Genomic DNA, 247816 nt, shown 5'->3' with positions numbered 1-247816 from the left:
AGTCTAAGATGAGAGCATTGGACACAGGAGCTAACAGAGAACCGAAAGGAAAAGAAAGGAATGGTTGACATGACATTTGCCTCTTACATCTTCACTGTCCTGAGAGACTGGTTTAGGATGTTGATGGTAGGAAATGATAGGGCTAGAGGCTGAGGGAGCTGTCTTCTTTTGTTAAAACACCCTGGACACAAGTGGGCAGTTCTCAGCATGTCTAAGAATGAATGGAAAGGCTCGCAGCAACTGAGATTAGTAGGTGTCCTAGATCAAGTTCCTATTATAAGAATCCCATAGACAGAGTGACTTAAACAATAAACATTTATTTCTCACCATTCTGGAGACTGGAAAATTCAAGGTCAAGTTCCCTGAAGATCAGGTATCTGTGAAGACCCTTTTCCTGTTTGGTAGTCAACCTTCTCTGGGGAAGAGAATGATTTCTATTCACTTTCATTCCTTATAAAGACATTGATCACATCATAGTGGCTCCACCCTCATGAACCCATCTAAACCTAATCACCTCTCAAAGGCCTCCACCTCTAACACCATCTTGTTGGAGTTAAGGTTGAAATGCAAAATTATGGGGGAGGTATGGACATGGAGTCTGTAACAGTAGGAATTTATTTTTCTCACACAGACCATGTGGGTTGATGGCTGCTTGTGTGTGCTCGGCAGCTCAACAAGGCCCTTTACGACACAGACTCAGCTTTTCACTCTGACCACTGCAGCCTTTGGCTTTCTGTTGCCATGTTTACAGCCCAATGACCATGAAATAGCTGCAAAGCTCCAAACAGGATGTTAGTCTTTAAAGTTGGCAGAAAAGGTAGTGCAACACAACGGTCCTCGTACCAGACGTTCCAATTTTCCTTGAGAATTCCCAGTAGACTTCAGTTATGTCCCATCACCCAGAATTCAGTCACATGGGCCCTTCTAGAAGCAGGGGAGGCTGGGAAAACAAACTTTTAGCTCGGACAACTGCTGTGGTGGAAATAGTTAAAGAAGAAGCAGGGCTGCTCAGGTAACTTATAGGTTCAAGGCAAAATAAGATTGTGGGACCATTGTTCACAAAACAGAATAAAGGAGACTGAAAGTGCCATTAAAGACACTGAGATATATAGCCTTTTACTTTCTGCAATCTCTCTTGACTCACCATAGACTATTTTATTTGCTAATTAATGTTGTTCTAAGTGAAGTCAAATTCAAATTTGAATTAGTATGAATTTTACCACTGATTTTTAACTCATGCGAAATCATCAGAATTACACTATTTGTATTTTATAACATATATGCAAGTTTTTGCATATGTATTCCATTCTTATTTTTTTTATTCATTTTACCCAAATGAGATACAACTTTTCATTTCTCTGGCTGTACATGAAGTAGAGTCACACTGCTTGTGTAGTCATACATATACATAGAGTAATGATGTTTGACTCATTCCATTATCTTTCCTTCCCCTCACCCATTCCCCACCCCTCATTTCCCTCTACACAATCCATCCTTCTTCTATTCTTCCTTTACCCCCTCTCCAACCCCCACTTATCAGAGAAAACATTTGGCCTTTGATTTTGGGGGTTTGGCTTATCTCACTTAGCATGATATTCTCCAACTCCATCCATTTACCTGCAAATGCCATACTTTTATTCTTCTTTGTAGCTGAATAATACTCTATTGTGTATATATACCACAGTTTCTTTATCCATTCATCTATTGAAGGGCATCTTGGTTGGTTCCATAATCTAGCTATTGTGAATTGAACTATATAAACATTGATGTGGCTGTGTCACTGTAGTATGCTGATTTTAAGTCCTTTGGGTATGAACTGAGGAGTGGGATAGCTGGGTCAAAAGGTGGTTCCATTCCAAGTTTTCTAAGGAATCTCCATGCTGCTTTCCAGAGTAGCTGCACCAATTTGCAACCCCAACAGCAATGTATGAGTGTACCTTTTTCCCCACATCCTCGCCAACACCTATTGTTGCTTGTATTCTTGATAATCGCCATTCTAATTGGGGTGAGATGGAATCTTATGGTAGTTTTGATTTATATTTCTCTTATTAATAGAGATGTTGAACATTTTTCCATATATCTGTTGATTGCTTGTAAATCCTCTTCTGTGAAGTGTATGCTCAGTTCCTTAGCCCATTTATTGATTGGGTTATTTGTATTCTTGGTGTAAAGTTTTTTGAGTTCTTTATCTGGAGATTAGTGCTCTATCTGAAGTGCGTGTGGTAAAGATTTTCTCCCACTGTGTAGGCTCTCTCTTCACTTTGTTGATTGTTTCCTTTGCTGAGAAAAAGCTTTATTGTTTGAATCCATCCCATTTATTGATTCCTGCTTTTATTTCTTGTGCTTTGTGAATCATGTTATGGAAATCTGGACCTAAGCCGACACAATGAAGATTCAGGCCTATTTTTTTCTTCTATTTGGTGCAGGGTCTCTCTTCTAATTCCCAGGTGCTTGATCCATTTTGAGTTGAGTTTTGTGCAGGATGAGAGATAGGGGTTTAATTTCATTTTGCTGCATATGGATTTCCAGTTTTCCCAGCACCATTTGTTGAAGAGGCTCTCTTTTCATTCTTAACAAAATAGTAGAAACTACACAAAACTGACTCAACTTTTTATCTCATTCCCTGACATGTGTACATTCTAACAATACTTTCTACCTTTAGCTCACTGGTGAGTAAGCAAGGACTGGAAAAATGAAAGGGGATTCTGATTTCCCCTACCTTTTTCTGTCCTTCTGTGTCATAACTTCTAGGGTAACTGTTTGATTCATGCAGGGGAGTAACACCAGTAAGAAAGATCAGGGTTTCTTGATCGTTTATTTATGTTTCTTCTAGTGTGGGAAGCTGGTCCTGGTTCAAACAGGAAGTGTGGCCCAACCCCAGCCCCTGGCACCCCACTCAGTTACAGACATAGCACACCTACACTCACTCTCTCTTGGAGTCTCTGAACTCCCACACACTGGAGCCCACCCTGATCTGTGCTCAAGGGCAACCTGAGGCTGTGTGCGAATGGTGGAGCACAGAAGAGGGGATGTGTTGTACATATTTTCTCCTCTCCTGGGCACTGCTCCATTCTCCCATTAGACTGTCCTTCCAAAACAGAGGTTCAAAATAAATTTACCAAGGATGTCAAGAGGGCAATAGCAGAGCTCTAAATCAGCTATGGGGCTATGTTTCAGCTTTCATCACTGTGACACTGTACCTGATGAAAACAACTTAGAGAAAGCAAGATTAATTTTGGCTCATAATTTCAGAGGTTTCAGTCCATGGTCAGCTGCCTCCAGCTTTTATCTCTGTGGCAAAGCAGAAACCTCATGGTGGAAAGAAAGCTGCTCACCTCATGATAACCAGGAAAGAGAAAGAGAGAGAGAGAGAGTGGAGGAAGGGGCAGGATCAGGCCCCTAGTGACATACTTCCTTCATCTAGGCCCCACCTAAAGTTTCCATCACATCCCAATAATGCTGTTGTCTACAAACTCATCAAGGGATGAACCCATTCATGAGGTCATAGTGCTTGTGACCCAGTCACTTCCCAAGAGCCCTACCTCAGAACATCACTGCACAGGGGACCAAGCCCCAGCACACAAACCCTTGGGAGATATTCCAAATCCAAATCGTAATACAGACTCTAGAAAGCTGAGATCTGAGACATGATTCAGATTTCATATGAGAATTCCTCTGGTGAGAGGGCCCTGAATGTTGGCAATGGGTTAGTCATTGCATTTCCTACATGCCGGAGTGAAAATTTAAGCCAAAGTTGGTTCACCCACAAACACAAATCACACTAGTCTACGGCTCAATACATCCTTAGGGCAGGAGAGAAGCACACTTGTGGTGACCATAACCACAAAACCAATGGCAAAGCACCTGCCTAGAAGGTGGAAGCTACAGAAAACAGAGGACTGGTGGCTGGGGATTGCTCAAATAATACAGGTTTGAAATGGAACTGGGAACCAAAGTCACTGTCTGCAAAATTTCAATGCTCACTCAATTTAAGCTCAAAAGAATTTGCTATTTCAGTTGTGGTCTAGTCAGCTTTTTTGCTGCTGTGACTAACAGACTTGACCAGAACAATTGTAAAGGAGGAAAAAATTATTTGGTGGCTCAGTTTCAGAGGTCTCAGTCCATAGATTGCAGGCTCCATTCCTTGGGGCTCCAGGTGAGGCAGAACAACATGGTGGGAAAGTATGGGAAGCAGCTTACATGATGATCAGGAAGCAGAGAGTCCACTCGCCAGATACAGATATATACCTCAAAGGCAGGACCTCAGGACCCGCCTCCTCAGGCCACACGTACTTGCCTTCTGTCACCACTAGGTTAATCCCATAGAGGAATTAATTAATTTCTCCTCTAAAATTTCTTGTATTGTCTCCCGCATGAGCTTTTGGTGGACACCTCATATCCAAACCAGAATAAGTTGTGTTATTAAGTATAAGATGTCAGGAGGACTATAAAACTCCTGAGTTTCTTATTTGCTTGAGTTCTTTGCAATTCTCCACTTTACTTCATTGGAAGCACAATACAGTCAGTTTTGAAAATTTGATTCGGGGATGGTCCTCAGTAGAACAAGAGTTTAAGTAACTGCACCAGGCCACACAGCTGGCAAGTGAATGGAATGAATCCCAACCGAGCCCTGGTGCTTAACCTCCAGGGAAGCACTTCAGCCCTTCACTGCCTCCCCAAACCAAAACTGACCCCTCGAAGCTGGGCTGTCTCACATTCACTAAGATTTTGTTCTCTTCAAGGGAGTTCCATTATACTTCCTGCATCCAATATGCAAAGCAAAAAAAAAAAAAATGGAAAAAGAAAGTTTTTGACCTTTTTTTTTTTTTAATATTTTTAGTTGTAGGTGGACACAATACCTTTATTTATTTGAATTTTATATGGCACTTAGAATTGAACCCAGTGCCTCACACTTGTGTGGTAAGTCCTTTAACATTCTTCATTAGACAGGTTGATCCCATTTTGGACTTTCCAAAGTTAATTTTCAGAATGAATTAAGTATCACCTCAAAGTTTGATTTCTTTTTACAATTGTTACAAATGCAGCACATCGATCTAACCTCAAACTCAGTCCATGCCAGTTCGGGTATTTCCTGTCAGCGTGTTTGAGTTTCTAATGGGCAGATGCCTTGTGCGGGAGCCACTGCCATCACCGGAGATTTCCCCTTGGGGTACAGTAGCTTCTGACGCCGCTGCTGCAGTTGCCTGGAGATCTTTGGGCGCCATTGCTGCTGCTGCTGCCACTGAACCCCACCTGCTGCCAATGCATTGACAACTGCAGCTGCTGTTGATCCGCTGCTTGCTGCCACCGACTCCCCAAGGCTACCACTTCAACCATGGCCCAGAGGTCCACGGGCAGGAAGACTCCAGGTTTGGTTGCAGCATCATCTTGAGAACCCCAGAGCCTGGGGTTCGTGGTGCCAGTGGGTTTACTGCCACTGCTATCTTGGGGCACAGTCGCCCCTGTCTGAGAATACCTGCAAGGACCTGGAGTTTCAGTGTCAGGGTGCCTGCCACTTTGGCCGCACCTGGGGTCTTCCTCCTGGGAGTGCCGGTTGCCACCATGTAGTTTCTGTGTCTCAGAATTGCTCATCCCTGGTGGTCTCTCTCCAAATTCCAACGGCATTGAGATCTTGGGACTGCGACATGGCAGAACCCAGGACATCTGAAGCCCAGATTAGTGGGTTAGTGACTGGGTCTGACAGGGCCTGTCTGAGCCAGGCAGTCTTGTGGGAAGTCAGAAACACGGCTGAGAAGCTTTTAGATGCTGGCACAGACAGTTGTTCAATTTTCCACAGAGATTTATTTTATTTTTAATTTTTCCTTCTCTGGCATCTCTCTCCGCCGTATTTGGAGCAGGGTGTTTTTTGTGCATCAGTTTGTTGAGGAAAGTGATATATGCATGGTGTTTTGCAGTTCTGCTATATATTCTTATATTTTTAAGTGTATTCCCTTTATGTATATTCTTCCTCTTACTTGTCTGTTTTTGTGGATTCCCTGTCTACCTTTTTTCCACCTAACAGTCAGGCTCTACTGGTACCTCTTCTGCTCTTCCTGTGGATTTTTCTTCTGGCTTCTCTCTTTCTACCTCATGAACATTATGTCCTATACTATTTCTGTTCTTTCTTTGTTCAGTATTTGAGATTGTAAATCCTTTTGGCAAATTTTCTGTTTATATTGTGGACAGTGATTGAACTCATCACTGCTGTTTATAATGCAAAGGCAGAGGATGACTTGGTGGGAGTTATTAGATTTGAGGCTGTATATTGTTTGCACTGGGTACTATTGATTTGCTCTCCCTCTTAAAGGTGGGATACTGGAAAACTTCAGGGACAGTATAGGTTACAGGGTAGAATCCGTACTGCTCCAGATCCATACAACTAGATGGGAAAACAGATAAGCAACATGAAAAAACAAAGGAACAAAGTGCCCCAAATAAACCAAGATGCCCCAATAAGAGAATCCACTGACAACACAGTAGAAAAAATGCCTGAGAAGCAGTTTCAAATGTATGTAGTTAAACTGATCTGTGAAGTAAAGGTGGTATAAAGAGTGAAATCAAAGAGAAAATACAGGAAGTGAAAGATTACTTCAATAAAGAGTTAGAAATAAGCCAATCCCAAAAAACCAAAGGTCAAATGTTTTCCCTGATAAATGGAGAATGATATATAATGGGAGTGGGGAGTGAGAGAAGAATGGGGGAACTTTAGATTACATAGAAGGAAACGAGAAGGAGGTGAGGTATGAAAAATGGTGGAATGAGACAGACATCATTACCCTATGTATGTGTATGATTACATGAATGGTATGAATCGACATCCTGTACTGTAATTATTTCAAACAGAGGTTACCCTGAGGGTGAGGACAGCAAAGTCACCCAAAGAACAGACATTGGAGACCAGGCTCGGAAGGCACAGATCTAATTTTACTTATGATTGTACAAGACATATATAGGCACATTATCCAATCAGGTTAAGACACTTGTTAAAACATAACAGAACCAACCTATAGGTAAGCTATATGTCGTACTAATGTAAACAAACCAAGTATCCCTAAGTGATTCTGTCCAGCAACAAGTCTGAGACAAAGGACTGGGGGAAAAGCAAGGCTCCAGCACACAGCACGAGGCGAGGCAGTATGGGCGAACTCACACCACAGCTTGCTGTGATGCCTGTTGAGCGAGGCTTCCCCTCAGCTCGTAGCTCAGCCTCAGTAACTGCAAAGGCCTACAATCCATGGCGAATCTTCACCATTTCCTCACTGTCTCCATCCAGACTGTTAGATTTATTTAAACCATGGTGTCAGCAACTGCTGTCAAATAAGCTTGAGAAATGTTCCCTACATTTCCCCCTTCTTTACTAATTGAAGCAAGCAGTGTCTTTGCAAATACTTGTTGTGTTGTTACTAGCACAGTAAGTTAGTCGCTTAGGAAGAAGATGGAATATACAATGAAACCCACATATGCATAAGAGTATGACAAATGTAAGTATGAGTGCAGTTACAAAAAGTAGCTTTAACCAAGACATGTCTGGTAACCAAGAAGTCAGCCAAACTAGCAGGCCTATATTTCCAGGTTCTTGATGAATGTTATTGACAATATCTTTTGAATTACTTAGCTCTTTGGAAATAGAATTACCATTATCAGTTAAGTTGAAACAACACATATTATTAAGTTCCTTACAGCTCTTATGGTGTAATAGCAACAAATAATCAATGGCAGCTCTACTATCAAGAATAGCTTGATGATGTTGCCTTTGTTCCTCATTGAGCATTGCAATAGCCATAGAGGTATGATTAATATTTTTACCATGGCACAGGTTAATTTCATAACTCCTTTATATGCCCCTACAGCCAGTGTGGGAATTCCTACTAAAGAAAATGTTAATGCATCATACTTTGTCTTAGATAACAAAGTTAAGAGTCATCACAATTTTCATCAAGAGGAATGGCTCACTTATTGATTCTCTGAGAGAGATGGTGTCCTAAAATATCATGAGACGAGGGTAGAAAAACAGTAAGTCTACTAAGACAACAATGTGTACTAAGTGACATATTAGCTGGAATATAAGTAAATGTATAAGCTTCACAGGAAAAGAACCAGCCAGAAGGCAAAGGAACATGTCCATATCAATAACTAATAGGTTCAGTAGAACTACAATTAAAAGAAGGATTTCCTACAGCGTACAACCATAGAAATGAAATGATGTACCCCATTTGTGTACAATGAATCAAAATGCAGTCTGTAAAAAATTAAAAAATAAATAATAATTTTTTTAAAAAAATATAAAAAAAGAGTTAGAAATTATGAAAAAAAAGCAGAAATCCTTGAAGGAATCAATAAAACAAATGATAAATTAATGGAAAGCATCACCAACAGACTAGACCATTTGGAACACAGAACCTCAGGCAATGAAGACAAAATATTTAATATTTAAAAGAAAGTTGACCATTCAGAGAAGATGGTAAGAATTCGTGAACAGAACTTCCATGAATTATGGGATAACATGAAAAGACAAAATTTAAGAGTTATCAAGATAGAAGGAGCAGACATACAAAGCAAAGACATACAAAGCACAATCTTTTCAATGACATAACATCAGAAAATTTCCCTAACCTAAAGAATAAAATACAAAATCAAGTACATGAGGCTTACAGGACTCCAAAGTACAAAATTACAGCAGACCCATACCAAGACACATAATGAGAACGACTAAAACACAGAATAAGGATAAAATCTTAAAGGCTGTGAGAGAAAAAAATCAAATTACATATAGGGAAAAACAAATTTGGATCTCAACTGATTTCTCAACCCAGACCCTCAAAGCTAGGAGGTCTTGGAACAACATATTTCAAGCTCTGAAAGAAAATGGATGCCAACCAAGAATTTTATATCCAGCAAAATTAAGTTTCAGATTTGAAGATGAAATAAAAACCTTCCATGATAAACAAAAGGTAAAAGAGTTCACAAGAAACCTGTACTACAGAACATTCTCAACAAAATAGCCCATGAGGATGAAGTGAAAAAAAAAAAAAAAAGCAAAACAAGCAAAAGGAGTAACTACACTAAAGGAATAGTCAAAGGAGAAAATAAACCAAATTAAAAGCCAGAAATAAACCAAAATAACCAGGAATACAAGTCACATCTCAATAATTACACTTAATGTTAATGACTTAAACTCATAAATCAAAAGACATAGACTTGCAGATTGTATCGGAAAACAACACCCAACAATATACTGTCACCGAGAGATTCACCTCAGGCAAAGACAAAAAGATGAAAGGATGGGAAAAAAACATATCACTTGTATGGATTGTGTAAACAAGCAGGGGTTTTCATCCTTATATCAGATAAAGTAGACTTCAAGCCAAAGTTAATCAGAAGGGACAAAGAAGGTCACTTTATTCTACTGAAGGGATTTATACATCAGCAAGACATAACAATTGTAAATATTTATGCCCCAAACAATGGAGCATCCATGTACATCAAACAAACCCTTCTCAATTTCAAGAATCAAATAGACCACAACACAATAATACTGGGTGACTTTAACACACCTCTCTCACTTCCGGACAGATCTTCTAAACAAAAACTAAATAAAGAAACTATAGAACTAAATAATACAATAAATAATTTAGAATATTTCATTCATCAATGAACAAATACACTTTTTTCTTGGCAGCACATGGATCCTTACCTAAAATAGACCATATCTTTGCCACAAAGTAACTCTTAGCAAATACAAAAAAGTAGAGATTCTACCCTGCATTCTATCAGATCATAATGGACTAAAATTAGAAATCAACAATAAAATAAAAAATAGAAGATACTCTATCATATGGAGACTAAATAATATGCTATTGAATCATGAATAGATAGTAGAAGAAAACAAGGATGAAATGAAAAAACACGTAGCAGTAAATGAGATTACCAATACAACATACCAAAATGTCTGGGACACTATGAAGGCAGTACTAAGAGGAAAGTTCATTGCATTGAGCTCATTGATTAAAAGAATAAAAAGTCAACAAATAAATGACCTAACATTACATCTCAAAGCCCTAGAACAAGAAGAAAAAATCAACACCAAAAATAGTAGAAGACTGGAAATAATTAAAATCAAAGCTGAAATCAATGAAATTGAAACACAGGAAACAATTGAAAAAATTGACAAAACAAAAAGATGGTTCTTTGAAAAAAATCAATAAAATTGATAAACACCTAACCACACTAAGGAAGAGAAACAGAGAAAATCCAAATTACTGAATACATGATGAAAAGGGAAATATCACAATGGACATTACTGAAATACAGAAGATAATGAGAAATTATTTTGAAAATTTATATTCAAATAAAATAGAAAATATTGAAGACATTCACAAATTTCTAGAGACATATGACCTACCTAAACTGAATCAGGAGGTCATACATGATTTAAACAGAATAATTTCAAGTAATGAAATACAAAACACTTCAAATGCCTACCAAATAAAAAACTTCAGACCATTATCCCTAATGAACATAAAAGCAAAATTTCTCAATAAAATTTTGGCAAATTGCATACTAAAAAATAGTGCACTACAGTCAAGTGAGGTTCATCCCAGGGATGCAGGGTTGGTTAAAAATATGGAAAATAATAAACACAATTCATCCTAAAACAAGAATCATATGATAATCTCAATAGATGCAGGAAAAACATTTGAAAAAACACAATACCCCCTCATGTTCAAAACACTAGATAAGATAGGGATAGTAGAAACATACCTCAACATCATAAAAGCCATATATGCTAAACCCAAGGCCAACATATTTCTAAACAGAGAAAAATTGAAAGCACTCCCTCTAAAAACTGGAACAAGGATGCCCTCTTTCACCACTTCTATTCAACATTGTCCTTGAAACTCTATCCAGAGCATTAGAAAGAAGAAAGAAATTAAAAGTATTCAAATAGGTAGAGAAGAACTCAAACTATCGCTATTTGGAGATGACATGATTCTATATTTAGAAGATTCAAAAAATTCCACCAAAAAATTTTTGAACTAATGAATTAATTCAGAGAAGTAGCAGGATACAAAATCAATATCCATAAGTCAAATGAATTCCTATACATCGTTAATGAATTCACTGAAAGTGAAATAAAGAACACTACCCCATTCACAGTAACCTCAAAAAAAAAAATTTGGGAATCAATCTAACAAAAGAGGTGAAAGACCTCTACAATGAAAACTACAGAACACTAAGGAAAGAAATTGAAAAAGACCTTAGAAGATGGAAAGAACTCCCATGCTCCTGGATAGGCAGAATTAATTTTGTCAAAATGGCCATACTACCAAAAGCATTATACAAGTTTAATGCAATTCCTAATAAAAACCCAAGAATATTCTTCATAGAACTAGAAAAAACAATAATGAAATTTGTTTGGAAAAACAAGAGACACAGGATAGCCAAAACAATTCTTAACAAGAAGAGTAAAGCAGGAAGCATCACAATACCAGAACTCAGAACTTAAACTACTCTACAGAGCTACAGTAACAAAAACAGCATGGTATTGGCATCAAAATAGACTTGAAGACCAATGGTACAAAATAGAAGACACAGAGATAAACCCACAAAAATACAGTTGTTTCATACTAGACAAAGGTGCCAAAAACATTCACTGGGAAATGATAGCCTGTTCAACAAATAGTGCTGGGAAAATTGGAAACCCACTTGTAACAAAATGAAATTCAATGTCTATCTTTCACCCTGCACAAAACTCAACTCAAAGTGGGTCAAAAACTTAGGCACTAGAACAGAGACCCTGCACCTAATAGAAGGAAAAGTAGGCCCAAAATCTTTACCATGTCAGCCTAGGATCTGACTTCCTTAATAAGACTCCCAAAGCACAAGAAGTAAACTCAAGAATCAATAAATGGGATGATTCAAACTAAAAAGCTTCTTCTCAGCAAAGGAAACAATCAAGAGTGCAAAGAATCGGCCTACAGATTGGGAGAAAATTTTTACCACATGCACCTCAGATACAGTGTTAATCTCTAGGATATATAAAGAACTCAAAAAACTTAACACCAAAAGAACAAATAACCCAATGAATAAATGGACTAAAACTGAACAGACACTTCACAGAAGAAGATATACAATTAATCAATATATGAAAAAATGTTCAACATCTCTAGCAATTAGAGAAATGCAAATCAAAGCTGCTGCTCTATGATTTCATCTCACTCCAATCAGAATGGCATTTGTCAAGAATGCCAACAACAATAAATGTTGGAGAGGATGTGGGGGAAAAGGTAGATTCATACATTTTCTGGTGGGAATGCAAAGTGGTTCAACCATTTATGGAAAGCAGTATGGAAATTCCTCAGAAAACTTGGAATGGAATCCCCCATTTGACCTGGCTATTCCACTCCTCGGTTTATACCCAAAGGACTTAAAGTCAGCATACTACAGTGACACAGTCATATCAATGTTTATAGCAGCTCAACTCACAATAGCTAAGCTATGGAACCAACCTAGGTACCCTTCAACAGATGAATAGATAAAGAAAATGTGGCATGTGTATATATATACACACACACACACACACACACACACACACACAAACATATATATATATGATGGACTATTACTCAGCTTTAGAGAGAATGAAATTATGGCATTTGCTAGTCAATGGATGGAGTTGCAGAATATCAGGCTAAATGAAATAAACCAAACCCAAAAACCCAAAGGCTAAATGTTTTCTCTGATATGCGAAAGCTAATTCACATTAAGCGGGAGGGGGCAGCTAGGGAAGAATAGTTACTTTATATTAGGTAGAGGGGAGTGAAGGAAGGGGAAGGGGTATGGGGGTAGGAAGGGTAGTAAAGGGAAGCAGACATTATTACCTCATGTACATACATGACTACATGACTGTTGTGATCCTACAATACATACAATCAGAAAAGTGAGAGATTATACTCCATTTATGTATAATTTATCAAAATGTATAAGTGCATTCTACTGTCTTGTACAACTAATTAGAACAAATAAAAAATATTTTTTAAAGAAAGAGTTCCTAATGTAAGCCTTTGACCACTCACTCATGATGGAAGATGGGTTGTGAATAATATTTTCTCGATTTCTTTTACATTATAAATAGGAAACCAGGTTACGTATGCTCATAGTCTGGCTAGAGGTGTGTCGCCTGGTCATTGAGCAAGACTATTCACCCATGTCCACTTTATGACAAGAATACTGATGATTTCATCATAATCTAACCAAAAAATGGGAGTAGCAAAGGTTGTAGAATGAATCAGATATTATTGCCCCATGTACACAAACAACTACATAACTGGTGGGATTCTATATCATGTATAACCAGAAGAATGAGAAATTATGCTCCATCTTATATGGTGTACCAAAGTGCATTCCACTGTCATGTATGGCTAATTAAAACAAATTTTTAAAATATTTTAAAAAATCTAACATTTTACAGTATCATGGTTCTGATGAACTGGATTCAAGCTACATATTAAGAAATGCAGGAATGGGGGAGATAGCTCAGTTGGTAGAGTGCTTGCCTCCAGGTTCAACCCCCAGCACTGCAGAAAAAAAAAAAAAAATGCATAGTTCATTTTTTTACAGTACTTTTAAATTCTCTTTTCCTAAATTCTTCAGGGATTAGAAAGTCTACACTTGATGATGATTCTCTCCATCTTTCCATTTGAGAAACACAAACTCTCGAACTGTAGAGATTAGAAATGAACCAGATGAACCCAGCAGGACAGACCACTGCAGCTCATCAATGGCAGGCACAAAACCCCAGGACAGGGAAAAGCTCAAATGAGTCTATTGAAAACAACAAAGGAGATGATGAAGGACCAGAAGCAGGATTAAGTTCTTGACTTAAATTGCCTATAATTATTGACTGGCCCAATTTGCAGAGAAGAAGGATTAGTTAATCATGTCTAGAGAAGACACATGAACTTTTCTGAAGCACAGATGGAAATTTGCTTATGCAACTTGGGCACAGAGAGAAAATGTATCCACATTGTTTGTTTTTTCTTTATTTCTTTAAACTGATCCTCACAAGTCTCTATTCAGGGAGATAAGTGTACCAAACATTCACTTTGACCCCGTAACCTCAATCCTGTAATTAGGACTCACAGTGTTTAAAACTTTCCCTTTCATCTTTCTCGAGTCCATATTGTTTAGATTTAGGTTAAGAGGAAGAAAGACATTGACAAGGGTCCTCTGTAGGGTCCTTATATGGTCTTGTATGGTCTTCTCATTCTTCTAGTCCCTATAGCATGTCCCTCACCACTACCTTGTTGGTTTCTGTGGCTCAAGCTTCTTGATGTACAACTTAGGGTCCTCTTCATCCAGTGGGGAGCCCATGTGGCCTGGAGGACCCCCTGCTGCCTCAGGCCCCGCCTTGGCCCTCACCCTGAACTTTGGCTCTAGAGCAGTGTTGTCCTTGCTGTAGCAAACCCCCCAGTGATCCCACTCGGTTCCCTTCCCATTTCTCCCCAGGACAGAGGGGAACCTTTTGATATCTTCTGTGGCCCTTGGCAGAAAACGAAACCTAAGTCCAATGTACTACTTGTATCCCTGCCCAACCCCATGACCCAGGTCCTGTTCTTCTAACTTGACTTCCTCCACAACGGGAAAGTCTAGAAGTTATTCTCCCAGATGGCACGAAGAAAAACGTGTGCTTGCCCTCCATGTCTTTGTTTTTTGTTGATTTTCTTCTCATTCTAGACACGCTCTCCATCATGGCCATACCCATAGCCCACCCTCAACCTTCTTAATATGCTGGTCCCGTTCTAGACTTTGGTTGCAAAGTGTTGCTCAGAGCATGTTCACTCTGGTCCTTTCTTTCTGAAAATTTTTCTGAGTTAGAGAGGCATGCACATAACCTAAGCTGTCCCCACTGGTTTAAGATTAACAGGGAATCAATTGCTTCTTTAACCCATCAACTCCTTCCCTGGATAATAAACCTCAAAGTTCAGTTTTGAAATTGCTAAGTGTCAAGAAAGCATAATTCTGAAGGAGAAAGTAAGAGACTGTTTAAGATTTCCAAATGTTATCCTTTATTTATACATGTTTACATGTTGCTAACCGGTAAATTTGAATACTGTTTGATCCTCAAATACTTGGGTTTCTCTGTGAGAGTCCCAAGTTTCATAAACTGGAGCCCAATCAACTAACCTTCTAGTGATTATGGGATAACTATGGAGTGTCCAGTATGAGCCTAAGTAGCACTTTGTGTACTGTCAAAATGTTAATGCAGTATAAAGCCAGGATGACCTTTACGTTCTGGAAATGGAAAGGCAGGGTAACAGGTGGCCCTCTAACCAAAATAAGGACTATAAGGAAAGCTTCCTTGACAGAGTCAGGGCAGGAAATAAGTGTTTTATTCTAGATATGCAAGTTCAACTTAGCATGGATAAATCAAAGTCCATCTGGAAATTTCCTAGAAGTAGAGAGTTAAGCTGCAAAGTAACACGATAAACAGTGTGTGTGTGTGTGTGTGTGTGTGTGTGTGCGCGCCCTCTAAGTTGCCACATCTGGGAATCTATATTTTCAAAGCAGGAACCCAGGAGATTCTGGTAAAGGGACTTCAAGAGATCACTCTCTGAGACCTTTGGGTCTTAAGATTGGCTTAAGTTAAAGGGTAGATAAAATAAGAAGGAACAGACTGAGAAGTGAAGAAAGCAGATACCAGCATTTAGATGATAGGCAGGGGAAGAAGATCTAGCAAAAGAGAAGCAGAGCAAGAAGGGGCTGAGTCATCAAAGGCAAGTGAATGGAGAGTTTTAAAGCATACAGAATGGCCATTAGGGTTAAAAGCCTCTAAGAACCAAGAAGTGTCCTTTGAATTTAGTGCCTAGACCTTCAAAGGAATAGACAAAAAGTGTACTACAATAGATTGCACGTAGCCTTGCAGAAAGAAAGTCAATACTTTGCAAAAATGTGACTAACAGAGCTAGAAGTGGTAACAGAAAAATCAAGGAGTTAGGTAGAGTTCTTTAAATATAGAAAAGATTTAAGCGCATTCACAAGTACAGGAGAAAAGAACCGATTTAAATGGAGAGACTGCTACTACAGGGGAGAAAAATGATACAGAGTCCTGGAAAGTCTAGGAAGAGTATAGAGTGTCATGTTTTCCTAAATACAAACAGACTTCCTCTGAAACTTCATTGAGAGGCAGAGAAGTTGACATGGGAGGGGCCCACAGGGAGCCAAAGGAAGTTCTGATTTTCACAGTGGAGTGGAATGTAAAGAAGTCACCAGAGAAGTGGGGAAATGGGTCTGAGCAAAGACCAACTGGAAGACAGGTATATGGAGACTGGAGTCCAACAGGACTTTGGCAAAGCAGTGGAAAACCAAACTGGTAGGGCTGATCCCAGGTTGAGGGTCTTAGACACGGGGGCAAGCGTGGAGGGGTGTCAATGGACTGGCTCATGAGAGGGCGGGAGTCTGGACACAATGCAAAGGAGGAGAAACCAGTGGAGGGTGCTACTCTGGAGGACAATGGAGAAATAAAGGAGCCGAATGACTCAGTACAGTCAAAGAAAGAGGTTGTTAGGAGTTAAGAGTGATGTAGCTGAAAATGTAGAAGTCATGGTTGGAGAATAGGGCATTGATGTGCCAGAATAGAGCCATTCTGGGTGTCGGCATGGCCCTGGGCATGGCGGTGCACCAAATGGAATTGAGATAAATGTTGATCGAGTGGATGAATTTAAAAAAAAAAAAAAAAAAAGGAGCAGGTCAAGGTGTGCCTGTGAGAACACTGACATGCCCAGAGTGAGGGCTGGGGTTGGAGAAGGAGGGAGGCCGCACGGCCGTCACCGGCCTGGTGAGCAGAGCGGGTAGGAGGTGGCCTAGGCAGACATGCTGAACTGGAAAAGATTCCACTGAATCGTCCCTTAAAATGAGATGCTGCGTGCCATCCGGGGCCCTGAGTAGTTCCACGAGATTGTAAACACATTTGAGCCGCAGGAGTCCTCATCACTGTGAGGGACAGCCAGGCTCTCCTCCCCCTCACTGAGCTTCACCAACAGCTCCGGAAACACTGGAGAGAAAATTTGCTTTTCCTTGTGAAAGAGTTCAGCTGAAAATGCTGTCATGACAATGACACCAAACCAGCAGCCAGGAGAGTGGGGCTCTGCGGCTTCCTCTGCCCCGACTCTGTGACCTTGCGTGTCACTTCTGCTGCCCATACTGTAATTTTACACATCACATCATACACATCATTAATAGATGATGTGTAACGAATGTTTTGTGTTCCTACATTAATGTCTCTATTACTTTGCTGTGTTACATTTCGCCTGAACCACAGTAATAAAATAAATAAAACCAAACTGCTTGGAATTGCCCCTAATTGAAACTAGTCCGTCAAGAAATATCCATTTCCCTTCATGTTCAAGGAGAGAGATGATTTTTCAATCTCTAGTCACACCTACTTATAAAGTCTAATTATCACTAAGTCTAATTAATGAGTATCAACTCTGATTAGCATAAAACATCATCCTGTGCTGTCTGCTTTCAAGTTCTTAGGTCCACAAGTATCCTGGTGGGGTCCACAATGATCATGTGCGCATTCTCAGCATTGCTGCACGGGGCTCTTCACCCATCATCAGGCAAAACTCACAGGAAGTGTCCCTGGGCATAGACCCACCCATTGAAGAGTGCAGTGGGACTACTGGAATCCCCTGACCACCTGGCAATTCTGCATGGCCTACACACCAACCAGGTCAATTGTCTTCATGTCAAGCTTCGGAATAGGTGAAATTAGTCCCAGTAGAGACCTCAAACTGTGTGCCTAAAAAGGAGAGGGGACAAGACAGGGTGGTAAGAGTAGACGCCATATCATCCAGGTAGGACCCTCAGAGTCAGAGTTCCTGCAGTCCTGGGAAAGCTGGCTGTCTATTCTGTCACCCTCCCACCCCCTCATCCCCATTCTGCCTTTATACAAACTAATGTTTGAAATCTGCCAGTGTGTGACTAACAGACACTTAAGAAGTCCCCCTAAGAACCTAGTCAAGAGGTCTTTCTAAAAGTCAATGATACATTGCCTACAAAACTTCACTGATTTTTTTATTTTTATTTTTACAGACTGGATTTTGATTCATTGTACATAAATAGGGTACAACTTTTCGTTTCTATGGTTGTGCACAATGTAGATTCGCACCATTCATGAAATCATACATGTACATAGGGTAATGATGTCTGCTTCATTCCACCATCTTTTATACCCCTGCCCCCTCCCTCCTCTCATTTCCCTCTAAAGTTCCTCCACTTTTCTCTTAACCCCCAACCCCCACCACTATTACATAACATCATCCACTTATCAGGGAAAACATTTGGCCTTTGTTTTTTGGGGATTGGCTTACTTCACTTAGCATGATATTCTCCAATTCCATCCATTTACCTGCAAATGCCATAATTTTATTCTTCTTTATGGCTGAATAATATTCCATTGTGTATATAACCACAGCTTCTTTATCCATGCAACTATTAAAGGGCACCTAGGTTGGTTCCACAATCTATTATTGTGAATTGAGCTGCTATAAACATTGATGTGGCTGTGTCACTGTAGTATGCTAATTTTAAGTCCTTTGGATATAAACCAAGGAGTGGGATAGCTGGGTCAAAAGGTGGTTCCATTCCAAGTTTTCTGAGGATTCTCCATACTGCTTTCCAGAGTGGCTATCCCAATTGGCAACTCCACCAGCAATGTACAAGTGTGCCTTTTCCCCACATGCACGCCAACACCTATTATTGCTTATGTTATTAATAATAGTCATTCTAATTGGAATAAGATGAAATCTTAGAGCTGTTTTAATTTTCATTTCTCTAGTTACTAGAGATGTTGAACACTTTTTGATGTATTTGTTAATCACCTGTATATCTTCTTCTGTAAAGTGTCTCTTCAGTTCCTTGGACATTTATTGATTGGGTTCTTTGTATTTTTGGTGTAAAGTTTTATAAGTTCTTTATAAATTTTGGAGATAAAAAAATTTGCTAATAGTAGATTTCAAGTACTTTCATCACACACAAAAAGATAAAGATGTGAGATAATTCATATTTTAACTAGCTCAATTTAGTCATTCCAAACTATATACATATTCCAAAACAATATATTATACATGACAAAATATATGAATTATTGTTAATAAAAATAAAGTTAAAAACAAATGATTTTATTGTACACAGCAAAACATGTGAAAGGAAATTTTAAAAATATAATAAATAATATTTTTAGTCTCGGAAATAAGCCGTTACAAAATACTGAATATTAACATGACTGATTAAACTCACTATTGTCAAAAATTATTTGAGATTGGCACATTCCTTTACTTTTAGTAAATGCACAAATTGCTTTAACTTTTTTTTGAAATATACATGCACATTAGCCCATTCATTTATTCTGAAAAAAATGTGGAAAATCTATGTTCACAGCACTAATGTCTATTAGAATAAAAACTGGAAGCAACTTAAGTCTTCATCCATCAGAGAATTAGACAAATTAGTTGTAACCCATACATAATGAAACATCATGTAATTGTTTAAAATTAGAATTTTTCTTCAAACATGTATCTAGAAATATTTTCGAGTGAATTAATAAAATAAAAAGCATACTATGGGGAAAAAAAAATCTCACTGATGACTTTCTTTCTCAAGTTCATTCTCAATCTCAACCCTGGCCACACTTTAGAAACATTTTAAAAATCCCAGTCGACTTGGGCGGGATGTAGGTAGCCATCACTGTATTTCCAAGCGTCCCAGGTGTGCAACAAGGATTTCCAGAGCATTTGCATAGTCCACCTACTCCGAGACTTTCAGACCATCTCAACCCTTTCTTCAAGTCCTGGGGAACATGCTAATGTGGGGAGAACAACCCCTTTCATGACAGGGGCCAAATTTTTCCATCTCAGAATCTATCTGACGGATGTGTGATTCTGAGATAGGGAGCTCATATCTTTTTGGATGATTTTCTTAATGACTGGGGAGTTTACTTCTTATTCTTCAAAAGGATGCACTGTACCTGGAAGGAAAGAAATTTGTCAGTGCGTCTTGCACTTTACCTTGCCCACATGGAAACAACCCACATACCTCATTTTTGGATTGGTAGTGGGAGTAGTTAGAACATAATATCTGTACCTTTCTTTCCATTAAATGTCATTCTTTTACTTCCTTCAAGTCTGTAAGAATCATCCACAGACCTTTTTTTCAAAATGACACATTCCCTCATCTTCTCTCTCAGAATCTACCAAAGTGAGAACTGCTGGGGTTTTTTAAAAATATTTTCCCTCTCATTTTATCCTTTACATGGCACAAATGCTAATCTTAGACACTGTAGCATTTCAGTTCATTACCCAAAAATCCTTGTCAAAATGGAAAAACAGTCCAAACATTACAAAATGACTCTCCTTCAGTTGGACTTCGGTGCCCAGGCAGTCAAAATTGACAAAAACCCTGAGCACACACAAACATAATCGTCCCCTGTCCTCTGCCCTTTTGCAAATAAATGCTTTGCAGGACCTGCTGGATCACCCCCTGGGAGCTCCCTAGCAGGAGCAGCATGTCCCCCTGCAAGAGCTTCATCTTTGCATTCTGCATTCTAGAAATACATGTTCTAGCTTCAGTGCCCACTTCCAGGTGAGTCACGGCCTGTCTGTTTGTTTCTGGATTTCACTGTGGGATTTGGTGCTTCAAGGTCTACTCCTTAACAGCAAAGTAGGCAGAAACGTTAAGCCAAAGAGTAATATGCAGATCCCCAAAATTTAAGAGGAGGGTAAGAAAAAGACACAGGGTATGTACGTCTTTGCAAATTTTCTGTGGAAACCTGCTGCTAGGTCTGGGGATTTCTTCCAAACAAGGCATTCAAATGTTAAAACTGAGATACTTGGAATTGTGAAATAAAGTGGGTTATCACTTTATTAATAGCGTATGGTAAACCTGAGTTTATCAGTGCCTAATGTCTGAAAAATTTTTGATTAAGGAAATTAATCCATTCCTCCTTTTTATCTCAATGTCTAACATTTTTAAACTATTGACTACATCACCCCTTTGCTCACACACTTGGCAAAACTGAATCACTTCACTTCTCTTCCTTGATGTCTCATGATGTGCCTTAAGTTGCGTCCTGGGGTTTAGGACCATGTTTTTCCCTTTGAAGTACAGATCCATTGGCCCTGCTTCCAGCAAATATGTGCTTTCTCCATTTTCTCTGATTTGGCTCAAATTTCAAAGGCCACGTGTTATGGCTTGCATATGGTTTGAGTGTGTCCCCAAAGGTTTGCGTGCTGGAATCTGGGTCCTCAGTATGTCAAAGTGGTGGAAACCTTAAGAAGTGAGGTCTAGTAGGAGGTGATTAGGTCATGGGAGCTCCACACATTTGAGTGGAGTAATGCCGTCTCTAAGGAGTGAGCCAAGTCAAGTAGGAGTGGATTCGTTCCTGAGACAGGCAGTGGTAAGAAAAGGTCTGGACTCCTCAGTCTCTTGTTTCGTTGCTTGCATACATGCCCCTCTGTACATGGCAAGTTCCCTTTTTTCTTTTTTGACTATATTATGACACAACCAAGAGGCCCTCCTCAGACGCTAGTTAGTATCATGCTCTTTGGAACTTGTAGCCACCAGAATCATGAGTCAAATAAATTTTTTCCTTTATGCATGACCCAGCATCAGGTATTTTGTTATAGCAACACAAAGTGGAATAAGACACTATACCAAGCCCATCCAGGAAATAAATCAAATAGACAGTAAGTGGTTACTGAACATCTACAGTGCACCTAGGAATGTTGGAGGTTAGGGTCACATGAAGCATCCTTCCTTCTATCCAAAAGTCCAGGGAGAGGACACAAACCTGTGTGATCCTATATAATATGATTTGATCCAAAGACAGTATTGAACTAGTCCTGATTTCAACAGTGAAGCTAAGGAAACATCAGCCTGAACACTGTTCCTTCTGTTCAGACCAACCAGGACCTGTATCCAATTCTCCTTTGGTCATTTGACCCTTGATTTGACCAAATTCTGTTTTGGACTTTGCTGTCCATTTCAAGCACTTCTTGGCCCACCTCCCAACTACAAAGGAGGTCGCTTTTCCACCTGAGCTCCACTTGCTGAAGTGGGCTGTTCTCAGGGCTGCATCTTCCAGGAGGGGGCTCACAAAGGGCTACCCATACCTGCATGGGCCCTGGGTCAAGTGCTCGGCCCACTTTCCTTCATCTTCCCACTTCTTCTTCCCATATCTAAGCAACATGGTTTTATTCAGAAAATATTTTCATTTTCTGGACATCTGGGTACAAAAGGAATTTGGACTTGGAAAGGCAGTTGTTGAAAGTTGCTTTAGCTCACTTGTACTTAACCTGACCTTTTCTTAAGTTAAAAAACAGGTGTTTTTTTTTTTTTTTTGAATAGCCCACATTCCTGGATTGTGGCTCCTACTGATCAAAAAAGAGAGACTATGGGGACAGCTTCAATCGCTTTGAAGTTCTCACCCCCTGGGTCCTGGCTGCATTCAGCTGTCCCGGGCAGGACCAGGAAGCCCCACTGGCTGGCCCCCAGCTCCAGGCAGCTGCTCTGCCATTTGGCTTGGCCCACTGTGCCCCCATCATGCCTCCAGAGCTTGTTAGGGTCGCCCTGCTCTGAACACTCTGTAAAAGGCTGCGGTCAAGACAGTGTTGAGAGACTTCAGTCATGAAACGAGAAGATTAATCTGCATTACCAAAGTACTAGAATTTACAAACGGTTTTTGGAAGAATCAATTTAATCAGAAGGAAGGATGCCTCTCAAGCTAGACTTGCCCAGCTCCGATCGAGCTTACCAACGGTGCAGGTTCAGGCAAGTGACAGGCTCTCTGGGCCTCTTCTCCCACCTGTAAGCTGTTGATCGTGTGTTTCCTAGGCCAAGTACACAGAGTGACTCCAACGACAGAAACTGGAAGAGTCTTGAGGCTGCGAGTCGGAGAAAAAGGTGTTGGCAGGACCAGATTGCCTCCGAGGCTCTGGAGGATCCTCCCTATTTTCTGGAGCCATCTGGTCACCCCTGCCATTCCGTGGCCAGCAGCTCCATCTTCCAGTCTCTGCCACTCTCACTGCGTGCCCATCATCTCCCCTGTGTAGGTCTTTATAAAACTTTCCTCTTTCCCTGGAAGTACTGAGGAATGCAGGTTTTGCGCATGCGAGGTAAACATGAGCTACCACAGAAAGACACCCTCACCCCCAAATCTCCCTTTATCTAAGGACCCCAGTCATGGGGACTAGGGCCTAGTCTAGAGATTTCATTTTAACTTGATCACTCTGTGAAGATCCTGATCCCAAATAAACTTGCCTCCTAAGGTACTAGGCACAGGACTCCCACATGGCTCTTTTGGAGGGGACACAATTCAACTCAGAACCGTGACCATGACAGCACCTACCTAGGAAGGATTTTTGTGAAAATGCCTGCTTATGTCCCCGCGACAGGGAGCTTCTGCTGCTTCTGAGTTGTTGGAGATTTCTAGCTCTGCTTTTTAAAAATACATGGAGAAAGATGAGGGTCTCATTAGAATAGGTCCCAGGGGGACATCACACCTTATGCTTCCTGGGGTAGAAGGTACATGTTTAAAACCACTATAAGAGCTAAGTAGAACTCTAAGCAGGTAGCTATTGGGACCCTCGCTTTCTTTTGAATTTGCACATACCAAAATATTCACATTGTTCAAAGATCAAAAAACAACAAAATGTATATTGAGAGGTCTTCTTTCCCCATGCATAAACTTTTCATGAAATCTGCGTTTTTGTACGTAAAGTACTTAGGAAACCCCTTCCCACCTCACTTATCCTCTAGGCAAATGTGCATTAGTTCCTCAGGTGTCCTGCTACTACTTCTTTATGTAGATTAAAGCTTAGAGTCTCATATTACCTTGTTTGCTCCCTTCCTTTCCTAGAAGCGTATCATACACAGTGTCTTGTACTTTGCTTGTTTTTCACATGATAATATGTCCTAGATACCTTTCTAAATCGGTATGAGGGAGCTTCCTCATTCTCCCTAATTTTCCATTATGTGGATAAACCATTGAAGCAACCTGTTTTTTACCGACGAACATTCAGGGGGTTTCCAGTCTTTTGTACCAGAAACAATGCTGCAGTGAATATTCTTATTGATATATGATTTTGTCAGTAGATAATATTAATTCCCCAAAATAATATAACTGGGTCAAAAGGTCACCACCTCTGTGCTTTGGCCGAAACTGCCCTACGACCCTGTGGAGTAAGTTTTACTTTCCACTTACCGGCAGCATATGAAAGTGTCTGTTTTCCCATAGGCTTGCCAAGAGGAGGTATGAGCCAACTCCTTGATGTCTGTCAACCCCATGGGTAAAAAAGTAGCATCTTGGTACAGTTTTAATTTGTTTCTATTTTGTTTCTGTTTTGTTTTGTTTTGTTATTGAAGTAGGCTGTGAATTTTTGTCATACATTTGAAGGGCATGTGGTTTGGTTTTGTGTGTGTATGTGTGTGTGTGAACTCTCCTTATCCATTTTGTTTTTAGATTCCTTTGTCTTTTTCTCAGGAATTTCCTTAGTTACTTTGTAAACTAGTGTTTTGTGTCTGATATGAACTACAAATATTTTTTCTCAGTTTTTCATTCATCCTCTGATTTTTAAGTTTTTTTTTTTTTTAGTAGCGTTAATAATTTTCATATAATGCAATTTTTTGCATATAATTTTAGTTCATCGCCTACTTTTCAAACAAGCAGGAGTATCAGATAGGAAGTCAGAATGCATGAAAACAATGGGGAAAGCGGCTCTAAGGAGAACCTCAGCTCTGCCCTGTCATAGCTGCTGACCCCCTGAGACAAACTCCTTCCCATCCCCGCGGTCAGTCCTCATCTTGAAAGTGTGATGACAATAATAGGAGATAGTTCAAAGGGCAGAGGTAAGAATTAAATAGACACTTAAGCCTTTAAGGGAAGAGTCCTTGACACAAACTAGACACCCAAATGTTAGCAACTACTACTCTATTTATTTTTATTCGCTTTATCTCAACAATCTAGAAAAATACTCAAACATTCATTAATGGAAAAGTTGGATCTAAAAAAACCAAAGGTATCCACAATGTCTATTCTCCTCTTAATTTGATCGCATTCTTCTGCGTTTTATTTCCATATTTAATACCAGTTGACAGATGTTTATTTATCAGCTACTATTGGCCAAATATGGCCCCTTGTTTATTAATCCATCTACCACTGAAAACACTGAGTTTCTAACATGGGCCAGATACTGAGTCTGGTGCTTTCCCAAGGGTCCCTGTGCTTGCTGGGCTTACGATCCAGTGAGAATAGGAACCAGTAAATGTCAACTGGAACCTGTCCAAGTTCCTGGAGCACATCCCGTGAGGCTGTGGGGGTCGAGCCCTGCCAAGCCTAAGCCGTCCACGGAGACCAGCTCCTTCTGCTCCGGTCAGTGGAGAACTTTGCTCTTCACTTCGGTTCCTTTGCCAGCCATTCCCACATCTACATCTAGGATGAAATACCGCTTACATTCCGACTCCTGCAGTGCCAATCTCTTCCCTGAGCCCAATGGCCAATAACTGAGTCAACACTCTTGAAATATAATAGCCTCCCAGATTTAATATTGCTTTCTCCACCCATCCCCACCCACAACACCGCAGTTCACCAGGCTACTCAGATACAATTCTGGGAGTTCTTGACTTCTCTATCTATGTCATTTTCACATGCAACCTAACAGCAAGTCCTGTTGGTACCACCTTTAAAATGTACTCCAGATCCATTACCTTGTGTGCTAGAAATGTATGTACAATTATTATGTGTCAGTTGTAATACATAGGATTTATGATCTCTATCAATTTGTTTCTGTATTTCTCTATCTATATCCCAAATCTGACCACTTCTTATTGTGACCATTTTGACCATGATAGCCCAAATCATTATCAGTTGGTTGCAGAATCCATTCTGGCCCACTCTCCAGTAATCAATTATCCCTTCAGTAAGAGAAATCTTGGTGAAATAAATTTGAGCATGATTCCTGCTTTCTAAGGATTCCTAGCAAGCTCAGAATCAATGCCAAACTCTTCTAAGGCCTATAAAGTAGAGATGTGCCCTGCCTCCTCCTGGAGCATCTGTACTCTGCTCCAATACCAACATGCTACCTCAGGTGCTTTGCACTTACTGTTGTTCCGTTGGCTTGAAACACTTTTCTCAACCCCTCACATAGCTTCCTCTCCAAATTCATTCAGGTACCTAAACAAATATCATCTCTTGTTCAGTCAAATTTTGTTGTGTAATGAACCACGCATTGCAAAACAGTAACTTAAAACAATAACTTTTTCTTTTTTTTTTCATCTGATACTGGGGATTGAACCTAGGGCACTCTGGGCACTGGGGACTGAACCCAAGGCCACTTATCACTGAGTCATGTCTCCAGCTCTTATTTTTTATTTTGAGACAAGCTCTTGCTAAGTTGCTTAGGGTCTTGCTAAGTGCTAGGGCTGACCTTGAACTTCCAATCCTCCTTCCTCAGTCACCTGAGTTGCTGGGATTACAGGTGTGTACCACTGGGCCTGTGCTGACAACTTTTTCATTTGCTCAGGAATCCAGGGGGGCAGCCTGGCTCTGTTGTACCATTCTCTGGGGTGTCCCATGAGGCCGTACTCAAATAGTGGCTCATCTTGATGGCTTCTTCTTTCTTGTGTCTGTTTTCTGGGCTGGAAAGACTCACATAGTGAGAAGCTAGAAAAACTAAGGACCCCCTTGCTCTCGGACAGCCTCATACATAGTGGTGGAAGGTGCCCAGAGCAAATGTGTTTGGCAGAACCTGTACGGCCTTTTCCATCCTGCTCTGAAAGGCACGCAGCACCACTGCCCCTGTGTTCTGTCTGTGCACATAGGCAGTCACAATGTCCTAGCCCGCTTCAAGAGAAGGGCACTGTTATGGTTTTGGATATGAAGTGTCCCCCAGAAGCTCATGAATAGTCAGAGGTGAAACAGATTCTGAGAAGTGTAACCTAATCAGTGGATTAACTCTTGATTGGATTAACTGGGTGATAACTATAGGCAGGTAGTGGGTGACTAGAGGCAGTAGGTAACCGGGTGTGCCTTTGAGGTTTATATTTTGTCTGTAGCCTCTTCCTCCGCTTCCTCCCCTCCTCTCCCCTCCCCCACTCTCCTTTCTCCTCCCTCCCCTCCCCTCCCCTCCTCTCCTCTCCTCTCCTCTCCTCTTCTCTCCTCTCCTCCCGTCCTCTCCTCTCCTTTCCTCTCCTCTCTCTCTTTTTCTTGACTGTAATGAACTGAGCACTTTTCCTCTGATCTCCCTTCCTCTATGAAGTTCTGCTTCACTTCAGACCCAGAGCAATAAAGTTGATCAACCATGGACTGAACCACAAAAACCGTGAGCCAAAATAAACTTTTCCTACTCTAAGTCATTTTTGTCAGCTGTTCTGGTCACAGTGACAAAAAAACTAACTCACACAGGCACGTAGGCCCTACTTTAGGTGGGAATATTGTCAGAGAGTTTGTGGATTTATATCCGAAGCCACACACCTCCTCTGAGAGTGTCCTTTCTCTGCTCCATTGAAACACCCCCGCCCCGCACGCCCCTTGGTGTTGTCTTCCCTCTCACTCGCTCACATTCCTTCAGAACGCTTGTGTCTTGACTGGTAGTACATGCTATATTTTCTGGAACACTCACTGATTGTATCACATCCAATAAAATGTAGGCTCTATGACAGCAGCTCCATGGGTTAAGAATGCAGTCCCAATTAGCTCACCTTTCTCTGTCCCGTCCCAGGGAGTCACATTGAGTTGTATATTGACACAGATTCCTTCATACAGTAGGTGTTTCCTGCCTGGGCTGACCAAAGTGTCCTGGAGTGTGAGCTACTCTGAGGTTTTCTTTTCGAAAGCTGGAAACTTCTTTCCTGGCAGAGGGATGGGGCTAGGCCTTCCTTTACTACATTTCTGGCCCAGAGTTGGGCCTCCTACCGTGCTCATGTGAATTGCTTTGATCTAGGAAGTGTCTTTCAAGCTGAGTTTGCAACACTTGGAGATACATTTCATCTAAGAATCCAGAAAGTGTTTGACAAACAGTTCTCTCAACCTAATAGCTCAGCTGCATGACGGGCAGGTGGTGAGTACAGGACACACACAGTCCTTGAGCTACAAACGATTATCTGCTGAGTGAGTTAAAGGGGCCAAGGAGGTGGTGCTGGGCTCCCAGGGTGAAAGACAGAAGGAGCTATTCCAGATGACCCATCTCCTCTCCTAATAGTTATGCAGCATATGTGTTTCAATAACATTCATTTTGCATTATCTATGATTCCTTCCTAATCATTCCATGCATTCTTTCTTGTACCTCCAGGTATCTAGGCACCTGGCATAGTGAAGGCAAGACAGCCATGTACTAACACAATTTTCAGTTTATTTTTGCCTCATTTGACATCATTTCATTTTATGCGTAAGATAGATCCAGGCAAGAACCAGGTTGTCCAATTCATATCCTTTACCTGGGGCTACTATATTGGAAAAAATAAATTGCATTCTTGTTAACTCACCGTATCTCAAAATGTCTAAAACTCCTGAGGCTCTGACAGGCAAAAGTTATTGAACTAGCTTATTTCAAAGAGGATTTGTGTTGGGGAAAAAGGCAATACAGATGTAAGACAAAACTGCTCTCAGCACGGAGTGGACAGATGCAGATTCTCATCCAGCAACTGTCCAGCTTGGCATATGTAGTATGAGAGCCATCTGCAGGCCATGCCAGGGTCATTGGAACAGGGTCTAGTCACTTGTGGGGAGCCAGATGAACAGCCCCTTTTGGAAACCCCATCATTGGCTTTACCTGATAAAGGACTGTAACTCACCCTGGGATATTTACAATGGGTTTTACCTTCCATGCATGATCCACCAATCTGCACCATATCCTCTGAACCAACACTCAGTGAAACTGGTCCCTGTAATGAGTAAGAAATAAAGATGTCATGGAACTGGTCTCCAGGATGTGTTTTCTGGAACTAAAGAGATAATTGCCCCTGGGAGATACTGAGACAAAATGTTAACATTGCGTAGTGATGAATATGAAAAAGAAAGGAACAGATAACCCAGTTCAAATAGGATGATGTTGAAAAGATCCACAGTAATGTTAACAGCAAAACCTACTGTAATTCCCAAAACCAGAGATAACCAGGCATAGTGACATGTCAGTCAATGGTGACCTCATGTTTGGGTGATGCTGACATAATGAGCACACCCAGATCTACTTGAATCCCACCCCTTCAAATATCATAGATTTCCTGCAGATATTGCAGAATTTTTTTTGTATTGTGGATTGAACCTAGGGGTGCTTAACCAGTGCCCCACATCCCCAACCCTTTTTTGTATTTTATTTAAAGATGAAGTCTCACTTAGGGCCTGGCTAAATTTCTGAGGCTGACTTTGAACTCCTGATCCTCCTGCCTTAGCCTCGTGAGCCACTGGATTACAGGAATGTGCCACCACACCCTGCAGTTAATGCAGTATTTTTCAACATTGTCTGAGCCTGAGAATCACCTGGGTAGCTTTTTTTAAAACTCTGCTGTTCAGAACCCATCGACAGAGAGCCTAATTGAATTGGAATGGGATTACAATTCCAATTTTACAATTTCTTTATTTTTAATGTCTCGGGATTAGGTTATGCAACCAGTATTGACACAGCTGCAGGGCACAAGTGTATATCTGCCACTGCCTCTTCCTCAGTTTTTAATTTTTTGGAAACTTACTAGCAGATAATTTCTCAGCTGTGTTATTTTCAGACAATGCCTAATATTTAGACTATAAGGAAAGCTGATTCTTCAAGAGCTTTGGTTGCCTGTGTAATACATTTTTAACCTGTACTTTTAGAAGAAAAAGTTGATTGGATCTCCTGATATTCTGAATGGTGTAAGCATGGGTCAAGTTTACAAAAATGGCATCTCCAGTCATGAAACCTCATGAGAAGAAAGTTTCTCACACAAATCATGTGGATGGTTCACCAGGAGATCATACCCTACAGAAACACAAGCCTAGTTCTGTCTAAGATCACTTGACCAAGAGAGCTTCCTTCCTCTTCTTTCATTTAGTTACTTGCTTAAAAACAAAAACAAACAACAGAAAAATCACTGCAGAAGAACTATCTATGCTCCAGGTACTTCATATGAAGCTGAAGAAGACATAAAAGTCCCAATCTACTAGTATTTCTCGCTAGGATATAAATTCCATTTAGCTTGGAGAACATGTTTTGGTTTCATTTTTGTTGTTTTGAACAACATTATATTTACCATGTTCAGTCAATAATAGTTAATTAATAAATATTCAATAAATTAATGAATAAATGAACAAATTAATTACATGAACTATATCATTGCAAAGGTGTTTATGATATAGGGAGGAACAAGATGTCATAAAAGTATGCACATGGAAATCTAAATTATGCTAAGAGGTGAGGAATTGTTCCCAGGGGGAAGAAAACGTGCATAAGATGACATCAGTGTGGTGAGTAGGGAATAGCACGATGTAAGACCGGAACACATAAGAAAAAGTGTCTCTTCTTTAAAATTTAAGTTCAGTGTGCTTGGGAATTTAGTGGGGGAAAAAAGTGAGGTTGGAGAATTGGGAAGAGGAGGGTTCGGATAGAGTTCTCCAGGTCATGTGTGCTAGTTCCCACTGTAATTGCAACAAATGACCACAGACCTGGTGGCTTAAAACACAAGTTTATTATCTTACAACTCTGAAGGTTGGAAGTCTGAAGGGGGTCTCACTGGGCCAAAACCAAGGGGCCAGCAGAGCTGGATTCCTTAATGAAGACTCTGGGAAGAATCCATTTTATTGCTATTCCTAGATTCTAGAGCTGGCTGCAATTCCTGACCTGTTGTCCACTTCTTCCATCATCAGGGCAGCAGCAGTAGGGAGAGTCCCTTTTCATGTCTTCCATTTCGCTTTCCTCTTCTGTCTTCATAACTCTCTCACCTACTCTTCTTTAGGAGTTCAGGTGATTAGGTTGTGCATGGTGGCATATGCCTGTAATCCCAGAGGCTCTGGAGGCTGAGGCAGGAGGATCTCAAATTCAAAGCTACTCTCAGCAATTTAGTGAGGCCCTAAGCAACTTAGTGAGACCGTGTCTCAAAACAAAACATTAAAAAGTGGGGGGGCTGGGGAGATAGCTCAGTCAGTAGAGTGCTTGCCTTGCAAGCACAAGGCCCTGGGTTCGATCCCCAGTACCCAAAAAAAAAAAAAAAAAAAAAAAAAAAAAAGTGGGGGCTTGGTATGTGGCTTAGTGGTTAAGCGTCCCTGGGTTCAATCCCTAGGACCAAAAAAAAAAAAAAAGAGTTCATGTGATTAAAGTATGCCCACCCCAAAGCATAGGATAAACTCCCTTTAATTACCCCTGTAAAGTCTCTTTTGCCATCTAAAGTAGCATATTCACAGAATCTATTGATTAGGACATGAATATCTTTGGTAGTCATTGTTCACACCTTGTTAAAAATTTGGGCCTTCATCACAAAAGCAAAGAGAAGCTACTGAGGGGTTTTCAGGAGGGAATGGCAAGACCAAATTTGCACTTCTAAAGATCCCTCTGGATGCCTTGTGTAAACTAAGTCAGAAATTATTATAGTCATCCAGGAGATATAGAGTTAGCTGAAATCAGAAGAAATGAAGAAGAAAGGATGAATTTGAGTCATTTACAAGACTGTCGACAACAGGTTTGAGTGTTTGATTAGATGCCAGAGAGGAGGATGATGCATGAGACAAGGAACACCCAGGTCTCCGACTAGAATAGCTGCATTAATAAAGGAGACGCTTTGAAAGAAAAGGAAAAACAATGAATTCATTTGGGAATACATTGAATTCAATGGCCCATGAAGATGTCCAAGTGCAGATGTCCAGTTAGGATCTGGATCCAAAAGTTTAAAATTCAGGAGAGAAGTCTGCATGTGGACTTCCCTACAGGTGTCATTAACACACACATGGAAGCCAAACTCCAGGAAAAGCATGGAGAAAAGAGAGAGAGGTCCAGGGCCGGGAACTTCAGGAAAAAAAGCTTTGAAACTCTGTCAGAAGAGGAAGCATCTGTATAGGAAAATAGAACACTGAACACAGAAGAAAGAGGATAAGAAAGAAGGGGTCTAGTGTCATTCAGACTTAGGGAAGAGAGAGTCTCCTTTACAAAGCAAGAGTGGTCAATTGCATGACATCCTGTGAGAAAGTTCATAAAATAAGGACTGAAATAAGGACTTAGCTCCCTCAATTGGGAGGTAAGGAGTAAGAGATGCGGAGCCAACTACTTTTTCTTTTTCAAGAAACTTGTTTAAAAAGCACAGAGAATTTAGAAGTAGCTATGGAAGCATGGAGGGTTGAAGGAGAGGAGACCTGAGAGAGAAACCTATACTTATGGCAATTCCTTTCAGAAGCATCATTGTGAATGGCAGGAGGGAAATGAGGGTAGCAGGAAGAAATATGGAGTCCAGGAGGTCTATTCATACATTCATTGGTCATTTCCATTTACTCTCACCGATTTGAACACATTGCATTAAAGATGAAAAAGGTGTTGAGGACAAGTTTAAAGTCAAGGTGACGATCAATTGATTAAAGTCACAAAGAAGAGCTGAGATCTAGGCATTGGCCTAACTTGGAAGGGAAAGGAGGGGCAGGAAGTCTGTAGGGTTCTTGTTTGGTGCCTTCTGGTTTTATTTGGTTTTGTCTCCTTTCTGTGGTTTACTGGAATAATCATCCAAGGTGGTGTTGCGACTAGAAGAGATCCAGATGGTGAACCAGAGGAGAGGGGGAAGTTCAAAGCCAGAAAAGTGTTGCTGAGCCCCGCATCTGGGGAGGCTATAAATGCCAAAACATATGATGTTAAAACTCCACAAGATCAGGAATAAGCCCAGAAGTGGAGTGTGAAGCGGTGGAGCATCCAGCTTGGGACATTCATATAGAACACTGAAGAGGGAAAGCCTGATTTATGAGGTGCTTGCTGCAGCAAAGTCCGGGCTGGCTGGCTCAAATTTACAAGAGAACCAGGCAACTGGAGGCTTTGCTGGATGCTTGGGGGGAGGGGAGGTGTACAAAGAAAGGGGAACAAGATTTCTAGCTTCCATGAATTCATCGTCTGGTGGAAAACATAAGAATGAAACACCTGTCAGGCAGTAGTACCAGCTTTCCTCATCACCGTTATTGTCATTATTATTGTTAGCTTGAAAGTCAAGTCATGATACAGTCCAAGAAGTAAAAACTACCAAATACCACGTGGTCAAATGTCAAAGGGGAGAGGTGGTGAAAGATTTGGAAGGGGGCACAGGAGTAAATAGATTAAATTGGTTTGTGAATAATTCTTGGAAACAGGCACACATTAATGGTCATTATTAATTGGAATGTTTTATTATAGCCAAGAGTCAATACAAGGAGATGGCTCTCCATTGCCCATAGACTGCAGAATGGGCCCTTGGAGCGGATGGTCACAGTGTGATCCTTGCCTCAAACAAATGGTAAGTGTGCATCTCCATTTCCCCCAACCTTCCCTTGTAGATATTCCTTGCATCTCCAGGGAAATGGCTATGAAGCAGAGAGTCCCCAAACTAAGTAAACTAAATTTCAGCCCAAAACAAGAGATATTCATATGTAGATAAGTGGTTCCCTTTGCCAAGAAATCTATATGTTGTGTAGTCTAATGAATGAATATCATGAGACTGCATCTTAGGTATGAGAGACTGCAAAACCTAAAATGCAAAGTGTTATTTTAAGTCACTCAGTAACTACTACTACTTCTGTCTTAGAACCATTGACTCCTTTGGGCTCAGGAGGCTGCAGCGTTGTGGATGCTGCTTCAAATCATAATCTTTTGGGCTTTAGAAAGTCTGACCTTTCCAACTGGTCTTGTGCAGTTTCGTTCAAGGAGCGTCGAAGTCTTTGCACAATTTCGTGGGAAAAGTTGCCTGCATGCTCTAGGAGACAGGCAACAGTGTGTACCCACCCAGCCTTGCGAGGAGGCCAGGGACAACTGCGGAAACGACTTTCAGTGCGGTACAGGTAATCCTTGCACTCCAGTTTCTCACCGTGCAATTCTGTGTACACTCATGAGTGAAAAGAAATAAGCATGGTTTTTATTCCAAGTGTAAAAGTGTCCTCAACAACATCAATGTATTGTGTGCCGAGAATTCAACATGTTTGGCAGAGTGTCTTTGCTGATTTTGACTGCAGGCAGATGCATAAAGAGGCGACTTTTGTGCAACGGTGACAATGACTGTGGAGACTTTTCAGATGAGGATGAATGCGACAGGGATCCCCGTCCACCCTGCCGGGACCGAGTGGTGGAAGAGTCTGAGCTGGCCCGAACAGCTGGCTATGGGTCTGTATTTCACTTGGCTTTTTCCAAATGGCCGTGAGTGGAGGCACTCTCCGACTTCTCACTGTAACACAGTGCAAGAATGATTTATATGAAGGTCACAGGTGTGGCAACCTTTGGCTCTGTGTCCTTTAAAGATATATTCAGCCTGAAAATATGTTGAAAGTATCTCAAGATACTCTGGCTAAACTGCCTGCCTCAGGAAGAGTCTGTAAAATAGACTCAACTTATCAGAATATTACTTCTCATTCCAGAGGGAGATGAAATAGCTCCTGTCTGATAATCCACTTGACATGACATAGTAACATTTAGAACCGAGCGGCCAGGAGTAGGTATGGTAATTCAGTGAGAGCATTTGAATTCTCAGCAAGGCTGTCTTTCATTGGAACTTCTCTTGGAACAATTCCTGATTCTTTTTCCCAGAGATTTATTGAGGTAAAACCGAAGTACAAAAAAATGCATGTATTTGAAGGATGCAATTTGATCAGTTTTGTCAGGTCTGTAACCAATACAATCAATATAAAAAGCATTTCCATTACTTTTTTAAAATTTGAACTGCAGAATGTTTCCTGAATGATTATTACATTAGAAATCAATCACCTGAAGATATTCCCCACCCCCACATGTGGATGATTTCAAAATTAAATGGCACACTTATAAATATCTCAGAAGTCAAGGAAGAAAGCACAAGAAAAGTAAATAAAAAGTGCTTTGAACTAAGTGATAATAAAAGCTTAAAATATAAGGATCTCTGATATTTTAAGAACATTTATAACTTAAAGTAGTTGTTATCAGAAAGAAACTAGAATAACAATCACATTGTTTTCATATTATGTAGTAGGAAGGAAAAATAAGAGTAGGAGCAGAAATATGTGACATAGAGAAGAAATAATACAGCTAAAATTTGATAAAATCAAACAAGTCTAATCAAGAGAAAAGCAAGAACACAAAAATTAATATCAATGGAAAGGGAACTATCAAAATAACTCCATAGATGCTGAAAATATATTAAGGTAATACTACAACTGTATGCCAACATAGGTGATAGCTTACATAACATGGTCTATATTAGAGAAGGATTCATGTGCTACTGAGAAGAAAGTATGAAATATTCTATATATGTCTGTTAAGACTACATTGTATTTTTTATTTCTATAGTTTCTTTATTTAGCTTTTGTTTGGAGGATCTATCCAGTGGTGACAAAATCATGTTAAAGTTACCCAGTATTATTATGTTGTGGTCTATTTGATTCTTGAAATTGAAAAGGGTTTGTCTGATGTACAAAGATGCTCCATTGTTTGGGGCATAGATACTTACAATCATTATGCCTTGTAATTGTTGACCTGTAATTCCCTTAAGCAGTATGAAATGGCCTGCTATGCCCCTTCTGATTAACTTTGGTTTAGAGTTCACTTTATTATTATGAGGTTAGAAACCCCTGCTTATGTATACCATCCTTGGGATATATTTTTTCCCATACTTTTGCCTTCAGTTGTGAATGTCTTTGCCCATGAGGGGAGTCTCTTAGAGACAGCATATTGTTAGCTCTTGTTTTTTAATCCAATCTGCCAGTCTGTCTTCTGAGTGACAAATTTAGGCATTAATGTTCAAGGTTATTATTGAGATATGATTTATATTTCCTGTCATTTGGGTTCACTTCTAGTTTTTAATTTGAATTAATTTCTCTTTTGATTGACTATTCCTTTAGTGTAGTTCCTCTCTTTGATGATTTTCACTTTTTCTTTTTCATTTCATCTTCATGGAATATTTTGTTGAGAATGTTCTGAAGTGCAGGCTTTCTAGTTGCAAATCTTTTAACTTTTGTTTATCATGGAAGATTTTTATAATACCTGATTATAAGTTCTCAAGAGATTCTGGCATTCTGAAAGTGCTGCTATGCCACTCATTTTCCATACAGAACACTGAGACTCTGAACAGGTGACTGGAAGCTCTAAGGGAAGTCTTAATTTGGAGCACAGAATATATAAAATGGAGACTATTCTGCAGATATATGTGCTCCAAGGATTGGAATAATGACATAGACCTGAGGTTGTATTCTGCCTCATAAAGTCAGAGGGCATTCCAGGAATGTTCCTGACATAGTGTCCATTAGTTGTCCTGAGCCAGGTGAAGTCTGTCTCTGATATGACACAGTTTCTCTCTCACCCAGTGATGCACTGACAGAGGTTTCACCATCTGTAATGCAGTGTGTCTCTTTATCCTCATGATTTCAGTGCCTGGTTCATAGAAAATGCTCAATAAATACTTGGTGAGTAGATAAATAAGTGAATTAGTTAAATAATAAAAATCTGTACATTAGCATTTTCTAAAATACTGGTAATTGGTAACAGTTAAGATTGAAACAAGGTTCCTGGGGAAAAATTCAGGAGCAGACCTCCAGAACTTGAAATGGGAATCCAAGAGGAAAGAAAATGGAGGAAATGGTAAGAGCAAGGCTGACAGAGGGATTAAGACAGGGGTTATCCATCAGGGGTGATTTCCCCACACGCACAGCCCAGGAGACATCTGACAATATCTAGAGACCAGTTCAATTATCAAACTTGGAAGAGATTGGGGTGAGTAATATCGGGGTAGCTACTGGTGAGTAGAGGCCAGAGTATTGCTGAACGTCCATCCTACCATGCACAGGACAGCTCAACCCCAAATGTCGATTAGAAATTCTACACCAAGGTGCTAGGCAGTTCCTAAGATAAATTCTCCACATCAGGTTTGGCTAAAAGTGGAGCTATCTCCCTTCTCTAGGCGAGATGAAACTTCTTTTTTTAACAAAATTAAGACCAAAATTCCAGCATACCAAGAGGTAGACACATCCTCTGTTCACTTCATAGAACTTGTCTAAGTAGCCTCAAATGTCACCCACAGTGCCACTGGCCCTTAGCCTACAGGTGGAGACCTTGAATCACGTGGATTTTGTCAGACCCTCTTAGCAAATGGCAGTCAATGGTGCGGATATTGTCCAAAAACTCATAATCAGATCACTGTGGGTTTAAATAAGCGTCAGCATTTTTTGCTTCTCTCTTGGGGAAGACATTGTGAGTCCATGATGAAAACCCATGACAATTTTATTTTGCTTTATTTGGGATCCAAGAAACAGTTTTCTCCCTAATCTAAACAAAAGAGCTTGAAGCAGGGAATTACATATGTTATTTATTCTCAATGCAAATTTATAGTTTGCCTTACAAGAAAAGAATACAGAAACTTTGGTCCAATTAGCTAAAAAAGCAATCATTTATAATCAATTGATTTCCTTTGTTCAGGGAATAGAAAAATTTGTAACATAGCTTTTTCCAGGGAGTTTCATAATGATGCATCCCAGAGAGCTGGCAAGGAATCCTTAAGTATCTCATGCTTTACCAGGATCAGGGCTGGTGTTGGGGACTGTCCAGGGCTGGGCCTTCAAGGCTCAGGGAGTGGGGCCCCAGCTGGGAAAGGTCAGCAGCAGATGTGAAAAGTGAGGCAGCCCCAGATAGAATCAGTCCATCAGCGTTTTTTATTAAATTCCCCATTACCATGAGTAAAATCCTGTGACAAATTTAGTCTTCTTAAGACCTATTTTTCAGTACAATTTTCACTTGCATAATGCTTTGAACTTTTCAAAATCTTTTTGTATATTGTAGCTCTGTAGATTTTCATAATAATCCTATGAGATTATTAGAGAGGGGCTTATATTCATTTATAAATGAAAACTAAATGAAATAATTGAGGCGATTTGGCTAGTTTTTTGTGAACTAAAACTCAGCTTTCTCTGACTCATATAAATCTATTTTTCCATCATGCCGCCCACCCTTTCCTTCTCCCCACAACCCCCCTATTTTTCTCCAATATCATTACAAAGCCCACAAGTCAATACCTTTTCTGCAAAGCAAAACTAACTTTAAAAAATGAAACTCCTTAAGTAGTTGTATATTACCCAAATATTCGTATTAAGAATGTAGGAGATTAGTATAAACCACGAATTAATATTTAAGAAGAGGTTCAAAGCAACATGCTTTGTTGTATTTATAATAATCTTCAATATGATTAATATTACATGTTTATTTACTATAAATCTCCATTTCCTCATACAGAGCTATAGACTATATAAGAAATAGAAATCTTGGGAGTAAACACCCAGATCCTAGCAACATGCTTATAAACTGCTTCTACACATTTTAGTCTAGAAATCTTCAACAAAAACTATTGACAGGCACATGCAGTCAGATTCTTTTATGTAGGAAAGTCACAGCACTTGAGCTGATTAACTTGTACTATTTAATTTGAAGGACTCTCATTTAAATTACCATGCTAGGAGAGCTCAGTTAAATCACGAATGTTTCAGCCTCTTGTCTCATAGGCATCTGCGATCCTCCAGAGGCACTTAGGGAAATCCTCCAATCCATCTTGCATTCATTGAAAAATATAAATCCAAACCAGCTGCCAGTGATGGACAATATGCAAGGAATTACTTTTTTTGTGATCTATGCACCACCCCACTTCTGTAAAAGGAGCTTTCTCGTCAATTCACCTGGCAAATTGGAACTGCCTGTGGTTCTCCACACAGGTGTGAAAACAGGCATTTTTAAGAGCTGCCAAAGAACACATGAGGTTTTATTATTATTATTTCCCAGGTGATGACTTCCTTTCCATGAGATGTTTTCATGTTTCTTGGCAGAAAAAAAAATTGGCTCATTCTAGAGTAGACTTGCCGTCTCTGTAGTAGTGGAATCCAGTCAAAAGTTTGTGAAATATCTCCTCCTTATTTATGCTTTAGACTGCTTCTCAGTTTTATTGCAACTTTCCAAATGAATCCAGCCAACTGATCAATTTGCTATGCTGTAAAATAACCTTTAGATTTAGCATGTGCCTACCAGGGGTACTCAGAACTTTCCAAGGGGGAGACAGGTATGTTTTAGGGTAATAGTTCAACTATTAATTATTTAACCAATCTGTCTATAGTAAATCCTCAACTTCTATATGTACATTTTTTCATGAAATTGATAAGGCAGACAATTTGGCTATATTCAAGTTGTCAAGCTCATTCTCCTTTTGGACTCATTTTACATTTATCTCCTACTTTCCAAAAGCAGAGTATACACCATTTTACAGCCGGGTGGAAAAAACAAGATGTGACTCCAGATCTAGGTACTCAGTTGGAATCTAATGCCTTGGGAATTGAATGGCTTCCAATTTTTTTTAGCATCAATGTTGAAAGATGTCCTAACCAATTGACAGCTAATGGACTACAAAAATAATTTTGGTAAAACACTATTCTGCATATGATTTCTTTGGGGGGTATGTAACAGAAGATCAAAGAATTGAGTGGTGTTTCTGTAACAAAATTCCTTTTATTCTTATAGAATGTGTCAGCAATTATACCTGTAAAAATGAAAAGGAAGAATAAAATAGTTGCTGAACTCTGTCTCTTCCTAGAACTAAGTAATCTTCATCCATGGATTCAGGAACTAAGAGATAACTTTCCAGTAAAATTTTTCTTGTGTTTAGCAATTTAGAAAATTTTAATATACTTATACATACTATTAAGAATGAAGAAATTTGTAAATACTTAGAACCTAAGGTCAAAGGATGTTTAATGTATTAAAATTCCAACTAACATCCTGGGTGCAGAGGCGAACATCTGTAATCCCAGCAGCTTGGGAGGCTGAGACAAGAGGATTGCCAGTTCAAAGTCAGCCTCAGCAACAGTGAGGTGCTAAGTGACTCAGTGAGACCCTGTATCTAAATAAAATAAAAAATAGGGCTGGGGTTGTGCCTCAGTGGGGGAGTGTCCCTGAGTTCAATCCCCCCAGCCCCGCCAAAAAAAAAAGTTCCAACTAATGCTTCTTTTGGTACAGAGAGTACGATAAGTTCACCAAAAAAAAAAAAAAATTTAAGCATAAACTACATTACTTTCTGTGGGGAATGAATCAGAAATAAAGATTTTAAAAATCACAAATACAAGAGACACAGAGTATATAGGAAATCTTTGTACTTTCTGTTCAATTTGGTCCAGGAAACTTAAACTGCTCTAAAAATAGTCTGTTTTATAAAAGGAATACAACAAAATACTATAAAATTTTCAGTTGCAGTGGTTTATATTTATTGGATTATTTCCTAAAGTAGAAAATATTGTAAATACTTACAGAACACTGGAAATTTTATCCTTTGCCACTATTTAAGCTGAAGATGAAAAATATCAGATGTCATGCTAAAACGGTGCAGGAAAGCATAGCTTGTCACACTCCTTTCTAAGGCCTGGGAGCAGGAAATCTGAAGACACTGTCCCCACACATGCCATTGCATCCCCATTGCTCATGCCACTCCCCCTGTCCTCCTAGTCCCATTCCAGTTCACCCACCCTTCAGAGCCCAAACCAAACTCGCCTCTTCTAAACCTCTTTTATGACTTTCCCACAGTGACCTCTTCCTCTGGGAAGACTGGACTTATGCAGCACTTACCTTTGCTACTCATTTGGACCAAGCATGTTCTTTTTGAGACTATTTTTTTTTTCCAAATGTGTAATTGTATGTCCAAATTCCCAACTTCAAAGTAATTTTCAGGACAGCAGAGATTGTGCACTAGTTATCTTAATATCAGCCCCTGTTTATTACAAACACGATACAGCACAAAGATGGATCATGTGTTAATCATCATCAGAAACAAAGGTTCATTTCATTATTCGCTGAAGGTAAAGAGGTACAGTGTTGTTTTAATGCAGGTACACAGGAGGGCAGAGTTCTCTATCAAACAAAGGTGTAGTTGAGAGCCTGAGAAGAAAGCACATGCTATGTGCAATGTTTTATGACTTTGAGTTGGAGAAATTGCATCAAAACTTTGTTTAGTAAAACAAAATTAAGAACTAATTGCTCACAAGATGTGACTTGATGGCAGCTCTGCCTCAAACCGCAATGGCTGGGGTGGCTTTGTGTCCCACTGAGGTTTTGATAGTCTGGACCTGCTAAGTCGCTAGGCTGGAATAGCAGCAGCTGTCCATCAGAAGCCCTATGCTGGTTAGGGTGCCAGAAAGTGAAAAGAAGCAAAGGAGGTCTCTTTATGTCCAGCTTCCAGAAGGTTCTTTATTACTTTCAACTACATGCTACTGGTCAAAGCATGTCACATGACTAAGTACAAAGTCAGTGAAGAGGGACCTCCTCTTGGCCCATCACAATACCTTGACGAGGATATAGATGCAGGGATGGATCAAAACTTAGGGAAAAAATGTGGACCAGTCATGAGGGACAAAATGTTAAAGGAAGTAAACGAGGTTTATAATTTTTTTTCCTGTCTGTTGTTCAAGTTAATAGTACTAGTTTGGGGCACTATACTAGAACTTTAGGGTCATAACTTTTGCCAGGAAAGGCAATTTTGATGCCACAGGTAGTGAAAGATAGTTAACTTAATCTGTACCTCAGTCTTGAAAAAGATATTCATATATAAATTCCTTAACTTGCTTTCCACAATGTTTATTTTCCTTGTAGATTCAAAATTGATTAATAATGTGCTGCTAATGTGAAAACGTTTTTAACTAATCCACTGGTAATAAGATGTTCTTTGAACTATTCTTGCATTAGCAATGGGTTTAGAGTAAGTTATGCACACTTTAACAAATTGCTCTTGAAACCAACGTTTGGATTTATAATCCAGCTCATGGGCATTAGGAATGTGGTCCAGAGCAATGGACAAGTGTATGTTTTTGTGCTAAGGTGAGTTAAGGGTATGAGAACCAAACCTTATTGGGCCTCCCTGACTTGAGGCCATTTATTCCAGACAGAGCCTAGACGGCAACACTGTGCTCCTGCAACGAACAAAGAAGAACTTCAGAAAGTACTATTTCTTTTGCATGTATTGTTTTTAAGCCTCCAAATCAAACAATTTTTTTAAAAGCTAAACAAGATTTCCATTATGAATTACAGCTTTCTAAACAAAAATATTCCGCTATGGGGAAAAGTAGAATTTTGGAGGTCTTGCTAGATGCTGAAATTTTTGTGTTCATCTTGGAAAGCATAATGGGAATAATATATGCCTGAGGGAAATGAGGCTCTTGACAAGCAATGGGACAGCTGGAGGAAAAGGCTTAAGCTTAAAGAGAATGGGGAGAGAGAAAGAGCCCCAATGTTGATTCATAGACAAAAAATTACATGCATATGTTTTACTGTCCCCCTGAGATGCTCTGTTCTCAAATAATTTAAATAGTTGGTATTACAGCATAAGTTCCTGGTTTACTGAGGGAGGTTAGGTAAGAGTTACAGCAGTGGAGTTAAGATTCCAGGAGCCAGATGGTCCCATGTGTCCTGCTGATTGCATTTCGTTCTTTGTGCTCTAAACTGTGCCCTAGTTGCCAACGGGTTTATAAGACCCTCCTAAGGTATGTTTTCTGCCAGAGACACAGAGTCGAGGTGAACCGACTCCTCCTGCTGTTTTGGATTCTACTGCACACATCTTGGGTGATGGTGACACAAACCAAAGCTGTCTCACGAATGGTTACAGAGGACTGCCTTGCATTAGATGCGGTGTTTGCACGCCTGACTGACACTACTCTGTTTATCCTCAGGATCAACATTCTAGGAATGGATCCCCTAACCACACCTTTTGACAATGAGTTCTACAACGGACTCTGTGACAGGGTTCGGGATGGAAACACTCTGACATACTACCGAAGACCCTGGAACGTGGCTTCTTTGGCCTATGAAGTAAGTCTCCTCAGGAGAAAACATTGTTCAGTTTTTGGATGAAAGTTGCTTCAATAAATTTAATACTAGATATGGTGAGAAATTCAATAGAATATGTAGGAGGCACTTAAAGAAGAGGGGATGTAGCTTGCATCTCACTAGAAACAGTAGTCTATAATCAATCTTCAGTGACATTCACCTAGTGATAAAGATTTGGCAAATATCTAGACTCCCTAACGAGAATGATCTAAGATTCTGAGATGACTCAAAACTAAATCAGTGCTGACTTAAGTAGCAATCACACTCCTTTCATGCTACTTAAGTTTTTCTCTTTCATTGCTAGCTCCCCTGTCCAAGGAAACTGATTTTTATATGTGTTTTCCTTCAATATTGCCTTGTGTAGCAAGCAAATGCCTGACTAATATAAGTGGCTACTTTCACTAACTTCAAACTTCTCTATGTCTTGTGAAAATATTACTTAAAATGGTTTTTGCCCCATGTAATGGCATTTCAAATGTATTAACTTCTTTAAAGTCACCGAATTTCCTAGAACCTTCCATAAACTGCTCCTTTTCCCCAAAGTAGTCATGCTTATCACCTTTAGAGATGTTTCTTTGATTCAAGTAAGATAAAATAAATAATAATAGGTAACTTATTCTGAGCCAGGCTAAAAGAGTCCGTCACCTTCAATGGGCTCATAAGTCAAGAAGACCTCTAATGTCCACGTTATTTCTACAAAGCACTTATTATACATGCCAGTCCCACCAGGTTGTAAAATATATATACTTTTAAATAAATGTGGTCAATATTCATTTTTCAAAAACAATATTATAAATCAATTTCTACCCATTATTCTCTTGTCTTAGGGATGCCAAAGACTTTAAAGTCTGAACCTTTTGACTAGCACTTTGTTCACAAGTGAGCACATTCTCACAGTTCTAAACCCGTAAGCCCAGAATAAAATCAGTTTCCTACAAATCTGAGGGAAACTTCTGGGTTGTTGATCTTTCTTCACAGTGTTATGTTTACCTCCTTTAAGCATGAAATTTTGTAACGGGGAGATGACAATCTATCTAAAATACCACTCATGTTCTACTTTCTTAATGATAACCTTACCAAATATGGTAACCTTGGCCATTGTGGGAGAAAGGTTATTCATGCATTGTTTTATTTTGTTTTGGGTTCTCAGATCTGCATTTTACAGTTTTCCTGTCTTTGCCTCTGTGGCCACCTCTTAGCTTCTCTATAAAGGTGATAACTTCATAGTGGCACACAATGGTGAAGACTGAGGCAGTCCTAGAGACAGGGCTCACTTGGATAGGGCAGGGTCCTGGGATCACAGGGGTTGGTGTGGAGCTGAGGTCTGTGGAGGATGGCCTGGGGCTTAGGACTGTGAGGAGTCTTTAGTGTCTGGAGCTCTGGTGTGCCCTAGCACTGGAGTGGGCTGGAGTCTCAGTTCACAGTCTGGAAATGTGGGGATCTGCCTGGTTCTGGGTCTTCCTGGGGTTTAAGGCAAAGTCCAACCTCACTGTACTTCAGTGTGGAGTACATATCTCTCTACAGTGTGCTCCCTGGGGTGAGGGAGAGGTCAGAGAGTAATGTGAAACTGTCCTTCCTGCCCCCATCCAAGCATCTTTTCCTATTTTTTTGCTATACAAGGTTCTATAATCTCTCAGCTCTTTTGAATGCATTTGTGTTAGGGGATAGTTTCCAAAATGATGTTTTGCGAGGGTACAAGCATAGGAAAGTCTTATTCTGCTGTTTTTCTTACGTCACTCCTCCATGGTCCCACATGAAATACTTCTAACAGCACCTGGTACAAAGTAACACTCGACAAATATCAGTTATCATCATTAGCTATTATTAGCTCTATGTACTAAGTTTAACGCATTTTTATTGAGCACCTCCTGTGTACCAGGTGAGCTTACTATCTGCAAGTCTATTCAATAAGTGATTAAAAGAGAAGTAGTTTTCAAAGAGTGTTTTAGAGGGACCATGAGGATCTATAGAAAAAAGATTTATATGCCTGTGACATCAAGAGAAGCCTCCCTAAAGATGTCATGTTTAAGCTAGGACTTGATACAGGGGTAGGATTTAATGAGGTCAAAAGGTAAGTTTTCCTTGTGTGTTTGAGTTCGTGCAATATGTGTGTTCTGGGAAGAGTAGGGAAAGAGAGTAAAAGAACATTCCTGAACGTAAAAGAATAAAAACACCCTTGGTGAAAAGATGCATGGGTTGTGAGAAGAGAAGGTTGGCTTGATGACCAAGCACAGTCAGGGAGAGATTGACTTGGAATGATTAGAGTGTGAATTTTATCTTGAAGTCACTGGGAAGACATTGGAATGTTCTAATAAGAAAGTGGTAATGGTGGGTTTTTCTTCATTGTTATGTTGGGCATTTAACCAGAAAGCCTTATTTTAAAGGTAATTATATATGAGTTAGTCTTTCCATTAGACTGTAATAACTTTATGTTCTCTGTGCTCAAGAGCCTTACAATACATGCTACCAGAAACAATCCACGCCACTGATTGAAACACAGGGTCCTATTCCTCTTCCTAAGCAAGAGCACTACTTATCTCAGAAATTCTCTGGAAAAGACGCCAAACCACTGATATGAACAACCATGTATTAGTCTGTTTTTTGTTGCCAATAACATAAATAGCACAGAATGAGTGTTTTAGTCAGCTTTTTTGTTGCTGTGACCAAAAGACCTGACAAGAACAATTAGAGGAGGAAAAGTTTATTTGTGGGCTCATGATTTCAGAGGTCTCAGTCCGTAGATAGCTGGCTCTATTCCTCAGGGTTGGAGGTGAGGCAGAACATCATGACAGAAGAGTGTGGTAGAGGAAAACAGCTGGGGACATGGCACTGGGAGTCAGAGAGAGCTCTGCTCAACAAAGACAAAATATATATTTCAAAGATGTGCCCCAGGGACCCACCTCCTCTAGCCACAGCCTATCTGCTTACAGCTACCATCCAGTTAATCCCTACCAGGGGTTAATGCTCTGATTAGGGTAAGATCCTCAGAATCCAATCATCTCACCTCTAAACTTTCTTTCATTGTTTAACACATGAGCTGTTGGGGGACAAATCATATCTAATCCATAACCTTGGGGGAGTCATAAAGAAAAGAGGTTTGTCTTGCCTCACAATTCTAGAGGTATGAAGTCCCCAATCCTGGGGACTCCATTGTCATGACCTGACTCACCTTACTCAGCACCCAAAGGAGTTCTCTAAACACAATGCTCTGATCACACTTCTTCCTCCTAATTCCCCACAATGGGGACTGAATGTCAACATATGAAAACTCGGGAAGCACACTCAAACCATATCCAAACCATAGTACACTCATACCCGACTGGAACCAAATTGGCAAAGAATGTCTTAATTCAAACTTCTGTTTTTTAATTAGGTTTTTTTAGTTCTAGTTTTGTTTTCTAACTAAGTTTTGCTTTATGCAAAAGTGCATGTGGTTTTAAAAAAATCCAAACATTCAAATGATAAAAAGACAATGTTAGAACAAGTAAGCTTGCTGCCTCTCTAGAGGACCTTTACAGGTTTCCTCCTGTAGAGGCAGGCACTGTGCTATTTTGCCTACTTTTCTTTCTTTCTTTCTTTTTCTTTTTTCTTTTTTTTTTTTTTGTTTTTGTTTTTCTTTTTTTGGTACTGGGGATTGAACCCAGAGGTGCTTAACCACAGAGTCACATCTCCATCCTTTTTTAAAAATACTTTTTTTTGAGACAGGGTCTTTCTAAGTTGATTACGGTCTCACTAAGTTGCTGAGGCTAGCTTTGAACTTGTAATCCTCCTGCCTCAGCCACCACACCCAGCTCTTGTAATGTTTTTAAATATGCAAGAAAACATTTATTTTTCTGACAGGGAGTAGTGAATAAAGGTCAGAAGAATAGATTTTTTTAATTTTTTTTTATTTTTTACAGACTGCATTTTGATTCATTGTACGCAAATGGGGTACATCACTTCACTTTGTTTCTATGGTTGTACATGATGTAGATTCACACCAATCATACATGTACATAGGGTAATGATGTCTGTCTCATTCCATAATTTTTCATACCCACTCTCCCTCTCATTTCCCTCTACACAATCTAAAGTTACTCCATTCTTCTCTCACCCCCCCACCCCCATTATATATCATCATCCACTTATCAGGGAAAACATTCAGTCTTTTGATTTTGGGGCTTGGCTTATTTCACTTAGCATGATATTGTCTAATTCCATCCATTTATCTGCAAACGTCATAATATTATTCTTCTTTATGACTGAATAATATTCCATTGTGAGACTCAAGTTCTAGCATTTCTGCTTAAATTCATTAATATGTGTAAAATATTTTAAACTGCTTGGTCCATAAGCTTCTAGTGTTATCTTTATTCTTTCCTTTGTTTTTACAAATGAAAAGTATACAAGTATCTCTTGTATACACACAAATGAAAGTATACAACTATCTCTTTTGCCACATGCTTTTTGATTATTAAGATATTAGCTTTTGAGGCAGGACCCGGTAGTGCACACCTGTAATCCTAGCAGCTTGGGAGACTGGGGCAGGAGGATCTGAAGTTTAAAACCAGCCTCAGCCACTTAGTGAGGCCCTAAGAAATTTAGTGAGACCCTGTCTCAAAATAATTTTTTTTCCTAAAAAAAAAAAAAAAAAAAAACAGCTTGGGAATGTGGTTCAATGGTTTTGTGCCCCCTAGGTTCAATCCCTGGAACCAAAAAATAAAATAGACACTAGCTCTGGAAGCTTGTTATAGTCTATACCTTCATGTGGATTATCTCACTGAATCCTCATGGCAACCTTCAGGCTAGACATGATGAGTATCCTCATTTTCCAGACTAGAAATCATACTAAACACAGAGAGGTTACTATGAAATGTCCTCAAAGCCACAGAGCCTCTGTTGGCATTCCAGAAACCCTTTCCAGCACCTTCCCTCTCAGCTCCTTTCCTCTACTACATTTCTAATAATCGCTTTTTTAAAAATTGCGTTTGCTTTTGCTCTTTATCTTGTTTCTAACAACACATTGTCATGCTCTTGCAGACCAAAGTCAATAAAAATTTCAGAACCGAACATTTTGAAGAAGAGATTCAAGTATTGCAAAGCATCATCCAGGAGAAGACGTCAAGTTTCAATGCAAACATTGCGCTAAAATTTACACCCACTGAAATAAATAAAAATGCAGTTGAGGAGCCAGATCAGGAAACAAATTCCTCAGATCGTGGAAATTCCAGGAATAGTTTTAAATTTTCATATTTCAAAGTCGAAGCTTATCAGAAATTGTTGTCATATTCTGCAAAGAAGGTAAGACCCTACATTTAATACAGACAATATAATGGGGTATATGTCTAACTAACCAAGCCCCAAGCCCCTTTTCTAAGTGTAAGTTTTTAGAGCAGATAAAGATGATAAGAGAGAGAAAAAAAAAAAAAAGAACAAGTTACATTTAATGCTCAAACAGCTAGTTAGATCTCAGGAAGAATGATAACAACTGGAGAAACCTGATGGGCTCCTGGACAGCAGTTAGTGAATCGAGGTCTGGAAGTGAGCAGAGGTGCACTGTACCAAGAACTTAGGCAGATGTTTTGACTGAGACTCTGGTAACTGACAATTCAGTTTATACAGCTGTTGCAATCACAGTGAAGAATTATACTTAGGGATTCTGGTAATTCATTGCAATACCTTAGAACAATGACTGGGAAAGTTTATCTTTAAAGTAACAATGCCAGGAAATTGTCACATTGCACTTGAAATGGGTCTACTGACTTTGTGATTTTACCTTTAATATGAGACTTTGATAATGTGTTTGTTTTTATACTTAAGCCAGATTTCAAGGTCTGTTTTATCACCTTTGGAATAAATGTAAAATATGCTTTTTGCTGTCAGTATGATGCTGATAAAATCCTCATTCTTCCTTTTGTGATATCACAGTCACCTATTTAGACACCCTTCTCCCACATTAAAGTAATCACAGTAATGATAATAATTCACTCTTAGGATTGACATTACGCCTAATTGTGCAATTGCTGTGCCCGGGCCTGCAACATTGCCTCTGTATGCACATGGATACCTGCCCCCAAAAAGTGTACAGTTGGAAATCTTTTAAATCATTCAATAAATATTTAATTGTAGATTTATATGGCAGGCCCTGTCCTAGGTACTGAGAATACTTCTGTAAATCAAGCTGAGAAAGAGTCTTGTCCTCATGCAGCTGGAAGTTCAACAGCGGGAGGCAGCCAAAAACAGTAAACATGACAGCAAACGAAAGTCAGTTTTTACTCTGCTGTGATGGAAAGACCTGCCAGGAGCAATGTTCAGGAGGCAAAGTTTGTATTGGGGCTCATGGTTTCAAAGGTCTCAGTCTATGGGCAGCTGGCTCCATTCCTAGGGCTCGAGGGGAGGCAGAACATCATGGCGGAAACAGCTCAAGATGTCGCACCAGGAAGCAAAGACTAAGCTCGGCTCACCACATATGTACCCCAAAGGCATGCACCCAAGACCCACCTCCTCCAGTCACACCCTAGCAGCCTGCAGTTACCCACTCAGTTAATTCATGTCAGAAGATCAATTCACTGATTGGGTTAAGGCTCTCATAACCCAATCATTTCACCTCTGAACCTTCTTGCATTGTCTCACACATGAACTTTTGGGGGACACTTCATATCCAAACCATACCAGAAGATATATAGTGTTTTCAAAGTCACAAAAGTTATGGAAAAAGGAAAAGTAGAGTAACGTAAGGGAAATCAGGAGCAGTCAGCAGGTGACAGTATCAAAAAGAAAGCTCAAAGCAGGCCTCATTGAGGAGATGAGATCTAAGCGAAGATGTAAAGGAGAGTAAATCACCAGGCAGTTAGGTGTGAGATGGGTATTTGGAGGAAAAAACTGTTGGAGAAAAGTTGCTAAGGTAAAAAAAAAAAAAAAAAAAAAAAAAATCCAATGTGATAACTTGGTCACATTGCATTGGAAGGAGGAAAGATTGGAGAGGACCCTTGAATTTGATCATGACAGGCCCCAAAGTCCATTGCAAAGAGTGACTTTTTCTCTGGTGACATGAGGAAGGTCACTGGAGAATTTTAAGTTGATCATTGAGATCATTTGTGACCTTGAAAAGAGAAGTTTTACCTTCAAGTGTAGCATGATTGAATTAGATTTAGGAAAAACCCAGAAAAGAAGAATTGGAAATGGTACAGAAAGCTTTTTCAAGGAATTTTGCATGCAACATGGGCAAAGGAATGGCTATCAGTCACTCGGGGAGGTGAAGCCAAGAGAATTTTTCAACTTTTTTTTAAGATAGAAAGAATAATAGCATATATGAATGAAATGATCTGAAACCTGTCTTTGAAATAAATTGAACCCAAGAACCTCATATGTCTTTCTGACTCCAAGTCCCAAAATAGACTTCCTAGTTTTAGCAACTGCAAAAATGAATCCAAGTCCACTTTGTGCATCTTTGAGACTTTATTAAGAATTACTACACAAGTCAGAAGATTAAGAGCTGCAATGACTTCAATTATATGGAGTAAGTTCCTATAGGGTTTTGGTTAGAGGCTGACCCACCCTGTGCCCCCGGGAGTTAAGTTATGTAGGCAATGTACTTTTGGAACACAAAAAGTTTGTTACAATGCCCATATACCTCAAGATACATCTTTTAAAGGAAATAAAATGTTTGCAACACCTACACGATCATCATATGTTAAACAAAGTGGCAGGAGAACCTCAAAAGATCCATCTGCAAAATCATGGATGTCAATTATAGGTAGTTTTGCCTTGGCCAGGCTAAAGCCTTGATTCACACAGTTCAGTGCTCCAGTTTCATCTTGGAAATTTAAGCCATCATCTCTGGTCCTAGGAACATTTAACTGTCAACTTGTTTAGGTTGGCTTAAGGTTTGGGGTTTAAAATATTATCTGCCCTATCTCAGTCATTAACGATTGAAAGAACATAGTTGAAGGAACAGAGAAACCACAGACCTACATTTTAGTAAAGATACTATAACGACTATTTGAATGATTTGCAGCAAATAAATTGATGTTATTGGATCAATGTTTCCTTGTCTGTAAAATACAAAGATTTTATATGTAATGTATACATTTTCTTCCATTTTTAACATTTTAAAATCAACTTAGTGAGGTATAATTTCCATACAATAAAATGTAAAGATTTAAGTGTGTAATTCCAGGAGTTTTGACTATTGCATACTCCTTCATAGCTATGAAGAAGATAAAGAACATAGATCCCCCCAAAAAATACAGACTATTTCCATCACCACTAGAAAATTCCATGAGCTCTTATTGATCAATTCCCTACTTATTGAGTGGCAACAACTTGACCAGTTTTCTCTGACTACAGCTTAGCTTTACCTGTTCTAAAACTTTATAGAAATGGTGTCATACAGTCTGAATTCCTTTGGGTATGACTTCTTTCACTCAACATGATATTTTGAGACTTAAGTTTTGTTTGTATCAATAGTTTGTCCCTTTTTATTGCTGACTAGTATTCCATTATGTGAACATGCTGCAACTTGATTGTCAACTCCCTGGTCGATTGGCATTTGAGCTGTCTCCAATTATAAGTTACTCTGGACTAAAGCTACTATAAAATTCTTATACGTGTCTTTTTGTAGACAAGGTTTTCACTGATCTTAGGTAAGTCTGTAAGAGTGGAATTGCTGGTCGTAGGGTCAATGCGTGCTTCACTTTGTGAAAAGGTACTGAACAGTGTCCAAAGTGGCTCTATCATTTTACAATTGGACCAACAAGGTAGGAGAGTTCCAGTGGCTGTACATTCCCAACAGCAATTGGTATTGATGGCATTTTAAATTTAGCTATTCTAACAGAATAAATTAGTATCTCAAGGTCACTGTTAAAAACTTATTCCTCTGGAAGTTCTAGATTTTGTGATTTACTTGAAGTCATTGTAATAAGGTTCATATTTCTCTTCCCCAACTGATCCATAACAAAGGAAAAAATGTTTCTGCATGTGAAAGGAGTGATTGATCTGGGTCGATTTGTGATGAGAAGTCGGGATGTTGTATTGACGACAACTTTTCTGGATGATGTCAGAGCTCTGCCAGCTACCTATGAGAGGGGAGAATATTTTGGATTTTTGGAAACCTATGGAACCCACTATAGCAGCTCCGGGTCTCTAGGAGGATTCTATGAGCTCATATATGTTTTGAATAAAGCTTCCATGGATGAGAAAGGTATGCCCCGGTATAGAGTCTGGCTACAGATGCCAAATTTAGTACACATTATTTCTTTGGCTAACCCCTTTCAATAGATAAAGTCTTTAAAATACAGAGTCTAATAACCTGCTCTTTTGACAGAATTCTCTTTTGGCACCTAAAGTTCTGTCAAGTAGCAAATTGACTTCCATCTTGAGTAATCTGATTTCTATACTAGGCAGCAGCATTACTCACAGATATATAAATTGTATTACAATTTAATATCTATTATATGAGATGCTACTTTTAGTGAAGAGTTTTTCAAAAGGTGATAGAAGGTAGAAGAAGCATAATTTATTTCCTATTCAGTAGACTGGTTTAATTTATGCATGATGATTATCTTGCAAAGTTTTCTTCAGTGTTGGAGGGAAAACACTGTTCTAAATTTTCTCCAGAGGGAAAGAAAGAAGCAATGTTATCCTATACCTCTAACACCTTAAAGCAAGGATGGAAATTAGATTTACCTCATATGATGACAATTCGAACCATGTGGTGTTGCTTGCATTGGGTCCTTGTTGAGTAGGTTTCCAGCCACAAGTGAAATCATGGAGAAAAGAGCCATAGTTGATCACCAATGTGTGTCACGGGTACAGAAGAGGTCTGTGTACCACACGATTACCACCCTGGCCTGGCATCTAAGCCTTTTAAGAACAAAACTGATGAGCTGTATGCAGTGATATGAGCTTATAGTTCAAGACACTCAGGAGGCTGAGGCAGTGAGATCCCATCTCATAAAAAACAAATTAAAATTTAAAAGCAAAGTAGATGCATAGTGATCGTGTTAATGAGTTTTCATTTTATTTTGTGAGTGATAATGACTGGCTGTGAACATTCCTTAAGGAGGTGACGGATGCCAGTGTATCTCTCTCCACCTTCACAATTATTGGGTGTCTAATAGGGAGGCAAGTGCCACTCAGACCCCTGTGGGGCCAGCAAGTCAAGGTGTCAAGTATCAAGTGAGGACTAGAATGCAACTCTGATCCCCAGCCTGACACTCACTCCACAGCCAGTGAACACAGCGTGGATGACAAACTCATGGTGGGGCCAGAGCCGGGGGATCTTGGTGGCTGAGGATGGTCTTGGGCAGGAGAAGGCTCCACAGGGGTAGTGGAGTGTGGGGCGTTCTGTCTACACTGCTGCACAGAGCTACACCCACAGCCTCATGAGGGCTTTGGAGGCCCACCTGGTGAGCTATATTAACAGGGACACCACCTGGAAAGATGTGTGGGAGAACTGCCTCTTGAGCAATTAGAAGAGAACAGCTCTGCAGGTGATACCACTGTTGACCGTTGACGAGTTCTGTTCCCTCTAATGTTGACGTCTGAACACTAGAGAAGCGCGCCCAAGCAAGCATGTTAAGCAGGTTTTATTTAAAAGTAGTAATAATACAGACTTCTCCCAGGAGGGAGAAAGGGCCATGGCTGATGTTCTAGAATCCCAAGAACTGAGCACACCCTACATCTTTTATAGGTTAAGGTCTCTTTTGTTCTCCAGTTCTCTCCCCCTTATGTCTCCTTCCTGCCTACATAACTCGGCCTGGTTTTGCAGGTGAGATGCATAAAGTGAGAAGTGGATGGGGCAGGAGGAGGCCAAGGTGATTCAGCCAGGCAAGGGCCCAGGGGGCATTAGTTAGCAGCTCCCTGCCTGTAGTCCTTGACAAGGGCAGGTAATTGGTAATCAATGGGCTCTGGAGATCCTTGACATTCCATTCTCCCAGGGGCAGTCTCCAACTTCCAGAGGCAGATGGCTTTCATGGCCTCCATTTCCTCAATTTGACCTAATGTCCTATTTCCACACTAACTGCCTGTCCCCAATTCTGGCTTCACAGGGACGATTCAAACTTAAAGAGCACATCAGAGCCCTTTACCCTCTCCCCACCCCCCACCTTTTTTTTTCTTGTGAAAAAGCTTCACAAGCTGAGATCTTTAATTCTGGACTGCTCAGAGCTCTCCACAGACTTTCTACTTCACTCCTGGCCTTACTAGATGAGGATCTTCTGGTCAATCCCAGTCCCCTAGATGAGGAAGTCACCTTCCTCAATGCTCCAGTGCCAGTAGCTGGGGAAGAGCCAAGTCCCCACCTCAATCCAGGGCATCTGGGCATGGCAGAGTCCACTGCTGAGGCAGACAATCTAAGCCCTTCAGAGTCACCTAACTGTTTTCACCCTCGTCTTCAGCATCAGCTTCATCGTGGTAAGGTTGCAAGTCTAGAATTCCGTACTTCTGGCATTGATAATTCTTACGTTCTTTGCTAATTGTGGGTGCAGGAGAAATATTTGTGAGGATTAAATTCGTTAATGCATACAAATGCTTGGAATGAGTCCAGACGTGTAGTAAGAATTCAATACATGTTAGACATCATTGTCCCCCTTCCATGATCTTAGACAGAAACGATTTTAATATGAATACCTGTCTGACCTATGTCCTTTTAAGAAAATAATAAACTTAGTATGTACTTTGCCACTGAGCTGACAAGCAAAGTAAAAATGAGCTACAAGATTCTAATACAAGACGTGACCTTGCATTTGAGTGTGGCAATGATGTCCAGAATCTGAGTCAGTATATTTCTTACAAAATAGCAAAATCAGGATTTATGATGTTGATAGACATTATGTAATAATTTTCAAAATAAATACATAAAACAGGTATCGAGCTAGAAGACATAAAGAGATGCCTTGGGTATAATCTGGATTTCTCTCTGCATATCCCTGGAACCTCTGAAGGACCTGACGTCTCAGGACAAATTAATAAAAATGATTGTTTAAAGGTCAATCGTGGTAAAACTGGTAAGTATGGTCAAACTTACGAGGTTTAAGAAAGATAGAGAACAATGCTCTTTCACAATGAGCCCTTTTCATTGTTCACCTTCTTTATTTAGAAAAATAAAAGAACTATTTTACCTTTAGAGAGGTTTCTGAACCACTACAAGCACAAATGGCCCATGGACACGTGTTCATTGCTGACTCTTTTGTGCAGCACGCAGCTTGAGAGGGTACCATTCACACTGAACATAATGTGGATTTCTGTATTTATAGTAGTAATGCTAGAAAACCAGTGGTAGAAACATTTATTAAGGAAAAGTTGCCTCCCCCCCCTTAATTTAAAAAAAAGTTTTTAACATCAGCAAAGAAAGCCAGAACTATCTCCCCAAAGGCACCTTTCACAACTTGAATCCTAATCCCACTCAACATCAAAATAGTGCACAACCTTTTTGAAGTTACAAACATCTTTGGTGTAACTATTACTCTCTGTTATTAATTGTTAGCTGATTAACAGACCTGAGAGGTGATGCAGTTCTCAACTCTCACTCTACTCAGAAGTGACTGAGAGCATTTTTGAGACTCATTTTTAAAGGGCCAACTGGTTCTAGAAGATTCAAGGGGGCAAGTCTGATGTTTTTAATCACATGTCATCATTTCTGTATTCGGCCCTGGGGATTAACGGTGTCATCTGGGGCCAGACATTCTACCTCTCTGTGTCAGAATTTTCCTCCCTAAAAATGAGGGATAAACAAAAACTTCTTGAAATTTCTTGTTTGTTCTAAAACTTTACAACTCCATAAGACTCACACAACTTTGTTTAAAGTGCTCCAATCTGTAGAGACTGAGGGAGAGGGGGGTAGGATTCTGGGGTGGAAAGAAATTTTGCTTTTTGCATTATTCTGTTTTAGACTCTTCGATTTCACTTTAATATTGAAATAGTTTAAAGCAAGCACATACAAAATATAAGTTTGAAGGTATGTTTGAAACAAAAATACACAGTACATCCAGAATCATGTGAAGTGCTCATGTGTATGTATGCATATGTGACGAGCGGTGAATCATGAATGCATCCAGATCATCAGTGCCATTTTATTTAAAAGAAAGAAAGATGATTGAGGTCTACAGTTGGCTACTCATTAAAATTGCCCTTACAGATTTGGGGGTGGAGAATTGCATTAATTACAATTAAAATTCAACAAAAACACTAACCCATGTTAAAAGACTCAAAATGATAATCAAATGTGATCTCGATAACCAGTCACAGAATTACAAACGCTCCTCTTCAAGTCCTCTCTCTCTCCTCAGTAAACATCACCCGGGATAACCTCATAGATGACGTTATTTCTCTCATAAGAGGAGGAACCAGGAAATCTGCATTTGAATTGAAAGAGAAGCTTCTCAAAGGAGCCAAGACCATCGATGTGACGGACTTTGCAAACTGGGCCTCTTCCCTGAGTGATGCTCCAGTGCTCATTAGTCAAAAAGTAAGGGACGTTTGTTCTCGAATAGATCATGCCGTTTTCTTATTAACTGTTAACGATTGGCTCATGGGAACCGGCAGTTCCATAGGAATGAGATGCGGGCCTTCAAACCTACCGGCGTCATCCTGGACAGAGGCAGGGTGGAGAAGAAAGGCCCAGTGTGGTGGCAGACAGTCTGAGTTCCTGTGTGTCCCTTGTTGGATGTATGTCACTTGTGACTTCTACAACACTAAATTCCTCAGGCTGCCATGTTTTAAATAAGATTTTCTGTGTACAGTTTATAGCACAGACCGGCACAAAATAGGCACCAAAAAATATTTCTTTGTTGTCTGCCCCCTGATGGACTCTTGCCTTCTCCTGGCCTCAAACCACCACGTAACAGCTCATGTGTGGAAAGTCATCACGAGAGAAATGTTCAGAAGTTCTCAAGGAAACAAGAACAAGGGAGAGCGATTCTTATATTCAGAGAACCCTTATCCCCTGCTCACCTTTTGTTTTTATTTATTCTAATTAGTTCTACAAGACAGTAGAATGCATTTTGACACATAGTACACAAATGGAGCACAACTTCTCCTTCCTCTGGCAGCTCATTGTGCAGTCACACCAGTAGTGTAACCATACATTTATATAGAGTAATAATGTCTGTCTTGTTTTACTGCCCTTCCCATCCCCACCCCTCCCCTCACTTCCCGTTGCATAATCCAAAGTTCCTTTATTCTTCCCTACCCACCCCACACACATAGACATCTACTTATCATAGAAAATATTTGGCCTTTGGTTTTTTGGGATTGGCTTATTCCGCTTAGCATGACTGTCTCTAGTTCCATCCATTTACCTGCAAATGCCATACTTTCATTCTTCTTTAAGGCTGAGTAATATTCCATTGTGTATATGTGCCACATTTTCTTTATTCATTCATCTGTTAAAAGGCACCTAGGTTGGCTTCATTGTTTATCTACTGTGAATTGCTTTGCTATAAACACTGATGTGGCTGTGTCACTATACTGATCTCTCTCTCTCTCTCTCTCTCTCTCTCTCTCTCTATATATATATATATATATATATATATATTTTTTTTTTTTTTTTTTTTTTATTCAGGGTCTTATGATGTTGCCCACACTGATCTCAAACTTCTGAGTTCAAGTGAGCTTCCTGTCTCAGCCTTCTGAGAGCTAGGATTACAGGCTCACCCTGCCTCTACCTGACTGTAATGGTCTTCAACTTACAAACGTTTAGGGGTTCAGTCTTGTGTTTAGTCCTAAGAAAAATACATTCTCTTCTGTTGTAAAGATATAAATGCCAATGTTAGTTTACCTCACCTTTTCTCCCCAAACTAACCAGAAGAGTATGTTGGGTGTGTGTCATGTGTGTGTTTGTGCACGCACACACTCGCGAGCATGCGCTTATGCGTGTGCATTTACTTCTTTTGTTCCAGATATGATTCGAAAGTGTTTTTTCTACTTCCTTTTAATACCTTTAAATGTTCCATGTTTATGATTTTCAACCCTCAGATCAAATTTATCTTTGCCCATAACTTCAGTTTGATTAACCTGAGTTACAGAAATGTTGACATTTTTTTCTAGTACTAATTATTGGAGAATTTTATTTCCTTAATCTATTTTATTATCTTTTGAAAGTGAGTGGATTCACCAAATCCATCTCATTTATGTGAAGGAAAAACTACTGAAAAATTGCAATCACTTTTCCCTTTAGGTTATGGAAATACAGCTATTAATAGATGTACAAATGTACCTGTTAGTTCCAAAGTAGGACGAAGGGAAAGAAAAAGTCAGCTGACTTTGCATCTCTCAATATGAAAATGAAATCAGAATCCCCTTATTCTATTATACTTAAATTTTATTTAAATTTTTTATCTTGAACTCAGGAAAATAAATTTATGTTGGAAGACTTTAAATAAGGTAAGAACTGGTGACTCAGGTAGATATTTACAACCAGATGGTCATCCAAAGGGGCTTATTATCTATACAGAGCAAGTTCAACTTTTCTTATATGGATGGATCCAATATTATTCTCTGGGGGGTTCTTAATAATAGTCCTCTATATTCTAGAGCAAATTCTTAAAATCCCAAGTAACTAAAGCATCTGCTGAAATTTTACCACTGGATTTCTCACAGCTATTCCAAGACTTTGACCGGCTCACTTGGCACAGTCCCTGATTGGGTGCAGAATGCAGGGTTCCCGTCCTTGAGAGCGGCTGCTCATTCAGACTTTAGATGAGCTGTCCTACTATCTTCCTTGCTCATAAATGGAAAGCCTGGGCTTTTTATATCCTTGTTCTACCCAAGGACAGGGCAGTTCTAGCTAGTACCCTGTAGACCACTTTTTAAGTTTGTCTTCTTGTAGAGAAAGTTCAGAAAACAGTATACTCTTGTGGTTTTTGTTGACTTGGTGTGACTTTTAAATTCCTGAAAAGGTGTGAGATATAATTAAGTCTGTCCTTGCAATAGATTCTAGGTCATTTTGCTCTCATTGATCCAGTAGAAGTGGCTCTCTGGTTAATTGGTTACTATTTCCAGCAGGTAATGACACAATTTATAATTACTAATTCATTCTTTGATAATTTTATGTGTACCTATTGTCTGCAAATGATGTGTTCAAACTATGGGAATGGCCCTAATATTAAAATAATTTGGTCTGGGGATATAGCTCAGTTGGTAGAGTGCTTGCTTTGCAAGCTCAATGCCCTGGGTACAATCCCCAGCACTGCAATAATAATATTAATGATAATAATAATAATAATAATAATAATTGCTCCTCCTATTTAATTATTTAAAGGATTGATAGAATCTCTCCCTACCAACTCCAAACTATTAATTGGTCTATGTTTAGTCCTCCGTAGCAAATTAAATCACCTAAGTATTTATGTTACAGTTATCTTAGAGGAAGGACCAGGAAGTTATATTACTCGTAGTAAAAGGCTGTGTGAATATATTACTGAGATTTTCCAAGTAAAATACTTGATGATGATGATGATGATGGTGATAATGATGATGATATATCCATATCTATAATTCTTTCTGTACTAAAGTAACTATGGTAATACTATGGTAGAACCTGTGGTTTTCAATCTCCCAGTGTCTTAGTCCAACCCAAGTATTGTTTTTTGGCCTCTCTCCATGCAGTAGACATAGGCTGGCCCATTTTTTCAGAATTTTCCTTTGTCATAGATTTTGACTTTTTCACAAAAGACTATTAATTCTATCGCCACTTGCCTGAATGTTAACACAAATGTTTTGCGTTTTATCTCAACAGATAACCAAACTTTGGTTTCCTCTTAAACCTATAGCTACAAACTAGTTACAAAACATTGTCAGCTGAGGAAACATTTATTACAGATTGCCTGGGAGACATAAAGTTTATGATTTCCTCCAGAACAATAATAGCAAGCTTGGTAAAGCTACAGTGTAGTCTGCTGGCTTCCTGTAAAGTTTTGTTTTGGCATTATTAGAAACAAAATCATGTAACCCAGAGGTTCATTTTCTGAAAGGATATTACATAATACAATGTTCTCTTTATGAGAACTCACAGGAAATATTGCTCTTTAATCTCATTTTGTTTCTCTTGTAAATCAGGTGGGTTTTCTTCTGTGCATGGGATCATTAAATTCAGTTGTGTCTTTCTCTATGCACTAGAAAATAGAGACAAATTTGTGCCCCATCTGTTGCAAACGGATGGCTCCTCCTGGCACAGAATTTGTTCATTTGTGTTACTTTTGCCTCCATCTTGACTTTACTGTTCTCAGTTTTTCTTTTCCAGTTTGTTTCACCCAATTTAAACTGTGTATATGGGAAGTGACGTTAGTTCTTTCTAGAGTAATATGAGGTCATAATGAATAAACCATTTACACCATTTTTGCTCAATGGTGTAATTCTTAGCAAATGTACACTGGATGTTAAAGAGCATCTGTATTTTAAAAGGCTGTCATACCAGTGTTCTGTGATAGTTGTGACAACTAAAATCATAGAGTGAAAATCATTTCTAACTTTCTTGTGTAGGAATAAAAATCAAGAAACTACATTTGGTATATACAGTTTAATTGTTTTGGATGTCTGAAAGAAATCTGAATGTACTTACAATTAAACTATGTTGCTAATTTATTTGTGTTTTAGCAAGTTTCATGATAAATTGTATCCACTGAAAATAGATCTACAAATGTAGAAAATAAGAAAGTTAGCTGGAATAGGAGAAAAATTAAAAGTTTTCTTACTTGATAGAAGGCCAAAACTTACCAGGAAAAAAAATGTAGCTTTGCAGAAAAATTTCAAGAAGTACATTTTAATTGTTTTTGTCTGCTGGTGGGATATTTGGCCTCAGGGCTTGAGGCTTCTCTGAAACCATTGCTATTGCATGTCCTTCATCTTTATCTCTCTGAACACATTTTATATGTTTTTTCCAAATTGTGTTTCCTCCATGACCCTCTATTCCTTTATCTTAGATTATCTGGCCTTGACTTTCCTTTGAAGAATAAAACAAGATAATCTCTTTTCTCAAAAAAACCAAAATAACTCTACCACATTCCTATGTTATTTATGCCAATGTAACTGTATGGCAAGAGGTTACTTTCTTCTGAATAAATATGACATAGTTGAAATCTAAAGTCTGTGTACTAATTCATGAAAGACTATACCGGTGGACAGTAGTGTTGACATTGTCAAAATTCTTGATATATTCTGAATATAAGCCTATTCTCACTTGAAATTGTTGCAAATATCTTATCCAACTTAAGACTTTTCACCCTTTTAGTGACATTTTATTACACAGAGGTCCTCTTTTATCTTTCTTGAGATAATTTTAGAATTACTTAGTAAAATTGCACAAATACTATCATCAGTAATATTGCAAAATAGTAGAGAGAATTGACATACGCCATTCTTCCATCATGTTAACAGTTGACATAAGCATAATAAAATTATCAAAATCAGAAAATTAATATTGACCAGCTACACCACAGGCTTCACCCACACTGCACAAATATTCCCCTTAATTTCCACTCTTCTGTTCCAAGTCCAGTTCCATGTGCTTGGTTGTCATGTCTCCTCCAATATGTGTAAGTTCCTCCGACGTTTCTCAGACTTTAGATATTTTTGATGCAGACCAGTTAGTTTTTGTGTCAAATGTCTCTCAATTTAGATTTCAAGTAAATTAAGGTTAGGAATTTCATTTTTTCTTTTCTTTTCTTTCCTAGAATACTCTCCTTTCCACCAGAAATATATGAAAATATCAGTTCCTTAGTTAAACATGTTCTCTGAAATAAAGGTGGTCTATGAATCCCTATCAATCTTCTTGGCTTTCTTTTTTCCAAAAAAACACTGTTTTTATTTATACAGAGTCCTAACCACTTCAGTAGCAGGAGTGGGAGAGGTTCCTCTATCAATCCAGGGCCTCCATTATGTTGGTTTGTTGTTACCAAACACACAGGCAAGTGGCATCATGGATTTGGTAAACTATTGACAATGCCTAGTCTCTCTCTGCTAGAGAAACGAGGTGAGCATCATTCTCTGCTTCCGTAAGAATCCTCACTTTAGGATTTTCAACTGTAACTACTCCAACTTCTATTTCTGAAGGTTTGAAATCAATTGATAGAACGGTAGATAGGCATGTAATTACAGTTTCTACTGTCTGTTCAAATGTCCAATCAAATTTCTTCTTCACTTTTATTTCAAGGAAGCTGGTTGACTCAGTTTGCTTAACTCCTGCTGCAGTGGCTTTATATCCACAGTAGTAACCTGCAGGTTCTCACTTGTACACCTGAGGGCCTTGTTCTTCATCTATACCAATTAAAATCATTCAACAACCAAGTGGCCTCATTTCAGCATTCTGTGTGTGAACCTGAGAAATATCAGCAATTCTTTTACACAGCCTGTCCGCCAGAATCTCATAGCCATACTTGTATTTCCAATTAGCTGCCTCAGCATGCCCTTTGTACCTGGGATCTGCTGTCAGCTGTCATTCTGGTCATCACACAGCCAATGTTTTCCGTTATCTTGAATAAGTGAGTCACCGTGCTGGAATCCAGTCATTTGTCAGGTACTTTCTTCTGTGTGACAATTACTGCAGTCTTCCCCTCTGACAGCTACTGATGTAAGACCACCCTGGTTTATAGCCTTAAAAGCATATTCTACTTGGTAAAGCTGGACCTCGGGTGAAAAAATGGTAATGTGGTGGTCAAAACCAGCGCTGGAACCACGGGATGCGTTGGTACACCCACTACTTCAAACAGTCTCCACAATCTTTTTGGTTTTTATTTCTTTTTCTTGCCTTATTGGATTGCCTAGGACCTCCAGGAAGATGCTGAGTAGGAGTTGAGAGAATAGACATCACCAGGTTCTCATTTCTGGGAAGAAAGCATTCTGGATTTTTGTTGTTGGTGGTGGTGGGTTTTTTGTTTTGTTGTTGTTGTTGTTTGGTGGGTTGGTTTTTGTTTTGTTTTGTTTTGTTTCTGTGGTGTTGGAGATTGAACCCAGGGCTCAGGGCCTCCCCCGTGTAGGCAAGTGCTCTACCACTGTGTCATGGCCCCAGCCCCTGCGTATTTCTGGTGAGTAGTGTGCTCTAATGCTTTCCTTTAATCTTCTATATGAGCATTTCCTCTTATTTTGGTTACTTTCAAGGTTTCATCTTAATTATGGGTATATAGCAGCTTGGATGTGATGTGTATATACTATTATGGTGATGATGCTTGAAGTTCCCATAGTTCCCGAAATCTGCAGTTTAATGTATTTAATTAGTTTTGAAATACAGCTGGCTGTTTACCTCTTCAAATATTTCTTCTGACACACTTATACTCCTTATACTCCTTACTCTCCACATACCCTCATCTCTCTCCCTTTGCTATAGTTCTCCATTAATAACCTGTATTAGGTCCTTTGCTGTGTCCTCAAAGCTCTTGGACCCTCTCTTCTGGGCTTGTTTTGTCCCTCCAACTCTTTTACCTCTGTGTTTTAGTTTGGATAATTTCTTTCAACATTTTATCAATCTTGCTAATTATTTCTTTGGCGATGTCAAGTATATTGATAAAGCTATCCAAAACATTCTTCATGTGCCTTTCCATTTGATGATTTTTTTGTACTGTTACTAATTATCAAAGTCAAATATCAGTCTACCTTCAAAATACTAAGGCATTGTGCTGAAATGCTTTTAAGATTTTCTTCATTATGTATTATATTACTATTATATTATCTATTACATTACTATTACTTTTTTAGCAGTTTTACTGTGATGCAATTAAGTTTGAGGAAAATTTTAACCCTGGTTTTCATTTGTAGGGTATCTTGACCTTTTTCACTAGGTTTGGAATATTCACAGTTGTTGATTCTTCAAACATGGCTTCTTCAAAATTATTGATTCAAAAATAAATGATTATTGCTTCAAGAATATTTGGTATTTTGGGCTGTCCTTCTGGGACTCAAATTATATGAATCTGTTACCTTCCCACTCTATAATTTATGTTTCCCATTCTCTTTCTGCATTTCCCATTCTTTTTTCTCTTAGTGTTTTATCATCAATATTTTCTTCTGGTTATATTCCAATTCACATCTGGTATTTAAGTAATTCATGAATTTGTGTATTATAAAATCAAGTTCTAAAATTTCTAGTTGTTTCCTTATTTCAAGTATGCTAATTTAAAAAATACTTTCTGTTCTCTGATAAAATTTGGTCTTGCCTCTAATCCTCCATTTATGCAGATATCATTATTTCAAAGTCTGTCTATATCTGGTAGCTGTTTGAAGTCTGATAACACAGACATTTGCAGCCCCAATAGGTGTTTCAAAGGACACACAATCATCCAGCTGCTTTTCTCAGAATGTGACCCCATCACTAAGTGATGCATAACTATATCCAAGTTCCACTACATATGCTATAATTTCTCCACTATGAGAACCTTATTTTTGATAGTGACCATGTTGTACAATAGATCTCATATGACTCATTTTTCCTATTTAACTTAAATTTTGCATTCTTTGACCAATATCTCCCCACCCCTCCTTTGCATGAAGACTTAAATTCTATTATGAGCCTAAAATACTTTGATAATTTCCAACTTCGCTCAATAGTCATTTTCTGGAACATCTGAAAAGGTTTTCCTGATTCCACTGTCGCAACTATATATCCTATTCCAGGAATTAATGTGCAAGATAAGTCATTCCACTTTATTTTCTTAAAGTCTAATTAAATCTGACATTGAGATCCTGTCCATCCAGGTTGCTGGAAAATTCATCCTTCATTTATTGAATGAGGTTCAGTAAAGTCCTTCCTTGTCACCTAAATTGGTACAAGGATCCTGAAACACCTGTCCAGGAAATGGGAATGTGATCTTTCCCGTCCATTGTTCACCTCGATAACCTCCTTCTCCAAGATTTCGCGCTCACTTCAAGACAAGAGGTTCTAAGCCCTCCTTGCCAGGCTTATTCTTGGAATCATTGTCAAGCCTGGATTCCCTTCTTCATAAACAGCTTCCTTAGGGACACTGCAGAGGTCCCTTTACCTCCCAAAATAGCCATGAGAGATCTAGTTTTAAGTCTCCTGCTGCTTGAGAATTATACTAACCTTTCACCCTCCTAGTCTGGAAGAATTTCCTCCTTCGCTGGCGTTCTTCTCCCACTCCTTCCCTCAGTGAAATTTCTCAGTGAGTGCAGGCTTTTAGACAAAACAGCCAAGAAAGAACTTTCCTCATGGGTATTCTGGACTTGGCCTTGCACACAAACCTTTTCTTAGCCAAAAGGTAACAAGCACCTGGCTACTTTCTGGAAGAGAGGAGGAGGAGAAAACAACAACAAAAACAATTATCAGGTCCCAAATTTAAATACTCTATTACTCATTTTTAAAGCACACATCACTGTTCTTGGTAACACCTACTGGAGTTTCCATTTCAAATTTACCCATGTGATTAGTAGATCTCTCTGATAGCAGACCCCAGGACTGGTTTTGATCATTAGTATAGTCTTAAAAGCAAACTCCTTATCTGGCAAAAATAAGCATTCAAAGTAGTCTTTTGTTGAATTAATGAAACAACAAAAAAAAATACACGATTGAATATTTTATAAACTTCTCTGTGCAAAAAGACCTAACAGTAAATGTGTTGCTTTTTTTGCAGTTGTCACCTATATACAATCTGGTTCCTGTGAAAATAAAAGATGCACACGTGAAGAAACAGAATCTGGAAAGAGCCATTGAAGACTACATCAATGAATTCAGTGTGCAAAAGTGCCACCCATGTCAGAATGGAGGAACCGTGATCCTGCTGGATGGACAGTGCATGTGTTCCTGTCCACTGGCATTTAAGGGACTTGCCTGTGAAATCAGTAAGCAAAGACCATCTTAAGGTGAGAACAGCGTAAGTTATTAAGGACAAAATATTTACTTTGGGGTTATTTTAATTTGAATTGATTTGCATTAAACCTCTGCATATCCACATAGAGGATCAAAATTAGTGGATTAAAAATTGAATAGTAAATAGTGAAAATGGATAAACCAGACTTTTTATGTCATTTTCCTGTGTTCTACCTCATATATTTAAACAAAAACACAAAAAGTAAATCATAGTTATTTTATTGCTTTTAATTATACAAATATCTATAGGAGAAGTTTACAGAAATATAACCAACATCTAGTTATTTACCGTCTAGAATTAAGAAATGTTAAACATATATAACATATGCGTTATATGTGTAAATTGTACACTGTGCATATAGATGTAGGTGCTTGTCCATAGCACTAGACATAAACACATGCTTCGGAATTATTTTTAAATGAAAACAATGACTGATTTAGTAGAATTCTTATTATCACATCTCCCCCCACCCCTAAAAGAGTCCTGTTGCTACTACTCAGATATAGACACTTTTGTTAAAATTCGTATGTGTCCTTTTAGTTCATATTTTTGAACTGGTACTAAATATGTGCCAAAAAAATGATATTGTTTTATATTTTAAAACCTTTACATAAATGGCATTTACTACATTTTTATTTCCAACTTCAGTAAAATATTGTGGAAGAAAGCTGAGACTCTACATTGCATTTTAAAGCTAATTATCTGGAATTTAAATTTTTTTTTTTTACAAAGAGGAATTACATTAGCTGTATTTCTAATATGAAGAGGAGCTTCTTTGTCTTTCATTCGGGTAGAATTAATTAGAATCCCAATAGATAAATTAAATTATCTATCATTATTATTAGCACGAGAGCCATCATAGGACTTGTTTGTAAGATTAACTTTGTAGAGCAATTGTAGCTCACATTGATTAAACAGTTTCCTGCAACAAAATTTCTAAAACAATTATGCAGTTTTCTAAACAAGTAATATTTATCATTTCACCACCCATTCATCTTTTACAATAAAAATTTTAATGTGTTTTACACTTTTAGCAAACATGTTCAGAAACTCATTGATATGGTGACTGATTTACTGATTTATAAAGATAGTTACTGATTTACAAAGATAGGTTAACTCTGTCTTCTATTTATCTACAGTGTCAATCCAGTGTTTTCCATTCCTGTAAGCATTTATACTCTCCAAAAAAATCTCTGCTGTTCAGTACTCAGGTCTTATATTTTCAACCTGTTTCTCTTTATGTGGAATATTCTGCACTTTCTGTATGATTTATTTCATTCTGGCTTCTAATTTTTTAAACTCTTTTTTTTTTTTTTTCCAGCTATTTAACTGACCTATCGAGAATTGTTTTCGATTATTTTTTCTAAAATTTCAATTAGGTTCTTTTTCAAGAAATTTTTTTTTTTTCTTTTTCTGGTTCCCTTTTCCAAACCACTGTGTTATTTCCCTACCTTTATCTCTTGAAAACGGTAAGCATGTTCACATGGAAGTCTCTTTCCGATTCCTCCCCTATGCATGGTTCTGCAGTGTGATTCTCGCTAAGTCTACCACCGCGTTACTCACTTTAGAGGCATTTGTTTTCCCTTAAGTACTTGGTGATTTTATATTACATGGTTAGTCATTGGTGGAAATTATTTCCTGTGGGAATCCTCTCTACCCTGGCAAATGGAGATATTCCAAAGGTTAGTTTGCTTTTGGGAGGTCTTGTTTTCATCAAGTTTTAAACTAGTTTTTATGTAAATTCCTTGGTTCAAATTCTACAGTTTGTGTTCTTTAAAGAAATTCAAGCTCCTCTCTCCAATGTATAATATTTCCTGGTTGACATTTCACATCTGACCCAGGATTGTCCACCAGTTCCTTGCTAAGACCTTAGACCATGGTGAAATCTTTCATATGGAGCTTTTCCTATAAGGTAGCCCTTCCAGGCAGTTATTTCTCTGCAGAATGTTAAGTTCTAGTTTCCCAGTTAAACTGGACCTACCCATATGGTAAAACTGAAACCACTGACACATCATCTTTCATTTTGCATACTATTTACTAAGCCTGGGATGATCCAACTTTCCCCTCTCTGGACTAATTCAATTTCCCTCTCATTCACCTTGTGTGTTTCTATTCATTATAGATCAATGGTTCTCAAATTCATTATATTTACCTGGTTCATTTCTTAAAAAAAAAAAAAAAAAAAGTGAAAAACAAAGAAACAAAACAGATGTCCATCAAGCCAAATAAACCAGAACCGCTCTAGTGGGTCCTTTTTCTTTTTTTTCTGTTTTACACCCCACTGGTTATTCTGACCCATGGCCAGGGAGAATACCTCTATTCTGACCCAGGCCAATTAGCACCTCTGATGAAATCTTCTCTAGAAATCAGGTCTTGGTTTATGCACCCTGAAAACCTTTCCCCTTTCTGCTCCAGCACTTACTGTATTGACTCTCCCTCACAAGATGAATAGCCCCCTCCACACATCACCCAGAGAATGTGGCACAGGATGCAACGGGAAAGGGGAAGGATCCATGGATCGGTAGATGAATCTAAAGTCTTAGTATTCATTATGATTTGATAAGCTTTTGTTTTTTCTAGGATTGACAGTCTCTCTCTCCTCTAAACAAGTAGAGCTGTTGGCTTCCCTGGGTTCACATGGAAGAAAAATCAGCAGGACTTTGCAATTTAAGATCCTGCCTCGGAGATGGTCCCTGCTGCCAAGTTAAAAGCAACAGGCTTCATGAAAGTCCTCTCAACCCCTGAAGTCTCTTCTGTCTTAGGTCCACAAAGCCTTTGCCTCCCTCTTAAACTCCTCTAATGTTTCCATTTTTTATTCCCTAATGAAGAGTCAGTGGTGAAATATGCCAGGACTGCTTTTTCCCACAGGCAATGCCAATCTCTTGCTAATAAAACAAAATTAAATTTAAAACAGAATCTTTGTTTAAAAGACTTTAAAGTAATTGCCAAACTGCTTTGTATGATTAATATATTCCACCAGTTCCATTACCGCAAGTCTGTCCCATGCAGTTTAGCTCTTGTTTATGTAGTTGTTTTGTTTGGTTATTCATTTATACATGCATGCACTCATTCGGTAAATACTAGACACCTAACCACATGTATAGTACTCTGTTCTTATTAATCTTAGCTCTCTAACTTAACTCTAATGGCCAAGGAAAAAAGTGTGTTATATTTGTAACCAAAAATTGTTAGGGTAAGTCTTGTAAAACTGCCTCTATTTTTACAGCAGAGCAAAACAAAGCTAGAAATTTAATATGGTACAATTTAATACCTACCCTTATTAGCTGTATGAAGTAAGGCTACCTACCTAAAAAACTGATTTTAAATTGGCTGTACGGTTTTATCCATTAGATGATATATTTTGAAAAGGTCTAAGAACTCTTCAGAGCAAGAAGAAAGAAAGGATGGATGAAGGGTGGGGAGGGGAGAGGGAAGGGTGAAGACCAGGAAAAAAAACTCATAATACAAAAAGTGAAATGTGAAATCAAAATTAATAAATGTTTAATTAAATGTTGACAAAGCATAGCATGTCAAGTTCATTAATTGTTATTATGAATATTTCATGTATTTACAAATAATTTTTTTAATCTTTTCTCACTTTTCAGAAATGCTCAAGAATGCATGTGATTTCTGAGGCATCACAGTAAATAAATTATTCATTGGCAAATAATTTTAAAATCAAAATTTAGAAAATAATTTCAAACTTTTTAACAGGAAATGAAGAGGTTATTAGATTCATTTTAACATATGCATGTTAAGTATTAAATGGAGATAATATTCTGAAAATAAAAGTATCCAAACCCTTCAGAGTCTTAAATTTGAGAGCCCAAGAGAAGTACTATCCCCTGCCCCCAAAACACTGGGTGAATCAGAAAGAATTAGGATTTTCTAGGTGTATGTAAATGCTGGACTCTGCAAACAATCTACCACTGGGAGAGTTTTTTATATGAAGCTTCCCAATTGAAGGGGAATTACTAGAGTAACTACTGAGAACTTCTTCTACTTTTATGAATTATAATGGTCAAATAAGAAAAGAGTTGAGAATTGACCAGATCCATAGGATCAGCTTAGTGATTTATCAGAGTCCTTTCTGCTGGTGCTGTGATGACAGTCCACTTTACATATATATGTGTATGTGTGTGCGTATGTATTATATATATACATATATATAAACTATGTTATTTATATATATGCACATATATACATATTTGAGGGTTGCTGCTGTGGATCAAACCCAGGGCCTTACATGTGCTAGGCAAATGCTTTACCACTGAGTTACATTCCCAGACTCCCATGTTTGTTACTGTTGGCTCAATCCTCCACTCTTACTAAAGGTGGTGCACCTGGTAGGGTGTTTTTCCAGCAGGGTGCGCCATTGAGGTGCCAGAAACTACCCAACACTTTTTCACACAGTGCCGAAAGACTGTAAGCATTATTAAATGGAGGATCACTGGAAACTGGGAGAGACGAATATTTTTTTGGTTCCATGACTCCATCATTTTGAAGAGAGCTGGTGTAGCTTAATCTGGGCACATGGAGAGCAGTGTAAATGCCCCCTCCTCACATGTACTCTGAGAGGGGTGCGTCACCAATTCAAGTAAAGGGATATGTTGGGACAAATGGTTTTCTGAAACTCAGGACATACATTCAAAATCATTTCACTGAACCACTATCAAAAGGGGCCATTATCAATAGGACCGGGAGGAGCCAGATATGTATTGACGTTCTCTAGGACTTGATGGGCTGAGGAAGCTTCAGAGACTTTCTATGTTGTTACACTTTTCTCTTTTTATATTCAAAACTCATGTTGCTTATTCACTCTTCTTAATATAAACAGACATGTATACCTGTAGACTAATCAACGTTCAAGGGGTGGGTCAACCTCATGCGCATTTCCTACTAACGTGTTAAGAGCAGCAAAATGCTCCAGTAGAGGAGATTGGTGTGGTTATTAAACAACGGACAAGTTAATTAATAAACCCCTAAGTTCTAAATATGCTCAGGAATGATATCTTTTTCATGGAATTTGTATGTAGATTCATTGAGATCATTCATATAAATCTTGGCACCTAAGAGAGAAACAATAAATGGTAGCAATTATTGTCATTATGCAAGACTGTTGGTCAAAGTCCTTACAAATGTAATTCTAACATGTGAGATTAGACTGCCAAAAAGATTCAATCTCTCAAAATTTGGAATGATGGTATATGGCAGAGTAGCTTGGTCCTTTGTTCTAAGTAATTAATGAGTTCAGTGTTTTCTGATTCTTTTAAAGGAGTATCTTAGTCTTTTTAACAATAACTAAAACAAAATATGCTCAACTGAGTAGCCTACAAACAACAGAAATTTATTTCTGACCATTCTAGAGGCCAAGAAGTCCAAGATTAAGATACTAACAGATTCCATGAGGTGAGGGCTAGCTGTTTGGTTCACAAACGGAATCTTCCTGCTGCATCCTCACATGGTGGAAGGGACAAACCAGCTATTTCAGGCCTTTAATCCCACTCACAAGGGATCCACTCTCATGACTAGTCATCTCCTAAAGTGCCCAACGTCTTAATACCATTATATTTGGGACTATAGCTCAACACATGAATTTTGGAGTACAAAAATTATTCAAACCAAGCAAAGACTTATTTTTTCACTGTGTCAAAATATAAATATGGGAAAATTACTGCTTTAACCATTTCTTAAGTGTGCAGTTCAGGGGCACTGAGCACATTTGCATTGCCGTGCAACCATCACCAGAACTTTTTCTTCATTTCAAACTGAAACCCAGTACCTACCAAGCAACAACTCCCCGTTCTTCACTCCCCTGGCCCTGGTTACCACTAGTCTACTTTCTATTTCTATTAATTGGCCTATTTTAGGTATCTCAGGTAAGTGGAATCATAGAGCATTTGTCCTTTTTATGTGACTTATTCCACTTAGCATAACGTTGTCAATGTTTATCTATGTTGTAGCACATATCAGAATTTAATTACTTGTTGAGGTCAAACAATAGTCCATGAGAGGTATTCCACATTTTGTTTTTGCATTCATCACGGATAAACTCTTGGTTTGCTTTCAACTTTTGAATACTGCTGTTGTGTAATTATCTCTTCAAGTCCCTGCTTCCAATTCAATTTGGTTATGTACAGAAGTTGAGATTCTGGTTCTCATATTGATCATATTGATCAACTTAATTTGTTGAGAAATGCCGTACTGTTTTCCACAACAGTTGTACCATTTTACATTCTCACCAGTAATAACCAAATCTTCCAATTTCTCTATGTCCTATCAACACTTCTTATTCTCAGAGATTTGGATTTTTTTATGCATTTTTTATTGCATTTATGTTTTGGTTTTGGTAGGAATGGAATACAGGTGTGCTTAACCAGCTCCTTCTTAGTCGTTTTTATTTTTAACTTGGAGACAGGGTCTCACTGTGTTGCTTAGGGTCTCAATAAGTTGCTGAGGCTGGCCTCAAACTTGAGATCCTCCTGCCCTCAGCCTCCCAGGTCACTGGGATTATAAGCATGCAACATTGTGCCCAGTGAGATTTTTTTGGTTTTGTTAGTTTTTTGTTTTATAATTGCCATCATAATCAGTATGAAGTATTACTTCAATGTGATGTTGATTCTGATTTCACTAATAATTAATAATGCTGGGCATATTAGCCATTTGTAAGGTCGTCTTTGGAAAAATATACATTCAAATATTTTGCTCAATTTTGCTTTGTTTTGTTGTTTTGTTTTAATCAGGTAGTTTGTTGTGTTGTTGTAGGAGTTCTTTATATATTGGGGGTATTTTTTCAAGTATAATGATTTGAAAATATTTTCTCCCTGGTGGTTGCTTTTTCACTCTCTTTATAGTGCTCTTGAATGCACAAAACATGTTTTAATATTAATGAAGTTCAATTTGTGTATTTCTTTTGTGACCTGGGAATTAGTGTCATATGCAATAAATCATTAGAACCAAACATCAATGTTATAAAACCTTTCTCCAAGGTTTCCTGATAAGAGTTTTGTTTTTATTAGCTTTTACATTCAGGTCTTTGATTCGTTTTGGTATTTTTATCTGGTATAATGTAAGACTCCAATTCACTCTTTTGAGTGTGAATATTTGGTCTATCCAGCATCATTTGCTGATCAGTGATTTTTTTTTTTTTTTAAGTCATGTGGTACCTTGCTAAAGTCAGATTGTGAAGGACAAGAGAAAAGAGGCTCAGAGTGACAATGAATGAATGTGGTCTAAAAAATTCATCCTCATAGCCACATTACGGACACTCCTAGTTTTCCCACTAGCATTATTAAGTAGTAGTATTAAGTTTCAGATGTACCATAGAATTAAAAATAGAAACAATCTTGCTCTTGTGACCACAAGGAAGGTCACCCATAGGTTACTTTCAGGTATGGATAATGTTATATTAGGTCCACGTAATTTTGTATACAGAGTAGCTTCCTGCCTGATGAATACTAAACTGGGCTACAGGGGTAGGGGAAAGTCTAAATTTGAATAATAGAGAAAATAGGGTGATTCTAAGGGAGAGTAAGAGAAAGAGAAACTCAAAGGAAAAAAAGTAAAACCTAGAGAATGGTTTTAAATTTTTAACAAATTTCAAATCATATTCTAAAAGTGCAAACATAAAAAGTATAAGACTTTACCAATACTTCGTCTGTATTGAGATGAAAATATTTCTGTGTTAACATTTTTTAAAATAACAGACGAAGAAATGAGTATATTTACACTTGGAATTAACTGACAGAACGTGGGAAGGAGAAGGACTCAGAGAATAGCACTATAATTGTTTCTCCTTTTCTCATCATCTCTGAATCGATTTATTGTCCATCTGTTTATTTTCTAACCCTTCTGGCTTAACCCTTCTGTTGCAAAACTGAAAAGGAAGGATATTAAGAAGAAAGGGAGGGAGGGAAAGAGGAAAAGAAAAGAGCAAAAGACAAAAGGAAAGATTTAAAAGATTTTCTTTTCATGTGAGACCTTTTCTTTCTTCTATTCGTTAAAAGGTAAATTTTTGATCATAAACTGGCCAAAGCAAGAACAGACCCTGTGAAGGGGTTTGTCAGTTAACCCCCTTGTCTTGAAGATCTGGTAAGAAGAAAGAATGGCACTTGCATTCTGCTTCTGAGCAAATACAACTGAAGCAGCGAGGTTGAAAAGCAGAGAGGAGGACTCAATAGACCACAGAGGTCAGAGTGCCCCAAAGACCTGAGGAGGGTGTAAGAAAAAATTCTGTCCATCAAGTCAGGATTAGAGGATTGGGACTTTCAGCCTCATTCCCCAGGGAGGAAGAAGGGGCTGGTAATGACTGGATCACCAGTGGCCAGCAATTTAACCAATTGTGCCTACGTAATGGAGCCCCCATGTAACCCCAAAGGACAGGATTCAAGAGCTTCCCAATGACTGCACATGTGAGGTTCATGGAGGGCAAAAACAAAAGCAAAGCACAGTCCAAAAGGCAAAAGAGAAAAAAGGAAAAAAAGGAATGTACAGATTCTGTGAGCCGTGACCTTTGTCTCTGTTCTCCAAGTCAGTTGAATTGACTAAAATCTCCTTCAAGTGTGGATTATGTTTCCACTGTCCTTCTTCTGGAGTGTAGTAAGCACTTGCCTGCGTTTAAATTGTCAAGGCTACTGTCGCAGCCCTTCTTGACTTTACAATTTACTCATTCTATCGAAATACAGTATGAATTCTCCTTCTACCAAAGGGAGAGTTAATTTTTCGCTGAAGTTGATTATTCCGTTGTCTCTTCCACATTCTTGTTGTTAAGACCCTCTTTTTTCAAAAATAGAAAGTACAGGTATGAAAAAATTTGTTTTATATTTAGAACAAAAAGTGAAAGAGAAAAAAGGCAAATCTGCAAATCCTACAGACCCTTCTCCACTATGTCTGCCCTTAATTCCTTCTTCTGCCACTACTTTCCCTTTGGCTGTTCCATATCTAGACAAGCAGGAACACTAGACTTTCAGTGAATTTCTATGACTCTACTTCCTGAGTTCTAATTATTCTTTGCTGACATAGTTTAAATGCATGTTGATAAAAAGAGACATGTTTACAAAATTCAGAGGTTTTAACTGACCTGTTACCGTGTCTGAAAACTTGAGGGAGATCACTTTGCCTTTTTGTATTTTTGTTTCCTGATGAAAGAACTGCAAAGTAATGATCGTCTTACAGTGTTTGGAAATATTTTAGTTAAGGATTCTCTTACAGGTTCCCAGAAATGATAGGCTTCTAAGGAAGCCATACATATGCAGTAGAAGTGTGTGAGTCGTGTATTACTTTAATCATATTCTTAAAAGAACCTGTGAACCAAAAATAGGTTTGGATTTTTGTTGTTCTCATTGTTGTTCTTGTTTTTAAAACTATCTAGGATGTGAGAGGGTAGTTTGAAAAACAATTCTCACTGGGGAAGTTGCAAATATAGTTGCAAAGCCAAATCTAATGCATCCCATACAATTAGCACCATAAAAGAGAAACACTGAAATAACTTTATTTGGGGATGTTGTTCCCAGAAATCCAAAAGAAGGGGGAGCAAGCAGCAGAGAAGATTTCCTCAGAGATGAGACTCACCAACCCTGAATTCTCCTGAGGTCCCAGACAGTCATGTTAATGTGGGGCATGGAGAGTAAATGCTCATGTGTTTCTTCCCTAAAATGTAAAGCCATTTAGGCATAAAGTGAAATCCTATATGAATTTGTAAATGTTTCTAATCTTTTATGTCAACATGCTCCTTTTAAAGCCCAGTTAATAAAATACTGATGATGCTTTTAAGAAATGGTCACTTTTAAAAATGAAGTTGGTTTCCTTTACCCAGCAGTGTGTCTGACCTCACAGTTTTCACCCACCCTAACTTTGGTGATTGGAGAGGCAGACTCCTTTTACCGTGGACAAAAGGCATTTCTCTAGAATGCAAACTTATGCAAAGAGAATGTGTGTCCCTGTGTTTGGAGAATGAGAAGCACTTTTGCATTCTCTAGCTTCTTCTCCCTTCCACCAGCAGGAGGAACTTCAGGGCTCAAGCTGTGTAAATACAGCCTTATCTGTTTTAGATGATCTCACTGTATTGTCTGCATCTTCAGTGCATTTCCTGTTTCATCTTCCTGCTCAGGGACTTACTTATGTACTTAATTGACTTCACAGGAAATACACTTACATATGTAATATCTGACATTTTTTTTAATTGATGGTGCTCCAAAAGCTAAAAGTAAAGATTTATGGCAGATTATTAGTCCCGTTTGGGAATTGCAAGTCCTTACCTTTCTTGTCTTCACCAAAGATATTTCTTAAATGTGTATGTTCACAAACCTGCTGAATTTATATTTTAAAATTTACCTTCATCTGCTTTTAGAAATAAGGACAAATTGAAGGGGATTTCAGATGAACGAATTGAACCAGACTTGTATAATTGGCTACATTGTTCACTAGCAATTGCTAGCCTTCTTTTTATCATGTAATTTTGATTCAACTTATTGGTACAGAGAGCAAAAAGCATAGAATGATCAAGAATAAGCAATTATGGTGAAAACATATTGGTAAAACTTGGTAGAAGACGTGTCCAATGTGTTAGGATTGTCTCTAACTGCAAGGTTGTCCTAGTCACCTGTTCTCCACCTCACTAGTATGTCACCTGCTTCTCCTTTTGGAGTGTGGGCTCTCAAATATGCATATACCGTGAAATCACTGGGGAGCTTTAAAAAACACTGTTGCTTAGGTACCAATCCCAGAGATTTTCATTTAATGCTCTGGAATGAAGCCTGGTATTTTTTTTTTTTTAATTTTAAATTTTTATTATGTTTTGTGAGTGCATTATAATGCTATATATTTATAATTATGACATTGTGACACATAATATAAATTACTCCATTTCATTCATATATGCACATAATATAAATTACTCCATTTCATTCACCAGTAATTCTCTTTTCCTTCTCCTTCTCCCTTCCTCCTAATCCTCTTCCCCTACTCTAGTGGTTTTCCTTCTATTTATTTATTTTTAAAGTGGTGCATTATCCTTATAAGTAGGATTCATGTGATATAGTCATACATGCACATAGAAAAATTTGGTCAATGTCATTGACTTTTTTCAAAGCTCCCAGGTGATGTGCAGGAGGGCTGAGAACCACTGCTTCTAACCCTACCTAACTTGTACCTGCACTGTGACAACCTCTGTTCCCACAAGTAGTTATTAGAGGTGTTCCAGTCAAGGAAAAGACTGTTTCCATTTCAAAGTCTTCCTCTGCAAATGTGTTGTATCTGAACACCTGGTCAGTTCTATCTTGCTTGGAAATTCCTCTTCTGTTCATTCACAGAATATTCCTTGTGTGCCAGAGATTGCGATCTTAGATACCTCAACTAGACATGCCTGTATTCTGACCATGCCTCAAGCAGCACTCCTCTTTATAATACCTGAAGACTTCCAGGCAGTTATTATCAAGTTCTTTTCTACCTCTGGTATTTACTCCCTGCACTGGCTTTCATTTTGTCCCACTATGACACTATCTATATTTCTAATATTTTTGAAAAATATTTTTTTTATTTTTAGGAATTAATAATAGAAAACATCTGTTTAAGAAAATGATGTTGAATAGATGTAGTATTATTAGCTTACAATCACGTATAGACCTGTGGTGATGTTTCACTACATATACAATATGGTACTTAAAACAAGATTTAGAAAGTTCTACACTCAAACTAAGAAATCCGATGTCTTTCCTTTACCATGGGAAACAGATGACCTTTGCTCTGGAACTAGCATTCATATCAGGCTATATATTTAATACAAAGGAGCGAAGTCCACATATCAGGATGTGTTCAGAGAGGTGCTATGGATGATCGGGAAGAATGACAGCTTGGAATATTAAGAAAATGTCATTAACATTTCTGTCTAGTTCACCAGTGTCAGAGATGGAGTGTCTGCTGCCACAAATATTACCCTTAAATTAATACACAAAATGGATTGACATGTGCTTTACTTTCTGAATGAAATGAATGAAATTCTGTAATAAGCTTATGAATAATTTTACCATCTTAATATCACCTACATGAAGTTTTAATGTATTTAGGATTGTTAATGAAGATGATCATGATCTTTTTTTAAAAGAGAATGCTTATTTTTTACAAAAGTAAAAATGTACTCAACATAGAAAACTTGAAAAAGTCAGTGGTGTACGAAACAATTACTTGTAACAATACTTCCACACAAGTCAACCGCTATTAACATTTTAGTTGTGCCTCTTTCATGGACAATAGGACAGACAGCTAGATTGGACTGAGAGAGAAACATACACATATAGACACATATACATGTATCCCAAAATGCAGATTTTAAATAAAACAGGTTAATAATACCCACAGACTTTAATATCCAGGCACCTTTTTCAAAGTTTTGTGTCAATCTTTCAGACTTCAAAGCTTCACCTATTCCTGTTTTCACGTTACTAAAGTATAATAGCAAGATAAACCTGGCCAGTTACACAAATGCTCTGAGGGCTGAGATAACATGCAAATACAGCCTTCCATATCAATGTGTGAAGGCTGGTCAGACCACACAGCTCAGAAAGGAAGTACACTCTTCAGAGCTAAATTGCACATTCACTATCCAAGGCACAGCATCATCAGGGTCACTGAGTGCCAGGCTCATCAACTCTTTTCAAACACAATGGTAAGTAATAGATTCTTATGACTCTCCTGCTCTCTCGGCGAACATGGGGTCTTCTCCATCACAGGAGAGGGGGTGGGGTGCCTCATGGCCATGTCCTCCAAGACTCTGGAATTTTCACTCTTCTCATTTAGGTTCTGTGTGTTAAGGAAGCTGCTGAGTCTTTATTATACCCGTTGAGAACCGTGGTTTCAGGAGTTCCCCTTTCTGAGTAGCTGTCAGAACAGAGGAAGAGCTGTGTTTTACAAAAAGAAAAGTTGTATTCTTTGTCTTTCTTTGCCTCTTAAGAGAGTTGGGTGTCAGAACCAGTAACAAAGTCAAGTTTCCTGGGATGAGTTCTTTGGATCTCAGAAGAGAGCTCCAGTGACAGGCATTGGGCAGTATTGCTGAAGATGGGTGCCATTTTGATAACACAAGAGATGTTGCAAAATCAGTTCTTTTGCTGGAAAAATGCATTTTATTATTTTAATTATAGAAGCAAACAAAACCCAAATATTCCAGACCTTAGGGATTGGTGGTGTTCCCAAAGTTTATTGAAAGTCAGTATTTGGAGCACACTGAAACAGTGAGTGGGTTCCCAGGGGTATCATAAAACTTGTTTAACCTATCATGTAGCTGATCTACAGTACAAATATTCTGCTTCGTGGTTTCCCATTATTTCTCTGTGAAAACTCAGCTCCCCAAATACATGTGGAATTATGCTTCCTGAGCTCAGAAGAGAGCCCATTTTCTACCCTGTATTATCTCAACCCCCATAGACCAGAGATGCCTTGTCCTTTCTCTTCCTGTAAAGAGGCCATTTCCCTTTGCTGGAGTCCATTGGGAAGACAGCGTTGGAGACAAAGACTCCCACACTTGCTCAGTTGGAATAAGAAGGGCAAAGGGTTCATCCCAGGTGTTTGTAGTCTGGAAGCCCTTTGTGTCGGGATGGGAATGTGTAGAGGGGAGAGAGAAATCTTCCATGACAAGAGAGGAAGGAAGAGAGGAGGGGTCAGAGTTGCAGAGCATAGGGGAGGGGAGCATCCAGGATGGTGAGATGGCAGCACACCTGCCTCTCTGCAGCAGCCCCACCTGTAGAGGAAGGCAGCTGGGGGTGACTTACAAACCCCCACAGGGCTTTCAAACCAAGCCTTTGAGTCCAGGACTCTTAGATGTTTTGAAGCTGTTTGCTTCAAAGATACAGGGAACACCAGTGGAGTAGAAGGAGATCATGAGGGAAGGAGGAGAGATGGGAAAGGGAGGAAGGATGGAATGAATTTAACTAAATCATGTTATATGAATGTATGAATATGCCACAGGGAAGTTTACCTTTATGTATTCATAGAAAGTACCAATCAAAAATAAATTAATGAGAGAAAGGAAGATCAATAGAGTGAAGGAAGGAAAATAAAGAGAGGGAAGAGAGGAGGGAAAAGTGGAGAATGGGGATTGAAATCGATTTCCTTGCATGTATGATGTTGTCAAAATAAAACCAACCGCTTTGCCTAACTATGATGGTCTAATAAAGGAAAACAGCTTGATCGTAATTACTAAGATCTTCACAAATAAGCAAGGACCCTGTTGTTTACTAAGAGTTAGAGTATATGGATTGTTTTAGTGGAAACAAGATAATACAAGAAAAAAGAACTTAACTGGATAGTGTGCATTTCATGCAATATGTAAGTAATGTTTTCCCCAAATAATTATGTTTTCTTATTGTCAAGTAACACATATTCAAGAAATTTCTTGGAAATATAGATATGCAGAAATGAAACCGTAAACATTTTCTGTAGTCCTATCACCTAAGGGAAAATCATTGTTAAGTTAGTACTGATTCATGTGTAATTTCAATTTAAATGTATACTTTATAATTTTCTGTTATCATACTTTCATTTCCTCATCTGCCTTTTTATTTAAAATATCTTGAATAATATCTGAGTGATGATGTAATTTTTAATGATAAAGTATTCTCCACAACTATGTCATATTCCATAATTTATCTTAATTTTTTTTCCATAGTTTTGGAGATTTTGTTTGCTTCTTTTTTCTTTTGGGTAATAGAGTTGTACATCTTGGTTAGTTATTTTTTTTTTCTTTCTCTTTTTTTTACGGTAATATAGACTAGACAGTCACAAGCATTCTTTTAAGTACATTGATGATTTTCTATTGATGAACTATCAGAAAAATAGGTGAAAAGTACATATATTTAAGACTTCTAACCCGTTTCTTCTTGATAGAAAAACACATTTTAAATTTTCTTACTAATAGTGGCAGATCAAGTAAATTTCTCAGTGCAATTATGGAATCTACATGCCTACCTTTGTAGATAGGTGCCTTTCTTTGTAGAATGTCAAGGCTATGTTTAATAAGGAAGTATTTTCCTTTATTTCCCTCTCCCCAACATTGCCTTTGATCTTCTACAACAGAAGATATACAGCAGAAATAATAATTAATTATTAATTATTAAAAATTAATGATTTTTCACTTTGAAAGACGCCATATCACAGTCAAAAGACCACACTTCTAGCTGCTTACAATTAGCTTCACTTACTAAGGTGGGTCTTTTCACAAGTCACGTAAGTTCTGAGTTTGCTTCCTCATTTGATGATGGTGGTGGTGGTGGTGGTAATTATCTTGCAGTATTGGTGTGGACAGTAAGATTGAAGAAACCTGTCAGATACTGGATGAATGGTGTCCCCTTCCCCCACAAACCCAAATACTAAAGTCTAAAGGAGTCACAGAAACTCCCAAAGAGCAGGGGGAGTGTTAACTGGCAGTAAACAATGACATGCACTGTCATTAAATCTTACAGCAATTTCTATAAACAATGATTCTAGTATCCCCATTCTATAGCTGAGTAAACTGAGTCTTAGAGGGTAAGTAGCTTGCTCAGAGTCACAGATTGGGACTGGAAGATGCACACGGTTCTGTCTTCTGTCAGAACCTGAGCTTTTCTACGTTACATCACATCCTAGAAAGAGTAGTTACACAGGAAAAGGACCTGGTAGTCAAAAAATGTCCAAGACTGGCCGTTACGTGTGTGAGGGACCTTTCCCAGGAGGGTGCTCATCCTTGGTGGAGATGGAATCAGCTCTTAGAGCTGCCCTGTTATGGTCACTGCAGGGTTTTGTTTTGTCTTGTTTTCAAATGCTCACTTCATTGAAATGCCACAGATGCTCCTGGGACGGAGCCTGAAGGGGTTCCTGGTTTTGGGTTTCTTCACCCCAGGGTTCAGAAAGGGGGATTCCATGATTAAATTACTCTCCTTCCCTCCCCGCAGCTCATCCATTGTGTAACTTCTGTGACTAAAAACCCCCTCCCCCAGGTTGAGCTGTCCAGAAGGACGCCATCCACAGGGGGGGTCTGTCATGGCTCAAGTGGTTACTGAGAATCCACCTTGTATTTCCTTCTCCCTATAACTTATATGAAGGGAAACTGAAAATTTGTGGGAATGAAGCAGAAAGGCTTTTGGTGTGTTATGAGGAGAAATTTATCAGATTTTAAGATCAATGGTCTTCAGACACACAGTGCTGGGTTCATCTTCCAACCTCGCAACGTTCCAGGCTGTCTCCCACTTCTCCCTATGGGACCTTGCCCAGACTCTTCAACTTTCTCTCTCCAGTTCAGTGAGTCTCAGTGATCCCTGATGCTTTCAAATTATGATGCTAGAATTCAGAAGTGGGAGAACAGAGGCAGCTAGATCCTACTTTTTCAACATCTGTCCTCACACAAATCAGCTCAATTCACAGTTCTAAAATGAAATCATTGAATGATAGCTGTTCACATGACAGATATTTTTAGGTACATTTCAACTTAGAACTGTCTGAGAAATGGAGAAGCAGATATTCTAGTAATGCACAAAAAGTTTTGTATGCTCATAGTGAGGAGAAAAATCTTTTATGTTTAAACCTTAGAAGGTTTCGAGAGATGAAGTAAAAGTTGTTTGGTTGGGGTGGGGGTTTGGTTGGTTTGCTCCTTTCCTCTAACTTTCAATCTAGATGTGAGATTCTGGCAGGAGAAATATGCTTAAACTGTGCTATTGCTCATCCATTCAACAGAAGAGTACTGAGTCCCTACTCCAGGTCTGGGCTTGGTAGGCAAGGAAAGCAGAGTGAACAGCACCCAGGGCCTTCTAGTTACTGTGCAGTGGTTCTCAAATTTCAGCTGGGAAGATCGGGGTGGAGCCTGAAATTTTTTTATTTTTGGTACTATGCATTGAACCCAGAGACACTTAACCACTAAGCCACATCCCCAACCCTTTTTGTTTTATTTAGAGACAGGGTCTCAGGAAGTTGTTCAGGTCTTCACTAAGTTACTGAGGCTGGTTTTTGAACTTGCGATCCTCCTGCCTCGGTCTCCTGAATTGCTGGGATTACAGGCAAGCACCATTGCATGTGGCAGGAGCCTGAAATTTTATATTTCTATTGAGTTCCCAGCTGGTGCTGATGCTACTGGACCAGCGCCTATACTTGGAGACCCATTGCTCCCTGGAAACGATAGACCAAAACATCAAAGTAAACAAAAAGCAACATAATTTGTGCTGAGGAGGTTAACTAAGGAACTGAGATAGAAAATAGAAGGGAGACATCATCTTTAGATAAGCATCTCTCTGACAGGTGAGGTCTAAGACAGAGCAGTGGTTCTCCACTGACTCCATATTGGATACACGGGAGCAGCTTATAAAACAGGAGCCATCTCAAGATCCCACCCTAAACCTCTGAACTGCAAACTTGAGGTGGGTACAGAGAATGGCTGCTCCAAAGAGTAGAAATGAGCTGGCTGTGGTGACAGGGGCAGTAAAGAGAGTTTCAAGTCTGGGAAGTGGCAGGGGAAAAAGATATGAGGCAGGAAAGAGCTTGGATCTGAAAGACGGGGATGGCGGTAGGATAAGCAGAAAGGACAGGGACAAGAGGTGGTTTAAGAGATAAGTGGTGGTCACCTGACTGCTGGGACTTGAAGGTTGTAGTTCAGGTTGAGTGCTCTAACAAAAGAGTTTAAATTAGGTAGCTTATAAACAACAGACATTTATTTCTCACAATTTTGGAAGTTGCAAAATCCACCATCAGGATTTCAGCATGGTTGGGTTCTGTCAAGGGACCTCTACCAGGTTGCAGATTGCTAACTTCTTCCTGTGTCCTTACATGTGGAAGAGCAAACATGCTCCCTTGGGCTCTTTGAAAAGGGCACTAATCCCATTCCAGGAGGGCTCCTCAGGATGGAAGCACCTCCCAAAAGATTCTCCTTTTAATACTGTTGCTTTGGGAGTTAGACATTCAACATGTGAATTTGGGGGCACACAAACATTCAGACTAGGACATTTGATCTTACTGTTGTATACCAGGACAGCCATTGGAGACTCCTACAAAGGAATGGCTGCTGTTACCTGATTTACATTTTGAGGTAGGGTGCATTCTGAAGTGACAATGTATCCTCTTCAGATGGCTTTGATCTTAGCTTGGGGCTTAATATTGAATTTATTTCCATATTCCTCAAACTCATGGCCTCCAAATTTGAATACAGCTAAGTAAAAGAGTAAGTATTTAGAACATGCAAATAAATACCTTGAGAGATTGCAACGGAGGCAAAGTTGAGAAATGGTGTCCTATTTCAGAGAGAAAGAAAACCAAACTAGAGGGTTTCCCTGTGAGAGTGGGACTTCCAAACCACATCCCTCAAGTAGAGATGATTCTTTTCCTACGTAAGCTGGAGAAGGTCAATTACAGTCCTGAATGATATGCTGACATTCTCAAATACAAATGCATTCACCTCCACACTGTCATCCCTGACCAATTCACATTCTTCCTTTCAGGAAATGGGGCCGCCTACCATTTGCCCCGAGATCTAGTGTGTTAAAAAGTAAAAATGCTGGTGTAATGGCAAGCAAGTTTTAAGCCAAGGATGAGAGGTTCAAATTCCAAGTATATCTTTCATTCACATAACAGGTCAATGTGTATGAAAGGTAATGTGAGTCATGTCTTCGAAAATTCATTAAAACACACTAAACTTACGGCACCTTGTTCTTGAAGGGAGTGGGCATGAGACTCCAGTTCTTAATTTGGTAACTTCAATATCACTTTACTTAATTATTTTGCTTGCACTCTCTCTTCTCATGTCTTTCTTTTTTAAAAAATATATCATGAGGCAAATAACATATTGAAGACTCATATACCTGCCAACCACACTTAAAACATATTAGCACTTTAACATCTATTTAAAAATGTTTTTGAATGGCTAAAACCTTCTTTTCCTCCCTTTTAGTTCTATGCTCCTCCTTCTCTCAGCAGAGCAACACCTATTTTGAAAGTAGCATGGTCATGTTTTTATACTTTCATTTCATCTGTGTGTACCATACCCACAAAGTAAAGTATAGTGGTTTCTGTCTTCTTTTTCATGATTTCTACAGTTTGTGTTCTTTCACTCTCCCTTAGTTTGATTTCAAGACATATCCATCTGGACTCTGTGAGGCTCTGGTTCAATCTATTGAATTGATGTGTGATCCTTTTACGATTTATTCATCTATTCTCCAGCATTTAATTTGTCGCCATTTTCAATCTCTAACAATGCTAGTTTCAATGTTCTTTTACATATAGGGCATGTGAAACTTCAAGTTTATTGAATGTTAGAAAACTGTTCTCTAAGGTCATCCTAAAACTTGATATTGTTTGTTATATGAAAAACTATACTTCATTGCTGTTTTAAGTTTAATTTTGCTGAGTATATCTGAAATGGAACACATTTTCCTAAGTTTATTGACCATTCAGCCAGCCGCCTCTGTAAATCATTTTCATTGTGCTTTGTCTCTCTTTTATGAATTATGTTTTTTGTGTTTATTTGTAGGAATTCTTCATATCATTAGAGGCATTAATCCCATACTAGTTACGTGTGGTGCAGATTTTATTCTCCCTATCTATTGCTTCTGCTTTACTTTATTCAGTGTCTCTTTGTATACAGAACTTTAAAATTGTAATGCTGTCAAATTTTAAAATCAGATTTTTATTTTTTTAAATTAAATAATAATAAATAATAATAATAAAATAATAAAAATAAGATTTTATTATTATTATTTAGTAAAAATAATATTTTTATTATTTTGCCTTTGATGTCATTTTAAAGAAGTTATTCCTTGCCCCCAAATATTAAAACTATTTTCCTATAACCATTTTAAGGATTTGCTCTTCATATTTAGGCCTTTGATTATCAGGGGTTTGTTTATATTTGTGATGTGAGGTAGGCATTTTATATTTTCCCAGATGCAAAACTGATCATTGCAGTGCATTTATTTCACTCTGCCCTCTTCCTCCATCACTCTCCAGTGCTTCCTATGTCGTACACACGTCTGTTTCACACATAAATGTGACTTTACTCCTGGGCTCCTAACTCTGTTACACTGGTCAATATATTTCATAAAATTCCATGCTCGTCCTTGTTTCTTATATGCTACTCTCCGCTCTGGACTCCTTTATCTGCTTGACCAAACACACATAATTCTTGCCTCCTGTCTAACAATTTCTAAAATTATTCAATATTTCTATTGTCCTCCCAAACACGATGAGGCTCTTAATTCAGTGAATTATCCCCTGAACATGACCCTCCAGCCCTATTTTCAGTTTTTGAAACTTCTGCTTGGAGGAGAAGAACATTACTTTCAGTCACATCTAATTGGCCAAAGTGAGACCCAGGGTCAGGCCTCCCTGAAACAGGGCAAAGGTATGAGAACGCATGATCCTGCACACCAAACAATCTGAAAGGATCATGTTATACACTGCAGCTGCAGCGTGTAGTGGTATTTGGATGACAAAAGCATCTTCATTTTGACTTCACCCTTAAATAATAGTTTATCTGAGTATAAATATTCTAAGTTAACAGTTACTCTTCAATGTCTTCCGACTTCTACTGTTGCTAATGTTAAGTGTGCTTTCCAGACTAATTGTCATTCCCTGAAAATGAAATTCCACCATTGCCTTCAAGATATTTCTTTAAGTTCTTTGTATTCACAATGCTTCAGAGAGATGTGAATTTATTTTCATTTCTCATACTTGGTGCTCACAGTATGATTTAAAACACAGGTCAACAAATGTTTTTCTCTAAAGATCTGGATAGTATATATTTTAAGTTTCTCGGGCTCTTTGCAGGCTACTCTTCAGCTGTAGAATGAAAGTATCCATAAGCAATGCATCAACAGATGGGTGTGTCTGTGCACCAATAAAACTTTAGGAAAATTGGTGGCAGGCTGGATTTGTTCCCACAGGCTAATCCCTGATCCAATGCCTAAGGACTTTCTTCAATTCTCAACCATTCTGTCTTCAAAACTATTATCCAACCATTTCCTCCTCCTTGATTTTATTTTCTTTCACCCATTATTCCTACTATATAAAAGTTAATCTCAAATCTGTTCCATGATTTCAATTTCTCTTCCAATTTTTTACCCCTTCATCTCTCTGTTATGAATTCTAAGTCAGTTTATCAACATCATCTTCCAGTTCACTAATTCTTCCTCCACCTGCATCTAAAACAGCCTGGGTTCCCAGTTTTCCTAGCACTTTCTTAGTTTTAGCACTAACATTATGTATTCTGGAAGCCTCAGTTTCAGACAGACCAGGATAGTTTCGTACCTTATCTGTGTTCAATGCAAATATTATCCCATTTTTGAGTTTTGTTCTCAGTGATAAAGTTTTGATTTCCAAATTTTTGAATTGATAGTTTCTCATGACCACCTAATATCTGCTTATCTTTGTTTCAAAAATCTTTTGAGATGTAATGTTAGGTCATTTATTTGTTGACTTTTTATTCTTTTAATTCTTTTAATTAAAATAACTTCTTTTAATTCTTCTATTCATTTAATAAATGAGCTCTTAGTACTGTCCTCATAGTGTCCCAGAAATTTTGGTATGATGTATTGGTACTCTCATATACCTCTAAGTATTTTTTCATTTCATCCTTGATTTCTTCTATTATCCATACATCCTTCAATAGTTTATTATTTAGTCTCCATGTGTTACAGTAGCTTCTATTTTTTATTTTATCATTGATTTGTAATTTCAGTTCATTATGATCTGACAGAATGCAGGGTATTATCTCCATTTTCTTGTACTTACTAAGAGTTATTTTGTGGCATAAGATATGGTCTATTTTAGAGAAGAATCTATGTGCTGCTGAGAAAACAGTGTATTTGCTCATTGATGGATGAAATATTCTATATATGTCTGTTAAGTCTAAATTATTGATTGTATTATTTAGTTCTATAATTTCTTTATTTAGTTTTTGTTTAGAAGATATCTCCAGTAGTAAGAGAGTTGTGTTAAAGTCACCCAATATTATTGTGTTGTGGTCTATTTGATTCTTGGAATGATAGTAGAGTAAAACAGACATTATTACCTCATGTACATGCATGAATACATGACTGATGGGATCCTGCAATATGTATAATCAGAAAAATGAGAGATTACACCCTTTTTTGTATGATCTATCAAAATATATAATGCATTCTATTGTCATGTACAACTAATTAGAACAAATATTATAATAAATAAATTAATTAATTAAATGGGATGTTGAGATCCTCAAATGGTAGGGGCTATGACTTTAAAGTGCCTAAGAAGCCAACAAAACCATGTAGCTGTCCTGTGAAGCTAAAAATTGATTAAACCAAAAAAAAACCTTTTGTTTGTAATGCTATTTCTTGGTAGATCCTAAATTCTCAAAACTATTTTCAGATAGACCTAGTATTTTTCTTTCTTTGTTTCTCTCTCTCTCTCCATTTTTTGTTTGTTTTTGTTTTTGTTTTTTCAGTCTTTGAACATCTAGCATTTTTATTTACTCTGAGTTAAACCCATATTTCAACTGCAAGTTTTCTTGGGTTCTCTTTCTTATTGGTAATTCTATTCCTGTATCTTGGAATTTTTAAAAAGCTTCTGTTGATTGGTTGGTTGGTTTTTCTTTCTACCTGACTTCACTCCCCTTTGTAATACAGTGCTTATCTCTACTAGCTTATCTCTACTACTTCTTCCTGGGACTTTCAGCCCAGAGCCAAATCTGTATGAACAGGTAGTAATCCCGGCTGACAATAATGATGGTCATTCAGTGCACTCACTGCTCAGTCAGCTGAATCTTAGTCTAGCTCCTGACTCTGGGGCTGTATCTAGCTTAGGGTTTCTCAACTTCACAAGTATTGTGCACTGTAGGATGTTTTGCAAGATCTCTGGTCTCTACTAACTAGATGTCAATAGCACTTCTGCTCCTGCATTGTTTTACCCAAGAGAATTTCCAGATACTCTTAAGTCCTCTGTGGGGAGGAGGGCAAATTCTCCCCCAACTGAGAAGCACTGGCCTATGCCAGTGTGACCCCATAGCAGATCACTTAGTCTCCTTTCTTGGTGCAGAGGAACGAAAAGGCAAGTCTCTCCCTGCCCTTGGCTTCAAGGAGTGACCTCACTCAGGCTTTCCGTTTGCCCTAGAGGAGCTGAGCAGGAAATCCTTCCACACCCTGACCCCAAGGTCACCTCTCCAGTCCCAGTCTCACTCAATATGTCTCTGTTTTATTTATGATGTAGAAATTTTTATCTTTTGGGATAGCCATCTTTAACTTTTTCTCTTTGCATTCAGTGTCACTGACGTGTAGTTTGGTCAGAGAGTCTCAAACTTAAATTTACTAACCAGAATTTAACTCTTCACCTCTGTCTTTTTTCCTTCCCTCCCCTTCAGCTTCCCAAGTTTCCTTGCTCTTTCCTCCCTTCATCCTTGATCTGTGGCATTGGGTAAATCAACAAAGTAGGGAAATGTGTCAGCATGAGGACTGATGTGGCACTGGGGAGTCACCCCAGTCTGTTCCAGGTCTCCATCACTACACTTTACTCCTGGAAGCCTATTAAGACAGGGGTCCTCAAAGTATGCTCCCTAAACCAGCAGCATGAGCATCGTGGCCCCTAGGAACTTAACTTCTTGGGTTCCTCCCATACCGTGAATAAGAAATTTCACAGTTGGGGCCCAAATATCTATGAACAAGCCCTGTGGGGGATTCTGGTGCATACAAAAGTTTGAGATTCCCTGTACTAAGACAGCAGAAAAGACCTTGGATCAGTGGTTCTCAACCTGGCTGCACATTTAAATTAGCTGCTGAATTTTAAAATACATAGTAGTTTGAGCTCCATCTCCAGAGATTCTCATTCAGCAGGTCTGGCTCAGGTACTTTATTAATTCTCAAAATGATGTAAACATTCAGAGTTTGCTTTAGTTATCCATATACTGCTTAACCCATTTTGAACATCACTCATACCAGTGTTTCTGGAAGTGGAAATGGTTAACTTTTAGTGAAGGAAGTTGGAAATTATCTAATCTGGTGCTGGACTTCTTGGGTTAGACTTGTAGCTTTGAACAATGTGCCCTCTCGGTGCCTCAGTTTCCCTTTTTGTAAAAAGGGATAAATCATTAAACCTCCTTAATAGAACTATTATACAGATTATATGGGTTTATATATGAATGTCTTTAGAATAATGTCTGCCATATAGCAATAACAATCCAAAATTATTTTAAATTTTTTTTAAGTAAAACTTTCAAAGAAACTACAAAACTAATGTCAAAACAACCATTTTTTTGGAAGAAGAATATTTTTTAATGTCTAAAGAATGTTTCTTTATTTTTTCATGATAAGCCATTTGCTTTGTAAGGCCTATTTTTTCCCCTAAAAGATATATGATCTTTTAAAACACTGACAAAAGTTAACTTTTTCATAAAAAAAAAATTTCAGAATTTTACTATATGCTTTTAAACTCAACTAGTGGAATTATAAAACCAGAGTTCAGAATCACTATTCTAAACTCAGATTTGAGCTACAAAATCTGATAAGCCAACAATAAATTTAACACTTGTGTAAATCCTGGCAGAGACTAACCAAAGTAGAATTGAAAGAAACATTTGCTGAATTTGATCTATGGCAGACATTTAGATGAAAGAATTCCAATGAGATCTAACAAAAAACACTTTGATAGACATTTGGGAGGCTTAATTTACATGAATATACTTCAATTTGTCAATGTATGGACATAGTCCAAAAGAACTGCTAACAGTTTTATTCACTAAAATTTGGGGGGAGAAATAGTTGAATTTACTTTATCACAAGAGGACATTCATCCGAGAGAAACTAATTTTATCACATGCACCCACAACTGCATGAGACGGCATTTCAGAGCTGGGTGGAGTTTTCTCAGAGTAGAACGCAGCTACCCCAACACAATAGGGCTGAGATATATGCACTGTTCAACTTAGTCACCTAAGAAGCGAGGGAGAGTGATGTGGGGAGTTTCCAAACTATTTGTTAATTATCAAGCATACAAAGAAAAGACTGTGAGAGTGGAATTACTGTAATTTCTGATTTCTAAACAGAGTCCACCTGAAGACACTGAGCATGTCCACAACAGATGGTTTCAATTCTCAGAAGTAAAAACTAACAACCTGAGCAAGTTTTACTGAATTTGATATGTAAAGAGGGAGGGAGTTCCCAAAAGGTAGCAAGAAGAATCACGGTTGATGATTAGACATGAAAAACCGTATGCAATATTACATATGTCTTGATTCTTCTACAACTGCATTTTTCTCTTTATTATTTACTTCCACAAGGTAAGTTCTCCTATTTAATTTGCAAGCCTCATGCACCCCAAAAATGGGCAGCCAGAAAAGTCCTAGGAAACAATGCTAGACTAATCAGAGAGAAAACTGGTTCCTCTGGGTTCATTAAGACAGGTAGGCAAACCACGGGTGGGGGAATAATGGCTTCCTGGGCAAGAAACTTCATGAACAAGAAACACAACATCTCAGCATTTGTAATGCTTTAATCTGTGTTATGGTGTCCTTTTTTAAGGTCTGTTTTTAACTGAAAAATTATAAATATTGCATTTGCGAATACCTGTAATCAAAGATGATTTGACAGTATACTGTATTAGCTATTCTAATAAATTTATGCCTTTAAGCACATTAACAGGATGACCAAAGGATGCTGGTTAAAATTCAGGGCTCCCTGGAGATAAGGTTGATGGGCAAGACCACTTCCACATAAATTCTCAGCTTTCTCAAGCTCTCTGGGTAGCTCAGCTGCTTTGTGTGTCCTCTTCCATGCTGAGGCTCTCAGTGTCCAATAAGAGACTTGCTCAATTATCTTACATAAGCCCACTGGATATGTTACCTGCTTAGATCCTGAGACCATTGGAGTTGACCCCAGAACAGATAGTTTCCCTTTCTGGCTTTAATATTTTGAATTGAACAAAGTACACAGTTTTGAATACAAAGAAAGAGTCTAGGCAAGGTTTGGTATACTTTGTCTTCTGGGTAAACAGCTGACTTTGGACATGTTTGGATTGGAAGTAGTGTGGGGAAAGAGATCAGATTTGAATACAAACCACTCAGCTGGAAAGTTAGGGCTAGTCTTGAGAGTGAGTGCAGAGGAAACTCAGGAGTATTTTAAACTTGGTATCAAATAGGATATTGATGCCTGCAACTGACTTTGAAACTCATCACCACCACTACCCAAAAATAGTGAATGAATAAATGGATGGATGTGATAAAGAAAATCAAGTAGCGTCAAAGCTAACAACTGTAGGATCAAGGTAGGGGATATGTCGGCATGCACTTTCAACTTTCAATTCATCTTTTGGGTATGCTGGAAGTTTTGTATAATAAAATGTGGGGGGAAATACAAATGTCAAATAGACAGGGCAGAGGGAGCTGGGAATAGTGGAACAATACTGTATTTCTATACTCTTCACCCATGCATTTGTATTGCTGTTAGTTATCTATTAAATAAGATATCAGCAATAAAATCTTCTTTCACTATCTGGTAGATTCATAATTTTATAAAAGCCTTATGAAATAAAGGCTAAGCCATACTTCTAAATTAATGAGTAGCTAGCTATACCATTCAAAACAAAATCTTCCCCATCTAGACAGAAATGCTTGCCAATTTGTTCATGTGAAATTATGGGAAACACTGAAGTCATAATTTTAGCACCCCAAATTCTTATTTCAGAAAATATAGACAATCCTCTTGCAGTTTTCACTTGAATTTTGTCATTGTCATGGGGAGTGATAGGCATAATCTCTGAGGACAGTGAAGGTACTGGACTCCCTAAGTTGGTATTGGCCATGGTCATGGACATGAAAATAAAACTAGGTTCTGTGTCTTTAAAAAGGGAAAAGACACACTTTACTAATATGTACGAGGTATCTTTAGTACATCTGCCTCAAGGAGTTTCCATCAGTTCACTTTCTTGTATTGTACATTTTACATATGGTTTCCTGACTTAATAGAAACATTTTATTTATTCCTGTTATAGACTCCTTTCAAAAAATGTCAAAGAATAGATTGGAAGATTAGAGGAATCCAGGCAGTAAAAAGTGTTCTTGCCTTTAGAAGCAGGAAAATCAGCTGTTCTATCTTTCTAAGTATAGCATCGTCCTGAGCTATCTCAAGGTTCAAACCATTCTCCAAACTCTGTTGTTTTAGGAAATAAGGAATATGATAACAACAATAGCTAAGGTTTTACTAAAAAAGACTTCTGCTCTGACAGACACTGCTGCAAATATTTTGAAAATTTCAATTTATTAAATTCTCACAACAACCCTGGGAAATAAACTACTTTTACTCCATATCATGGATCTGGAAACCAAGTAAAGGATAGTTAAGTAATTAACCACTAGAATGATGCAAACCCTGATTGCCTGGCTCCAGAGGCTGATGCCTAACTGTTCCACCCTGCCAGCTCTCTAGGGTAAAAGAAGGGCTACTAATCTAGGGTGGAAGTGGGGCATGCAGGGAGCATGCTGTCTCCAACTAAATATGGGTCCTCCTCCGTCTCTCCTGTGCAGGTGTTGCCAGGTTAGTTAGTACCAGATTATTAGGTAACTGTACTCAATCAATAGAAAAAGTTCTTGCCTTAAGACATATGCTTTGATCATTTCTTTAAAAATTGGGAATTTTTATTAATCAATCACCACCTTTTTGCCTGTACTTGTACATAAGAGAGTGATTTTGTGTGTATGTGTATGTTATCCAAAGCACATTAAAGGAAATTTGAGAAAAAAATCCATAGCCACAGCTATTTCCCTTACATTATGTGACCCTTCAATCTTTATATACAAGTAAATATATTTTTCATAATTATGATAGCATTTTTTCACTTAAGGTTAATTTATAAACATTTTTCATGTCGGTCTACATTGTTCATAATCCTCTTACACATTCCAGGAAGTAGGAGTTAAGACATGGGCTTGGGGTGTAGCTCAGTGGGAGAGTACTTGCCTAGTACATGTGAGACACTGGGTTGGACCCTCAGCACCACATAAAAATAAAAAATAAATAAAAGTATTGTGCCTATCTACAATTAAAAAAAATTTTTTTAAGAGTTAAGATACAACAACTTACCTGGGTATAGATATGCATTACTGTCAGGGAATTTCCCAATATAAAAAGTGAAATAAACATTTTCAAACATATAGTTCATAGTTGTTTTCTGACTATGAATCATTTCCTTGAAAAAGTCCAAGAGGTGATCAAAGCAACTAAATTTTTGTTACTTATGAATATATACAGTGAGTGAGTAAATCTCTACTTCCAGGTTCAATTCCTAACAAATAAAACAATATTAAAGAACTGCTTTAAATCAGTTAAGCACTGTAAAATGGAATACTTCCAGTTATATTAGGTTAATGTTCAAATTTCCTCTCACAGGATTTGTGGAGAGCTTATCTATGGACAAATAAGTGATATTCACATGTGTAAATTCTCAATTTAGTGCATATTACATTTTTATCTCTGGTAAAAATATTTTACACATTTACATTTTATTGTATTACTATACGTTGTTTCATGGCAGATTTTTTTCTCCCTTATTTAAGTTAGCCTTTTCTGTTGTCATTTCCTTAAAAATTCAAAACTTCGTGGATAAATACTGCAGTCTTTTCTGACTTTTCTTCTTAACTCTATAATCTATTTAGAATTTATTCTGATTTATGAGCAGCATTAAGTATAAAACAAATAATAACTATTTAGATACTCTCTTCCCCTAATTTTATCACTGTTAGCTGTTATATATTATGGCTGTCTTTGGAGTCAGCATTATTTTAATTTTGTATCATTATCACTTTTTTTCAATTATATAATATATTCTAATATCTAATTGAATTTATCTCCTTTCTCCCTTCAATCATTGCTTCTTTTTTTCATAATATTTATTTGATGCCCTTGGCCACATATTTTTCTAAGCAAATTTTATAATGATTTTATTCAGTTCTTAAAAAATTCTCATTGTGATTCTAATTGTAGTTACCTAAGAGTAGGAAACCAACTATACAGTATCTAGATTTCTTTCTTAGTATTGCTTGGTATAGAATTCAATTTAGTTTTTACACTTCGCTCTTCAAAGGTTTTTCCACCTACTCAAGTAGCCCTACATCTTCTCACATCTTCTCACAATGACTTTTCAGGTCTGAGTGTTCTGGCCAGGAAATAGAAAGCAGCCCTTAGAATAAAGCCATCCATCCCACAGCAAATCTGTAGTTCCAGTAAAAACTACTCATGTCTGTCCTAATGAGCTAATTGGTCACTGGGAAAGAGGAGATGTTATTGCCATTATTGTTATAATAGTCATTCTGTTTTATTTTTTCCCTTAATGTGGTTATTCGAGGCAAAATTGAAGTGTTCAGAAATGTGTTCTCCACAGACTTTCATGCTCTAGAGTCAACAATTCCTTCAGAATCATATACTCCTAAGATACACTTTTCTATGAGCCTGTCTCCATCAATGTTGCTAAGTTTTAAAATAAAATTGTAAACAATAAATCCCCCATTGGAGTGAGACACATTCATTCACAAAGCATGTAAAATATTTCCCTGTTATAAACCTCCTCAAAGATGGCTATAAATCATCATCTGAAATGCTTCCACTGGATGACTGATCCTTTGACCATTTAATTGTGAAATGGAACACGCACAAATCACATGGCTCTCTCCTAAAACGGTTATTACTTAGTTTATTTATTAAGGTGACTTTAAAAGAAAATATGCTTGTGTATCAAGAAGGGTTATTATGAAGACACTAGGGTCCTTGGTCTTAAGTCCACCATTTTTTTCACTTACCCGGCAAATTGGAATAACTTACCATTTTAAAAGATGTCTACCCACATCCCATCATTCATGAGATGAAGTTCACCCAAGAAGTTTGCACAAAGATCCCTCCAGAGGTGACAGGGCAAAAATCTCACCTGCCTTGCCACTCCCAAATACAGTGATCACTGGACCATGTGTTCTACAAGGTGAGATTCAAAGGTCGCTAATGGTCCCTGGTTTTCAAGTAATCCTAACACTTAACCAAAAAATGAATAAATAAACAAGAATATGAAAAGTCATATTTATCATTCCTCTTAATAATACTCAAAAAGCAAAAGGTTCCAGACAATGTGGCAATTATGTGGTGATTTTTTGTATGTTTAATTTTACTTTACAAAGCTATTCTGATTCATGTTTGAAAAATGCTTCAGAGTCACCAAATCTAGTGGAATTTTTTTCAATTCCTCTTGATGGCATTTAAAAGTCTCCCCTTGATTTCTGCAATACCATTGCTCCCTGGTGTTCCTCTGTACTCCTCTAACAATTCCCTCTCAGTCCCCCTTCAGAGACGATCCAGACACGTCTCTTTGCCGGTTTGTCCTCCCTGGATATTCTTTCTTTCAGGGCTTGGGTTGCTGCCCCTCTGCCGATGACTCATATCTGGCACCTCAGAAGCCACCTTACTCACAATGAAGTCATCCTTCCCCAAATCTGCTCCTCCCCCTATATTCTGTACCTTGGTGACTGCAGCCTTCCCCATCTTCTGTCACTTTTTAAAGTTTCTCCATTGCCACCAGCACCCTGACACCCAACTTACAAACACATAACATTGCCTTTTCTCCAGATTTCATATTTCAGGCCTTCTCTTTAACCAGGCTGTTACCATCTTCTGTCTCACAGTCCTGAAGTCCATCCTCACTCTGCTACTAGAATGATCGTAAGCACACACCTAATTATGTAACTTTCTGGCTTTTAACCCACCTGAGACTATTATTGGTCTAGTCCTGGGTCAACAAACCATGACCTGTGGGCCAAATCCATCCCATTGTCTGCTTTCCACAAATAAAATGTTATTGGAACCCAGCCATTCATTTATGTAAGGTCTACAGCTGCTCCCCTGCTCCACTAGCAGAGTTGTGTTGTTTTGCCAAGGATCTTGGGGTTCCAAGAGTTAAATATATTTACTCTCTGAACCTTCGCAGAATGCATTTGCTGATACCTGGCCTGGTGGATAAAATCTGAATTCAAAATATGACATGTATAGTCTTTGTCTACAACTTCTAAACCCAAGCCCAGGTCTCACGCCACATCCACCCCGCTCAAGTCTTGCTCTTCCTGACTGCTTGCAGGTTCCCAGCACTGAACAGTAGAAATTTCTATACCACTGGAGGGGCGGTGTGTATGCACTCTAGCCAGCCAGAACAGCAGTCCTCGGAGGCAGATCCTTGTCCAATTTGTCTCTACTTTAAAAGTCCCTAATCTATTGCCTGGAAGTTTAAGTTCCAATGGATTAATTAATGTCACTTTCAAAATTTTTTTCAACATCTAAGTCTTTCCCCTTTTATTTTGATAAATGAAGAATGATAAAATAAATAAACAGTCATCCTGGTAACATTCCTCCATTAGAAGTTGATTTATCTCTGGGAAAATAGCTGATTACAATGCCCTAGGCAACCTGCTTTTATTCGCACATTTTAAAAAGTTCACCTTCATAATAACGTCTTTGAGATTTAGAGTCAAAAATGCCGCATTCCTCTAAAACCAGTAATTAGGAATCCATGACCGTTCCACCAATCTACTTGCTTGACCTCTATAAATCTGTTATTTCTGCTTTTTTGAGAACACACTGGTTACTTGTGATATATGTGAACCCTTAACTGTTGAGATAACTCGCTTAATATTTAGCCATAGATAACTTTTTTTAAAATTTAATATTGTCTAGACTAAGAACAAACTCTATGGGAATGGTCATGTGGCACTAGCCAAGGCTTCGGAGGCTGAAACTCCCTTAGAAAGGAGAAGGGGGAAAAAATTGACATACTTTTGAGACCATTCAAGGAACTAGATCAAAAAATCAAAGGCCGAATGTTTTCTCTGATATCCAGATGCTGATTCACAATGAGGGGTGTTGGGAAGAATATAGTTACTTTAGATTGGGTAGAGGGGAGTGAAGGGAGGAGAAGGGGAATAGGGGCAGGAAGGATAATAGAGTGAGGCAGACATTATTTCCTCATGTACATATATGACTGCATGGCCGATGTGATCCTACAACACGTACAATCAGAAAAATGAGAAATTAGATTCCATTTATGTAGATTTAGCAAAATGCATAAATGCATTCTGTCATGAATAACTAATTAGAACAAATTTAAAAACTAATAAAAAGCTTAATATATAAAAAAGCTATCAAGTGTAAGATGATTTGTTATGGGAGAAATAGGAAACAAACATAGTTACTATGTCAGGAAGTACAAATATAGAATATTTCTATCACTTCAGGAATATCTGTTGGATGGCACTGAATTATAAGGTTTTAAATAATTGAAGGTGTGGTCAGTGGAGACTTCATTCACTTAGAAGTTTTTTCATTCTTACAAATGTTCACTTTTGAGGATAATCTCATTCAATTTCATAATGTTGAATGGACAACCATAAAAGCTGTTCATTCCTGAAAAAAGAAAGAAAGAAGGAAAGAAACTAGCTCAGTTAGGTGGATTTCAAAGTTGGCCAAGAAGCTAAAGCTGCGTGTTTACAGCATTTAGAATATCAAAGCAAATCTCCCATATATTCCTCTTTGAAGTTCCCACTTAAGGAACTCTTTTTGCCTGTGTAGAATTAAGAGTGCTTTAATATAAATTGCTTCAAAATGATTTACACTTTCTCAGCACTGGCATTCCTTAAATTGTTAGGGTTTAAAAGCGGATTGTTTTCATCCATCTCAAGTGGTTTCTAAAGCTCCAATATCTCATTTGTATGCAATATTTTATCCCTGCAGGATTAGAGAGTGTACAGAAAGAATAAAACATTGATGGAGGCTCCATCTATTTACCGGATCACCTCCCTGTCCTCCTTGGACCAAGTACCAGCGTTGCTCATCCAGCAGTCTTGGGAACCAATGGCCTGAGGGATTTTTCCAGAGCTTGTGGACAGTCTCTAGAGGCAGAGTTTGTGCAAAACCACATTCTACCTTTTGCTTCATCTTGAGCAAGCTGCTTCAGTCTCAATGATCCAATTTCCTCCTCTACCTTTTTAAGTGTTCTACATACTAAATGAGCTGATATGCATTGATAACGGCTTTTGATATAAATGTTCACACCAGGTAGGCTGGGTCCAGGGCCCAGGCTCCAACCTTCTGTTTTACTCTGCCTTGGATAAAGTGATACTGTTTCTATTCTGCTTCTCCTTGTCCTGCCTTTTGTCACAAAACTGTGCGACATGGCATTCTTTTTTTTTTTTTTTCTCTTCACATAAATCTATAACATCTCTTTCATAGCCAAATAATATTTCCAAGTCTAGATATACTGCATACTGTCTCAGCTGTTCCCTCCCCAAGAACTTGTCATGTTCACTTTTCCACTATGAAAGTCTCTTTCAACTCTCAGAACTACTTCCAATTGAGCTTAAGAGAGAAGCCCATGTGAAAAGAGTGTGTGGCAATAGAATTCAGAGCTCTTGTGGGAGGAAACATTTTCATTTCCTTTAGGAGGGGTTTGGGATAGAAACTCAAAGGGTTTAGAGTATTGTTAGGCAAGCCCTCTACCACTGAGTCAAAACATATTCTACTGTCATGTATAACTAAAAAGAACAAATATTTTTAAAAAAGAATATTGTTGGGGAAAAGTTAGCTGATCCAGGTAAATGAACATTATGATAAAAAAGAATTGGAAGGAATTCACTTCAAGCTGAACTGTAACCATGCAGTCTGATGTTTGTTATATAGTATGTGCCCTCTGCATTTCCTGGTTAGCACATATGGGAAACAATAGTTCTTACATTTGGACCTTTAAAAGTAACAATTTTGGGGGCAGGGATTAGCGATGATAATATTTTTGTCTAAAAAACATAGATTAAAAATATGCTGGAATGCACATAGTAATAATTTCTCCTAGGTGATTTTGAACTACTGTTTTTATCACTAATATTTATTTATTTATTTATTTATTTATTACGGACTGCATTTTGATTCATTGTACACAAATGGGACACATCATTTCATTTCTATATGCACGATGTAGATTCATACCATTCGTGTAATCATACACATACATAGGTAATGATGTCTGTCTCATTCCACCATTTTTCATACCCCTCCTCATTTCCCTCTAAGTAATCTAAAGTTCCTCCATTCTTCTCTCACCACCACCCCCATTATACATCATCATCCACTTATCAGGGAAAACATTCGGCCTTTGGTTTTGGGGGGGATTGTTTATTTCACTTAGCATGATATTCTCCAATTTCATCCATTTATCTACAAATGCCATAATATTATTATTCTTTATAGCAATAAATGTTATCACTAGTTTTTTTTTGTTTTTTTTTTTTTTTCATACTGGGGATTGAACTCAGGGGCACTCGACCACTGAGATACATCCTCAGGCCTATTTTGGATTTTATTTAGAGACAGTATCTCACTGAGTTTCTTAGCTGCTTACTTCTGCTGAGGGTGGCTTTGAACTCAAGATCCTCTGCCTCAGTTTCCTGAACCACTGGGATTACAGGCATGAGCCACTGGACCTGGCCATTTATTTTTTAAATTCCATGATGTTTACCCTACTGCTTCTCCAAATCCTTTTAGTAAATGAGAGTAAGATGTCAGGGCTCCCAGTGAGTTCAGTTAAACAGTCATTTTACTACATAATAAACTTAGTGGAATACATTTGAAAAAAAAATGGATAGTGAAGTATTTCTTAATTTTCTAAAAATATTAAAATATTTTAAGATTAAAAAAGTTACAATTTTATGGCATATGGACAGAGTAGTGTGCTCATGGAACAACTTGGATGGTAGGATTTCTCTTACACTTGTCTCCTTCCATTTGCCTGTTTCCCTTCTACTTTAGGGTTTTCTCATTTCTCTCCCTTATGCCCACCCCGAACAGGTATATTTCTTCATTGCTTCATCTCTGGATTAGGCATTGGAAAAGTAAAACAGAAGGGGAAAATCCAAGCCTTCTCTTTCTTCCCTTAGCATAGTGTTGCTGCAAATTTTCTAGAGAAAAACAAAATGGAAACAGACAAAACACCTCCCTCCAAGTCTTACATGGTCGTTTTCTTGGAAGGAGCCTGTATCAATTAATAACACAGCCCAGTAAGCTCTACAAAAGACTCTTAGTCCTCATCTCTCTGGACATGCCAACTCCAAGCCTCTTCTCTCGGTTTCCCTCAAAGTACCTCCTTTTTCTTCTCTCCCATCCTAACGGACCATCTGGGCCATACCAGACAATAGCAAATTCTCAGCAAGAACCATCCTGAAGTGCAAAACTCATCTACAAGTGTCAATTTATTCTTGCTTTGCTCTCAGGAAAGGTTTATTAGTTATGTTCTCCAACCCTTCAACTCCAGCCTCCTAAAGAGGCTATGTGCACATGTGTTCACACAAACATTGACAAATATTTATTAACTGCATGTTTAGTGCAGATGTTTATAGACATTTTGACTATACATGTATATGTGACTATGTGTGTATATATATATACACACACATACATATGACTAGGTATATGTATATACATGTGTATATAGATACATAAATATTTGTATATTTTGAGCTATGAAAATATGATCCCTGCACCTCTCTCTCTCTCTCTCTCATACACACACAGACACACACACGCACACACACACTTTCTAATTTGTGATAGAATAGACACATCTTATGATAATTCTAGATTCTAGAATTTGAGAACTTATGAGAAAATTGTTGAAATATAAAATGTTTGAGGCTACCTAATAATGTTGAAATTACTTCAACAGAAGGAACAAACAATGATGAAGTGATTGAAGTTTCTGGAATGTGGGAATATAAAACAACACGTAAGGAGGGCGGAGACTTCTGGGAAGCACTCTCAGAGGGTGACTGGAAAATGCGGGGGGATATGGCTGAGAGGGAAAGGAATGCAGAATTCTGAACCTGATAAAACTTGCTTTGGGCTTAAATAGAAGCTTACCAGAGATTTGCCCTTGAAATAGCCAATTCTCTGAGCAAATGTTTATAAATAGATGCCCTCCAGCAGAAACAAGAGCTTGCATTGTAGCAGGAAGAACTCAGATGAGCCAAAACCACAAGACTCTTTTCCAATGCACCTGCTTTTCAAATAGAGTGGGCTTCCCGCTAGGGTGGTCTGTATCATAAGTAACACTGTGGATGCCATTAGTGCTGTACAGGACACAATTCCTCCAACTCATTCCTTTACCTGCCAAGAGGAGCCCTTAGAAATGAGGAGAACTAAGGTAAGAGGGTAGAACTCCACTCCCACACTCCCAACCTTGACCTCTCTCCCCTCCTATTTTACCACTCATCCATCCCTCTAGGTTTAAGATAGAAGAGGATATGAAAGAGATGAAGGTGGGAATCAATGGGAAAGTGAAGAAAATAAGCCAAGTTAAGGAGATACAGCTTCAGAACCAAAGTGAAATTGAAGTTATGTTCCCTTCTACCTTAACCATCTCCCAGATTCAAGCTTTCTTGGAGACCCTGGGGTGGCAGTCCTCCTTTAGAGTGATCCAGGTGATACTCAAGTCTCTGGGAGCAAGCTGAGTAGCCAGAAAGTCATGTTGGCAGGTGCAGAAATATTCAACAGTGTCCCACAAGAAGCTTCTCTTGTGTTAAGAGGGGCTGTGTTTTAAAGCTCAGCTGTCAGGGGCAAGAGGCAAATTAAAGAGCCTTATAAAACTCTCCAAACCATGTTATGTATTTTCTATGTGTTAGTTATTCTGGCCAAGTCCCTAAACTGCTGCTGATCTGATGGCAGTGGTTGTAGAGGTGACATGGATAGGCTCCTCCTCCCTCTTCTTCACCTGAGTAAGAGCTCTCTGTTAGACTTCACGGTCCTCATCCAGCATTTTCTTCACACAATTTCTTATTCTTATCATCCCTTCCACAGTAAGCAAGTGGGTTGGCCTTCAAAAGTACTACAAACAAATTAATCTTAACTTCATTAAATACATTGATCCTTGCCAACATACACTTGGGGGATTTTCCCCCTAGAGTGAATTCTTTAGGAGAGGCCCACAGGAGGAAACTAAAAATCCACCTAACAAAGTGTAAAGCATTTTTTCCCTCTTTAGGTTTCCTTAACATATATCCCACAGTCATTTTACAAATACACACAGACAGAATGTATGTGATGTATGTAATATATATGTGCACATACATACACACATGTACATGCAGAACTTCCATTACATTTGCTTATTTATTTTTAAGTTGTAGGACACAATGTAAACTTTACCACCTTAACTGTTAAACAGTTAAGTGGCATTAACTATGTTCACATCACCATGTGCATTGTACATGTTCTTTGTTTAGGGTGACACATCATTCTGAATCTGGATGACATCAGCCACCGTATTAGCTATTCCTCCTATATCTGGATGATTCATTCATGCCAGAATGCTTCTATATCTTTGTCTAAAATGAGGATGAATGTAATTAATAGAACAGACTAAAGACAAAGAGATAGAGATAGGTTCATATCAATCCATCAATCCACATCCTCTGAATGGCATTTTAGTCAAATACTGTATTCCATAATCAATATGCTTAACCTCCATATATAAGAAGCCTCTAATCTTGTTTCCAATTTTGTTTTCCCAACTAGTTATTTGCATGAGTGCTTCATATTTACAGCAACTGAGATATTCAAAGCCCTCCAAACTGAATCTCTTTCCCACCTTTGCTATCATCAGCACCCCCATCTTGCCTTGAAGAATAAAAATACTATGGTCACTTTAGCTGCTTCTTCCCTTCTCTCCTTATATCCATCTGACACTACACCTCTAGTTCAGTGATTGTCAGAATATCCCATGTCACACTCCACACAGGAATGATGGCATTTGATTAATTTGGTAAACAAAAAATAAATGAATAAAAAGACTTCTTGTGTCTGGAAGCAGACACAAGGGGGGCAGTGTCCCCCACAGCCCCCAAGGCCATAACAGATCAGGATCTCAACTCACCTATAACACTTGGCACACAGGTTGCAAAGCCCAAATTTAATTCAATTTCTTCAAAATATATATTTGCCCTTTTATTTTCATTTCTGCAGCTACTCTTAGTCAAGGCTACTATCTCATAATTGGATCATTATAACAGCCTCCTAAATGCTCTCTTAACTTGCCCCAAAGTTTATCTTCTATGGTGTCACTGGATGACCTACCTAGCAAGTGATTTTGGCATCAACCTACAATTGTTTCCAACTACCTGTGACAGTTCAACACTATTTTTTTAAGGACATTGGAGATAAAGAAATACTGTGGGTTCACCTTACCTGTTAAATTTATTTCTTAGTATTTCCTCCAGCAATCTCTATTCTAATTAAATTCACTAATTCACTACCTCCCACCAATATCATCACATTTCTTCTATGTGCTCTGCTTTAAGGTGGTCCTGGTGGTAGTAGTTAACACTCAAGTAGTTAACTACTCTGGCTGTGTAATCTTGAGTACCTACCATGTGTTAGACCCTATGCCAACCTTCACAGCAACCTTATATTATTAGCTCATATTATTCCCATTGTAAAAACTAAAAAGTTGAAGGGCAAAGTAGCATGATAAAGGAGAAAAATTGATTAAGATAGCCAACAGTTAAGACTTCGAGTCTCAGCCTGGCTTCAAATCCCACGCTTTTTCTACTGCTTAACCAGTAACCAGTATCACTTAGCCGCTTCTGCCCTTGCCTCTCTTATCGCTCTCTTTTTTTTAATTTGTTCTAGTTGTCTACATGTCTACATGACAGTAGAATGGCATTTTGACATGTTGTACACAAATGGAACACAACTTCACATTCCTCTGGCTGTACATGGTGCTGAGTCACACCAGTAGTGTAATCATACATCTATGTATGTGTGTGTGTGTGTGTGTATATATATATATATACACATATATATGTATAGGATATATATACATATATATGTATAGGATATATATAATATATATATAGGATAATAATGTCTGTCTCATTCTATGGTCTTTCCCATCCCCACTGCTCCACCCCTCCCCTTGTTCCCCTCTGCACAATCCAAAATTCCTTCATTCTTCCCAACCCTCCCCCCCTATGGATCAGCATTCGATTATCAGAGAAAACATTTGGCCTTTGGGATTGGCTTATTTCACTTAGCACGATATACTTGCCTCTCTTTCCAAACTTCTAATTTGGCAACTGCTAATTTTCTCTAATGTGATAATTCTTTGATTATTTTTCATAATTCTCTGATTCTTCCCTTATTATGTAGCTGCATCTTTGTCCTCATCTGTCCAGCTCTTCTGGGAACCCTCCATTGGAGAACCTGTATCCCCTACAATTTTTAGGTATTGTTGTGTGTCTGTGGACACAACATCTCAATTTCTGAAGTTTTGCCAAAGCATTATAGTTCCTCTGGCCAAATCACACAACTGCTAAGAGGTCTGATGTCTATTAATGGTCTTTATTTTCTGCATTTTCTCTCACTCTTTTGCCAGATTTATTTAATAGTTAATTTTTTGTTCTTAAGTTACTATAATATCAAAAATCTCTAATACTTCCTTCAGTTCTACTTCCTTCAGTTCAGATTGTCCTCTGAGTTTTCTAAGACATATTAGTTTCTTTAAATTAGAGATCTAGTTCCATAAATCTCCAAGTGATTTTCAAATCTATTCTTCATTTTAGAGCAAAGGAAGTCATATGTTAATCTTCTCATTAATTCATATTTGAGTTTTAACAACAACTTATTCCTTGGCACACTTACAATTCATCTATTGTCTGAGAGGTTTAGCAAACAAATAGATATCCTGTTTGTTAGAGGTCCTGGTCCTCTAAAACTGCATTGCCCAATAATATAACCACTAGCCATATGTGACTATTTAAATTTTAATTAATTAAAATTAAATGAGCTGGGTGCAGTGATGCACGCCTGTAGTTCCAGCACTCAGGAGGCTAAGGTGACAGAGTCACTGGAGCACAGGAGTTCATGACAAGCCTGACTAACACAGTGAGACTCTTTTTTGAAAGAAAGAAGAAAAAGAAAAAAAGAATTAATTAATTAATTAGAAGTTCTATTCCTCATTTGCACTAGCCACATTTCAGATGCTTGATAGTGAGATGTCGTCAGTGGCTACAACATTGGACCACACAAATCTGAGACATTTCTATCATTCCAAAAAATTGTCCAAAGTATCGGATAGTATCGCTCCAGGAACTTATCAACAGTTGGGTCTTTTTTTAAATTGAGAAATATATATTTGATGTCATTTATGGCAACTGATGATATATTAGCCACCAGGTTTTGTATGTGTTTAATAGTTATCATGCATTAGGATTTTCCTCATCATTTATTCATTTAGTGCAGCACTTAGTCCTAATATGTGCTAAAAAATGTTTTGACAAGTGTGTATACATTAAAAAAATGGCAGCTCTTATATAGCTACTCAATTAACAGCATCATAATATTAAAAAATATATAATTTAAGCAGAATAAAGAGACCAAAATGATTCTACAAACGAGTAGTCTACATTTCATGATTTTGGCCAAAATCCTAAATGTAAATCTATGGTAAATTGTTAACACCCCTCTGTCCTTGCTTGGACAGCTGTGGATGACAGCTGCATCAAATCAGCCAAGAGCTGTGTACTTTTGAAATATGCATTGACCCCTTCCTAAGCCCAAAGGGTAAAAATGTCACCTTTGTTCATTTCTCAAGAAAAATATTAAGATCCTGCATTGGTTGTGAAAGGAAAAGCCATTCCTCAGGGTGTTCCCTGTAATCCCGTCTTCATCTCAAGCTTTCCGACAGTCACCGCTTCTTGCCTCTGTTCTTAGCTACGATATGAACAGGAAAGCAATTCCTTTGCTCCACAAGTTACATCGGCCTCTTCTCTTGCAGGGAATTTTAATTATGTTTTTGAACTAGGTGATTTTGGATTTTGTAGTTGTTTCTTTGTCTTTCAAGGGCTGTGAGCTCCTTGTCACAATGGGACTGTTAGAGGCAATCTGAACCCCATTACTAGGACACAGCTCAAAACAAGAAAACTAATGTATATGTGTATGTGTGTATATATACATATATTTAGAGAGAAAGGTAAATCCTCACCTGGAAGTTTTTAGAGACATAAATACAACTAAAACCAAACAACCTTGAACAGTTACTCTTTCTCAGACTTCTCAGTTCTACACAGCGTCTGACCAGCTGACAGGGGGCTGCGGTCATGGGCAGTATCTATGGAGCTGAGTGTGAGACACTGTTAGAAGACCTCAAAATAAGCCTGGAGGTCAAGCATTTGGAGTCCACCGTTATTTACTTGAAGACTCGGCCATAGATGACAGGAACCCTCACATCTCCCGGAAATACATCTGGCAATTGTGAGCTAGAGAAAGGCCAGAGCCACGGTTCTCAAAGTGTAGCCAAAGGCCCCTGAGAACCACCCCTCCCTTCAGACAATCCACAAGGTCCAAAATACCTAGATACTAATACTAACTTGCCACTTGATTTTTCAATCACATTCTCACATGAGCATTCTGTGGAATGCTTTCCAGGGACTACCCAATTATCTTAAAGCCTATTAAGGCAGTCTCCCCTTTACCGACTCCATACCTGTGTGAGGCCATATCTTTATGTACTTCATCCCAAACAATATGTCACAACAGATTGAATGAAGAGCAAACATGGGGAAAACAGCTGTTTTCTGCTACACCTGACTTTAAAGACATGCGTGAAACTGTAGAACAACGCCCTGCCACACACTCTCAAGTTTTCATTTTGAAAGATATATTTTTCAAAGAGCATTATTCTTATCAGTATGTAAAGGTTTATTATTATTTTTAATGAATTAATAAATTCATCTAAAATTTATTAGTTATAATCCACATTAATAAAAGCTCTTTGGGATCCTCTAATACATTTTAAATATTCAAAGCTGTCTTAAAACCAAATAGTTTAAGACCACTGCACTAGAATATGACCCATGTAAACATGAGATAAATGGGCTCGTGGACAAAGATTCACTGAAGAAAGAAAAAGCAAACAGAAGCCTGTTCTAGGCCAACGAGAAGTCTCTGCTAAGGAGGCCTACCATGGATTTTTTCCCTATCAACTAATCACCCACAGCTTTTAGGAGGCTACATCTAAGTCTTACTATTTTCTTATAAACCAAACCATTCATTTGCCCAGCCAAATAGCTGCTAGCTCTTTGCAGTTGCATATGAACTAGTTTATTTTTTTCATAGATGTTTACTTTTTTTTGCAACAGCTTTCCCACTTGCAACAGCTTCAAATGAGGATTTAATGTTAATGGGAGGAGGTGGTTGTATCTGTTGGCAGCCTGGGCTGAGGGGTGTGGTAAGGGTTTGTGAATGCTGCTTCCGAGGCCTGCTGCAGGGAAGCTGTGGGTTATTGCAAAAAGAAGGGTAGCCTGCTGCCCAAATTGGCCCCAACTTCCTGGTAGCTTATCATTTTTTCTAGTTTCACATGATTTGTGTTTTTAGGTAGTAAGGCTTATGATCCCAGGAAGGCTTACATAAAATTGATCCTGCTTTGGTACAAGAACGCAATGTTCATTTTGTTCAAAGCTGACAACTAAAGGCAATTGATATGCATGTGTATGTATGTATATGTGTCAAATAGATACCATTCAGTCTCCCTCTTTCAGTCACTCTTATCTTTGGCACAGAGAAAGTTCACCCTGTTCATGCGCCACAGTAATCCATTTCTCAAAAACTCAGGATGATAAGCAGTTCTGCATCCCTATAGCTTCTCTTCTGTCTTGAATCCTCTTGCAACCACTTTCCAAGACCCATCCCCTGTGTGAAAAGTTGCTGTTACTTCAATGGACAACCTTACCTAGACACCCTTCAAAGGTGTCACACAGGTTGATGGAGCAGTGGTCTTGTGACTGAAGCTCAACTGAACAGAGGGTGACTGGGATATGCTGACTCTGTGGGAACTTAGACTTCCCTATCTCAGTTCTTTCCTTTGTGAAAAAGAAATACTCTATCTCTGTCCATCCCATGGCTGTGTTTGAGAATATTTCTCCTCTGTGCTTCTCCTTACCACTTTCTCCCATTGCTTACACTGTCCTCCTGGTCTTCATCCCACCAAATCCCACTTGTTCTTTAAGCAACACTTCAGGATCACGCCAATGTGTAAAAATTTCTCAAAACTGTTCTACTTATTTGATGCTTACAGTATACTGCTCTGTAAGAGTCATTGTACTATAAATTTTCCAGAAATATATCATTTCTTTTGCCAAACAGCCTGAGTTTCTTCAGAGTAGAGGTTTTGTCTTATCTAACTTTAACCATAACACCTAGTAGAAAGCTTGTTACCCAAAAGGTAACAAACATTAATACATTCAATGTATCCTCATCATGTGCCAAGAACAGCACCAGATACTTTTGAGTACATTTTCTAATATAATTTCTGAACCTGAGGCTCAAAATGGTGAGATGACTTGCCCAAGGTAACATGGAAATCCAGGAGCAACAACAGCTGGGTTGGCAGCTAGAGCTATTTGATCCTGAGCTAAGTACTTCTATTTTATCACACTGCCTTCCCCAGTAAATACTTCTTGATTAATAGCTCTTCGTGCTCACTATCTGTATCTTCCTCCTTATTCTAATCAAATCAATGAACATCATAATGAAAACTTGAGTATAGTTTCCTTTTAAAAAAAAAGATACGTGTACAAGATCATTGTGTTAGCTTCCCATTGCTATGCCAATAAATATGTAAGATACACAACTTAAAAGAAGACAGGTACAGTTTGGCTCATGGTTTCAGAAATCAGTTTATGGTCGCTTTCCACGTTGCTTTGGGGCCCGTCGTGGCACACTACATCATGGTGGGAGCTCATGTTGGAGGAGACTGCTTGCCTCGTGCTGCCCAGGGAACAGAGTGAAGAAGGGGCTGGAGTTCCCGTATTTTTTTCAAGGTCACACATACAATGACTGAACTTCCTCCCACTAGGCCCCACCTCCTCAGTGTTCCACCACCTACCAATAGCTCCAGAGGCTGGGGACAAAGGCATGTGAGCCTTTGGGGGACACTTAAGATCCAGCTCATAGTAATTACATTCCACTTTTATCATGATTAGCTGGGACAGTCAGTCCTCTTATTTGCTCTACTAAAGCTATAGTGCAGGAGTCCTAGAAATTCTAAAAAGGTTCATGAGAGAGGTGGAGTAGAGAAAGGAAGTTCTGACATAGTTCCTGCCTCTACTAGAGGGATTTTAATTTGTATGTTTTAACACAGATTTCCTCTAACAAAAAGTCTTCCACAGTTTTTAAAATTTTTGAAACCTGCTATAACCCACTCTCAGACCTTGGGTACTGTTACTCTGATGGGCATCCCTCTCAGTAAAGACAACAAAATATGGCCTAACCAATGCTAGATGTCCCATGTCCCACAGGTTGGAGAAAACACCAAGCACTGATTAAGGTAGGACTTACCTGGAACAAACTATGCATTTAGGAGGACAAACTCACCTCACCAATTCTATAACAAAAAATGCTGGAAAGTTCTACATGCACCAAAATAGTTCCTCCATTGGTCCGATATGGCAGTGACTGAATACCTATCCAAATGGCCTGGGGTTCTAATAACCAGAAACCCCAGAGGCTACAAACTACAGAGGAAGAATACTGCATTTAGGGATCAGAAGACTGGGAGTCAGACAGACCCAAGTGAAACTAATTAGTTGTTCATGTCTCTGAACCAGTGTTAGCCCATCATGGAAATAGAGATGAGAATTCTGATTTCACATCTTTAACAGGTTTTAAGTAAATGTCTTCTGAATAGGTGGATGGATGGGTGGATTGATAGAGAAGCAGGTGGATGATTGGGTAGATGGTCTTGTTGGGAGAGGGAGGATTGAAGGGTGAAGGTCTATAGACATTTGGAAAGTAATGGAAACTTTTACTATTTCAATACTGGCTGATGTTATGCAAGGAAAACCATAAACTTCTCTCTTTTTTTTAACCCCATAGCAAATGAGGTCAGAAAAGAGATCAGAAGTCTATTTTAATTTTTTTCCTCTGCTTGTACAAATTTTCAGTTAAAAGATGAATAAGTTCTGAAGATCTAATGTGTAGCAGAGAGGCTATAGTTAATGATATTGCATTGTATACTTGAAATTTGCTGAAAAAGTGGATTTTAAGTGTTCTCACCACAAGAAAAAGAGAAGTAACTCTTTTATGAGTTACCTTTATAGGAAGTGAATTGTATGTTAATTAGTTTGACTGTGATAATCACAATATATATGTATATCAAAATAATATACAACTATTATTTGTCAGTCACACCTTCATGAAGTTGTAGGAGAAAACAAAGAAAAAAACAAAGAGCAAGAAGAAAAGTCATCATTGACAACATATGAAATGCCTCTGACACTCTCCCTTCCTGCTTCCATGTTTAAGAACATTTATGGTTACATTAGCCCATTCAGATAATGCAGGATAACCTCCCAAGTCAAAGTTCTTAATCACTTCCCTGAAAATTCCCCTTTGTCATCTAAGATAACACTTTCACAGTTTCAGGGATTTGGAGGTAGACATCTGGGGAGGAGCTTATTTTCTTCTTCACTGTAGGATGGGTTTGATTACACTGGAAACACCACTAGTAGTTCAGAAATTCATGATCTTGGGTTCCAACTAATCTAATTCTGCTTAGATTGTCTGCAAACCAAGATATCTCAGGTCAGTTATTAGTTTCGGCTGTCCTTTCAGTTAAGTATGGGCAATGGCTAATTTCTCCTTGGATTTTCTCTTTCTATGGCCACTGTCATCACACAGCAGAGCCTGGTCTTCCAGGACAAAGAAGTTTAGTGCTATATATACATAACTAGTTGCTTCCATTCTGCACCTGGGGATGGTGTCCACTCAGTCCCATGTCAACCAGGTTCATAGTCCTCCTGTGTTTCAGATCCGTCCTTGAATAAGGGATATCATCCTCTTTCTGCTAAAAGACTCAGTTTACCATTCCAGGGATTCAAAGTTCCAGTACCCTGACAAGAGCTCTGCTCCATCCAAGCCAATGAGACTAGACGTTCAGTCAGGATTTGGTTCTTGGCTGCAGATATACCCTGACACACAGAAATGAGAGTCTCTGCCGCCAAAAAAGAAAAGCCCCTTCCTTCCCTACTCGTTTTCATTTTTAGTTTTCATTTCATTTTCATTTGCTGAGAATTAGAATAAACAAATAACCAAATTAATTTTATAATGAAAGAAGGCTGTGTTCAGCTAAAATATCAAAAAAAGCCATCAACAATAGGGTTATAAATGTATTTTTAAATATTATTAGCTTGTAGATTCAAAAACGGGGGGATTATATCATAAGTGTGGGATCTTGCTGATTAGCTTACGGAGTCCAAAAAAGAAAAAGGAAATTATATCATATATAAAAAAGAAAGATCCCATTTATTTTTTACAGACTGCATTTTGATTCATTGTACACAAATGGGGTACATCACTTTGTTTCTATGGTTACATGATGTAGATTCATACCATTCGTGTAATCACACATGTACATAGGGTAATGATGTTGGTCTCATTCCACCATTTTTCATACCCCCTCCCTCTCCATTCCCTTAGATCCCATATATTTTTGTCTTTTATTTTAATTTGTTAACCTCTTTGTTTAGCTGCTAGGATAGTAAGGGGAAATACCACATTAGAAAACATTGACCCTGGGGATTTAACATTAAAGTTTATAGCTCTCAGTATTTAGGAAAACAAGAACCTATGTTTTTACTTCCTCTTCCTTCAGTTCTGAAACAAACTAACATCACATGGCTGTAGGTGACAACTTTTCTAATATTGGCATATCTATGGTATAAATAATTGTGGAAATCTGTGACCCATGGTAAGTTAAAGTAAACTTTTCAATGTTGGTTGGTTTTGAGAAATTTTGAAAATTGAAAACATATAACAAACAACAATATAGCCACCACCAGGAATTGGCAAGGATTTTGTCATATTTGCTTGAAGTCTTTTCTGATATAAAAGAATAAATAACATAAAAAGTCTATATCCCACTATTACTTCCCAAAGGCAGTATCTCTCATAATTTGACTGAGTTTCTTTTGGGATTACTTATTTATCTACCAACCAGGGTCAGTCCTGCCAAAGATGATTTGTGTGACCAGGACCTCAAGTCCCCGAAGATGAAGATAATGTTATCGCCATGGTTAGAAGTCATCCTGTGCTGCTGACCAAGTCTTTTGCCTCTTATCACATACTGGCCACTGATCCTAGGGAGATGCACTGGGCTTCATGTGTGTGCCAAGGATAGACAGTTTCACAGCGTGGCCAAGCCTTCTGTTCCCTGCTTCACAGATGGCTTTTTCAAGGTGAATAGATTTCCCCAGTGGAAAATACTCTGGGTTAGTCTTGTGCGTTTCAAGAGACCCAAGACTATGAAGAACAAGCAAGGAGAGTTGCAAAGGCTCATGATGTATAGATCATGGGTTGCAAACCAAGTGACTGCTGAGATCAGGCAGGTGATCAAAATGAGGGAAGCAGTTCCAGGGAACTGTGGAGACTCCTCAGAGCTCCAGCAAATTGTTGCACTGGGAAATCAGGCTTTTCACAAATAGTCAGAAATTTGAATGGGTGAAGGTGAGATCAATCTACTTATTCACATGAACTCATTGTTTCCAAGTTCAAAACTACAGAAAAGCTTAAACCATAATATAGTAAACATTTTCATCCCCTTCAACTAGGTTCACCCAAAATTATTATCACAAGTTATGTGTGTGTATATAAATTATTTCCTAAACCATTTTAAGGTAAATTGTACAAATCATGACAGTTCATTCTTAGTATTTCCAGCATGCATCTCTTAAAAGTAAGAGTATTCTCCCATTTAACCTCAGTATCATCAAACCTACAAAACATAACAGCTTATTATTTAACTGCCCATGTTGAAATGTCTTCGATTATTTCCAAATTATTTTATACTCTTTATTTGTTCAAACCAGGATCAAATCAAGATTAAATATTGCATTTGAATATTGTGTATCTTTGGTATCTTTTGATCTAAATAAATTTCCCATCTTTTTATATTTTAAAAACTCTTTTTAATGGTTGGTAGTGAATATGATTTATATGAATATATGTGAGTGTGTTCTTCTCTGTGAAGGTATATGGTCATACACACACACATATACACACACACACACACAGGCAAGAAAAGCAGGTCTGTAAGTTAGATTTATGCAGTGGGTTGTATATTCTGCATCCAGGTATAGTCTATCAAATGTCAATACGGCCTTTGACCCATATGTCTGTGTTCTCTTATCAGGCATGGAAAGATAAAAGAAAATTCCTTCTTTCACTGATATTCAATGAGACCCAGAGCACCTGATCCCATACTGTGTTCTAAGGATCACAGAGGAAAGTCACTTTGGGGAGCATGGTAGTTATAAATGCAGCTTGCTGGACTCTACCCTAAACCTATGGAAACCAGACTCTTCCCTTTAAAAATCACCTCCCATTATTCTTAAAAACACTGAAGTTTGAGGACTATTATTTTAAAGACATACATACAAATTAAGAACAGGACTCTATCTTGGCAAGTTCTAATGGAACCAAGATGTAAATATGTGAACACATGATACAATAAGTATTCTAAGAGGTTCAGAGGGAGGATCAGAGGACACTTTGGCGAGGGAGGTGAAATCTTAGCTGAGTTTGGGAAAGGGTGGGTTAATCAGGTGAAGAAGGTGCCATCGTGAGACAAATAGAAGCAAGGCCCCTGCACAGGACAGGTGGTCAGGACTTGCGAAGGGAAGTGCCAAGTGAAGGAGCTGGAGTGTTATTTTTCTTTCTGAAGGGCAGCAGAGTCAACAAATGGCTTTACGCAAACATGATCCGGTTGATCATAGAAAGATCATGATGACAGCCCTGCCAAGGGAGGATGTGAGGCAGAACAATCCCGTCAGGATCTACTGCAGCACAAGAGGCAGGGAGTGATGAAGGAATGCCCCCGGGCAGGAAGGGAAGGGCTGGATTCAAGACACCCATGAGATAGGAGTGGCGGGTCATGCGGATGAGATGTGAAGGGCGAGGCAGGAGCAGGAGTCTACAGCCGATTCTCAGCTCACACGTCAGTCCCGGGTGGACAGGTGACTGTGGTGCCTGTGGGACATGGAGGTGGAAATGTCCTGTAGGATCACCTATTAGGAGGGCTGTAGTGAGAGTCTCAGAAGTGAGCACTGAGGACCCGGGAAAGGTCACGCAGCTGAGGCAGAACAGGGCAAGGAGAGCCAGGCTTTGGCTCAGACGGGCCCTTAGTACACACTGCATGCTGAACAAAGGAACTCGTTAACCATATCAAATGGGTGGAACTGACCTGAAGGGAACACTGTGGTTCTGGCCAAAGACATCCCTGCATCCCTTGCCAACTTCTACTCTCCCGATTTTTCTCTCTCCTCTCTTTTCACCAGTGATCTGGTGTTCAAAGACAATTCATTGGACATGAGGAAACATTATTAGAAACCTTTTATTTTTTTTAAAAAAACTCATCTTTCATTTTCTATTTTTGTTTAAATTTCATAATGGATAACAGACTCACAAGGTAATATATGTGTATATTTGTTAAAAGAAAAACTTTAGACAAAATTATACAGGGTTGATTTGAGCAAGAAACAAATCACTAATCAGGTAGCAACCAGAACCAGAAATCAGGTAGCAACCAGAACCAGAAGAGGTTCAGGGAACTCACTGTAGCCGTGTGGGAGAGCCTCCACAGGTTACCTGGGAAGGAGGACACAATCGGTTGAACTGGTCAGACCAGTTCCAGTGGAAAGACCCTAGTGAGAAGTTGATTGGCAGTTGCCGAATACCAATGTTTTAGTTTTGTTTCCGTGTTCCCACTGGGTTTTGATTTGCCTGCATTGGACCTATTATACCTCCAGAGCCATCCCAGCATAATGGTCTTGACATTAACTTTATCTTGGGATTCATTAACAAATATTTACATATTAAAGGGGCTGGGGATAAAGCTCACTTGGCAGAGTGCTTACCTTGCAAGCTAAAGACCCTGGGTTCAAATCCCCAGCACCGCAAAAAAAAGAAAAAATTAAAAAATTTACATATTAAGGATGCATGCTTATATATTAAAATCTTCAGTGGCTACTCTTCTGAATGGCAGAAGATCTGGAAAAGAGGGACCAAGAGAGAAAGGGGAAGAAGCACAGTTCTGATTCCCCTACAGGTCCAAGACTGCTGACTCCTTTCTTAAGTTTTTTTCACCTAATAAAACCTCAGCTGGCAAAACTCCCTGGCAGTTATTCAAACCCCTTATTCTTTTCCAAATGAGAATGTATTTCTAGAATTTTAGATGCTCAGAGGTAGAAAACTCCTTGACATTGACCAGATAACTTCCTGTTTTCCTGATTAGTGGAATAAGGAACAAGTTGGAGGAGAAACGAGGAGGCTGAGATCAGAAGGAGGTGTGGCAAAGAAAAGCAGAGAAAAGTCACTTTTTGTTGTTGTTGTTTTGTTTTTACATACTAAATAGGAGCCAGTCCTGCATCAGGCATGCTGATATGTTTTTCTATGTGTGTATGAGGTTTTTAATTTTAATGTTTTTTTTAGTCATCGATGGACCTTGACTTTATTTATTGATTGATTGATATGCCATGCTGAGGATCGAACCCAGGGCCTCACACATGCCAGGCAAGCACTCTACCACTGAGCCACAACCCCAGCCCATGTGCATGAGTTCTGAGGAAGAGGAAGTAGCTGCTGAAGTCAGAGAAAATAAGCAGAACCCTCTTTCTTTTCTCCTGCCCTAAATTATCCATTCTCATCTTCGTTACTGGTGCATCTGGGCACAGAGTGGTTTCTGAGAGCAGACAACGAGCTCACTTGAGGAATGTACACCTCTGATGAACTGTGATCAGGATGCAATTGGCTTAAAGACAAAGCTTTTGACAACCAAACCGATGGCAGGCGGGCGACGGTGAACTTTCGGAAGGACATGGATTAATTTGAACTTCATCTGCTACTCATTAATCTTGGCAGTGGCAAAGGCTTGGTTCCACTGCCAAATCCACTCCCTTGCTGAGTGAGTAGAGGTGCAGCCGTCCCCCATTTGTCTTCAGGTCCCTGGAGTGCAGGAAACCATCGGGACTGTGCCGAAGCCTGACCCGAAGCCAGATTATTTTCATTCCCAAACTCATGCATGGTTATTTATTTATAATAAATAAACTTCCTTTTTTTCTGAGGAAGTTACATGGTCTTCAGTGGCACAACAGAGCTGGCATGGCCACTGAGAACAGATAGCCTCTTCTTGAAAGACGACTGGGGTAGGCATCAGTTAAGAATATCAGCTTTATCATTTTTTTAAGTTGTGGGGAAATGCTATCATTGCTGAAGTGAGAACATATTGTCATCCTTTTAAATGTGATAATTAAATATTAGACTTACTGTTCTTAGTAATGAAATGAGTACGGTATTTAGAGGACAGAGAAGCTTGCGTATTGAGAGGCAGTAGACATGATAATCAGGTTAACACCTCTAAGGAGACATTTTGCAGATCGGTTGGAATAGGGTAGAGGTGGGGGTGGGATAAGATAGAGACAGTGTAGGAATTCAGACGTGTGATAAAGATAAAAACCCTGACATCCTAAGTAGGTCCTTGACGCCTGGCATTGGGAGCTGGGGTGATACCTGAGTCTAAACTGGCTTCCCCCAACTCCCCTACACCCCCACCCACTCCTAATTCTCCTACATAGTGTTTTTATCCTTGCATTGTACAATAGAGCAGCTCAGGATAAGGGAATAAAAGGCTAGTATTCATGTCCACAAAGAATGAACTATTCATTGAGATGTTCATCATTTGCTTAAAATTACTCTTATGTGGGGGATGGAAAGCCCTGAACATTTAATAAAACATCCAGAAGCTCTGAGGTGTTAGCTACAATTCTGTAGCAGATGGAAGGCCTAATATTTTTTTTTTTTTTTAAGAAAACTTGGAGGGATTTTATTTTTATTTAATTGCTTAGATTTCCCTGTAATTTATGAAAGCCTTTAGTGAGGAATAGCCACAAAAATAATGAAAACCTCATATTGAAATAGTAACCCAATTTTACATTATCGTTTTCCTAAGAAACATAATACAAGCAATTCCTTCCAACTTTGCCTTCAATTAGCACCATCTAAAGAAGGATTATACGTACAGAAAAATATGCCCCTTGTGTTTGCATTCTTTCCTCTGAATGGAAGGGGAAAATACTCGTGCCACCACACGGTGTCCTGAATGTCTTAGGTTAGAGACATTCTCTTTTTGCAGCATCTACTATAGGAATGAAGACCATTCTCAAAATGTGGACATCACTCTGGAGAGCCACACAGTTATGGTGAAGGGCCCCAGAGCAACCCTGCAGAAGGACTTCAATCACATTAGTGTAGATCTCAGTTTCCTTGGGAAGAAGAAGAGACAGATGGTGGGGAAATAGAAACTGGCTACTTCTCAGCACTATCCACTGACACCTACGAACACAAGCAGGGTGTTCTCTGGGCTTCCATTAGAAGACGAGGTCTGGGAGGCTGCGGATGGAGCTCAGGGGTAGAATGCTTGTCTGTGCTGCAGGAGTCCCTGGGCTTGAGACCCAGTCCAACAAACACACGCACCCGAGGAGGAGGTCACTGCATGCTAGTATCCCCTCTGTGTCAGTGTTCAGGAGAACTGGTCTCTTGTTGAAGAGTGAGAAAAACATCTGTGGGGTGTTCATGAGGCCAGGTGGAGCTTTTTCAGCATCCCAAGTTCAGAAAGATGAGTTAATCCTTGAAGAAAATGACACTGAACTTGCTCTTGCTCTGCCTTCTGTTGCATTGATTCATCAAGTCATAGCTTTTTTTTTTTTTTTTAAAGGACATCAGAAAATTTGGGGGTGATATGTTGGTCTTTGAAAATGGAACAGTTTAGTTGATGTTGAATAAGCTCTGAGAGTTATTCAGATACAGAAACAAGACCCTGATGAGACAAATTTCTGATTTTTTAATGATGCAATAAAAATATCTGTTGAAAAAAATCTTACGTTAATCCGTTGGCTCGGAGCATGGGTTGTGCACATTTTGGCAAATAGTAATAAACTTACACTGAAAATTTTTTTGCTCTTATAGATCTTAAGCCATATAATGTACAGTGGCAAGGAAGAATTAAATGAATTATCATCATATTATATTATCACTGCTATCAAACAATAATAGATTTGCCACATATTTTACTTTATGAGTAAATATTTTATAAAAATTAGGAAAATTGAGTATCCATTAATATGCAACTGTCTACATGCCTGTGTATTTCAGGAATATTCCCTCATGTCATTAAACTTACCTCATGGCTTTGTAGTTGTTTCTATTAAATCATCAAACATTTTTCTCTAAATTAAATTTTGTACTTATTATTATCACCAAGAAACTTTTTATTAAGTCTTCAAAACTTTTCAGACACTGTCATTAACCATAGCTACATTTGTATTGAACAAAACATTCAAACTTTTAAGTTAAAACTTTCTAAACGAGTATATTTCTTCTCCAATATTTTAGAAAGAAAAAGTTTGAAATGTATATACTTTAGCATGCAGGTGATAAGGGACATGAATCACCACCTTTCCTTTCATAGGACAACTGTGTGAAAAAGCAACAGCCCCACAAACCAGCAAGTTGCAAGCATCCCGTAATAAATTAACTCATTCACAAAGTGTAAAATGCCTTCTGTACACCAGGCAGTGTACTAGAAACTAGGAATTAAACAGACCACAGTGTTCACTACTAAGGAGCTCAAGATCTGGTGGGAAAGACAGACAAGACTCTGATACTTAGAAGAGTGCAGAAAGCCTGTGAAAGGATGCCTGACCCAGGCTTATAGGACTGAGTTCACAGAGAGGAGGTATCTTCACTGGGCTTTGAAGCATGGGTAGGAGTTTAACAGTGCAAGAGAAGAGGGGAAGAGGCAGGCCATGTTCTTCATTCAGATTTTTGTGTTTTGTTTGGGGCATTGGAGAAAAAGTTGCTGGAGGGGGAAAGAAATAGACAATTCTAAACTCCAATGAGGATTTATTCCTGGCCCAAGATCGAACGTCCTGCGTGGGCTCAAGTCTTCCTCTTCCGACTCTGCCCTGCAGTAGTTCCTTCCTCACACTCCATGGCCCTTCGTTCAGAGTTTGAGTCTCTCACTCAGCACAATGTGACATGTCGACTCTGATTGGTGGTTATACTGCAGGTTTGGTTGCAGGAAAAGAGGCCCAGCAAAGATTGAGTTTTTTATTATTATTATTGTTTTTTGTTTGTTTGTTTGTTTATTTTTATGTGTGTGTGTTTCATTTTTACAGACTGCATTTTGATTCATTGTACGCAAATGGGGTACATCATTTTGTTTCTATGGTTGTGCACCATGTAGATTCACACTATTCGTATAATCATACATGTACATAGGGTCATGATGTCTCTCTCATTCCACCATTTTTTATACCCCCTCTCATTTCCCTCTACGTAATCTAAAGTTCCTCCATTCTTCTCTCACCCCCACACCCCACCCCCATTATATATCATCATCCACTTATCAGGAAAAACATTCAGCCTTTAGATTTTTGGGCTTGGCCTATTTCACTTAGCATGATATTCTCTAATTCCATCCATTTATGTGCAAATGCCATAATATTATTCTTCTTTATGGCTGAGTAAAATTCCATTGTGTGTATATACCAGTTTCTTTATCCATTCATCTATTGAAGGGCATCTATATTAGTTCCACAATCAAATTATTGTGAATTGAGCAGCTATGAACATTGATGTGGCTATGTTACTGTAGTTTGCTAATTTTAAGTCCTTTGGGTATAAACTGAGGAGTGGGATAACTGGGTCAAAAGGTGAGTCCATTCCAAGTTTTCTGAGCAATCTCCACACTGCTTTCCAGAGTGGCTGCACCAATTTGCAACTCCACTAGCAATGTATGAGTGTGCCTTTTTCCCCACATCCTCGCCAATGTTTGTGTTCTTGAGCCTCTCTTCCTTCTCAAGTTCTCTCCCTCAGAGTTATCCAACAAAATCCAGACACAGTACGGTTGCCCCCTGTGCCAGGGACCAATCTCCTTATATCTTCTGGCTCTGCCATTTCTAGGGTATTACCCTGGTCATCGGTGGCCCGGCATGGCCCAGACACCCACAGCAAGCCAACCAGCAGGGAGGGGAAATGATGGACTGCTGCAGAGCACCACCAAGAAGCTACACAAACCACTTCTGCTTAGAGCCCACTGACCAACACTTAGTCACCTAGCCACATCTGAAGGCTAGAGAGGGAAGACAAAATGCCTTCTTCTAGATGGTTGTGTGCCTACTGAAAAGCAGAGGTTTCTTACGACAGAACAACTCTTGGCAAACTTCTGCAAAGGACAGATAGTAAAGCGTCAGGCCATACACAGTCCTGTTGTGACTTCATCTCTTCCTCCTCCTCCTTCTTCCTCTTGTTTATTACAGTCTTTTGAAAATATAAAAGCCATCTCTCTCTTAACAGCTATACAAAACAGACCCCAGGACAGATTTGAAGGTGGGCTATTGTTCACAACCCCTATTGTGCAGGAAGGAAAATCCATGCTGAGAGGACAGTGGACTTTTTCTCTGATGTAACTTCTGCACAATCATTGGCCACCATGAGGAAGACCCTGCCTTGCTCACCCTTCCGGTCTCAGTAAAGTTCTTGGGCCCACAGCATGTGTTTCATGTTCTTGGATGGATGGATGGATGGATGGTGGATGGATAGGTGGATGGATGGTGGATGGATGGTGGGTGGATGGATGGTGGATGGATGGTGGATGGATGGTGGGTGGATGGATGGTGGATGGATGGTGGATGGATGGATGGATGGATGGGTGGATGGGTGGATGGATGGTGGATGGATGGTGGATGGATGGATGGGTGGATGGATGGTGGATGGATGGATGGATGGTGGATGGATGGATGGGTGGATGGATGGTGGATGGATGGATGGATGGTGGATGGATGGATGGATGGTGGATGGATGGTGGATGGATGGATGGATGGTGGATGGATGGATGGATGGATGGATGGTGGATGGATGGATGGATGGTGGATGGATGGTGGATGGATGGATGGATGGTGGATGGATGAGTGGATGGATGGTGGATAGATGAGTGGATGGATGGTGGATGGATGGTGGATGGATGGATGGATGGATGGATGGTGGATGAGGAGAAGGAAGGCAGAGGAAGTTAATTTAACAACCACAATTTGTTAAAATCCCATTTAGTCCCAGCAAGAGTCTCTGAACAGAGATTATCATCTAAACACTCCATTTTCTGTAGAGTTTGAAGAAAGGTCAGAAAGGGACCATAAAGAAGTGAGTCCCTGTGCTCTCCAGGTCATGCCCCATCCCCCCTCAGGTGACAGAGTCGAAACTGCACTTCACCTCTGGACCGCAGGCATTGAGCGGACCTTCCTAGTGCAGAGCCCCTCTCTTGGACCTCCACTGCGAGTGACAGTCCCGGCCGTGTAGGCCAGTTATGGGACCAAGGGCCTCACAGGTCGCTCCCCTTGAGTACATGGTGGCAGGCAGGGTGCCTTGTTTTGCCCTTAAAACACCACGTGCTTGGCGGGAATGTCAGCAGGAGTGTGCAGGCCTGAATAGACACTTTTTAGTTCCCTGTTTCTCCTCCTTCTTGCTCAATATCCTGAGGCCATAATAGAACTTTTCTGGTCTGTCAGCCTGGCGGGGGAGGTGGGGTGGCTCACTCAACCAGCCCTCTGGGCAAACCCCTGCCAGGCTTCAAAAGTGCCACTGTTGGTGGATTCTGATGGAGAGCCGATGCAGCAGGCAAAAGTGAAGGCATCCCGGGCCCTGGCCCCAGGAGGACCACTCATGAGACCACCCTCCCACGTTCTGCTGCAGGAGTCAGGTAACAGCTGGGCCCAGCTTTCTTCTTTCAAAGAAACGTGCTAAGTTTTACTGCAAGAAAAGATGCCCCCTTCAAAATCTGGCGGCACAGATTCCTCTGACTGAATAACTGAAAGAAAGGCATATTCGGTTGGAAAATAGCAGAAGAGGTGGTCAACATACTAAGACTCAGCCTCCTGGTAACCAGAAGGGTGACAGGCACAGAGCCACGTGGCAGGGAACATGCCTACCACCTGCTTTTTCGTGACAGGGTAGGACTTCTCATGCACTGCAACCTCAGGTGACACTGGTGTAAATGATGGCTTGGAACAAAACCAGGGACATGGCCCTATGCCTGCAGAGAGTTCGCCCTGGCTCCTGTGTCCATTCTTTTGATGAGGAAGAGCTACTTTCACATGTCCCCAAACTTTAAGATCCGGCAGGGGGTGGGGATTCATGTGAGATTTCTATCCAAACCAAGGAAAGAGGCTTCACAGCCTTGAACCTGCCACCTTAGAGCTGCGCCTGGCAAACCAGATCAGTGCTGGCAAACAATCACAAATCAGCCACAGAAACCTTTCAGAGCCACCGATAACTCCAAATCATGGAGACTTTGTTTCTCTTGTATGCGTTGCTGCTGCTTCTGAAGAATTCGTGAGGTCTTTTCTTTTAACAAGATTTATAGTGAAATATTCTTGCTCAATATCCTGAGGCCATAATAGAACTTTTCTGGTCTGTCAGCCTGGCGGGGGAGGTGGGGTGGCTCACTCAACCAGCCCTCTGGGCAAACCCCTGCCAGGCTTCAAAAGTGCCACTGTTGGTGGATTCTGAAGTAATTAAGAGAAGAATTAGTGAAGTAATTAAGAGAGAACGGGCCTCTGCCTCTGCCTCCTGTCTGCTGTCTTACTTTGAGAGAGGCATATAACCTCTCTGTGTCTCCGTTTTCTCATCTTAAAAATGGGTATAATAATAATACTGACCTCATAGTTGTAGTGAGGATAAACTTCTGTACGCTTAATATGTATTAATATGTAACACTGATTAGTAATGTTTGTTATTTAGATACGGATTATCTTGGGTAGAAAAACAGAAGAGTAAATCACCCCACAGACAAAGGGTTGGTTGTGTTTATGCTCAGAGACTGCCAGGGCAGGTTTTATCTATATCAAAACATACAGCAAAGTGAGACACAAATTTCAAGTAGTCTGACATCCCAAGAAACGAATGACGTATGATAGGTGAAGAGGAGAAGGAGCAGGTTTTTCTTTCCAATAAAATCACATCTTCAAAAACGTGCCATTAAAGAGCACCGTGAATAGCCACAGAATTGCGGCATATTCCGGGGTCACCCCAGAGAAGCCGCTCTGCTAGTTCAGGAAGGACAGGCTGGGAAGGATTGCACTTCCCTTGGGAAGTCATCTCTAAGGTTCAAGTCCATGCTGCCTGCTTGTCATTTCCACCCATTTATTTCATGACCGCTGCGCTCCAACTTCTCCCCAGCTCCCCCTGAGATGTGGAGACCGGTCCCTGGACTTCCGCTATCTGGGAAATGCCAGTCTTGATATTGACAGCCGGCTTGCAGAGCAGTCACACTGACATCTAGTGGCCCGAAGACTAAGCACAGACGATTCTGGGAAGCTTGTACCAGCTTTAAAAATCACATTTTCTGCCATTGGCGTCACCTGCTAACCAGAGGGGAGTCGGGGTGAGAGAGGATGTGTCTGAGGTGTGGCAGGCCCGCCTCTGAGGGAAGGGAGAGTGACCCGCTCACTGGCCGGGTGGGGCTGTGGTCCTGGGGGTGTGGTCAGGACTGACTCCAGAGCCAAGCCCTGAGTTTGAATTGACTGCCGTGCCCCGGCTGGGGCCGGAGTGGACGGGCACGCTGCTCCTGCCTCAGTTTCTTTATCTGTAAAACGGGGATAATGGTAACTTGTTGGTTGATTTGTTAGGAGGTGATGGCACAGGTTTGGGGACCTGGTCCAGAAGTCAGTCCACAGGGTCCTCTGATCTGATGTGACTGTGCTGAGAGTGAGTTGCTATGAAATCTGATAGGTATGTTACCAGTCAGCCAGCGCAGGAAGTGGGGAGCCCACTGGATGAGCAAGTAGGAAACCCTGGCCCGCATGGCTCTGGGCAGAGCACTAACCCTGTTTCTTTCCTGTAAAATGAAGAGTTTCAATTCACTGAAGGTGATTTTTTTTTTCCTCAAACTTGTGACTCTAAGGGAAAGTTCCCAGTTACAGAGGGCCTGCCTATACGGCCGTTTCTCTCTCCCTCCTTTTCACCACAGCCCAGGGTTAAGCCTGTCCCAGGTATTTATTATCTGACAATCAGCTGATGGAAAGTGGAGGCTGGAATAGCCTCTGCATGGACCACGAGGAACAATCAGAGCGCATAGCTAGGCAGGGATGCAAACCCAGTAGGAAGTCCCAGAAACCAAAGGATAGTCCCCACAGAAGCTGGCCTGGACCTTCTCTGATACGTTTGGAGAGTTCAGGACTTGTCCTATTTTCCCACCACAAACCAGCCTCTGTTCACAGATGGAAAACATTGAGGTATATTCAGCCTATACTGTACCTCAATCCCATCCACCTGTGCTAAATCAGGGCACCCCCAGGGGGTGTCCCCGTCCTTGCCATGGGATGTTCACCATGTTGGCAGGACTCAGTGAAGGTGCGACCATAAGAGCAGGAGGGATCCAGAAGCCCAGTGGTTTTGAACCCCTTTTGCATCTGAATGTACCACAGGATGCCACGCCCTCGTTCTCCACCTCAGACTGGGGTGGACGGCCAGAGTCCACAGTGTTCGCAGCTCGGAAAAGATCTCCAGGGCCATGCTACCAAGCAGCTTCCTGCCCTCTGCTCCCTGTCTTCATCTCAAAGAAGGGTCCCCCAAATTTCCTTATTTACCCTGTCAATCAAAAGCTAACTTTAGGACTGAGATGTAGCTCAGAGTTAGAGCACGTGTCTGGCATGTGTGAGGTCCTGGGTTTAACCCCCTGTTTGTGCATACACGCACACACACACACACACACACACACACACACACACATTTTAGAGTTGTACTTACACCTCTCCAATTTTTTAAAAATTATTTTTATTCAAGTTAGGTATATGACACTGACCATTGTTAAATTAATTAAATTGTATTTGCTTATACTTGTCCAAACACTGGTTTTTAATATCTTTACTAAACTTTTGTGTTGTGATGAATATACATAAAATAAGTACAATGCCATTTTAAAGTGTACAGTCCTGTGGCGTTAACAGCATTCATATTGTTGTGTGACCATCATAGTATCCATCTCTGAAACTTATTCATCTTCCTCCAAATGAAACTCTGTACCCTTTAAACACTAACTCCATTCCCTCCTTTCCCTGACAGCCACCTTTATACTTCCTGTCTTTAGGAATTTGGCTACTACTCTAAGTAACATATAAGTGGAGTCACACAATATTCATCCTTTTAAACTGGCTTATTTTACTTAGTATAATGTGTTCAAAGTTTGTGTTATAGCATATGCCAAAAAGTCCTTTTTTCAGCCTGCGTAATATTCCAATGTGTGTTTATGCCACACTTTGTTAAGTCCTTCATCCATCAACAAACCTTCGAGTTGTGTCTACGTTTTGGATATTATGAATAATGCTGCTATAAACTTGGATCTACAAATACTGCTTGCGTCCCTCCTTTCACTTCTTTTGGGCATATAGCTGGAAATGGAATTTCTAGAACATATGGTAATACCCATACTATTTTCCACAGCAACTGCACCATTTTATATTCTTGTCAGCAGTGCACAGGGATTCCATTTCTCCAACTTCTCACCAACACTTATTTTCTATTTTTTGATAATTCTCATTTTCATGGATGCAGTTTAAGTTCTTAACTAAAAGAAAAATCTATTTAAAATTAATGTAACTCATTGTAATAGTTTCATTTTTTCCAAAAAATTTAGTAATTAGAAGTTCAAAAAACAGGAGGAAGTTTGTTGTGTTTCATTATTTATTTCTATTCTTTGAATTAACCATAGATGTCTTAACATTTATTTCCTTTGTTATCCAGACAGAAGTTGAATATAAATGTATTGCCATCAATCTGGTTTTTGCCACGGGAAATCCTAAATCACAATCTCTCTCTCCTGTCGTATCTGTTTTGTGCCCTTCTTCAACATCCTTCAGTAATAAATTTGAAGCTGATGCCAAATGGACAATAAACACCATCCCATGTAGACAACCAATAAAGCAGAAAGGCACCCCAGATCCCGGAACCCACGGTGGGATAGCTCATTTTACTGACTCTGTGGACAGCTATTCAGAGCCAGTTTGTGCTAAAAAAAAAGACTTAATGTAATCACCTAATGTGACTAATGTAGACCTGATGTGGACACCCCAATCCCTATGTATACACACCAGAGGTCAATCATTTAAAAGAGCAAGTAGAACAAATAGTTTGTCTCCGTTGCTTCCCCTCCAGATTGCCCATGATATTACAAGGCACTCAGGATATTTGGGTCTTGAGCTCTACATCTTTCATGCCTTGCTCAGTCTCGTTGTCATAAGTCGAACAAAAGTTATCACATCCTTTGCAATGGTTAAGGCTTTTTGGACAGAGGTTAATTACTAGGGTTAAGTGGAAAACTTTTTGAACCAGAATAAGAAACCAAAACATTTTGCATATCAGGTAAGAGTTTAAACCCAAGTGATAACTACACAAAAGGGTAACGAAAGTCCTGATTGCTATGATGTATTGGCATAGGCACAAAATTTAAAGCCAGAACCTGGAGCTGGGCCTCATCTCTGCCACTTGCTAGCACTTAGGTGTCTCATTATACCATTCCATGCTAAGAAGAATTAGCCAGGCATTGAGAGAACCAGATGAATATTGTATTTGAGATTCTGCTGTAAAATGTGATGATTCACTCTAATGAAGGAATTAATGATAGTAAAATACCAAATTCTAGGATTTTGGGGGGGGCTGGTTATGAAATGAGTAGAAATAGGGAGTATATGTAGAACTTGGGAAGAAAAAAATATTAAGATGATCTGTACCCCAGAATAAGTGATTGTATTAAAGCACAGAGTTTAGACTAGATAGTAACAAAGTAAGAGGTACTAAATTGAGCAGCTAAGCAAGGAGCGTCCAGCAGGCTCAGATGACTGGACCGATAAGTGAGAGCCCAGAGCGACTGAAGCCATGAAGCAGCTGGGGATGAGGGAGCCTGGAAACAGGGTGGGCAGGTGCTAAGAGCAGGATGTTCGCCACAGAAAGCTGGCAATGAAGAGTACCCCAGCCATGACGAGAAAAGGTCGAGGTGAGCAGCCCCACGGGACTAAGGTGAGGAAAGGTGCTCATCTCCGTAAAGCCGTGTTACTGTGCAGTGTGACCATGGGGCAAGGGTGCGAGGTGACCGCATCTCCTGATTCTGATCACTGAGTCCTACATGCATTTTCTTCAGAGTTCAAGAAGGGATGAGACTGGGGAGGGGTGGGAGAGAGGAGGAGGAGGCCCGCGCTGACATGTTCTACAGACACAGATTCCAAAACTGTGTCCATGTCTGTCCCTGGAAGCTTCCATATTCTCCATCGTACGTCTAGTTTTTACTTTTCTCAAATCAAACTGTGGATCCCTCACTGAGGAGCAGCTGCCACCTGTCTTGTTTAGCTTGTGAAAGCCTTCCTCTTCAAAACAGTTCTCTTCACAAAGATCTTTTCACAAGCTGGGAAGGAAGTTTCTAGAAAACCCCACAGACAGCCTCTTCCCTCCACCCTCACCCCACTCCATGTAAACCATGAACTTTCAGTTTCTGACTTATTATCAGGTTAAGAAAAGCATCCAGGGTCAGAAATTATCTTCCTCAGTCATCAAAAAATTTTATTTGAATTTATTCATTTAGACAGGGTACTGCTAAGTTGCCCAGTGTGGTCTCAAATTCATGATCCTCCTGTCTCAGCCTCCTGTGTAGCTGGAATTTTATAGGTGTACCCCTCCATACCCAGCTCAAACTACATGTTTTCAGCAAAATAAATTTTCTTTTGCTGGTTTACCCTATTTTATATGAAAATAGAACAACCACAAGAAATGGTAGCTGAAATTAAGGTCTATGAATTAGGACAGAAGTACAGGAAAAATTAAGAATTTACACTGTTTTATGGAGTGTACATTAAACATTAATGCAAGAACCAAACTAGCCACTAACAAGATAACTATGAAAATACTTTTCCATTATCTACAAATTCATTAGTCAAATGTAAATTCTTCAGAGACAATCTTCTAACTTGCTATATTCAGTTAATGCAAGCTAAAGGAACTTAAGCAATCCTAAGAAAATATAAGCTGAATTTGTTGTTCAAAACACACAAGATGGAATAATTAATGTTAAGTAGTTTTAGAGCATTTTGTTGCTCCTATTTATATCCTACACTATATTCTCAACATCCTAGCACCATTCAATTTACATCAAAAAATAAATAACTACATAAAACGTCATCTAACTTCTTCATCTGTTCATGTTTAAGCCATTGAAGTTCATGCCAAAGTAAAAATTGTACTTGCACAAGAAATATTTGATAGGATAACAATTTCTAATTTGTAGAAGGTTTTTCAAGCCCCTGTTCTTTAAAGATAAAGGATATGCAAATACCCATTTACCCCGAGAATATAAGGCAATACTATTTGAGAGATGGCCCATAGCCATCTAAACTTTACAACTTCTAAATTCTCTTGTTCCCTCTAAATTCTCTTGTTCCCTCTACTTCTGTCCACTCTAGAATCTAGAGAGAACATGATTTAACAAGGAAATTGTCCAGCGCAGCAGGTGCCTAGGATAGCATGAGAGTCTCTGCTGTGAAGTCCAGTGGCATCTGCACAGATTTTCTGTGAAGGCACCTAGGCTATTGGCCTAATGAGAAATGGCCAAGCGCAGACAGCACCCAAAGAGACTCCGTACACGCCAGGTGTGTTCTTCTGACCACAGTCCACCTCCCACTACAAGCCATCGGGAAGGGACACTGCTGGCTAGTGCAGTTACCGAGTTACAGCTCCACCTTCCTAAGTGTCAAAGACCATTACAATCAGGCCTGTCACTGTGCTTCCGCCGCCAGCTCCTCCTACCCGTGCCTTTGCCCGTACCTGCAGCAGCCAGCCCCTGCCCCAAGAACTCACTTTGTGGTGAGAGACGAGTTCCCACATCCTGTTGAAAGAGGCCTGGTGCCGTCTCCAGTCTCAGAGGCTTGGCCTACTGGAACCCATCACAGCCCATTGGCAAGTCTATGGAGGTTCTACTCCAGATCTCAGAGTGGGCTCATGAGTAAGGAGTCAACACAGAAGCTGAGGAATCATTTCCCAACTTCCAGCATCGTCCATCCGCCAGTGTGCTTCATACTTTTGATGGCAAGAAGTGTGGCAAGCCTTAAGGGAGTGGTTGGGGGCCAGTGTGGTTGTTGAAGGGAGGAAAATAAAACCAGGTCCCTGATTTTACATCTCCCTGGGGGAACTGTCCACAAGAAGTATGTAAAATATAATTTAGTAAGTACATAAATATTTAGACAGTGTTAATAGGGATGAAAAAAGTCCACTGCAATTTTACTATCTGTGCTGGAGCTTGCCAGCTGCCATATTTGAGAAGGGTTTTGCACCCTTCTTCAACATTCTTCATAATAAGTTTGAAGTTGACGCAAAATGGACAATGAACACCATCCCATGTAGCCAATGGATTAAGCAGATGGAACCCCAAACCGGGGAACCCATGGTGGGATAGCTCATTTTACTGACTCTACGGGCAGTTATTCAGAGCCAGTTTGTGCTAAAAAAGACCTAATGTAGTCATCTCCCTGGACGCCCCATCCCTATGTGAACACACACAGAAAGTACATTTTTAGCTAACTTCCATTAACCCTCACTTTATACGTGAAAGCAATGAGAATAGTTTCATTATGTAATTTCTGACAATAAATTTTAACATTTATTGTCTTAAGATTTTAAAACAAATTTCCCTTTTTCAAATTTGCTGGACAGAATACATAGAGCACCTTTAAGGAGAAAATACAGACCCTCACTTGTGTGTGTTTTTGTACATGTACCCATGAATGTGTGTTGAGAAGGGGCACAGGACTAAGTTGCAGGGAACAAATCTGTTATTTTCTCTCATCCAGCCTTGCAAAAGAGTAAGGCCAAATACTATTTTATGAAAGTTTGAACTTCTTGGGTCTATTACACATTTTCATCAGCTTGCTTCCTACCTCAAAGATAGAACGTTTCTCCAGCTTAGGGAAGAATTTTCTAATCTCAGTCTTTTGTTATGCCTCCTCGTCAGTCCCTGGCAGAATGGATCTAAGGTTTGAGCAACACAATCATCACCCCCATGGAAACGCGATGCCACCTTGACCTACCTCCTTTTCCCTTCCCTGCACTCTGGCTATAGTCCCTGAAGCCCTGGATAGCGTGAGGAATGAGTTTCTAGGACTTTTTTTTTTAATTCATGAGTCCCCAAATAACCTCATATTCCCCTCTGATGCCACTGTGCCTAGGACCCTGATGTAGGTAAGAGTGGCAGTGGCAAGAATGAACTGTGTTCGGTGAGAAGAACCAGCAATTCAGACCAAATAAGTCATGGGCAAAACCATTATGGGAATGGGAAGGACATAGAATGAGACAGACGTGATTACCTTTTACACACGTATGATTACACTACTGGTGTGACTCAGCATCACGTACACCCAGAGGAACGAGAATCGTGCTCCATTTGTGTACAATGTGTCAAAATGCACTCTATCGCCATGTATAACCAATTAGAACAAATAAAAAATAATAATAATAAACATTATTTCAACATAAAAATAACAAAGAAAACTCACACATGGTAAAAATTTATCAGTGATTTTTCTGAAGAACAAACTTGGGCAAACTGTTATTATCCACTTACAGCCTCTCTTGTGACTAAAATCATGACATGCAATCAAGTGAAGGCATTTTATTATCGTCTTTCAGGGGCTCTAACCTGGGAAGAGTAACCGCCTCCATTGAAGCGGTTCATTCTCGTCTTGCTTTGATTACAAAAGTGACACAAACCCATTTAAGGAGATAAAAATCTGGTTTCCAAGTTATTTTAGATTCATTAATTACCCACAGTTTATGGGTCTTTTATTTCTTTTGTGCTCCAAAACACATACTAAAGATGCAAATTCAAAAGTCACGTAACCTTAAAACCCTCTCTAGTTGCATGCAGCCTTTTAATACCCGTCTCTATACAATTATCTACAGGGTAGATACAATAGAGGTAGTATATTGTAAAAAATTAAAAACAGACTTTCTGGTAAAGTATTTTCAATAATTCAAGAGCAACAGGACTCTCTCAGGGTTTCTCAACCTCGGCACTGTCAACATTTTGGACTGTGAGGTCTCCTGGGGGACAGTCCTATGCACCGTGGGACAGGATGCCAAGCAATGCCCCTCGCCTCATCAGATGCCAGTCCTGGTCCCCACCCCACACTCAGTCATTTCAATAAAAAAAATGCCTCCAAACATTGTCAAACATGTCCTGGGGAAAAAAAATCGTGCCCCACTGGAGAAACACTGTATTAGCCTAATATACAAGGTATTTAAAAGCACAAATACACCACAGTAAATTTTTAAAAAATTAGAAATCCATTCCTAATAAGAGTGGTGGCATATTTATGGTTTTCTGTAGGAAACTGAAGATACGAACTGGCTACAAAAAGAAACATTTTCTGGATGTGTTCCCTTTTTTGGTGTCTATCCCTTGTGCCATCTCAACCTTTGTTTAACATGATTGGCTACCTTTATGCAGATTGCTAAAAGCAAAGAGATTTTCTGAAATCATGGACTATGAACTGGAAATCCAAAAGATACAATGAAAGCATTTTTTTTTTTTTCTATCAGCCATCTTCCTGGGGCTGTGGCCAGTGAGAATACATAATTCTGAGGAAGAGCCAAACACATGTGAGCTAAACAAGTTTTCTTCAGAGGAATTGCATCTTATATTAATTTTACATAATTATATTATGGAGGAATACATGTGAGTCCTTTGGGCTAAGCATTATAGAGATTTTCAACAAGAGGAAGCAATGATGAATTATTTCAAACGATTTTGGGAAAATAAATTGCAAGGCATTTTAGATGAAGTGTTTTGTTTTTGTTTTTTTTTTTACCTAAAATGTTGTTAACTCTGAGTCCTCTGGATTACAAAATATCTCTTCTTGAGAATAAGTAAAAGGCAAATACTTAAATCATCAAGAGTTAAGAAGGAAAAAAAAAAGAGTTAAGAAGGTTCTGCAGATTGTGTATACTAGTATGGGCAAGTTGGCAAGGGAGAAAGCAAAGTTAATACTGAAAATATTTATCAGCTTGAATTTCACAGGTACCAAACTATCAGAATGGTTGCTGACCCTACACCTAGCTGTAGTAGTGTATGTCAACTGAACGCCAACCCTGGAAGAAAGAAAGATGCAAAGCAGGGGTTGCCATCTGTGTACAAAGCAGGAACAGGAAAGATGTGTGTGAGGAAGTGTTTAAATATACATATTTGCATCTGCATCATTTATCAATATGCATAAGAAATTTGTGACAGGGGTTGCCTTTATAGAGGGGAATTGAGGAAGGTCACCAAGTAGTTTACCATTTAAAGTTAGTCAAGTTTGAGATAAAAAGGGAGCGTTACTATCACTCCAGAAAAATAGGCATAAACTTGTACTCTATTAAATCAGGGTGTCAATCACCCAAGCACTGATAGAGGTTGGAGATAGTGTACTTTTTTGTATTTTTTTTAAGTAAAAGAGTCCTAGGGAAAGGATGGATATTCAATCTTCAAGAAAATCAGAATCGGAATTGGAGAATGTCACCTTTTTTTTATAATTTTTGTCTTTCTGTCATTATCACTAAGGTTAAAAAAATCTAACTATTTTTGTTATTCTTGTTAAGGGTGAACCTGGTTATTGAAAATCTTATCTAGGAACTTATTAATGATGATAATGATCAAGCAAGCTCTGAAACTAAGAAGTCAATATTTGTAATCAAATAGTCAGAGTTGGAGCTATTGATTTGCCAGCCATATTAGTAAGGTTGGGTGGTCTTTACTGTTGCTTCAAAGGGTCCTATGTAGGAACTTGTTGCTCATTGTTTCTTCATCTTTTGAAGTTCAGTGAAAGGTTTTAGAGTATGGGTAAACTCAACTCAAATATCATTACTCTTATGTTGTTCAGGAGTATGTTCTTCCAGTTGCATTGGTTTCAAAGTAGCTTAGAACATTAATGTTAGTAACTTCAGAATTTGGTCAATTGGGGGAAAATTATTTCATGTAATAAGTGAATTAGAAACAACAATGATGGCAATCATTGAATACATATTGCATATAATTTTTTTAATTTTTTAATTTTTTTATTTTTTACAGACTGCATTTTGATTCACTGTACACAAATGGGTACATCGTTTTGTTTCTATGGTTGTACACGATGCAGATGCATACCATTCATGTAATCATACATGTACACAGGGTAATGATGTTTGTCTCATTCCACCATTTTTCATACCCCCCATCCCTCTCATTTCCTTCTACATAATTTAAAGTTCCTCCATTCTTCTCTCACTCTCCACCCCCCCCCACCCCACAGCCACATCAATGTTTATAGCAGCTCAATTCACCATAGCTAGATTGTGGAACCAATCTAGATGCCCTTCAACAGAAGAAGTGATAAAGAAACTGTGGTATATATACACAACGGAATATTATTCAGCCATAAAGAAGAATAATATTATAGCACTTGCAGATAAATGGATGGAATTGGAGAATATCATGCTAAGTGAAATAAGTCAATCCTAAAAAACTAAAGGCCAAATGTAATTCTTGATCTAAGAAATTTACAGGCATTAGCTCATTTAATCCTTAAGTAAATGGTTTTTAAAAAGCCTTGTAAGAAACAGGGTAATCATTCTCATTTAAGAGAGGAAGGAAATAGACTCAGAGAGGTGGAGTAACTTGCTAGCTTGCCTGACTCCTAAATGGCAAGGTCAGGATTTGAACCCGGGTTGAGAACTGCAGAGCTTTGCTTTTTTTTTTTTTAATAAGATTACAACTTTTATAAAGTTTACTTTATTCAATTAAAACTATAGTTATGTGAAGGAATGAGAACATTTAAATGTGCCCACAGGCTGTCTTTTAACCAGGACACTGCACTGCCTCCTGGCTCAGGGTTGGCAGCCAAGAAACTTAAGTTCCAGTTCCAAGTCTGTGACTTCCATATTTTCTAAACTAAAAACAGGACGTGGAATTTGCCAATGGGTCAGGGTATTTCTTGGGTTTTCCCCATGAAATCTAAGATGTGAAGTTGCTGAAAGTAAGTAGGATCCTACTTCTTCACCATTGCAGCAGTGAGAGAGGGATAGTTAAAGCTTTGTCTTATAAAAATAGAAAACCCTCCTCTGAGTCAATGCTGTTCAAAGTACTGTGCACATATGAGACTGTAATTTTCCTAAGTCCTATGAGTGTCATTATCGTTTTCATAGCGATAAGCAAACTAATTTAGTTTCCTCGTTCAAGGTTAAGCAGCCAGTGAGATTCAAACACAGGCCAGCTGGCTCTTAAGTTGATGCTCTTAACTAGCTTCTTGTTACAAATCTGGAATGAATCTAGAATAAAGGGTAGGTTTAGAATATGAATTTAAAAATACAGAATGAATCTAAAATCAAAGAAATCTTCCCCAAAGACAGACTTCTTTCCAGGTGGGGGTACATTTTTTAATTTGATATTGTGTGTGTGTGTGTATGCAGGGCATTGAACCCAGACTTTCGGAATGCAAACCATACACTCTACCATGAAGTTGTACCCCAGGTCCACTATTTGCTATTTCTTTATGCTTCTTGCACTAAGGTTCAAAGTCCTTGGTAGCTGTGGTATCCCTGGAGGTTCAAGGAAGCCTCCCTCCTATATTTCCTCAAATTCTCCCTAGTTTTACTATATTCCTGCTTTGGAGATTGCTTGAGAATCTGAGGAACTTGTGGGCTAGACAAGCAGTAAAGGGAGGCAAGTTAGAAGACAAGGAGATCTTAGCAATTCAGGTAATTTAAGGCAAATTATGTAACTTAAAGTACATAATTCAAACTGGAAATTGCTACTCTTACAGGTTTTCTTCACCTGCCTAAGTCCGTCATCTCCACCCCACAAACACACATGCACTTCAACTTGGTAAGGAAACAAACTGCTGCAGTGATTTCCTGCCAAATCACGGGTATTCATCTGATGCCAACCTCCACTCCTCAAACATGAACTAGAATCCTGGGGGTGCCAAGCCCAGGTTTATGTATGGTGGGGAGACAGAAATAAATGAGACAATTTCTGGGCTTAGAAACCCTAGACAGACCTAAGTTGCCTGCCTGTAATTCCTTAAATATGTGACTCAACAGTTCTAATAATGACAGTTCCATTTGTGGAGCCCATATCGGGGGCCAGAGAGGCAGTTTATAAGTTCCATTTCTAAAGTACATGACAATTCTGGTAGCTTTGTGATTTTATCCCCATTTTATAGATGATGCAACTGAGATCCCACTAATAAACTAAGATCAAATCAAGTTCTCATACTCTTTCCATGGCAGCCTACGGCAGTTTCAGTCTCAACTTCCTTTCCTGTGAATTGGAGTTGAATTGTTAGAACTACTGTAAGAATAAGGACAATATAGAATCAGGCACATTGCCTTACACGCTCCATGGTGGTTCCTAGTATTATGAAGGAAACTGACACAGAGGTATGTAGCGCATCTGAAGTGCATTTCTGAATTACCAGGAGGGAGCAGACCTTCTCAGCTGGGCAGAGTGTGATTTTGTGGTATTCGCATGGAGCCCTGAAAGACGTAATGTGTTTGGGTGTGTGGCAGCAGTTGGTGGAGCCAGTGGGGTGCAAAGCAGTAAAACATTTTCTGGGTGAAAATTAAAGGATAAAAAAGGAGATTGTCGTGGCCACATGTGGATCTTTGGTGATTTAAAAAAAAAAAGGCTTCAAATTTTTCAAACACTTATAAAACAACTAGAAAATTTGAACTGCTAACTGTTAAGAGATGGAGAAATCACACCATGGACTCTCCCAGATTAAATGGGATTCTGTTCACAGAGCAAGGTGGATATTTGCTATCTTTGCTAAGTAACACCCAGACCAGGAGGGCAGAGACAGTGTAGCAGGACCTCAGAGAAGGAGTGATAAGTGTCAGTGTAGAAAAGATAAGAATGGAGAAAAAGAAAGACCTGGAAATGAGGCTTCTCAGTCAGTGCAAACCACGTCCTTATTCTTTACCTGCGTACTCCAGACCAAGTCCCCTAGACAGACCTAGTTCTCAAAGTAAGCACATTCTCCTGCTAGTCTGGATATGGCTGAATTATCAGCACTTAAGATTTATAAATAATTAGCAAATCCTTTTTTATTACTTACTTATAAAAGGGATGAGTTGTTCTGTCGCATCTCACTAACAGCAAAAGACCTTAAATGTGGATCAAAACAAGAAAACTGTTGCATACCACAGAGATGCTAAACCTGGCCATGCTGTTCAAAGCATGCAGCCTGAATTTACAATTGAGAGTCTTAGGTAGGAACTTAAGCGCTTACTTTCATTTTTTAAAAGGATTCTCAATTTTAAAACACGGAAGAATTTGTCAGTCATTTCCAGATTTTTTCAAATTAAAAATAAAAAGGTAGATAAGTATCAAATCAGAGTCCATCCAACAAAATAGATAGAAAAAAGGTTAGAAGAAAGAGATAAGTTGTTACTTAAGCAAAAGTGAGCAAGTCACTCTAAGATGACCAAAAAAGTATAAGCACAACAATAGTTCTTCCCTTTCAAGAAACTCTCACAACTTATTTTGCCATAGAGGAACTTAAATGTTACAATATCTTGCTAACCAATCAGCAGTGTTGCTGGCCTCAAACCAGGAAGCCCTTTAAAGTATAGTATTTTCAACTGTGCAAGTGACACTTCTGGCTATCAGCTAGTTTTTGTTCCCTGTGCTTATAGGATGGAAAAGCAGATGTGAAGTCCCTCATGGCGAAGTTTAACGCAGGGAGCAACCCGACAGAGGAGGTCTCGGGCAACAACAGGCCCTTCAAAGTCACAGGACAAAGCTCCCCTTCAGGAATACAAGCGAGGAAGAACTTATTCAACAACCAAGAAAATGCCAGCCCTCTCACAGGACCTAGCAACGTGCCTAAGTTTGGGACTCCAAAGCCACCTTTGGCAGTGAAACCCACTTTTGAGGAAAAGCCTGACAAGGAGCCCAAACCCCCGTTTTTGAAGCCTAGTGGGGCGGGCCAAAGATTTGGAACAGTGGCAAACCCAACCACCAGAGACCTTGAGGCAAAAGTGGGATTTCTGAAGCCTGTAGGCCCCAAGCCCATCAACTTGCCCAAAGAAGATTCTAAACCTGTGTTTCCCCGGTCTCCTGGAAGCAAGCCATCCCTTCACAGTGGGAACCAAGACCAGGACTTGAAGACACCAGGCCCAAAGCCGGGGCCTGCTCCTCCGGCCCAGGAAAATGAACAGAGGCAAGTGTTCCCAAAGCTGGCGGGGGCTAAAGGCAAGTTCATGTCAGCGTCACAAGATCATGACCCCAAGCCCCTGTTCCCCAAGCCCGCCTTTGGCCAGAAGCCATCCCTGAGTGCCGAGGACTCCCACGAGGACGAGAACCCCACAAAGAATGTGTCTGCACAGAAAGGACCCTCAGCAGCCCTGGGAGCCAAGTCCAAGAGCGGCCCTTTGAAACCAGCAAGGGAAGACCCCGAAAATAAAGGCCATGGAGGTGACACTTCAAGTTCACCGTTTCCTGGAGTGGTTCTGAAACCTGCTGCCAGTAGAGGAAGCCCAGGACTCTCCAGAAATGGCGAAGAGAGAAAAGAAGATAGGAAGATAGATGCTACCAAGAACATCTTCCTGAGCAAAGCGAACCAGGAGGAGGTAGGGGCTCCTCCTGCCAAGTTCCCTAAGGCTCCTTCCAAGTTGACAGTGGGGGGGCCATGGGGCCAAAGTCAAGAGAAGGAGAAGGAAGAGAAGAACCCAACAACTCCAAAGCGGATGCCATTACCTCCCTTGTCAGTTTTGGGTCCACCTCCACAAAAACCCAGCAGACCACCAAATGTAGACCTGACAAGATTCCAAAAAACTGCTTCTGCAAACAGTGAGTTGTTTCCTTGCTTGCTAATCAGTATGGTTTGTTCCCAGCAAAGGGTGTTTTCAGCTCCCAGGGAAAAATTCCTAACAAGAAATGATTTCATAACTAGTACTTGTGTAGGAATTTTCTTTGGCATTTTATTTTTTTCTTTTTTGTGGAAGGTCTGAGAATGTAGAAGTCTGAGTTCTATGTAAGCATTCTATGAGGAGATGACTTGTGGGCTGGGTTATTTTGGCGGGGGAGATGGGAGGAGGAAATACATCCATTTGATTGAAGTAGATTTGCTTAATGATAATCATTGTATTTACTTCCTTAGTTTCGTTTCATTTCAGTAAAGAGACCGAGGTATGTTACCTTTACTACCGCAAAGGAGCTACACAGAAAGTGAGCAAACTTCTCAGTCAGAAGATCTCAAAGGGGACAATTTTGACAACCAGTGGGTATTTAGCAATGTCTGGAGGCAATTTTTACTGTAACAACTGGAGGGTGCTACTGGTTTTTAGCTGCTGTGGGACAGGAGTGCTGTTAAGCATCCTGCCATACACGCACAGGACAGCCCCTCAATACAAAAATTATCCAGACCAAAGTGTGTAGAGTGGAGCTTGAGAAACCCCCTTCCAAATCATTTCAGATATCCACATTCCTTACATTTCCTCTAAACCCAATGTTTGAATAAGAGAGGAGCAGGACTCTTGGGAACCAGTCCTGTGTGTTTCCCATTTTAGCTGTTTTGTTTTCTGATTTGTAAAGTAATACAAAACTAGAAATTCCACTGCATTATTCTCCTTCTGGGTGAGTAGTTGCATTTTCTTTCAGAGATATCACTGCAGTATTACAGTGTGTGGTATAATTTGATACTGAATGACTTGGCAAAGATTTGCAACCCTTCATCTTAATGAGGAAAGCTTGTGCCTGGGATGATTCATATTTTTGGTGAATGATGTACAGCTGTTGTTTATTGTAAGGAGAGGGAAAGGATGCTTACAGAGACCATACCACACTTAGTCATATTTTTCTCCTATCAAAACTATAGTCTAATTAAAGCCATTCTAGGCCTAACTTTTGTTGTTTTTTTTGTTTGTTTGTTTTTGTTTTTTTCATTTTTGCACTTTGGAACCATTGTGTGTCATCTACCTGAGATCAGCATATTCCTTGTTGGTAAACAGATTAGTGATCAAATTCTCCAGTAAGAAACCAAGTTTGGAAGACCAGGCATGGTGGCACATGCCTGTAATCCTAGCAACTTGGAAGGCTGAGGCAGAATGATCTCAAGTTCAAAACCAGCCTCAGCAGATTAGCAAGGCATTGAGCAACTCAGTGAGACTGTCTCTAAATAAAATATAAAAAAGGGCTGGGACTATGGCTCAGTGTTTAAGCACCCCTGGGTTCAATCCCCAGTTCCAAAAGAAAAAGAAAGAAACCATGAAGTTTGGAATGACCCCATGATTATTCATCTAGAAAGATCCAGCCTGTTACACATGGTGTCTCCTCATCTATCACCTTGTTTCAATGCTGATTTGTTACTCAGAGGTGTTATTCTTGTGAGAACCTCTGAAAGATTCTTATCTCCCTACTTTATTTCTTCTGTGCTTCAGATAAAAAATGAACTATCATAACCCTCATTTTATAGCTGTAAATTCATGCCAAGGAAATGGTTTTGATGTTAAGCAGAAATTTAGGGGCATTTTCTTCCATACCTCCCATCTTCGTTCCCACTCTCTTCCAGGTTTGGGTGGTGGAAACATGTGGCTCAATGTCATGCTTTTGGATGAGTCCCTAAAAATGCTAGGGAGGACCTCTTTCTGACCCTGTTGACCTGACAAGGTCAGCGCTAAGTGATAGAAGGACAAGGGATCCAGGCAGAACAGTAGGTAATGTTACCCTGTCCTCTTCCTCCTCCCCTTCCCGGTCCTTTTTCTATCCTGGCCTCCCTCACTGCTGCCCAGGTGCCCAAGAAGCAATCTCTACTTTAGATACTGTCATCAACATAACCCTCCCAACGCGCATCCCTCAAGATACATTGTGCTCCAAAATGTAGCCTGTTTCCTTTTCATCTATCCCTCCAACAAATCAAAACTCGATTCCTTTCAGTGTCAACTGACCTCGCCTTGGTGTCAGGACAAGTAATCGGATGTATAACTTCAAATTCTGAATAATGTCCTTTTAAAACATTCATCTTTAAAAAAAAAAAAAAGTACCTAATTCCTTTTACATTTTTTGAAACAGAAACTACATTTTGGCTCAAAAATGCCATAAGTATAAGTATACAGTGAAAGAAAAGTTACCTTGAGCCCTTGTCTGCCATTTGCAGGGTATTCCCAGTCCTTGCCCATATAGAAACTGCTCTTCTTAATTTGCACATATTCATCCAAAGTTTCTTTTATGCTTAGACTATATATATATAGTCTATTAGACTGCATATCTTTCCACATCTTAAAAAGGAGTAACTAATTATTCTTTAGAGATGCATAATATTCCAGTAAATTGGGTGACAGGCTAATTGATTTAAAAATTCGCATAGTTTCTGGACATTCTTTGTTGAAAACAATGCTGCAGAAAAATAAGCTGGTGCACATGTAATAAAATATGCATTTATTTTCTGAACACAGAGAATTCATTAATAGTCAGGTTTGCAGATTTCTGATCTTGCTGCTGCTGTTTTTCCTAAACCATGCTATAAATATTAGATAATTTAGCACTATATCTAGGAAGGTATAAAATACACCAGAATTAGAAAATACATATTCATGTTATATAATATCCAGGTAGCAAGATGAATAGTTGGAAAAGAATTAAATTTCTGTTGTACCAAAACAAAACAAAAAAAAATTCTGAGAGTCTACTATTTATCATCCTGAAGTACATAAGTGGCAAATTATAAAATATATATGTACACAAATATGTGGTATATTTTATGTCCAATCTTTAGGTGGGATAGATCCTTTAAGAGTACTATAAGTATAATTATCTCCTTTATTTTACAAGTGGAGGTTGAGGATAGGAGATGTGACTTACCCAAAGTCATACATCCAATATTAAAATCCAGGTCCTCAGATTTCAAGTTTGTATTTTATCACATACCATCCTACTCTATATAATGTGCATGATTGCATGTTCAGATTTTGTGTGTATGCATATTATACTGAACACTTATGTATATAATTACAAATACATACATAATTTTAACTCAAAGTACTCTCAAAGTTATCTTCTTTTTTTTGGTGGGGGACCAGTACCCAGGATTGAACTCAGTGGCACTCAACCACTGAGCCACATCCCCAGCCCTATATTGTATTTTAGTTATTGACAGGGTCTCACTGAGTTGCTCAGTGCCTCACTTTTGCTGAGACTGGCTTTGAATTCTCGATCCTCATGCCTCAACCTCCTGAAACACTAGGATTTAGAGGCATGCATCACTGTGTTGGGCTTTTCAAGTTATCCTTTTTAATGCTTATAATAAATCATGAAATAAATAGAATAATTTTTTGTTTTTGCAGTGCTGAGAATTGAACCCAGGTCCTTACATATGCTAGGCAAGTGCTCTACCACTGAGCTACATACCCAGCTGTTAGAACAGCTTTATTGAATTCATTTTAAGCCAAGATGTAGTGTCTGGGTCATCAATTTTTTAATAATATTAATAGGACAGGGACTAAAATTGAGTTGATAATTATTAAATAAGACTTTACTTACAGTGCTTAACAGTATCTGGCAGATGATAATAGCAAAATGAGTAAGCACTGTCAAAATTTGATTATATTCAGTAGCATTGATATTTTATCACAAAGCCTATCACATATTGATAATTTTATATTATAAACACTATTCTAGAAATTATAAACTGCATTTTATATGCTTTTGTTTATAATATGTAAATTTGTTCATGATTTATGTAAAATGTTGATGAAGAATTAAGTAATCATTGCTAAACAAGAGGTTTGCCACCAGAAGTCCCTGGAATGTCTTCACTCAGGGGTCCTCTTCCCAGCTTAGCGGTGGTATAGGGCAGTAGGTGTAGTCCAGATAGATGCACCAGGTGACAGCTGCCCTGAGATTTGATGCCTGTGCAAAATGAGGCCAAGGCATCTTCCCCAGCCGGGAGGGGAGAAAAACAGAAAATCCAGCAGTGATAGTTGTTATCCTGAGCCTGGTTCCACTGTTTCCTTCCCCATTGCCTAACAGCTTGGAAGAAAAAGAAATTTGTCCAAATTTCTGTGGATCATTATCAGCCCCAGCTGTTTAAATTGGCAGCTTCTGGGGAAGATGTTTCTGGGCATGCTGCCACAGACCCTAAGATTTTCTGACACTGGAGTTTTTACTTCAACTTTAACAAATGGGTGTTCTAAATACACCTGGCTAGACATGAATTTTCATATCACAGCATTGCAGGAAAAATTATTTGCAGTCTGGTATAACTAGAAAATTTGCTTATTTGCTTGCAATAAGATGGAAAAGAAAGGAGATGATATGCTTTATAAAAAAATGAGATTCTATTGCTAAATGGTTATTCACTAGTGTTTTTTAATCCACTAAGATTTAATAAATACCTATTAGAGCAAAAACATAGAGATTTACTCCAAGATTGTTTTGTTATCATTAGAGGTAATTATGAGTGTGATCAAATTAACTAAAGCTTCATCTAATTTTAATTATACAATTATAGGCTTTCAAAACTTTATTTTCATGTCTTTCTGCCTCATTTCTTTTTTCCAGGTTAACATCCAATTTCTTAAACCTTTCCCAGATGTACCTTCATTCATTACCATCCTGTCTAATATATTAGTTATTAAAATAATTATCACTTATTGAAGACTTGTCATATATTAAGTACACATTCCTCCCTGTTTATTTCTCCCAAGAATTAAATGAAATTCTGTGAAAACACCAAATCCCAGAGAGGGTGTAGCTTAACTAACCATGGCTAATCCTCATGTCCTCAGATTCCGTGGACTCTATCCTCACTGCTTTCCCACCCCCATGCTGAGCTTCCTCTCATGAAATAGAGGACATCATGAGATAATAAAACACACACAAATGACACCTAAAGACTCTTTGTTCCTCTCCTTTTCTCTGACTTCTGGTTGAAAGATTTTTTTTTATTATCATTATGAATACCACTATAAGCTTCATTAAAACAGAAACAAGTTTGCTTATCATTTTCTCATTTGGAGGACAGAAATAATACTAATCTTTGTTGTTTCTTAGGTTTGTCCTCCCACAAAAGCCTACTTAACTATAATGCAGCTACTCCCAGAGTTTTCAGTGTTAAATTTTAATACTTTCTATAATAATTACTATAACAAATTAGATAACCCTTGCCAGTAGACCAACACTCACTTAAATGGAGCTTCGACACAAAATGAATATTATACAGAGCATCTTTCTTGCAGATCCCTTTAGCTCACTCACTTGTAAACTGTAAGCTTAACTCCAAAATTTTGCTTCCTGAACATGGAGCTAATAACTTTTTTCTAAGAACCATACAAGATTATGAAAGCTAGAACGTCTAAAAAAATCCAAGATAACAAAATATTCTCTGAACTAACCTTTCCTTTGGCTCTGTCTGGTTCCCAAGCCAGTGATCAGGGACTTCTCCCCATAACCACACGCTGCCCCACGAGCAAGATTTGAATTCTTAAGAACCCAAGGACCAACTGTTGGTTTGCATGTAGCAGCTGGTAAAGACCTGCTGGGAGATATTCAGTTCATTCCTTTTTCTGGTCTTGTTCTTGATACTGGAGAAAAACCAAGACCAATTTTTCTATATGTCAACTGTATAAATGATCATTTAAGTACCTGGATTTGATTTCCAGCACCATAAAGAAAAAAATAAAAGAAAACAAAAGTATTAGGCATGTGGTGGAAACTTCTAGAAGGTGGTGAAAGCAGGCTATTTGTAGAAGTGGGTAAGATTTTCCTCCACAGATCCTGAAGCTGTTTTCTTCATCCCTTCATTCTCTGTATGTACTATATTATATGTAGCCTGACCTTATTAGACATTTATACATTGAAAACTTTAATGTCAGCGTGTGACAGAATTTTCCAACTGGCACTTCCAGCCATTATAGGAAAAAGGGATTTTATGCTCATATACCTTCTAGAAATTTGGTGATAAGTTGTTTTCTTTATAGTAGGATTTCTCCAAGAGCTAATATACCACTGTGTGCTTGGAATCTAAGAACAGGGACATAAAGAGCAGATATCAGGACTTTTTTTTAAACATCTCTCAGACTGGGCTACTTCAGGACACTGAAATCTGGAGGCAGAGCCCTCCAGAGCACACCCTGAGATTGGACCTCACTGCACAGCGGGGTTCAGCTGGCGGTGGCCACGAAGCCTTCACCACAAAGTTCTGGACTTTGATTGTCCAGTGAGCCTGATATGCATAGTGTGGCTCGTGTCCACTCAACCTGAACTCTCATCCAAGCCCAATTTATTTTATTTGCCTTTCTTGATCCCTGGGAAAGCGTTTCTCCATAAGACCCCTAGGTCTTCCATTTCAGGTTGAAACTCCTGGGAGTCACTGACTGGTAGCCACTTAGCAGCTTACTCAGGTTTGCCCCAGAAGAGAAATGTCTCAGACAGACTCTGCTCTGAACCACTCAAGTCCCTGGTTGGATCTCACGTGCTTCCCCTATTTCAGTCCTCACTAAACCCTGAACTTCTCTCATCTACTCTTCTAAGATAAGTCAACTCCTCAGCCTAAACCCTGTTCTCCTGAGGAAACTGTTCACTGCTGTTTCACATCCCAACAGCATCCTTTGGGCTTTTTTAAAATACAATTTCCTTATTGCTTTGATAAGCAAGTTACAGGGTCTCTATTTTGAAATGCTGGCATTCAGTCCAACTGTGGAGAAGTGTGAGGCTAACCTCAATGGACCTCTTTGAAAATGATTTGCTTTTCTGCCTGGATTCTCAGAGAAATGTTTGTCTTGAAGGTTTAGAATGAGCCACAATATGTCTGTGTCAATCACTCTGTCATCATGAGAGATGATGTTCCTCTTTGTTCTCAGGCTCTCGGGATTTTCTGTTCCATATGCATCGGCATCGCACTATTTCCTTTGATCTGGCGCGTGGATGACAAGCGCTTCTTCGAGCTCTAATCCAATGTGATAAATTTATCTTCCCTTCAGAACTGCCTCTGAGTTCTGAGCGTTGCTGTGACTGCACAAAACCATAGAGTGCATGAGGGCTGTGCTGAGGAGTGAAGTCCTCACTGTGGACCTGGATTTGTGCTACATACCAGTGGCCAGCCTTGGGAGCTGACCCCCTTTCTGCTCCTGGTACCATCTTGTTGGGGTACATAGTAGGGCTTTTATGCTTGTGGATTTCCATTAACCTTCCCCTGGTTGCTCACTCAGCCCAGGTCCTGTTAACCTGGGGCATATTAGGAAGAGTTCACAGTTTGGTCTCAAATCACTGCTTCCCCCCACTTCTGGGCCTGGGGAGCAGGTGGGATCTTAGATTGCCTCCTCTGGCACCAGAACTTTCTGTTTCTTCCCTTATACACCATTTTTTCCAGTTAACACATTAGGTTATTTTCTTTTTCTTGTAAGGTGGCTGCTAGTGAGTTTGGGATATTTATCTTGCCTTATTTTGTTTTTACTATTTTTATTTGGGAATTGGAAGAAGGACATCCTGCATGTCCCCTCCCTCATTATTTTATGCCAACTAAGTATTTAATTATAATCTAGGGATCAGCAACATTTCCTAAAGGAAATTCACCCCTTCAGAAGGCAGGCAGCTAGATGGCAGAAAGGAAACTGATATGGACTGAGTGCCTATGACAAGCCATCTTTCATGCCAACTAGGCTTACTGGTCAAGGACATTCAGATGCCTACCCCAACAATGTCTCCTACTCTAAGGTATGCTGTAGGCACAATCAAGGTGAAGTGCGGGCAGGGATCCAGCTATCTGATGAGTGCTGAACTCTGGAACTGGTGTTAGGGTCTAACCTTGGTTAGCCTGCAAAGGCCCTGGGAGCAGTCCTAGTTTAAGCCTTTATCGGCCAGTTTATTTTTAGAGTAGGGGTCAAATAGAATGTCTTATAGAGTGGAACCCCACACGGCATGCCTGTAATCCCAGCTTATTGGTGGGCAGAGGCAAGAAGATTACAAATTCAAGTCCCATCTGGACAACTTGGTGAGACTCTGTCTCCAAAACCTAAAAAAATAAAAAGAAATACTAAACAGGAAAAGAAAGGTGTCACCAGGACACCTGGCTCGTGGGGAAGGAAAATTTTAAGGGCCATTTTGCCGTTAAAATATCCCCTGGAAATTGGGTGCAATAGCACCTCCTGTAATCCTAGCCACTCTAGAGACTGAGGCAGGAGGATCACAAGTTAGAGGTCACCCTGGGAAACTTGGTGAGACTGTCTCAAAATGAAAAATAAAATGGAATGGAGATAGCTCAGTGGTATATCACCACTGGGTTTAATTCCCAGTACAGGGCAGACAGGGGACAAAAGTTCCCTGGGCATATTTAGGTTCTTAGTTCCTTGCATGGTACTCAATTTGACCTTCAGAATTTCTGCTCACACACTACCTAGTCTCCTAATATTAATTTTAGTTCAATAATAGTCCACATTTACCAATTAATTTAGAGAAAACGTTCCTTGCATTGGTAGCCATCCTGTTCATAAGAGAGACTATCACTTTACTCACTTATAAGAACAGAAATTTCATAAAACACAGTTTCAAGGAATATGTCAAAATTGTCCTTGTTGTAAGAACTATTCCCATGGTCAAGAAACTACAATTAATACATTTTAAGCAGCCTATAAGATTCATGGAAAGAGTGCCCCAAAATCTTGCATTATATCAACTTTAGTAGCATTTGTACAATATCAAAGATATGACCCTTTGTAACATAAATAAATGACTTTTTGATGACTGACTTGCCCTCCAAGTGTGAAATGTACCATGAGACAATTTTCAGTTTACACCAAATTTGATCAAAATTGTATACTTCCCAAAACAGTAAAAGCATTAAAATGAAATTACAACTTGCTTAAGAAAGAAGATTGAAAAGAAAATTTAATGACCAAATACAAATGCACATAAATCTAATATTAAAATACAAAAACTCCTCCTGATTTATCTTCAATTGCTCTTACACAAATCAAATTTAAAAAATAGCTGGGAAGATTGGACAAATGCACACATTATGATCCCATCTACACACTGGGCAGCTGAGGCCTTCCTTCACACAATCTGCTGAAGTCATTTCCAAGCCAAGTCAAACAAAACTCTTTTTCCAAGAATTACATTTCTAGAATATGCATGTGGCTTGACAGACTCTTGTCTTTGCCTTGATTAAAAGCCCATCTTTGTGCATTTTTTTAAAATTTTGAAACAAAAGGATATTGATTTCTGAAACAAAATAATAACTCCAACCATTGAAAGAACAAAATAATGTTTTGGGAGCTGAAACCCAGCTACCTGTTTTTGTAAAAATATCTGGAAATTTCCTAGACTTTTAGAGAAGGCAAAATCATGATAATTATAGCATGGCTCTAAAACCCAGGGAACCATTTAGAATACTAAATTATTCTTTCCTCCAGCATATGAGAAATAATGAAGAGAAACAGAATCCAAACACTGGAGAGTTTAACTGCTACAATATCCACTAGTAAATAGATGATACAAAAACATTTTTCTCCTCCGTTTTAATTGCCACCAAAGAAAAGAAGGTTAGACTTCATTCTGTCTGGCATATCAAAGGTTCAAAAAAACATCTAGAACACCTAATAGCAATAGATACTATCAAGACAAAGTAACCGAAGATGTGACATCTGGTTGTAGAAAAAAATCCAAACTAAAAACATTATGAGGTTTTTCTCTCCCCAAAGAAAGGACCTACATTGTAGAACTGGCTGTTGGTATTCATGACAACAATCTGCATCTCCGCAGCTGCACCACTGCACGCCACAACGGCTTTTCCAGCCCTGGTCTTAGCAACCGAGCATGTTTTTTCTGGGGGTGGCAGTAGGACTGTTGAAGTAAAGAAGGGTACACACAATACCCTTCTCATCTCTGTTCTTGGTTTCTTAAAACTATCAGCAATAAGATCGTCACCTGATTTCCAAAACAACTATGGGACAATATGACTAGTATGACCTGGTACTAAAAAGAAATCTATCCAAAAAAAAAAAAAAAAAAGCAAACAGCAAAGTCAATAAATATCACAGACATCCAAACTAAATTTAAAGATTTGTTCAATTTATTCTGAAATAAAATGTGTTCAACTATTACTAGGAAAGGAAAGAAACCTGGATTAGTGCCCAAAAGAGTCCCTCTTAGTGGCTTTATAGTCCTGTAGTACCTCCTAGATCTCTTGAAAATTGTCACCTGGAAGAAGCTGAGGTTTCCCCGAGTGCCCTCAGCTATTGAGGATCTAAACTGTGGCTTCTCCAGGACTTCTGCTTTTCACCGCCCTCCAGACTTCAGCTTCAGGTTTATCTCAAGTGAACAAGAAAGCCAACAACACACACACACACAAAGACACACACACACACAAAGACACACACACACACAAACACACAAATACAACCATGACTTGCTCCTCCGTCATGTTTCAAAAAATAGTTTTGTGCAGAAGAATAAGGCAAGACTGCAAGATCATTCATGCTTCTCTAAATTAGAAAGACTTCTCCACCTGATGTGAGATGTTTAAGCAAGCAAGAAACCTCACCCCTTTATAGGAATGGACTGTATTTGATTTCTCTGAAGCATTAAGTTCCCAGTCCTCATGAGGAGAAATGAATTGTGTTCTGTCTGAGTGGCTACAACTGGATGTCCCACCAGGTCACTACCATGGGAATCCTGCTTTCTCCATGAACCCTGAGTGACTATCTTTTGCTCCTCTGTTGGAATAGGGTTTTATCAGATGAGGCAGCCTGTGCTACTAACCCTAGCAAATAACATTTCATGCCACCAACCCAAACATCCGCCACTCTCTCATTTTCCTTTCTTCTTCTTTCTCTTCTTCTAAGGTGTGGTTCTTTAAAAAAAAAAAAAAAGAGTTACTTTTCATTTCTCCTACCATCATCACAAATATCCTTTGTTTTGAGCTAGTGAAACCCACTGGTCACTTGTTTCTGCACTACAAAAAAACAGGTCACTGAGTTGCATACTACTAAGAAAACACAGAGAATTGCAAGGGTCGATGTGATTTGGAGATATAAAAGCTAAAATAGGAAATACAAAAGCTGTGTTACTGTGCATTTTAAATTCAGGATTAAGTCAATTCCAGACACCATCCTATATTTTACAGAAAAATCTAATGCTATGTGCAGGAGATCAATGAACAAGAAAGTGGCTCGATTTCTAAAGGTTACTTCCATCTTCCATCTCTCACCTCTTCTAAATTAGATAGGTTTTGGGACTGCACCCTGCCCCTATGCTATCCTGCAATATTACCCAACCACGATCTCAGCGATTTTCTTTCCTTGTCACTGTAGACCACTTATTGAAAGCAATTGTGTGCAGGACAGATTTCATGAAGGTTTCAGAAACCAGAGGAGTTTATGTTGCATTGAGGCCAAAAGTTTAAAATGGAATACTAGCAACCTCTGTTCTTCAAAGGCAGCTAATTATTTTGCATCTCAGTCTCCCAACTCCTATTTCTTTGACCCATCTTTCTCAGAGTAGTTTAGCAGACTCCAGCCCAAACCCTTAAACTCTGCATTGTCTTTCTCGCATATAATCATAAGTTTCTTATCCAAAGCCCTTCTCCTCAGAAGAGGGTAGGATGGGATGGCCAGGAAGGGAAGTGATTTTATTTTACATTGCTGTTGATAGCCACTATGTTACTAGAAATGAACTGTGGATGAACAGAATATATGGAGGTGAATATATGTTCCAGTACAAGACTCTCAAATTTTGAATTACATAAGAATATCCCCAAAATTCCTAGTTCAAGAGTTCTGGGCTGGAACCCAGAAACTGGAAGAGTTATCAAGCCTCTCAGATGATTATAATGAAGTTGTTCCTGAATCACCTTAAAAAATAATGTAGTCAACTGTGGGAAGAAGGAGGTGAGGGGAAGCGGGGAGGAGATGTTTCTAAGCTATGGGTATTTTTCTCAACACAAAAGAAGTGACAAAATAATACTGAGACAGGATACCAGAAGTTAGGGATTACATCAAAACATGCAAATGAGTGAGTAACCTGTTTCAGCAAGCAGGTAGTGCCCTGTGCTTGGTCTTCAACATTTGCTTGCTTAGGGAAAGTGCAAAGGTGCTATTCAAATAGCTAACATCTGGGGAGGCCCAGCTCTGACCACTGTGTTGTCTGAACACCAGAGTCCTGAAAGTCCTTCATTGTGTCAGGCATTAACCTTTTGGTTGCTGGATCACAAAGAGGTCCACGCCTCCCTGAGGGATATCTGTAGCCCTTATGCAATTACAGCACACTTCCACTGTTTGAACAATTGGCAGTGAAAATGTTGACGCCAACTGACTGTCATCCTGGAAGGACAGAGCAGCTTGCCATCACGGAACACCTGTAATCAAGGACTCTTGTTATTCTTTCTTTCTTCTCTTCCTTTTTAGGTTCACTAGTCCCTTTCGTTTTCATTTCTTTTTTTTTTTTTCTCCTCTTCCCTGCAGTGGCCTGAAAGTTTTTTCTGCACCATGTTTTTCCCATGGCCCATAATTACTATTCATGAAATTAAAAAAATATTTAGCACTAGTAGTGGTATTCAAGGCAAAGAAGAAAATGGAAGTGCTAAGATAAAGAGGCTTTGAAAATCAGAACAACTGCACATCACTGAAGGGCTGCAGCTCTGTTCCATAATGACAGCAGAGTCCACAGTCCTGCCCAAGGTGACCCCACTTGTTCCTTCGGCAGGTCTCCATGTTTGTGATAGCCCTTCCCACTCACCCAACTTGCCAGGAAGGCTATGGGTTGAGGGGAACTAAAAGCAATTCGGTGTTTTATGCATCAGATCTAATCAGTGCCCCAACTAAACTTGCTCAGTTATTCTACTATCTAGCTAATTCAACATTGGGTAACAATCTTATTACTTAGTGAGTTTTAGCCTACTAAGTAGCTAATAGTTAAAATAGGCCTATATTCATGTGGTACTTAAAAGAAATTAGGCCACTGCAAAAGAAAGCCAGGCAGTTGTTCTAAAACAAAGGGTGATTTTCTTTTATAATACTTTTTTAGTCAGATCTTCAAAGAGACACGAATATACTATACGAAGAAAGACACTCTCAAATTCTGAGGCTGCCAAGAGATCCTGGTGTTTGTTAGTTTAATGACAAAAGGAAGGGATGGCTGTGGCACTGATAAAAACTTTTTTTTTTTTTTTCAAACTTGTCACTGTAATTGTGTATGCTGGAAAGTATTTTTTTTAGCTTGCCGTGAAGTTGATAGGAGAACTTGCAGACAGCTCTATGAACACTTAGCACTCCAAGAGAAATGAGGCAGAGAAGACGGGAGCACTTTTTTATTTTAAGAAATACAGGAGCTTTCACAATTATTTTTCACCAAGGAGAGTTAAGAGCAGATGCTTTGTTGCCAGAGGCACCTGGGTTCAGTACAAGCTGGGTGACTCGTTGTGGTTTCCCATGGAAGGTTCTTCCCTTTTTAAGACTCAGTTTCCTCATCTGTTCATGGAGAAAGAAGTCTCTCTGTTATAGGGTTTGCAATGATTAAAAGGATAAGTAGAAAGAGTTCCTGGTACACCACAATAACTTAAATCAATGGTAGGAATTTAATCATAGTTTTAGGGGAGAAAAACATTTAAATTTCAAATAGAAACCCCAATTACAAAATAGATGAACAACCGATAGTAGTCAGCAGCAGCTGCCACAGATATTAGTCAATACTAGTAAAAATGCATCCAGTTGTGGAAGATGTCAAATCACATTTTGTTTCATTTAAATGCAACATAAAAGATTTTCCTTATTGCATCAGCTTGATCCTCTTACTTCGGTATCTTTTTGCCTCTGTCCTGCCACATATCTCTTTCCTTTCATATTAGTTCTTCTATTTGTTGACTTCAGAGTTCTCTTTTCTTGTGTTGCCTGTTCAGTGCTTGGAGATTCTTGGTTTTGTGTGTAGGCTTCTAGTGGAGAGTCCATAAGATTGTCTGCCATTTGTTTTTGCAGCAGGGAGAAAAGCCAAATTAGTGAAACCAAAGAGGATTGAGGTGCTTGGATGGCTGTCTTCCACACAGATGCTCCCTTTGCTCCTGGACATTGCAGCAAGCAGAGCTCGACTCAGCTTCAGTCACCCAAGGGCTCAGTCAGTGTGCTTAGTATTTATTTCTGTTGTGTGGTTCTCAAAGTTCCCAGCTATCTCTGCTTCATTCCCTCGCGTGATGGCCCATGGCTTCTTCTGGCTCCCAGAATTCTCCATCCCTGAACACAGAGCGCTCTCGGGTGGCTCCCACTTCGATGGCCCTCTCTCTTCTGCTCTCTTTGAACTTGTGTTTCCTTTTGGTTGTGATCTCTCTTCAAACCTGCCTTTTATGGATTCCTCATGGTTTCTGACCTTCCATGGGCTTACTTTCTTTTTTTCCAATGTGATCTTTTTGTGTGTGTGTTGTTTTTCAGTTACATTTTCTATCCTTTCCAGAAGTTGAGAGTGAGCAGTGCTTGCTATGGCATGCAGCTCAGCCTATCATCTTGACTGGGAATTTTCAATACGGTAGCTAAAGGGTAAGCTATTAGTAGGATGTTTAACTGTCGTGAAGCATTAGCAGCAGGAAAATACTTACTGGGGTTACATTAAAAGAATCAAATGAGGTTTGGGTTTGACACAATGGGAAAGAGTGAAAAATTCTTCAACAGGATATATACACCAACGTAAAGTTTCCACCTAGTAATGATAAATAAAATAATCATCCTAAGGAAGCCAATTTTGTATCTGGATTTTTTACTGAAACTGTATCACAGGAAAAACTGACTTTGCGTGTTAAGTGACTTTCCTATCCACTAGCACTTATAAGATCTAAAGGAAGAGCTATGAGAAATGTGTCCCTCAAAGGCTATGTAATTAATTATTTGGAATTTGAAAAGTTAAATAATATCCAGCAAAGGATTTTGATTTAGACTCCGGACTGAAGGTGTAAATACTCATCATCTATTAGTTGAAATCAAAGTTAACTGAAGCTGGGTCAACCTTGTTTTTTTGATTTTTTTTTTTTAATTTATAGTACTTTACATTTAGAAGGAAAATGAATATGCATTAGTGTTCAAAGATGTCCAAGGGATAGAGATCAATTAATACTTCACAATAAAATACACATAATTTGTGTATGGTTTTTGAACTAGATCAGAACAGGTTCTTTATCAACTCTTGCTTTTGAGAAAGTTTTTAGAACTAAACACTAGTTCTAAAACATATATTCAACAAGTATTTCTCCATTATACTATTAAAATAAATTTGCGGGGAGGGAGTCAATCAACAAGAAATACATTTACTGAAGAGATTTTTTTTTTTTAAGTCACACCAGCAAACTAATGGAAGTTACTTCAGCATCTTGATTCAACAAAGAATTTTAAAATACAAGTCTAGTTTTTAATGACAGGAACATATTTAGTAACATATTCTAGAAATATGAAATTAATCTTTCCTTCAACACACCAATTGTCCAGTGTAAAAATCTTAGGGAATTTTCTAGAAAAGGCAAGAAAGTTAACTTTTATTAGTCTGTGTCACCTGATAAAGATTTTTATGTTCAAGCTCACCAAAATAACCTGAATAACTGTTTTCAAATTTTCATATTATAATAATTTTAAATGATTTAAACAGTCAACAACATTATTGTTTTGCTGTGAAAAATACATCTCTTTGTAGAAGAAAGCACATCAAACATATTTTTAGGTTAAAGTAATCAAATTACATGTTTTTTTAAGTTTAATTCTATCCTAAATACAATATTGCAAAGTGTCTCATACTTCATTGATCAGCTGGTTGAATTATAATTCACCTCAGAAACTTGGACCACTGTCTGCTTCAGATAGTTTGTTTTGAAATATATAATTACATTTTCTGATCTGGTCACAAAATTAACCTAGAAAATCAATTTTTAATAATTTAGCATTTTTTTCTCAAAATCAAAAATCGCCTTTTCTTCTAAGGTATTAAATAGGACTGAGTTTGCCATTAGATGAAGTAAATTTTTGTCACCTCAAAATATCTTACCTGATACATTTTATAACATTTCCTTTTGACCCAGGCCTCCTCAAGGCCACATGTCTCCCAGTGTGGCTTGTGGACCATCTTCATCAGAATGAGCTTAAGCACTTTTAAAAAAACTAAGAACTCCCACCCCCACCACAGCCCCCTTCCTGCATGAGAGCATCTTTGCTAGTTATTAATAACTTCCCCCAGAGATTCTTATGCACACTGATGATTGAAAGTTTTTAACTCCAATTAACCCTTCTTTAAATGACTCGTGCCTTTTTATTTTTTTATAACATCAAGAACAGCTTGTTTGGAGCTTTTCTAGAAACTTGTCTGCCTTAAGGACACATTGGACAGGGTAGGAATGAAAGGGTAGTGAAATCAAGGAATAGTCATCCTTCAAGCTAGGCAGTTGGTAGGAATCATTCTAGAACATCTTGTTCTAGGTTCTGTGCTGCCTTAAATGCTAGGAGACCTGACGTTTGGCAGTCTCATTGTGTAGAAGTATGGCAGACTCCCTGGACAATACGTAATCTCCCATGGTGCCAGGAATTCCTCCAATTCTTCTGCAAGTATTAGGTGTCCTTTGGACAGGTGCAACAGATCCAGTGCATATCCCTGCTTGTTACAATTGTGACCAAAGACACTTTGCATGCAGCCACTCCTGGACTGAGTCTGAGTGTACCCAAAAGCAAAAACAATACTATGACAGGGGACAGAGAGACCTCTGAGGACAAACTCTGTCAACTTGACTTGCTTATGCCTGCTGCTTGTTTCCATTTTCCTAAGGAGACAATTCTGCCCTCAACAACTTTTGAGGATGAGATTTTCCTGAAACAACTGAACAAAAACAGTAATTTTCCTAGATTAACACCAAAGATAGACATCAGGTATAAATAAAATCCTTCATTATTTTTTGCTCAGAAGCACCTATATAGTGCCCTGGGAGCTTTCTCAAATCTTGTATGACCACATAGCAATGGTAGATGATGTCTGAGCCCCCTCAGACATTAATGGCATCTGTACCTGCCACTTGTATTCCATTCACACCAGTAGTAAGGAACAGTAGGAAGTGGAGTGTAATTGCAGTGAAAATATAATAAAATAAAAACAGTACAAGAAGGTACTGGGGAGGTAGGCAGAGGCCAGCTTTGATAAGCCACGTAAAGGAACTGGGTCTTTAACCTAAACATGAGGGTGAGCTGGTCAGACTTGGTTTTAGAGAAGAATTGTTCTAGCAGCAGTATAAGTATTTAGGATACCAGCGTATGATTTTAATCATGGAATACAAGTTCTAGAGTTCTGCCGAACAATATCATGCCTAAAGTTAACAGTCCCGTCTCTTGTTCTTGTTTCATGCTAAGTGTTCTTTCACAATAAAATATAAGTAGGAGACCAAAAGATGGACTAACCCAGGCAAAGATTTGGACTATTCCAGTTTCATTAGAGATGGAAAACCACAATAGGTTTGAGAGAGGCTTAGGTTAGAAATTGGTGGATTGACTGCAGGGGTGAGAATAAAGAGGTATCAAAGGTGATTCCTAAGATTCTGACTTGAGCAATGATCACAGGTTTTGAGAGAATAACCAGGATTCAGGGAGGATTGAGATTTTTATTTTTTAGTTTTGGGAGTCTTTGAGACTCCTTTAAGATGTCAAGTAAGCATGGAGTAGAAGGGTCTGGAGCTCATAGGAGCTTCAGTTATCTCTGCACATTGTTGGTACTCCAGCCTATCTGTTGGGACTCAAAACTTTTCTGAGTTTTTGCACTATCTGGAAGACTATTATCTAGAGTTGTAGAGCCAACATGGTATCTACCAGCTACAGTGACTATGTAAATTTAAATTAACCAAACAAAATTTTAAATCAGCTCTTCTGTTGTACTAGCTACATTTTAAATGTTCAATAGCCGCATGTGGTTAGTAACTATAGGATAGAGCTGCCCAGATATTGAGCATTTCCACCATCCCAGAACCTTCTATTGGACAGCACTGATATAATGACCTCCTGCTACAATGTCTAAACTGAATAAATATTTCCCATAATATCATATGTGTTACATTTTGTATGGTGTTAACTATTTTGGTAACTGAGCTGCTGTGTATTGGGTATTCCATGTGAGCAAGGACTCCCCACTACTTGGCCCCAAGGTTTTCCTCAAGCCCACTAAAACACCCTTGCACTAATTGCATGGAAAACTTTGGTTGAATAAATGAGCATGTGACATGTTGAGTGAGCCAATTCTTAAATTTCTGTTCCAGAATTATATGGAAAAGTAATCACATATTCTCTTGGATTTATACTGACCTAATAGTTAACAAAAAATGAAAATGTAGAGTAATATAAGCTATATAAAATTATAGCATGAAGAGTAGAAGCAGAAAAGGTAGAAAGCAAACAGGACCCTCTCAACTCGCCTTCTATCCCTACTGCACTCAGTTTTAGCTAGACCTGCTTCAATGGGAAATGCACAACACCTTTTGCCACTTCTTGGAGACAGCAGCAACAATAGCAGCTGTGGTTGTTATGTCTCTGCTTCCATCTGTTCTTCCCTAAGAGCCAAGAGAGTGGGCTGGATAAGCACAATGATGGTGAGAGTTCTGCCCTCATAGCCTTCCTGACCTGGTCAGTTTCCCAGTAGGGGCTTCCCTGAGAGTCGGGCCCAGCACTCAATTGCGTGTGCTCATCACAGTGTTGCTTCAGGGGATCCCTTAGGAACAGATCCTCAAGGCTGAGAAAAATGGAATAGGGATGAAGTGTTGGTGAAGGGCACTGGAGCAACAAGGCCAAAGAGGCACAGCTCGAGTAGAAACACCCCCCTCCTCATTTCTTCCAGCAGCAGAGTAATGTCTGATGCAATTTATCTGTTTATGCACTAGGAAGGAGGAAATTGTAGGTGAGGAAAAATTATTTTGGACATGGCAAGCCACTGCAGACTAATACAATTATGTTTAGCAACAAATATGTATTAAGCATCAACTGTGTGCTAGGTACTAAGCTAGACCCTAGGAATTCAACAAAAATAGGACCATGGGCCTGTACTTTCCTGTAGTGTATAGGATCCATGGACAAATAAACGAACACTTAACTACCATGTCGTAAGTGCTAACATAAGAGTACAAGGATCTGCGTGCTTGGAGACTCAAATACTCCTGGTGGGTTAGGGAGGGGAGGTTCCCTGTTGGGACTGGTGCCTATGCTGAGCTCCAAAGGTAGAGTAAGCACTAACCAAGCAAGCAAGGGAAGAGGGCACAGGCTGTGGAGAGGAGCTGGGGGAGCAGATGTCACATGCAGACACCTGAGGGGCAGTGAGAGCTTGGCAGTTCAGTGCAGTGAACTTTGCAGTAACTTAGAGACTTGGCAGGAGAAGCAGGGAGTCTTGGGAAGTAAAAAGTTGCTAAAAAGATAAACCCTTATGTACGTATTTCTGGGCTCCTAGAAATGAAAAGAAGATCTCATCTTTTATTTTTTTTCTACTCTTTCCCATGTTTCTTGCTCCCACACTGGAATCCAGATCAAGTCAGCTATCCCATGGGGAGAGTGTACCCAGTCAAATGAGCAAGTTTTGGAGCCAAGTTATCTGGGTTCGAATCCCCCCAGTAACTGACAGATGTGGGGTAGTTAAGAATTTGCATCGGCTCACCTGCAAATGAGAACCATAGTGCTGCCCACCTCATAAGGTGGCTAAGAGAGTGAATGAATATTTCCATAGCACAACTCTTGAACAGTACCTGGCATATCGAGCAATCTATAAAGGTTATTTGTTTTTATTATGAGATTTTAAAAAATGCTATTCCAGCTAGTGCAATAACATACCTTACATTTATATGAATGGGATACTACATATAAACTATTCTGTGCCCCATCCCCTGAGAGCCAGGTCTGGGAAGATTTTAAAGCTTAGCAAATTTTCTGTGTGTTCTTAAGGTGAGATGTTTTCATAATTAAAGAATCCTCAAATTATGGGAAAATTATCAGAAAATTATTGCAACATTTTTAAAGATTTGGCAGGAAGAAACTTGTTGTAATACACCTACTAGTGATTTCCCTGGTAATATTTCTTTAATTTTTAAAAAAAGAACATCAGTTTTTATCAGAAATATAACAGCAGGGCTTTTATATATTTTAAAAAATTTTCATGCAGTTAAAAAAATAAAAACATAAGCATCGCTCACGTTTCTGTACTCTATTTGGATATTCTATCACTCCTTTTCTTCTTTTCTCCCCACATCATATGATGATCTGTTCTGATTCTCCCCATTTTGCAATGAAGATGGTGAAGTTCAGAGGTTAAATAATTTACCCAACTATGCCACTAGTAGGAAATACATCCAAAATTGAATGCTAGGCCTTTTAAAAAAATTTTTAGGGGGGCAAGACTGGAAATTGCACTGAATTCCCCACAACCCAACCCCAGGCCTTTTGACTGTGGAGTCTGAGTTTGTGTTATATCTGAACTTTATAAAAAGTTCTTTTCCTTACAGTTGAAACACTGTAGAGCGTATATTGCACGTGCAATTACTTTTAGTTCTTATCTCAGTATTACCTGTCTTTTAAGAGTTTTGCAGATCTGAGTATGGTGTTACACACCTGTAATCCCAGTTGACTCAGGAGGCTGAGGCAGGAGGATCACAGGTTCGAGGTCTCACCAACTTAGTGAAACCCTGTCCCAAATAAAAAAGGAAAAGGAAAAAGGGCTAGTGATATAGTGGTAAAGTGCCCCTGGGTTCAGTCCCCAGTACCAAAAATAAAAAAAGGGTCAGGGCTTGAGAGGTTCTTCAAAAGATTTGTGCACACAAATGTGACAGAGAGAAAAGCAATTCAACAATATTGGAAAATCCTGGGGTAGGAAAAGTTAAATTAGCTTTTTCCTGTAAGGTCTTGAGATGGTAATAAGTACTGTGAATATGAAAGGAAGAGTACAGTTTGCAGCAATTTCCAAATCCTATTTGACCACAGAACTTTTTTTTTTTTTTCTTTTGACATATTTCAGAAGGACCAGAATTCTCAGGAAGTAATCTTAGGGGAAATGGTGCATGAGATAAATGCAAAGTTCAAATTTTCAAATTTTCAAGGGAAAGAAAGTATTCCACATTTACTAGCGAAGTTGTTTTGCTGTACAGAGCAGAGACAGCATAAAAAGGAACACGAAGTTATTGTTCTAAATCTGAATTTGCTTGAGATGGGGAAGCTGAGTGAGAACAACTCTGCAAAAATATGTCACTAGTAAAGTAGGAAGTGGGTATTCTTGCAGCTTCTCACAGTTTCAGCAACTTCTGTTGTTCAGAGGCAGAGCTGCAAGATACTTGATCTGGTGAAGCTCATGCACTTACAGTCTCAAGAACATAAGAGACACGGTGAAGAGCATTTTGTATTTTGATACTGCCCTTTTATACATAAAATTTGAAGTTCAAAATCTTGAAGTAAAGCAATTATAAAGTTTGCAAAATTCACTGGGAAAGAATAATCTTGCATTCTAAATGACTCCTGAATTCTAGGACAACCCACAATTTGAAAACTATCAAAGACATAGAGAATCTAATCAACCCTCAGTTATTAAAGTAGATAATGCTATTGGGTTCAATATCAAGAGATTCTGTTCTGAACCATATTGTGTGGACTTTAGGAGATCTTGGACAAATAACTTCTTTGACCACCTACTCATTTGGAGACCATGCAGAAGGTGCCTTCTACTTCTAAAGACCTGTGAATTGAAAGGTACAGGGAGGTTACAGACCTCTTTGGTTTGTTAATTCCCCCAAGGAAATAGGGGCCTCCTGGGGTGACAAGCACAATAGCACAAAGGCAGCAACAAAAACAATCAACTTTGGAGGTTAGCCACAGCCCTCAGGAAACCAGATAGGTGTCTCGCCTCCCACCTGCAAGACCCTAAGTAATGTAACTAAATTCAAGATGGTCTGAAATAGTAAGTACAGACTGTGAATGCCTGGAAATAATGACCATCAAAAATTTATGTTCCACTGGTGCCAGGGCAAAGGTTCCTGAGGCTACATCTTTCAAAGTTAGAAACACCACATAATACCAGCACAGCGATCCTGCCTTCCTCCCACAGGCCCATAACGCCTGATTGAATTTGAAACCACCCAGTCTCTGGAATGGGGCTGGCCTCTTGCTTTTCTGATTTCACTCCTGCCTCTCAAGTCATGGTCTTACCCAGGCGTTTCTTTTAGCTGCTTGTACCATCTTGATGAAAATGGGCTCGGGAAGCCAAACCAAAAGAATAACCCCTGAAATGACTTGAATCAGAAAACCAGGAAGTTGTGTTGCTATTTTTGTTTTAACTTTAACGAAAAGTCTCATTTCTGAAAAACTTCTGTGTTCCAATTGTTTCTTTTCCCACAGTTTATAACTATATTGAGAAATGGTTTGTATCACTCTCAACATTGGCACTTTGATCAGTGCCAAACAAAGACAGGTCATGTGATCATCCGAAGATGTAGGTTCTCAAATGTGTAGTTGTTTTAAAGTTTAGATTTGCTTTTGTTACTGTTCATCATAGTAGTGGCAGTGTGCCTTTCTGAACACATTGCTCTTAGCAGATATAAAACTAACTTGGGATTCTTTGAAGACAATTGTGAAGGGCCACCGTAGGCAGCAGAAGGAGCCCCTATAGAGGGGATGCTATAATTGAAGAAGATTGATCTGTCTGCTGTACCTGCCCCTGGGGCATTTTACACCTCTGGATCTTGCCCACAAAAATGAGTTGTCACTTGCATTGTACAACTCAACTCAATGTTCCCCATGGGTTAGAGCTCTCCTGTCTTTTGCAGGAATTTGAGGGACCGTGACTCTTGCCATTAAAAGGCTACTAGCACTCACTACCCAACATCACGACTGAAAAACAATTTCTTTCCCTCTATAGTCACAAGCAACTCCAAATACTTCTTTAGGAGCTGGTCCTACCCTATTCCCATTTGGAACCACCAGCAGGTGAATTCTGAGATTCCCTCCGGCCAGCATTCTTAAGGGGTGACTGAGAAGGACCCTGGGTAGTAAGGAGTCTGAAGACTGAAATCTTTTCAAAACATTCAGCACAGCAGAACCCTGCACGTTAAAGTTACATAAATAGTTGGGTCTACTATGAAATCATAGAACAGCGATTCTACATAGTTTTATAGCAACTTTTCTCTTATAATCCCCAGAAGTCAGGGATTTTCCCCAGTGAGACCAAAAGGACCACCCCCAGCTAGTTACAACTGTTAGACACCTACACACTCCAGCCCCCATGAGTCATTCCCATCTCAGAACCAACTAAATTCAACCTTGCTCACCGCTCATATCAGGGTCATTGAGCAACGACAGGGGACTTCTCCACGCCCAGTCTGATAGACGTCCAATCCAGTTGCTTCTGTCACATCCCTACCCCCAACAACTGAATCCTTCTTTGAAATTTTTTTGGATTCACCATAAAGAAGGCTGAGCACTGTAGCATAGGTCCAAGTAGATCTCCACTCTGTTCTTTCTTCTTAAGCCATGGTCCCTCCTCCTTCCCCACCTCAGAAATTCGATTAGCATCAATTCTCCCTTCTGAAAAATAGTTACCAATCTTACGATCCCCAGAATCATCCCAGTGAGCACATGTAAACATACAAACACATACAGCCACAACCATAAATGTTGGAAACACTTAAGGCATTCCTCTTAAAAACAAAACAAAACAAAACAAGAAAACCTGGGAACATGTTTCTCTCTAGGGGAAGAGTTCCACCTGCGTATATTTGCCCTCGGTTATTGAGTATGTAGTCTGCTTAGTCTCATTCTCTTCTGAACTTCTTCTTTCACTACTGAGATGTTGAGACAATTTATGAAGGGAAGATATTTAGCTTTACTCTCTCTATGGTTTTGAAACAAACTAACAGAGAGTTGTTTTTTATTTCCTGGCTTTTAGACTTAAATAAGGAATACAGAATTTTCATCTTGGATCTCATGATTTTAAGCTTTGTATCTTTGAGTGAATTATTAAACTTACCTGGATCTTGAATTTCTTATCATTGGTAAGAATAAAGGATATCTTAAGAGTTTTCCTAAGCCCAAAGGATTTTCTACTTATATATTTATTACAAAGTCCTATACAGAGGTAGGAAGATGGCTTCATAAAAAGTCAATAGTTGGCCAGGTGTGGTGGTGCACACCTGTAATCCCAGCAGCTCGGGGGCTGAGGCAGGACGATCACTGGTTCGAGCTGCCTCAGCAACTTTGCAAGGCCCTAAGCAACTCAGTGAGACCCTGTCTCTAAATAAAATACAAAAAAGGGCTGGGAATGTAGCTCAGTGCTTAAGAGCCCCTGAGTTCAATCCCCGGTCCAAAAAAAGAGTCAATACGTTTATTGATGCTAACTATGAAAAGCACTAGAAAAGTCCATCTAGAGGCTCTTTCTATTCTAGGGTCTTGGGATTCTGTCTTCAGACACAAAGATTCTAACTCTTCAGTCATTTGTTTCACAAATGATACAGGGTAAGTGGTCAAAAAGTGATTCTGCTTCATTAAGCAATACACTCTGCCTGATTCTGTTCCCCTTCTACACAGAAAAGACATGTCTACATGACAACCGTGACACTTGGTCTTCTTTTCCCCAGTCTTTGAATCTACCATGTCATAAAGTCCTCTTCTGATCTTCCCCATTGCCTTCATCTCCCTTCTTCATCCATCCAATTACCAATGGGGTAGGGTTGCGGTATACTAGTAGGACATTCCCACCTCGTACTTTCCAAATTCTCCTACTTCATCTATGATTGGCTCTTGTAGAAAGGGCAAGTGACAACCAGAAAGGATTCTCAGAAGAAGAAGTCCTAACTGTAAGTGTCAGAAATCAGTTTATACCATATTTTTTAAAAATAATTTTAGTTGTAGATGGATACAATATCTTTATTTATGTATTTATTTTTATGTGGTGCTGAGGATTGAACCCAGTGCCTCATACATGCTAGGCAAGCACTCCACCACTGAGCTACAGTCTCAGCCCCTACACCATATTTTTGAGGTTGAAAATAAGTTGTGCTTCAAAACTGAAGAGAGAGGTGGTAATAATGGAAGCTTTCAGGCAACAAGCTGCACACTTAAGTAGGGCAAAGATTTCTGAAAGTTACTCATCTCTCCACAGCCTTCTACATTTTCCTGTGGAACTTTGAATAGACAACAGGCACCCACCATTTTCTCTACAGAAGAGGTTCTCAGACTTTGGTACCTGCATCAGAATCACTAAAGAGCCTGTTAAAGCAAAGATTGCTGACCCCACCCAAGATTTGCATTTCAGTGGTTCTGGGATGAGGCCTCAGAATTTGCACCTTTAACAAGTTCTCAGGTGTCACTGATGCTGCCGGTATCATGTCCAAAGTTTAAAAACGACAGTGCTATACTATAAAGGAATAAAAGGGAAAAATGCCGTCTCCAGGTAATTCTTAATAACTTCAAGTAGTGTACTTAAAACATGTCTTTATACCTTAATCTAAACCTTTATCAAAGTTGGTAATGCCACTACTAGTTGGCTTAACCTTCACCATTTCATTAGAAGGAGCAGGAAACAGAATCAATGTTTCTCACAGTGTGATCCCTAGGTCACACACACCAGATTTTAAATCTCTGGAATTTTAAGCAAGAATGTAGACTGCTGAGCCTCATCCAAGAGCATCTGAATCAGCATCTCTGGGGATGGGTTGTTAAAATCTCTTCATTAAATATGCACTTAAGTGATTTTTATTTACTGCAATTTTGAAAATTCTTTCCATAGGTCTAACTTCAATAATCCACCTAATAATTTATTATGTTTAATCTTTGTTGTTTAGAGAGTGGCAGTTGCCAAGACAGTTTGACCCCTCGTATTCTTTCTACTGGAAAACCATTTATTTATTCATGTATTCATTCAACAAATATTAAGAGAGTCACACTACTACAAGTTTATACCTCGGAATATAGCAATGAGAATGGTGTGTGTGGTTTTAGTCTTAGGGAGCTTATAGTCTAGTCGGAGGAACAGATAGTATGAAGGCAAATAAATAAGCAGATTCAGAGAATGCTGAGTATTGTGAACAACATAAAGAATAATGCAATTGAATGACCAAGGAGACTGCAGATGAGGTGAAAGTTTAGGTTAAATCATCTCAGTAAGCAAAGACCTCACTGGGAAGATATTTAATCAGACACATAAACGGTGAGAGGGTCCAACTATACAATGACATGGGAGAGGAATATTCCAGCAGAGAGCAACTAATACAACATGCCTAGCAAAGTTCAGTCATGATAAAGAGACAGAAAGACCCTAGGTGGGTAGAATATTCTAGATGAAGGAGGAATGGTTGAAAAGGAGACTAGAACAGTCGGCAACTACCACATTGCATAGATCCTCCAAGGTCAGTCATACTTTGGGATTTTTTAATAGGAAGTCATTGAAACTGGAGCCATCATGAAGAGCAGTGTTACCACTGGTTTGCATTTTAGGGTCCTTTTTGCTGTGTGGAGCATAAAATGTAGGCAAATAAGAATGAAGTCAAAAGGTTGGTTAGAAGGTATTGTAATAGTCCAGGTAAGGATGACGGAGCTTGGAGCACAGTGGTGAAGTGGAGGAGGAAGAAGTGGCTGAATTTGGAATGTGTTTCAGAAGTAGTATTGATAGGAGTTTCTCATGGGTTGGATATAAAGAACAAGAAAAACAAGAATTAATATAAATAATTATTAAATACTTGCTATGTGTTAATTTTACCAATTTCCATTTATCTTTTGACTTCACATGAGATTAGATATGCAACAGTATTGCCATCATATAACTGTATGATTTTTAATTTAATTTTTATAGTATAATCACAAGGTTTAAGAAGTTCATTAGGAACTATAAAATTAGATATTATTTGATATTGAGGTCAGAACTAAAGTAGTGAGATAAGATCAATGAAGTGGTCATATCTTTAGGTGCAATTGATAAACCTGAGTGATCTGTGGGCAATTATTTTAATCTAAGGTCTTCAAACCTTCTTAATAATCTCTAAACTTCCTATACAAATTTTTGAATTACTCTTCCATTGCAGTAAAAATCTAAAAAGTAATTAATGAAAACATACATTTGTATTGTCTTTAAAGTACACCTTTATTTGTCTCGGGCTTATAAAAAGAGAACATGTAACACTGTCACAATACATAATAAAAACAATGATTTCAAAGTACTTGAAAAAAGAAATAGTGGGTGGGTTAGGTTACAGCACAGACACAATACCACAGCAATGCTGAACTCAAATATCCCTGATAAAGGCACCCTAATCAAAAAGATAATGTGAATACAGATTTATAAACAAAAAAGTAGGATTCCTTGACATTTAAACATATTCTACTCATTGCTCTGGTTTATCCACCATGTAAGAAAATGCGACAAATACACATCTAGTTTGACTAACTTTTCCTTCCCTGAGAGTCTGTATCAAGGGAAGTAAAATCAGGTACAAAGACAATTGTGAGTTTGTGATTGGCACTGTTGTTACTAAATGTGATTGTCATACCATGATAGTAAAGTAGGATTTTTGTCATTTTACAAATTAAACTGATACCTAGAAAGGTTAAACAATTATGTTGCTGAAATTGAAAAATGATTAAAATTGTCCAGGGAGAGAAAGGACCTCAGGAGACAGGTCTTTAGCAAGTCTACACTGTGGAAGCCTCACTGGAGGATATTTTGATAAAAACTAAAGGAATATAAAATATGCCAATCCTTCACCTCAGCAATTCTACTTTTAGATATTGATTCTGCAAAACTACTTCCACATTTATATAGAAGCTATAAGTGGATGGTCACAGCATTGCTAGTAGTCAATGGAGGGGAGGCTAAAAATACTGTAAAATATCCCTGTCACAGAATACTCTGGCACAATTACAAAGAATGAGAGAGGCCCACTATACACCACACAGTGTTCTATACACAGAGTTCTGTACTTTTTAAAGACCAGATATCTAAACATATGTACACAGGTTACAAAATACATAAAAAAACTTTTGCAAAGGTAAGCAATGGTTGTCTCTAGCTAGGGGAAGATAAGAGGCAATGAGAGGTCATATGAAATTCTACTCTATATTATTAAGCTCATTCCAGAAATAAGTTCTTTATTATTGTGCAATTAGAAATACTTATTTGTTTTTTTAAAGAAAAGAAGAGAAGGAGAAAGATTGACCTCCAATAGGACCTTGGTCACCTGCCAGATCTTCTGATTTCAAAACTTGTGCTCTTTCCACTGAACCACCTAGCTTTTCTCTGGCTTTTATATTTTCTCTTCTATGTTGTCTGTCCTTTATTTTTATCTTCCCTAAGTCTTGATTTGTCATCTTGTGGGTTTTGTGCTGTCTTTTGACTTAGGGGTCTTCCTTTCTTCTATACAGATGACCCTCCTAAAACAGCATGGACTATAATAGTCATTGTCGTAGTAGAAGTGACAGACAGCTACTGATCTGAATACCTTCTCTGCATTCAGTCTTTCTACACAGTGTGCCTCTTATAGCTACAGTGGGTGGTGGTCATTTTATCTATCTCCCTTTGGAGTTGTGCTGAAAACACTTGCTCCGTCATGTCAGGGAAGCTCTGCCTTCTCTTGCTGGTGATTCTGGTCCTTTCCCCAGTGCATCATGACTCATGACCTGGCCTGGTGGTCTGCTTTAAAACCCTGTCAAACTTGGAGTTTTAGCAGACAAAAACTGGCTTCCTGAATGAACCATTGGTCTGGTGTTCCCTCTTTATTTACTTAAAAAAAAATGTCAAAGCTAAGCCCATTGAAGTGGAAAAAAGATAGTGGTTACTAGAATCTAAGGAGTATGTGGCAGACAGGTGATAGGAAGAAATGAGTTAATGGCTACAAAGACACTGAGAGTCTTTGTGGAAGGAGTGAGTTCTGGTATACTGTTACACAAAAAGGGTTACTGTGGTTAATAATACGGTAGCTCATAAATTAAAAAGCAGAGAATTGTGAATGTTCTTTTCACAAAGAAATGATAAATATTTGAGATGAGGATAACCTAAATATCTTGAGCTCATCATTATATAATGCATACATGTACCAAAATATTACACTGTACCCCATAATAAGTACAATTAATATCTACCAATTTAAAATAAAAGTTTAAAAATGGTGTCTGTTGTTAATTAACACAGGTTGAGTATTCTAATCTGAAAATTGAATATCCTAAGTGCTCCAAAATCTGAAGCTTTTTGAGCTCCATGAGAAACCACAGGCAAAAAGTTCCACTCTTGACTTCATGTGACCAGTCACAGTCAAAATGAAGATGCACTCAGAATGTTTTATGAAATTACCTTCAGTCTATGTGAATGAGGTGTATATGAAACATAAATGAATTCATGTTTACACTTGGGTCCCCTCCTCCAAAATACTTCATTATGTATAAACAAGTATTCTGGAATCTGAAAACACTGCTGGTCCCAGGTATTTCCAATAAGAGACACTTATCCTGTGTAGCCAAAAAGTATGCTTTGCAGGGTGTACAGAGTTTTTGTTCATCTGCTTGACTCATTTGTTTAATTTACTAGTTGCCGAAGCTTAAAAATTGGAAGATGTCATAGGTAAATCTAGACATTCTTCACTTCTTTCCAATGCTCTGGAGCCCAGCAGTGGCCACTCCATTGAGACAGAACATTAATCTCATGCTCCCCACAGGTATGCACTCCCCACATAATGGACAAGCACATGCTCTGACTTGGATTCTGCAAAAGTCAAGTTTATAGTTGGAAAGTCTGCCTCCCATTTTCCCCTTCTCCTTGAGGCTGGGGTAGTGCCTCTGTGGCATGAATGTTTACTCCCTCTCTGCTCATAGATGAGCAGATATTTCTGAGTTATTCTGACATTATTTTTTAAATGTTTTCAAAGGATTTCTACATGTTGATTTATCCAGAACATGTCACTATTCCCTCAACAAATAAAGCAGTTAATCTAAAGAAAGTTTTAAAACTTGAATTCTAGTGCTTTCTTTCTGCTGATAAGCATTATGAGAATACTTTTAAAACAACTTTTAGCATTGAAAGAAAGAGCATGTGGTTATTGTCTTCTGCCCAGATATGCACCATTTTAGAGCAGGAAAGAGGCACCCTGAAAGGTGTGAGCATCTGACAAAGAAATTTTTTTGCATAGTGACTTTTTATCCTTTTTGGAATATTTAAAAATTCAGCATTCTTGAAAGGTTAAACATAAAGTGTTTAATATTTAACATTCCTTTAAAAAGGGAAAAATTCAAAACTCAGTAATCTATTGGCAAAATTATTGTCTGACTGGAATTTCATGTTATTTTTTGAGTTGTAAAAACATCATTTATAAAGACAATTTACATTTTATGGTTACACATAATAGAAGTGCCAAGAAACTTAGTGAGGAAGGGAAATTTTAAGACTCAAAAAAACAAAATTCAGAGACATTGCATGTTAAAGTTAGGTCTGAGATGCAGAGTTTAAGCAGGCGATCAAAGCCTTTCTTTACTTATCTTCTTCTCATTGATCATCAGATTTGCTTTGATCTCTACCTCTTTACCTCCATCCTAGTTTCTGCTTCGAATACCTGTGCAAACACTGATGTTTCAGTATTACTTTTCTTTCCATTTTGATGAACTATTCTAAGCTGCCCAACATTTTCTTAGCAGGTTTTCAATGCAAAAACTTTCTTACTAATATCATTAGCTTGCTTTGTTTTCAACTCAATTTCAAAATTTCCTATCCACTATGGTTTACAATTCCTTTGAAGATAAGAATAAAATACTTGGAATTCAGGCAAAGAAGAATTTGGTAAAAACAGATTTTCTAAGTTGGTGACCTGGAAATTTGAAGGCATTATCCTTGAAGACTGCTGAGAATGCTCTGAAATTTTTAAAGATACTTTAGCATACATAACAATATCTATTTATATTCCTGTATTATTATGCAATTCTTTATACTAGATCAAATACCAATCATAAAAGAGACAATATTCCTTTTCTAGTTACTTATCTAAATAAGTTACCATTCTTCTAATGTTCCTTATAAAGGAAACATGCACTTACACAAATACATTATCTTATAGACATATGCAAAGTCCCTCAGTCTCACATATAAATATGCAAATTAAATTGTTTTATTATTTAGCATTTTTTTTACCCTTTAGTGCATATGATAACACATGGTGTTAGTGAGGAAATGGCAAAACAGGTGTTCTCCTCCTGTGGTAGAGGTACCCGTTTTCATGACTTGGTAAAATCTCACTAAATGACATTTATTTACCAAACATTTATTTACCAAAATGTTGTAATGCCCAGTTCTTTTGACTTAGCAACTCCATTTTCTAGGAATTTATCTTATAGCCAGAGACATTAACACAAGAATAATTTTATAATTGTAATTGTCTAATCTATCAAATATATCAAAAAAATAAGAAACAACCTGGCATTCCCCAGAAGGTTATATTTATAACCAGGGAGTTACTTAGCAGTTGTTCTTTTGCACATAATCAAGACAAATGAAAACATATGTCCACACTAAGACCTGTACATGAATGTTCATAGCAGCATTCTTTCCTACAGCTACAACCTGGAAACAAAGATTTATTACCTAATGAATGAATAATTAAATGGAATATGATTCAGTCATCAAAAACAAAAAAGTACTATTATATGTTACATGGTTGAATTTCACAAAGAACCAAGTGGAAAAAAAAAACTGTCACCAACTTTCATATGATGCTCTCAATATCAATGTCCAGAACAGATATATTTGTAGAGACCAAAAGCAAACTGGTGGTTGCCCAGTACTATCCTTTCCACTAAGCCATTCAGTTTCTCAGGTTGAAAATTATTTCTGGTATGTTTAGATTTCAACAATGTAAAGGTAGTACATTTAGTTATTTTGATATAATTGGGGTTGGATTAGGGATTTGGAATTAAATGTTTTGATTCTTAATTCGAAGATTCCCTAAAAGAACCAGGGTTAAGGATGATTGGTTTTGGGAGAAGGTATTTTGAGGGGTTTTGGTTTTGGTTTTGTTTTCTTACAGCCAAGGTGGGTAGATTGCATATGTCCATGACATAGCCAATCAAGTAGTAGCTAAGAAAAATGGAACCATTTACTGAGATCTACAGTGGGTCAAGTGCTTCTGCAAAGTGGGTTATTGATCATTTCACAGAGGAGAAAATAAAATCTTGGGAGAGTAAAGCAACTTGTCTAAGTTCCTATGTCGAGCAATAAAAACTAGAATGGTCAATATAAAAGTGGTGGAGTCTGAATTCAAACCCTAGTCTCTCTATCCCAGATTCTTTTAATGCATCACTCTGTGATGATATCACCCAAGGACAATACAGAAGTGGCAAATGTAGACTTTCATCTCAAGAAGTCTGGCTGTGAGGAGGAGAAGCAATATCAGTTGGTCCCTAGAATGGAGGATAAGGGTAAGGAGAGACACTGTTGTGTTTCTCCAGTAGAGGAGATCATACTATATTTAATGGAAAGTGCTAAAAGATGAAGCTACAGCCCATGTCAGGCACAGTAACAGACGCCTGTAATCCCAGTGACTTGGGAGGTTGAGGCAGAAAGATCACAAGTTCTCAGCAACTTGATGAGAGCCTGTCTCTTAATTATAAAAATTTTTTAAAAGGAGGGACTGGGGACGTAGCTTAGTGGTGGAGCATTCCTGGGTTTAAGCCACAGTACAGGGGGCTTGGGGAGAAGATGAAGCACACAGTCCAAGGCACACAGTAGTTGCTTAATAGGTGTTTCTTGACTGATGCCAGTGAAAAAGTTATGCAGGCACTGAGGGGAATCAAGAACATTGTTAGTATTGGCAAGTAGGAATGGTATTTTCCCAGAGAACTGGGAACAAAGGAAATAAGGGAGAGAAAGATCCAAAGAGAATTTAAGAAAGAACAAAGGGCAAATGGGGCTGGTCAGGTGGAGGACTCCCATGTTCTTAGCAAAATAGAAGGTAAGGTTAGAAGTCTGGAAATGTGGGGAGGTTGGAAACAACCATGATAATAAAAGTATGAAGACCTCAGAAAGACTTGGTCCTGAGAAATCTAAGTTCAGCAAGATGTGAATGAATGTACGTGATCATGTAAATGTAAGAGGTTCCATTTAGTGTTCACCTACATTGTTTTACAAAATACTTAGTGCAAAGTTCCCCAATCCAGACTCTGGAAGTGCCATATGAATTTTCTTCCTGTTTCCATAGGCAATGTTATGTGCCTAGCCAGCCCCACAGAAGATAGAAGTCTATATGCCAAGTTACCAGTACAGTGATTAAATTTTGGAGCAGATATTTAATAATTTCCCAATAAGTAAATGAGAAAATTATGTAAATGACTTTCAGATTTGCTAGGTCAGGATAACTTAAAAATGATTTTGTGCTACCCCTCACCTTTGTGTGACCATCTTTTATGTTTACACAATGCTTCGGGCTTTTAAAGATGTTTTCACATTTATTAATTCATTTAATCCTTTATAAAGAATTTGGGTTCATATTACTCCCATTTAACAGAAGGAGAAAATAAATTATATGGAGATTAACTGATTTGCCAAAGACAAATAACTCTCTGGTGATAGAAATGATAGAAAAAATAATGTCAGAATTTTCTAATGCTCAGCCCAATATTAAGACATCCCAATAATATCAAAATAAAGTGTAGGGTCAGGCTCTTGTGGCAGTAGGAACAATATGGTGAAATGTCTTTGATTTTAGATTAGAAAAGAATTTGGGAACTAGATATCTATATGTACCTTACATCTCTTGGGACATGAAGGTTACAAGTAACTTTTTAGTCTAACTTCACAAACTTCATAGTCCACAAGGTAGATTTCCTGAGTCCTTGTAGCTCTTTCTGTTGCAAGAGTTTTGTGATAATATCAAGAACCACTATTTTGATTGGCAGAAAAATCTAAAGTGCAAAGATTGTAAAACAGTACAACTTCCTTCCTATGAGTATACTGTTATCCTTATGTCTTCTCCATTCATCTCTACCTCTTATCCTCCCATTCCTTCCCCTCAATTCTGCTTTTCTGTTGATAGGATTTTAGATCCTGACAAAAATCTCACAATTTAAGGTATCCTGCATTTCTGTGAACGGAAGTCACCCTTGAGGGCAGGGCCAGATATCACTGGGCATCCTCTGACTCATGAATGACTTCATTTCCTCTTGGCAAAATGGCCCTGGGGTTCCACCCATCTGGATGTGCCTGATCAGGGGCACATGACCTATGCAAGGTTTCTTCTGAACTTTCAAATTTAAAAGGGATGAAAGTATGGAGTGGAGGTGGTTAACTTCCTAGATTCTTGAAAGTTGTTCTTGTATTGTAGAAGGTTTTGCAATTTCTCCCTCCTTCATTCCCAATCCTCATTTCTTTTGTAACCAGGATGAATTGTTCCCTCCTACAGACACAGTAAATTCTCTTTTACTTTGGACATAGTGGTTCAAGTTCTTTCTTGACATTTTATCAAAATACCTATTATTTCCTCTTGAAAATGTGAACTCCTTTTAAAATGCCCAGAGCACACAGTTCCTTCATCTCTCTCAGATCAGACTGGGTAGTGGGTTGCAAATGTACCTGACTGACCCATTTTGTGGAGTCATCCTGCCTGTCTATAAGACCAGCGTGTCATGTATCACTAAATGGAACAACAAAAAATAAACCAGCATGCCCATATGAACCAGCCACAGGATCCATATCCATGTGTGATCCTGTCAGTCTTGGAGGAAGGAATTCCACATGGTCTTTCCAATTCCAGTATTTTAAAAACCCTAGGCAATCTCTGCAAGATTTGGGAGACAAGTTCTATTTAGACATCAGAATATTAGGTGTTCTCTCTCAAATTTCACTTCTCTGACTCTTGAAGACATCAAAAGTCTAAACTCTTTGTTCTTCCCCTTAAGTCTTACCTTTTAAATCCTTTTTTAAACTTTATTTTAAATTCCTTAATTCCAGTTCTTCAGGGTTTGTTTGTATTTTCCCAGCCAGCCCACCTCCGTCATCATCCTTGGGAGCCCATTTCCTCCTAGCTCCTGCAGGTATGTTCCTGCTATTTGGTTTCAAAAGTCAAATTCTGATGCATCACAAATTTAGCATCCTGAATGCCATATATATGAGCTTTAATAGTCTCTAAAGCCAGATCTGCTTTGCATTAAACTGAAAACACTCTTATAAAATCATACTAAGGAGAAAGATACAAATCAAAAAGCTGGCCTTACACCCAGATATTAGGAAAGTTTGGTAATGTGTCCATTTGAACTTACCAATAATTTCCATTTTATTACTTTTGAAGCAGAAACATAGCAGAAAGGGCATGGACATCTTGAGAAACTGACTTTATTTCTTCCTGACTCTCTAAACTTAGAAGCTTTCCTACCTATCAAATGGAATATAGATAATAACATATACCCCCTGGGATTGTTATAAGGAATAAATAAGATTACATATGTAAAATGCCAAATATGTCCCTGGCTAAAATTAAGTGATATATTGATGTTATTTAATGTCATTACTCTGCACATTTTCCTATGGATTTATTATTTCTGTTTACTTCTCATTATTTTTCTGTAATTCATCACATTTCTTCCTTTCACATGAAAAAAATTTTCATTTTCAAGAATCTCAATATTACTAATTGTGTTTTATTGAGCATTATAAAGTAAGATTGAGATTTTATAGTTAACCATTTTACTTTAGGATAAGTCTACCTATGTGGGTTTTTTCCCCCCAGGGAAACTAAAATGCTTTTCCTTAGAATTATTTTGTATACATGCAAATTTATTCCTTGCAGAATTTGAAAGTGACCAGAGATTTTGCAAAGCAAAATGTTTCAGTGGTAACACAGGAAGGTTTTAACCTATGTTCACTCAATCTTGAAAAACAACAGGACACTTAAACAGTTAGTTCAATGTCTCACTAAGCCTTTCAAATTATTTCTAACAATTTTCAAAGGTATCTTTTATTTCAAATCCACCAGTCCCTCTCCATCTCTGAGCCCTGCCCTCTTCTGGCTTCACTGCACTCTCTGGCAAGCCCCATCCTAGTGGGAGAAAAATGACTGCAAGCAACCGAAAGCTACCTTTTTATCCCAAGGCCAATAGAAAAGTAATCACACCCCTTCCTGTGTTGCTCAGATTACCATAACCACCAAGGGAAGGAGAACAGATACTAGATAAGCAGAACAGTAAGGGTTCACCACAGATGCCTCATCAGAAAATCCCATAAGCCAATGTAAAGGCAGAAAAGTCCATAGGTTTCCAGGTAAGACCACTTCCAGTGTTGCCAGTTCAAAGGACTTGCCATTCCCCAAACTGTGTCTCCAACTTCTCACCTCCAGGTCCCAGTTCACTCTCATATTGTGACCCCTCCTGCTTGCCAAAATCTTTTCCATGAAAAGATAAGTCACAGATGGCTTCCATTTGGAAAATAACTTATTAATATCCATTCATGCAGGCTTATGTTCTTAAATCATTTCCAAATCTACCAAACCACATTATTTATAAAATACATAATGAGATGCTTTCTTGTCTGTCAAATTTACTAGAACTTTTAATGCTTAGTCTATGACAAAAGAGGCATTTCAAATAATTAAGTGCAGTCATGTGCTACATAACGACATTTTAATCAACAACAGATCACATGTGTACAATGGTCCCGAAGGATGGATAGGATACAAGTGCATCCACAGGTAATAAGCACTGGGAATATGTCCCTTCCATATATTCAAACTGATAAATCCCTATTTTCTCTTCAAAGACTTTTAAGATAGCTTTTATTGGTTATTATTTTTCTTAATGTATGAACAGGCAAAAAGAGGAACCAAAACATCCAAATTACATTCAGTTCATCCATATGAGAAACAGAAGATTAATATCCTTACAAGGAGATTTTATGAACCAATAAGGAAAAGAAAATGTATTTAAAATATAGGGGAAATAATTTAAATAAATAACCATTTAAAAAGAAACATGGACTGAAGAATGAAGAAAATACATTAGTGCTCAAAAGCATGTAAAATTAAAACAATTTTTCCAAGATAGCATTCTTTTTTCCTCTCAAAAAAAAAATCACCTCAAAACAAGGAAGATAAAAGAAACAAACTCTGTTCATTGAGGGAAACTAGAAAACATGCATAAGTTTTAAGTCAATGAAATAGACAGAGAATGGAGGAAAGACCAAAAGGAAGAGGATCAAAGAAAACAGAAAAAATAAGAGAAAAGTAATTCTACTCACCGTTTAGCCAATGGAACATAGGAATGTGTAAGTACCAGCAAAGGTATGCTGGTAAATGTGTAACAATCAGTTATCAGAACAAAACCATGTGTGTGTGATGTAAATATAGATAGGTATAATGAATGTTATTACTATAAGAATGGATAGCAATAATACACAAGTAACAGTAGAATAAGCAACATTCTTGGTTGAAAATTCCATACCCAATTCTTATATCTGGTAGCCAATCTATGGTTGCAACTAATAAATAAGTGTAGCTACAACCTGAATGCTGACTGATATTTTAATTTATATTAACCAGTGACCGAATCTGAGATAATAAAAATACATGTCGAAACTTCACTCACTTGTCAGTGATGTGTGTACCTACTTTGTGGAGTTGGATAATAAATATCAACTGTAAATATTTTTGCCAAATGCTTGAAAAATGGCTGCTCAATTTTTATACTATTCACAATATAATAACTGCAGAAATGACACACTTAAGTCTAACTTGCATTATCAGCATTTTCTCCATCACTTTCTCAACCTTAACAATCAACACAATGATGAATCAAGCCCAGATCTGCAGTGTTTCCAATTTCCATGAGATAAACACTCTTACCATGTCCAAGTTCAGTCTATCATAGTGAGGTCACTGAATTAAGACTTGGAAAGAGTTGCCAGTGGTTTACCATTAGATAATCTTTACACTATTTATAGCACTTTCCACCAAAATTTATGATATATAAATTTATATGATATAAAAAGTTTATCTTTTATTCATTTATTTGTTATCTATCGCCCCAAATCCATAAAAGCATAAAGTTTTGTGTTTTATCTCTGTTGTGTACCTAGTGCTTAGGATAGAGTTTGATGTATAGTAGACTTTCATTAAATATTTATTGAATGAAAAATGAAACACTGAGCTTTCTCTCTGCAGGAAATGTTCTAGGTATTTTACATTTTTTAGGTCATAAGGCTTCACAGAACTCTTTGAGGTGGCACTATTATTTTTTCCTTTTTACAGATGAAATCAGAAAGTGACTGATCCAAGTGACCCAGAAAGTAAGTAGTGGACTCAGAGTTTAAACCTAGGCACTCTGGCTCCACACTGTTCATCACAGTAACTTCTCTTAGTATATCAGCACCATGAGGCTGGCAATGAGAAATTCCAGGATGTGTGCCACACTACAGAACTTAAAAGCAACCAGCAGATTATAGCGAGTGGACAGAGACAATATACTGGAACTGGTAAATTACCTGACAGGTTTAATTTTGCAAAAAGGCTTTTTACAGGACCACTGAGAATTGTGGGAAGAATGCCAAAGAAAACCATTGCAAATGATAAAAACAAGGCAATCATTGACTCCAGGAAAACAGTAAGTTGAATGAGAAAAAAAAAAAAAAAGTAATCATGGTATATTATTTGGCTCAGCAAAGAACAACATTTACAAAGTCATGAGAATGAAAATGATGAATTCAGATTTCATCAAAAATAGTCATGCTGGTTAGTTGGAAGGAGGAAAAGAGCAAAAACCCACCACTTCCAAATAGGACATGAAGTCACAGAAATATTGAGTTACATAAATGCAAAAGAAATATCTAGAATTGCACAAATCATCACTCCCAGTATGGAGGGCAAAACTTTTTGTTATATGTCATTTGGCACTGACTTGACATGGACCACTTTGATTAAAAAATGAAATTAAATCAAGAAGGTGGAAATTTTTTCCATAGTATTGTCAAAAGTTCAAAACATGATAATACCACTGTTGACAGACACATAACAGGCACTCATGCTAACTGATGATGCTATCTATTGATATCTTTCTGAAAGATGACTTGATTTTTTTTGTCTCAAATACTTTAAAAGTTCTGTTTGACTATGCATTTCTACTTATGGGAATTTGTCCAAAGAAGAAATTTTAAAGATCTGTACAAAGATAGCCAATTTTTTTATTACAGCGAAAAGGGAAAGAAATAATTCAACTACAAAATATTTGGACCCTACTTTGTTTTCTTTTAAGTTGGAACCTAAAATTTGCATATATTAATAGGTACAAGTACGATAATTCATTACATATGTACAATGTGTAATGATGAAATCAAGGTAATAAATACTTCCATCTCCTCAAACTTTAATCATTTTTCTGTGTTGGGAACTTTCATACTCTTACAGTTATTTTGAAATACATCATAGACTGTTGTAATCAGTACTTTCCTCACTGCGCAGAGAAAACCAGAACTGATTTCTCATCTCTCAGCACTTTCTTTTTGTACAGTGTTTTGCATGCTTCATCTAACTTCTTTCCATCTCCTTTCCCATCTGCCCTTCCAGTCGCTAGTGATCACTGTTTTATTCCATTCTTTTATGAGATAGGCTTTTCGGTTTCCATAAATGAGTAAGAAAATAAGTGGTATTTTAAATCACAGTGTCTATGTAAAGAAAAGCTATACAATTTTTTTTAAATTACATCGTGATTATATTAACCTGGAAACTTATTAATATTGAGGAAACAGAATAAAACTGATGGAAAAATAGAAAAATGGTCTCCTATTTTGTTTCTCTACCATAAAAGCATATATGTGCATCAAAATGTTCTAAAATTTTTGTAACTCAATAGTTATTGCTAGGCGATGATAATTTTGGTGATATACATTTATTTAATTTTGTAAATATCTACATTATAACTTTATGTAATGTATATGGTTTACTTGTGAGATTGTTTAATAGGCATTAATGCTTAAAAACTACTCCTTAAGCACAACATAACTTATTAATGATTCAAGGAGATTGTCAGAAACAAAGTGTATTACCTATGAGACCAGATTAAAAAAAATAAAATAAAAAAACTAAATCTCTTTGGTCTAAAATAATGAAAAATAATCTGTATTTGTCACATCATGAGGAATGTGATAAAAAGTTGATGCAGGGTTGTTCACAAAATCCAAAACACTAAAACAGGTCTGCAGAAGTTCAGAAAAAGTAAGATAAATTTTTTGAAGAGTGGGAATTAACTCTAAGAAATTATCTCATGAAATATAACATCTAAAATGTCATGTCCTATAATACTTAAACTGTTAGATTCTTTAAAGCACTCATTTAACTTGGGATGCATTTCTGACATTGTTATATTCAAGATTCTCATTTTTCCATACTTGGAATAACAGCCATTTTCTAGATTTCAAATTTGTCTTAACTCATGATATTTATATTTTGCTTCCTAGGTACCAGCAAAGGCCAGACGTCTTACTCAACAACTACCCTGCCGCCAACTCCATCATCCCATCCACCCAGCCAACCACCCTTGCCAGCGTCTCACCCAGCACAGCCACCAGTCCCAAGCCTACCTCCAAGAAACATGAAACCTTCCTTTGAACCCAAGTAAGCAAAAAATGATCTTGCCATTTCTTCACCAATATCTTGACATAGATTTTCAAACTATGCTTGACTGAGTTCTAAGGGTTCATGGGGAAGTTTTGGATCATACAGATGGGCAATGGGCAGAAAGAAGGGTTAGCCGAGCAGGTAGCTCTTGTACACCCGTGCCCTTTTAAGACTGAGCAACTCTTGTTTATCTGTCTCTTGTTGAGTTTCCCCTTAAAAGTTCATTTGAAGAAACTTCCCACTGCCTTTAACCAGTTCTGAAGTTTTCTGAGGTCAGCATACCCCCACCACCTCCTTTACCACCACCATCACAATTACAGTCATCACCACCAGGACCACCATCGTTTAGGATAGTCTATGATGTACTAGTTTTTTTAAACATTTTCTAGATGTTTATAGATCTTTATTTTATTCATTTACTTATATGAGGTGCTGAGAATCCAACCCCGTGCCTCACACACGCTAGGCAAGTACTCTACCACTGAGCCACAATCCCAGCCCTATAACTAGTTTTTTTACACAGGTAATTTCTAAAACCTAGAAAACTTTTCTTCTCTCCTACTTGTGTTCAAATTTTCTTAAAATAAATTTCTGACATTTTAGAAGTGTCAGAACTCTATGGGTTGTTGTTATACATGAGCTCTTTATCCATAATTTACCAGAATCACTGATTGAGGAAAAAGCAAGTGAACGATTGGAATAAAATGAAATGTTGTTTTAAAAAGAAATTTAAGCCAGGCACACTGGCACACGCCTATAATTCCAGTGGCTCGGGAGGCTGAGGCAAGAGGATTTTGAGTTCAAAACCAGCCTCAGCGAAAGCAAGGCACTCAGCAGCTCAGTGAGACCCTGTCTCTAAATGAAATACAAAATGGGGCTGAAGGTGTGGCTCAGGGATCAAGTGCCCCTGAGATCAATCCCCAGTACCCTCCCCTCCGCAAAAAATTTAAAACAACAAAAGCAAGCATAGATTGATTGATAAAACATGCTAGATCTTTTCTTTTCTCTTCTAGAAAATTGTTTCAGGTTATTTGCCACAAATAAGTAATGTCCCACGTACACAGTATGGCTTTCTTTACCTCAGTCTTCTTACCAGATTGACAGACTTTAGAGTGAAATTATTTGCATCCACAATCCATGTAATAGAAATGGCTAATAACAATATCATATTAACAGTTTTCCTTTGATGTTTCATGATTCCAGTTTAGAGCCGGTATTAAAAACACTTTTGTTATGGGTAGCCAGTACTATTTTTCATCTTAGTGTGCTTTATAGGAATTTAAAGTTAATACGTAAAGACGTTAGAGCAGCATAGAAATTATTATCTTATCTATGACCTGCTTTGCATTTTTATTTTAACTGTACACTTGGGCATTTGTGTTTATGAATGCTAATTTAAATATTCTACTACCTGATGAGATCTAGCTAACGAAGAGTATAAGAAATCTGCCTACTAACATGTAAAGGTTAAATTAATACTAGTTTAACAAAAATAACAGCTAACATATGTTCTTACATATACCTGATTTCTACATATTTTCCTTTCATACACACATATATATAAAACCATATTTCTCTTTCCTATTTTTTTATATTCACAAATTTAGCCTATCAAATTTCTATTTTAGTTGCTCTGAATTTTTTTTTTTATGTGACCCTTCCCAGCTACTGGCTTCAGTAAGGTTTCTGAATGTAGTGCAATTCTAGTGAGGAATTTTAATAAGTGATGTGAGCATGAATTCCTGAAAATTAATAAGGCATGAAGGACAGTGATTATTTGAAGAAATTAAGGAAGAAAGTGAGGAAGAGCATTTGGCACTATTCTTACTGTTTCAGGAGTCCCCAGACCACCCATGTATTTGATGATTTACTAAAAAGGCCTGCAGGACTCAGCATCCAGTAGCATTGATGGCTGAGCTTCCTTACAGTAAAGAGAGGAAGATAAAGGCAGCATCTGGAGACATTCAAGCCCAGTCTTCCAATGCTCCCTCCCTGCAGGCCTGAGAGGGCCGCAGTAAGAAAGCTCCTTTCTCCAGCTGTGCCCATTTCATGGTGCCTTGCAGGGAAGCCTATTAGAGAGGTGCCCCAAATTTCTACTTGGGCCTGATTACTTACGCACTTTCTTCATAGCAACCTCAAAATACTAGAATCCTACAAAGGAAAGTGAGTGTTTGCCACAAGTCACCTTGTTCTGTAGCCTACATGGAGGAAAGCACTCTTCCCCATTAGCCAACTCTTCAGACAGGGTGCAGGATTCTATAGAAGCTGAGTTTCCATATATAAGCTATGGGAAAACCTTGGTAGCAGACTGTCCTAATAAATAAGCAAATTCAGGCCTTCTATATTGACTCTTTTCTGAAAACCTACTCCCTAGAATCTGTCATGATAAGATAAGAAATAAGCTGTAGGAGGAAGAAAGGATTTCAAAACAGTCCTATAACATGGGCTATTACTTCCTTCGGATTCTGGTCAATTTTTCTACTTTGAGAGAAATTCTGACAAAGAAAGCAAAGTTAAGGAGGGCCTGCCAGTCAGCCAGGTTCAGATTCTTACCTATGATATTGTTTTCATCAGAGATTAGCAAAATCCACTAATAATAGTAAACTTTACTGCATCCTGATTTCCATCTTATTAAGAGCTCCTGTTAAAATGTGATTCATCTAAGAGTTGCCACCTTCTCAAAATGTATCCTCTTTGAAGAAAAATGGAAAGAAGCAAGAGATTTAGATGTTCTATTGCCTGGACAATCTGTATTTGGAGTATCTGCAAGTTAATTATAATATGGAGAAAAGAGAAGATGTGAAAGCTAAGGACACCTATATGATAATGTTCTTTTCAAAACAAAAAGTGTCAAAACTTTTTAAGCTTGCATTAGTAAGCTCAAGTAAATTCCACAGTGAGGAAATATCTAGGTTAGAAAACTCCCCCAGGGAAGGGGAAGCCAGATACATAGAGGAAATGACACCAAAATGGGTCTTGATATTCAGGCTCAAAAGCTTATAATTCACATGAAGGGGAAATTCATGGGTAAATCTGCAGATAGAAATGTGGAAGGTATGAGTGCTTCTGCGCTTCTTCTCCCGTTACCCTTCCAAATGTCTGCATGGGTCCCCAAGTCCTCACCCTGCCAGCCTGCAAGGGTTCCTCCCTCTCTAATCAAAGTTCACTCTCAAGTGAAGATCAGATAGATTTTTTTTAACCTTCATTTGACAAATATCTTTTGAGTCACTCCATTGTGCTTTTGGAATCAGAAACCATCAGTGGATGAACCAAGAATCTCTGCCCTTGTAAAGCAAAGGGGCAAGAGAAAAAGGAACAAAAATCATACACAGGTAGCAGATACTGTAACAGGAAGTGTCAAGGGCTGTGGGAGAAAATAAAGCAGGGTTAGGTGGTAGAGGGTGAAAAGTGTGGGGGACAGCGATTGCCACTTTAATGGGAGAGGGGAAGCAGCTAGAGAAGCAAAGACACATGAGAAGACAGGGAGTCAGTCAGGTGTGACTGAGGAGAGACTCTTCAAGGCAGAGAGAGCAACTGGGAAAAGGTTAAGAGGTTCAAGTAGTAGGGAGGAAGTAACCACACCTGGAGTAGAGAGAGCAGGGGAAAGAGTAGTAGGAAAAGAGTTAGCTCTGGCAGGGTCTTGGATGGAGATTGTGGCTGAAATGAAGCCCTGAGGTGGGAGCAGAGCAGTCATGTTTTCTGACTATGTTTTGTCAAGATCACCTTCACAGATGTGCTGAAAAGAGACAGTAGTGGGAAGATGTCAAAGCAGTGAAACCAATTAGACAAATATTGCAGAAGCACAGGCAAGAGATGGAGGTGGCAGCGGAGGCAGTGGTGAGAGGGATCCAGAGTCTGGATGTATTTTGAAGGTAAAAACAACAGCATTTGGATTGGGGTATGAAAAAAAAATTGAGGGATCAAGAATGATTTCCAGGTTTTTGGCCTGAGCAACTGTAAGGACAAACTGAAACGAGAAGGCTACGGGGGAAAAAGTTTTGAGGGCAGGGAAGCGAGGAGGTCACGGTTATGTTAAGTTTAAGGTTGTCACTTAAGATTCAAGTGGGAATATTGAGGGGGCAATTGGGTGTCACAAGTGGTGAGTTTCAGAGAAATCTCTGGGTTAAAGATACAGATTTGAGAGGAACGAGAACATATTCTACACTTAGAGTCATGAGGCTGGTAGATAAGAAAGGAGTGTAAATAGAAAAGACAAGAAATGAGGCCTTGGGCACTCCCACTCCAGGAGACCTGGGATGAGAAGGGGCAAAGGAGAATAAAAAGGAAGAAGAGAAACAGGTGGTGCCCTGGAAGCCAAGCAAAAGGAGCACCTAGGGAGGAGGCAGAGAGCAAGCGCATCAGAGGCTGTGAAGAGCCCACAAGGGAGGGTGGGGAGGAGGGAGGGAATGGTCAGGAGGGTTGGGCTTGCCAGTCTGACCAAGTAGCTTTAAAAGAGATGAAAGGGGAGGACCTGGAAAGAGCCAGTAGAGACAACTCTTTTAAGGAGAAAAGGAAACCAAAGGAACAGGATAGTAACTGGTGGGAGCAACAGGATCATGAGAATTTTTCTAAGATGGCAATGGCAGTGTGTTTGTATGCTGACGGGAAGGATTCAGTAAAGAGGAAAACATGATAACGGTAGGGAGGGGAGAATTCCTGGAACCAAGGACTAAAGCCACTTCAATCTAGGGAGGGATTGGCTGTCTCCAAAACCAAATGACTGATAAGGTTATAGTTCTCCCTGGGGTGGACAGTGGAATCTCTAACTGGGATCAAGGCAGGAATTGCAGGAGATAGGGGGCTTCTATCAATCCCCTGCGGTCTGTTCTGCAGCTTCTGAAGCTGTTCCCAGAAAAATCTCATATTGTGTCACTTGGGTTGGAATATCTTGAAGGTGTAAAAGACTGAAGGCTGGTAAGAATCAAAAAGTCATAAATAACTCTGAAAGTTAAGTAGCTGAGGCCAAACTTATATGTATTTTAAATTGTATCATTTCTCCACCTAGTGGTCAGAATACAGTTCATCTACATTTTCTGCTAGTTTACTTTTTTGAAGAACTGAAATGGACCCAAAGACCATGTTTATCATTATCAAGCTTCAAATCAGCTTCTTTTAATGGAAAACATGTCTTGGTACCATTTCCTAAATGAATTATAATTTTAACAGCCTAACTAATTCTTCCAATGAAAATTGAACCAGCGGTTGAGTGTTTTGGCATAAAAGACAAATTATATATTATTGGTAATAATGAGACAGGAAAAGTGAGGTAATGAATGAGAAATAATAAATAATGGGAAGTGACTAGAGTGAGAGAAAGAAAAGATAAGTAACTCTTCCCCTCAGACCACTCAAAGTTAGTTGAAGGGGTTGTTTGGGGTAAGAATTTACCATTGCAACATTTTAAGTCATGAAAAATGCTTAAAATTTTCCACAGCTTGAGACCTTCCATATCAGTTGACCACTACCAGAGAGTCTTACCTAACTCCATGGAAATCTTTGTCTTAGGCAAGTCAAAGTTTTAAAATTCCTGTGGGTTAAGTGTAGGAAGGTATGTTCCAGAGGAAAGGTCACAGGATTTTATTCTTGATGAGGACAGGTATGGAACAAAGTTGTATTTGATGAAGTGATGCTTAGATTTCCTCTTTCTTCCTTTTAAAAAAAACCTGGTAATTAAAGACTAAATTCATGAATAGCAAATAAGGTATGAAGAACAACAGCTTTACATCTTTAAATGTCAGGAAATAGAGTGCTAATAGCTTTCTAAAAATGACGGTCATGGTAATAAATTAACTTCACTTTTCCTTTTAATTCTGTATGCCATAACTTCAAAACAAAGAGCCTTGGTGAAAGGGCTTCCTGAATAGACTCATTATCACACCTGATAAGTTTTCTTTTCTTCTCCTCCACCCCTCTCTCTATTCATTTTTTGTGTAGTTATTTTGTTGTGACTGGTTCTTACTCTCTCTGTGCAGCTTCTCTCAATGTCTGGAATACTTTGAAAAATTGGTGACAGTTTGGTCTAGGTTTATTCAGGACATTTTCTCATATTTCTCTTATATTTTCCCCTGCCATTGCTACTGTGACCATTATTTCATATTTATTGAATACTTTAATGTTATTCATATTAAAAATTCAGGCCTATATAAAATGGCATTGAGATTTATATGCAGCAATGTTGAATTCATGACTACATGTGAGCACACAAACATCTATAGGTAATAAATGCTTTGCATAAATGTACAGGCACACATGTATGAATGTGCTACACAAATGCCCTTCATTTTACATGGATTTGTTATTCATCCAGGTGTTTTAGGAAGTGAACTGTAAGATCAGTGATATTTTCTATTCAATATCCTTTTTCACTGATGGTAATAATTCACCTTAGTAATAAAAGTCTCTTGGTATTACTATTACATCATTATTTCATAAAAATCAAAGTCCTACCATGACAGAAATTATTTTAATACTTTCTAAAAATGATAAACATAATAATAAATTAACCACCAAAGAGATGACCCCTTTCTTCAAGAGCTTTATAGTCTGGTAGTGAGAAGAGAGACCTGTAAGCAATTACTATATAATTTCAAAGTAGTCCAAGATATTCACAATAAAGGATGGGTGGATGACACATAGAGGCAGCAAGGAGTGGATTCTGGGGAACCGGGGGTAACTCTCCAGAGGCAGTGTTCAGGAGATACAGCACAGGAAGACCACAGCAGGACATGAGGAGAAAGGAGGATTATTTCAGAGAAAAGTAGCATGGGCTAAGCAAGTAGAAACAAAACCAGAGCAATTGATGCCCTATATCAAAATATCCAAAAGAGTGAAAAGTCTCCCAACATATAGTCATAGAAATGACTAATGTTTGAGAATATGAAAAAGTTAATTCCTCTGACTCAATCATGACACACTACATACAAGTATAAAATTATCCTAACATACCCCATAAATATGTACAAATGTTATGTCAGTAGAAATATGTGTTAATTTGGAAAAAGAAACCTATCATAAGAGGTCACATATTATATGATTTCATTTTTAGAAAATGTTCAGAATAAGCAAATCCATAGAGACAGAAAGTGGATTCATGGTTGCCAGATGTTGGAGAAAGGGGTACGAAGGGATTTCCACATGGGGTGATGAAAAACAATTGGAGCTAGATAGTGGAATAGTTATACAACATGGTGACGTGCTGAATGTCACTGAACTGTACACTTTGAAATGGCTACAATGGCGAGTTCTATGCTATGCGTGTTTTATCACAAGCAATAATCAAACAAAAAAATAAAAAAATTAAATAAGGATAGAAATGGAGATTTTGAAAATAGAGAGCTCCACAGAATTGTTAAAATACACCTTTGTAGGGAGCAGGACAGATACCAAGTCATGTACACATGAGGGGCTCATTTTGTTTATACCAGTTTCACATCCTGCCTTTATATCCCCAAAGTTCCAAAACACAACAACAACAACAACAACAACAACAAAAAATGAAAAATGTTTAAATTAAAAGAAAAATTCTTCTGAAGCCACAAATGTGAGCCCTTTTCATGGTCATTAATAAGAAGGTATTCCCAGCACACACTCTTCAAATGGGGTTCATTTTGCAACCAGCATCTCTCTCTTGGGTCCAAGTAACACTCTTTCCTGATTCTTAAAGTGGTTTGAATATTGAGCCTGAAAGTGATATGTTCATGTTTTCGTTTGTGTTAGAAAAATCACTTCAGCAAAAGTTGGAGGAGAGACTCTCAGGGTGGGGAAGAGGAGGAACAATTCCAATGGTCACAGGCCAGGTGGCTACTGCAAGAGACCATTGCCAGAAATGATGTAATCCTGTTCTCACATCTAGCAGGAGAGAAGGGAATGATGGGAACAGGAAAGTGAATTATAGGAAATATTAAATACAGAGAATTGACAGAATTTAATGATTAATGTGAGGATGAGGAAAAGTGAGAAATACAGGATGACTTAAAGCTTGGTTGGAATTGTGAGTTGTGGTTCATTCATTAAGACATAAAACTACAGGGAAGACAGGTGTAGGTTGGCAGGAAAGAGGGAAACCTGTTTCTGAGTTGCTAATGTAAAGCTGGCTGAAACTCAGGAACTCAAGGAGGCCTGGACTAGGGATTTCAACATGGAAGTTACCAACATTAAGATAATGTGTGAAGCTGTGGTAGTATATGAAACCATTCAGGGACAACTGTAGAGTGGAGGGGGTAAAAAAAAGTGAAAGAAAAGAAAGCAAAACCAGAACACAAAGGCAAAGGAATAGCATCACTTGGAGAGGAAGTTAAAAGAAAACAAACCCACAAAGGAAATTGTGGGATAGTGGCCAGAGAGACAAGTAAGCCAGGAGATATTTCTTATAGAAACAAACAAAGGCGGTTCAAGGAGAGCAAAATGGCCAGTACTGTCAAGGGCTACAAAGCAATGACATAAGAGTTAGGCTGAGCAGTGTCCAGTGGCTTTGGTAGGTAAGATTTTTCAAAGTAGTTTTAGTGTGAAGAAGACAGACTGTGGTAAATGAAGAAATGAGCAGGAAGAGAGGAAGTAGGGTCAATTTTTTCTGACTTGGTTGCAAAAAGTAGAATCATCTTATGGTAATGTGGAAGATTCAGAAAGGCAGACACGTGAAAACTCTTTTTTTTATAGAAGAACTTAATTTAGTTTAAGGTAGAAAACAATGACTCATATTTAGGGATGGGGAGCAAAGGAAGGAAAAAATATAAATATCATTACAGTACTTGGAATAAAGGGGGTAGTTACTGAGAACTCAGACACAATTTAGAACACAGATGAAGAGAAGAATTTTGTAGGAGAAGGTGAGGGCGGGAATAAATTTACTTTCTTAAGAGGATTCAGATCTAATTATTGCTGTTTTATCAGTGAAATAAGAAAACAGGTCATCTGGTTATAGGGGAGAATGAGGGAGGAATAGCAGATTTGAGGAAAGTGGTGAAAGTGTTTACAAGTACTGAGAAGGATGGTGCAAGTGAAGGTTAACAAGGAAAAAAAGTAAGGAGATAATAGAAGAGCTCTGAAGGCAGAGTTGAGGATGGATACCAATTATTTGTAATGTGCAGAATCACTAAGACCAGTGATTTTCTCCAGCTGTGCTCATCAATCTACGAAAAGGAGTAGAAAACATAGGTGACCACATAAACATGTGAAATTTGGGGAGTCCAACTATTGATATTGATGTTAAGCATGGTAGAGTCTAAACCACAAAGAATGGAAGTAAAGCCAAGTGGAAATAATCTGGAGAAGAGGAAGGAGTTGGAATTGGAACCAAACCCATTAGGCATATATAACAAAGAACCAATCAAAAGCTTTCAGAGTCCCAGAACTGATCAGTTGGTACACAGTATATTTAATGGACAGCATGATCACTCCCACAAAACAATGATTAACTCTGTGTCCACTATGAGTGGACAGTGCTGTACTTGAGCTTCTCAATTCTCCATTTTCTTGCCACAGTAGCTATGTATAGAATAGGCTAAAGTCTCTTCCGGTGGTGTCTCAAGTTTTCAATCAGGACGAGTATCAAAGAGGAAAGAATAATTCAGACAATAATTCTTGTTCTCTTCTCCATTGTAAGGTGAGCATCTACTTGTTCCAGTTTCACATTTTCTTCTTTTGTTTTCAGAAACTCCATAAATGAAGAAAATCAAGATGGTGTCATGCACTCTGATGGTAAGGGGCAGAAAAATAGATTGTTACCTCAGTACAGAAATTTGAATTAATCATTCTTGTAGTGACACTAACGAGTCATTACCATTGTTATTCCAGGCAAGATCCCTCTCTTGATTTACTGAGTTATTTATTTCCTTATGTCCCATGATTCACTCCCTTTCTGCCCCTTGCCTGCCATAGACAAATATCCTAGTGTACTTAACATGTCTGTGTTTATACATACTCTTATTATGTTATGTAGATATACATTTAATTTACGTAAACAGTATGTCATAGGTTATTCATTAATATTTTTGGAATCGTCAACACAAGATGTTTTGGGGTCCCATTCTGACACATGTGTTCATTCAACCCTTGTTGTTAACTGGTGCACAGCACTCCATGGTATGCATCACACTTTAATTGCCTCCTGTTCACTGGTACTACAAATGATACCACAGCTTACCTTCTTGAGCTTATCCCCCTGTGAACCTCCAAGAGACTTCCCGTAAAATACATATCCAGCAGTGGAATGGCTGCTCATCAGCTCCGGAGTACTTATGTTGAGTAAGCAGGACTGGGGAATGCTCTCCAGGAGTGATGCTTTTATCTACATTCATTTCAACAGAGATGAAGGTTCCAACATGGCTACCTTTCTCTGCACGTGGCATTGTTCAGCTTTCCAATGCTTTCCCAGTCTTACACGTACAAAATTATATCTCATCTTAATTTTAAGATTTTAATTCATAATTTTCTTTCTTACTCTTGAGCTTGAGTACTTTTTTTTACTTATTTATCTCTGTGGTTCCCTCCTTGGTAAGTTGCCAGTTTTTATCCTTTGACAATTTTTTTCCTGGAGTTTTAGCTTTTCCAGTTCACTTTCAGGATTTCTTTTATATTGCAGATATTGATTTCATGTCAATTTCAAACACTGAAAATATTTTTTTGCCTTTCTGTTTGCTGTCAACTTAGTCCATGCTGTGCTTTCTGGGACATAAATTTTGATAGCATTGAATTCATTAATTTTTGCTTTACGTTATATGCTTTCTAAGTTTTGTTTAGAAAGTCTTCCTTCCTAGGGAATAAAACTGTTCTCTTTCTACTTTACATGAACTTCATTTCTTACATTTAGGTCTTAACCTCTTCACTGCCACCTTGGAGAATTCAGTAGTAATCTAGATTTGTTGCCTCATATCTGGAACTGGTTTTCTCTTTACCATACTCTATAAACAATCCATCCTTTTCTCACTAATTTAAAATGCCACCTTTATACTATATCAATTCTGTGTGTGTATATGTTTGTGTATTATATGAATGTGTATATGTAAATTTCTGTCACTGAACTTTTCAGTCTATTCCATTGGTTTGTCTGTTCTTATGCCCATGCTTCACTATTTGTATTAAAATACTCTTAATATTACTAACTTACTGCTCTCAATCAATATTGCATTATGTCTTGGTATCTGGCATAGTTGATATTATATGAAGCTCTTGAAGAGTAAAATATTTTAAAAATCTAATTAACTTGATTTAGTTGATTCATGAAAGAAAATCCTTGGGAACAAATGAGTCAAAAGTGTGAACTATTTGTGGTTTCTTTAAATAATACTTTGTTCTACATGAGCCCTTAGAACCAAATATATCTGCCTTACTTAAAAAGAATAAAGGGTGTTTCAATTATTTTTTTGCTTTTGCATTATTTTTCTAAAGTCAATAAAATTAGTTTATAATTAAGTTACAGCTATGAAAAAAAACATAGTAAGGATCTAAGACATATTCTGTTTTGTACTTCTACATCTCTGTTAATGCATGAGTTCTGTAAGATTATGAACTGTTTAAAATATTATCAGATTATATCTAAAAATCACACATTAAAGTGCCTCTTAATTACAATGTATTAAATTTATTCTTTTTAAATCCTTTAGGTACTGGAAATCTAGATGAGGTCAGATTTTATTTTTCTTTTTATATTTTACTGTTATCATTAGAATATTTAACAATTATTGTTACTTGCTTACTATTGTATTAACAAAATGAAAACTTTTATAAGCAGGGATATTTTTACCATTTATAATCTTACTTCATTCAAAATGCTTGAGACATTAAAAACCAATCAGTACATGAACTCATGTAGTGTTGTGGTACTGAACATAAACATATCTATTCACACATCTCAATGATAAAGCAAGATAAAAAATGAAATCCTTTTGTGCTTGTTTCTTAATCTGTCTCTCAAGATAAAAAAAAAATTAAGTAAGCCAAAATTACTTACACTTAAATTGCATAAACTCAAATACTTGCTTAACAAAATATTTGATCAATAAAATATATTTGTGTTACCTTTTTGAAGAATTGAAATTAATCATTATCTATGTTTTTCTTGACAGGAACACGAAAGTGAAGGAGAAACATATGAAGACATGTATGAATTACATTTTCTACCATAATAGTTTTCTTCTAAGATAAATACGTTTTGTAAGAGGGAATGTGGGTATATACCAACACCAGGAGGACAAGCTTCATTTTTTACAAAAATGATTGGCATATAATGATAAACTTTATTTCAATACAAAGAATTTTAAGTTCCTCATTTCTCTAAGGATTCTATAGAGGACTCTGTTAACAAGCGATCAAGTGAAAGGTCAGAGACCTGTGGACTTCAAGAAAGACCACGGGCAGGGAATCAGACATAGGAATCTGTATTTCTTGCTTTCTGTGTGTCCTTGAGCAAATGAATTAATGTATGTGTTATGCCTTCTTTACCTGGGCACCGGTGGCCTGTGAGATGCAGTTAGCATGGTATCCACATGCCAAAGTCGAGGTTGCTGGAAACATGTTAAAAATGCCAAAGTTCCAGCTGGCAGGAAAGATGTTAAAAATGACTCCAAAATGGGTTTCTAGGTAGTCTAGGATTAAGAAATCCTAGTGGGTAAAAATAAATATGAATGTGTTTTCTATCATACATTGAGTTCAGGTGTCTTAATTTTCTTTACCTTACCTTAGTTCTTATTCACCCAATTTTAGTTCTTTTCTTTACCTTAGTTCTTATTCACCCAATTTTGTCCAAAGTTTCTGAATTAAGGGGTGCAGGTGCACCTGTGAATGCATGCTCATGTACACCTATGAAAGAGAAAGATTAATAATTTTGTTCCTGCCAAAAGATTAATAATTTTGTTCCTGCCAACACGCAGCAAAGACAGGGCCTTTCCAAACAGTGTCTTCCACTTCTTGCCACAAGTTGTAATAGGAAGCAGAGACCCCAGAAGCCAGTTCCAACCATGTTCCTCCTACTGGTTTTAAAAACAACTTTGCACATCCAGGATTTTGACCTTCACCTACACTTCAGAGACCATTTTCTATTTTGAGTAGAAACCTCTCTAGGTAGTGAGCCCTGACCCATGGAAACCTGCAGATGTGCAAACAACCTAACAATTTGTGTTCACAGAGAAGCATCCAAAGAAAGAGACAAGAAACGGGAAAAGGAGGAAAAGAAGAGATTAGAGCTAGAGAGAAAGGAACAGAAAGAGAAAGAAAAGAAAGAACAAGAATTAAAGAAGAAATTTAAAGTAAGAACTTAATTGCGAATGGGTGAAAGAGTAACATCTTTTTGTAAATTTCACATAGCAGGGGCATCATTCTTGAAAACTTACATAGTTGGAGAATTACTTAATCACGGTCTTGAAAAAGTATCTATCTTCATGACATTCCCTTTTTTGGTCCCATACCTTATCTTATCCCTGCACTAAAAAATGTAATATGATGAAATACAAATAAAATATAATTTGGAAGCTTGTAATTTGTAGGTACCTAGGACATTTTAAGTTGATTGAGTAAAGGAATATTTCATTACTCAACTCAGCTTGACCTTCCCCACTATACATTTCCTACTAGCCTATTTATGCCATAAGTTTAGGATCACACACATAAATGTTCTGGTGGCATCTAATGTCATTGGTACAAAGGACACAGATGCCTCCTGGTTAAAGCAGACCTGTCTCAGAATAACATTTCTTGAGCTATTCTAGTTGCTGGTGTCTGGACCTGACTTACTTCTTTTTTCCCTGGATTTGGGAGATTGAGTTCAGGAGTGCTCTGCCATTAAGTTATACCTGCAGTCCTTTTTAAATTTCATTTTTGAGACAGGGACTTGCTAAATTGCCCAAGCTGGCCTCAAACTTACAGTCCATCTGCCTCAGCCTCCTGAATAGCTAGGATTACAGGTGCCCACCACCACATCCAGTTCTGACTTAAATTTTTGCCTTTATTTTAAGCTGGTGTACAAGCAGAAATATGATGCCTGCTATTTCTCATCCCTCTTTGTCTACCTCAATTTCTCATCTGTCTTTTCTTATCTCTGATAATTGAGTGACTTCTAATACAACCACCACGAAACACTGCTCTCACAGGCTGCCCTTTTTTGACTATATCATCTATATTAATATAGCCCATCTAGTCTGGGTCTGACATCTCGAGTGTGTTTAGGATGATTATCTGAATTACAAAACTATTTTTCATGAACTCATATCATGTTGCTTTAAATATTTATTTCTCTGAAGCATTTAATATACAATTGGAATTATAACAACTTGATTTACCTATAACCCTCTAGTAGATTTATTTATCAAAGCATAGATTCAATTTCATGATGCAGGAAAAACACACCAACTTAGAGTCGGTTGGACAGATGTGGATTCAAAAACCACCTATACATGAGTTATGTGATCTTGGGCTTAATACTTCTCTAAGACTCAGATTCTTTTTTCTAAATTTTTATTCTTTGAAGTGAGAATAAATGGTACCTTTCCAGAAAGTTTGTTACAGAATTAACTAAAATATTGTACAAAAGTCACTGTATCTATTATAGGTTCTTATTAAATTTTTAAAAAGCTACTATATATAAGTAAATTTTGATTGTAGTATGAATATAAAAGTGTTTTACTCAGAATGCATGGCTACCAATGTTTACACTTTTCAAGTAAAAGAATTAATTTACTGAGTGAGAGAAAGAAAAAAATCTATATAATGTTCTTTTTTCACTTTTGCGGTACTGGAGATTTAACCCATGGTCTCACACAAACCAGGCAAGTGTTCCACCTCTGAGCTATATCTTTAGACCTTTATTTAAATTTTATTTTGAGAGAGAGTCTAGATAAGACGATGAGGCTAGCCTTGAACTTGCAATCCTCCTGCCTCAGCTTCCCAGGTAGTTGGGATTACAGGCATGTGTCACCACGCCCAGCTGTATGTTACAGTTTTTATGAATGTATTATTTGTAGTTTTCAAGGAATGATGTGAGATTTTTTGCTTATTTTGGAAATAAAAGTTTTTCATTATTTCACTCATTCAAAGAATATTTTTAGTAAGAAAAATAGAGTATCATGCTATACTACTATGAATTCAAAAATTTGTCACAATTAAGCCTTTTTTGTTGTTGTTGTTGTTGATTTTGTTTGGTACTGGGATTGAACTCAGGGGCTTTAGGAGCTGTATTTCTTCCCAGTCAATATCATGGCATACTATAATTTAACTTAAATTTTTAAAATTTCTTAGTGGTATATAATTACTTACCATGGCATTATAAATTTGGTAAAATAAGGCACAGCATCCCCAAAATTCACAATGCATATTTGCATATCAAAAGATCCAAGAAACCTATTTAGAATTAGAAGTTTAGAATTCATGATCTAAACTAGATTATTCCCAGGGCTGGACATGTAAGTCAGTGATAGCGTGCTTGCCCAGCATGTCTGAGGCCTGGGTACTGATAGATTACTCCCTTGCTGTCCAGGAGTTCGAGACAATGATAGAACAAATAAACAAAAAAAAAAAAAAAAAAAAAAAAAAAAAAAAAAAATCAACATCTTACATAACATTTGCTTGGGTTTTCTTTTTTTCTTTTTCTTTTCTTTTTTTTTTTTTTTGTGTGTGTATGCTTTTTTTCCCCCTATTTCTGAAATATTTTCTCCTTTACAGCAGATAATGTCCTCTAAATTTATAGTGCCACTAAGTTTTTTAAAATAAGGAAAAGAAATTTCTTTTCCCACAAGTACAGCCTACCACCAACAACCTTTCCCTTTTGTGCTTTAGGCATGCAGAGATCACCAGAATAGCTGAGGGGCTTGGAGTGTGTAGCTCTGTGGTAGAACACTTGCTTAGCATGCACAAGACCCCGAGTCCAGTCAATTTCCTGGATCTATTGAACCTAATCAATTTCTTAGATCATTAAAAGAGAGAAGGAAGGAAGGGAGGAAGGAAGGGAGAAAGGAAGGAAGGAAGGAAAAGATGGGTAGAAGGAGACAGGGAAAGAAAAAGATAAAGAATAACTACGTAACACAAAGAGGAAAAACACTCCACCAAACAATCCACCAGCATATCCCAGAAAAACAGAAACTCTCAGCATGGAGTTGTACAAAAATGGTGTCCCATTATTAGGAGTTGCCTTTGCAGGCCTCCTGCAGTTCCTATGGACAAAGGATTCCTGCCACTCTCTCCTGGCACCCAAACACTGGTTCACCTGTTCTTTGCTGGTCCTGTGAGGGAGGTCTCTGTGGTTTTTCCCTAACTCCCCCTATCAGAACATTCACCAGGAATGACATTTATCCTTCATTTCTGTAAAAGTCTTTAAGTGGTGGATATAGGCAGGTTAGCAAGTTGTGGGCTTATCTATCTTTCCAAACTGCATTCCTTAAAGTTTTTCTGATAGTAAGAAAACCTGTTTTTTGTTTTTTGTTTTTTTTTTCCTCTTGTTGTAGCTAACAGGCCCTATTCAAGTTATTCATCTAGCAAAAGCTTGCTGTGATGTCAAAGGAGGAAAAAATGAACTGAGTTTCAAGCAAGGAGAGGAGATTGAAATAATCCGCATCACAGACAACCCTGAGGGAAAATGGCTGGGCAGAACAGCACGGGGGTCATGTGAGTACACAATTCCCTGTGGCTTCAAAAGGTTGTGTGGTTTTTTTTCCTGTCAATATTAAATATTCATAGTTTTCCATAACTATTACCACCAAGTTAGGAGTGACTGGGTAAACAAAGGTGGGAAAATCTAAAATGTCAAGTATGGATCCATCTTCACCTCATTCATATTCTTAGTGGGAAACAATATAAAGTTGTATATTAATCCAGGGAGGATCAGAGGTCATTAGTTTCTTTATTCATGTTACAATTGAGGAAAATCTTTCCTGTGAATCATTTTTGAATCTTTAAAATAGACTCTAGGCTTACCCCCAAAGCACAACAGGATAAGCCTTTGACAGAGTACAGTAAAACATGTCCACCTGGGAGGTGCATAGCTCAGAATTGCAAGTAAGTAAATAAAGGGAAATTTTAAAGCGCAAATGTGCAACTGATACTTTATTCACGGTTTAAAAATATTTAAGTGATAGTTGCCTGAACCTAAGTCTTTTCCTTTTTGCTAGATGGCTATATTAAAACAACTGCTGTAGAGATTGACTATGATTCCTTGAGACGGAAAAAATCCTCTCTCAGTGCTCTTTCATCAAAACCTGTTGAAGATGACCAGGAAGTCTATGATGATGTTGCAGAGCAGGATGCGAGTAACAGGTACAAGCAAGGACATGCTGTAAGGTAGACCAGACTGTCTCCTTGTTGGAGATTATGTTTCAAAACCCTAGAAGCTTACCTTCCATATTTCCTAATGCCCTCTATCACTAAATCACCACTTATAACAACCCAACTGGATGTAAGGTCATTGGAAACTCCCTAGTCTTCTGTTCTACTTTTTAGTTATAGGTATCAAATGCTTCTTGAAATATAGTGGGCCACCTGCTAGATCATGTCAAATGTATTGTCATTGCAAAACATTTTGTAACATTCATTAGAATCTAATCTTAGGTATGTTCCTAAAGCAAATAGGATTTGGCAAAACATAAAGCAAAAATAGAAAGTTTAACCCTTTTTTAAACGCTGAAATCTAAATCTATTTTGTTATTATTTGAAAATATAACAGGAAAAATTATTTTTATGATAATAGTTTACTCTTTGAAAGTGAAATCTCAGTTCCCTATGATCCCTGGACATCAACTAAGGGTCAAAAAAAAATTTTTGTACAGATGATTGAACCCAAGGGTACTTAACCACTGAGCCACATCATGGCCCTTTTTTGTATTTCATTTAAAGACAGGGTCTCACTGAGTTGCTTAGGGCCTCGCTAAGTTGCTGAGGATGACCTTGAACTCACTATTCTCCTGCCTCAGCCTCCCAAGCTGTTGGGATTACAGGCATGTGCCACTGCACCTGGACTCTAAGGGTCCAATTTTCTATTGGTCATTTCCTCCACTCTGGGAATACCTTCTTAGAACAGAGGATTAGAACAGGACACTGTTTCTGGAAGAGGAAGGAGAGGAGATTGACCATCTTTTCCTATATTCCTCTGTATTAATCAACTTTGTATTGCTATAATGAAATACCTGAGACAATTAACTTATAAAGGGAAAAGTTTTATTTAATCACAGTTCTGGATGTCCAGTCCAAAATCAAGCAGTCCCATTGCTCTGGGCCTCTGGTAAAGATGCCAGATAGTAATGGCAGGGAGTATATGCCCAAAACAACTGCTCACATTACAAAGCAGGAAGTGGGGGATGAGCGAGAATGAGCTGAGGTGCCATAGCTCCCTTCAGGGGCATGCCCACAATGACCTATGGAACTCCCACCAGGTCCCACCTCTTAAAGGTCCACAGCGCCTTTTAGTACCTACATTCTGAGGACCAAATCCTTGACACATGGACTTTGGGGAAAACTATCCAAATTCAAACCACAGGAACCCCTCTTCCCTTCTATCCTTTCTCAGTCTTCGATTTCTTTCTCTCCATCCTTTCTCTTCTCTCTGTCCTAGCTCTGATCTTGCTTTGTCCTTTCTTTTGTACTTGTTCATTGCTTTTCTTCTTTCATTTCTTCTCTTTCTTGTAAAAGACAAAATTCCCTCAAGTTGAAGGGAAAGTAGTAGGAAAATTTCCATCCTAATTAAGAATCCTCATTTTTCTATGCCCACCTTATGAAATTGAGAAACGTCCATTGAAATCTCAAAAAACACAATCTTTACTAAATCTTTACCTGGGTAAAACTGTGTATGCATTTTTTCATAACTCAATTGAAAAAGAGAAACTTTTAAAAGTGTCAAGCTGTAAAAGCACTGTAAAAGCATTATTTTTTAAGTAATATACTTAAAAAACATGAAGAATTAAATATCCTTCTTTTGATCTTTTACTTATGTAATCATTTACTCTCATTTTGTTGCTTTGAGGTAGTTTTGTCTTTCTAAATTACAGCTGCTATGCCTTCTCACCATATTATGACCATAGTTACACAAAATATATCAAAACATACACTGCATGCACTAGTCTGCAGATCATACATTAGTCTTAGTAATAAGAAGCACATTGACATCATCTATTTGGGCATCAGATGAAATTCCCAATGGTTACAGTCTTCAGATTTACAAAATTTACTGAGTATAAGCATGTCAAATATTTATCAATGCATACACTGTATTTGATTTTTTTAAAATGCATTTCTTTTGGGAACTTTACAGCACTCCATTTGCACACATATTTTCACCAGTATACATATTCAAGAAAAATAAATTAATCAATAGAAAAGGAATAATGTTCTTAAAAGCATTATTTAACCATAATAGGAGAACATGTCCTAAAACTATTGCTACTATATCCATTTCATACATATCTCAACTCTAGTAAACAACATTCTCTAGTTAGTAAACAGGGAGCAGAAAAGTGTTCTATTTAATCAAAGGATGGGTTGGTGTACAGTTTTAATGCTTGATCTCTTAAATAAGTAGAGCACCACAATGTTTACTAACAGTTACCCCTCTTGCATATCTAATAAGAAAGTTGAAGAAGAAACTCTTTCTATACATGGGCTATTTTTGAAACTACAGCTGCTGCTAGCAGAGTTCTCCTAACAGAACAGGCTTTGTCCTTAGCAGAAAAAGGGAAGATGCTTAGGGTAGCCGGCAGCTTGCTGAAGCAAAAATAAGGAGAGAAGGCACCATCGCCCCCTTCTCCCTCCTCCCAGCTCTGCCACCTCCCTACACTATACCTGCTGCTTCCTGATTTCCCTAGGGTGAGGAGAATGCTGTGCGCTTCAAACTCTGGGAGGCTTGAAAGCACAGGCTCTGACAGCTGTCCTTCCCTTTTTCTTCTCAGCTAACGGGGTTTCCCCAATGGCTGTGAAGGAAAGGCGATTGAGAATGAACACAGCACTCTTCTATCACTGCAAATCTTTTTCCTTCCATGCATTTCTCTCCTCCCCTCCCCCGTCTTCTCTCACTTCCTCTCCCTTACCTGTCAAGTGATTTATGTTCTAAACAGATCATTTTAGAAAGGTGAAGAACTGCTCTGCAGTGAAATAAGCGAGGCGGGGGGGCAGCTTTCCTCCTTATTTATGACAACACTGTTCTTTAGAAATTGAGAATGAGACTCTCTGAGATGAAGCATACCAGCATGCAAACTAATTCTAACTGCCGACTTCACGCCCAGAGGAAAGTGTCAGAGAAAATAGATGTGAAAATGGTACCTGAGCAAGTAGAAAGTAGACTTCAACTTCTTTAAAAGCCAGTTTCTTATTTACATAGTACAATGGTTATAGCATATTTTCTTGCAAAGTTCCATTAGCAACAGTATGTTTCACTTCTCAATTAACCAAATATCCGCATCAGATCCATTTCCTTGATTGACTATTAACATTAAGGAATCGTGCGTGACTCTCTAATTGTCCTGATACCAGGTGTGACACCAAATTGATAACTGTTGCTGGCAAATTATCCAAAGGTCAAAAGTGAGGGGTGTAGGGAGCACAGCTAGGTGTAGAAGTGGGTTTTGTCAAGTCACTTAAATCCTCAGAGCCTCAGTTTCTTTTATGCATAGGGTACTGACTGAATAGATGACTTCTGAGTTTTTTCTAGTTTTCAGTCTACATTTTATTTGCTTTCAAATAACTCATACTGTAGTGGGAGATATAGGCAAGAAAACATATCATTATAAAATAAAGGAAGTATAGAATGTTATGGAAGTAAATAATTTAATAAATAGAGGTAATCTGGATTTAGAGAGCCAGGGTCCATGCCATAAAAATTCCCCCATAAAGATTTCAATGTTTTAAATCTTTTTCCTTTACATAAAGAAGCTTAGTGTTATTTGACAAAAAGTAAAATGCTCTAGTTCTAAGATATTGAAAGGTCATTGAATTTAGTTCAATGATAATTCCTCTGTATGACTTCTAGAATGGTACTTACTGGGTATTTTTTAGTAGTCCATCTATGGAATTATGTAATAATGTGTAATTTGAAAATTGCCTCATGGGAAAATGCTAAAAGCAAACAGAATCATTGAATTGAATATAAGAAGTAGTATTGTAACTCACTTGGTTTTTGTTTTTGGTATGTCTTGCTAGGTTGTTTTGTTATGCATTATCATGCAATATAATTATCTATTATATGCAATATGCAATATAATATTAATATGCAATATAATTATTATCATAAGGAACATGTTTCTTGTTCTTCACATATCACATCTTGATAACTTTTAACTGTAATATAATTTATCTTTTGTATAACTGCTCAATGTACATTATTATATATTATGTTGTATTATTTTCTTCCTGAGAGCTAAACAATTCATGTATTAATTTCATATTTCTGGGTTTTTTCCTAGCCACAGTCAGAGCGGAAGTGAAGGTAAGACACCCACTTTATGTCAGTGTTTACAAGTTTCTTTACAAGTCTTCAACATTTTTAGTATGTTAATGAAAAAATTAGTTTGCCAATATAAAAGGAGATCTTAATGTAGAGAAAGAACACTGGCCTGGGAATTAATGAACTGGATGCTAGTCCTGGTCACCAAGTGACTCTGAACAAGTCACTTCTTTCTTCCAAGTTTGTCATGAGTCCTAGAGTGGCCCCACTTCCAGTGTACACACGGTAGTCTTGGTTTATACCAACTGCCTGAGCACTTCCTAAAAGTATGCCACTTTGCCTGTAAAAATATCTTTGCTTGGAGAACAACTTACATGGTTCCTTCACTGTGGCTCCTAAAGACCCCTGTATTTCTTGGAAAAAAAATAAGTGAATTAAGTTAATACCTTGCAGGACTCAAATTTTCATACTAAAAGTTAGATTTCAAGTTTATTGTACCTATTCCTTTACCTAGAGGGTACTCGGTGAACATTTATTAACATTTGTCAAATATCAAGATTCTTGAAGAGTGTACTATAACAAATGAAACAAGAAAAGGCTTAAATTTAAAACATAAGCATTAAAACGTCGCCTTTCTTTTCCTCCTTGGTTTCAACACCCATTAACCTTTAGAGATTCACCTTTATTCTTTAGAATTCTCTTCACTTACATCTTGATCAATATCTTCTGAAAGTCTGCTCACTATTAACTAAATGTTAACCTCTACCCCTTACTCAGTTTTTCTTTTTCTCATGTTTATCTTCCTCATTACTTTCATCTCAAGTTCAGAGTGCCTTTTATTATCTCTTGTTCTTCATTATCATTTCAACACCCCAAATTCTTATGAAATGATCAACAAAACAATGAACTTGCCTACTATCTATGTAGAGTGGGAAATTAAGGAGCTTTTCTGGTTTGTTTATGTGTTTAAGTGGTTCATATGAAAGAGAAATAATTTCTCCAGTCAAATAAGGAAAATTTATTATCGAAATCTAAGTAATCTCTGTGACAATATTATAAAATTAACAAACTTCCTCCCTAATCCAAATAAAGGATTCCCACCACCACCAGATGATGACATTTATGATGGAATAGAAGAGGAAGATTTTAATGAAGGGTAAGAATAATCAGTGGGTTGCCATTTTGCAAAATATTATATGCATATGGAAAGTTAGTTTTGATTCCCAGTTAGGACAAAAAGGAGAAAACAGTGTTCTTTATTACATTTCCAAAAATGATTTTAAGGTTTAATTAACAGCAATAGTAAATCAAGAAGTGTCATTGAGGCTGGGCACAGTGATGCACACCTGTAATCCCAGCGGCTCAGGAGACTGAGGCAGGAGGAGGATGAGTTCAAAGCCAGCCTCAGCAACAGCGAGGCACTCAGCAACTCAGTGAGACCCTGTCTCTAAATACAATACAAAATAGAGCTGGGGATGTGACTCAGTGGTCGAGTGCCCCTGAGTTCAATCCCCGGTACCCATCCCCTAAAAGAAAGAAGTGTCATTGAATCACACTTCAAATGAAATGGTAGATTGTTTGGAAGAATCTCAACAACAATGGTAAAAGAAGTAAAGTATAATGGGGATAAATTCTAGGTGTCGTTTGTTTATGAATCAATAATTCATATTTACAACACCATCTGAAGTGTTTATCAGTTATGTGGTTATCTTTGTCTAAGAACATAATTGTAAATAACCCCAATAAATTGAGATTATTTGCTACATATGGCAGAACCAGTATTGACTAATCTTTTAGCTTAATAATAAACATGTTTATATTTGTGATAATTTATGGGAATAATAATATTTTAGGTTAATAATAAATTTTCTCTTACCATTTTAAATAACATAGTTAAACTTAAGATCTATTAATTTTTTTAATTTTAATCATATAGAAATCTAAATCAATGTTTTAAACTTAATTCTGATTTAATATTTTAAGAATCAAGAAATATCACTTAATAGAAAAAAAACTGACCCACCTATTAGAAGCAGTATTCAAACCCAAGATCTATAAGCTTACTAGCACCACCTTGTTGCATCATGGAGTTACCTGCTACCTGAATGACCAATGCAGCGTAATTATAAAACATCTGAATATCCACACAATGTCTTCGTGTTCTGCTGATTATCACATTCTAATTAACGCCTGCATGCTCCAAAGCTCCACACTACAGGTGGAAGAGAAGAGTAACACGTGGTCCTGGGGGATTTTGAAGATGTTAAAGGGAATAAATGACAAAAAGAAAAGTATACGAGAGAAGCGTAAAGTCTCTGAGTCAGACAATAATGAAGGTTCATCGTAAGAGTCAACCAGCTGAACTCAGTGCACAATAACTACACTAATTTTAATTGAATTGAATGCTACTAATATTCTATAACTAATAATCAAATCCTGATAGGCTTAAATCATCTTGATTTTATTGTCCATTAATCATCTTAGACTCACATATGGTGTCACGCTTAAACTCATGTATTAATTACTTAAGAGGAGCCCAAGTATTCAAAAATCACCATGTAATTCAGACATTTTACTTTTTGCACAAACACACACACAAAAAAAACACAGCACATGCACACAGCACACAAACCCTCACATGCTCATACGCACATGATCACACCATTTAGTAGGACTTTCTAAAATTATAGCATTCTATCTAAAACTTATAATTCCAACTCCAACACTGCAAATAATAAAATATGTTGTATTTTACACTGACAAATCTTCCAAATTCCCATTCTTTGTTAAAAATTAATTTGCTAAAAACAAAGGCACAATTTGAAATTTCTTTTCATTAAATATAATATTTAAAGTCTTTGTAAGTCTGTTCTACAACAGTGATATGTTCATTCTATTTGAATTATATTCCTCCTATACTAAAATTATTCTAAATATCTTAAGTTTGTCTAAATGAAGACTAAAGCATACATTTTCTTTTTCCATTCCAAAAATAACCCTTTAGTATAAATCCATACATATGAATTTGAAGGATCATGTTCCCTGGCACAAGAAAATCTCTTTTATATGTACCTAATGTATTCGCCACATTTAACTGGAGGTAAAGTTGTTAATTCCATATAAAATTCCTAATTTTAAACCCTTTTATGAAACACCAAAAAAACCTGTCAATAAACAGTGCACTTGAAATTTTAAGAAAACATAAGAAAAAATCTTCTTTGAGCAACATTACTCATACATAATTTTTACTTAGAAATAAAATAATAGATTTTTTTTCTGCTTCCATTACACACCACCCAATTCTGCTTTTGGATTATTTGAAGTAATGATATCTCACACTCTCATTAGTCATTTCTATCCTATGCACCATTCCTTCAAAGGTTTGTGTATTTGTGTTTTTGTGTATATTTAGAATCTACAGTTCAAAAAGAAATAAAAGCAAAGGTGTTTTTCTGTTGCAACTAAATGTCACCTAATTCTAATTTCATATCACTTCTATTAATAAGCTCTCACTCTCTAGTTTAAATGGATGTTCTTCTCTTATTCACCATTCTCCTCCTTTGGGGGTGTATTACGTATATTTGGGGAAGCATGGTCATATGCCTATGACCTCTGTTGATTTTTACTATGAATTTTTCTTCTCTATTTCTATTCAACAGTTTTGGACCAGTTCTATGTATGTCATAAATGATTCCAAAATATGGAGCCCATTTAATTTATTCTGATGTTATAATATGTCCAAACCTCAGAACAATTTGAAAACGTGGTCCAATGGTTGTTTAGGCCAAAGATGCCAATTTAATGTCTTGACTCTTGACATTGTTTTGGCCAACATTGGGGTGCAAAACAAGTCTTGCTAAATTCCAAATTGATACACAGATAATAAGATTCTGGGACAATGGTGGATAAGAAAGGATTGATGGTCAACAGATTAATTAAACTTAAACCTCTGGGCTATTGCCTGTTCACACTTCTTTTATATGAAGAAATTTTTTTTGGTTCATGTTAGACTGATTATATTTATGTTCTTGTTTTCTTTCCAGTTTCCCTTCTCCTCCTAAGCACCTGGGTAAGTAACAAAAACAAATCATGTGTTTTATATCTTTGTTTCTTGTAGATGGGGTAGTGGGAAACATTGGATGCAGTCACAGTAGCTGCATTAAAGTTCTAACTCTGAAAATAATAAATCATGTGACCTTAGGCAAGCAACTTCACCTTGGATGGCCACAGTTACTCAACAATAAAACAGTAGGATGAAAAAAATTAAAAAAAAAAAAGATTGACAGCTTTAAAGTGATTCTTCCAAGAAACACTATGGAGTGAGGCATAAGAGGAAGAGATGGACATCAGTGCCTTCCATGTCTCCCTGTCCCATTTTAGTGCACACTTGATACATAGTACTCTCACATATGAAAGCATGCCAGTTTATATGCCACTGAGGCCCTTTTGAATCTAATTTCTTTGCATTTTAATACACAATTTATATTATATTTGGAAAATTTTAAATGCATTAGTTTTTTTTTCCTTTGTGCAGTTTCAGTCAGTTTATTTTTTGATCCACTGAGGCAAATCTTTCAAAGTTTTACTTAATTTATCTTGAACAAAATAAAATCTTATCTCCCCAAAATATTTGGGGGCTTTCAAAAGGATTAGTTAATTAATTAATTCATATGTGAAAAGATCAGTTCAACACATAATCTGTTCTTCCAGAATCTTTATTTCACATTAAAACTTACTTTGCATTTATCAGTTTGAAAACAGCCCAAAGACTAACTCAAACTTATCAATAACTGATGACATATTTGTACCCTAATACATAATATTCAAAAAGTATTTTTTAAATTGTAGCTCCACAAAGAGTAGTTATAAAATGGAACAAATGTAATAATTTCATAAAAATGGGGAGGTTTTGTTCATTGTTCTCAAGAGTGTTTTAAATGCATGTGTGTGGAATAGTAATTTTTAAAATGCTTATTATGGACTTTTCATATAGCTCAGCAAGTTTTATCTGGTAAAATTCATTAATCTAAACACACAGAGAGAAATATAGTTTTGTTTTGTTTGTTTGCTTATCTTTGTTTTTGCGATGTTGGGGATGGAAAACAGGGCCTTGAGCATATTAGGCAAGTACTCTACCACTGAGCTACACCCTCCAGCCTTAGAAATATAAATTTAGGTGTAAACATTGGAATTTTTAAAGGAAATAAATTCCTTCTACCCACTACCAGACAGCATGTAAACTTTCTGTACTTTCACTCTTTAAAATCTTTGCAATTTCCTCAACTCTCTTCAGCTTAATTTGCTTGTGGAGCAGCTTAGGTGTAGAGGGAAAACATTCCTTCTGACTTTATTTAACAAGAAGTCTAGAAAAATATCCACAGTTTGGAAAAGCCATCGAGTCAGTTAAGATCATGGCAACTTTTCCGCCAATAGTGTTTCTCATCACCTGCTGGTATCAGAAGCATCTTATTTAAAGAAATAATCTTTTTGAAAGTGGCACAGTCCTAATATCAGAGTAAGGTAAAAGTTCATGAGGAACAGATCAGCAAGTAAAAGAGAAAAATAGCTAAATGGTAGACAGGCAGGCATAGACATAGATGCATAAATAGAATGATATATATTTCGAAGTACTCCAAACCCATAAGAATCTTGATTTCAATTTCTACTTCGTGTTACCAGAGGCCAATAATGATGATTTATTTGTCAGCGGTTTGCTAGTTCTGTCTTTCGTCCCACTTGTGGACATTCAGATAATTATAGTCACTGTTCTGTGGGTTTTTCCAGATAATGATAGCTATAATCATGATCACTGGTTTTTTTTTTTTTTTTTAAAGGAAATTTAATACATCCTACAAGATAAGAACCTCCCCCCTTTGACTAGCAAACAGTGCTGGTAGGAGAAATGAACCTAGACACCAGGAAATCTTCTGGCTATTATTCTTGAAGCAATCTTTATGTTAAAAACATCAGTGAATGCTCATATCAAAATTTAAATGAACAGAGCTTCAATCTTCTATCTTCTGTCTTTTGTTAGATGTGGGAGAAGAAGTATATGACGATGTGGATGCTTCGGATTTCCCTGCTCCATCAACAGACATGAGGTAATAAAAATGCTTTCATTATAATGAAGAATTGAGAATGAGGTTATTCATGAAAATTCAACTGGAATAAAATTCTGATGGGATATGTGTCTGCTGTGTGCCACCTCATGGCTCTGCTCTTTCTAAAGCTGTGTTTCCTTCTGATCTCAGCTCCAACCCTTCTGCTAGGTCTATGGGCCAACTGCCCCATCCTCCTCCCTCTTCCCAGTTACCTTGTCCCCTCTTTTCCCTCCCCAGACCCTGGTTCTGTAGTTCCGCTAATTGTCTCCTGATTAACCTCGGCTTGGTGACTCACTGATGTCTGCATTCATGTCCACATTTATTCACTGGGGAAATATATTTGAGATTCTTATCACAAAAAATTTCAGTAATTCATCTCTTTAGTTCAGTAACATTATCTTCTCCCAAAATGTTATTTGCCTTTAATATACTCCTTACCTTATATTTCAGCCCTCTATCTTGTCTAACCACCTCTATCCTCCATCATATTGCTTCCTTTAGGAAAAAAGAGAGAAAAGGAAGGTGTTGTTTAAAAGGATGTTATGCCAAGCAAGGTGGCACACAGCTGTAATGCCAGCGGCTCAGGAGTTGAGGCAGGAGGATCTCGAGTTCAAAGTCAGCCTCAGCAAAAAGCAAATTGCTAAGCACCCCAGTTAGACCCTGTCTCTAAATAAAAGTACAAAATAGCACTGGGGATGTGGCTCAGTGGTTGAGTTCCCCTGATTTCAATCCCCAGTACCTGCTCCCCAAAATAATAAATAAAATAAAATAAAATGATTTTAAGGAATATCTTTTTTTCACAAAAGCATCAGAGTTTCAAAAGTTCCATTCCAACTAAGAGGAGAAAAAAGGTTGAGGGTGAATAGTGAACTTCTCTGGTTTAACTGAGGTTTTAATTTAATTTTAGGTTAAAATTGTTTGAAAATCTGTTAAGATCAGTTAATACAAAAGGAGTACCTTCTGAAAATTCTTTTGGGATAGAACATTACGTGGTAGGATGCATCCTGATGATGCACCAAATAGGTGAGATGACCTGATAATACTGTGCATAAAAGCAAGAATACCCTGCTATACTAAAAGAAAGACAAATAAAAAGTTGGCGGGACTGGGTGTGGCTCAGTGGTAGAGCACTTGCCTAGCACGTGTGAGGCACTGGGTCAGATTCTCAGCACTACATATAAATAAATAAAAATAAAGGTTCATCCATAACTAAATATATCTGGTTTTCTTTTTTTTAATTTGGTGTACTTGGTTAGTCAAAGAACAGAAGTGACAAATGGTTACAAGAGGTAGTACTTTCTGAGCTGTCCTTAAGAATGCATAAATAAACTAAGTCTTTTATTATGAACATTGTTGAACTAATTTTACTGAACTAGAGGAGTATGAAGATCAAAGAATCTGAAGGCAAAATATACTATCATTCATATATGAAGATCAAGTTCCAGAGGCAAAACAAACAAGATGAAACAAAAATCATTCTCCTTTTTCAGTTCTCCATGAAAGGAAAACCTAACTTTCAGTAACACATTCAAGTTTTAATATTCCTCACCATGGGGAAGTTCTTCCTATCTGTGATAGATTTTTAATGCATTTTTCTCTTGTACATTTCTGCAGAAATGCCACCACATTCCCAAAACCAGCTCTCCAGGAACCCAGAATCACATACTGGTACTTTTCTTAGAGCTAAACAAACTCCAGCTGATTAAATGTTATCTGATACAGACTTTTTTTTTTTTTTTTTACCCTTTGCTTATTTTTAAAATTTAAAATAATTTTGTGTTTTTCAACATATTAGTATATTTTTAAATAAATTATTTTCAAAGTTAGCTTGTGGGGCATTTTTAGCATTCGTGTATATTCCAACAGCATCCACAGAGCTAATCTGGACCAGCAGTTCCACCAGTGCCTAGGTTCCCATAAGGCAGTGGACACCCAGGACAGATGGAGAACCTGAGACAGGGTATGTGCTTGTTCTTTCACAGTGAATGAACTAAATGCTAAGCATCAAAAATTTAGAAGCAAATCACAAATTTTTATCTTAGATAATCTAAATAAAAATTAGTATCAGTGTTTAAAACACTTCCCTAGTCACCAATACCTAGGACATTTTTAGTTCCCTTCTACAGAGATTCGCAGCCCCTTCCCTAGCATCCATATTTAACTAGCAAATAGATTTCAACCTAGGTTACAAGTTAGTGTCACTTGGGGAACTTTTAAAATATGTGTCTCAGTACCTAGACCCCATTCAGGTTAATTAAATTAGAATTTAAGACTAATTTAACCAGATATAATTAACTTAGAATTTCTAGGAACTGGGTGTTTTAGTCAACTTTTTTGCTGCTTTGACTAAAAGATCCAACCAGGACAACTGTAAAGTAGGAAAGGCTTATTAGAGGGCTCATGGTTTCAGAGGTCTCCACCCATAGACAGCAGACTCCATCCCTCAGAGCTCCAGGTGAGGCAGGACATCATGGAAGAGTGTGGCAGAGGGAAGTCGCTTACATGACAAACAGGAGGCAGAGAGAGAGTCTCCACTTGCCAGATACCCCAAAGTCACACCCCCAATTCCCACCTCCTCCAGCCACACCCTACCACTTCAGTTGCCACTCAGTTAATCCTTATCAGGGAATTAATTCACTCATTGGGTTAAGATTCTCACAACCCAATCATTTCTCCTCTGAACCTTCTTGCATTGTCTCACATGTGAGTTTCTGGGGGACACCTCACATCCAAACCATAACCCTGAACAAGGGCATTAGTATGTTTTAAAGGTTTCTTAGATGATCCTGTGTGTGATCAGGCTGGAAAATCACTGTTTTAGGCTTATGCACTCTATAGCGGTCATTGGCTTTTAGTCCAGTTGGTACTGATGAGCTGTAATGGCTATCTATGCTTGGGCCCTAGGGTTCTATATATTTTTAATATCAAATCCATCAATTAATCAGATCAGAAGATGTCTTTCTCTCATACACACACATTGAAATAGACAATTTAATAAAGTGGTTAAGATAAAGTCTGAATATTGGCCATCTTATTTAATATAGTTTCTAAAGTCTTAATTTTACCTAAAATTTTTTTATTAACCCACATTTCCTGCCTCCCACTTGGGTGCCTTTTTTTTTTTTTCTTTTTTGTGATGCTGGAGATCAAATCCAGGGTCTCATGCACACTAGGCAAGCAGTCTACCATTGATCTACATCCCCTGCCCCTCTTTCTACATTTTGAGTAGATTGAGTAGATATAAAAATATAAACATACAGATAAACTTTATAAACCATAAAAATTAGGTTTTTTTTTTTTAAAGCATTCCTTTTTTTAAGCTATTTCTGTGACATTGGCCAAGTCAATTAATTACCTAGGAAGGGTTTTAAAATACAGGAGATTTAGTTTGCATTTATCTAATTGCTAGAGATATTGAACACTTTTTAATGTATTTGTTTATCATTTGTATTTCTTCTTTTGAGAAGAGTTTGTTCATTTCCTTTGCCCATTTATTGATTGGGTTATTTGTTTTCTTTGATGTTGAGCTTTGTTTGTATATCCTGGAAATTAATACCCTATCTGAGGTGCAGGTTGCAAAGATTTCCTCCCATTCTGTAGATTCTCTCTTCATGCTTTTGTTTCCTTTGCTGTGAAGAAGCTCTTTAGCTTGATGGAATCCCATTTATTGATTTTTTATTTTATTTCTTGGGCTTTAGGAGTCTTGTTAAGGTAGTCAGTTTCTGAGCTGATATGATGAAATGTTGGACCTATATTTTCTTCCAGTATGTGCAGGATTCTGTTCTAATTCTTAGGTACTGAGCAAGGCATGGTGGCACACACCCATAATCCTAGAGGGTCAGGAAGCTGAGACAAGGAGATCTTGAATTCAAAGCCAGCCTCAGCAAAGTTGAGGGGCTAAGCAAATCAGTGAGACCCTGTCTCTAATAAAATACAAAATAGGGCTGGGGATATTGTTCAGTGGTTGAGTGCCCCTGAATTCAACCCACCCCCAACAAAAAAATCATGAATTCCTAGGTCTTTGATCCACTTAGGGTTGATTTTTGCTCAGAGTGAGACATGAAGTTAACTTTCATTCTATTACATACAGATTTCTAGTTTTCCCAGCACCATTTGTTGAAGAGGCTATCTTTTCTACAGTATGTGTTTTTGGCATCCTTGTCTAGTATGGGGTAACTGTATTTATGAAACTATCAAGAATATAAGTAACAACAAATGTTGATGAGGATGTGGGGAAAGGGGGACACTCATACACTGCTGGTGAGACTACAAATTGATGCAACCCCTCTGGAAAGCAGTATGTAGAGTCCTCAAAAAACTCGAAATGGAACCACCATTTGGCCCAGTTACACCACTCCTCAGCATATATCCAAGGGATTTAAAATCAGAATACTACAGTGGCACAGTCTCATCAATGTTTTTAGCAGCTCAATTCACAATAGCTAAGATATGGAGCCAACCTAAGTGTCCTTCCACAGATAAATGGATAAAGAAAAAGTGGTAAATATACAAAATGAAATATTACTCAGCCATAAAGAAGAATGATTTTATGACATTTGCCAGTAAATGGATGGATGTGGAAGCTATCATGCTAAGTGAAATAAGCCAGTCCCAAAAAACCAAAGGTCAAATGTTTTCACTGATATGAGAAAGTTAAACCACAATAAAGGGGTGGGTAGGGGAAAAATAAAAGTTCAGAAGATTAGACAAAGGGGAACAAAAGGAAGTGAGGGAGTATAGAAATAGGAAAGACAGTAAAATAAATCTAACATAATTTTCCCATGGACACATAAAAAAATATCTAAGCAAATCCCACCATTTTGCCCACCCACAAGAATAGGGTCCTAATTAGAATAAGATCTATTCCATGCTTATATAATTTTATCAGAATGGATTCTACTATCATTTGTAACTAAAAAGAACCAATTCAAAAAATAAAATAAAATATAGGGGATTCAAATACAGGTTGAGTCACATGAAACCACTGGTATGCACCCATATCTCAGGCATTACTCCGTGTTTTCTATGGTTCAATATAATAGAGAACCTCTCACTTCCATTCTAACTTGTAATCTATGTTCTCTGGAAGAATTCCTTTTATGTTGTGAAATGTCATCATTTATTGTGATAAATGTACTGGGTTTCTAAGAAATGATTAATTTAAAACAGTATTGAACAAGATTTTAATGTTATGAATTAAGTCTCTATTATTCATCTATTATTTTTATATTCTTTAAAAAAATGTTGTTTTATGTCTGTTACCATCCTAGTCAAGGAATCAATATTGGAAAACCCAAGACAGAAGAAAAAGACCTGAAGAAGCTAAAAAAGCAGGGAAAAGAAGAAAAAGATCTCAGAAAAAAATTTAAAGTATGTCTTTCTTAATACCATACAAAATTCGTAGCACTAATGAAAAAATTCAGTAATTTTAAATACCAAAATACACACTTTAATGATGTGATTTCAAGATTACAAGTATCTATCATTACTCTTTTATTTTCTACAAAATGTATTTCATATTTAAATTTATTCCTATATCAAATTAAGCAAGCTGTCATACAGGAATAGTATATGTGCTTGTATATATTAAATTTCTTTTTCCTTTGAACCTTGATAAGAAGGTAATCCAAAAATACTTTTGATAAAAAGTTGATGAGGTTATGAGTGACTTCTCCCCACAAAGTTATTTTTAATGTTCTTATATTGTCTTTCAAAAACACAGAACTATTCAGTAAATACTTTCTTAATACATTTGTCAATAAATAAATTACTATAATAGTACACATTAACCAATAACTCAAATGTATTTATTTTCCAGTACGATGGTGAAATTAGAGTTTTATATTCAACTAAAGTTTCACCTTCATTAACTTCTAAAAAGTGGGGCACTAGAGATCTGCAGATAAAGCCTGGCGAATCTCTTGAAGTTATACAAAACACGGATGATACAAAAGTTCTCTGCAGGAATGAAGAAGGAAAATGTAAGTCACTGCTTATGCTATGCCTATCTAGCACTCCAGAATTTAGCAGCCAAATAAGCGTTAGTGATCACCCTGAATTTATGAACTTGTTTTGCTCTATGCTTTTGTGAGTTTTAGAAAATATGAAGAAATTGGAGATTTTCCTGTCCTGAAACAAATGTATTTTATTTCCATCTCGTCTCATTTACCTCTGGCATAGATGTAGACATAGATATAGATATAGATATAGATATAGATATAATCTCCTGATGCCAAAGTAGTACTTCTCTAAATACACCTAGGGACCACGCATCAGAAAAACCTAGTCTGTGTATTAAATTGCAGTTGCCTGGTCCCACCCTTGACTTGCCAAATCATAAGTTCTGGGAATCCAATGAAATCTGGGACCATAACTTCTTCCCATGCTTGTTCATGTATACACTAAAGTGAGACCCACTGTGCTAATGGAGTGAGTTGGCTTGGCTCTGTCCTATTTGAAACTTTATAGCATATTTCACATCTCGATTTTGCAGTTTTTCTACCTTGCAAATCCACTTGTTTTCATTTCCTATTTGGATGTACTTAATGCAATACACTGTTCCAGACAGAAGACAGTCCCAGTCCTCTTGGATTTTCTCAGCTACTGAACTTGACATATGGAAATATTTTTGTCGAAATTTTTAAAGGAAGCTTATTTAAAATCCAGGGAGGAGTAATTCAAAAGTACACTTTCTATATTTAAAATTGGATCATCAACACTGGCTGCCCCATGTCAGCTCTGTTTATCTGTGTGAAAACCATGGACTCTGGGTTTAATGTTAATGGGAGGAAGATGACTCAGGGACAGGAACAGAAATGGATCTCGAGGACAAAACAGTGACTCGAAGATGGTGGAAGAGGATTAAAGTTATCATGGAGGAAATGTGGTTAACTTTTCAAAGGAAATATGGAATATGGGTACAAAAGATAATGGGCAGGAACCCTGTAATATTTAGATTTGAAGTTCATTAGAGATAATGTGGAAACAAAACCACTAGAGACCAAAATATCTATTCAGACTGGCCTTTGTGGGAATAAACCCTAAGAAATGGCCTTAAACGCAGAGGAAAGTAAATCTATATGCATTAAGATGTAATAAAAACATTTAAAAATTCAAAATTTCAAAGTAATTGTTATATAGAATATGCCAAATTGAATATTTTAAAATGATGATTTTGATAAAAATGATGTGATGATATCTTGCCACATATTAGGATAAAAAAGAAGCCTACTTAATTGGATTAGGATTTATAACCATGTTAAAAGAATCACACAAATAAAAAGAAACTAAATTAAAAGAAATTATGTGTATACGTTAATAGTGGTCATGTAGGATGATGAGTCTAAATGATATGTTGTCTTTCTTCTACTTTTCAAATTATTTCTCGTTTTTCACAACAGAATTGTCCTTCTATTTGCCATGTGGAACTCTTTCCAGTGCACAAGCTTAACACATCTTGCTTTTGGTGCAATGGAAGAAAATCTTGCACTCTAAAAACTCCTGTCCTAAGCAACAAATCCCATCTAAAGCAATGCTTCTCCAGCTCAGAAGTACATCCTCACTATTTGGATTTGTTGAAAATGTAGATTCTAATTAAATAGGTCTGAAGTGAGGTCCAGTAGTCTGCATTTTAAGAAGCAGATGATTAATCATGATGTCTATGGGACATACTCTGAGTTAAAAGGATATAATTGACTTCATCAGCAGACGTATGAATAAAGTTGTGTCAGAATAAATACAGTATCAGTAACAGAAAGGCAGAGAAGAGACTCCCGTCTTCCTAGGAACTAGTGGACTTTAAGAGTGAGCCATTTAAAGATAATTTTTCAATCTACTATCAAATCTTATTCGAACATCAAAAGTTCTAAGTATGGTTATGAGTACTGAAGGGTCTCTTGTTCTCTTAAAATTGATTATCTTGTAAAATTGACAGTGAATCTCAAGAGGCTAAGGCAAGAGGATCGCAAGCTGAAGGCCAGCTCCGCTACTTAGCAAGGCCCTCAGTAACTTGTGAAACGCTGTCTCAAAATAAAAAATAAAAAAGGGCTGAGGATGTGGCTCAATGGTAAAGTGCCCCTAGGGCAAGTCCCCAGTACCAAAACAACAACAACAACAACAACAAAAACAAAACAAAACAAAACAAAAAAGCATGGAAACATGTCATAAACTTTGGTAGATTATAGTCAAGAATTTCATGACACTCTTTCTATTTTTCTTTTTCCTGATACAGTACTATACAATTTCTAAGCTCACTGATACCTCCTTTGATTCTTAGATGTTTTTGTTTTTGCCGGGGGAGCTTCATCTGACATAGGTACACCTGTTGCTTTTTATGTAAAGAATCCCTTCGAGCTGGATTTTGTCTTCCTTTGACTTCCTCATTTCCAAGGTAACTCTGGGAATCACCAGTAGGCAAAAGTGATACAGGGAAAGGAAATTAGCCCCTGAACTTTGCAATCAGAAACATTATCACTTGGATAATGAGGACTTAATGCTGCTGGGGTCTCTGAGCATCTGTGTAACCCACCCAGTGGGAAACAAATTGTGGTATTTATACCAGTAAGTTGGAGCTTATTCTTGCAGGAAAGGGGTCACGTGGGATGTTGAACAAGCAAACAAAGAGTTCCAGAAGCCAGAAAAGAGCCCCCGGTAAAAAATCATTTTGAGCGCAATACTATCAGATGAAATTTGTACAATAGAGACTCAAGGTGCCGGTGGTTGAGGGTGAAGGAAGAGCAAGGGGCGGAACTTTTCAGATGAAGCATTATTCCAACATTTCACTCTTATTTTTTTCAAACATCCTGCTTTTGCTTAATTTTTATAATCCTTCTGTTTATTCCTTCCTTGGACTGGATCCTTGATCATTCTTAAATTTATTTATTACAGAATTGAGGATGAAATTCAGGGCCTCATGTATAGGAGGCAAGTCCTCTCCCACTGAGTTTCATTCCTAGTCAATTTTGCTTGTTTTTAAATCTATTCTTCACACACTTCTAGAGGACTTGGAATGATTGTTAAATAGATTTGACCCTCCCTTACCTAGACAATTGCAGTAGCCTTTCAAATGGCATGTTCATCTTTACCCTTATTCTCAGTCAATCTGCTCACCACACCACTAACCAAATTTTATCTTTAAAAACACAACGTCCAGACTAGCACGTAAAACCCGTTATGAGCTTACCTTACCCTGACTGCTGTTTCCCATCTACAATTGACACTCCACAAATATAAACTATGTTCTTGTAGTTCCCTGAATAAATTATGCTGGTTCATTCCACTATGCAATTTTATTTGATTTGGAATGTTCATAATTGTCTATTAAAAATAATTCAGATGTCAGCTAAAATTAGAAGCACGCCCCCTATTCCTAGCCTCCCCATCACAATTAATATCTCCCCACTCCACCATGAGACTCCTTTTGCTACTGCAAATGTCATTATTGTTTTACCAGTGTGTTACTCTTATTAGACTCTGAGCCTAAGAGTAGCTTCAATGGCATATTCTTGACGTTGTTTGCTAACCCTTTGCGCAGGGTCTTGCACCTTGAGTGGGGTATGCTCGATTGAATATAACAATTGGGGAACTGTTGGGTAAGCAGATGAAAGTCTGGACACTCACAAGAAGTCTGCTGAATAGTTTAACTGGTTAGCAGGCGAGAGTTCTCTGTCATAGCCTTAGCAGTATAGTTAGCTTGCTGAAGCTCACTGAGGAGCCTCTACATCTTTCTGTTCCTTGTGTCCACATCTTCTGATAAGTAAGTAGCAAAGGTACCTGCAATCCAGCAGCATGGTGACTCTTCTCCTATTAACTCTTCATTCTTCTGTAGATCATTGAAACAAAGAAAGCAACCTAAGGTTGGTAGCAATAGAGATTGCAGATTAAAGCATGAACAACAATCCCTTACTGTTTAGAGTAGAGCACAAGCCACTTTTATAGACATTATTACATGTGATCAAGTTTCACCCACTGACTTGTAGAAGCGTGAACTGTGTAGGTGTTAGGATCTTAAATATATATTTCTGGCACATTCCCAAATGTTTAAAATTTCTAGCTAATACATGTGCTTATTCTAGAACTCAGTGTCTCATAAGCTGTAAGTTTTCCCACCTCCTGTCACTAGAGAAAAATTCTCTACAAAAAGTGTGGAATGAGACAGGAGCTGAGTTATTTGTGGCCACAACGTTCTTCATTTCCTTTGGGCGTCAAAGAAAGAGACTTTAAAGGTGCTTTAGATCTTCACAGCTCCAACCAACCAATCGTTTAAGTAAATATATTTTTCCATTTTAAGACAACACATGCTCACTGAGGAAAATTTTCAAATTCAGAAATGTAAAAACTCACTCTGACACTCTGAGAACCAGGCTGTGGCAGAGGGACCACTTGAGCCCAAGGTTCAAGCCAGCCTGGAAAAGATGGAAAAATGTATCTCAAAATAAATAAGCAAAATAATTTTTTAAAAAGACAGTCTGATATAAGCCCCAGAAACTATAGACAGAGAGAGAAAAGAAATGGAGACTATTTTTATAAAATCAATGGAATTTATATTGGATATTATCCACCACAAGTTGTTTTTTCTTTCTAACATGAGCATTTTTTCTTGAAGTTGGACTTTGTTCCACTTGTCTGGGTAAATCTGTTAATATGATTTTATTGTTTTTAAACTGTGTAAGAACAAATTGAGTCAATTTAATTTCTGAACATATAGCAAATGAAATGAGGAAGTGACATATTGCCCTATTTATTAAGAAAATGAAAATATTAGAATAAAGATAATTACTATTTTTCCCAAGACTATTTTCTATTTCCTTGGTAACTTTCTATTGACAATATCCTTGTAAGAGGCAAGTCTCTGGTCCTGAGAGATATCGGCACTGGTACAAGCCAACACTTGGGGAGGAAATTCACTGGCACATGTAGGGGGTGGGTATTGCTTTCCTAACTAGCTCTACCCAAAACATTTGTTTCAAGCCAGTATGTTCTGTTTCACGAATATGAGGTTTCTGAATAATAGTGCTTGAATCCCTGGTATATCAGCACTCACAATATCACAGGGCTCACTGAGCACAGCAGCCATTCCATGTGGAACAGAAACATGATGAAGTTTGTTTTGTGCATTTTCTACTAACAATCCCTGTGATGAATGCAAACATCTTATGTGAGCCAAAGAGAACATTCTCCTACTGAAAAAAATATATATATTTCTAGGAACTATAATAGAGAAATTTTCATGAATAAAAATTCATGAAAGTCACTTATTTTGACGTTGTCACCCATAATGCTTTTAATAGAATGAAGTTTTAGCAGAGATTCTTAAAGATAATAGACAGAAAAACCCATGATATATTAAAAGCCATTACTCCTGTAAAAACACTATATAATATAGGTGATTTTATAGCTAAAATTAGAAGCACATGATCAGAGAACTAAAATATAGCAGTGTGGTACCATTCTACACTGCATTTCCATGCTATATTATCCTTACATTTTTATATTTTTCTAAATTCACAATCATTGATGCTTATGCTTATTCTCTCTCTCTTTTTGTTTCTGTCTCTCAGACACAGACACACAACAACAACAACAACAATGGAATTTTCAATTAAAAAGAAATTGTTCCATAGAACTTTCGGTAGGGAAGATATAGGAAGGAGTACATTAGGGGGTTCAGAATCTAAGTAAATATATAACATGTTTTAATAATTAATTCATATTTTTTATAATTATTCTTGAAGTCAAAGTAATTGAACCATATGTCACTAACATACTAACTTTTTAAAGGACATTGTTTTATTCAGATTTGCAAAATTTTAGCATAATTGAGTCTCCTAAAGGCATAGGAAAAAAACTAATTTTTAAAAAACAATGATTACACTTTTTCTGCTTTGAACTTTATTCTTGTAATCCTCTGCAGGTTTAGTCTTCTTGTTGTTGGGAGCTTTATTTTTTGGTTTGTTCTTGTTTTGGGTTTTTGTAGTACTGAGGATTGAGTGCAGGACTTTGTATTGACTAGGCAAGTGCTCTTTCACTGAGCTACATTCCCAACATTTTTAAACTTTTATGTTAAGTTAGAGTTTCACTAAATTACAGTCTAAAACTTGTGATCCTACTGCCTCCGCTACCTGAATATCTGGGATTACAAGCATGCAACACTGTTCTCAGCTCTTCTAGTGTTTTTTTTTTTTTTTTTTAACCTGAAATATATTTGATGCTAGAATAATTCCAGTCTCTGGAAATGCTTGTAATTTCCTATATATTTGTAAAATTTTCTACCTTTCAATTTTAGTTCAGAGACTTTGCAGACTCCTAACATCTCAAAATAAGATTGACTTCAATGGTAAAGGCTTCAATTCATATACATCATTATTTTTAAATTATTAATACGAACATGAATATATCATGGGAACATTGACTATTGTATTGTTTATTTTCCGATTTATCTTAAGAGAAAATCCAAAATGAAAAAAGAACCACCAATTTTAACTGATGGAGAAAAAAAAGCCTATGATTATTATTATCTATAAAGAACTGTTCAAATTATATTTTAACCCCAAATATAGATATAAAAATAGATGAAAACTATTTCAGTTATTGGAACCTTGAAAAAACTACAATTTGAACAGAACCAGGTGTTGCATACAGGTAGCTACTGGGGAGTCTGAGGTAAAGTACCACTTGAGCCCAGGAATTCAAGGACTGCTTAGGCAGTGGGACCCCCTTCACAAAAAATAAAATAAAATAAAACAATAACAAAAACAAAAAACCCTACAATCTTCAGTTTGTTCTACAAGTTTGTTATCTGCACATATTATTTTGAGAGACAATTCAATTTTTTAGACAAGAGATTATCCCCTTTCAAAAAGTATGCTAAAATATGATGTATTTCTTGATTTAAAAATAAATTAAGAAACATGTTAACATAAACATGAAACATGTTAACACTTCATTTCAACATGAAATGAACTATATCAAAGGTTGGTCAGGGACCATAGAAATTAATTGCAGGCATTCTTATATTAGTAATTTTTGCAGCTTTTGCTTTAATTGCAATAAAATGGAAAGTAAAACATGGTCTAATTTTTTGTACTTTGAGAAAAATATTACTTTATCATGTTATCACTTTGACACATGCTTTATTACTTCCACACTACAAAAATGGACAGATAACTAATTTTTTCTTTTTCCAAATGTGATGCTTATAAACAATTTTCATTAGAAATCAGTGAACATTTTGATAAAATATTTTGGTGAGAATTTTTTACCCTGGAATACTTACAGGGAGAGTTAATTTTTTTAAATTTGAATCTATAATTTTAGTCATATGATCCTTAAAAAAAATCTTTGCATATTTAATCAATGGCACTATGACATCAGTATATTAAAGTAAGTTTATCGTGTGAATCTTTGATTATAGTCTTCCTCTTTTCAATTTTTAACACATTTATTCTGATGTAGAGTCAAAATTAGATCTAAAGTAGAACAAGACCAACAGATTGACTTAGATAAATTATTTAGTGATTATATTAAAGAGGCAATAAATAGTTCTAACTTCGGAGATACAATAAATTTCAGACACTAACATAAAGCTAACAATTCCAAATTAGTTAGATGTTAGCAGACATTCTCGGGATAAATAGTCCAATCTTTTCCTGAGGAAAATTTTCCAAAATGAAGGACAAATATAAAGTGTCATCATTTCGAACAAAAAGAAAACAAAACCTTAGTTTTCTTGCATAATATATGGTTTAGCTAGGCATGGTGGTACAGACCCGTAATCCCAGCAACTCTGGAGGGTAAGGCAGGAGGATCAAAAGTTAAAGGTAAACCTCAGCAATTTAGAGTCCCTGTCTCAAAATAGAAAAACCTTTAAAAGGAACTGAGGATGTGGCTGAGTACTTAGGCACCCCTGGCTGGGTTCAATCCTAGTGATCAAAATTAGTTAATTAATTTAAACATGATTTATTTTTTATTTAATCAAGGTATCACTAAAATCTCTGGAGAGTATTCTTCCAGCAACACTTTTGTTCCAAAGAAGTAAAATATTAGCATTCTTAAATGCCAAAAGCAGAGTAGGAAGCTCTTTCATTCCAAGCGTGAAAGCTATTTTATTTGTATTTTTTTATTTATTAATTTTTATTAGTGCATTATAGTTACAGATAATATTGGGGTTCATTTCAACATAATCATTCAAGCATGGAATATAATTTGCTCCACTTTAGTCCCTAGTACTTCCCCTTTTCTTTTCCTCCTCTCCCTTATTCCTCTTCCTCTACTCTACTGGTCTTCCTTCTATTTATTTATACTTTTTAAAGCACAAATCTTTTTTTTTTTTTTTTTTTTTTTTGCGGTACTGGGAATCGAACTCAGGGCCTTGTGCTTGCAAGGCAAGCACTCTACCAGCTGAGCTATCTCCCCAGCCCCTATACTTTTTAAAATGAGTGCTTTATAGATCAACGTAAAGGTGAAATTTACTGTGGCATATATGTACATAGCATAGTTTGATCCATTTCATTTCACCATTCCTCTCTCTTCTTGTCCCTCCTCCCTCCCTCTCAGTCCCCTTCCTCTGCTCCACTGATCTCTATTTTGTTTTGTGCGATCCCCCCTTATTTTGGTCTAACTTCTGCATACGAGAGAAAACATTTGACTCTTGACTTTCTGAGACTGGCTTATTTCACTTAGCATAATCCATCCAGCCATAATCTCACTCTTCTTTATGGCTGAGTGAAACTGCATTGTGTATATCTACTACATTCTCTTTATCCATTCCTCCGTTGACAGGCATCTGGGCTGGTTCCATAACTTGGTTAAACATTTATGAGGCTATATCACTATAGTATACTGATTTTAGTTCTTTAGAACTGAAGAATGAGATAGCTGGGTCATATGGTCGTTCCATTGCTAGTTTTTTAAGGAATCTCCATGAGTATGAGAGCTGTTTTACTACCATTAGGAGGTCCCACTGCCCATTACCTTACTGGCATCTGAAACGGGAGTTGAACACAGTTTTGACTCTGCTCAGTACAATAAACTTTGAAAATCTAAGTCTTCGGTCTGGTAATATTTTCAATATTTGTATATAAATGACTTTCGTAATCTATGCTACTAAATTCTTCCTAAAACTGGTTCACGTGAGTAACACCTTGAAGAAATAAATTTGATGGAAACATTTACTTTGATCTGCCATAGCTTAGATGAAAAAAAAAATTAATTCAAAGGGGAAATGAAGGAAAAATTGTAAAGGGAGGAGAAAAGAGACACATGGAAGAGAGAAAAGGAAGGAAAGAAAGTAGAAATGAATAAGAAAAATGGGTCATATTCAGAGACATAAAATTATCCAATACATTATAATAACTATTTGTATGACAATTTCTTAAAATGGATATTAAAGACTCTTCAAACCTGTACCTGTAAATAAAATTTATTTTCTTTTTTCTTCATAGATGGCTATGTCCTTCGGAGTTATCTGGTCGACAAGTAAGGCCATTTTTTCCTATCATATTTGAAAAAAAATTCTGTTATTTTCTTTAGAAAGATTTCTAGGGCTGGGGTTGTGGTAGAGCACTTGCCTGGTACATGTGGGGCACTGGGCTCAAACCTCAGCACTGCATGAAAATAAATGAATAAGATAAAGGTATTGTGTTCATCTACAACTAAAAATATTTTTTTAAAAAATTCTAACATAATTTAAATAATAACCTCTAGGCTACATAAATAAATCGAAAATAATATGTTATTCTAATGTTAATATGGTGGTACTTAAAATATGGTGTTTCTAAATTGTCACTTTTAAATAGGCAGAAAGCCCCTCTCATTCATGACTATACAGTTCATAGCTTTATATACTCACTGGGTTTTCCACTCAGGAAACAGCAAAGACATGTCAAAACCACTAACTCTTTCATTAATACTCTGCATTTTGCTTACCAATTAATATAGTGGTTGAATTGAATTAATTAGGGGCCAAATAATATCTATACAATAAGTACTAAAATCCCTTGTTAACAGTTTATAGTTCAGCTTCTGACAGAATTTTTCTATACTCACAATAGGCACAGTAAACTGTTGTGTTGCCTTTATTGGAAGCAAGCTAGAAAGAAAATAGTAGTCAATGATTCTTCTATCCTTATGAATAAGATGTTGTCACAGTCTGCCACAGTCTGGTACTAGTGTGCCATTGGAGTCCTCCAAAATGTTTTAAGGTTTTACTGCAAGGAACCCAGTGCAAGAAATGAATTCCATTATTAGGTTACATCTTTACCAATACAAAGACTTATGGAATTCAGCATAATAAAAAAAAATCAAAGAAGATTCACAAATTGTTTATCCATACACAATCTGACACCAATCATAAACAAATCAATGTTAAGGCAGTTATCAGAAAACTAGAGAGTCAAAACAAAAAATCATAATATCCTTTTCCTCTTACAACATTAATCACGGTGGTAGGCATAGGGGAATTTTTAATAGTTTTTTTTAATGAAAGATGAATTTTAATGGAAAGAATGTGTGACAAGGAAAACAACATCTTCATCCTTGATTATTACAGGATGGTTAAGAGAGAGTATAGATGCCTGTAATCCCAGCTACAGATCACAAATTCAATCCCAGCCTGGGAAACTTAGCAAGACCCTGCCTCAAAATAAAACAAAAGAAAGGATTGGAATGTAGCTCAGAGGTAGAACACTTGCCCACTACATGTGAGTCCTTGGGTTCAGTCCCCAATAGTGCAAAGAAAAAAGAAAGAAAAAAAGAGAGACTAGAGAAAGTATACTGTCTAATTATTGGTTCGCCACATAATAAACACTTATTAAATAAATGACAGGATAATCTGTCCTCCTTTCATTTTCATCAGATTTATATTAGCCAAACCCTCCCTCATTCTCAGAGAAAGGATCCAAACAGAAGACATGGGGAACTCATCGCATCTGTCATGGTTGGCAGCAATTTGAAGGGCTGTTGCTGCTTCCATGATAAAGCACAGAGAGAGGACAAGAGTCGGGAGTGGGTCTGGTCTAAGTGACAAAGCCACCTCACATTTGTGAAACTTGAAACTGGACCCTGTATTTCAAGTCTGTGATCCTATTTATAATGCCTTCTATTTTTATTATTTATAGATCACTCTATCTCTCGTTAGATTATCAGCTTCTTGAAACCAAAGCTGGCATCTCATTCATATTTACGCCTCCTGCTACCTAAGAGAGACTCAATCTGTTTGTTGAATAAAATATTTCACAGAGGTTCAGGACCAGCCTAAATCCAAAATGTATGAAAGTAGCCAAAACTACTATTATAGATGCTGTCTCTAATAAAAAATAATATTTATAGAATCATATAGCATAAGAATCCCCATAATAACCATATCTTGACTGCCTATTCTATAGCAAATAGTTATATATTTTAAAATTGGTATTGATAAGTTATACTTAGAAATGTAAAAACGATACAGCCATTTCCTTTGCCAAAGATTATTATATTTCATTTAACATTCGAAATGTAAGTAAAAGTCTGAACCTGTTACTAATGGTTATAAAAATTCGTTATAGTTTAATCAAGGCCCTCAGTGGAGGACTGTGTCCTGAATGTTCCCTTTGCTCAGTTCGACCACATTTCTTAGGAAACCCAGCTGTGAAGATGGGCAGACAGGGCAGAGTCTGTGTGCTCCCAGGCCTGTTTCACTTACTCTGTTTGTAGAATGAGACAGGATTGAATAAACCAAGAAAGAAGAAACACAGATGAATATGAAATTTCTTGTCACTTCCAAATGTATAACATGTAGCTTCTCACCATTTGGGTTAGATAAAAATCACATTATTGCCTTGTCTTCTATATATTATTTTAATTTTAGGAAGACATTTTCTACAAAATAAATTTTTTTTTATATTTACAGTGATGGAGAGATCTATGATGATATCGCTGATGGTAAGTCTCAGCACCCACCACAGAAAACAGTAACAAGAATTTACAATTACAGTATTATCTATACAATATTGGAAAATGGCTTGTTGGACTAATTACTGCCTTCCTGTCTAATCAGACTTTAAGCCACTTGAAAATGTTAGGAAAGGTAAATGTTCTGGTGTCATGGGAGTCTTCCATTCACACAGGACTGAAAAAAAAATTTTAAAGCAGCTCTTATATATTTTCTCTGAAAAGAGATGTTTTATACAAATATTTGGTGAATTTTTCATTGTACATAAATCTTAAAATTCTTTAATCCAAATAAACATCATTTTTAGTCAATGAGCAAGTATTATTTCATAACAAATATTCCTAGTATGTTCGAGTGTAAGCATCATACATCTCTAAATTGTGATTTTTAAATTTCCTCTCAGCTGAAGGGGAGCATAGTGATAATGAGGTTGCCCTTTAGCCTTTTAAGCATGTAATACCGATGTTTTGTGTTTTTAATCTTACATTTAATTAAGTGCCAGATAAAATAAAATATTCTTGGGTCTCATTTTGATGGTGAGTTTAAATCTGTCCAGATATTTAGTTGGAATTGTACACGAAACAGTGAAAGTCAAATACATTGCCTTTAGTTTAACTAGTTTTTCATAAAATGAGCCCATTTTACTTTAATCCTAAACTAACAAATATCACCGATATTTCTAACCTTAGAACACTTAAAAATATGCATCTTATGTAACTGTACTTAAATTTGTGCTCTTTTTCTTTCAGGTTGCATCTATGACAATGACTAGCAGTTGGCCCTGTTCATTCTGCCACACTTATCAGTTGCCAACATGAAGTCTGGGTTTTAATTGGCATGTTTTATTGGGTATCTTAGAAAAATGAATGCACAAAACCACTTCTTATCATTTGTTATGAAATGCTGGTAATCTTTATAAAGTTTTGAAATTTTGAGTTTAGAAAATCATCTACTTAATATCTCAAAAGATTGTGTTAGTGAGATGTAAGAATTATTAAATATCCCATTTTTGCTTTGTCTACAATTGTGAACATACTTCTTTTAGACCATCAATAGATAATCTCCTCTACTCCCTCTGCTCCCCATAAAAAGAAGGAAAAAAAGGAATATCATTGAAGAAATCACTGTCCTGTTCAAAAAGTAACAGAAAAGAATAAAGAATGTAAGGAAGAAAGTTTTAAAACAATTCACAAGAAGGAACACTGTTGTTTGCATCTCTACTTATGATAGTATCATATATTCTCTACTCGAATTGTCTCTTTTCAAAAGCCAGAGTTAGATCCTACCCTGCTAATGGGTTAAATGTTTCCAGAAATTATAACAGAGGTGGAACTTTGGTATAAAGTTTGTCCCCATTTGTTAATTGCAAATATATGTTAATTATTTGATAAGAACATTATGCATTCATTATGTGCATCTAAGATTAAATGGTAGCAAAGACTAAAATAAGTTTGATTTTTGCAGATTCATATGCTAACAGTTTAATTCTGTACTCTTTTTAAAAGTACTATTGTGACTGGAGTAGATAGGAAGGAGACCACCCTACAGTTTTGAAGAATGGAAAAAAAGGACCTTGAAAATCACTGGTCTTTTATGGCACCTCCTTACTAGAAAGACTTTTAAAGATTTTTGTTTTTGTTTTCAATCGCCCTTTGCAGATCTTAAAAAAAAAAAAAAAAAGAGTTTAACCCTTTACTAGAAAGTTGGCAGATTGGCAGAAAGAGCACAAAATTAATGCAAACTTGTGTTGGACTGGAATGCTCCCTATCCATACTCATTCCCAGAGCAAATGCCCCCAAATGTGAAGCATTTGGGTTTCATATGCTTAGAACACTACACTGCATGACACAAAGTGCAAAACCCTGACACTCAAGAAAGGAACACATTAGGTAATTTTCCCCACAACTTCTAAAATATGAAATTAGCAAATCCCAATGCTGGCTTTTCTATTAATGAGGCATGATGAGGCCCTCATCTGCAAAACACAGGATTACACTGTCAGTTTTTCCCTTTTTTTCACTATCAATTTCCTCAAGCTTGTATCCCAGAGGCATGTTTCAGAAGCCTTTGTCCATTTGTAAGATTCATTGATTAAATAATCATTAATGTATTGCCTGTGTTTTATTATCGTAAAAAGCCCACTGAATTTAAAAAATTAAATTAAAAAGGAGCCCAAAGTCTTCATAGAGGTAAAACTGGATTTCTGTTAGGCACTTCAAAATTTGAAAATGTCATTAGCTTCTACCACTCAATTTACAGAATATGAGGGCCGGAGTTCCCCAGATTAGAAACTACTCATCTCAGAAATTCCCTTCAATTATGAAATATTTTGGTGTCTCTTTTTCTTTTGTGTGGGGGCGCAGGCTAGCCAGTATGTGCCCTCGTGATGAATTTCTTTTAATACTAGATACAATTGTATGATTAAAAAGTGGTTCTTAGCTGGGTGCAGCTGTGCATGCCTTTAATCCCAGTGGCTTGGGAGGCTGAGGCAAGAGGATCTCAAGTTCAAAGCCAGCCTCAGCAACAGTGAGGCACTAAGTAATTCAGTGAGACCCTGTATCTAAATAAATTTTGTATTAAAATAGGGCTGGGATGTGGCTCAGTGGTTGAGTATCCCTGAGTTCAATCCCTGGTACCAAAAAAAAAAAAAATGGTTCTTATTTGTTAAAATTGATAGCAAATATATACAATTCACTGAAAGCATATTTTCAGTAATTGTTTTCTGACTGAAAATTGCATAAATTCAGTGCAATGTCAATTTTTAAAATTCCAAATTAGATCAGGAGACTCTTTCAGAGTTTTGATCTCTCCATAAAGAAATGGACATCTGTAGACCTAGTAAGATTTGTGTAATAATTATCTTAATATAAAAATATATCTTGAGAATTTCAATATACTAAATTTGATTTCTGTTAGAGTTTGCATGTGCAATTCTGTTGGGCAAGAAGAGTTACAAATAAAAAAAAATTCACTTCAGCAGAAAACCATTGCTCCCTACTTCATAAAATCACTACAGTCATTAGCCTTTCTATCCCTTAACTTGAACCCACATCTGCAGAAGAGTCTTTCTCTGAACCCATCCTCACCATTCCTGCTGCAACCTCAGAGGAGGAGGCACCACCAAGGACCAGCCTTCCACCACTGCCTCTGATACTTTGCCTCTGATTTTTGTTAGAAATTGAGATAACTAAGCACATTTCCTTTCAACCCCTACAACCTACAGCCCCCAACATTCATCCAAGTCCAGATGCTATTCCAGAAAATAAGACGTCACACCATAAATTCAAAGCCACGACCTTTGATGTTATTTCTTTCTGCTTTCTTTAGGGTCTTCTTCTGCCATAATTCATTCTTTTTCGTTCTCTCTCACACCATCTGTCTCTCCCTATTTCCCTTCCTCTTCTTCATACTTAACTCCTCCAAATGGGAATATCCCTCTTCCCCTGCCAGACTTACAAATATATTAAAATCTCTCCAGGGGTGGCGGGGGAAAAAACCTTGCCCCAAACCCAAATACCTCGCCAATTGCATCCCATTACAAGCTTCCTTTTCTTACCCTATTGTCTTAAAATGGTATAATACATGTGGCAGCCTGGAGAACATGACTCTAAAACCTTTAACTATGGGGCTTTAATGAACCAAAGAACTCAGCTGCTGTGTTCTGAAATCCATTGTCATATTTGTGCCCAAACCTGGCTTCTCACAGGTTGTTCCAGCTGATGGCTGAACATGGCAGGGGTACTAAGGCATGACAAAGATTCTCTCAAGTGGCCAACTTTAGTTTGAGAACTCCCTGAAAGCCTTGCTAAACCTTCCTTACCTGCATAGCACTTTGAGAGTTTACCCAACTGTCCTACCTTCCCTGCGCTGACTTGCTTGCAGTCTAATGACTCCTGAGCCTTCTCTGGCTCTTTCCCAACTTATTTTCACGTATATATTCCTCCTTGCCCATCAGAAGAAAATCCTTGCATTTTTACCCCATCTTGATGTCTGATTTCCAGAGAATCCAAACCAACCACAATACAGCTATAAAGTTTATAGAAATACACGTCTTTTTCCTGGAATCAACTGAATCTGAATCTGGAAAGGAACTTTATAATTCATTTTTAATTAGTTGTAAATACAACTTCGATACAAACCAGATATGGGAACACTCCACTACTATTTATTCCTTTTCATATTCTCATGTAATATCCAATATTCAGCTCCCTGCAATTTGGATTGTGTTATAATTACTTTGAAGACATTGATATGTGATGTCCTGCAAATAATTCTAACTTAAGATTCAGAACTGAAATCTTCCTCTTTCTGCCTTAAATCATCCCTCCCATAGTTCTATCTCAATGACATCTCTATCATTCAGTCACCCATGCTCACAACCTGGAAGTTGCTCTATTTCTGCTCTTTCATTCTCCATGTCCAACAAAATATTAACAGATCACTCAGAAAATTAGAATTTTGTCTTATTTGTTTTATATTCTTATAATTTGCATGCTATTTGAAGCCTGTTGTTTTAGTCAGTTTTTGTGTCACCATGACCAAAAACCTAACAAGAACAACGTAGAAGAAGAAAAGTTTATTTTAGTTCCCAGTTTCAGAGGTTCAGTCCATGGTTGGTCAATTACATAGCTCTGAGCTCAAGACAAAGGCAGACTATCATGGCAAATGGGTGTGGCAGAGGAAAGCATCTCAGGGAGTGACAACCAAGAAGCAGAGAGCTCCACTTACCAGGGACAAAAGATAAACCCCAAAAGCACACTCTCCCAGTGACCTACTTCCTCCAGCCACACTCTACCTGCCTACAGTTACTACTCAGTTAATCCATGTCAGTGAAAATCCACTGATGAGGGTGTAGCTCTTATTTACCTAATTGTTTTACCTCTGAATGTTCTTGCATTCTCTTTACACATGAGTTTTGGGGGACACCTCATATCTAAACCATAGCACCATTATTATATATTGATTATGAAAGAATAAATTAATGATGTGTCCACAAGGAGTATGTTAATCCAGCAGACTGACACTAATTTTTTCTTAATTACTGTTTCAAATGCCATAAGGACTGTAGTAGATCGATGATTAAGCTCTGCCTATTAGATTTATCAACATACAAGTCACTGTTGTCCTTAGAAAGATTCACCGAAGCAATCAAAACCAAGCTAGTTGATTATGAATTATAGACTTCATGGTTTTCAGAGACTGGCGGAAATACTAATTGCTTTTGCTATCTTGTTGCCTTAGCATGATCCCTGCCCCATGTATGCCTTGTCCAGTCACCTGCCATCTGCCAGTGGACCTCTGGACCATTCTGAGGCTAAATAAACTTAACTGTCCATGCCCCACCTGATAGAGAACAAGGACTTTGGGTTACTTCCCCCAACTTCACCCTCTTTCAGAAAGAAGGTTTGAGATGTCATCACCCACTTTTCCATAGAAATGGAATGTAGAAATTGACAGTGGGAAAATGTTAACAGTGGTCCACTTTATGCTTTGAATACAGCCCTTGCTGCTCTGCCACTTCAACTTATTTTTTAAATAGACATGTCCCTTTCTCTTCCTCCACCCCTGCTCCTTTCTAATCTTTCCCCCTTCCTAATCTCAGGGGAAACAGAATTACCTTTCTTCCCCATCCTAGGCAGAGTTTTCTGTCCCTGAGTACACACCACCATAGGAATAAGTAATCCAGACTTTAGGGATGGTACCAGAAGATCTCAGAAATGACTATCTCTGAACTCCAACCCCAACAGAGAACATGTGAAATGTAACCTTGGAGTCACCTCTTTAAAAGCTCCTTGTTCCTGCTGATGGGCAGAATCAAAGTCTTTGGGACAGGAATCCCCTGTGTTTCTCCTTTGCCAGTGAAGCAATAAAATTTTCTTCTTCTTTTTCTGGGAAAAAAAAAAAAAAACACAAGCTGGTCACAATGGTGTCCCCAATTAGGCTTTTGGAAATCAGAGACTGTGATAGAATTGTGGTACAAGATGTTTATGAGGTACCAATACTTGTGAAAGGAAGTAAAGGAAGCAAGACTGAGGAAGAGGAAGAAAAATTGCAAGATAGGTCTGACAAAATCTTCAGCCAGTCAGAGGGGGCCTCTGGAGTAAATGCCACCCATCAGTTATCTTCCTTCAGTCCAAAATGCTGGATATTTTTATACCTTCCATTTCCATATGTGGGATACCACAGGAAGGTCATGACTTTGTACAAGACAGCTGCAACTGTGGTAGACCCTGAAGTAGCAGACAGACAGATGGAGGCTGTCTGTAGAACAACATCCCCTCAGCAGCAGCAAATCAATCTTAGAAGATGGTCTGGCAGCCCATCTCCATACGGATGGACGGGTGAATGGGAGGTTAGGAAACTGAGACACACATGGACACTTATTTCTAGATAGCTTGTAGTAAAAATGAGGAGCATGAGATAAGTGATAGTTGTATGGGAAAATAACATGAAGGATAAAGGTCTTTATTCATATTGTTCTGGGAAATTCTTTCCTAAGATCAAAAAGACCTAATCTTATTTAGAAGCTGATGAGAAGAAACAAATTAAAAGGGATAATGAAAAATTAGAAGAGATACAAAACATTCAAGGATTAAATGTTCTTGAGAAAGCATAAGTTTGAACAGAAATAGACTACAAATTACAAATTTTTTTCTAATAAATTAATCTTACATATTAATCTGGACATATTATAAAGGCTCAAATATTACCTATTCTTCTTGTGACTAATTTGGAAATGCCTGTTGATGTTACCTGTATTGTCACAATCATGTTATATACTTAAAGATTTATTCTAGTGACTATGTCATGTTTTTTTGCCTCATGTTTGAGATTACCAGATAAGCTATGTAAACAAGATTCAATAGAATAGAATAGAATTAGAATTTTCCTTCATAAAATATTGATATATCTAATTTATAGGTTTGTTGTAAAAATTAATTGAAACAATGTACTTAAGCATTTTATATACTAATACATATTAACTATTATTATCATCTCCCTGCTTTATAGTTTGCTAATACACATTCTGAATTTATCGACTCAATGGAATCTTGTTGAGATTTCATTTCTTTGCCCGCTGATATCTAAGAGTAAGATTAAAGACACACAATATCAAAGACAATAAAGTAGATAAACTAATTGGGTCTAGTTCCTACCTATGACTATTTAGGTTACAGCATGGTTCATTTTTTAAATTTGGTATTACCTGCAACTAGACTAGAAAGTCATCTTGGTTTTCCTAACACAGACATCTATTTTTTAATTTAGTGACAATTTTCATTCTATTTCCTTTGGGAAAATAGTAGGCTATGTGTCTGTTCTTCAAAAGTAGACAGGACCATAGTCACAGTCTTCATCTTTACCTGTAAATGTGGCCTGAAAACAAAGAGAAGTCAAATGTGACTTGGAACATGCTCAACTGAAAACGATGTTCAATAGCGAATGTAGGCTTTTTGTGATCAGGTTCTTAGCAAAAGAGAGCAATCGACTCTTGGAGCAACCAAGGGGTAAGTGCCCCTGCAAGTAAATGTTATCAGGGATAAGTTAAAAGTAAAAATGTTCAATTGGGATAGCGTGTCATGATACACTTCTGTAAGCCCAGCTACTTGGGAGACTGAAGCAGGGGGATCGCATGTTTGAGATGTGCCTAGGTAACTTATCAAGACCCTGTCTCAAAATAAAAAGTAAAAAGTTCTGGGGATGTAGTTTAGTGATAGAGTGCCCTGGGGTCCAATCCCCAATACCAAAAACAAAAACAAACAAACAAATATGTAAAGAGAAATGTGTGTTCTCAGCCTCCCCATGTCATTGATGAGTTGCCCTGGCTTGTTCCTGTCAGCATCCTGAATCATTTCAGTCTCAACATCACCCAAGTAACCAAATTTATGTTGCATCAGTTAAGTGACAGTCTCAGTTTCAACTCCTAGGCTTCAGATGGACCCAAATCCTTGTATTTCCCCAACTACCTTTAAAACACAACTTTGTCAACATTGTCAAAAGACTTAGAAATCATCCTGTCAGCTGAAGCTAGTCATTCTGGTTCGCAGCTTCATCTTTTGCCTCCTGGGGATTTCCTTCCTTTTTAATGATATCAACTATATATTCAAAGAAACATTTATTATAGTATCTCTTTTTCTGTATTACTAGATGCTTTATATATCAGAAGACCCTTCAGGGTAATCTTGCCTCCAAAGTACTTGATTTGGTAGTCCCAACATCTCTTGACCTTTTCAGGTGTGTATATCACAGCATTTGACAGTGTCACTCTGAATACAAGTTTACAAATTACTACTATAGTCATTTTATCTTATGAAATGAGTCATTATCAAGATGATCATTCACATATAAAAAGAATGAGATTCCAGTCCAGCCTTCGTGAATATATTATTTTGATATGTCTTGATCTCTTTTCACTAAGTTAATTTTTAAATAATTTTAAAATATAGCAATGTTGCTTCTACAACATCACAGAGAATGATTTCCATTTTTTTTCAAAAAAAGGAAATAGAGGCAATTTCCAATTCAATCATGTCCTATCAGAAATATAAGATCACAAGGGGAAAAAAAAACAATTATCAGAAACATTACAACAATAGGGCTCCAACAGCAGAACATAGCAAATCCCCACTCGTGAGTTTTCTGTTCGTCAAAGAATTTATTTCTTTATTTACTTTAAAATGGCTTAGATTCTAAAGTGGAAAAAATAGTATTCACTTTTTACAAAGTATTTTTGGCTTAACTGCACTGGTATCATCATTGAAGGGGAAAAGTATCTTAAAAAGTTGAGCTGAGCATGGTGGCATGCCTGTAATCCCAGCTACTCAGGAAGCTGAGGGAGGAAGATCTTAAGTTCAAGGCCAGTCTGGGCAATGTAGTAACAAATTAAAAAAAAAAAAAAAAAAGACTTGGGGATGTAACTCATTGGTAGAGCACTTGCCTGGAATGTTTGAGACCCTGGGTCCAATTCATAGTACTACAAAGACAAAAAAGTTGAACTGTTGGTTCAAGGGGAGGTTTCTTCAAAAAATCTAACATAGGTCTACCATAGAATCCAGTATGCCACCCCCAATTACATGAGGTAAGGAAATGAAGTCAACATACAAAAGAGACACTGGCATCCCCTATTTATTGAAGTACTCTTCACAATAACCAGTGTAAGGAATCAGCCTAGATGCCCACTAACAGATGAAGTGGATTTAAAAAAATAAAGTATGAGATACACACATACACACATAATACCACTTTATTCAGTCATAAAGAAGAATGAAATCATGTCATTTGCAGGAAAATGAATAGAAATGGAGGACATTACGTTAAACAAAATTAACCAAACAGAAAGATAAATATCACACATTCTGTCTCATTTTTAGAAACTGGGGAAAAGTAGAAGATGGCTAGGGAATGAAAAAGGGATCAGGGTGGTGAAAGAAAGAGGAGGTCAAGAGAGGCCAATAGGAAGGATGGATATGATCAAAGTATGGTGTATGAAGGGATGGAAATGTCACAGTGCAGCCCATTAGTTTGTATAATTCATGTGTTTGAATAATTAAAATTAAAAATAAAGAAAGTTGGGTCATGATTTCTCATAACATTGCTAACTCAACATGGAGTCAGATTTTCTTAAAATCATCTTACTTTGACTGAAAGTGTATTAAATTCAAATATACACGTGGATTACAAACCACCATCATTCTCTGCAGTGCATAGGATTGGCTCAATCACAGCAAACTGCTGTAGGTTTTATGGCCTCAGTTTTTGCAGCAATATACCTAAATTCTGTTTCCCAGCCTATCAGACAGGCAGAGGTACCTTCATAAGAACAGAGACATTTTCTCCTGAAAATGATATATCCTTCCTAACATTCAGGAGAAAATCTATGGCATTGAGCTAAGGCACCCAAACTGTAGTGGGCACAATAATCACTTCTATGGTGAATATTTGTTTATTTTTTACCTGTAAGCTTCCCATTTCTGCTTTTCTTTGTGTCATGTGCTGGATTAGTCTGTTTTCAACTTGGCAATAAAGCACCAGTCTAAAGCTGTATGCAGAAAAAGGTTAATATGGGTCTGAGATTGCAAGTTTTATAAAGTCTAGGCACTTGGATTCAGGGAAGATTTCCACCTTTCTCAGAACTGACAAGAGTAGCTCACTGTGCCCAGACTGTTTGTACAAACAGTATGATGCATAACATCTGCTTTACTCTGGAATTTGGGTACATGTTATACAGTGAATACTATGAGACCAACCTCCAATAAAAACCTAAGTTAGGTTTCCCCAGCAAAGAAGACACACATATGTTGTCACAGTGTTGCTGGGGGAAATGAATCATGGCTCCATCTCCAAACTTACTTCATGGTACACATTCTGCCCCGAGAGAATGATGAAAGTGAGTGGATATGCCCCTCACTTGGAAGACATTTCCTATAAGTTTCATATAGCCATTTATCCTATACATCCTGGTGTCCATAATTTTGTCAATGACCACATCAGGTTTCAAGAGAGGCTAGTAAAGTGAGTCTATATTCTAGATGCATAAATTCAACTAAAAGGTGAGAATCTACTACTGGAAGATAGATAATTTGACATTGGAGACAATAAACAATTCCTGAATCGGAAATTATTACAGATCCCATTAGTCTAATATGATATAGGGATCAGGTCAAAAATCATAAAGTACATTTCACTAATATGAAGCTTTGTACAACATGAGAGTGACAAGAAATCTGTGCATTGCTTCAATCAAAACAATACACTGGCCAGGTACACACACATATAGTCCCAGCTACCTGGGATGATGAGAGAGCAGGATCATAAGTTCAAGGTCAGATTGGGCAATTTAGCAAGACGCTATTTCAAAATATAAATTTTAAAAAGGGCTGGGGATGTAGCCTAGTGGTAGAGCACATACCTAGAATATGTGAAGCCCTGAGTTCAGTCATCCCCAGTACCACAAAATAAATAGATAAATAAATAAATAAATAAATAAATAAATAAATAAAATAAAATAAACATATTTAGAAAAATAAAAAAGCAAAGGATATCTAAAGCTGTGATATAAAAGAAAGGAAGCAAATTAAGATTTTTTGAAGATGAAGTTTCAATAAATCTGGTTAAATTTTCATATTCATTAAAATTTGAAGCAGAGAACATACTCATTCCTACAATGTCACAACCAAGTTTATTTCCACTCTATTTATACTGAGTATTGCTTGTTATTTGACCAGATAATTTTAAGTCTCGGAGCACTTTTTATAGAAAATTTAAATAATTCAATAGATGCAAATAAATTACTAAAAAAAGAATCAATAATTTTTAAATCTCTCAACAGTGGCAGTAAATTTAAATAATTATTACCATCTATAAAAATTCTGTAGAAAGGAGTTATAAGTCAAAAGTGGAATTATAAATTTACAAAGTAAAATCATTAGAATTAATGTAGAATATTAGACACAATTTGTGAAAACACAAAGAAGCAAAATATTTTTAAAAAAACAAACAAAAAGGAGTTTCTCTGATTCCATATTGACCAGTTCATGTGGAAAGAAGAATGGAAATAGGTACTTCAGACACTGGAATTTATTCCATTTACAATGTGCTTTCTTATGCAAAAGATTCTTTTGAGAATATGTGATAGTGGTATCTTCAGGAAATTTCTAAAGATCTGAAGATACTGGCACCAATCTTGTAATGATTTTTCCTACTAAATTGTGTATAAAATCTAAATTGCAACATTTGTTTTTAAAGCTGACTGAGCCACAGTTCCAGCACACTCCTGATCTACAGGTGGTATATCTGCCCTGAAGGTCAGAAAAAACCTGAGCAAATCACCCTTTTGCTAGGGAATCCTGCTTAATTTCTCTTCTGTGCTTGCTCTTTCTGGTATTTCTCTCTATAAGAACATCAAGTTTTTTAATTTTATTTTTATAGACTTCATTTTGATTCATTGTACACAAATGGGGTACAAATGGGGTACAACTTTTCATTTCTATGGTTGTGCACAATGTAGATTCACACCATTCGTGTAATCCTACATGTACATAGGGTGATGATGTCTGTCTCAGTCCACTATCTTTCCTTCCCCCACTCCCTTCTGCCCCATTTCCCTCTACACAATCCAAAGTTCCTCCATTCTTCTCTTGCCCCCCAGCCCCGCCACCCCTTCTCGTTATGTATCATCATCCACTTACAGAGAAAACATTTGGCCTTTGGTTTTTTGGGCTTGGTTTATTTCACTAAACATGATATTCTCCAATTCCATCCATTTACCAGCAAATGCCATAATTTTATTCTTCTTTATGGCTAAGTAATATTGCATTGTGTATATATACCACGTTTTCTTTATCCATTCATCTGTTGAAGGACATCTAGGGTGGTTCCACAATCTCACTATCATGAATTCAGAAGCTATGAACATTGATGTGGCTGCTTTACTGTATTATGCTGATTTTAAGTCCTTTGGATATAAACCGAGGAGTGGGATAGCTGGGTCAAATGGTGGGTCCATTCCAAGTTTTCTAAGGAATCTCCACACTGCTTTCCAGAGTGACTGCAACAATTTACAACTCCACCAGCAATATACAAGTGTGCCTTTTCCCCCACATCCACACCAAACCTATTATTGCTTGCGTTCTTGATAGTAGCCGTTCTAATTGGAGTTAAGAACATCAAGTATAACCACATTCATCAGAAGGAGAGTCTGCCTAAACTGACAATTCAGAAAGTACGTTGGAGCCTCCCACTGTGATGACAAGCTAGTCAATTTGTACTACTTTTTGTTTTATACCTTGAGACTATTTTATTAAGTACAAACATTGGAGGGACAATGCAGGTGCATTTATAGTTTAAAATCTTCCTCATAGTGGAGCCTTGTTTCTTTATGTTGGGACCTTTTTAAATCCCTAATAGTGCTTTTTCACTTGACCGATTTTGTCTAATCTACAATGTTCATTTTTCATTTCTAACTCTTTTAGCAAATTAGTAAATTAACCTAACACTTTCTGTTTTCTTCACAGGTAAATTTATAAAGTAATCTTTACATGAGAACATATTTGGACTCACTTCCTATCTTACATCATACTTCAGTTTGTCAGGTTTCTTTCCATATTCTCAAATCTCCTCTTTTGTGGAGATTGATTTCTTTCTCTGCTGATTTTCTTATTTCATCCTCCCACACTGTCATTAATATGCAAGTCCTATGGTTGCTCTGAAGGTCCTCTCCTCTCTTAGTGACTATGCTATTTTTTTCTGCGCACTTCGCAAGATATAAAGTTGATCAACTATTTAACCCTCTCCTCCAAACAGTAGAAGAGTTTTAGAACAGTTTAACTAAGAGCACCTGATCCTAAATAAGAACCTATTATAGTCTAGTATTTTGTTTCCTTTTTAATTCATAAAATTAAAAAGTAAATATATCATCAGTAAACGCGGATTGATTTTGTTTAAATTTGCCTTCATATTTTCCCAATGTCTTTATTCACCATTCTTCCTTCTATCTTAGACTATCCTTTCAAAGTCATTTTCTTCGTTTTGAAGTGCAATATTAAAGTTGTTCTAGTAGAGTCTTGTGGTTGTAAATGTTCCTGTATTTTGATTCTCTAGAAATATCTTTATTGTCCCGTATTTATTAAATAAAGATTTTTCAGGTGAAAACATTTTGATTGACAGTTATTTTTGTTCAGCACTTTAAAGATAATTTCCCTCCATCTCCTGGCATCTTTCATTTCTGCTGAAGAGACTATAATTATTGTAATTGTGGTTTCTGCAGGTTATCTGTTTTTTCTCCACCTGCTTTTAACATCTCTTTTCCTTTGATGTTCTGTACTTTCACTACATGGCATCTGGGTGTATATTTCACTTTATTTATTCTGATTTACCTACATTATCCCTCAAATATTTGTTAATTTATGTTTTTATAAGACCTAGAAAACACAAGGTATAAGCTCTTTAAATATTGCCTATTCTTTAATCTCTCAATTATTTTTATGAGAATACTATTAAAGTATGCTCAATTTTCTTATGCTATTCTTTATATATATATTTTTTACCCCCTGCAATAAGGATTTTTTTAATTTCCATTTTTTAATTTAGATATAAATTCCATACAGGTAAATTCACTCTGTTAGTAAACAGTTCTGTAAGTTTAATAAACATAGTCACATGACCACCACTATGAACAGAAAGTAGTGCCCTTCCATCACTCCTAAAATGACCCTGCACCATGCTTAGTCGACTGCACTGACCAGCTCCAGATTCTGACAAACACTGGTGTCTTTTCTGTCTTTTCCAGGATGTCAGTAAGTAGATTGAAAGTAGATATCCCCTTAAGTCTGGCTTCTTTCACCTAACATAATACCTTTGAGATGCATGTATATTGTTTTGTGATTCACTCATGTGTTCCTTTTTAATGCTGCGTGATCTCAATTGAGTAAATATTCCAAAATTTTTCTATTCATTCCCCCAATCAAAAAACAATTGGGTGGTTTCTAGTTTTGGGCAATTACTAATAAAGCCACTGTAAACATTTACATCCAGGTCTTTGTGGAAATGTAAGTTATGATTTCACTTGTGTAAACATCCAGGGGAGTTTGTTAGATTGTATATAAAGCACATGTAACTTCAAAAGAAACTGCCCAACCACTCCCCAAAGCCACTAAATCATTTTGTGTCCCCACCCCACCAACACGTCAGAGAGTTCCCCATGTTCCACATCCTCTCCAGATTTGTTATTTTCCTTTTATTTATTTTTAAAAGTCATTCTCATAGGTATGTAGTAGTAAGTTATTGTGGTTTCAGTGAGCATTTCTTTAATTAACTAATCATATGAGCATATTTTCAAGTGATTATTTTCTGTGGGTTTCTTTTTTTCTTTTTTTTTTTGGTGAAGTGCCTGTTCAAGTCTTTTGTTCATTAAAAATATTTTTTTTGAATGTTGAGTGCTTTTTATTGTGTACAAGTAGTTTATCAGTTATGTGATTGATAACATTTTCTCACAGTCTGTGGCTTGTCCTTTTATTCTTCTGAAAGTAAAGTGCAGAAATTCTTCCTATTGATGAAATTCAATCTGTCAGATTTTTCTCTAGTGGTCATGCTTCTAGTATTTAAGAAATTTTCTCTCATCCAAAGTCACTATTTTTTCTTATGTCTTCTAGACTTTTTCACAGTTTCAGTTTTATATTTAGGTCTATGACCACGGGTTCAGACCTCTTGTAGCATGTATCAGTAATCAACTCCTTTCTAAAGCTGAATACCATTCCAGTGTATAAAAATATTGCATTTTGTTTATCTGCTCAATTGTTAACATTTTATTTTTCCACTTTTAGGATTGTTAGGGATAATCCTTCTGTGAACACTTGTGTACATGTCTTTGTGTGGAAATTTGTTCTTTTTTCTATTTTTGGATATATACCTAGAGCAAAATTGCTACCTTATATGTAAACTCTCTGTTTACTTTTTGAGGAACTCCACAGACCTTGTACCATTTTACAATCCTACCAGAAAGGTATGAGGGGGTCACTTTTTCCACATCCTCATTCACACGCATTGTTCCCTTTCCTCTTTTAGCTTTAGTAGTAGATTATGTAGTGGCATCTCATTGTGTTTTGGTTTGCATTTTCCTGATGAATATCTTTTCAGGTCCTTATAGACTATTTATGTCTTCTTTGGAAGAATGTCTACTCAGTTACTTTGCTCACTTTGTAATTGAGTTGTCTTTTCTTTTTATCATTGTCATATATATTTTAAGAAAAGAACTCTGGATAAGAGTTCTTTATCAGATATGTGATCTGCAACTCTTTACTCTTTTTTGTGGATTGTCCTTTTTACTTTCTCAAAGGTACTATTTGAAGAACAAAAGCTTTACAGTTTAAGCAAGTTCAATGATTATATAACTTAATTTTGAACTTAAGCTTTTGGTGTGATATTTAAGAAACCATAGTCTAACACAAAATCATGCAGTTTTATTCCTATGTTTTTCAGTTTTAGCTCTTACGTTTAGGTCCATGGTTCATTTCAAATTAATGTTGTAGATGGTCTGATGTAGGAGTCCGACTTCATTCATCTTGCATGTGGATGTCCAGTTGTACCAGACCATTTTTGAAGACCATTCTTTCCCCTGTTGAATTGTCTTGGCACTTACTGAAAATCATTGGCCATAAGGGTTGGTGTTTATTTATGAACTCTCATTATATTCCATTGACTTACATGTCTTCCCTACCATAGTATCACACTGCCTTAATTACTGTAGCTTTGTGGTAAGTTTTGAAATCAGGAAGTATACATACTTCATTTACTTTCAATGTACAATTGGTGTAAGAAGGCAGAAATTTTTTGTGAAATTATTTGTGTAACATACCTTCTTAAATAATCACTGTATACCTTGAACTAATATTATACCAATTCATGTATAATGTGAGTCTTACAACAGTCTTATTTTGTCATATATTTTATTTAAACAATTTAAATTCATTATCATTGCCTTTGCTTTAATGAAGAATTATCTTTTAAAGTTATTAAGAATGAGAAAAAAACATCTTTTTGTTTATCTATATGTTAACCATTTTCTCCATTCTTTGTCCTTTCATGTAGATCTGACTTTCCATCTGGTATTATTTTCCTTTGGTCTGAAAACTTCCTTTAGCATTTAATTTAGAACACATCTGCTCATGACAAATTCTCTTCATTATTTAAATCTGGAAATATCTTTATTTTGCTTTCATTTTTAAAAATTGCTTTTAGTAGATATAGAATTCTAGGTTGCAGATTGCTTTCCTTTTACATTTTAAAGATGTCATTTCATTGAATTCTAGCTTGTACTGTTTCTGACTAGAAATCCTTATTGTTACTGAATAGTTGCTTTGCTTTTTGTGTTCTTTTATGATTAGTTTTATGATTTCCTCTTTATCTTTGTTATTTGGCAGTTTTATATGCCTGGGATTGGTTTTCTTTGTTTATCCTTCATGTGAATTCATTCAGCTTTTTAGATCAGCATACTGATGCCTTAGATTAGCATATGGATCATCAAATTTGAAACATTCAATATTAGTTCAAATGTTCTTTTCTGCCCCCTTCTCTCTCTGCTTTCTCCTGGAATTACAAATATACACACTTCAGGTTGCTTGATTTTATTTTAAAAAAATGGGACAATGAGGATTTTGTCTCTTTTTTTTAATAAGTACTTTTCTTCTTTATGCTTTATATTGATCTGTTCCCAAAAGCACAGATCCTTTATTTTTTAGTCTATGATCTATTATCATCTAGTGAATTTCTCATAATATCAGAAATATCAACATTTCTGATATTGAGTTTTTCAGTTCTAAAATGTTCCCTTGATTCTTTATAGAATATATCTCTTGTGAAAGCCCTATCTGTTCACTCATTATGTCCAACATTTCTTTTAAGTCTTTAATCATATTTATGAAATTCTGCTAATTCCAATGCCTGTGTTTCTGGGTTTTTTTTTTCTATTTTTTCTCAGTAGAATGAGTAATATCTAGTAAGATTTTTATTGTATACTGGCCATTATGAATGCTATGAGAGTTTGGATGGAATATTGTTATAATGTTGATTTTGGTCCCCCCCCCTTTTTTTTTTGAGATAGGGTCTCCTGATGTTACCTACAGCTTTACTAAATCGTTGAGGCTGGCTTTGCACTTGCAATCTTCTTGCCTTAGTTTCCCAAATTGCTGAGTTTACAGGCATGCAGTAGCATGACTGGCTGCTGCTTTTTTTCTATGAGTTTAGTTTTTTTTTTCCCCCTAACCATTAGTTGATTAATTGGCAGATCAGCTTAATGTTATTGAGACTTGATTTTAGACTATGTGTACATATGTTGACTGTAGCCTGTATTCCAGAGCTAGTGTATCCTTCTCCCTAAATTATGTCCCTTTTGGGGTTTTGGTGTAATCCTTTTTCAAAATTGTAACTTTTGGAGGGTCTTACTGAATGATCAGAGTTCACCAAAGTTTCTCTGCTTGCTTGGTGGAACTCTAATGTGTTTTAGCAATCTGTAACCTATGGAATGTCCATTCCAGCTTCTTGGGGGCGGCTGTTCTCTGCCAGGCTTTAGCAGAGCCTCACCTAATGCTTATTCAGCTCAAAATTCAGCTAAATAAGCAAGAGGATTGGTGTACAAAAATCTGGAGCAGCTGCTCTGAACAGCTCCCTCATCTCTGGTATTCTCCCTTTAAATTTCAGTTGCTTCATTATCTCTGAACTAAGATTATTTTATCCTCCATCCAGACTGCTCTTCTGTTTGGTTTCCACAAGTTAGTATTATATTTTGTAAAGGGTCCCCAGGCAGAAAACCAGAGAGAATGTGAAACTCACTCTCTTTTATCTCAGGGTCACAGTGTCACACCATTCATTGTCCAAACCTAAAAACTTTTGTTTTATATTTTTTCTAGATTAAAATTTGTGTTTTTTGGGAAGGTAAATCCAATTCTTACTTCCCAATTAAGGAAAGAATCATAAATTCTACATTTGAAAAAAAATCATATCACATATAATAGCTACTTTACATTCTCTTTCTCATCATCAATATCTGAAGACCTGGGAATATAATTCTGTTTGTTTTCACGTCTGCTGATTCTTTCTCATGGTGACTTTTCCCTACAAGTTTGATAATCTCTGGAGGTGAGCTGTTTGTTGGATCTTGATTTGTGAAGATCCTAGGAGTTGATAGCATAATGGCATGCTTTTCTCCAGAAAGGATTTGTAATTGCTACTGATGGAAGCCAGGGGGCACTCCCAAACTAGGTCCACTTTGGTTACATGATCCTGACCTAACTGCAAGAGTTTGAGGTTCTACCTTTCTACCTTGTGGTTATAGCTTAGGCTTCCTCTCTCAAGGATGCTAGATAGGAAGTAACTATCTTCCTATCTCAAGTACTCTCTACCTCCTTGCTCACTTTTCCTCACAGTGATTTCAGTATTCTATTTTCCTCCCCATTGCTAGGCATTGAACACAGGGTTTTGGGTATGTTAGGAAAGCACTCTTCCACTGACCTACGTCCCGAGCCCCCAATTTTGTTTTTATGACTTTCTGGTGGAGGAGTTTTGGGAGGCTTTTTCCCCCATTCCTCCCAAAGAAAAAGAAAATAAAAATAAACTATTGTTACTTACAATGTAGATTAGCAATGAAGTTATATTTGTTCAGTAGGTAAACTTGGCATGAGTTCTCTAAGGTGGAATCCCAAGGGAAGATAAAGAATTCCACAGCTCAGAAGAGTTCCCAACACTCCTACCATAATTCTTTCCATTTTAGAATATGGCTATATACTATATCCAGTTAAGTGGACTTAAGGATAAGTTATTACAAACTGTAGTTCAAAAATGTGCACATGGCTTAAAAGAATCTTGCAAAGAAACTGTGTATATGTAACATAAGTCATGAAAATACAAGCATAAGATTTTAAAATATAACATCTGATATTTCTACCCTTGATTTTAGCAATTTATTTGCTTCGTTACAAGAAAAAAAGCAATGGTCATGTAATTAGATGTCATAATACCAGCTGATTTTTTAAACCAAAATTATTAGCATTATGTGAAATAAGAAGTTACATGCATGTTTTACTAGTTCCTTATAATTTTAAGTATGTATTGTTCTTTGAAATATTGGTTAATGAAACTATAAAGCTATCAGATTAGCCTATTTTTAAAATAAAACATGAAGATAATTTTAAATATATTTTCAGTGATGTCAGAAGTTATGCAATATTAAATTCATTACTTTGCAAACAGAAAGACTTCTTAGTGATAGACAAAACGGTACCTATCAATGAGGAATATAGTGGTAATTCCTGCTACGGCAAAAAATGGAAGAAAACAACAAAAAAATTCATTGACAAAATTAAAATGCAGTTCCATTGGTAAACCAAGATGGGGTGGGAAAAAAGCTGAAGACTTGAATAAAAAGGTATTTGAACATATGTGGATTATGGATGTTTGGCTGTGTACTTGGGTGGAAGCATAGATGTTTTCACAATTATCTAAACTTAGGGTGTTTGCTAAATTCTGTTCTATACTGAAATACACAATGAATTTTACTGTGTCACCAAAGTAAAACAGTAGTAAAGAATATGTATCCTTATCAGTAAATAACTTCCTTATTAAGAGCAATGCATCATGAACATCAATGAAGCATTTCCTTTCAATGAAATTTAAAGAGATTCAACAGAAGTTCAGAAATAGCTCTACATGTGCTAATTTCATATAAATGAAACCTTTCAAATACTTTTTTCACAAATTTTGAAATGAGAATGGGAGTGACTATAAAAATCTTTTGCACCATGTGGATGTATGATGTTTATTCAGTGGCAGGATTTTTTTTCCTCCCAGAAGCATGTTACCAATGAAAAATTTTATAAAAAATCAAATCTAATCTTTTCTTTTAAGGTAATTATAATAAAAATAACTAAGAACATTATTACTTTCCAAAGAAACTTGTGTTAGGACAAGAACTTTTAGAAAACAGTTGAAAATGTTTCAGTTTTGTGATTTTTTTCCGAAATAGAAACATAAATATATCACATATATAAAACTTTCACATTTGTAAACCTAAAAATCATGAAAATAAAGAGTATTCTAACCTGCTTAAATCTTTTGGATTAATGGTTTTGAACTAATTTTGTAACTAGTTGCTGAAAATGTCTCAATGCCATGTGTTCTAGTTAGCTGGTTGATATTAGGCAAGATGGACATTTATTAGTAAAATCGTGTCTTAAAAAGATTATAACTGATGGATGGAATCAAAAAAACAAGTGGTATACTTTAGGAACTGCAGCCAATAGAATGTTTCCATTATTACCTTTAATATTTGTGAGGTTTTAGCTCTTAAATCCCGATGTACAAATAAACTCTTTTTAGAACTAGATTTTTAAATTGTTATATGAAAAAATACTTAATAAATATACGGATGTAATGAAGCAAATTCAGTCCTATTGTTTTTATTTGTGCAATTAGTAGAGTAATAACTTTTAATGTTTGTTATTTCATCTTTATGTTTTATGCTTTAATTTAATTTAAAAAATCTGTATTGGTGTACATGTGCAAATGATCTTTTTCTAATGAAGAAATGCACAAACAATTTTGCTAGGTCAGCTGGTAACAAGTAATTATAATCAAACGTTTATAACTGGGGTTTAAACTAGTCAACAATATTTTTCTATAAAAGTTTCCCTTAAGAAAAGTTACAAATGGAAAAATATGTTTTAGCACAAAATGAAGAAAAAGAGAAAAAAAATCACTCAAATTTCTATCACCCAGGCATAATCATTGTTGACATATTAGTGCATATCCTTCTAGATTTTATGAAAATATATATCTTCCTCTTTCACAAACATAGGTTTGTTCTTCATTTACAACTGTTTTTAGAGAGGACTTTTAAACTTTACACAATTATTTAAATGAGATTTTGGGACAGATTAAAATTTAAAGAAATAATTGTAAGAGACTATGTTCTGCTATGACAAAGGATAGATCTTTATAAGCAAACATGTGTAAGATTATAACGTTTGTTTAAGTCTAATGCTTGTCATTTTAATGGCCTTTATCTAGATATTAAGTGTGGTTAACTACAAAGAGAAGTCACCAAAAAATAGACTGACCAAATTTTGTGGTTTTCAACTTGTTTTATCTACATGTGGCCTGTGTGACAAGCCAAATACATTAAAGGGAACTAAGGCAAGGCTTTTGTTTCTGTTCAGCATTACAACTGTGTCCATGGCTAACAAATTATGGTTTATAAACTGTACGCAACGGGATAGAGAATTGAACCCAGACAGTGACTATTAGTGAATCTGTATATCTTTAAAATCAAGCAGTTGTCATTTAGAGATGTGGTCTTGAACTCAATCTCATATAACATTTTTTATCAATGACTAATACCATCAGAAGGAACATTCATTGACACAACAAACGAAACCTAGCTGGGAAATGAAAACTAAGAAGAGGAAGTCACATTTTCAATGGCAAGATTGGAAACAAAATAAAATTGAAGAAGTACTAAGAAGTAAACAAAATGAGTAAGTAATTTGGGTGGGCTAAAATAAGCAAGGTCAAAAAAATAAGTTTTGAAAGGATGAGTGGCTAGCTATTACCAAGTATCACAGATGTTAACTCTGGGATTTTAACAAGCAACTAGCTGACAAGGATCAATAATGTAGTGCTAATGTTTAAAAAGGAAACAACATTGTGAAATTTATTCCTTACTATAACTTACCTAAACACCTGCTTCTTAGTTGAATGTCACTGATAAACATTAAGAACTGTTCTTTTCTCCATTATGCCATTCACTTTTGAGAGCAAATGTGAAGAACCTAACCACATAAATAAATGAAATAGTAATGAGAAAAAGGTAATTTCATTGTAAGATTTAAGAGAGATATTTCCCTCCTCCTAGAAGAGATGAAGTAATTGATTGATGGCCATTAAAAAAGAACATGCAATTATGAAAATAAAAGTCTATTGATTTCAGGCTCTTAAATAGATCAAGTAAAAGTAAGCAATTGTACTCAACTTTCATGAAAGACTGAATTAGAAAATGCAGTTAAACTATGTTAGGAAGTAGTGAAATTATAATAGTGAGGGATTAAAAAAATAGAATGAAAAGAACTGGTTGAAAATTAGAACTGCTTTAGCAGTGGATAGAATTTCCATTGACAAATTTCTACTTTAATGGTAAAATGTGGCTCTACATGGAGGGGTGAAATGTGAAATTTTTAATGTCTTGGTCAGATTTCCAGTTTTATAAGTTTCATCATAGCCAGTGACTAGGATACATAATTTGCACCAAGACAAAGAGGAAGCAAGTTTATTGTTATTAAAGTCATTCTGATAGAGACATTAAAAAAATTAAATGTAATATCAGCAACAGATATCTGAATGCAGACCTGGTCAGAGAAGG

At 37.7% G+C, this 247816-nt stretch overlaps 2 protein-coding genes and 1 pseudogene across 4 annotated transcripts; 2 read left to right on the top strand and 1 right to left on the bottom strand.

Moving 5' to 3' along the window:
- Positions 1 to 20490: 20490 nt before the first annotated feature.
- C9 (complement C9) lies at positions 20491 to 68750 on the top strand. The gene is made up of 11 exons (XM_047554748.1): positions 20491 to 20643; positions 33384 to 33483; positions 33880 to 34024; positions 34196 to 34343; positions 42890 to 43028; positions 48066 to 48326; positions 51987 to 52227; positions 54893 to 55033; positions 56315 to 56493; positions 65603 to 65831; positions 68420 to 68750. Exons 1-10 carry the CDS (start codon positions 20513 to 20515, stop codon positions 65828 to 65830), a joined length of 1713 nt encoding a protein of 570 aa, XP_047410704.1. The 5' UTR covers positions 20491 to 20512; the 3' UTR covers position 65831; positions 68420 to 68750.
- On the bottom strand, positions 61969 to 62561 carry LOC124986335 (proteasome subunit alpha type-6-like; annotated as a pseudogene).
- Positions 68751 to 78402: 9652 nt separating the features above from the next.
- Positions 78403 to 227023, top strand: Fyb1 (FYN binding protein 1). Of its 3 annotated transcripts, none has more exons than XM_047556467.1 (19): positions 78403 to 78500; positions 137665 to 138820; positions 179378 to 179534; positions 189187 to 189233; positions 191138 to 191157; positions 191600 to 191634; positions 192658 to 192778; positions 195965 to 196124; positions 196628 to 196772; positions 200903 to 200925; positions 201976 to 202039; positions 203089 to 203226; positions 204927 to 204952; positions 206918 to 206984; positions 212255 to 212354; positions 212803 to 212965; positions 222425 to 222458; positions 224872 to 224903; positions 225663 to 227023. In XM_047556467.1, exons 1-19 carry the CDS (start codon positions 78498 to 78500, stop codon positions 225683 to 225685), a joined length of 2514 nt encoding a protein of 837 aa, XP_047412423.1. In that variant the 5' UTR covers positions 78403 to 78497; the 3' UTR covers positions 225686 to 227023. The 3 variants fall into 3 exon arrangements, with proteins under 3 accessions (XP_047412423.1, XP_047412425.1, XP_047412424.1); XM_047556468.1 differs by lacking the exon at positions 78403 to 78500 and adding an exon at positions 122547 to 122677; XM_047556469.1 differs by lacking the exon at positions 203089 to 203226.
- Positions 227024 to 247816: the final 20793 nt, after the last annotated feature.

Source organism: Sciurus carolinensis, chromosome 6 (assembly GCF_902686445.1).
Source record: "Sciurus carolinensis chromosome 6, mSciCar1.2, whole genome shotgun sequence".
NCBI lineage: Eukaryota > Metazoa > Chordata > Mammalia > Rodentia > Sciuridae > Sciurus > Sciurus carolinensis.
Note: the sequence above shows the minus strand (reverse complement) of the source record. Positions and strands in the feature narration are given on the sequence as shown.

What these genes read in the sequence shown, in the direction of transcription:
- Fyb1 (XM_047556467.1), top strand. An exon ending in CAGAACAGCACGGGGGTCAT is followed by an intron (nt 196,125 to 196,627) that starts GTGAGTACACAA and finishes CCTTTTTGCTAG; the next exon opens with ATGGCTATATTAAAACAACT. An exon ending in GCTCCATCAACAGACATGAG is followed by an intron (nt 206,985 to 212,254) that starts GTAATAAAAATG and finishes TTACCATCCTAG; the next exon opens with TCAAGGAATCAATATTGGAA.
- C9 (XM_047554748.1), top strand. Translation starts at nt 20,513, where the DNA reads ATGCTTTGCAGGACCTGCTGGATCACCCCCTGGGAGCTCCCTAGCAGG. An exon ending in CGACTTTCAGTGCGGTACAG is followed by an intron (nt 34,025 to 34,195) that starts GTAATCCTTGCA and finishes TTTTGACTGCAG; the next exon opens with GCAGATGCATAAAGAGGCGA. An exon ending in AGCTTCCATGGATGAGAAAG is followed by an intron (nt 52,228 to 54,892) that starts GTATGCCCCGGT and finishes TACATAAAACAG; the next exon opens with GTATCGAGCTAGAAGACATA.